General features: G+C 41.8%; 2 protein-coding genes across 6 annotated transcripts; both read right to left on the reverse strand.

Annotated features, from left to right (window-relative positions):
- Positions 1-68,235: 68,235 nt before the first annotated feature.
- TAF2 (TATA-box binding protein associated factor 2) lies at positions 68,236-180,716 on the reverse strand. Of its 4 annotated transcripts, none has more exons than XM_030553746.1 (26): positions 179,765-180,716; positions 178,354-178,408; positions 177,097-177,257; positions 160,003-160,121; positions 153,718-153,859; positions 153,043-153,274; positions 149,381-149,565; positions 148,542-148,655; positions 145,773-145,872; positions 142,576-142,661; positions 135,265-135,400; positions 132,823-132,977; positions 129,842-129,956; positions 129,588-129,697; positions 125,821-125,886; positions 123,547-123,799; positions 117,819-117,959; positions 116,380-116,490; positions 112,247-112,440; positions 111,200-111,339; positions 102,655-102,724; positions 98,539-98,648; positions 91,512-91,741; positions 88,631-88,783; positions 88,152-88,257; positions 68,236-69,909 (listed from the first exon to the last, which is right to left on the reverse strand). In XM_030553746.1, exons 1-26 carry the CDS (start codon positions 179,815-179,817, stop codon positions 69,644-69,646), a joined length of 3,603 nt encoding a protein of 1,200 aa, XP_030409606.1. In that variant the 5' UTR covers positions 179,818-180,716; the 3' UTR covers positions 68,236-69,643. The 4 variants fall into 4 exon arrangements, with proteins under 4 accessions (XP_030409606.1, XP_030409608.1, XP_030409609.1 ...); XM_030553748.1 differs by lacking the exons at positions 178,354-178,408; positions 179,765-180,716 and adding exons at positions 162,452-162,601; positions 175,624-175,725 and having other exon boundaries at positions 177,097-177,180; XM_030553747.1 differs by lacking the exon at positions 68,236-69,909 and adding an exon at positions 71,478-71,578.
- Positions 180,717-184,831: 4,115 nt separating this feature from the next.
- DSCC1 (DNA replication and sister chromatid cohesion 1) lies at positions 184,832-202,586 on the reverse strand. Of its 2 annotated transcripts, none has more exons than XM_030553750.1 (9): positions 202,176-202,586; positions 200,237-200,405; positions 197,519-197,653; positions 194,148-194,238; positions 193,741-193,879; positions 190,411-190,463; positions 189,021-189,175; positions 187,949-188,097; positions 184,832-186,344 (listed from the first exon to the last, which is right to left on the reverse strand). In XM_030553750.1, exons 1-9 carry the CDS (start codon positions 202,343-202,345, stop codon positions 186,236-186,238), a joined length of 1,170 nt encoding a protein of 389 aa, XP_030409610.1. In that variant the 5' UTR covers positions 202,346-202,586; the 3' UTR covers positions 184,832-186,235. The 2 variants fall into 2 exon arrangements, with proteins under 2 accessions (XP_030409610.1, XP_030409611.1); XM_030553751.1 differs by having other exon boundaries at positions 193,741-193,791; positions 194,132-194,238.
- Between the last annotated feature and the right edge of the window lie 22,033 nt (positions 202,587-224,619).

The following is a 224,619-nucleotide window of genomic DNA, read 5'->3' on the forward strand; positions in this document are numbered from 1 at the left end:
CATATTCCTCTCCACATTGAGGGAAGGACGGATGTATTCATGAGCTTACACTATACAGATCCCTGGGCAGTGCAAGATGATATAATTTTTGGTTTATACGCCAGACAGGAGTGCGTGCCAGGGGAGTGGGGAAACTGCCTGGGGTCTGCTGCTTACACTCTGCCCAGCTGGGTGAGTGGTGCCACCTGCTGTCGTCATTTTGTGTGAGGATGCCTGTGTCAATTGTGTACAGCAGACTGCATCCCAGGGTGACAACTCATCACAAGCCCCTAGGTCGCTCTTTAAATGAATCATTAAGATTGTAATAATCCAGCAGAATGACTAGGATTTCTTTTCTACCATTCAACAGTATTACCATAAGAGATGCAATATATAAGAACTTGTATAAGACATTATTAATAAATACTATATCTTAACAACAGGAGAAAATCCTGTGAAACTAGGAATGTTCGTTCTGAATCACAGAGTAACAGTATCCCCTCATACCAGTCCTAGAGGGTGGACAGCAAGCAGCACTCACTAGGAACTGTGATCATCCAAAATGCTAGATGCATACACGAGAAACCAAATTCAAACAGCCCATATTTAAAAACTACATAAACTCAGTCCCAAAGTAAGATCAGTTCTCCATTTCCTTCCCCCTCAAACAAAATCCTTGAGTGGTCATTCGGTGAGCCTACCAATGTACTTTGAAGGTCACTAGTTTCAAGCTGTGACTGACCAATTATAGAAGCAAAATCCAGAGATAAGGGCACCTCATTAAAAACACCCTGTTCCGCTCCTTAGATAAGCAAATATAGGTCATGTTAGCAAAAGCAACACAACTGAACAAGTAACATACAGCAAGAAAAGCAGATTCTTGGGTAGCCAGGACCCTAACCATATTTATAAGGCTTCATTGATCAAAATCAACATCTTGGATAACACCCGAATAAGCCAGAGGCCTACAGACTCAATTTCTCTCTCCCGTTCATCTAATATTAGGCATGTAGTTGGGGTAGTGGTTGCGACAGTATCAGATCTAGAAGAAGAGATGGTGAGATGTCTAGAAACAGGTAGTGGCTGGGGTGTAAGCAAGCCAAGAGTTTGGAAGAAATTGGCTGGAATGAGAAAGGGCGTAGGCAGAAGGTGGATGTGAGCGGGCAAAGTAGTGAATGGGGTGGAAGTTTGCAGTGGGTTTGTTTTGTTTTGTTGTTTGTTTCTTGAGGGAGGCTATACAGAGATTTTATTTAATCAGGTTTATTATTTACAGCTGAGATCACTTTCACATACTATTTAGCTACCCTACATGGCTACATTATTTCCAAACTAATTTAAGATCTACAATATAACAGTTCACTCAACACATAAAACAGCTCTTCATAGAAAAAAAAATGAAAATTAATTGTAGATCAGTAGTGCATACATTTTACTCCTGAAAAGCCAGCTTTATTTTAAAACACTAACATTTGGAAGATTGGATCTCTGAATTTGAGGAGCTCAAAGATACACACTTGTGATTTAAAAATTATTTTGGTTAGCAGTCATTTCATAGAATTTATCTTTAAAGTGTACTGGAATTCACCTATGTTTTTAAAAAAATGACACTGGTGAGAGGTAAGAATTAATATATTAGCCATCAAAAATTAAATACAGCTGGCTTCCTTTGTACAACTTTAGCCAAAAACGCTCCACATAGTGAAGATTTAAAGGATTCCATATATATGTAAGTATCAATCAGTTAATGCTTAGAGGTAATCTACCAAATTAGGCACACTTCCTTTCACTTTCATGTCAACCAAGTTAACCTTGATAGGCAAATGGTTCTGAAATTAGAAAGTTTGTTAGGATACTAAAACATATTTAGATACATGAATAGCAGGTAAAATAGTGAGCCACAGGTAAGTACATCCCTCCTATGTGGAAAGCCAAGTTGCTTTGCCCATCACTGATATACATTACAGCTGTCCTCATTTCTGCAGGGTGTGTTTTAGCTAAGTCTGCATAGGCAGGAAAACTACTGCAATAAACCAGGTCCATTCACCTTCCAAGTAAATAAGAGATTCATGCTTTGGTTTGCATTATCTTCTATGTGTATGGTAAGAAGCTTATAAGCAGGATCCCAGCTCCTCCTACACAACACTACACAGGCACATGCAGCATGCCCAGCAGCTACATGGCAGCAAATGCCAGTATTGCCCAGCTAACATATCATGATTTCTTGTAGCTTCTTTACAACTAGAGCCTCACACCCCTCTGAATAAATGTCCACTGTGGGTCAAACTGCCATACAATTGGTGCTGGCCGTTTTGCAGCAGCTGAGGAGCACACAATAATTTTTAGTATTTTTGAACGCTTAGTATTCTCCCAGCGTGTGAAGGAGAGACAAGGACTAAAGACTGAGGACAGAGTGCAGGATGCATGAGGAGGATTGGCTTTAGTCTGTGGAGAGCAGTTTGTTATCAGGTAATACACCAGGATCCATGGTGCGGCTCGTTTTCATACCTGCATAAGCTTCAAGGAATTTACAAAGGGTGGCTATGTCCTAACAGGTCACACAGGAATAGTACATAAGAGCTGTTGCAGGTTGTGGATGGAGAGGAGTTTACGCCTTTTCAGCTCAGAAGGATAATGCTGTAGAATATAAATACAGCTAACGATATAATCAATGACCTATATACTTGATAGATTGGTGTAAAATGTTAGGGCATGTGAAAAACTTCAGACAGCTAATAAGCAGAACCATGAATAAATTGAAAAAATACAAACTACTCATAAGAAGGGCAAGAGAGAGACCTAAAGTTCTTATTGATATGTTAATAAGTTGAGCTGGGCAGAGACAAAGAGAAGCCATTAGTGGTGATTGGGAATGTAATGTCACATCCCAGGGTCATTGGAAATGGTATGACAATTAGAGAAACATCTGCGGTTATCTTTTTCTCTTGCATGCAACATTTTGTAAAAATTATATGTATTCTATTCTACATAGATTCCTATACTGGGTTCACCACCATAGCATCTGAGCAACTTTCCAAAATGTGTTAAGCAACATGATTAATCGCTTCTCGGCTCTCGGTGAGCTAAGATCAAGCGTAGTATCTAACACATGTAGTTTGCTCTCTCACCCTTTCTCCCCATCCTGAACACAGCAGAGGCAGGAGTTGAACTCAGTACCTTTGATAGCCTAGACAAGGATCAAAACTCTGTGCCAGGAAGGCATTTCAACTGAATTTTAATTATATACATTTATCAGCCAGAAATATACATTCACACATATATATTTATAATTTTACCATAAATTAATAATGTTACTCACTTTTTCAATTATTTGCATTATTCTCAAGAAAAAACATCTATAATTATTTTACCAAACCCTCTGTCAATTCATAAATATGTTGATATTTCCCAATTAGAAGTATCCTTTGAAAGAAAATATTTAGCTACCAAAATTAAGATATCAATAATAAAATAATAATAATAATTAATAATAATACATAAAATCCTCAACAAACCATGGGTGAAATCCTGGTTCTACCAAAGTCAATGGCAAAATTATCATGAATTTGACTCAATATATTTTGTTATGTGGCCAATATAAAGTTAATATTGCATATTCATTTCTTTGCTTTTAAGTGTTTGGGGTTTGTAATTGAAACCATTGGTCAGCATCTTGTGTGGCACTTAGCAACCATAAGTTACCTTCAAAACGATTGTTTGCTTTTCAAAAATAGCCAAAGGAATGAATTACATAAGCATACACTCTTAATAACATACATGCATTATATATAGTACTATGTAACTGTCCCATGGATGTAATTCATAAAATCATGTGTTTGAAAAAAGGACTGTCAAGCAATTAAAAATTTAATCGCGATTACTCACCCTGTTAAAGAATAATAGAATATCATTTATTTAAATATTATTCTGGTTTTCTACATTTTCAAATATATTGATTTCAATTGCAACACAGAATATAAATGTACAGTGCTCACTTTATATTATTATTTTCATTACAAATATTTGTACTATAAAAAAGAAACTAAATAAATAGTATTTTTCAATTCACCTAATACAAGTATTGTAATGCAATCTCTTTATCATGAAAGTTTAACTTACAAATGTAGAATTATGTGCAAAAAATAACTGCATTCAAAAATAAAACAATGTAAAACTTTAAAGCCTACAAGTCCACTCAGTCCTACTTGTTCAGCCAATCCTCAGACAAACAAGTTTGTTTACATTTTCAGGAGATAATGCTGCCCACTTCTTGTTCACAATGTCACCTGAAAGTGAGAACAGTCATTCACATGGCACTGTTGTAGCCGGTGTCACAAGATCTTTATGTGCTAGATGCATTAAAGATTCATATGTCCCTTCATGCTTCAACCACCATTCCAGAGGACATGCATCCATGCTGATAACGGGTTCTGCTCGATAACCATCCAAAGCAGTGCAGACTGAAGCAAGTTCAATTTCATATCTGAGTCAGATGCCACCAGCAGAAGGTTGATTTTCTTTTTTGATGGTTCGGGTTCTGTAGTTTCCGCATTGGACTATTGCTCTTTTAAGACTTCTGAAAGCATGCTCCACACCTCATCTCTCTCAGATTTTGGATGGCACTTAAGATTCTTAAACCTTGTGTCAAGTGCTTAGCTATCTTTAAAAATCTCGCATTGGTACCTTCTTTTTGTTTTGTCAAATCTGCAGTGAAAGTGTTCTTATAATGAACAACATGTGCTGGATCAGCAGCCAAGACTGATATCACATGAAATATATGGCAGAATGAGGGTAAAACAGACCAGGAGACATACAATTCTCCCCCAAGGAGTTCTGTCACAATTTTAATTAATCCTTTTTTTTTTTTTTTTAACGACCATCATCAGCATGGAAGCAGATCCTCTGGAATATAGCCAAAGCATGAAGGGGCATATGGATGTTTAGCATAACTGGCACATAAATACCTTACAATGCCGGTTACAAAAGTGCCATGGGAACGGACTTGTAGGCTCTAAAGTTTTACATTGTTCTGGTTTTGAGTGCAGTTATGTAACAAAAAAAAATCTACATTTGTAAGTTGCACTTACATGATAAAGAGATTGCACTATAGTACTTGTATGAGGTGAACTGAAAAATACTATTTCTTTTGCTTGCCATTTTTACAGCGCAAATATCTGTAATAAAAATAATGCTATAAAGTGAGCACTGTCAACTTTGTATACTGTGTTGTAATTGGGATCAATATATTTGAAAATGAAGAAAACATCCAAAAATATTTAATAAATTTCAATTAGTATTCTATTGTTTAACAGTGCAATTAAAACTGCCATTATTCGTGATTAATTTTTTTGAGTTAACTGCCATTAATCGACAGCCCTAGAAAAAAGCTGAAAATGGGGACTCTTGTTTCTATGCACTGTGTTGCAATGAGCAATGTTGCTGGTTGGACATGTTCCCCACATTTTATGCGCAGAGCTGCCTTCTGGCTGGAGGCACAACCACCTCTTGGTTACTCCAAGCAGCTGTTTTTGCCACCATCCCGCCACAATTCCAACATTCCATCTGGTTCTCACAGGGCCCTGAGATGACTGAACCTGGCGATATTCTAAAACACAAAGAGCTCTCAGCCATGCTTGTAGCTGTTCCCATCATTTCACACTGACTCAACAGACATTCTACATGCTAGAAGGTTTGTGCTGATTTGTGCAGATGGTGAATGAGAGGCTACGTGTGGTAAGGGTTATTATGCATGCTAGTTGTGTTGATTCATGGGTGGGTTGAGTTGTTCTGGGAGAGTTGTGTGGATGCTGAAGGAGAGATATGTGTTGCAATGAGGAGCTGTATGTGTTTGGAGTTATTGTGTGTGTTTGTTGTGTGGGTGGTTGTGTAGGACTGTGGCAGTTGGGCCAAGTAATTCACCAGTTGTGCAGTGTCCCTCATACAACCAAAGATACTATTTCAAGAAAATTTGCTATAGAGTAAGGGTGGTGATTGTTTGAGTTATCACTGATATTACAGTAGTGTAGGACTTGTCATGGCACAGATACATGACTTACAGAAGCTGAAAGCTGGGACTGTCACATGGGTATAATTTGTAAGGTCAAAATGGCTGAAAATTTAAAAAAACCTGTATGGTAACAGAGCACAAAACTCATTGATGATTGAACCTGGTGATAGTCTAAACAAAAAGAGCTCTCATTCATTCTTGTAATTGTTTCCATTACTTCCCACTGATTCAACAGATTTTCTATGCTTCAGAGTGTCACACAGAGTGACAATCCTGGAATTTTATTATACAAAAATGTGTGTGAAATACCTTATATTTAGCTATAGCTGTAATGAACCATCATTAATTCCTGATCTGAACTTTATGAATCATAAAGCTTAGAGATCTAAAGATCTTAGCACCATAGAGACTAAAACAGAGTAGATAAAACGTAAGACACAGCAAGGCCAGCAGCACCATTATGGTTCTGTCTAAAGCCTGCTCATCTCTTCTTGCCCAGGGGAGGCTAATAAATTGAGTCCCCAGGCTCACAGAGTGGCCTAGTGCCTCAGCAAAGGAAGCTGTTGATAGGCCTTCCTATTTTCCCTAACTTCCCCCAAAACAAGTGGGAGGCCCATCCAACTGAATGCAGTGCATTTTGTATTTGTTCTGACTGGGTCTAAACTAGCCAGTATAAGCTCGGGACACATTTACAGGACACCTGGTAGCTTGCTTCACAAACATGGCTCCTGGAACAGTGCTTAAAGTGGCCCGAGAAAGGTGGGCGGCTATCTGGGAGCCGCAGCTTTGGTAAAACTGTGATTAAAGTGCACCCCTCAGTGACCCAGCTTGATTTTTACTTTATTTTTCCCAGCCAGGTCTGCAAGCTCTTGTGACTCCCTCCACTTTAAGCACTGCTTGGAACACATATTGGAAAGGTCTAGGGCTTCCCACCAATCTCCCTGCAGAATGTGCCACCGGTAAAAGAAAAAAAATCTAGTCAGTCACAGATAGGGGACAATTAAATGCACCTTGTTGAAATAAGAAGCCCATATTGACTGGTAATGAAAGCTGACTTTCATCCGCCAATCAAGCCTCAAGACTGTAAACTCTTTGGGCCAGGAACCATCTTTTTGTTTTATTTGCACCTAGCACAATGGGGTTCTGGTCCCATGACAAGGGCTCTTAGGTGCTACAGTAATACAAATAATAAATAACATTAACAATAATTAGGAAGAGAGGCGTTTCTCTTTTTTCTAGAGGCTCAGTTTTTTAAATCTGAAAAGTAATGAATTCAGACTGTAATCCTTCCTCTCTCAGGGGGTTCTCTGAATTGCCAAGGTATACGCACACCAGGCAGTGCTTCCTAGCGCACTTCGACTGATACAGCTGTAGTACTTAAGCGCTCCAACTGCCTAGGGTAACCCAGACATACCACCTCTGAGACCCAGGGAACTGTCTCTCCCTGGCAATCTATATCACTCCACAGCAAGAGGAACATTCAGCAGCAGATTCATCACACTAACCAATAACAGCTCATCCAATTCATCACTAGGTCAACCCAAATAATCAGAATATGACAGTATTCACAGCTGCCAAGTTCTCTGCAGCTGTGTGTGTTGTTTCTGACAAACAAAAGTGAGAGAAAGCTTTAATTTCCCACTCCCCACACAACAGGCAAGGGAGCCCAAGCCCTTTCCAGAGCCATTGGTGCAAATGGGAGGCAGAAGCCAATCCCATCAGACTCCCCATAAGAAGGTGATGCTGGACTCCTCTCCCACACAAGAAAAGAAAGACAAACAGTGAAAGGATTTGAAATGTAAAGTATTAAGTCGGGATTTCATTTTAACAACTTTCCTTGTTCCCTTTCTCTTTAGCTGGAGAGAGTTTTTAGAAGGAAAAACCCATTGTTTTGACAGTTTTTATATAGTACCAAAGATAGTAATAATTGTCCTTTTGGGAAAAAGAGAAGAAGTTAACTGAGATGGGCTGGACCTGTTGCTGTTGCGGTTGTTGTTAAGTCTGATCCTGTTTCACTCCAAGTAGTGTTTGGGATTCAGCAGGAGTCATTAGACGTAGTGATGACATCGGGGTCCCTCTCTCTGGCCTGGTTGAGTCAGGATGTCTCTCAGCCTCAGCATAACAAAGGCCCTGGGAGACGGCAGCAATAATTGTGATGCTCTTTCCAGCAGTCAATTTTATCCCCAAAATCTTACTTTTTTTTAAGGAGCCACAAGTAGAATGGTGGGCAGAATAACCCGCCCCTTCATTATTTTGTCTATCAATTAGGCCTAGTTTTCAACACATCGGTTTTGGTTCACTGATTTTTAGTTCCACACTTTTCTTTTTCACCAAGCATAATCATAACACAGACCTTGAGTTATAGTGGTAAGCCTTTTGTTTGGACTATTTCAGTCTTCCCTTTGTAACTGTTCTCATCAGCATTTGTCATTATAAATTATTGTGACATCTTATGAACTTTCACATACTTTTTACTGTAGAGTTTACAATTCGGGTAAATTTGTATGCCTAATTATTACAATATGACCCAAATTACTGGGCTTGAGCTACTTCAGAAAGAACTTTCACAACTGGGATCAGGATTGAGGGACTCAGAAGACCCGCCCCCCGCCCCAGTTGTCAATGATGAACCAGTCAACAAGGAAAAAGTGGCTAAAGAAAAGAAATGAGTGAGAGAAAGAAAGAAAGGGATAAATCAGAGGATTTACTAGCAGCAGTGAAGGTGGTGAACTAGATGGGAATCGCAAGTACTGGTGATAGCTGAGATGGCTTGACCTTCTTTAGATGGTACTAAAATTTGCAGCTTAGAATGTCTACTCCATCTTTACTGTGTGCTGATGGCAGATCATCTTTCAGCTTTTGGAGGGGCAGGATTTGAATCGAATCAGGATTCAGGAAACAAGACTGTTCCAGGTGTGGCATTTTGGGAGTTCATAGGAATTGAAGGAGAAACCCATCTTTTTGGCCCTCAGAGCCTGATACTTATGGTGGAGTAGGGATACTGTTTTATACCAATGTGGTATCCGTGGAGAGGATGCTAGCAATTGCAGCCAGGAATTGATTTATTAGTTGATTTCTGTTGTATGGATCTGATGTATCATTGCATCACCATCAATAGCTCACGACACCAGAAGCTGAGGAAGGATCTTTTTATAGAAGTTGCTTCTTTTTTACTGATGTCTCGACAATTGTCTTTTATGAGGATTTTAATTGTTTAGCTGCAGTGATTGACCAACTGAAAAAACCTAACTGGTTTGGAGCTGATGAAACTTATTTACAAATACTGTGTGCTACCTTTGGATTATAGGATGTTTTGGGGCATCCTCATTAAAGGAGGGCACATTTACATTTATTAGAGGGCAATCGGGTAGTCAATTGGACAGTGTGTATGTCAGTGATCAGACGATGTGCGGTGCAAACTGTAGCATTTTCCAACCACTGCTTGGTCCAAGCTGGTGAGTACAAAACAGTGACTTTTGGCCATGTGCATTGGAAACTAAATACTTGTTCATTTAATAAAATAGTAGCAGTTAGGAAGTTTGAAGGCATCTTCATGGAATGAGAAAGGGTTGAGGAGTTTTATGCATCCCAGATGGAATGGTGGGAACTGACAGAGAAGAGCTTACTGACCTCTCCACATTCCTTTTCAAGAGGTCTCTATGCATCTGATTACAAGCATTACTTAGCATTGCATAGCCATTTAAGAGATCTTCATAGTTGACTGCAAGCTGGGGAATGCAAAGAAATAAGGGTCTCAGAGAAAGTTAACAGAAGGAAATGGTTCCACACCAAAGAAGAAAATGATATCAGCTAAACTCACAAAGGACTTTAGGACAAAAGGTGGAGAAGCCTCTTCTGATATATTTGCAGAGTGTAAGGAAAAGAGAGCGTAGTAGGACATGGTGGGGCTATGGAATTCTAGCACTAGGCAGGTCCACAAGAACCCTGCTGGCAAGGTGAGGCTAGTTCAGGAATATTACAGTGAGGTCTTCTGGGGACAAAGCCTTCCTTCTTTCCAGAACAGCAGGTTTTGGATAGTATAACAGGTTTTCCAAGATTGGCAGATGAGGAAAGAGGACTCGCGTGAGGCCAATGGAGGAAATGGAGATTTCGGGAGCATCTTGTCACTAAAGAAGGGAACTTCCCTAGAGGAAGATGGTTTGACAGCTGAATTTTATTAGAGGATGATGGATCCCCTCTCTATGGTGCTCTCATGTTTTCAGGGATGCCTTGACTAGAGGCACATTGGGAGCTTCCTTTTATGAAGTCCTTTTGATTGGGGGGCGCAAAAAAGGGGATTAAGAAGATACTAGGAATTGGAGACCTATTGTCTTTTTGAACACAGATCAAAAAATCTTGGCTTCCACTGGGGAAAATAGCAGGGAGATTACTGCATCCCAGTCACTCTAATGCAGTTAAAGATCGCAGAGTGGCAGACACTTTATGTAGTTTGCAGGAAGTATTTGAAATGGGATGATAGGAAGACTGCCTGGGTTTTGTTTTAGCCTTGGCTCAGGCCAAAGTTTTTGATAGAATGAATCTGCCTTATTTATGGTTGGTCCTGTCTCTGTATAGTATTCCCCCACAGCTTATTAACTGGTGGCAGCTCTTTTGTGTTCATGCATTATGCATCTCTTTAGTAAATGGGTGGAGAGGAGATATACTCTGGGTTACGGCAAGTCTGTTCCTTGATTCCATTGCTGTTTTTCTTTGGACCCTTTACTGTGGGCAGCATCTAGTAATTGGATTTTGGGGTTTAATTGTGCGGATTAAGGGGGAAGAGGAATTTCACTCTTGTCAATTAAAATTTTTGACCATGAAAATGATGTCACAGTGCTGGTGGGCAGTACAAGAGCGTGACATTCTATATCTTGGGGGAGCATGCTGTAACCCCCATATTCCTCATTTTCATATAATCCTGATCTTACATATAAAGCACACCTTGTAAGGTATTGGGGGGAAAGGTTACGATCTGCTGAAAGTCATTTCTCTATCCATATGTGTATATCATTAATGCATATGAAGTTATGAAAATTGTGTAGTATGGTTGTCACTAAAACATACTGTAAGTTGGGGGAATCAGCCAGATATTAGCTGCCCAGAGGCAACAGCAAGGAAAGTAACCAACGCTCGGGCAAGGTGTCAAACAACCCATCAACAGCCATTGTCCAGCAAGGCAGCTACAATGCAGTGACTCACCTGCAAGAGGCCACACCAGGGGAATTCCTCAACCTTGCTTGGAGAGACCAATGCTCACCTGACTCTGAAAGGGGGAGGGAGAGCCATAAGGGAGGAAAGGACATAAGAGGAAGAGACGTTTGTCATGCTCTTCCTTTCTCTTCAACATACACCTACAGACACCACACCAAGCGACTGAAATGCTGATCAAAAGGGAGAGCTTGGCTGAAGAGCAACCAGCCATCCTATGGTGAGAAGCATCTAAGTTTGTAAGGGCATTGAAAGAGTTAAGATAAGCTTAGAATGAGTTTTGTTTTTATTTAATTTTACCAAATATGACTTGTTATATTTTTACTTATAATCACTTAAAATCTATCTTTATCGTTAATAAATCTGTTTGTTTATTTTACCTGAAGCAGTGTGTTTGGTTTGAAGCATGTCAGAGACTCCCCTTGGGATAACAAACCTGATACACATCAATTTCTTTGTTAAATTGACAAACTCATATAAGCTTGCTGTGTCCAGGGGGCATAACTGGACACTGCAAGATGGAGGTTCCTAGGGTTGTGTCTGGGATCAGAGATATTGGCACATGTCATTCAGTTGTACAATCCAAGGAGCAGCTTACATGCTAGAGGCTATGTGTGAACAACTCAAGAGTGGGAGTTCTCACAGCAAAGCAGAGTAAGGCTGGCTCCCAAAATCAAGGATTGGAGTGACCTAGCAGATTATCATCCAGATAACACCGGGGGGAATGTCACTAAAAGATAGGGACTTTTTTTCTTTGACACTTTACGTAATTATTCATCTTCAGATTACCATGAAGAAAAGCAGGGCTTTGTGGGTGGGGATTTGGGGGGATTTTGCTCTTACAGAGGAGGTGCAGACTGCGACAAGCGTCCCTGAATTATAGGTATTTGTGACTCACCTTTGGCAATGATTCAGTAGCCGAGTTGAACTGGGTGAAGCGATTCACCTCCTACCAGGTTAAGGCTATGAAGTAGCCTCTGACATTGGCAGAAAGGGTGATATTAATTAAAACATTCCTGCTTTGCTTTTGCATTTATGTGGTATCTGTGTATCCTCTCCTGGAAAGTTGTTGGTCAAACTGCTAGGGTTATTTTTTTCAAATGAAACCTAATGAAGAGAAGTATAGTCTACTTGCCAGTTTAATAAGGGGCTTGGAGGATGGTCTACCCTGAAGCTTTCTTGATGGTCTTGGTTTTGGTTTTTAATTTTCATAGTGTTTGTACAGCTGCGATTACTGGGAAATGTCGCATGGGAAGAAATGGAGTAACCGGTGAGGAAAAGGGGATGTAACCCTGTAGTGGGGTGACTGCCCCACTCCAAGAGAACAGGGATTGAAAGCAGCCAAGCTAAGCTGATTGAGGAAGCAGCCACAGCTGTGATAAGAGGACGGAGGAGTCTCACTCTAGCCCTGGAGTAGGAAGGGTTAGCTACCTGGGAGTAAGGTATCTGAAGTGGAACAGTGCTGGGGAAGGGAAAAGGGAGCTGGAGAGCTCTAGCCTGATAAACCCCCAGGCTGCAGCCCTTAGGGAAGGCCTACAAAAGGTAGTGCGGCTGCAGAGGGGCAGCCTGTGGATAGGCAAAGGCAGCAAGTGGCCGTTGCAGACTGCAGTCTGCCCTAGAGAAAGGGGGCTAGCCACTGAGGCAAGGTGGGTTTAGAGGGCTGGGGGTTCCCATGGGAGGGGAGACACAGAGCAGGGGCTACTGCTCGGGCAGAACCCCGAGGTAAAAGGCACTGGGGTCCGGGAGGGACACAGGGCCAGAGGTAGGTAAGCTACCGGCCAGCAGAAGGTACGTCGCATGCTGGAAAGAGCTAATTCCCAGGATGACCAGCAGGAGGCGCTGCACCAGTGAGTCTGACCTAGCTACAAACCCCTAAAGAAGTACTTTTTTTTTCCTGCAACAGCCCAGCAGGGTCCTGCTCACATGAAACTTGCTTTAAGATGCATTTGCCAATGACAAATTCAGGCAATGGTGTCCCAGTATGGTGGCTCAGTTTGAAAGAGAGCTGTTCCAGAGGGTGCTTAAGGAATATTTAGCAGTACTGACTTGCCTGGAAGATTCTCAGTGGGGCATTGTAGTTCCTTCAAAATAACAGAGTTCCCGTCTGGTACAGGGATATGTGGTGGCAGGTATCTCATGATAAATTCTTATGTGAGAGATAACCAAGAGGGACATACCTAGAAGATAAAGGCTGTCTCTGGGAAGCCACTCTGGAACAGAGGTGACAATGGAACACTTATTATTCTGTTCCTCTAATGTCTGTATTTGGGATTTCTTGGCTTTGGAACCCAGAGTCCATGTGGTTGTGTGGCAGACTTATGGACAACTGGCTTCTGGACTTTTTCAGCCATCAGGGGGGATAACTGCCATGGTAGCCCAGGACGGGTGTGGGAGGAAGGAAGCAACAGGTGGGGTTGTTACAGAGGCACCCCCTAGAATGGCATGCAGCTCATCATTTCTGCGGGATCTCTGAGGCTCTGACCCGGAGCGGCTGTGCTCTCTGGCTCTCTAGTAGACCTGCCCCATATTCTAGACAGGACTGACTATTTTTAGACAAAACATAAAGAAGGGAATGACCTGGGGAGTCATTCCCAGTTTTGTCCATGCGCCCCTGGCCGACCTCAGCGAGGCCAGCCAGGAGCACCCATGACAGCAGCAGACGGTACAAAAGGATTGATAACCGTCATCGCCAATTTCCAATTGCAGATGGTGCAATAGGGCTGGTAATTGTCTCTGCTACCTTGCAAAGGCGAATGAATGCTGCTGTGTAGCACTGCAGTACAGCGTCTGTCAGCAGCATCCAGTACACATACGGTGACAGTGACAAAAGGCTAAACGGGCTCCATGGTTGCCATGTTATGGCATCTGCCAGGGTAATCCAGGGAAAAAGGGCGCAAAATGATTGTCTGCCGTTGCTTTCATAGAGGAAGGATTGAGTGATGACATTTACCCAGAATCACCTGCAACACTGTTTTTGCACCATCATGCATTGGGATCTCAGCCCAGAATTCCAATGGGCAGCGGAGACTTTGGGAACTATGGGATAGCTACCCACAGTGCAACGCTCTGGAAATCAATGCTAGCCTCGGTAAATGGATGCACACTGCCGAATTAATGTGCTCAGTGTGGCCACGTGCACTCTACTTTATACAATCTGTTTTTAAAAAAAGGTTTCCGTAACATCGGAATAATCCCATAGTGTAGACATACCCATAGACACAAATGTTCACGGGGAGCCTTCCGGCCCCAGTGAGGATGTGAGTGGTGAGGAGATGCCTGGTCTTCCAGTTAGTCAGAGTGCAGGTGACCTAGCAGCTACTGCAGCATCCATATCTTTATCTCAAATGGATGTAACCATGCACATTCTTGAAGAAAAGTGTAGATCAGAGAAGAGTGTGATGGAGGCATAAGAAACAGCTGCTGCTGAGTTTAGTTCCTTAAGTCTAGATGATCCAGGAGTGTGGACCCACTTGAGCATTAGCCTGAAAGACTTCCTTGTACTGCATGGGCCACAGCAAGTGAAAAACTTTTATGTTCCCCAAAGCCAATGAAAATAGAAATTTCCATCCAACACATTACTGGTGTGAAATCCCCAATGGTGTCAAGGTGGAGAAGCCATGGCTTATGTACTCAAAACCCCAGAATGCTGCATACTGTTTTTGTTGCAAACTCTTCCAGTCTAATGTTCCAGCCACATTGGGTTCTACAGGAACAAAGGACTGGAAAAATCTGGCTAGAAATCTGACATGCCATGAGAAGGCAGCAAATCACCAGAGAACATTTCATAGGTGGAAAGAGCTTGAGATGAGCCTAAGGTTAAAGGCCACCATAGATGATCAGCATCAAGAGAAGATTGCATCAGAGTCTCTTTACTGGCAAAATGTTCTGAAAAGGCTCATTGCCATTGTGAGAATGCTTGCTACTCAAAACATAGCACTGCGTGGCACTTCAGATTAGTTGTATGTGCCAAACAATGGAAACTTCCTTAAAATTGTGGAGCTGATGACTGAGTTTGATGCTGGAGCATCTAAGAAGAGCATCTAAGAAGCATCTAAGAAGAGTCACCACCCAAGAAATGTACACACACTACTACCTTGGAAAAACAATTCAAAATGAGATCATACAGTTACTGGCAACAAAAGTCAAACAGAACATTGTGGCAGATCTGAAGTCAGCAAGATATTACTTTGTTATTCTGGACTGCACAACTGACATCAACCATATGGAACAAATGACTTTAATGGTGCATTTTGTAACAACAACAGAACCTAGTGAAAATGTCCCCACAATGGTGACTGTCAGAGGACATTTTCTAGAATTTATTGACATTGATGATATTGCAGGAGCTGGTATGACAAATGCGCCTCTTAAAAAGCTGGAAGATACGGGAATTGTGATAGGGCTACGATAATGGTGCCAACATGAGAGGAAAGAACAGAGGAGTGCAGACACGGATCTGAGAATTAAACCCTCGAGCTTTTTTTGTCCCATGCAGTTCTCGTTCATTGAACTTGGTGGTCAGTGATGCAGCATCAATTTTTAGTGAGGCTGCTGAATTTTTTAATCTAATTCAAAGCATCGATGTATTTTTCATCGATGGCAAATTTTGAAGCAACATCTGGGAACATCCTCTCTGACACTGAAACCACTGAGTGCCACACGATGGGAAAGTTGAGTGGAGGCAATAAAGCCTATCAAACACCAAACTGGGAAGATAGATGATGCCACAGTTGCCATTATGGAGGATAATGCTATGACAGGAACTGTTCATAGGAGAACAGTGGCAGAGGGAAATGGAATCTCCAGAAACATACATAACTTCACATTTCTGTGTGGCTTAGTGTTGTGGCATGACATGCTGTTTGAAATAAATGTTGTAAGCAAGAGACTCCAAAGTTGACCTTGATATATCTGGAGCAATGGAACAACTGGACAAAGCAAAGTCATACCTACAGTCTTACCGGTCAGATGAGGGATTTTAAAATGTTCTGAAGAGTGCACAGAAGCTGGCAGAGGAACTTCACACTGAAGATATTTTCCCACCCATTCAAGAAGACAAGCGTCACCGTAATTTTGATTACGAGGCATGGAATAATCCCATAAGAGATCCCAAACAACAATTCAAAGTTGAATTCTTTAACCTCGTGATAGATTGTGCAATACAGTCAGTTGAAGAACATTTCATGCAGCTTCAGGAACACAACAGTATATTTGGAATTTTGTATGATATTCCAAAACTCCTCACTATACCTGAAGAAGACCTACACCAGCAATGCAGGGCACTAGAGAGAGAGTGTTGACACATGATGACATGTGTGATACTGATGTGAGTGATTTAGGTGATGAACTGAAAGCCCTTTCAAGATACAGTTCAGAAGGATCAACTCCAAAGGCTGTTCTGGAATGTATGTGCACAAATAAGATGACCACCCTCTTTCCAAATGCTCTTGTTGCTCTGCACAAACTTCTAACACTTCCTGTAAAAGTTGCCAGTGGAGAACGCAGCTTCTCCAAGCTGAAGTTAATAAAATCACATCTACACTCCACAATGACACAGGAGAGGCTGGTCGGCCTTACAACCATCTTGACAGAGCATGAGCTGGCTCAGACTGTGGACCTTCATTCAGCAGGAAGCAGTTCAAATCTTTGCAACCAAGAAGTTCACAGAAAGCACCACTTTGATTTTTCAAACAGATAAAAATGCCAGAGTTTACTATGCAGACAAGAAAAGTTACATTTGCTGTTCAGGCGTTTGAAAGTTAAGTGTTACTTAAATTTTTTGAACAAGGCATTTTAAGTTGTTAGTTCTCCTTTATTGGGGTAGGTAGCAGAGCAGTACCATGAGAGCAGTAGAACAGGAAAAAGGCAGAATTGAGACCTTTCAAAGTTTTTGCCCAAGCAAGGAGGCATTCTTGTAGTTCTTTTCTGAACTCTTTCACATTTGTCAGTATCCTTAATGTTTGGATATTTTTTTTAAAATTAACCCTAGCTCTGACTTTCCTCTTTTTGTAACACATCTTGTGGGGACAGCTATAACAGTCCTGTAATGTATTTCACCTTAATGAGTGAGATGTACTCTCAACCTCACCTCCATTTTATCATAATTTGTGTCTGGGAATCTATTCAGGCCTGATTTCAACTGACAATATTTCTAAGGACTGTCTCCTCCCTACTGGTAAAATATGGATCTAAGTAGGGTTGCTTTATTTACTTTTTATTTTTACCCTTGCCAGACAAATACAAGATTCTATTCTGTAACTTTTTCAAAAAATTATTTGGCATTTGGATCAAGAAATAATGAACAAAAGTCTTGGAATATTATAAACACATTAATTAAAATGAATGTGTGGTACCTTTCTATCTAGCCCAATAACTTTTAATTTGACTTAAGAAATATAATTTTAGCAAAATATTTGTCTTCCATTTGCCAAGGTACAGCATGTATATACATATACTTTATGGTGCTTTGGACTCAATTACAATTAAAACAGAATTTTCTTGTATCTTTTTACATCCCTTCTGCACATATTTTTTGTTCTAATTCATTCTGAATGCAGAGGGTTTTCCAAAATCTTAATTTAAAGGGAGGGGGAACAATCACAGCGCATAAGAAATGGTATCCAAATAAAGCACAGAATCATGCTCTGATTACCCTATTATTAGATCTCTTGATTTTTCTTTTCTTTCTTTTTTTCCCCACCAAAGGGTTAACTTTAAGAGTGAAAAGAAAAAGTGAGTGTTGGACTCCTGGTCTGTTCCCTCAATATAATTCAGATCTGAGGGATTTATTTTCATTTACCTTAACACTATCAATTTTGTATAAAAAGCTTGTAGTTATCTCCATAATTCTTGCATGTAATTTCCAGTATGCCCTTTATGAAATATTCCATTTGACCCAGTCAAAGGCCTTGAACTCAGATTCTGCACCTCTGAAGATTGATCCCAAGGCCTTTGAGTGGGTCAAATGGGATTTAAATAAATAAATAAGGAGTGGAGAAGGTGCCTAAAAGCCAACTTTCCAACTCTCTGATACTGGGACTGGCCAGGAGCTAAGTGCTCTATGATTAGGGCCAGTGACCCAGGGACGATCACCATGGAGCAGGATCTGGCTCCTACCTATTTACATATAATGATACAACCTTTCAAAGTCTTTCCTGTGGGATAAATTAATGTATTGCAATGGAACATAGTCACGTTGCTGTGCAACATCACCACATTGTGATGTTACACTTACTGTGAAAGCTGTTGTGAATCCCCTAAAGCCTGACCACACATTACAGGGGCAAAACTCTGAATCAAGGCACTGGGAATTTTGCTTGCATGGCATGAGTCTACAGTCTCCATTAATGTCCTGTAAACTTAGCGTAAAAAAGGAGGAAGTTTCCCATGAGATGTGCATGATCCTGCAGAAATCAGGAGAGGTGGCAAATATAAAATTTCCTCTGCATTAGGGATAATCCCCAATTTCAGCCGTCCCGCTGGTCCTGCTCCCACCCTACAGCTCCCTGCCCCCGCCCACTGCTAGAGTTGCAAGCCTGTAGTGCATGCAAGGAAAGCTGCGATTTGCACCCAAAATGGACAGTAATGGAAAGTGAAGTCAGAAGGAATTGAAGTAACTCTTAACCCAACCATACAGATTACATGTAGTACATATCCATCATCATCAAAGTTGTTAACTGATAATGAAACCTTTTTGGTCTCGGGTGAAGAAAAGATTAATAGGTTGCAGTCTGAACTTTTTTTTTAAACCATGTTTAGTCAGGAAATGCATCTGTAAGATTCAGAAAAGCTTGAGCTCTCCCCTCAGTTTTGATGGGGCTGAGATAGATGCCTTTCCTCTAGCAGAGGTTCTTAAAAAGTTTAATTTTAGGAATCACAGGGTTTGATTTTTTTTGTTTTTTCCCCTTGACAAAAAATAAACATTTTACACAAATTACTTCTTTCACTCCCAATTGTAACAGAATAGATTTTTCTTAAACCTCTTATGCAGCTATGATTTTTTTTTAAGTGTCTCACATATTTGATCTCTTATCTTTCTCACACCAGCTGCTATGCTAATTGGCTTCTCCCTAATTATTGTGTTGGCTTCTTCCCAAAGGATGCTTCTGCAGATATCTCTTTATCATGTATTTCAAAACATAATAATAGGAAATTCCATAATACCAGAATTGATCAATAATTCAGTCAGTTTCAGTATCTTCTCACATCTGGAATTGGCCTCTCCCAGTAACAGTGGAAAGGATGGAACTTTGCCAGTAAATAATGTACTTGCTCTTTAGAATTCTATACTATTGGACTAAATTTCTTCCTGAATACAGCTGGTCCCTGCCAGAGGAAAAGACTTGATATGAAGCAACCAAATATGAAACGAGCATAGACACTGAGGATTTACCATAAACCACTACAATGATATTTAATACTTCATTATAGTCTGCTTTCTTCTCTTGGTAGTGATCCTTTGCCCATTGAAGTCCTACTTAGAACAACAAATATTAAAAATAAACAAGAGTTTGGGGAGATAAAACCTAATGCTTCAGGCCTAAACCAACATGTAGCTATTGGTGGGTGGGAAGAAACTTTCTTTTGGGGCAGGTCTTCTCATAATTCCCTATTGAAGGTTTTCTTGCACCTTCCCCTGAAGCATCTGATACCTGCAACTGTCCATTTGCATCTGACGAAATGGGTATTCACCCACGAAAGCTTATGCTCCAATATGTCTGTTAGTCTATAAGGTGCCACAGGACTCTTTGTCCTGTATGGGTTCCTGGACCCTTGCTCTGATCCAGAATGGCAATTCAAATATTCGTCAGCCGAAGTCCCACTGAGGTAGGAGCTCTCCTACATGTTGCAGGACAGAAACTCTACCCTAATGCTGGCATCTTTTCCAGCAATGGAGCTCTGTACGTGTAAACCTGGTGGCACAACTGACTTTCAGTTTGCCAGGTGTTTAGGTTAACCAAAGACTGGAAAGGTTCATAAAAAGGAAATTTCATAAAAGGGTTTGATCTCATTAGATTTTGGTCCAAATTTCAGACCAAGGAGGCACGTGCATATCTGCTGGTGCCTCAGATACAAACTCTTACTTTTGATTTGGAGGTATCTGATCTGTTAGAAGGTATTCATAGAGTCAGGGTTGGAAGGGACCTCAGGAGGTCATCTAGTCCAACCCCCTGCTTAAAGCAGGACTAATCCCCAGATGGACTTTTGCCCCAAATCCCTAATGGCCCCCTCAAGGATTGAACTTACAACCCTGGCTGTCATAGACCAATGCTCAAACCACTGAGCTATGCCTCCCCCCAACACACATTCTTAATGACAACACAAATTGGAGGGGACAAATGGGCAATGAGCAAGGGAGAAAGAGACCACTGTGTAAGTGTAAATACCCAATAATTTCCTTCTCCCTGGAAAATCTGATAATATAGGCTTTTAAATACAGCTGAGGAGATCTCTGCCTTAGAGGCAGGCAGAGCTATCTCAGCAGATGGCCGATACTGTGGAATCCACTCCCAGAAGTCTAGAATCACTGCAAATCTCACCACCTTCTGGTTGAACTTGAAACCCATTTCTTTTACCCACAGTAGAAAACCAAACATCAGTACACATCACAAAAACCAGCCTGACTGGGACTACAAGGGTATAGAGAGGAAGACAAAGAACCTTTATTGTGGTTATTTCTTTGACATGCCAATATCACAGCAAGGAGCATGTTATAAAGGTGCACGTGGGAAAAATATATTTTCAGTTACACTTGGCATTTCAATAGCACTTCTGAAGTTAGTTACTTCTTTGCATATGGAATTTTCTATGCCATTTTCCCTAAATAGGTGCTTTATTAAATTGCTGCAGGGCTTGTAGAACTGCAAAAGAATCATTATTTAATCTATACCTTTGCAGCAACACAATTAGGGTGAAATTCACTCCAGTGCAAGACTTGCACACTATTTAAGTTTTCAAAATAGGGCTGAGTGAGACTTAAGTGCTACACAGGCTTTGTGCTGACCCTCTGTACTGGGGTGAATTTCACCTTTAAAGAACGTTTTAATCTTGACACAACTTCCTCTTGCAAATGCCTTTTTGAAAGAAAACAAATCATTTAGTGCAGTCAGCCACCTGCAAATGGAACAGGTAAGAAACATTCAATACATTAATACTGTGAAATTTATTTAGGAAATAATTTAACTGCAACCAGTATTTCTGCATCTATGACTGTTGGCAGCCATCTTGCTGAACATGACATCTATTCAATGTCCCTGCATAGTGTTCTTGGCCTCCCTGCTTAGGCTGCAAATAGGTGATGCTAAGCGTGGATGTTATGATATGGACAGCATACTCAGAAGTTACTAAAGAGCAAACAATCATCACCCATCTGGGCTGGAGGCAGACCAGTATCCTGGGGGTGAAAAGCTCTGTGTCCAATTAATAACTGTCCAAGCTTTGTTCCTTTAAATTAATAATGCTTGTATATTAAGCAATTATCCAGTAATACCAAGTATGACTACAAAGCTAAATGCAGCAAAAATAAATAGCAATGATTGCTTCAGTTGTGATTCAGGTATTAAATCACAGGCCCATTTCTAAATATAAGGCTTCGCTTGATAACCACAAGTTATATTTGTTTTGGTACCCTTGGTATGTCTGTACCTTCCTTCCAACATTTCATCATTCAATAGTTCTTAGTAATCATTCTTCATTACCACACTATAAATGCCTAGATAGAAAAGTAATATCCCAATGATGTTCCATGGTATGAACAAGTATCCAGGAGGTAGCCGTGTTAGTCTGTCCAACAGCCCTCCAACCTGAAACAAATACTCACCAGCAACTACAAACCACACCACAGAAACACCAACCCAGGAACCAGTCCCCGTAGCAAACCTCATTGCTTACTCTGTACCCATATCTACTCTAGCGAAACCATCAGAGGACCCAACCACATAAGCCACACCATCCAGGGCTCATTAACCTGCACATCTACTAATGTGATATATGCCATCATGTGCCAGCAATGCCCCTCTGCCATGTACATTGGCCAAACAGGACAGTCCCTACATAAAAGAATAAATGGACACAAATCGGACACCAGGAATGGTAACATACAAAAGCCAGTAGGAGAACACTTTAATCTCCCTGGACATTCAACAACAGATTTAACAGTAGCTATGCTTGAACAAAAAAACTTCAGAAACAGACTTCAAAGAGAAACAGCAGAACTAAAATTCATTTGCAAAATTTAACACCATTAATTTGGGCTTGAATAGGGACTGGGAATGACTGGCTCATTACAAAAGCAGCTTTGCCTCTCCTGGATTTGACACCTCCTCATACATTATTGGGAGTGGACCTCATCCACCCTGACTGAATTGGCCTTGTCAACACTTGTTCTCCACTTGTGAGGTAACTCCCTTCTCTTCATGTGTCAGTATATAATGCCTGCATCTGAAATTTTCATTCCATGCATCTGAAGAACTGGGTTTTTTTACCCATGAAAGCTTATGCCCAAATAAATCTGTTAATCTTGAAGATGCCACCAGACTCTTTGTTGTTCATGCTATGAACAGAGGAAAAAAAGACAAATCTGGGGGAAAGGGAAGAGATCGATCCTCTGTGAAATATGAAATGTTAACACAGCACATGCTCAGTGCTCAATTTCCAAATGTGAATCTGCTTCCGCATTCTTGAATAGTGAACCACAAAATCTAAAAACAATTCCATGTTACTTTTTAATCATTTAAGAGAGATGAGCCATTCATCAAACAGTGTGTGTGTTGAACTGTGTCACCGCTAATTCAGTCCAATGCCAGTTTTTTTCTCATTACACCAAAGCTCAGAGAAGGGAAATGTAAGAACAAAAGGGGTGGGGGGAGAACTCACAACATCCTGTTGGAACAGTACTCTCTGTTTTCTCAGAGAAAAACAAGTACACGCAATATTTGGACAACAAAATGTGCTCTGTTGGTTGGTTGTTTTTTAAATCCTGTATCACAGTATATAACTGAATTATATTTCAAGTTCTGAAGAACTGCAAAGGAAAATAAAAATGTAGTACCTACAGAGTTAGCTATGTGACAGTGAAAAAGAAACACCTGACAGCAAAAATGCATGTGTTTTTATGTTATTGAGGCTCTGGACTTTATTTACAAGTAAAGAACACTAGAATGTCTGTTTTAAATTAATCTTTGCCTGGCAATGTAAGCCAGTGGGTGGAATGGAGAGATTGTAGTATTTCCAGGATTTAAGTTTGTTAGAGAACTCTGATCATTCTTAAATTCTCAGATCTGTTTATTATTTAAAGGTGGTAAACATTGATTTTAGTGATGTTTTGTTTCTCTACGTTCATTTTTTGTTATCAACCCTATAAGATTTTCAGAAATAATCTGCTCTTCAATTTTCATTATTTCAGGTACGATGCAAGGAAAATATTTTTATATTGCTCAGACTTTGCAGAAAACAATTATTCAATTGTTTCCCAGGAAATCCCTTTGAAACAGACAATAGCATCCCCTTACTCAGTTAAAAATGATATTTGTTTAGCCTCTATGTGCTTCTCAGTAATCTTCACCTCTTTTTTCCAGGCAGCACTCTATCCCAAGAGTTTGCTCTCTTAGCTCTCTCTCAGGGTCATGCTACAAGTGCCTTTCTGGATATCCTTGTCTTTCTGCTCCAACTCTGGTGTTTCTGTCTGCTTCTCCCTCACACACATTCACAACTCCATTAAAACAGTATCCAGCCTCCAGCATTTACATTCAGCCTCAATGAAACTCCTACCCCACACAACTCAGTTTCCAAACAGTCCTCCATGTGGCCTGTGTTTGAGGTAATGGCTCCTATTGCTTCAGTAATTTTCCTCTAAAAGGAGCATAACTACTTCTTACACTTATCCTGAATGACGGACAGCTAGCATGCTCACTACTTCAACAAGGTTTCACCCCATCTCCAGTATTATAACCACCCCACCCCCACCCCCACGCACCGCCCTTGCCCATTGTCTCGGTGGAATCCAAAATGGTGATGCCATGAGCAGATAACTCGATGAAACAGGAGGTCCCTTCGAGAGCTTAGTCCCCTGTTATCACAGGCAACCTGGCTGAATAATCCCATTCATAAACTTGTCAAGTTCCATCTTAAAACTAGTTCAGTTGTATGCCCCCACTACACCTAGCAGAAGGTTGTTGCAGAACCCCACTCTTCTGATAATTGGAAATCTCCTAATTTCCAGCCTCAGTTTATTCATGGCCAGTTTATACCATTTGTTCTGGTTCCAGCATTGTGCTTTAGATTAAATAGTTCTCCTCCCTCCCTCATGTTTAACACCCCCACTCCCCCTTCCCCGGCAAATGTGTTTATAGAGAGAAATCATTTCCCCTCTGAACCTTCATTTTGCTAGACTAAACAAGCCAAGATCTTTTAGTCTCTTCTGGATCTCTATTCCCCTGATCATCCTAGATCTTCTCTGCATCTGTTCCAATTTAAATCCATCTTTCTTGAACCTGGGTGACTGGAATTGTACACAGTATTCTAGATGAGTTCTTACTAATGCCTTGTGCAATGGCATTAATATTTCACTGTCTCTACTGGACATACCTATTTGATAAATCCTAGGTTCACATTTGTCTTTTTCACAGCCACATCCTATTGATGGATTATAGTCTTCCTATGATTAACTAATTCACTCAGGTCTTTCTCCTCTTCTGTTATTTCAGACTGATTGGCCAAATCTTATAGCAGAAACACTTGTTATTAGTCCCTAGTGGCATGATTGATCTTTCATTTTCTACTATGCCCTGTCTGACCCATCCCAAACAAAAAGAAAAAATAATTTTCAAATGACAAATGAAACAAGTTTAACTACTGACATCATGTTTTTCTCTCAGGACAAAACACAGATGATACCTATGCCCACCTTCCACTGTTCTCTCCCCCCTCATATTTTATCTTTAAATTTCAAGTTTTTCTACTGAGACCAGAAACTGTTTACCATGGTATTTCTGTGAGGATGCTACATTCCAAGGTAGCTGTATTTGCCATGTGATCTTCCAATCACATACTACTCTGATAGGAGTTCCCCTCTTTGGGAAGCTTTTAGTTGGTTTGGAATCAGTTCCAGTGGATGTACCCAGAACCCTTGCACTTCTACAAATTATAGGAAGAGATTGAAATAGCCATCTCTTCTTGGGCCCATTCGTTCCTTTGAGTAACCAATTCCCTGCTCTACTACTTAGGACAATATTACCTTTTACCCTCCTGGGACATTTCACTCCATATTCTTTATGAAAAATATACTTATGATATTAATATGATGTAATTGAGATGTAGTTTATGCAAGATGGCTTAAGTAAGATATCACTGGAAAGGTTATGATTTACTGAATGTGATTATCCAATTTGTATGCCTGTATCATTTCTGTATCTGAAGTTAGGAATATTGACTATGCATCTATATTTCAACTATGCTACTTCGGAAAAGCCAGACAGAGCCGATGGTCCATCAGCGAGGACTATATAAAGGCTTGGCCTTCCTGCGGACCCTCCATGCTGCCATGACTCATGGATGCTGTGATACAACAGAGTCAGGTGGTCTCTGTTACTAAAACATTACCTGAGATTTCTTGTAACTTTTCCACTGGAAAGGAAGTGGGGGAGAAGTTTGGGAAACAAACAAAGGACTTCCGCCTTACGTAAATCCAATATAAGGATGGGGAGGAAGGCAAACGGAACTCCTTTTCTCCGTGGCCTGTCTGCCCAAGAGGAAAGACGGCTAAAGCCACCTGAAGGGAACGCGGAGGGAAGGAGGAGTCCAGACTGAGACAGAGATCCAGTCTGAAAAGGAATATAACTGGAACTCTGAACCACAGAAACTTTGCAACCTGCCTAAAATAACATTTAGGGTAAGAAATTACATTTTGTAACCTATTGCTTAAGTATATAGAGCTTATCTTGCGTACTTTGGTTTATTTGCTCAGTAATCTGCTTTGTTCTGTATGTTATCCCTTATATACACTAAAAATTCACTTTTCTAGTCAATAAATTTATTTCTTCTTTATAATATAACCCAGTTTATGTAATTTCTCACTGGAGAGGTGGGGAGAGCAAGAAGTTGTGCACATCTCCCTGCACATTGAGGGAGGGAGAGAATTTCATGAAACCTTTGGGTTTGTCCCCCTTAAAGGGAATGGGAACCAGGATGTTGGGGCAAGCCCCTAAGGCTGAATCTTTCAGAGTGGATCTCTGTCTCTGTGTGCAGCTGGGTGTGGCCCTGCCTGTGTGCTTGACTGGAAGAGGCTTGTGAGCCTAGCCCAGCAAGGCCAGGTAAAGGGACCCAGGCTGGCAAAATAGGCTGAGTCAGCAGCATCCCGGCACATCAGGTGACACCCCAAAGGGCCCAAACCTGTCACACCTCCCACCAAGGCCATCTGGACAAGACATCAGTATTACTGTGCTTGTCCACAGGCATCCCAGTGACTGTGAAATCATAGACTGCGGTTCTTCCTGCCACCTGGTAAGTTGCTTCTCTGAGGATCCCTGAATCTAAAGAGCTACTGCAGTGATGCTAGTCCATCCTTACCGCAAACTATCTTCCACACAAATAGTGGTGAAAATGTTCCCTAGATTTAATCACGCCCAGGAGTTTCTTTCAGGTGATGTGATAATTTCTCTCCAGTGAACTTAGACATTTGCTATAATTAACCAGCTCAAGTCCCTTGTGTTCTTGTGTCAATGCTGCCCCAAAACCATAAGTATGACTATCTACATCCAATATCAAAAGAGGTTTTTAAACATGGGTAGGCTGAGACAGGACAGTCCAACTCTGAAAACGCTAAATCATGCTCTGCTGACCACTGAAACTGTTTCCCTCTTTCACCCAACCCACAAATAAACTTTCTATAACAGGAGCAGCATCCTATACAAGTCTGCACGTCTGTGAGTGTCTGGGAGTTCTTCACAGCCTCAATTTTCTTTTTGTCAGGGGAAATTCCCCCTCACTTTTGTGTCCTCAAGGTTAATTACCTGTTTTTGAAAAAACTCCCATTTCTTTAGTATCGATTTCAGATTGGCAGTATTAAGCTTATCACAGATCATTTGTAAATATGTCAGTTCCTGTTCAAAGGTTTTAGCATGGACCAAAATACCATCTAGGAATAACAAACAGGCTGAAAGTGGCACGCCATGTAATATTCTTCTCGTTAGCTTCTCATCTGTGGCTGAGGCATTATGCAGGCTGAAAGTCATCACTTTAAATTGCCACAGGCCATGTCCTGCTGGGAAAGCAGTCTTCTCCTTGTCCTTTGGATCCACTTCCACTTCCCAATACCTACTTTTAAGACCCAATGTGGAAAACCCAATTGAACCAGCTACAACATCCAGGGTATCATCTATTCATAGTGTACAAGAGTTCACCGGGGCTTGACCGTCTCTGAGGCGGAGGGGAGCCATGCCAGCTCACTACACACCAATGGGTCCGGGGAAATAGTCTGTCCAGGCATCGCCCTCGGTAGCCCTTGTGGTAGTCCACAGCACTGTGGTTACGTCTGGCCCCAGCTCCAGCAGGACAACCACCACTGGGTCAATCCTGTGTATTTACAAAAACTTCAGAAAGTCCTGGTTACCTGAACACAGTAGAAACCAAACAGAAGGCAGGTTTTTTGTTGGCTATTCCAAGCCTCTTTTTTCAGCACTCTACCCCAAAAGTTCTCTTTTAGCTTTCTCTCAGCGTTATGCTACAAGTGTTTCTTTAGCTGTCCTTGGCTTTTTACTGCATTCTCTGTCTGTTTCTGTGGTGTTTCTGGCTGCTTCTCTTACACACATTCACAGATGCATAAAACTGCTTTCTGTGTGTTTGCATTCAGTCCTCTGGTCACATAGCTCAGCTTCTGACCAGCCTTGCATGTGTCCTGTGTTTTGGGTGGTGGCTACTATTGTTTTCAGCTATATTACTCCAAAAGGAGTTTAATTGCTTCTTTTATTTATCCTGAATGATGTGTGGCTGTTACACCCACTAGCTTCAATGGGGTTTTATCCACCCAGAATAACACTATATTTTATAGCAAACCATGTGGAGTGATCAAAGTGAGCTAGAACTGGTTGGAAAAAAATGGCAAATATTTTTGGTAAAAAAAGAGATATTTTCCCCCTTGGCCACAGATTTTCACGCTGAAGGAATACAACTAATACAAGGAAGGCTACCAGACTAAACTTCAAATGAAGATGAAAATTTGTGCAATGACTTGTTTGTAACAGTAGCTATTGGAATGAGTGAACACTGACCATTTTCTATGTGTTGGGGCAGTAACTTTTTGTAATCACCATGTCTGGTGATTGGAGCCAGGGAATAAAATTTAGTCTCTTATCAGCATACCTGTGTCACACGTGTACTGCACTGTTCTTATTAAAATTATTGTCAAGTGTGGGATATACCTTGTGCTGTACTTGGTTCTTCTCACAACAGCAAGGTAACCAAATATTATTACAAGAAGCTGTACTGTGGTCTCTTTGACATTCCCAATTTGACTGGCTGGCTGTTCCTGTACTCTCTTGTTTATAACGTTAGCCACCTTTGAGGAAAAGGTGAATTCCTACACTTTCAATGTGGTGCACAGGGTTGTAATAGGCATTTTTAGGAGTCAGCCTGCTACTGAATCTTAGGTACACAAATAGCGAGTCTGTGGGGAGATTATACTATCCCCTTGTTCCACTTATCTTTTTTCCTCTCTTTTAAACTAGTAGTGGTGTCATGTGCACATCTGGCAGAGCTGCAAATAGCTACCCCATTCAAGAACTAGCTAACACCCCTGCACACACAACTTTCCAAATTTAGGGGCATTCAACAGCATATAGAATATTGGAAAACTGAATTATTCTGATATTCCACAGACTATGTTGCTTGTGCATTTTCATAACCAGGACTGTAGAGCGAGCAGCAAGTGCGTTGGTAGGAATTCACTGCCATGATGATGGTAGCAAAACTGGCACAAATGTGGCCATGCAAAGTATTGGTCAGCTATGTTTGACTACATTGGGAGTGGGTATTAATAGAATTGAAAGGCTTTTCTACAAAACAATGTATTGATGGATGATTAAAGATTTTGAATATAGTCATTTCTACTCCATCTTTTTCTCTTTCTTTACCATTATTTGTTGAGTGTGATTAGCATGGTATCAAACCTGATCTCTACTTCAATAACCTTACAAGTGAAATATGACAGTTTGGTGTAAATCTAAATAGATTACAGGGAGCTCCTTAAATCAAGGCACTGAAGCACAACGCATGGTATATTCAATTTCACCGTGAGCTTTATTGATTCTGTCTGCCCTGCTATGCTATTTACAAAGCACTGACTAAACTCCAGTGCTTAACTTGTGCCAGGGCTGAGCCCCAACACCTCTAGGCTTAGCAGTTCATAGCCCCAGCACCTGTGGGCTTGCTGCATCAGTAAAAAAATTGCTTGAGCCCTGGAACCTCTTTCAATACAAATTAAGCACTGTGAAACTCCTCAGATCCTGCCCCAGCACTACACTGGGCTCACTATAAAATCCGGAACCAATTCTCTGAAGGCAACCTGTTCTTGAAGAATCTGGCTTTACATGTTCAGCAATATTTCACATACTGACTTGGAGCCAAATTCAGGTCCTAAACATTTTTACTGGGTAGAATGGACACAGGATCCTGCAAGAGTTGTGAGAATGTGGGCCTGTGTTCAGACAAGCACTGCCACATACTCTGCCTCTTTGTAGATTAGTCCTGCAGTGCAAAGGAGTAATCTGCAAGAGATGCTAGGAGATCAGGTCAGTATGTCTTTAAATATGCAGCCTATGGTGCTTGACTCAGGCCCCATCCTGGAATGCCTTTCATGGTTTATGCCTCTGTTCTACAAATTGTGTGGAGTCAGGCCTTATGAGCACATATCTATGTGCAACCGGAGCTCTGAATTTTGGCCGTGGAGACTAAAGCCTACTAAAGCCTAAATTAAGATGGATATAATAGCCAGGACATTGGGTTTTGAAAAATGCCATGGGATCTTTAACTTCTGGCAGAAACGAGCAGACAAGACCTCAGATGAATGTGTCATTCAAAGACTGAAGTAGAAAGTAATCAGGTCCCTGAATAGTGTGAAACAGGAAATTGTAATGGGGGGATGGGATATGGCTGCAACATGAGTAAGGATTTCAGCAGAAAAAGGGTCAAGAACAGCGCTGGCAATGTCCCAGAAATTATATGCAGACTTACACAGATGGTGATATGGGAGGAAAAAATAAGGTTAAGTTCAAGGATGACTTCAAGATTTCTATTTTTTGGAACAAAGTAAAGGTTTACATGAGGAGAGTGATAGCAAAGTCTGCAATGAGACCAAGGGCTTGTCTACACTACCTGTCTGATCGGTGGGCAGCGATCGATCCAGCGGGGGTTGATTTATCACGTCTAGTATAGATGTGATAAATTGACCAGTGAGCATTCTCTCATCGATTCCAGTACTCCACCAGAACGAGAAGCGCAAGCGGAGTCGATGGGAGAGTGTCAGCTGTCGACTTACTGCAGTGAAGACACTAAGTAGATCTAAGTATGTCAAATTCAGCTACGCTATTCACATAGCTGAAGATGCATATCTTAGATCAACCCCGCGCGGTAGTGTAGACAAGAGAACTTTCTACCCAGGCAGTGGTTGATGCATTCAGTAGTAGGAAGATCTGGGATAGCCAGGATCTGGCAGAATCAAAAGATACAAATATATTGGAGACAGAAGTATCTGTGGGCTTGTCTACATCAGAAAGTTGCAGCGCTGGTGAGGGAGTTACAGCGCTGCAACTTTGAAGGTGTACACATCTGCAGGGCACCACCAGCGCTGCAACTCCCTGTTTGCAGCGCTGGCCGTACTCCCGTTTTGTCTCGGGTGTAGAGGATCCAGCGCTGGTGATCCAGCGCTGGTAATCCAATGTAGACAGTTACCAGCGCTTTTCTTGACCTCCGTGGAAGGAGGAAGCCTCTGGTAATCAAGCTGGTTTCCTTTCCCGGTTTGCTCTCTCGGTCCCGGAGCCACCCAGCAAACAGCAGGGAAGGAGACCTGCTTGCTCGGGGTTCCGGGACCGAGAGAGCAAACCGCGGCGTTCCCGGTTTGCTCTCTCGGTCCCGGAACCCCGAGCAAGCAGGTCTCCTTCCCTGCGGTTTGCTGGCTGGCTCCGGGACCGAGAGAGCAAACCGCGGCGTTCCCGGTTTGCTCTCTCGGTCCTGGAACCCCGAGCAAGCAGGTCTCCTTCCCTGCGGTTTGCTGGGTGGCTCCGGGACCGAGAGAGCAAACCGCGGCGTTCCCGGTTTGCTCTCTCGGTCCCGGAACCCCGAGCAAGCAGGTCTCCTTCCCTGCGGTTTGCTGGCTGGCTCCGGGACTGAGAGAGCAAACCGCGGGGAAGCTGGTTTCCTTTCCCGGTTTGCTCTCTCGTCCCGGAACCCCCCTTGAAGCCGCCCAACAGCGCTGCAGTGTGGCCACATCTAACACCACTTGCAGCGCTGGTTGCTGTAAGTGTGGCCACTCTGCAGCGCTGGCCCTATACAGCTGTACTAATACAGCTGTAACAACCAGCGCTGCAAAATTTTAGATGTAGACATGGCCAGAGAGTGAGTCCAGGCAGATGTAAAAATGTGTGTCCTTTCTTTAGAGATGATGGTCAGCAGTTGAGGCTACCCATGAGACATCTCAGAGAGACACTATAACATAGAATGATAGAATCAGTACTGGAATGGACTTTGAGAGGCCATCTAGTCTAGTCCCCTGCACTCATGGCAGGACTAAGTACTAGAGAGAGAGAAAGAACAAAAAAGTTACGCCTAGAATCTTGAGAATTCCACAAGGGGAGGGTTGGAGGAAGGATGTGAATCCTCCACCAGAAATTTAAAAGGAGTAGCTAGGTAGTATTAAATGCATGACAGGCAAGCGCTGGGGACACCAGGTTTCTGCTTCAGTAGTGCATGGAAGGAAGAGCTATCTTCAATAGCATAAGATCAGACCAGGACTAGAAGAGAGAGGTTAACTGCTGTGGCTAAATTTCCATATTTCTCTTTTCATCAAGATTACATTTAGAGTTAGGATTTTCCTCTATAGTACCAGCAACCAGAATTTTTGCAAATAAGCATCTTCAAGAAAAATGCATAATCTTCCAACTTTGAGAAGATACTGAGATTTTGATATTAGTATTTTTTCCTGAAGCAATTATCATCATTTGTCATGGACTATTCTGAATGACAGAACTTTGAAATTATATGCAACATCAAAATGTAATCTATTTGCAAATCAGTACTTCTGTATGCATCTGGCCCGTATGAATTCATTTGGCATGCATAGTGATATCTTCACTGTTCTCTAGCATTCTGGATTGATGAAAAACAAAATTCAGCGATCCATATATTGTAAGATCAGAAGGGAGCTTTAAATCATCTAGCTCCGCTATAACACAGGCCACAGAGTTTTACCCAATTACCCAGCGGAAGTGTGCATGTGTGATGTGTATTTTACAGTACTTGTGTAAGCTATTTTATTAGTAACAATATGTTGGCACTGGATCAAATTCATCGTATATAACTCCGTTTACTTCAGTGAATCATTAAATTGGTAAATTATATCTAATGATTAAAGCAGGGACTGGGCGTTAGGTCTGGATTCTTTTCCAAACCTGCCACTCACTGATTATGTGATCTTGGGCAAATCACAATATCATTTTACCTCATTCTATCCCTCTCTCCACCTCCACAGTCTTAATTCAATTAGTACTGGGGAATCAAATCTGACATCCTTGGACAAAATACATTATATGAGTACACTTACTAACAGATACAGCATTCAAGAATGACACTACTATAGCTGTACATATTGGAGTCATTCAAACTTAGCTGGCATCCATTCTGAATGTTTGGAAACCTGGTCACGACATGATTTTATACTCTCAGACTGTAACCACTGTGTTACAAAAGTTGCATCCTCTGAAATGGAGAAATGTTACTAGCCTAAATATTAGTACATCAGAGGAGTATTTTTTTTGTCAATGTGTTTTCTTAGCATCCAATATAACTCTGGCCATGCTCATTTAGATGAAATTACTGTCTGATGTAAAATGCTTCTAATTTCAATATAGGAACTTCTGTGGCTTTCTACATGTAGTTCAGTGCTCAGTCATGCTATTGTTAGGAACAGTGCTCTGACCTTTCTTCACTATCTGCTGCTCTTTCCTTCCATATGCCCAGTCATCTCCCCCCTACATGCTATTCTCTCTCCTCCTCACCTCCACCAACACACAGTATCCAGTCAAAGTGTAAGGAAAATATTGCAACCCTACATTTGCACAAGATGATACCATAAACAGTGAGGGAAGAGGGACATTTGTGAAAGTTACAAAATAACCTTGACAGAATTCCGTTAACACAATCTTTTGAACAAAGGACGCAAGTACTTTCTTTTCAATAGAAAGATATCGATGTGTTTAACTGTCTCTGTCTTTTTAAGCAGAGACATTACTGAAATGCTTCACCCCACAGAGCTCAGCTCAGTTTTTGTCTATCACTGATTTAATGACAATGGCCACTATACAGGTTAAATACATCTTGATTAGTAACTGAAAGGGTGTTTGTATAGTTGATTAGTAATCAGATATCAGAAGGAAAAGATTTGTTTTGCAATCTAGAGGGACGCAATGTATTATTTCAAACAAATAAAAAATGTCACATTCAAAACAGTACTATGTAGAACTACAAAGGAGCAGCTGTTTTGATCATGCCTTATCATCTAGGGTAATCAATTTCCCATTTGTAGAAGAGTGATAGGCAAAAACATTTAACAGCTGCTTGAGGTTTTATCACTCTGGGTAAGGAAATTCACACATTTCCCCAGGAAAAGCTTAGGTAGATGTATCTTTCATGGAAACATCATTTAGACAGATTGGTTTAAAGAGGTCCACTATTTATACAAATTTAATCCTCAACAGCTGTCTAATGTTGGTTAAACCAAAAGCCAAAATCTGTTTGTTTAACTCATAATTGGTTTATTTCCATAATATTGACATTATAGGGAAAAGGTGCATTTAAAACACAAGCCACTTTAACTGTGCTTGGCCTGGATGCCAACTTTAACAATGCTATAAACTAAAAAAGATATGAAAATGAAAAGGCCAGGACTACCTCTGCTATGTATAATAGGATTAGTATAAGCTAATTACTCTTTCTGCATTAAATTATACTTCCCACCTAAGTTTCAATTTAAGGCATTTCATCATAATGTCTAAATGTGGTATCTAAAACACCTGAAACTTGTCAAAATCCCTGCTGTGTAATACTACAATGTAGCCTCACTTTATCTGTAAATTTCCTTTAACAATACAACACTATTTTTAAGATGCTGTTATCATACTTGGGAAAAAAAGAAAAAAAGTATCCTACCGTACCAGTTTGTATTTCTTATCCATGAGTTAATAGGAGTTTAGATCACTTTTCTTACAGTCACAGCAATAGCTCTTCCCTTGAAGTCAGAGTGAATTGTGAGAGGTGCAGTGATCCTGGCTTGTTTTGTTTGTTCACTGTATCGTTTGCTTTTGAGATTGATCCAATGCAGATGAAGTCAGGGTGCCAGCTGTCCTTGGAGGACAATGGCTCGATTGGAAGATGCCTTTGGAACAAAAGAGCTGTGTCCAGGATTGATTTTACATGCACACATGTGACCTTTGCCTCAAATGACTCTATGGAAAGTGTCATCACACTACACGAACTGCTTTTAAATGAATCACTCTGACGCCCGTCAGTAAGGCCCTTTAACCACATACACGTTCAAGAGAGGTCACTCTGTGTAGAAACAGCAATGTGATGCAAAGTTCCTTTTAATCGTTTCACAGAATTAATTAATGGGTCTAATTATTTTATGTCTCTTTCAAGATCCTTGGCTAAATTCTTCAAACTTGGGTGCTTAAAGTCAGGCACCTAAATCCATATTTAGGTACTCTGATTTTCAGAAACTCTGAACACTCTCAGCTCCCATTCATGGCAGTGGGAAGAGCAAATTTGGCCACCTCTACTACTGTGCATAAATATAGATTTAGTTGCCCAACTGCAAGCATCCAGATTTCAAAATTATGGCCCTTGGTAGTTTTTTAATGACTTTATTGTATAGAATTTTATATTAATTCCTGCCCTGCACATGCATTTTTAAACAGATTCATTGTATCCAGGCATTCATTGAAATAGATTAATCAGAAATTGGACAAATCCACGTTTTTCCTGTTTATGGAATATCTGTGGGAAAATGGTTTGTGAGCATATAATTAAAGACTGTTATGCATATGCAGAATGAGAGAGTCAAATTAAAGTTGCATAGGCAATCTTAATTGTGGCATTTCCAAACTTCTGACGGCTGGGCTTTGCAACTTTAATAATATTCCTTTAACATAGTTTTTGTGGGCATCATATAGATATAGAAATCCGATTAAAATATTGTTGCATTTGAAAATTATTCTGCAGTGCCTACAACCTAAACATTTCAGCATGGCAATAATTCATGAGAGCCAGCAAGTGAAATAGAGGAGAAACAAATTAACTCGAACACTTTGCATTTACAGCACATCAGTGCTTTTCAGCCATACAGCTCAAAGTGCTTTACAAAGGTGGACAAACCATTTTAACCCTGTTTTACAGATGGAGGAAATGAGGCGCATAGAGACCAGCCAGCAAGTTAATTTCAGAGCCAGGAACACAACTCAGGGAAGGATGTCTTATCTGCAACTATTCTCATTTTCAGATAGAAAGAAATGCAAAAAATAAACACTCGGGACCAGTGCTGAAAATTAAATTAGATTTTTAAATATTTGCTTTAATAATATAATGCTTATTAACCAAGAACTTTGTATTATAAATAATGTACACTTACTGTGACAGTGTCCCCATTAAGCTTAAGCCAAAGCCTACTGAAGCCAACAGAAAGCCTGATTATAGATTTCCTCCCACTACTAGAAGGAAGGAGGACTGAAAGATACCTATGGGTTTCCCTCCCATCTAAATTAGCATCAAAATACTTTCCACTAAAATATGTAACAATAACTATACTTACTGTGAATATGGGGTAAAAGACTACCCCAAAATTTTCTACTGCATTCCAGACTTTAAGGAAGGATGGCAAAGACTTGTAAATAGCATAGTTTCATAAAGCCAGAAAAGACCATGGTGATCATCTAAGCTGACCTGCAGGTAACACAGACCTTAGGACTTCCCTGAATTAACTGCTGCTTCAGGTTCAGTGTCTGTGGTTGAACTAGGGCATATCGTTTGGGAAAACAGTCAATCTTGATTTTAAAAGATTGAATGGAGATCCAATGAGAAGTGAGCGACTGAAAACACCTATTGAATCAGCCTGAGCTTCTCCCCTTCACATGGAGGATTGTTCTCTGCACTACATGTTCTAATGTTTTTTCCAATTAAGTTTTAAAAGTTCTAGGCAGTAAGCCTCTGCCACTTCCCTTGGAGACTATTGCACAGCGTAAAACAGCTCACTTCCAAACTATTTTTTGCTTGATCCTGCTATTCAGCCTAAATTTTCAATCTCTTAATTTCATCACATGCCCTGATCACAACAGCATTTAATGGCTTGTTAATGGGACTTGATCATGTGCTTAAACTTAAGCATATGCCCAAATGCTTTGCTAAATCCAGAACTATATCCTCATGTATCAGCCTAAATTGTTTCTCTATATTCTGGGTGTTTATATATTTCCATCGTTTGTAGACATTCGTCATATCCCTCCCCAACAAAGTTACCTTTCAGGCTGGAGATAATTAGCTTTTTAAATGTTTCCTTATGTCAATATTTGTGCTAGACTGATGTGTAAATAGCTTAGTGGATTTTTGTACATATTTTAATAACATAGCATCTTGATCGCATAATTGTTTATTTCTGCTTCTTTGAGCAATATTCAATTAATATAAATCTTAGTTTCAACCCATTCTCATTTTATATAAGTTAATGCAAAATATTTTATGAAGCAAAAGCCTGATTATGCTCCTGTTGAGGCAATCTCAAAGAACAAGACTAGATCTCAGGTAGGATAGTGTTACGTAAGCTTTTAGTAAACACAGTTGAAAGAGATTTTATGAGAATGCTCTAACTTCCTGAGACAGTTTTGAATTGGACAATTTATGGTTTAAAATGAATGTGTCCCCCATCAAATTATCGTTTTTAATATTTGAAATGGAAAAAATAACTGTGTTTCCATTACGGTACCTTAGAGCAGTGAATCTCAACCACGGGTCTGGGACCTCCTAAGGGGCCACGAGTAGGTTCAGGGGATCCGCCAAGCAGGGCCAGAATTAGACTCTCTGGAGCCTAGGGCAGAAAGCCAAAGCCCCACCTCCTGGGGCTGAAGCTGAAGCCTGAGCAATGTAACTTTGTGGGGGCCCCTGTGGCATGGGGCCCCAGGCAACTTCCCTGCTTGCTATCCACTAACGCAGGGGCGGGCAAACTTTTTGGCCTGAGGGCCACATCAGATTTTGGAAATTGTATGGAGGGCTGGTTAGGGGAGGCTGTGCCTCCCCAAACAGCCAGGCATGGACGGCCCCGGCTCCTATTCAACCCCCACTGCTTCTCACTCCTGATAGCTCCCCCCAGACTCCTGTCCCATCCAACCTCCCTGTTCCCTGATGCCCCCCCCCAGGATCCCTGCTCCAGCCATCCCCTCCCACTCCCTGTCCCCTGACAGCCCCCAGAACCTCCACCCCTGAGTACCCCCCACTGTCCCATCCAACCCCTCCTCTCATTCCTGACTGCCAGCTGGGACCCCGTCCCATCCAACCACCCCTTCTCCCTATCCCCTGACTGCCCCCAGAACCCCTACCCCTGACTGCCCCCCACCCCCTATCCAACCCCCTCTCTCTTTCCTGACTGGAGCCCCCAGGAACCCTGCCCCCATTCAATACCTGTTCCACACCCTCTGACCACCCCGACCCCTGGCCACCACCTCGACCCTGACCACCACCCAGAACTCCCCTGTCCTCTATCCAATCCCCCCTGCTCCCTGCCCCCTTACTGCACTGCCTGGAGCACTGGTGTCTGGCTGCCCGGCTGGAGCCAGCCATGCCACCGCGCAGCACAGAATACCAAGTCAAGCTGGGCTCTGCAGCCCCACTACCCAGAGCATTGCTCTGGCGGCACAGTGAGCTGAGGCTGCCGGGAAGAGGGAGCAACAGAGGAGGGGCCAGGGGCTAGCCTCCCGGGCCAGGAGCTCAGGGGCTGGGAAGGAGGGTCCTGTAGGCCAGATGTGGCCCGCGGGCCACAGTTTGCCCACCTCTGCCCTAACACCAGCTCTGGCTTTTGTATGCAGAAAAGCAGTTGTTGTGACACCAGTGGGCTGTGGAGTTTTTATTGCATGTTGGGGGAGGAGAGGGGACTCAGAAAGAAAAAGGTTGAGAACCCCTACACTAGAGGGACTCAGAAAGAAAAAGGTTGAGAACCCCTACACTAGAGCACAAGTAGGGTTTATTCATTTATTTATTCTCTGACTAGAAAGGATGTTTTCTTTTTATGCAATTGGCTGCAGAGCTAGTTTTTTTGGGTGCTGGGAGAAAAGTCTTGTTATATAACAGATAACTGAAATTATTTCATGTATCAATGGCATTAGGCTGGTGATGTATTAAACAGATGTATTAGAAAGCCAAACAAAAACAAAGTAGAGGTTCCAGAAAGTAATGTTAGATTCAAAGATTACAAATGATAGTCTTTATCCTGTAAAAGGATCCATCTTCGGGGAGGTCTACTGACGTAAATTGCAGACCCTTCAGGACAGGGACCATGACTTCATATGTAGCACGGCATGGATGTTATTGGAATCCTAATCACAAATAATAATAATGCAATCCCATTGCAGGATTCAGTATCTAAAAGGTGTGATCCTGTGAGGTACTGAATGTTGAGGGCATCTGGCAGGATAGAGCTTGAGGCCCAGATCATCATAGGTATGTATTGAAATCAATGGACATTAGGTACCTACATACTTTTGGGGATCTGGACCCGTGGGCTTAATTTTCAGAGATGCTGAGCAAAGTTCTACAGTTCTAACTGAAGTCAATGACAGCTGACAGTCCTCAGAGCCTCTGAAAGCCAGGCTCTTAACCAATTGATCTTGCACAATGAGAGGGAAGTTCTAAATACTTAAATCAGGTCACTAGTTAGATGCCTAAACATGGATTTCAGGATCTAACATGAAACTTCTATTTTTGAAATCTTGTTTACATATGTCCCAATATGCTAGAAATTCAGAAATGGTGAACATTGTTTATCTGACCCTTCGTAATCCTTTTATTTTGGTGTTTGCTTTATATCTGTATTGTGGTAAACAAAATACATCAAAAACACCATTCCAGCTGTCAAGTGTGTCATGGAAAAAATGAAAAAAAAAAAAGTACTTTTGCAGAATCTGCCTTGCAGATATTCATGAATAAAAGATTGTGACTTATAAAGCAAACACACAACTTCTCCATAATATTAATCTGTTCCATATTTCATTTTTGGAAGTGAATGATGGTTGAAAAATATCCTTAGGGTTTATTGAATGTATTGCTTAACCCAGCCACTCACCCCCTGAGCAGTGGAACGTGGTGTGGCTCTGCTTCATTAGGAGCCTTTCATAACTTCTATGCCTGGGGTCAGTTTCACCTACTGTGAATAGGTTTATGCATGAAGAATGGATTCTTAGATTTTTTGAGGCTGGAACCGTACAGCAATAGGTAATACTATATAAGCACAATTCCAAAGTCTGAGTTAATAGAAAAAAATTATTCTGATCTGGTGCCTTTATAGGCAAGGTTTGAGTCATATCCATCCTGTAATCTGAATGGATGATGATGATGTACAGTATCTATTTACTTTGGCATGTTTTCCACAGGTGGTGTATGTCTTTATTTTACTATGTTGTAGCTAGGGATCTGTTAGTTCTTTAATTTACAATAGTTTACCATTTATCCATAAATATTTTCTTTGGTCTGAAACATTTTTTTTTAATTTACTTTTTCCACAGGGAGACAGATTGAGTTATTCTTTATCTCCTGTTAAGAAATGGCTTGTAAAAAATATAGATCTTTGCTCTTAAAAATGATCAGATTCTAATGTCCTGTGGCAAGGAATTCCACAGCTTAAGATCTTCTACCAAAAAGTCACTGGTCTCAACTTCTGAAATTTCACCCTGGGCTCTGTCCACCCACTCTGTCACAGTGTTCCCAGTGGCTAGACCTTCAGCTGCTGCAAAGTGGTGCAGTTCCAGTGAGCTATACCAATTTAGGGTCTAGTCCATTGAGTGCAGCTAACACAGTGGGTCTTGAATGGAGAGATGGTCTATATGATAAGAGGAGCTGGGGAGGGGAGCTAGGGAGGTCTAAGGACCTTACAGCTTTGTAGCTGAACAATTCTGCACTGGTGCGGGGAGGGGGGAGGGAAAGTGGCTGATTTTAAAGGTCGCTGTCATTTGTAAAATCTATGAATTTGCTGAGGGTAGCTTGAAGACTGGTTTACCTCTTATCACTCTAAGTATTATACTGGATGTTCCAGGTCAGGGGTAAGGTCAGAAAGGGAGCGCAGGTCAGGGCAGCATGGGAGAGTGGAATAGTACTGGCAGCTGATAGGATCCTAGGCCCCAGTTGATTCTATAGCTAACATCCTTACCCCTTGGATCTGATCTCTTCCCTCCCCCCCACCCACAATCTCATTATTCTCTGCAAGGAGGCCTCACAGGCAAAATGTTGCCTCCTTTTATTGTTTTTTGTTTCTTTCCAAGGCAAATATTTCTGGACTGCTGATCCTACCCCCCTTCCTCCCTATCCCATAGTCCTACCCCCAAACAACCTTTCTATAATCTAGAGCAGACACGGGCTGCATCAGTCTCACACACAGCTTTAAAATTTCAGATCCTGTGCAATATGTACAAGTGTTTTAAATGAGATAGATAGTATCCTATATAAACTCAGGATTGTAACCAGGTGACCTAGTAAACAAAACATTCAAGAAGTTTGTTATACAGAACTGGGCCAAAAAGGGAAAGTCACAAACTTCAAGGCTGCCCTTATCAAGAGTAGAGAATCCAGTGGTTAAGGAAAGTTTTAACAATTTTCCAGCAAAATGTTTGTTGTCAATGTCGGAATCTGCATATGTAACTTAAGGAATTGGTGAACCAGTTTGGTGAGTATAAAAACCACCCCAAACTATAAATTTTTCATCAAATCAAACATGACACTTCTGTACAGGGTTGAATAAATTTGGTTATGGAGCCTTTCTATCTCCCTAGCCTTGCCTCTTTCTGCAATAGGACCCTTACCCTTACTGGGGTCTCCCCAGTCCCCCTCTCTCTTTGTAATCTCATCCTCTTGACCCCACAACCCTTCAAAATCTCCCCTGTAGATTTCTACAGTGTTCAATGACCAGGGGTCACTACTACTATAGCCAGAGAAATTGGGGTTACTTTACAGAAATTTCACATCAGCGAGCAGAGGGTAGAGAATTTCTCTAAAAGGCCCTGGAGAGCTACTTTCAGTGCTGTGTACTGGACACCTCAGTCCCAGGAAAATATCAACAAAGTAAAGATAATTCAGAGAACAGCAATGATAATTAAAGAGCAGAAGGGATTGATTTAGGAGGGAAGACATAGGTTAGATATAGGTATGGGAAGATATATGTGTATATATGTACAACTTACTGTAACTGATAATGAAGGGGAGTTGGAATGATAACAACTGACAAGTATCTGAGGGATGTAAGAACCTAGAAATCATTTTTGGTGGTATAAGGTGGGACACTGAGTAAAGGGAAAATTTCCAAATCTAGGGACTGTGGAACAGTCTCCCAAAGGAAATGGTGGAAGCCACAGACTGTAAATAGTTTAAAAATAGAGTGGAGCAAGCACTTGAGAATGTACCACAGGGAACCATCCTTCCCAGGAATTTATAAGATAACCTAATACTGGGATTGGGGGTGGGGGCTCCTGATTATCACAGTGCTCTGGATTTCCTAAACAGAAGGGAATACTTCCGAGACAGCTTTCAAAAATATGAATTTATACCATTTTTAAAATAGGGCCTGATCCAAAACCTGTTGAAATCAACAAAAGGCTCTCCTTGGACTTCAAAGCCCATAGTGAGTTTGCTGCTGCTGAGAAGTGATGTAGTGGCAGTGGAGACCAGCATCCTCTACTTAGAACAAACAGGTACACTGCCTACCACTGCTTAGTCAATGAGCCTCAATTAAGAGGCCTGGGGGCAAGAGGGGAAAGGAGACTCCATGCTTCTTCAGTCCTTGTTTCTTGTTCAGAGGGGAACAATTACAGAGGCAGGGCTCTTGGGTTCTACACACATGGACTGAGATCACCAACTTGAATTTCATATTTAATTATTTGAGGCTTTCATAATCTGACTCCATTTGATTTGCAAAATTTGGTTTATGTTCCTGCTCACAATTTATGGTCTGCTTCTGATTAGCTATAATATCTGTGCCCTTTTATCAGACCCCCTTGTGTTTTCCTCACTGAAGCTTTTAGAGGGTGGTTTTCATTTTAATCTTTTTATTGTATTTTAAATGGTTTTTTATTGTGATGTACATCACCCTGAGTGCTTTGGCAGCGCATGTGAGGCAGGGGGGGAAGGTGCTTTAATAAGAATAAATTATTTTGTGCAATAATGAAGAATAGGACTTTTGAACATTTGGTTTCAACTTGAAGGGATTCTCTTCCACATGAGAATCACTGTGAAGATTTTCTTTTTCTATTATGAAGTTCTAACAAAGCAGTAGTTTTTCTCTGTTTTTTTTTTTTATTTCTTCACTCTATGGTCATGTTTGTTGTATTCCTGCTGTTTCTCATTACATCATGAAGCACTTGATACATGTGAAAGTTACTCTATTGATATTCTTTTACATTTTTAATTACATCATTTGGGGTTTTTTCTGGGTAAGAAATAGTTATTTCTTTTATATCTAATGGTTTCTGGAGGAAAAATAGTTCTATAAAATAAATCAGTACTTCCTCTCTATAAACACATTTAAACAAATATGCAGATTATTACAAATTGATTGGCTGCATTCACAGCTGAGTCAGATCGTTCAAAAAAATTAAGTCATGAGTCACAAAATGTATTCACCCTCCTTGGAAAGTCTTCCTTTCCATGGCCCTGATCCTGCAAACCTGAGAAACTTTACTCCCATGAGTAGTCCCACTGAGTTCTGCATGAGAGTTTGCCAGAAGCAGGCCTAGATTTACAGAGCCACTTAAACCAACATACCAGTTTTGAATGTTATTTTTCCCATAAGCCATGTCACATTAAACCCTTTTGCCACCTTGACTTCATCGATTTAGTCCCTGCCTTGCTGCTCCCTTAAGCCCCAGTTCAGCAAAGCATCAGGTGCTTAGATTAATTGGAGTATACTGAGGCATGTACTTAAATGCTTTGCTGAATCTGTGCCTTAGTCACATTTCCTCATTAATGCCTATTTTCATGCAGCGCCCTACATGCTTGAAACAGTCTTCCACTTCCTGTCTGCCAAGCCCTCTCACTCCTTCAAACGCTTTCTTAAACCCAACTTCTTCCAGCCATCCTACTCACACTCACACCTTCCCTCACTTGAGCTATTGCCTCCTTTTCAGGGGAGAGACACAGGGCCACCCATGTCCCAGGCCCCGCAGGGGCCCCCACAAGAGTTTTTCCGGGCCCCTGGAGTGGGGTCCTTCACTCGCTCCGGGGGCCACAGAAAACTCTTGCGGGGCCTGGGCCCCTGGAGCTTCTTCCGCTCCCGGTCTTTGGCGGCAATTCAGCGGCGGGGGGTCCTTCTGCTCCAGGACCCACTACCAAAGTGCTGGGGTCAGGCCCCCTGAATCCTCTGGGCGGCCCTGGAGGGACTTGTCTTATTAAACTCAATGATCTTTGGGGCACTATTATATTGTGCTTTGTAAAGCACTATGTACATTGATTTCAGCAGCAGACAAATAATTACCCCCACCACAAACCAGCAAACTACCAGTCTAGGCTGGATTCTGACCGATGACCTTGAGATAGAGGACCAGATGTATATCTGTGTATATCAATGAAGCTCCACTCACGTCCAGGCAGTAGAGCTGCATCATTTTATATCAGTTAATTTCTACACTGTATTTCCATTACCAGTCCTCTGAGCCATGAAGTCTTTCTTTTATAGCTACTTCTCTAAAGCTACATCTCAGTCTTTGTGTATGAATAAGCACCCCAGTACAATGCAAATCTATTTTGATCTTATTTTTAGGTATCCTGTGAAGTTAGCTTAAATTACAGTAAAGACAAACATATTTTGGTTACATAACATTCAAGATGGAAAATGCAGGGGAGATAGCAAACTTTACAATGTTTTATTTGCACTCAGTGAAAACACGTAAGAGTAAGGGCTTTTATTGATGTTTGCACTTCCAGATGACAGGAGTCAAGGTAAAAGTGCCTTGTTTGTCTTCTTATCACCTTTCCACTGTGATACAAAAACAGGAATCAGTTAATTACTCCAGACACCTAAGGGGTCAGATTGCAACATGAAGGGTTTGGAGCCTTTTCCTTGTAAATGATGTCACGAAAAACCTTGTATGTTTCCTTCCTCTCTGTACATGTGTCTTTTATGAGCAGATTGTTAGATCTGTGAGTTGTTTATGCTGTCAAAGTTATGGCTACTCATATTCACTTCACTATTTCATATAGACCAAGATTTTAAAAACAGGTGCAATGTTAGGCTCCTAAATCCCTATTTAGGCACCTAAATAAGTGGACTGATTCTCAAAAGTACTGAGCATCCAGAATCTCCCACTGGAGGCAAAGGAGTTAACTAGGGCTTTTTTCCCCTGTCTAGCCTCTAACTCAACCCAGCCTCACTTATCCACTGTCCTGTACAAATTCTCCACTGCCCCCAACATCATCAGTTTCTTGTTTCCTATGCATCAGTTGCCCCCCCCCCAAACCCACAAGCCTCAATTCATTGCCCCTTACTCAGGTCCATATAAATTATCCACCTCTCCAGACAAGCCAATCAACATCTGCCCCAATGTGCATTGTTCCCCCCTTAGCCCATCTCTCCATCCATCCATTCATCAACTGTACACCAGCACTCCTTATCCATCTTGCTCTCTACCTTCCCCTGCTCCCCAGTCAAATGTTTCTCTAGCCCCATCCCTTCCCTCACAGACTCCCAAATGTCTGATTCCGTCCTTCATTTTCCCTGTTGCCTCCCCAGCTAATTCTCTGGCTTCCACTCCTTCTCCTGCCCCAGCCGGCACCACACCTCTAGGCATTATTAAGTAACCCTTGTGGATTGTGAACTCCCAGCACTAACTGAAGTGGCAGGGGTGTTGAATCTTAAAGATGTCCTTTCTCAGCTGTTTAAGCTAAATAGGTGTTAACAAAAATAAATAAACAATCTAAATTAAAAAATCATTTCCCCTTTCAGTTAATCAGGTTTCATTTCTTCGATGCCAGTTCTCCGGCAGACATGCCAAACTCACGAAAAAAATGCAGAAATTGGGCTTTTTTTTATTTTTGGCTGAATTGGCTTGAGAGTTGCTTGTTGGGTAGTTTTTGGCTTGTAGCTTGTTGCTCCTTTTTTTAGATCGGCTCCCAGCAAGCAGGGGCAAGGGGGAGGGAGAGTCAGGGGTGCAAAGCAGGCCCACCACAGTCCCAGACTGCATGCCAGGGGGATCTAGTCACATAGAGTGTTCGAGACCTTAGGGACTGGCTTGTTTTGGCCTTGTTTTGAAATGGGATTAACTTGATTTTTGGCTTATTGTGAAAGGCGGGGTGCTTATTTACTGCGTTAAAATTGTCAAGTGTGTTCTCTGGGTGGTCATAAAGATTCCCAGGGGAGAAAAGAATTAAAATTTTAACATAAAAACAAGCAGGAAAATTTTTTAAAAACTAACAACTTTTCAGGCTGGCTTCATTCATCTAAAAGCAGCAAAATAGGGCACAATCTCTTTTCCTTTTTAAATTATCCATAAGGCACTTACAGTTCTTGAAATTGAAGAGCTGACTGGTAACCTATTTAATTTGTTGAACACCTTCCTGAGAGTTTAGGCGTGGGATTATGTTGTAGATACATGTACATTTGTCTAGGTAATCCTGACCTTATTTTTAAACTTAAAAACTGAAACATACTCACCTGAAAAGCTAATAATTTGATGTTCTGTTACAAGAATTCACCCCACTGTTCACCAATGAGAAAACTAACTAATCGGAGCACCCCTGGAACCATACAAATAAAACAGTAACATTATAACTTGAAAAGAGCTAGGGGGGTATTGTCTTCCTATAGCAAAGTGTCAGTGTCTTGCCCCTGTGGCTCTCTCTAATGTTTTCCCCATTCATCTAACACTGGAAGTGAGAATCCAAATAGCTAAAGCAGAACTCCGGAGGAAGCCAAACTTCCAAAGCTGTTCCATGAAAGGCCCCTTCTGGCCATTAAAGAGTTTTATGGAGACTGCAGCCATCAAACCTTAGTCAGCCTTTTGTATCTGTCTTTCATCAATGGAATTCCAAGATGTCCCTCCCACTAGGATCTGTTAAAGACCCCCTGAGGGGTCACAAATCCCTGGTTGGGAAACCCGGGACAGGACTTCAGCTGTGCAGAGCATCCCCCCACCTGAAGCTCTAGCTTGTAACATCTTTCAGCTGGAACAGCAGTTGGCAGATTTTTGTACACTATAGGCTGCTGCAAAACCAACTTCCCTCCCTGCCCCAGCCCTTCACCTTCCTGGAACCTATGAGTGGGCCTAGATTTGTGAAAGAATAATATTAAGACAATGATAAGAATAGATTATAAAACTCTCTCTAGTGTGATAAATTGGTTACATTTCCCTTCATTTTATAATATGGAAATATACCTATCTTATAGAGCTGGAAGGGACCCTGAAAGATCATTAAGTCAAGCTCCCTGCCTTCACTTGCAGGATCAAGTACTGATTTTCACCCCAGATCCCTAACTGGCCCCCTCAAGGATTGAGCTCACAACACTGGGTTTAGTAGACCAATGCTCAAACCACTGAGCTATCCCTCCCCTGTTTTTGGAGCTAGGCTGTTTATTTCCCTCTACCTGGTTGGAGGACTTTACACTACATCTTAGGCATTGAGTTTTTGCTTTTTTCCCCCCACTGCTTAGCCTGTGAGAAGCTGGATCTTTAAACACTGATAGTCTATTACTAATATTAACCAGCAAGTAAGAGAAAAGGACATGATAGGGAGATTTAAAGTGCTTAGAGTCTCAGTGCGGGAGGAGAAAAACCCTTTCACAAGGATGTTTTATAAAAGATACTGTAAGCAATCAAGATGCTCAAAAAGAGCAACGGCAGCAACTGAGCAAGTTTTTAATAGGAACCAGACTGAACTGTGTAAAACAATGAGATAGATGGGCGAAACAGTGATTTGGCAGAAGTTCTGATATTCCTTGCCAGGGGCTTTCCCGGAGAATCATGGTGAAACCAAATAACCCTGCCTCATTAGAAACAAGGTTAACAACAGGCACATCAGTAACTCAGCTGGGCCATTCATGCAGAAAAGGGATTCTTTCATAAGTCTCACTGTATTTACTGCACTGTGAACTTATGCAGAATTTGCCTCCCTACCATCAAACCATGTTTCAGACTGTGGATGTAGCAATTTAACTTAACAGCTGAGTTCATATGTCATAACAATAAGCATATGGCTTGACAAAACCTTCCTTATAAGTGAACAACTTGAGTCTATCACTATTGAGTTTCACAAAGAGAAAGTTAAGGGGCAACTTGATTAGTCAAGTATGTTCTCTGGGTGGGCAAACTTTTTGGCCTGAGGGCCACATCTGGGAATAGAAATTGTATGGCAGGGCATGAATGCCCTCAAAATTGGGGTTGGGGTGTGGGAGGGTGTGAGGGCTCTGCTTGGGGGTGTGGGTTCCGGTGTGGGGCTAGAAATGAGGAGTTCATGGTGTAGGAGGGAACTCTGGGCTGGGGAATGGGGTGTGGGGGGTCAGGACTCTGGCTGGGGATGGGGGTTCTGGGGTGTAGGAGGATGCTCTGGGCTGGGACCAAGGGATTTGGAGGGCGGGAGGGGGAACAGAGCTGGGCAGGGGGTTGGGTGCAGGTTCTGGCTGGGGTGGGGCTGGGGATGAGGAGTTTGGGGTGTAGAAGGATGCTCTGGGTTGGGACCAAGGGGTTCAGAGGGTGGGAGGGGGATCAGAGCTGGGGCTGGGGTGTCGGGAGAGGCTCAGGGATGCAGGTTCTGGGTGGCGCTTACCTCAAGCAGCTCCCAGAAGCAGCAGCTATGTCCCCACTCCAGCTCCTACGTGGAGCCGCAGCCAGGCGTCTCAGCACGCTGCCCTGTCCACAGGTGCTGCTCCTGCAGCTCCCACTGGCCACAGTTCCTGTCCAATGGGAGCTGTGGGGCAGTGCTTGGGGCGGGGGAAGCGTGTAGAGCAGAGCCCCCTGGTTATGTGTAGAAGCCAGGGCGGGGCCATGCTGCTCCTTCCGGGAGCCGTGTGGAGTGGCCCCTGACCCTGCTCTCCAGGAGCGCCAGAACGGGGCAAGCCCCAGACCCTGCTCCCCAGTAGGAGTTTGAGGGCCGGATTGAAATGGCTGGCGGGCTGGATCTGGTTCACGGGCCATAGTTTGCCCACGCCTGGTCTATAAGAATCTACATGGCTAAAAAATATTTTATGGGCTATTCAATCTAGCAGAGAAAAGTATATCATAATCTAATGGCTGGAAGTTGAATCTAGAGAAATTCAGACTGGCAATAAGGTGTACATTTTTAGAAGTAAGGGTTATTAAGCATTGGAACAATTTACCAAGGATCATGGATGGATTCTTTGTTGCTGACAATTCTTAACTCAGGATGGAATGTTTTTCTAAAAGATCTGCTCTAGGAATTATTCTGAGGCAGTTCTGTGGCCTGTGTTGTACAGAAGAACAGACTAGATCACAATGGTGCCTTCTGGCCAGGGAATCTATGAATAAAATGATCTCTAGTCCTTAACCACAGTGAATATTGGATCCAAAATCAGAGAGCTAGGAATTCCTAGCTCCCAGTCCTGTGCTCAGTGCACTGAACACAAAAACCCTTGTGCTCCAGCCCTGACTCTACCAGTCACTGCGTGGGCTTTTACAAGTCAATCTACTTGTCTCACTTTTCTCTTCTGTAAAACAGAGATGAGGATTAGTGTGCGTATAGCACTGTGAAAATACAAAGCATTGCCTAAATACAAAACATATTACTAATGCTACAAGATATTTTTTCCCCTTTCACTTATATTCCATACAGAGAAATCTTCTTTCACTGTCATCCACAGCGAATGTGAACCATATAGCATATATAGCAAGGAAGGCCAGGTTTTTCCCCCCATCAGTAATGACAAAATGTCACAAGCCACATTTCCAGAATTGGAAATGTTCATCCAATATCTTAGATCATGGGCTCTTAATGTGGGGCCTCAAGCCCAGCCTCCCTTTCTTTATGTCTAGATGCAGGAGAGGAAGTTTGTCGCAAAAGCTTTTTTCTTTTGTGACATGGGGGCAAGGTTGAGAAGCAGTGTCTTCAAATGATGTAGCTAACAATCAACAGCAGCTGTATAGCTAAGGTTTGGGTTTGGGGATTTCGTTCCAATAAACCAGCATGACCCAAGTGGGAGGTTACAGCATGAAAAATGAATATTTAGTTCCAAGTCTGACATCTCCAACTTGTACAGAAGTTTCCAGAAAACAAGACCATCACTCAAAAATGACACAGGGTGCTACATTATATCAGTATCTCCAATATGCATTAACATAAAAAAAAATTAAAATTAACATTGGTGTCTGATGTGACTCCAGTAGAACTCTCTGCTGAATCTCAGAATTGTGCTAAATTTGGTATAATGTCCAAAGAGAAAACCAGTCATTTTCCTGAGAAGTCCATCTAACATTTTGCAATGATTTTAAAGCAGCAGGATGCAAAAAAGAATGGCAAAAAGCCACTGCTGTGAATTACATTTCATTTCAGCTCTAAAGTTGCTTGTCAATGAGTGATCGAATATTGAGAAGACACATGGTGCACAAGATGCAGCCCAAGGGTCAAACGCAGTTCATGGAGTCATAAAAGGAGGCACCTGGCTGCCCTGTAAAGGGTGAGGAGATTGCTAGTGATCAATTTTATGTCTGCTACTTCAGGTAAATTCAAATACAAAGTGCTATTAATCATCACAGAAGACACAAATTCAAGCAAATGTCATTGGTGTACTTTTAATTTTTAAATGTATGTAAATGCAAACTAGCTTCAGGCCTCGTGCTCCTAATAAGATCCCAGCATGGCCACGTGAGGACTAAAGGCTGCGTACTCCTGGACATGTGCCAAGACTTTAATATGTTAGGCACCCAGGAGATGTGGGTCCTACTCCAGGGTCTGACATTGACCTCAAGCAAGTCTCCGTGCCTCTGTTCTGTTCCCTTTCCCACGCTCTTTCCCTCTCCTGGCTATACCAACCGTGTGCTCTTCCAGCAGAGACAACTCATAGTGTTTGTGTGCAGCACAGTGGGCCCACGAGCTTGGTACTGCTATATTAGAAATCATAAATAATTACGCACAGAAAACCACAGTGTCAAAAGGACATTATTAAGGTTGCAAAGTCAAACACCTGATGGGGTGCGAGGCTGTATTGATGGTGAGCTCTGAGCAGATGGGCTGAGTGCTGAGACAGTGAACTGAGCAGGGGTTGAATTGAGGGTGGTGGGTGGAGACAGAACTGAAGTGGGGACGCAGGGGGTCCAGGATTAATTGCTGGGCTGGAGATAGGCAGATGTAGGGGTGAGAGCTCTTGCAGCAGGAACCAAAATCGCCTTATCTAGTACATGGTGGAGAATGAGCAACACTTATTGTCATATGCACATACCCTGCCGATGGGCAGGGGGAGTTAAAAAATCAAGATCTCACCCAAAACACACAGTATCATCTTTTTTTGAAAAGCTCATGTTTTTTGGGCCAACTCATAATTTGTGAGGATCTGACTCATGATTTTTGATTTATTGAAGTTGGCAATACTGGTGCAGCCGGATTACATGATCACATACTGTTCTTTGCATAAGACCCCTGCCTCATTCAGTGCACGAGATGAACGGTGCTCACTGAATGAGCAATAAGTCAATATTTTGTTTCATCTTCATTGTTCAGTGTGTGGCCCCAGACTTTAGTTACTGCATTCTGTTCAAACAGCAAAGCCTGTTTGAAGACAGAATTGTAAATTACCTCATGAGCTTTTCTATGGCACCTAGCATCACTGTAGTGGCTATACCATTCCTTCCCACTTCTCCATTCAAGTCCAGCAGCTTCCTCCTCCATCCTGGGTGGGTACCAGAGGGGTGAGGGGGATCACTAAGAGCACAGGACAGACTCTCAGCTCCAGTGACTGGTCCCCTGCATTGCCAGTTCACAGAATTTTATCATGACTCTAGTCACTTTGGGGTATTTTTTACTTCTCAGGAAAACACAGTGAAAGGCCCCCCACTCCCAAATTTTCCCTTGTTCAGAATGGCCACCATCTCCTATTACTGTCAATGGGACTGAAGCCAGCAAGATGGCCACCATTTTGCCACAGTCTGTCTGCATATGGAAGTGAGTCTGTCTTTAGTAAAGCTGACTGCCTCCTCCCTCTATTTTCAATGAGATTGACTTCTATATTTGGGGAGGCAGCTCCAGGCAGGCCAATGGGGCCATGCATGGGGGGGTGCAAATTCTGTGCCTGCCCGCGGCTTGCAGTTTGGGATGGCAATGGCAACACCCCCTGCCTCTTCCAATCTAGGCCCAGGAATAGAAGCCATGCCCACAGGCAAAATGGCTGCCACACTATGGTTCAGGGAGCTAGACAGAAGAGGGACTGTGAGGAGCAGCAGAGACACTGTGAAAGGGGGGTAGCGAGGAGGAGCAGGTCACTGGGGGGAGGCTGAACAGGAGGCAGATTTAGGGGCTGGGGTGCAGCAGATGTGGGGGGCAGCAGGGAAACTGAAGGGTTCAGAGGACAGTGATCAGGTGGGAGATGGAGGCAATAGAATGGCAGCTCCCTCAGCAATGGCAGGAAAGGAGAATGCCTCCAAGCAGCCAGGGAAAGGCAGTGTCACAGACTCTCACAGACTAGTCATGAATCACAGGAGTTTGGCACCTGCAGGAGGAGCTTGTGATAGAGGAAATGCCTCTGATCCTATGATTTTTCAGGGCTGTGTATAAACCCGCTGAGGGTAAGGAGTTGAACCAGCCCTGTCACTGAGCCCTGCCTTCAATGTACAGCTCTAAAGCAGTGAGAGGGGCCTGGCAGTGAAAGGAGTTGAGGAAAAGCTGCTACTGGGTCTGGAGTCCTGGACCCAGCTCCCTGGGACATCTCCTCTACTTGAGAACTTGGCAAAGGAGAAGCCACAGGGGACAGCAAAGCAGGGAATGGGGAATCTGGGAGGTGGTGCTGCCAGGTGCAGGGAAGCGAAGAAGACAGTAATAGGAAATGGATGGCAGTTCCCTACCTTAGGGGTGAGGATAGGGTAAGGGCAGTCTCCAGCTGAGAGGCATGTATTTTTGTATGCATTTAAAGTTGACTTTTCAACCTGAAATGATCACACACACACACACTGGCAGAAGCATAGAGCGGAGTTAAAAAATCAGAAGACAGACTAAAAACATGGTTTGAATTATTAAATTCTCATGATTTGTGAGGCCAGTCTCATGATTTTTTTGGAGAGATGGGAAATCTGACTCACAATTTTTGAACTTTTGAATACTGAACCTTACTCCAACCATGAGCTGCTGGGACAGCCATTCCAGAGCAAGTCCCTTTGTGCTCCTGCAATCCTGGGCTGCAGCATGCTAGGTTGCTCTGTGGGGATGACACATGTACAGTCTGGTCAGCACTAGGAGCTGTGAAGAGAGGAAAGGAATCTTCTGAGAACTTAAATTTAGTGCTAAACTCTAGCAAGTCTCTACTGAGCATGTGCAAACTGCCATTTTTAAATGGTTATAAAGGCTGAATTTGGGCAGATTTTCACAGGAACAGCAAAGGCCACAATCTGCCAAATTTCTAGGCCCTGCTCCAAAGTGTGGGTCAGGGGCCATGGAAGGGGGAGCACTAAACCATTTCAAAGAAAAAGTCACCAAAGATTTTTGACATTGGCAAAGATAGAGGTTATTTAGCTGTAATTGGAGGTTCTTCAATACCCTATCTGTATTTCACACGTGGGTATGCAGGCACACCATGGGCCTGAAACTGGAGATTTGTAGCAAGTAGTGTCCGTTGGTCTGAACTGAAGAATAAATGGCAACACAGGCTGATGCCTTTCCAGATCCTTCTCTTACAGTGAATCAGATAATATCTAAAGCAGAGGAGGAGGAGGAGGAGGACAGATAGTGGAATACAGATAGGAACCACACACATCTCAAAGAACCTCCAGTTACAGGTAAGTAATCACCATTTCTTCTTTGAGTGCTGGTTCCTATATGTATTCCACACATAAGTGACTGGTGAGCAGTATTTAAACTGGAGGAAAATGTGAAAATGCAGTTGACATGGGTGTCTGTAATACTGATCATCCCAATTCTGCATCTGATGAAGAGATCTGGACTAGGGTATAAAGCTTTGTAAAGATGAGGATGGAGCTCTAAGTAGCTGCCTTAGAAATGTCCAGTGTTGGTACCACAAGAAGGCGATGCAGTTGAGGTTGCTTGTGCTCTTGTAGAGTAGGCCCTCACCACTGGGGAAGGAACGCCTGCCAACTAACAACATACAATGAAGCTTCCAGACATGCACTTACAGAGTCTTGGGCCAGATAATTTTTCTCACACTCAGCTATCGTGGCAAATAAGTCTCAATGTTTTCCTAAATGTTTTCATTCTTTGCACATAAAAGACCACAGCCCTTCTGACTTTGAGGAAATGCAGTCTCTTTTTCTTCACTGGAAGCATGAGGTTTTTGAGAAGTATACCAATAAATGAAGAGGTTGGTTTGTGCAAAACTCAAAAACTACCTTGGAGATAAATACTGAATGGAGGTGAAGAAATATTTTTTCTTTATCAAATATAAACAGGAGTACTTGTGGCACGTTAGAGACTAAAAATTTGTTAGTCTGTAAGGTGCCACAAGTAAAAATTGTTAGTCTCTAAGGTGCCACAAGCACTCCTGTTCTTTTTTGCGGATACAGATTAACACGGCTGCTACTCTGAAATTTATCAAATATGGGGTACAGTGGATCAGCCATGAGCTCTTCCAGTTTGAGTACCCATCTGGGCTATGTGATGGCAACTAAGAAGGCAACCATCATGGAAAGATGTGACATGGAATATATTACCAACAGTTCCAAAGATGGTCTGGTAAGAACTGAGAGTACCATGATGAGGTTCTCATTGCAGTGTGGGATTCAACACTTGTGGGGAGGTCCTAATGAGATCTTTCAGGAAACGAATTATGGTTGAGTGTGTGTGGCACTCTGTACCTCAAAGCAGCACCCTTGAGCCCCCATATTCACCACTGTCACATAATGATATGTTTTGTATTATATGTATGCCTTATGAGGTACTACTTTAAAAGTCTTGATCTGTTGAACATTGTATGTATTATCGTTGTATGTGAAGTTATGAAGTTTTGCTCTCTGTGTGTTGGTGAAATACGTTGTGAGTAGGGAACACCCACAGCCAGCCTTTCCAGTACAACAGTGGGGTAGCCAGACATGCTGATGGCCCATTAAAGGGAATCCACTTTCCCAACAGCCATGCCAGAAGACTTCTCAGAAAGAGCACATAGATAATGGAGACTGTTTGACCAATGGGAGCAGACCCTCACGTCACAAGCATAGATCTTTCCAGCAAGCTGGAAGAAACTATAAAAGAGAGAAAGTGACATCATGACTTGGCCTCTGTCTCCCTTCCCTCCCAAGAACACCTGGAAAAAACATCTGGAGGATAAAGACTTTGAATTGGGGAGAGTGGTCCCAGGCTGAAAGGAGTACCAGTCTGTGTACTGAGGAACTATACCATCTGTCAGAGTGAGACACTGCTTGATTCAAATCCTGTTTAGTTTATAGAACTCAGACTGCAAATTTATTTTAGTTTCTTAGGTAACCAACTTTTATCTCTACACTTGCTACTTATAATCACTTGAAATCTGTCTTTCTGTATATAAAAAATCTGTTTTATATTTTACCTAAACCAGTGTGTTTCGGCTGAAGTGTTTGGGAAATCTCACCTCAGGTTACAAAGGCTAGTGTGTGTCCTCTCCACACTGAGGGAGGGGCAGACTGGGTAATGAACTTCTTTTGGTCAGGCTTCTGTGGTGCAAGGCTGAGGAGTTGGGGGGAAACTGGCTGGAGCCTCTTTACTGTTGGCTCATGAGTGGCTGGGAGAAGCATTCATGTAACTCAGTTGGTTGTGTCCCTGCCTGTGAATGTCTGTATAAGTGCACTACCAGTCAGAGGTTTGTAGCTTGGCAACAGCATCACAGAGAGAGAGGGATACCCCAGCCTGGTGGGACACAGGGCGTAGCAGTCCCACAGTCCAGTTGTACTCCAGGGACCCTGTCACAGTGCGTAAAGATAGAATGGCTTTTCACTGGAAGGTGGAAAGCACTGATCACTGCCAGGCGGACCCACAATGAGCTAATGGAAAGTCCTGCCATCTTGTGGGACAAGAGTCTAAAATAGCAGGAATATCCGGTGATTCTGGTGATACTGTTTCCATTGTGTCCAGGATGAGAAATGCCTCAATTTAGCTATCTGGCACTTTCTGCTGGAGATCTTTCTGCTGTGACTGAGACAGTTTGGAGCATCACTGAACATGAATATTCCAGGTCTGATGCCCAACCAAATACCAGGACATAAGATGCAGAGAGTCTAGTTTGGGATGTTTGATGTTGCCATTCTCCTGAGTTAACAGAGCCAAAAAGGGCTGGATTCTGATGGGAGGATGGGTTGACATGTCTAGGAGGACCAGAAACCAAAATTGTCTGTGCCAATTGAGTGTGTGAGGATACCCCTGGCCTTGTTGTGATGAATTTTACACAGAACCTGAGAGAGAAGGTGAATGGGAGCAAAGATACCTCAGATTGTCTGTCCAGGATAACAGAAGGACATCACCTCTAGAATCTCAGCCTAATGCAATTCTGGAATAGGAGACATTTAACTTCTTGTTAAACTTGTTAGCACCAAGATGATGTTCCTCACTAAGTGAAAATTTTGTTCAAGATGGAAGGTCTGTGAAGAAGCATCTGATGTGCATTCTGGCCTCCTGGAAGTGCCTTGTGCCTTGTGCAGTGTTATTTTCCATGTGGACTCCCCACTCTATGAGGGATGCATTTATAACGATGGCTGCATTGGGTGTGGATGAGAGGAAATGGACTCCTGCTTGCACCTATTCTGGTTTTGTCCACCACACAAGAGAGGCTCTGACTGTTTGGGGAATTGTTACCTTGGTATTTATGTTGTCCTGGTCCAGAGAGTAGACAGATCAGAGCCAGGCCTACAGGCAATGAAGGAGCAGCCTGGGAAAAGGCATTATGTAATTACTTGCAGCCATGTGGCTTAGAAGGGAAAGACAGAACCAGATTATGGTGCGAGCTCCAAGGGTGAGTTATCACAGGCTGTTTGTGGCCTGAAATCTGTCTCTATGAAGGTAGGCTTTCGTGGAAAATGAATCTAGGGTCACTCCTATGAAGTGTACAGTTTTCATGGGGTTAAAGTGGATTTTTCTTTGATCCCTGATGATAACAGAAGATGAAGTAAAAACAGGGATGCCAACTGGGCCTCCTGGCTTGAGGTGCCCATTAGGAGCCAGTTGTCCAAATGTTGGAAGATAGTGTAGCCATTGCATCACATGTGGGCTGCCACTACAGAGAAGTCCCTTTGTAAAGACTTTGCGTATTGTCACCAGCCTGAATGGGAGTACTCTCAACTAGTAGTGCTTCTGTCCTACCATGAATTGGAGAAATTTTCTATAGGGCTGGTGACTATCCACATGCAAGAAAGCATCTTTCATGTCAAGAGTCATGAATGATGTTTTCTGCTCCAGAGAGGGAATTATCAATGCCAGCGTCACCAGGTGAAATTTTAATTTGCAAATAAAGACGTTTAGTTGGTGTAGATCACAAACTGGTCTCCATCCTCTGTTTTTCTTGGGAACTAAGAAATATGGGGAGTAGAAAACCCTTCCTTTGGTGTTGGGATGGCACTTGTTCTGTAGCCCCTCAATGAAGAAGAGAGTCCACTTCCTGATGAAGGATCTCCTCATGAGAGTGATCCCTGAAAAGGGATCAGGAAGGGATTTTGTGGTAAGGAGGTAAGATAAACTCGATTGTGTCACTGGAATGGATAACCTCTAGTACCCACCTGTCTGTTGCTATTGTCCTCCCATTGTGGGGGGCAAGAGGGTGTGATATCAATATTAGGACATGGTTCTCAAGCGTCCCATCGAAAGAAACACTTGGGTGGGATTAGACAGTGGTAATAGATGTGGAAGACAGTGCATATCTGAGTCTTTGCACCCTCTGTCATTTACATAGTGGTTCATAAGGGTGTTGGTGATAAAACGTCTGAGGCGGTGGTCTGGGCCTATAAGTTTCCTTGTGATGTTTTCTCTTCAGGGTTGGGATGTAAATGACTAGAGAGCAGAGAGTTGTCCTAGAGTCCTTGAGAAAGTGAAGCGACTTCTCCTCAGTGAAGAGATTAGTGTCATCAAAGGGCAAGTCCTCAATAGTTTTCTAAATATCCCTGGGGAACGCTTTAGAGTGAAGCCATAATTCACACCTCATAACTACAGCTGTGGTGAGGACTTTAGATAAGAATGTAAGAACATCCATACTGGGGGGCAGACCAAAGTGGCCAATGCCAGGTGCTTCACAGGGAATGAACAGAACAGGTAATCATCAAGTGATCCATCCCCTGTCGCTCATTCCCAGCTTCGGCTGCAGCTACTGCCACCTGGAGTGATCTCTGAGCCACCCACCTGCCTTCATCAATGAGGGCCTGGAATTGAGCCCTATCCTCGTTGGGAAGTTTCTTTCTGAATTCCAGAAATTTGGAATAATTTGTGAAATTATACTTCGCCAACAGTGCCTGGCTACATTTCTTGCCAGAAGGTTAAAGCTTTTAGGGGCCTCAGCAGTTAAGTGCTGGGAGGGTAAATAGAAATGCTACCCCTTTGAATGGCATAGTGTTTTCCAGTCCTTTTTGGAGAATGGGCACAGGAGACAGGAATATGCCACACAGTCCTAGCTGGTTCCAAAATGGCCTTGTTCACTGGGAGGGCCACCCTACTAGGGCCAGAGGGTTACAGAATGTCCAAGAGACTATGCTGGGTGTCACAGACCTCCTCAAGAGGGATCTGGAACTCAGCTGCCACCCTCTGCAAAAACTCCTAGTACTGCTTGTGGTTATCAGGTGGAGAAGGGGATGACAGAGAAATTGCTTCATTGGTTGAAGAAGATGACACACCCATTGGGATAGTCAGATCTGACCTGACTTCCTCCTCTGTGAAGTCAGCTGGCATTGGCTGGGAGAAAAAGGCTGGTGCGATTCTTACACTGATCTAGGGAGTCTAGTGTATGGATCCCAAGGAGCCCAGTAGGAAGGATGACCACGGGGGAGAGCCATAGCATTGGGTACCAACAGCCTCTTGAGTAGTCATAACCAGGAGGAGGACAACTGCAAGAACTCCTATGGGTTCTGTCCAGGCTTGTCTCCCTCAGAGGGAAAGGCTCGTCAGGAACATCAGATTCGTCCAATGCAAAGGTAGGTCCTTGTTGTACCGCTAGTGCCATTGATACTAGTGGAATAATGCTCCAGCTAGGAGACATGGTAGGGGAGGATCATCTTCTCAGTGTTCTTTCTTCTGGTGCTAAAATGTCTCTGAGAAGGACCAGGGCCAATAGGAGAGGACAAAAATATCCTTTGAGAGTTTGAGAAGTCTCTGAGGTTGGGACCAATGGACTGGTGTTTTCCAGTGATTTGGCATGCATAGGATCCCATCTGGAAGATGTTGGAACAGCTGAATGGAGGTCCATTGTGCAATTCCCAATCAGAGCCAGTGGAATCTGATCTTTTGGTCTATGAGATGGAGCCATAGACGGTACCACCAGATCCTGCTCCCTTGCGCCTTCCCTTCCTGGATGGAAGATTTATGAGGGCCTAATTCTTTAAGAGCCATGCATGAGGACTTACCCTACTTGGACCAAGAAAGGGAAGGATCCGTTTTCTTAGACGCAGATCTGGATGCCTATGTTCTATCTTTATGCCTATGTTCATGTCCCCTACTTTCATGAGAGAGTTTCTTAGGCTTTACGGTTGTGGTTTCTGCTCCAGAGCTTGTGCTCACAGAGGTGCTGCTCACTGTCTGAGGTGTCTGTACAGGTGGTCTCCCCTGCCCAGGTCCGACTGGGGTCTCACGGCCTTCACAAGGAGGTGTTTCTGCAGATGGAGCTTTCATCCCTCACAGGTGCAGGCAGAGAAGGAGTGGTAGATGCTGCACTTGGCAGCACTGATGGAGAAGGAATGGGGTCAAGAGATACAGTTTTTAAATCCTGGAATTCTGAGTATAGTCCTCTGCAAAGAGAATTTGCCTGAGATGGTGAGGAACTAAACTATTATCCTAGTTATTAAAAAAAATACTAAAAACACTGAAAACTCTAAACACTAAGTCTAAGTTTACTAAAAACTATTTACAATAGATATATTTACAGATTCTGAAGTAAAGGAGAACTGTAACGGACACAGACAATTCCAACTCAGGTCATACAGTGGTAGGAGACAGGAAGAGAGGTTGCTGGATCATTAGCAGCCCCTCCCAACTATCCCAGCTTCAGCTTTGCCTTTTCTAGATTCACCATTTATCCTGGCACTTAATGGAGGCTCCACTTATGGCTCACAAGAGCAATTAGTCTGCCCAGACTTTCAGGCTGAGCATATGCCTCCCTCAGTTGGCCCATTCTGCCGAACTGCTGTCTGGCCACTTTTCTGGTTAAAGGGGAGCTACAAGCTTCAAGGCCTCTGCTGGCAAATCCTTGAAGTAGAGGTGAAGTGAATCTAAAGTACTGGTATGGACAATGATGTTTTAAAAGAAGTGGCGAGTATCAACCATACTATGTCAATTACTTAATATTCTTATGCTTTTGGCATTAATGGCAGTGAGCAGACTAAGGGTAAGTTACACTACAGCACTACATTGGCATGGCTGGACCGATGCAGCTGCACCGCTGTAGCTCGTCTAGCGAAGGCGTGCTATGCCCATGGGAGAGTGGTCTCCTGTCAGCCTAATTACTCCACCTTCGCCAGAAGCGGAAGCTAGGCTGGCAGCAGAGTGTCTGCCACCGACATAGCGCTGGTGTGGACAGAGCTTAGGTCGCTGTAACTTGTGTCGCTCAGGGGATTGTCTTTTCTACAGTGCAGGCTGGTGTTATCTGCACTTAGCTTGACCTTGAACAATGTCCCAATATATTTTAGTTCATTGACATGCTCCCAATGAAAAAGAGTTTCTCCATTCACTTCTCTTCCCCACTAGCAACTCCAGCATTGAGTTCTCTGGGTTTCCTTTCCTCACTCCTGTCTTTGTACCATCTTCCACACCGCACGGCAGATGGACACTTCCTACATGTCAAGCTCTCACCCTCTTCTCAAATGGCTACTCCTCACCACCTCCCTAGCCCCATTTCTTGCTACTTGCCTACAAGTGAGTTCATTGACCCCTTAAAGAAACATCAAGATGTGCAGACTGCCGTTGTATCCACACAATCTTATTACTGTGTAACCTCATTCTTCATCATTACAGTGCTTCTTAGCGAATGTGCAACGTGCCTCAGGTAGCATGTGACTGGGATTCCTCACCGAATTTGGTCTGCTGGTTGGATCATTAATTTCCCTGGCTTGGGACAGGGAAATCTAAAGTACTGTATAAGTGCCATGAAGTTTACTGAGAAATAAGCTTGTCTTAGCCATCTGACCACCTGGGTGTCTATCATAGTTTGCAGGGTACTATTAGTGAACTGAATGTAAACTTCAGCGTTTAGAGTGCTGGGTGGAAACTATGAGCAAAGAAACTGCCTCTTGTTTGATTCCTAAAGTGTTCAAGAAAACAGGACTGCCTAACATTCCTTGTAAATAAACAAGATTGCATCAAAGAAATACCTGACTCCATCACTGATTTTTCCTTTTAACAAAAACAATCTGTAAGACAGCTATTGTAGGCTAACCACTCAGGTTGAGAGAGACAACAATACTTTCAAATGCATTTGAACTTAGCAGGCATTCAGTATATATTTAGACAACAGTGGAATTATAGGCAAAGCAAGGGTTGTCCTTATACATATGTAACCCTTCTGCCCCTCTGAGTTGGCAGCAACAAGGGCTGGCTTCAGTATCCAGGGGTTCCATTTCAATAACACAACACAAAACCAGCTCGAGCCCCCACTCAGTGACTTGGGACAATTACATAACACGCCCCTGGGCGCCTCTAGGAGGCAATACTTCCCCACTCGCAAGCATGGAGTCTGAGTGTAGCAAAATCCTCTTAATAAAGGAGGGAAACAATGCGGCATCACACTGGAGAAACACCACAAACAGGATTATAACACAAACCATAAGCAAAAAACCCGCCACCAAGTATGTTTGGCAATGTCCTTTCCCCCTTAGGGTCTTAAGTCCAATCACCCCAAAATCCAACAGCCCGAAAGTCTCTGGTCAGTGCCACCCCTGAGTTCAAAAGTTCATCTGCAGAGTTTTACCCCTTCAGCCTGGGTGGAAATCAGGGGACACACACAGGGTGTTAAGGGGCACCTTACATGGGCCAGGGCCAACTGCTCCACCTCTCCGTGGAGTTCTGCTGCAGCCTTCACCACGACCAGCTCCACTACACCAGCGGTGCCGCTCCTCCAGCCGTCCCCACAAACTGCTGCACTCCGCTCACTGTTCCATGGGCTGCTCCAACATGCTGCAAACTGCTCCGCTCTGCCAGCCGCTTAACGATAGGTCTTCAGGCTCCACCACTAGTTAACACAGCACTCGGTGATCTCAGCTCAGTAAGCTTAGCTCTTTTAGTGATTTCAGCTTGTAGTAGGGGAGCCCTGGTGCTGGTGCACCATTGGCCCAACGTGAATTCAGTTCAGCAGCCTCTAGATGGACTCCTAATGGAATCAAAATTAGCTCTACTCTTCAACAGTGGAGAGAGGAGAATGTGCAATTGGTGTTCCAGGTCCTCAAAAGGGGCCCATACCATCAGGTACACACATCAGTCCCCAACCTCTCTCTTTCACTGGGTTTTGGCACCCATGTCCCTTATCTAGCAAGTGCTACTTAATTGATGTTGAGACTAATCTCTGTCATAAAGCAGTCTAATAGTTCTTCATTCACATAATCAGGGTGACAACACTTTATTCCTCCTGCCCCAATATCAAAGAAATTGGGGATTCCAGAGCTGTCAAAATAACCATCCCAGGCTGCCGTGGGCTATGCTAGGTGGGGTGGGTATGCCAATGCAAATACCTGAAATTCCTTTCCACACTCCTCATAATTCACCACCAGATGTCAGGGTAGAGCTCATCCTGACTCTGCTTACACTAGGCTAACCTATTTAATTATTGGATGAGGTAATTATTTGGGTTTTGCCTGCATGGTAGATCACTTAGAACTAGATTCCTGAAGTACTAGTTTCTTTCAGAAAAATTGCAATATCAAATTTAATTAACATTATTATAGGCCAGGCTAGTATCACTGCCCTTTGTTACACTTCCATTTATAAGACCTCCTCCTTCACTTCCAATAATAAGACTGTTTTCAATTGCTTGTAACTTTGCCAAAGTTTCACCATTTGGTCTGAAATTTTCCTTACCAGGTTTCTGCTTTGAGCAGAATTTTTGGGGAAAATATCTCAGCTCAAGCAGTTCATGCATTTTTGAAACTGAGATTAGAGAAATATGTTGTTGTTCTTCAAGAGCTCATCCCTATGCGGGTACGCATGCGCTTCACGTGCCAGAGACTGGATATTTGTAGAAGTAGCATCCACTGGTTCGTGCTTGCGCAGTTGCCCTCCTTGTACTATGAACCAGGGGCATAAGCAGAAGCGTGTCTCTCCAGTTCCTCCAGTGTTTATCACTAGGATATTGATTGGAAGTCTGGTGACCCCTACTGGAGCAGGGATTTGGGTGAGCCCTGACCAAGTATACCATTTATTGGAAAGTCTGATCTCTCCATGCACATTACAGCAAAACCTTGGTTACGTTTTAGCTACACTTGAGGTGAGATGAGTGTAGCAAAAGCACCTATTACATAAGCAATTGTGGATTAGTGAACCAGCTGGAAAGTTGATTAGATTTTTTCAATATAATCCTAAATCATGTACATTTGTCAGTTTGCCCACTTCCTAACATCTCTTCATAAGTAATTAGGGGGAAAAAAGAAAACACCCAGCTGTAACTGTTTATCAAACTGCTTAAACTTTTGGAGGATAGATCCCTAAACTTAATCAGGGCATTGCTCTGCAAGTGGCAGAACTCTCCTTACACTGTCACTCAGAGCTATTTAACCTCTACCACCCCTTGCTAAATCAGAGTTCTTCCATCCACTGAAAAAAACCGTCAGTTGTAAAAAAAAAGATACAAAATATTTGTTACAGTGCAGCACAGCCTATCATGACCTTGTTCTTATTCACAAAGGTGTTTTCCTTGTAATTAAATTGTTACAATTTTGTGTCAAAGAAGCTTCAGCTGTTCACTCTGTACTGTTCTAAGTTTTGGTATGTCCCTGTAGCTTTAGGTTTGAGCATCATCAATGTATCCTATCAATGTATCCTATCAATTTTCCCACTTGCTACAAGGGCCATTCCCTCAACCTTGTATTTGCTAACAAGCTTGCAGAAACAAGCAATCCCAATTATTTTAACTGTAAGCCTTTTTCTCTCTTCCCCCTGCTTTCCTTTGTCTTAATTTAAGACTGTAAACTCTGCATGGCTGGCTCCCTATCTTTCTATATTCTGTAAAGCATCTGGGGCACACTTTAGGTGCTATATAAATCAAAAAGGTTTCCATTTTCAAAAATTTTGGCCTTAAACCTGGGGTTAATGGGAGTTGTTGGGTGCTCACCACTTTTGAAGTTAGGCAAGTGCCCAAGGATGCACTTAGCAGACCAAATTTAGGCTTGTTTTTGAATATTTAAAGCAACTTGTGCACCCCATGTGACAGAGAGCTCAAGAAACAGACTTAACTTCAAAGTTGTCCTGAATGCCTGTTGTTGGCCTAAGGACTCCGACATGTCAAAGGCAGCCTGGAATTGTATAAGAGACTCTTGGGTCTTGATCCTGTCATGTCAGATCTGCTTGAGGTTTCATGCAGGGGAAGCCTAAGGCACAAGGACTGAAATCCCTGTTCTGACTGGACCGCCCTGAATAGAAACATTGGACTGTAATCTTTGAACTATTTCTGAAAGAACTCTTTGCATCTACAAAGGTCACTATCTCTGCTATGAATCTGAATCTCAAGATTGACTCATATCTGTATGTATACTGTTCTTTTAACCAATACTCTCTCCTTTTTCTTTTTTAATAAATTTTAATTTAGTTAATAATTGGCTGTAAGCGTGTATTTGGGTAAGATCTGAAACATTCATTAAACTGGGAGGTAATGTGTCCAATCCTTTGGGATTGGTAGAACCTTTTTTATATGATGAATAAGATTTTCATTAATCCTCCTCATATCTGACTTGGATGTCTAGGTGGAGGCCTGAGGCTTGGTTACTTTAAGGGAACTGTGTTGTTGGCTTATAAGGTATAGAAGCTGTTGTGTGCTGGTTTGGAAAATCTAAGTATTGGAATATTCACCAGCTTTGGGGATTGTCTGCCCCATTCTTTGCAGTTCACTCTGAGTGACCGGGGAGCCAGCTGAGGTCACAGTAATACATTAATGCAAAGTTTTTTCTAAAATTGATTTCTGGCTCACTTGTGTATATCAATATTGGCATAAAACTAGAACACATTAAAAGTCTAAGATAAACAATGTAAGAACAATTTATTTAAATAATATCTGACACTTATTGAGGACATCAGAGGACCTTATAAGAATACAAAATTTATATTAAGTGTCCTTGGCTTATTATGAATGAAAAATCATTACTTTTGGTTTCAAATTCTGAATGAGACAACAGTATATAAATAAAACTTAGTTAAAATCATATTCAAATCATTAATATTCACCTTCAGTATTTTAAGGGTTATATGTGATACCTAATATTGTGTAAACAATGTTCACGTTGTTACTTTGAGTGGATAAATTGTGTTAAAGAAATTATGGAAATACTGATAGGATTTAAGTGCCTTCATGTACAGGTCGCACAAAAATAACCTATGATTTTTTTATGAATATGAAATAAATCTAAGTAGTCATTAAAATATTGTAGTCTTATGCCCTAAGGTGCTAGATCAAAGGTAGGCAACCTATGGCATGTGTGCCCAAGGTGGCACAAGCTGATTTTCAGTGGCACTCACGCTGCCTGGGTCCTGGCCACTGGTTCGGTGGGTCTCTGTATTACATAAGAACTTAAGAATGGCCATACTGGGTCAGAACAAAGGTCCATCTAGCCCAGTATCCTGCCTACCGACAGTGGCCAATGCCAGGTGCCCCAGAGGGAGTGAACCTAACAGGTAATGATCAAGTGATCTATCTCCTGCCATCCATCTCCAACCTCTGACAAACAAACAGAAGCTAGGGACACCATTCTTTCCCCTCTTGGCTAATCACCATTAATGGACTTAACCTCCATGAATTTATCCAGTTCTCTTTTAAACGCTGTTATAGTCCTAGTCTTCACAACCTCCTCAGGTAAAGAGTTCCACAAGTTGACTGTGCGCTGTGTGAAGAACTTCCTTTTATTTGTTTTAAACCTGCTGCCTATTAATTTCATTTGGTGCCCCTAGTTCTTTTATTATGGGAATAAGTAAATAACTTTTCTTTATCTACTTTCTCCACATCACTCATAATTTTATATACCCCTTAGTCTCCACTTTTCCAAGCTGAAAAGTCCTAGCCTCTTCAATCTCTCCTCATATGGGACCCTCTTCAAACCCCTAATCATTTTAGCTGCACTAGAAAAGGTTCAGAGAAGGCCCAGCATCTCTTTTTTGAGATGAAACGACTATACGCAGTGTTTAAGATGTGGGCATACCATCAATTTATATAAGGGCAATAATATATTCTCTGTCTTATTCTCTATCCCCTTTTTTACTGATTCCTAACATCCTGTTTGCTTTTTTGACTGCCTCTGCACACTGCATGGACATCTTCAGAGAACTATCCACAATGATTCCCAAGATCTTTTTCCTCATTTGTTGTAGCTAAATTATATTGTATGTATAGTTGGGGTTATTTTTTTCCAATGTGCATTACTTTACATTTATCCACATTAAATTTCATTTGCCATTTTGTTGCCCAATCACTCATTTTAATTTAATTTTAAATGAAGCTTCTTAAACATTTAAAAAGCCTTATTTACTTTACATACAACAGTTTAGTTATATATTATAGATTTATAGAAAGAGACCTTCTAAAAATGTTAAAATGTATTACTGGCATGCAAAATCTTAAATTAGAGTGAATAAATGAAGACTCAGCACACCACTTCTGAAAGGCTGCCGACCGCTGAGCTAGATAATGTAAAATGGCTTACTGTTGTTCTCAATATTAATCTTAGAAGTTTACCTTGGAGAATTATATGGGCTTGGATACGAATTTGCTGTACAGAGACAAGAATCAAGTCATGCGCAAGAGTTCAGAGAAGAGCTTGCATTATGGAATCCCTTCCCCACAACCACAGGACAGACAGAAAAGGTAATAATTAACTGAGCATCAGACACTGAAATAAATTTTGTAGTCTTTGCTCTCGCTGTGTTTATGTGCATGCGTGCGCGTGGTCTCATGTTCATGTATATATTACACACGTAAGAGACAGACACAAACATGTATACATATATATTTACATACATATATATGCAACATGCACACATGCACATTTTCACAGTGCTTGAGCAAATGCAAACCTACCAAGTCAAGCATTTTCCCGTATGGCCTAGGTAGCAGAGCCGTATGAATTAGGACAGTTTACAACTTTGAGTATCAGAACCAGACTGTACAAAATGAACTGTATGCATTGCAGGTAACCTGTAAAATTGGAATTTACAGGAGATCAATAATCCAACAACCAGGCATTGCACTGAATCACTACACATTCAGCTTTTAATGTTGAAGGAGAAAACTTCAAAACAGGTGAACACTGAATAGTTATAAATTACGAAATTGCAAACTCTTTGGGAGCAAGGACTATGACTTTCCATGTCTGCATACAGTGTCTAACACATTTGGGGAGCAACCACAATTTAATTTTAAAGAAGGGAAAACAAACACATAGATGTTAAGCAATTTAATCAGACTCAGATCAATAAATATGTCACAACTGGGATTAGAACCCAGGTCTATTGACCCTCAACTCTGTGCTCATATCACTAGAATGCTGCTTCCCTTAAATGTAATCACAATCCCACAAATACCTTTCCACTTTGTGTGTCAACTCTTAACCTGTGGAAAAAACATCTGAAAAATTCTATCAAACCACTTCAAAATCTCTCCTTCTTAATTCATGCCAGCAGAATATCAGTCGACAGTGGCTAGGTGTTATGTTAAACTGTACAAATCATGCTTGTGTTACCTTGTCCTTCCTTCCCCACCTCACCTGTTTTTTTCCCTGCTGTGTCATATCATTAACTAATATAATAAGATTTCTGGGGATCTGGTCTTTGCTAAGGGTTCCTCAATGCTAGTGGAAATATAAATAAACATATCCCTTTTTGTATATTGGTATTTACAACACCAGCTCTCCAAAGCCTGTAACAGCAATATAATTTTAAAGTCTCATAGGTAAGGCCTAAAAGAAACCCACATTAAGGACTGTCTGCTTTTTCCCTCTTACCTCCTGCTTCTTGATGCATTGTTTTCCTATAGAATGCAGATAATTTGTTTCTGTTCAACAGCACACACCAATAATATGACAAGATCCAACAGCAGGTATTTCATATAAAAGTGTTTATTGGGCAGGAGAGGTAGGGGGGGAAACAGGCTGGTTTTAAAAAAAATCCTTCTTGGGCATTTTTGAACACTTTTTTCCTAGATGTAGCATCATTCATTCTCTCAGGAGTCCTTTAACAAAAACATTTGAAAATAAACTATTTAACCTAAATACAACCATTTTATAACAGAAAGCTGAATAAGATGCAAAATCCACCCAACAGTAGTAAACTGGTACATGAAAATAAAAACAAAAAAAAAACCAACCCTACCTCTACGTACAACTAAGGAGAAAATATAAAAAGAAGCAGTGATGGTTTTACTTGTATTGCCAAAAATTTAAAAAACTGAAGTTTTAAAACAAAATATTGGCTGAGTGAATTAGCATAACCAGACTGCATAAATCATAGCTAAAGACATCTGAATTCACTCAACTTTTAAAGTCTCAGACCTAGGTTAATGCAGCAATATATTTTTTCCTGTAGATTCATGAACTGACATTGTAGATACTTCCCAAGTAAATTCACTTTAACAGGAGTATATTTTTTAATGTATACAGATTTCCAAAATGTTTTTAATTTCAGCAAAAGTCGTTTTTTCCAATTTCATCTTACTTAATGAAAAAACTGCCTTTGCCAAAATAATTTACAAATTTTATTGTATTTTAAAAGCCTGATTAAGGGCAAAACATGCATTAAGTTTTTCTGCTAAAATTACAGAAACATAATTGCAGAATGCGATTATATTCAAAGGGTCGTGTCCATAATAAAAATCTGCAGCTTAAAAGAAGCTTGGAACTTTAAGAGTTTAGTATCTGAAAAAGGCAAATATTCTATGTACTATTTTTAAAACTCTGACATTACATTGCAATGGTTAAAGCAAGAAATAGCTCAACTGAAGAAGATTATAGGAAAGCCTTTGTCTTCTCAGGAGGTCTATGCTTGGTTATACAATACTGTCTTGGAAACAGTGCTTCATCAGAGGTCTGGCAGTTGGCTTCTGTTTAAAACATACTTTGCCTCGTAACATTCATCAAAGGCATAAAACATAATTGAGTCTGGCAGTACACATGGACAGCATGATGTTCAGGGGGTTGCCAGTAGACATGGGGTCCTTATATAAAGAGCTGTTTTCTTTGTTTAAAAGGGAAAATGAGTGGGAGCTGGGGAGAAAGAACAGGGGAAAAGAATCTGACTCAGAACCATAAAATATTTTTTTGAATCCAGTTCAGTTCAACTCCTGAATATACAAATAGAATGTTTCAAATTTGGATTGTGACACAGTTTCTGAATTGCTAAGGCAATTCATGCTTTCCTATTTTCATAGAAAAAGATAGAGGCTTTAGTTATATACATCCTTCTAAATGCTCTGTGAATGCTCTGGGTTGAGTTCTAGAAGTGCTCCCTTCAGTCCGAAAGTGATGGAGAGCGAATGGACCGTCCACTGGCTGGGCTGTTGGAGAAAGTGAAGGGCTCCTTCTCTTTTTCTTTGCTGTCATGTTTATGTTTATGCTTATGCTTATGTTTATGCTTTTTCTTCTTTTTCTTGTGCTCATGGTGGTGGTGATGGTGATGATCACTGTGTTTTGAGGAATTGGATTCTTTGCTGAACACAGAGAGTGGAGCTGCTGCCACTGGAAGCATGTTCAGCTCTAGTGAAGACTGTTCTTTACCTAAGACAAAGTTACAATTGGAATTTCAATTTTTACATTGTGATAAATTATTAACTCATAATTTAACATCAAAAAAGCTGTTGCTGAAATATAAGCTAGTATCTACATGTCTCCCATCATATTTAGCATTCTAATACACTCTATTAGTACACTGGTGCCATTACCTTCTGGTATTCCTAGACAAGCCTATAAGCACACTGATAGTTTCCATATTGTAGACTTAGTTCTTAGCAGTGTAGGTGGGATGAGCTACTCCTTGCTTCAAATGGTATAAATGTATCCCAGATGACAAATGACTAGACAGCTAAGGAACTGCAAACATACCAATTTCAAGACACCAATTTTCCAGCATAAAAGTTCAAAAACTTGATAAAATGTATGCAGTGAACAACTAGGGTGCTCGTGAAAAATTCTGGATATAACAATAGATAATGGACCACAATAATCAAAGTAATGATTGGTACTATTAAGAAGTTAAATTTCCTGTATGGGCTGATGTCAAACATTAGGTTCTATATACAAAAACATGGATTTTTTTGATGCTGAACAGTGGAAATAAGCTGATTTTTCAAAATAAATTATTTAACATTCACGCATTTCCTCTCTCTTCTGAATAATACAGACATTCAAAGTTTGTCATCTTAAATAAACAAAAATCCAAGTTATAATAATAGGATACCAACATTCTTTACAAATTAGGATTTCAAGCAATACAGGAATAAGAACTCCAAGTAGATACAGGTCTGTTTCATCAACACAACAAGTCTGTTCTATATTCTGACTTTTTCTTTCATCTGTAGCATTTTACAGAACTGGAGAAATATTGTAGATTGGTCTTCCCAGGGAACCATGATTTGCTCTCTACCCACTGCAAAGGCAAAACTCAGTGTAACTGCCTCTGTCTTGGTACTCCAGTTTTCTTAGAAGACAAAACATTTCAGGAACCAACTTGGGTATTTTCTCTCAAAATGAATGACAATCATAGAGAAAGACTTAAAAAAGCTCAATCTATTTAGTATATCCAAGAAAAGATTAAGAGGTGATTTGATCACCACCTGTTAGTACCTACATGAGAGAAGATTATAGATAATACACTGGTTTTTAATCTAGCAGAAAAAAGCCCATAAGATCTAATGCCTGGAAGCTGAAGCTTACTGAAGCAGGCTAGGAATAAGGTGCAAATTCTTAACAGTAAGAATGGATAATTAACCATTAGAACAATTTACCCAGGGTTATAATTTGATTCTCCATTACCTGAAGACTCGAATCCTTTCTAAAAAGCATGGTCTAGCTCGACCCCTAGATATGAGCTTGATGCTGGAATTACTGGGTGAAATTAAATTGCTTATGTTATGCAGGATGTCAGATCAGATGACCACAGTGGTTCCTTTGGGCTTAAATTCTATGAATCTATGAACATTTTACAAACTTTAGTCCTGAACTCAGCAGAATAATAGATACCTTACTACATTTGTTATCAGATAAAACCATTTAACATCACAATTCAAAGCAACTTTAATTTCTGATGTACTATTAACTCTATTATGGTATATACATGACATGCACACACCAAGACATTAATTGCTGACCTTAATGCATATTAGCCACATCACTTTTTACTCTACCCTGGATAGTTGCAATCCAAATCTGTAGGCCACTTGCCAGTTTACTGCAAAAATATAAGAGACTGCTTCATGACTATAGCTGTAACAATTCTTTATTTCTAATAATCTTAAATCTCTCAAAAGACCTCCCCTCTGAATCTACTTCTACTTCCTGAACCCATCCCTTTAAATTCTAGCTATTTTTTAGGCATCTAGAACAGCATGATTTCTGCCCCCAAGCTGCAAGCATACTGAAATACTCACTGTAGTGAACCTACAGCACAATTAAAAATGAACACATCTGCTCAAGATATTAGAATATACTAGAACACCAACGTTATGAACAACTAATTAAATGAACCATATTTCCCAACCAGCAGGAGGTGGCAGAATCATGTAACAACAGTGGCATCCCTTCACATGTTGATGCCTTCAGTGGTTTGAAGGACAAAAAGAAAATGATGCATCACACTGCAACTTATTCACTACTGCCATTTTGAGATATTCAATTTTATAAAGTTTTTGATTTTATGAATTCCTCAGTCCCAACTAGTTCATGAAACATGGGTAAAGAAGATTACGCTTTTGTTTACACTGCCTTCAGTGCACAAATATTTTACATGCACACAATGTTGTATACAAATATTTTATTTGCATGTTACACTGGCAAAGTATATCATGTATGTTAAAGGTTATTTATATGAACAATTCTATTACCACAGTACACACTAAAATAAAGAGGGTATCAGATGAGCCCAATCTATAGACTTCAGCACCGACTATCTTGTAGGGGAGAGAGATTTTCAGATCCACGGTCTTGTTTCTGGCTCCCCTGTAACACTGCATGCCACATTTCAGAGGGCTAAACGGCACAGCATACAAAGCATCTCTGATGCCAAAGCATACTTTTGATTCTTCCAAATGTGGAAGCGGAAGGGAACAGAGCAAGTACCGGAGGTAGTATGTTAATACTGATAAGCAAATGGCAAACATCCCTGAATGACAGGTCAGTGCTCCCCTATGAGAGAAGCATGAAAGACTAGCTGAAAGGTGCAACACGTTCAGGTCTCTGTCTTATTCTTCTGAGTTTGTTTTTATTTCAAAATTGTAGGTCTCAAGCTCTTATGACTGCAAAGAAAGCCTTCAAAACATAAAGCCAGTAAAATCAGTTCAGAAACAAATATCTGAGTTTGTAGAGAGCCTATCCCATAACAATAGCTCTGAAGTGTGAACTGACATTTATTTCAGTGAGTGCTAACTCAGATTTTAATGATACTTGAAATATCAACATTGTCAACTATATCACTGCTGTTCAGAGCATGTAAGAAAAGATCTACACCAGCATTTCCCAAAGTATGGGTTGTGCCCTTTAGGGGCAGAGGAAGAATTAAGGACTAACGAAGGAGGAACTGAAAATGTATATATTAAGACTTGTGTGCCTTTAAAACCATGTGGTAGGGAACAACTGGCTTCATTTTCCAGAGAAAGGGGCTCATCTTTCAAAAGTCTAGAAAACACTAAGACAAAATGACCTTCATTAAACTGATCACTGAACTGACCATCTAAGTTTTAGACTTCAAAATTAATGGCATCACTAATTTTTTCCTTCTTCAGTTGACCCAAAAACCTATATATTCATGGTTTTATCTGCCAACAACTTAAGGGAACCCCAATGATGATCATAATGCAATCACCAAAAACAAATGGGGACTATTATTACTATAGAAATAAGCGCAGATGGCACAGATTGCACCAAAACTTTGTATATTGTGATAAAAAAAAATGAAATCAAGGCTGATTAGACTAGCTGAAATCCTTTCATACACTGTTCTTTAAAGACATTCAAAATTGAGCCAGTTTGTACCGCAGTCCTTGAATCTGACAACATTCACTTCCTTCACGCAGCTGCTTCATTGACAACAGATGTTTTTCAAAAATTCCAACAGCATCAACTCCCCAAAAGACATGATATTTGATACTGCCAAAGAGTGCTTTAAAGTCAATACAGGCATCATAAATGTGTCATAAGAAGCCTGCCCAGGTGATTGAAGTAAGACAGCTGTAAAATGGACCTTTGTGAGGGATTAGAAGGACTACATCCACGTTAGGCATTGACCCACCCTAGACAGAAATCAATGTTGCACAAAAAGATCACCTTTTCATCCCCAGGATTCCCTATGATTAATGCTTACAGAAGGCCTGTATTAGCGACCTGCCAATCCGGGTGAGGAGGGCTAAATAATAATTCTTTCTAAGGTCATCAATTTTATTTCTATATTGGTCAAAGGGGAATTGCTGCAGGGAGACAATGCAATTTCTTCTCTCATGGAATAAGAATCTGAACCTATGTTTCCCACATAATAGCAAAAAACAGTGAAGTGGGAGAGCTCATCAATTCACTTCTGAAGTGGTTACTAGCATTCCTTGAAACAAAATATACAAATTCAGAATCCACTTGGCATCTTTCTTTGTTCTGGAGGTGCAGATTCCAACATAATTATTAGCTTTTCTCTGTTCCAACTAGTTGGGTAGGTGCGCAGAATTAGATTAAATTGCTAAATGAGATGAGACTCCTAGAACACCTAGTTAGTCAAACAGAATGTTACAAAGACTGCAGAGATATGATGCAAGAGAAGTAGCACAGATGGGAATACAGACTTCATTTTAAACTTGAACATTTATTTTAATATGGTTAAGCTTTATTCTGATAAGCTTTAATCTTTTTTCCATCAAAATGAAAACTTTCAGAAACAAGCTGTTTGACTTATGTCCTAGCTCCTCAATATAAAGATTACTAAATTGTTTTGTTTGCGAAATAATTACAACATCTAGTCATAAGCTGTCCAATTTATTTTTAAATTTGCTGATGGATGAATGTTGAGGGGCTGTTAGGTTGCTAGGGTTATTTAAATCAATTTTTTACTTTGTGCTGAAATTTTGTAAACTGGTGACATAATACATCTCAAGAGACCTCAGAAAAGGCCATGTCAACTTCCTCAAAAGTAGTCTCCTGTTCTGTATTTGTATATTTTGGGGAGAACTGCAGACTTACAGCTTCTGTGCTACATAAAAGTGAAATCTTTTAAAACTTGCTGGCGTAAGTGAGACTTTTCCCGTTTGATGTTTGCTGAAGATCATCTAAATAGCACCTGACTTTTCGGAACGCTTTGGAAGGTGGCACTGGAAGACAGAGTGAGCAATGCTCAAAAGCATAAGAATGAAGGGTGGGGCCAAGAAGCCTTCTAGGTCAATGAGCCAACTGAGAGAAGACTGACCTTCCAGAATCCTGAAACTAATCACTCCGTCATCAACAAACAAGCTACGCCAGTCTGCGGACAGTCTCTCCCTGCACCCGAAGAAAACCCACTAACAAGAAGTGCTGTGTCAGCATTATCATTATCTGGCTCCTCAACCACAGTTCCAGCTCCTATTTCGTATGAGCCCAGAAAACCACAGAAGCTGAAGAGTTCAGAATTCCCCTGTTTTCATGTTCTTCCATTTTCATTCTTGTCTTTTGTTTGTATTAGCTTGCATATGTCCCAACCCTTTTATTCTATAAACTTAGGGTGTGGTTGTATGTGTGCAACTGTGTAGCATCACCCATAAAGTCCATACAAGAAAGGCACCAGAAAGAGAGTTCCCCAAGTTTCTCCATGCCATAAAACAAAGCCTCTTAAAAATACTCATGAAATAAAGCATGTTTTGTCTTCAGTGGGTCCTAAGAATTTAAAGCTGGCAGCTGTGAACTGCCAAACAAGATTGGCAAACTTCTGCTTGTCAAAGGGCTCTTTTAAGGCCTGTATTGTAATTTCTCTGCACAGGAGAGGGATGAAAAGGGTTACTCATCACACAAGAATTGAAATCTAAGGAGGAAGCTTTGTAATTGACTCTGAAATTGTGGTTCAGACATTAGATCATTCGGTTTCAGTATTTGACTGACTTAGTAAAATTCTTTAGTTGGGATTTATAACCAAACAGACAGCCACATCCTTAGAGCCTTCTTAGAATATTATAAGAATTATCTGTTGTATTAATTTGGTGATTGAACTAATTTATTTATTTCCAAACCAATATTGATACTAATGTGGTAATTTTATCTTGATTTAATAGTCGTATTTCTTTAATTTTAGTTTAGTATTATTAGTAATAGTTTAGGTTTGGTAATATGTTCTCTTGATTTTTTTTTAATATTTTGTTTGTCTAATAGCTTTATTAAAATTTATAAAAAGATAATGAGCCATATTTCTTTCAATAAGCCAAGTTGGTCCAGAGTCCTTGAGGACCTGTGTGGACATTAGTTTGTCAGTCTAAAAGCCCGACCAATCCCCTCTAATTACCCTAGAACAATAAATCGTTCTCTCAGTGAAATTAGCAGTTGCAACAGAATATGAGATCTGCACACGTCTTCCTGGCACAATGTATCTGTGACTCCCTGTAAGATCACAGATGAATGTCTTAGTCATAGTGTGACTTTTATCTAGAATGTTTACATTATTGTTATAGCAACTTTCACACACTTTCTTCTACAGGACCTGGAAATGTCATTCTTCATGAAGGACAGAATGGCTATTAGCCCAATATACATTATGCTATTTCAGTGCTATACTGGCTCCAACAGAATCTCAAAGCCTAAAAGCCACCAGATTCGAAACAAGCATATTTTAGACAATAAAATTATCCCATGCGTACTGCATACTTAGATAATATGTATTAAAGCTAGTCTACCACAATTACAGAAAAGGTTTCCAGCTTAAAAAGGCTAAGCAAAAACAAGCCTCTGTCAATGCTGCTATCGTGTTCTGAGAAACAAGAATTACCACATATATCTACTTGCATTGTTAAGTACCTTGGTGCAGTGCAGGTGATCCTGTCTCTCTCTAGTGGCTGATCCTTGTGACTATAACAGCATGCTAATTACTCACAGCTGACTGAGGGCTTGTCTGTCTACATGGTGTGTTAGTGCACACCAACTGGGGTGTAAGTTCTTGTGCATACCAGTGTATTGTGGACACTGCTAGCGGACACTACAATTCTCTAGTGCACCTTAACATAGTACAGGCTATACCTACATGCACTAAGGAACTGTTAGTGCATGCCAGCAGGGTCCACACAAATCAGTCAGCATGCGACACGCTGGTGCCCACCCACTAGAATTTACGCCCCAGTTGGTGTGCACTAACATACTGTTACGGCAAGCCCTGAGTTAATTCATTTTGCTCAAGTAGCAGGGATTTGTACTCTTGATACAGGTCCCAGGTTGAATTTCCACTCATAACCATGGTGTCTGTACACATGCAGCCATGTTATATTGAATTTGTACATCAAACTGATCTTCAATAGACAATTTGTTACAGTGCAGAGATTTGTGGATCTTACCAAAGACTCAAGTATATTGTCATAAATGCATTATTTAAAGATATAGCTAAAGTACTTTCCTTCTATACTTTGAGACAATATTTGCTCCATTCTGTCACAAGTTTCAAATAATTCCAGCAACTTTTCATTTTCATTTTCTAGCTAAATGAACCATGTTCTGAACTGTTATAGTGGTGATAAACAAGAATGGGGAAAAATATAAATGAAGGTTCAAGATCATCAAATGTAACCTGGTGACTAGGTTTCTATCACATAGCCTGCAGGTAGAACTTATGTGGGCCACTGGATAGGAAAACAGTGGTTTACAAGAAACAGCAGAGGGGCCATTTTTATTATTCTGGAGAAGTGAGGGAGTCAGTAGAACTTATGATGTTTTTCCAACAGGGTGTGCCTTTTCTAATCATTGCTACACCTACTTAAAGTGTAGTGATGTCAGGAGAGTAACTACCAGTACATAGAAATTACATCTTGTTACTCAACAGATATGCTCCTTATATGCTTTCTGAATCTCATCTGCTTATTTACTTTTTATTTTTGCAGAGTCAATATAACTAAGAGAAACTAAACTGCATACTATTGTACATTGTGAAAAGGATGATTAACCAAAGTTCTAATTATTATGGGTGATGATGTGCTGAGCCAGAAAAGCTGAACCCAGACAATGTGCAGGGGTCACATTTAGGGAAAAAAAATGTGTTACTTATAAACTTATTTACTTCAATTTATAAGTAAAGTGAAAAAAAATTGTCTGGAATCACTGACACAAATGTGCAATCCTGTGATACAATTTTTACAGTGACTGATTTTAGAGTATGACTACACTTTAAGAGAAGTGAAATATGAAAGTGAATAGATTCTATTTTAAGCTTGTCTGATGTAAAAGCTAATCCGACTGAAAGGACTACCTAATATAAAGGACACTTTTCTATTTCACCAAATTCATCTGTCCAATATAGTGTATTAGTCACTCTGCAGTCTTAAATGTGACATGAAGGCTGGTGTTTACATTAGAAAGAATGAGTGCAAAGTCTTGAAATTTTTGTGATCTTTTAAGACTGACGGTGGAACATTGCCACTGTTCTTGATGATTTAATAGCAAATAAAAATTCTGTTTTTCATATTAGAAATCTGATCTTGAATGACTTCAGATGCTCAGAAAAGGCTTCTGTTGATTCTCTCAAAGCTGCTGTACTTAGGGAAGAACTATAATTAACATAACAGCAAGTTTAAAAGATAGTTCACATACTTGAATTTTCTGGGTTTAATTACTTTTTGTAAGATGCATAGAAGCATTCATGGTTTGAACAGCATACAAAAAATCATTATTGTATTTAGGGCATTTTTAACATATGTTTGAAAACATTTTCCAAGTGAAGCTGAACTATGAAAGGTGCTGTAATTAATTATAGCATTAAACACTGAAATCCTATTTTTTCACAGAATAACCAGCTGTAGTGCAAGCCTCCCTTTACTATCCTGGTTGTGGGTCTTAATCCTGACTTCATAGGGCCACCTTTATGGGTAAAAGGATACAACAGAAAGCTTGAAAACAGTAATATAATAAAGAAAATCAAATTTACATGGTTTTCTGTAAGACACAGTAACATGGAGAAATTTGTGTTTCAGTCCAATTTATTATCCTGTGGGGAAATCAATCAAAAAGCATGCTGAATATTACTCACAAATAGATATGGCAGCATTCAAAGCCAGCACAAACTCTCTCTTTCCAGCTGCTATTTACAAAGCTAGAACTGTGTTTGGCTATTCCCTAACGTTTTGTAAGAGCTGATGTGAGTCTGACCCACAGCTCTGAGAGGAGAGACTGTGTATCGACTAAGACCTCACTATTTTTTCAGGGTACCTTGGTTTGGAGACGACATGAGAGCCCTGATATCTACTAATAAGATGCTCTATTTTATCACCTCCATCAAAAGCCATTTCAACACCATCAACAGTTGAAGTATGCTTACTCTGTGCCAGTCCTGCAATAATTCAAATCATTCTGAAAGTCCCCTGAAAATCTTGGCTGTAAAGACTCATTGATATCTCTCGAAAACTGAGAAAATTGCTTTTGGAAGCAATTCTATTTAGATATGGTATGTAATTTCCTTATTTGTTTATTATTTGAGCTCATCTGCCCTTATTGCTCAGCTGAACTTCATATGTCTCTGTTTGTACCAAAAAGAAGAAAAAGGTGAAGTTTTAAAAGCAAAGGCTATTTTTAATAAAACTGTCCCTAGCAGTATAAATAGCAGTATAAATCAAGGAAGAGAAAATAAGAAAAAATATGCTAAGATCAAACTGTCTCAAAATACAGTACTATATGCAGTGTAGTTGTAGCTGTGTTGGTCACATGATATTAGAGATACAAGGTGGGTTAGGTAATCCTCACCCACCTTGTCTCTCAAAATACATTGATTTTCAAAGGCATTTAAGTGAGTTCTATGCACTTTCAGAGGCAAAGATAATGTCTGATTTCTCAGTGACCTAAGAAACGAAGTGTATTTCATCTGTTCTAAATATATAAATAGCAGGGCTAAGTGCGTCATTCAGCACATAAATCTCAAATTAACATTTCTGTCCGTTATAGAGCTATATAAGTAATGGCCAACTGGCCCTCATTCTACTCTGATTCAGAATACACTCATTCTGAACCTCAGCATACTTAATATGGAACAACATTAGAGCATGGAGCTGGCTGATGGAGAGTCCCGTAAGTCCCATTTGTGAACAATTTGGCACAGTTTTGCAAAGTTTCTTGTTTATGACTTTATATCCCATAGTAAGTAAAATAATAGAAAATGAAATGTTGCAAAACATCACATAGAAGTTATAAATACTAACACTCAACAGATCAGCTTCATATGCTAATGAGTATTGGTGGTAGCTGACACGCCCCAGCACGCACCATGCTTTGCAATAACAGCAGAAAAGGAGGGATGGATAATGCCAGTCTATAAAAAGGAGAATAAAGACAACCCTGGGAATTTCAGACTAGTCAGCTTAACTTCAGTAACCAGAAAGATAATGGAGCAAATAATCAAGCAATCAATTTGAAAACACCTGGAAGATAATAAGAGATAAGTAACAGTCAACATGGATTTGTCAAGATCAAATAGTGTCCAATCAACCCAATAGCTTTTTTTGACAAGATAACAAGCCTTGTGGATGGGGGGATGTGGCAGACATAGTATATCTTGACTTTAGTAAGGGTTTTGATACTGTCTCACATTATCTTCTCATAAACAAACTAGGGAAATATAACTGAGATGGAGCTACTATAAGGTGGGTGCATAACTGGTTTGAAAACTGTTCCCAGAGAGTGGTTCACAGTCAAGATGGAAGAGCATATCAGGGGTCTCAAAGGGATCGGTCCAGTGTCCAGTTCTGTTAAATATCTTCATCAATGATTTAGATAATGACAGAGCTTATACTTATAGTATCTGGATGACACCAATGTGGGAGGCGTTGCAAGTGATTTGGAGGATAAGATTAAAATTCAAAATGATCGGGACAAACTGGAGAAATGGACTCAAGAAAATAGGATGAAATCCAATAAGGACAAATGTAAAGTACTCCACTTAGGAATCAACAATCAATTGCACACAAACAAAATGGGAAAAGACTTGCCTAGGAAGGAGTACTGCAGAAAGGGATCTGGGGTTTATAGTGGATCATAAGCTAATTATGAGTCAACAGCATAACCCTGTTGCAAAAAAAGTAAACATGATTCTGGGATGTTGTGATGGTGTGCACTCACCTCTCGTGAGCGCCTCCTGGCGGCCAGGTGCAAACCTGTACTCTTTCCTTTTCTTGGCACCCCCTGTTGGCCATTGTCCTCATCAGGCAGGTCTTCTATGGCTCAGCCCTCTGGCTAAGTCACCCAGTCAATATGCATAAACTAACCTCTTTTGGGGTAAAAGGTCCAACAGGGCCTGTCTCTGACCCTTTACTAGTGCTGGCAGGCCTGTCTCTGGGCTCAGTTATCAGCCCCTTCTGGGCTAGCTTTAAGTCTGTCCCTGTCCTGTCACAGAGCAGTGCCACCAGGGCTTCATCCCTGCAGACTTTTTGTCCCAGCAGTTCTCAATGACTCAGCTCTCCTATCCAGCCAGGTCACCTCTCAAGTTCAGTCCTCTTCTGGGGGGTTTCAACAAATACTTGGCTCCTCTCTAGGATCTAGAGATCTGTCCTTAACCCCTTAAAATTCTAGCCCCTTTCTTGGGCTTCTAAACAAGACTTGTCCCCTTTTCAGGGCTTTGGCCATTCTGCCAGTAGCTGGTGGTGGGACCTGGGCCCACCCCCACAACTCTGGGTCCCAACCCAGGGACCCCACAGTACCACCACATGCTGCTTCCTTTTGATAGTTGCTGTTGCTGCACTCCCTGGGCCACTTCCCACTTCATCCCTACCACAGGCTGAAGTTCTCTGTCTGTTCCCTGATTGAGCAGGGTCTCTCCCAGGCCTCCTTGCCTGGAGAGTTTTACAGCCTTCCAGTCCTTCCTAACCCTTCTGGTCCCAGCCAGTAACGGAACTGCTCAGGCCCTGCAGCTTCTTTTATCTGAGCCTGCTGAGCTCTGATGCGATGTTTCCCTGCAGCTTTTGTAAGCAGGCCTGGAGGACCTACCTTTACTGCTCCTTTCCTGGGGCGCGGTGTGGTAGGACTGCGAGGCCTCCAGCAGGGAGCCTCAAAGGGCCTGGTACAGCCCATCACAGATGTATTAGCAGGAGTGTTGTAAGCAAACCATGAGAAAAAACAGTTACCCACCTTTTAGTAACTGTTGTTCTTCGAGATGTGTTGTTCATGTCCATTCCAAGCAGGGGTGCGCGTGCCGCGTGTACACCAGCCGGAAGATTTTCCCCTAGCAGCGTCCGTAGGGTCGGCCCTGGCGCTCCCTGGAGCCCTATAAAGGGGCCCGCCGGCCCTCCACCCCCTCAGTTCCTTCTTGTCGGCACTCCGACAGAGGGGCAGGAGGGTGGGTATTGGAATGGACATGAACAACACATCTCGAAGAACAACAGTTACTAAAAGGTAGGTAACTGTTTTTTCTTCTTCAAGTGGTTGTTCATGTCCATTCCAAGCAGGTGACTCACACGCCTGAACCCAGGTGGTGGGGTCAGAGTTCACTGCTGACTGGAGTACTGCATGACTGAAGGCTGCATCATCCCTAGCCTGGTGCGGGATGGCACAGTGCGATGAGAACGTGTGGATGGAGGACCACGTGGCCGTTCTCCAAATCTCCTGAGTCGAGATCTGAGCCAGGAATGCCGCAGAGGAGGCCTGCGCCCTAGTGGAGTGGGCCGTGACCGGAGGGACAGGGGTCTTAGCTACGCAGTAGCATTCCCGGATGCTGGTCACAATCCACGAAGAGATTCGCTGACAGGGACCGGGAGCTCTTTCATCCTATCCGCCACTGCGATGAAGAGCTGAGTCGAGCGTCTGAACGGCCTGGTACGCTCGATGTAAAAGGCCAAGGCCCTGAGGACATCCAGGGAATGTAACCTCTGCTCCTCACTGGAAGAGTGTGGTTTTGGATAAAACACCGGCAGAAAGATATCTTGTCCCATGTGGAACTGTGAGACGACCTTGGGGAGGAAGGCCGGGTGAGGTCTAAGTTGGACCTTGTCCTTATAAAAGACAGTGTATGGGGGCTCAGATGTTAATGCCCTGAGCTCAGACACCCTCCTGGCCGAGGTGATCGCCACCAGGAAGGCGGTCTTATACGACAAGTACAACAGGGAGCACGAAGCCAGAGGCTCAAATGGAGGTCCCGAGAGGGCGGAGAGGATCAGATTCAGGTCCCGGGCAGGAGCTGGCTGACGAACATGCGGAAACAGCCTGTCCATACCCTGGAGGAAATGCCCAGCCAGCGGGTTTGCAAACACCGAGGTACCCACCTCTCCCGGATGGCCGACAAGTGAACACGAATTGAGGAGAGGGAGAGGCCCAGTTGTCTGGGGTGGAGCAAAAATAGTCTAGGTTAATAGGGATTGGGACCCCCAGTGGATTGTGACCTCACTGACCCGACCATACGGAGAAGCGCTTCCATTTGGCCAGGTAGGTGGCTCTAGTTGATGGTTTCCTACTACCGAGCAGCACTTGTCTGACCTGCTAGGAGCACTGCATTTCCATCGAGTTCAGCCATGGAGTATCCAGGCTGTGAGGTGGAGAGATTCCAGGTGCGGGTGGCGGAGGGAGCCCCGGTCCTGCGTGATCAGGTCCGGAAGCAGGGGCAGCGTTAGGGGTGCCTGAACGGACATGTGCAGGAGTGACGTGTACCAATGCTGGCGTGGCCATGCCGGAGCTATCAGGATTACCCGTGCGTGGTCCCTGCGGATCTTCAAAATCACCCTGTGTATCAGGGGGATTGGAGGAAAGGAGTAGAGCAGACAGACCCCCCAAGACTGGAGGAAGGCGTCTGACAGAAACCCCTGACTGCAGTCCAGAAGGGAGCAGAATCATCGGCACTTTCTGTTTTCCCTCGAGGTGAACAGGTCTAACTGGGAAAAGCCCCAGAGCTGCAAGAGTGAGCGTACCACATCCTGTCGGAGGGATCACTTGTGACCCTGGAACGAGTGGCTGAGGGTGTCCGCCTGGCCGTTCTGCTCCCCCGGAAGGTAGAACACCGTCAGGTGGGTAGCATTGTGAACGCAGAAATCCCACAACGCGAGGGCTTTCCTGCACAGGGGAGAGGAGTGTGCAGCCCCATTTGTCGATATAAAAGACTGCCGACGTATTGTTCGAGAGGACTGAAACACATCTGCCGGCCAGGTGGGACCGGAAGGTCAAACAAGCCAGGCGTACCGCTCTCAGCTCCCTGACATTGATATGCAACTCGAGGTCCTCCAGCGACCACAAGCCCTGCGTCCTGAAGTTTCCCAGGTGCACTCCCCAAGCCCGATCCGAGGCATCTGTTACCAGGGAGAGGGAGGGTTGAGGGGCAGCGAAGGGGACGCCCATGCACACTTTCTGCGGGTTGACTCACCACCGTAGCGAGCTTAGCACCAAGTGGGGAATGGACACCACTGAGTCCAATGGGTCCCTGGCCGGGCGGTACACTGTCGCTAATCAGGAACTGTAGCGGGCGAAGCCGGAGTCTGGCATGGTTTACCACATAGGTGCACGCCGCCATGTGACCCAACAGCCGGAGGCAGATCCACGCCGTGGTAATAGGGGCACATTGCAGTCTGAGGATGAACTCGGAAATCATGAGGGAACCTGGATTCTGGAAGGTATGCTCTGGCGTGGGTGGAGTCCAGAACCACCCCTATGAATTCTATTTGTTGCATAGGAGACACGGTGGACTTGGCTTCGTTCAAGAGGAGGCCGAGATTGAGAAAGGTCCGCCTGATGAACAACACCTGGGCCTCCACCTGCTCCTTGGTGCGGCCCTTTATAAGCCAATCGTCCAAGTAGGGGAATACCTGGATGCCCCGCCCGCGCAGGAAGGCTGCCACAACTGCCATGAACTTCATGAAGACCCTTGGGGCAGCTGACAGGCCGAACAGGAGCACCGTGAACTGCAGATGGGCGTTGGCCACGCTGAACCTGAGGTACCGACGGTGTCGAGGAATTATAGTGATGTGGAAACAAGTGTCCTTTAAGTCGAGAGAGGGCGGCATATCAATCTCCTGGATCCAGGGAGGGAATGATCGAGGACAGGGAGACCATGCGGAACTTGAGCTTTCGTACGAACTTGTTCAGCCGCCGCAAGTCCAGGATGGGTCTCAGGTCCCCTTTCACCTTCGGTATTAGGAAATACCGGAAGTAGAAGCCTTTGCCCTTGATCTCCCGAGGGACTTCCTCCACCGTCCCTGCCTCCATGAGGGACTTCACTTTTTGAATTAGAAGTTGCTCGTGAGATGGGTCCCTGAAGAGGGACGGGGAGGGGGGCTGGTGGGGTGGGCGGGAGAAGAACTGGATAGAATATCCCCTCTCTACCATGCGGAGCACCCAGCTGTCTGACGTGATTCGGGACCAGGCACGGCAGAAGGTGGACAGATGTGACCCAAAGGCAGGGGTAGAAAGATCCAGAGTCTTGATAGGTCGGTCGCCCTCGACAGGGGGCCTAGGCCCCGATGATGGTCTCGACTGACCGGACGCCTGGCCAGAGGGGTGGCGTTGGTGACGCCTCCTGCCATTTCTGCCCCACTTGCACCCCAGCTCCTGGCGAGTCTGAGGCTGGTAGGAGCGTGGGGCCACCTGCGGCCTAAACTGTCTGCGCTGGGTCGCAGGGGTATGCAAGCCCAGCGAGCGAAGCGTGGCCCTCGAGTCCTTTAGGCTATGGAGACGTTTGTCCATCTTTTCTGAAAACAGCATCTGCCCCTTGAAGGAGAGGTCTTGAATGGTCTGCTGGACCTCATAGGGAAGGCCCGAGACCTGAAGCCAGGCTCCCTACCTCGTGACCAGGCCCGTGGCCAGGGTGCGCGAGGCTAAGTCCACTGCATCTAGGGCAGCCTGGAGATAAGCTCGGGAGATCAGTTTCCCCTCCTTCACCAGGGCCGAAAACTCTGACCTTGAGTCCTGGGGAAGGAGCTCTGTAAACTTCGACACGGTTGAACATGTATTATGACCGTATCGGCTTATGATTGCCTGTTGGTTGGCAATACGGAGTTGTAGGCCTGCCGTAGAGAACACTTTTCTACCAAAGAGGTCAAGTCTTTTCGTGTCCCTGCTCTTTGGTGTTGACCCCTGAAATCCTTGACGCTCCCGTTGGTTGGCTGCGTCCACCACCAGGGAGTCCAGGGGTAGAGTGGGTGTACAAGTGTTCGTGGTCTTTAGAGGGGACGAAATAACGCCACTCTCTTCTCTTGGCATTAGGGCCCAGTGAGGCTGGCATAAGGGGCGGGACGTATCCGCTATGGTCTTGATCAACAGGAGAGCCACCCTGGATGGCCCTGAGGGAGCCAGGACGTCTACCACCAGATCTGAGTCCACTTCGATTTCCTCAGCCTGAATTGCGAGGCTCTGAGCTGCTCGCCGGAGCACTTGTTGGAGGATTCGAGTATCCTCCAGGGCCAGTGCCGCAGCCGTGCCGGAGACCGCTTCGTCCGGGGAGGAAGATGAGGAAATTACTTGGATCAGCCCTTCCTCAGGTGCATGCAGCCCTTAGGGGTCCTGCGGCACATGGTACTGTGGTTGCAGGGCCGGTTCCGATTCTAAATGCGGCACTGCGACCGGTACCAGGGTCACCAGTGAGCGGCTTGACGTATTGGGCGATGCCTGTTGAGCCTAAGTAAACTAACTATATACAAACTATATACACGGACTATACATGAGGATAGGACACTGCTAACTTGCGAAGTGCAAGAGAAGTTACAGCTAGCTGTCACCGGCAGTAAGAAGGAACTGAGGGGGTGGAGGGTCGGCGGGCCCCTTTATAGGGCGCCGTAGTGGCGCCACTCCAGGGGGTGCCAGGGCCAATCCTACGGACGCTGCTAGGGGAAAATCTTCCAGCTGGCGTGCATGCGGTGCGCACACACCTACTGTGAATGGACATGAACAACCACTCAAAGAAGTAGTAATTCTTCCACCTACTTCACACTGATAAGGCCTTAGATGGAGTACTGCGTCCAGTTCCGGACACCACATTTTGGGAAAGATGTGGACAAACTGGATAAAGTCCAGAGCAGAACAATAAAAATGATTAAAGGTCTAGAAAACACCACCTCTGAAGAAAGATTGAAAAAATTGGGTTTGTTTAGTCTGGAGAATAGAAGACTGAGGGAAGACAAGATAACAGTTTTCAAGCATAAAAAAGGTTGTTAAAAAGGAGGAGGGAGAAAACTGTTCTTGTTAACCTCTGAGGACAGGACAAAGAAGTATTGGGCTTAAATTGCAGCGAGGGTGGTTTAAGTTTGGCATTAGGAAAAGCTTACTAATTATCAGGGTAGTTAAGCACTGGACCAAATTGCCTAGGGGGGCTGTGGAATCTCCATCATTGGAGGTTTTTAAGAACAGGTTAGACAAACACCTGTCAGGAATGGTCTAGTTATTACATAGCCCTGAGCAGAGGTCCTTGCCAGTTCTACAAATTTTATGACTAGCCATGACACTGCTCTTGCACTTAAATGCTTACTGCCCTTCTATATATTATACTTTAAAAGGTAAACATTGCAAATCACCTTTCAGAGTTCAGCAAAGTTATGGAAAAATATTGGTAATTGTTTATGGGACATGCTAGAAGAATGAGAAATCAGAAATTAACTAGTGTTGGCCAGTTACTGAATTTCTCTCTGTTAATGACAGAGAAGGGAAGTTTAGTAGGGAACTTTGCTTAAGGTTTTCAAGAAATATCTAAGAATAATACTTAGAGAAGGGGTCCCGAACGCGGTGCCCGCGGGCGCCATAGCGCCCATCGGGGCATCCATGTGCACCCATCCACTGGCCGTCGGACAAGCAGCCGCCGAAATGCCACCGAGAAGTGGCAACATCAAGAAGCACTAGTGCCAGAATTCCGCCGAATTTCGGCGTCCATGCCTCTTGATGACACTCCTTCATGGTGGCATTTCAGCGGTGATCCCTCTTGACGTTGCCACTTCATGGCAGCATTTTGGCAGCTACCTCTCCAGTGGCCACAGTCCTCGGCGGCTAGTCGTCTGGCACCCGCCCCATGGAAAAGGTTGGGGACCACTGACTTAGAGGTAAAAATCCAGAGAAGAGGAGTAACAGAACTCTACAGAATAATTGTCTAAAGGACAGGAAATAAAAAGGTAGTCACAGATGGAAACTTTTCAAGTTTAAAACAGTCATAAGTATCTCTGAGGCCAGTTTGAGTATCTTTATTACTAGAAGTAATCCAGTGATAACTTATTCAGATTGGCCACATTATACATTTGTTGCTAGAATACATTTGCTTCTGCTTTATTGTTATCTTCTATTTAAAAATGTTTTTTGTAACCTAATACAGTCAGAAACCAACTTTCCCAAAATACTGACTGGGTCTATTTTTCTCCTCCCTAACTTTGTTTCTCTGACTTCGGTTTATTTTATTATTTTAATTTGCATTTTTTTCTAAGCATAACATATTTCCTTATTAAGAAATGTATCAAAAATATACAACCAGAACACAGTAATATATATTTAAATGATCTAGTCTTGAATACCTAATGACATATAAGATGCACAGAAACCATTCTACACTTGCTTTTTATCAACACTCAAACATTTACTAAAGTGATTTGGAAGGGAAAAGCTGCAGAAGAACACTTTCACAGGTTGAGACTAATATACTATCTGTGATCTGCAAGTTAACCTATTCATACCTGGTGTTGATGGTCTCTCCAACATATTCAAATGATGGTAGATAAAAGCTTGACTATCATGAACAGTGTCCATATCAATTTCCTCCTCTTCCTGAGAGTTTGAGAACTAAAACATCAGCAAGAAATATGTAAAAATAAGGTAATATTAATAATTAACTCTTAACAGGTTTTATTTTTCTGGGGAATGGAAGCAAATTTTTGTCACTGATAAGGAATATATAATATAGACATTTTGTTCATGATCCTTCTAATCTACAGTGGAAATAGCATGAACATTTAGAACATTAATTGGCAGCTTCACTCCCTGTCAGCCAAAAAAGAACCCGATGGGAGATGATTTTGCCAAAGTAATCACAACAACTACCTTACACATATGCACAGCATGCTTTAGGCTACATCTGTTAGAAAACTCAGCGAAAGACTTTACTGTTATACTAAATACCCTACCCATAGTTAAAGTTGAATTGCCATTTTCTTACTCTGATTTTTAGTTTGACTTTACTGTCTTCATTCTTCTCTGGTATCTGCCCTGGCTCCAATGGGGACCCAAGTGGCATATCAGCCTTCCTCTTCACCCCTTGCTGATGAACAGAAACGTTGGATGCTGTTTCTTTAACAAGATGATCATCCTCCTGAAGCAGCATTTAAAGATTAAAATTAGAAGACAGCAAAAGCATATTTAAATCTAAAAGTGACATAATGGTTGAAAACACACTTTAGTTGAACAGAATCTTCCCCATAGTTGAGGCAAAAAAATATTCCCTAAAACCTTTCAAGGACTTGTGCCAACGTCTCCTACAAACATACTTTCTCTTTACTTCAATCCTTGCTCCCTCTGCATATCAAGAACTGGCCTCTCTTCTGTTCCTTCTCACAATCATGGTACTGTTGGTGTGCAACAAATCTCTGCAGCTCCTGAAAAGCCTTCCTATGTATATATGCCTCACTAACTCTCTTCATTTCAAATCTCAGTTGAAAATTATCATAGATTCTGATCTAAACAAAGGATTTAGAGTAATCTTCTTCAGAGGTTAAATTTAAAAGCTAATACTAATTTTGTTGTATAAAAGTCAAATATAATGGTTATGCCCTTGATTTCCTTTTAGATGTCATACTAGCTTTTCTCCAAAAAGAAGGTGTTTAAGACTCCTTTGAAAATTACTGCTTAGATTAACCAAAATAAAGGTAAGAAGAGGAACATGAAAATAAATGTATAAGTCTAATGAGTTCCAAACTACACAGTTATAGGCATTAAAAAGGAGAAAGGACTTCCAAAGTACAATGAAAACACAAAATAAAATACAGGAAAAGACAAACACACTTACAGAAATAGACACTAGCCCTTTCTAAAACCTAGACAAAAGTAAGGCCTACCATAGCTTTTTCTCCAAACCATTAGAAGCATCTACTACTATACTAAGGTGGTGTACTGCTTCAGAATCAGGCGTGTCCCACACCAATCACGTGACTATAAATGCATGCTTTCTAGAATTAAAACTTCAGCCTTGGAAACCTACCTCCTCCCACAGCAGATTCCAGAGCAACAATAATTTAACAATTCTCATTCTCAAACAACTCATGCTCACAGAACATGCAAACCTCAAAAGACAATCTACTCAACCTAGATATCCTCTAGCATCTGTCAGAAATTCTTTTTACTTCACACAAATATATTTTTATCCTTGGTCAGGCCTCTTCATTTCATGTTCTATTATTACTCCTAATACCATTTAAGTCTGCGAACATTCTGGAAGAAAGTTTGCCTGAGGTGCTATCCAATTTCTGTACAGTATTATTCTGTTTGAATTTCACAAGGAAAACTAAATTAGCATCAGTTTAGAGTGATTTTTTTTGAAAATGAACATAGCCAAGTTCTGGGAACCAAGAAGAGGCTACCTAGCTTCTTAAAGCAGGAAAACGCATAAACATCCAGAAATCAAGGTCTTGTGTGTGCTGTAGGAACATCTAATAACAAAGACACATATTTAAGCAAGTTTCACAAACAACAGATATAGCAAAATGATGTCGATTGCTCACACATTCTTCAGAGTATGCTGCTTCCAAGTATATTACAAGCTAATGGCCACATCTGCCTTTACATACACATAGCTATCTGCCTATGAGTTGCTGTGAGGTGCTCAGATACAAGCAAAAGATGTTTATAAATCAGGACATTCATGATGCACATCTGAGGACAGAAACTAGTTATATGTGAATAAGGTAAGTGTTGCACAAATGTTGATAACTTTCAAAGGCAATTCAAAGAATCTCTGATGATCCACACATTAACACTGAATTTCTGCACTCATATTTTTATTCTCTAAAAGCTTTGAGCACAACTCTCACTGTAAAAATAAAGACTAGAGAAAAGATGGACTTTTTAGTGAAAAAAAAGTCTGTATTTATTTCCCATTACTTTGAATGTGTATTTTATTTTCACTCCTAAGTGTGCTATATGCTTCAGAGGGAGTAAAAAAACAGGTTCCTATCCAAAACTGCTTAAAATCAAATTTTATACATGACCAGTGAGTTACCTTTCGCGTACTAAGTTATCTCAACAGCACTTACTCTTATAACAGTTGATTTTTTTTTAAATTAACCTGTCACAAAAATAGTTTCCTCTTTCTCTACTAAATGTTGACTTTTCCCTCCATAATTACATCTGCCCAAGGACCACTTTAGGCAAGATTTAGTTCTGAACTAGTGGCAGTTTTTATATTAAAAATACATGACTTTAAAATCCAACATCCTGCATCCTCAAAGGCCTAGAAATGGGATTTTCATGCCGTTGGGAAGAGGACTTTTCTAGCTTCCTAGTGGGACCACGCACTGGAAAGCCAAATAATATCAGATTTTAAATCTGACATTTTTAAATGCTTCTACGAGTCTCTTGGAGACATGTATTCAGGTGTAGTTGGACTAATGGGAACTACGGCACTTGGTTTCTAGATGGAAATATTAAAAAAATATATCAATATATCCCATTTTCATGCTGATAAAAATCTTTATATCACAGCATCACAGGTTGTGTGTGAATCAAGATTACTTCTTGTAAATGTTACAGAAACAGTTACGTTTCAGAATGGATACAAATGAGAAGTGAGTGTGGGCTCAGGAAACTAGCTAGAAGGTCATTCCACACATTAGGGAAAAGGCACCAAAGTGGAATGAGAGAAAGAGACGGAGTATTAAGGCTGGTACTATATTGGAAGGCTTGAGAGTAACACATAACAAAAAGGTCAGAGGGTTAAGTCTTGAAAGTTCAGACAAGAAGTTTGAATTCATTACACAGTACAATTGGAGCCAGTGGAAGTATTCAAAGCAGGATGGGGGAGGCATGTGCAGATGGTCAGTGCTTACAGTGCTCTGGAATCCTATCAGTTGTCCATGATTGTTAGGATTGTTCACGGGTTCCTGACTGTTTGCCACTGACTCGGGGATGATGATAGGATTAAGTACAGCTTTCTTCTCTTTCAGATTAAGGACCAGTCCAAGCTCTGGTAATGGCAAACAAGAAGGTCTACTGAGGCCAAAGAGCGTGAAATACAGGTCCACAGCACCACATCGGAGTCTCCAGTCATGTGAAGTACCTAAAAATCAAGGAGGGGCAAGTGTTAAAATGTAGAGATAATCTTTAAAAAAAAAAAAAGTTCAAATGATTTGGAGCCATCAAGCTGTACACATTTTTAGCTTATGCTGTCCTCATCCTTCCTCCTTCCCTCCTATTATTTGTTACATTCACTTGTTATGTTTGCTTTTAATAAAGACTGTAAACTGTTTGAGGCTAGGACCATGTCCTCCTCTATGTTCTGTACAATGCTTACCACAACAGGACCCCAATCACAATGGGAATCTTTGGGTGCTATAACAACGCTAAATAATATTAATAAAAAATACACACGCCACTAGTTTCATTTTAGATTTTACTTTCAAAAGACAATCAGCAGGTAAGTGGAACAACACACTGACAAACTAGCCTTTCACCTCAACAAATCTGGATGTGAAAATGAGTTACATGAAAAATAAACTGAATGTTATTGCTTCAACCTATTCTCTAACTAACTGTCTACATCACAAAACTATAAAATCCAGCACAAGTTTTCCAGTGTTACAGTCTGGGGAAGCTGTAAAACTGGAAAACTAAGCAAGAATCTTAAATAGCAGCAATCACTGCTACATCAGAAACTAGCTTCAACCAACCACATATTCTGTAGTACAAATCAATAAAATTCTGGCAATTCAGTTTTGCTATACACTCAACAGTCATGATGTTTCGAACCTGTCTTGTCTCCTGTACCATATGATCATTATTATCTTGCCTTTGTTACAAGTCTACACATATGCAGTGTAGCTGCAGCAGTCCCAGGATATTAGAGAAACAAGGTGGGTGAAGTAATATTTTTTACTGGATCAACTTCTCTTTGTGAGAGAGACATGCTTTCGAGCCACCCAGAGCTGAAGAAGAATATGTCTCTCTCACCAACAGAAGCTGACTCATAGACTCACAGATTCTAGGGTCAGAAGGGACCAATGTGATCATCTAGTCCGACCCCCTGCACAAAGCAGGCCACAGAACCCTACCCTCCACTTCTATAACAAACCCCTAATCTATGTCTGAGTTATTGAAGTCTTCAAATTGTGGTTTGAAGACCTCAAGCTGCAGAGAATCCATCAGCAAGTGACCCATGCCCCACATTGTAGAGGAAGGAGAAAAACCTCCAGGGCCTCTGCCAATCTGCCCCAGAGGAAAATTCCTTCCCGACCCCAAATATGGAGATCAGCTAAACCCTGAGCATGTGGGCAAGACTCACCAGCCAGCACTCAGGAAAGAATTCTCTGCAGTAACTCAGATCCCATCCCGTCCAACATCACCCATCACCGACCACTGGGCATACTTATCTGCTGATAATCAAAGATCAATTGCCAAAATTAGGCTATCCCATCAAACCATCCCTTCCATAAACTTATCAAGCTTAGTCTTAAAGCCAGATATGTCTTTTGCCCCCACTACTCCCCTTGGAAGGCTGTTCCAGAACTTCACTCCTCTAATGGTTAGAAACCTTCATCTAATTTCAAGTCTAAACTTCCTAGTGTCCAGTTTATACCCATTTGTTCTTGTGTCTACATTGGTACTAAGCTTAAATAATTCCTCTCCCTCCCTAATATTAATCCCTCTGATATATTTATAAAGAGCAAGCATATGGTTCAATAAAAGACATTATCTCACTCACAATTGTCTCTCAAGCCTACATATCTTTTTAAAAATAATGTATGTTACTGACAGGGCCGTCCTTAGGATTTATGGTGCCCTAGGCAGGATTATTAAACTGATGCCCCTGTGCCTACCTTGCTCTGAGCAACACAAACATAAGTTTACAGTATTGGAAAACTTGCCACATGCATGTTATTAAAACCAGTTTAACTTAATTAAGCACACTGTAATGCTGATGGACTAGCACTAAAGAAGTAGCACTATAGAAAAAATTCTAATTTGACAGAATGATGCAAATAATATAATTTTTTTAATTTGTCAACATTTTATTGGAAATGTATATGAAGAGGTATTGAAACAAGGATTAGTTTTTAATTAAAAGCAATCTTCCTGGCTTTTTTGGCCGCAAAATCAGTAATAATGTCATCGTATGACAAAGTGATGTCTTGTTTGATTGCAAGAAGAGCAAGACCAGTCAAGCCTTCCTGACTCATTGTAGAGCGGAGATAGTTTTTAATGAGCTTTAGTTTTGAGGAACTCTGTTCTCCTGATGCTAGTGTTACAGAAATTGTCAGTAGAATATGAGTGGCAATGTACATATTAGTATATAATATATATATATATAAACAAGTCTGCTGGTATGAATAAATTGTACAATGTCCATCACTGATTTTGCATGTGGCAACACTGATGACAGTGTACTCGATTCTTCGTACAGTTCAAGTCCATTTAAATCAAAACTATCACTGTGCTTCAGAGGCTCTCTAGGTTCTTGCACTTTGCCATTAGTTGCTCTTGTTTTCCTATTTTGTTGAATTTAGCCCCACTCAGCCTGCTGCCAGCTGAGCGAATGGAACCCCAGGCCGACAGTGGGTTGAGTGGCTCAGCCGGGGTCTCAGCCACCGGCCTACTTGGCCTGCTGCCAGCCTGGGGTTCCTTGGGGCTCCCCAGGCCAGCAGCGGGTGCTGAGTAGGGCCGGCGACTGTGACCCTGGCTGGCAATGGGTCAGCAGCCGGAACTCCAGAGTATCAAAAATCAGCTGGCATGCCACCTTTGGCACGTGTGCTGTAAGTTGCTGACCCCTGCTCTATACCAGTGGTTCCCAAACTGGGGTTCACAAACCCCTGGGGGTTTGCAGAATGTTACAGGGGATTCACCAGAAAAATTTCACTATAGGCGGCCAGAGGACCACAGGCATTGGAGACAGCAGGTGAGACCCGGTTGCAGGGTAGACACCCGGAGCCCCAGGGAGAGCAGGGCTGGGCAGTCTGGGCTGGCAGCCTGAGTTCTGGTGGTCAGCACGGGAGCCAGCAGCCCAAACCCCAGTGCTCCGTGCGGGGCTGGTAGCCCAAGCCCCAGGGAGAGTGGGGCCAGGCAGTTGGGGCTGGCAGCCCAAGTCCTGGCGGTCAGCAAGGGAGCCAGCAGCCTGAACCCCAGTGCTCTGTGCGGGGCTGGCAACCTGAGTAACAGGAAGAGTGGGGCTGGCAGCCTGAGCCCTGCCCTCATAAGAAGGGGACCCGGCAGCCCGAACCCCAGCCTGAGCCCCAGGAAGAGCGGGGCAGGCAGTTGGGGCATCCATCACACTGAGGAAATTTAAACTTAAATCCCTGAAAATATTCATTTTTAGGAGGGGGTTCATGACATTTCACAATTTAGTGAAAGGGGTTCGCGGGCTGTTAAAGTTTGGGAACCCCTGCTCTATACACTAGTAAGGAGATGAGCAGATTATAGTTGTTGGAGGGCTCTATTTAGCAGTAAGAGGGCTATAGGAAAGTCAGTCAACATTTTTTGTTTCTCTGATGAAAACTGGCCCACTCCCTTCCCCATACCAAACTTGTCACAAATAATTGTCAACAACTTAATTTTCTGGTTTTGGCTAAGATATTGATTTTTTTTTTAATTGAAATTGAATTCAGGATTGTTAGCAAGCATTTTTGGCGAACAAATTTGTTAAATGACAATCTAAATGGCAACACAGCACTGCTTTCATGCTTGGCTCACCCCCTAGCCTGCTGGTCCAACAGTTGCAGTAAAGGAGGAGATAGGTGGAAAACTGCGGGACCCCAAAATCCACCTCTTGGGGTGCAGAGTGGCAACAGCAGCAGCAAAGCCTCAGGTCCGATAACACACCAATTGGCACCACCGCCAGCCCAACGGACCATTGTGAAGTTAGCACAGAATCTGGTCTCAGGGACGGGGCACCCATGGAGCCACAGCAGCTCATCCTGCCCTGTGCAGCTCCATCTGGGGGAGAGATGCGCTCCCCAGATAGGGTGACCAGGTCCAGATATCCTGATTTTATAGGGCCAGTCCCGATATTTGGGGCTTTGTCTTATATAGGCACCAGGAGCCTATATAAGAAAGAGACTCCAAAATTGGGACTGTCCCTATAAAAGTGGGACATCTGCTGACCCTACCCCAACCCCCTGTCCTGATTTTTTGCACAAGCTATCTGGCTAGCCTCAGCCCAGTCCTGTGTGACCATTCCAATCCTGGCTGCCTGCCAAGAAAGAGAGTTACTTTCACTTTCATTCCTCAGTAGGCAGCCAGGGAGGGGAGAGAGAGGTGCTCCGTGGTGGGAGGGAGAAAGGTGGCGTGCTCCGTGGGGCAGCGGGGAGAAGAACGGATGTTATGGAGGACAACAAAGGATACTGCCAGAGCCGCCGAGCCTGCCTCACCTCATGCCGGGGGAAGGAGTCACACTCGCAGGTGAGTTCCTTCCCCACCCCTTCCCAGAGACCCCAGCAGCCAATCCCCTCCCTCAGACTGCGGTGCCCCCAGACTTAGTGGTGCCATAGGCGGCTGCCTATGGCTAAGGACGGCCCTGGTTACTGAATACCATCATGTAGAAGGTCAGTTCTAGGGACTGAGATGTAGTCTGCAATCATAAGTAAAATGAGTTCTTACTTCTGTCTGCCAGTCATTCTTACATCCATACAACATCAAAAGACTCCACTTACTAGTGAAGCATTATGGTCCAAGACAACCATAGTTCTAAGTCGGTGAGAAAGAGACATGACTGAAAAGTCTTTAGAGTAGGAACCATGTTTTCCTCTGTGTTTTATAATATTTAACAGAAGAGGAACTCCAATCATGACTGGGGCATAACTGCTGCACACGCTCTGGAAATGTCACTGACATAATTCAAAAGGAGCAATTAAGGTGACTACCCTCTACTATGTTTCAACTTGAATCCAATATTCTGATTTGTAATTAAATTTAAGAAAATGGTTTAATACACTGAAAATGCCTTTATGAAAAAATGAAATGATTAAAAACTCCACATTGAATTGACATCATCACACACTAATGGTAAAAGCACATTTGGCACCACCCAGAGCAAAAAAACATCTAACATCTGGCACAATGTTGTAAGTATGATGGTTTTGGTGCAAGCTCCGGCCAGCACTTGACTATATAAGTTCATCAAACTTATTATTCCCTAGCAGGAATAGAAATTAAATTGGTAAACAAGGCAAGGATGAGCCAACTGCCATGTTGATTTGGCTGAGCAAGACCCTGCAGAGGGAAAAATTACAAAATGTATTCTTGTGGATTACAAGTACCATGGGAGCGAACAGTGTTTGGAATAGACTTAGTTGTATATATTTATGCAGTTTCAGACACCTCTTTTCTGAGGAGAGTTGCATGAACAATTGGCTGGTGACGGAGGGAGCAATGAAATCTGGACAGATCTAACATTCAAATTGAACGAGAAAATACGCCGATGAGAGAAGAACTATACTTTTTTTTTCTTTACAAACGATCTGGCCATTTAATATTCAATAAAACATAATCAATATTCAGCATCAGTCCCACTTTCACAGAGCAGGTCGGCAGAATTGTTATTCTTAAATACAACTGCTGGGAGAATATGTGAACCCCTGTAAATACGGCTCAACACTACACTCTTCGGAATTCAGTAGCATTATCAACTTTATGTTTGTCAATAAAAGATTACAGAAAAAAACAAAGATTTGTTTCCCCACAATGCAATTATTTTAGGTTTTAATAAATTTAAATGCACCACTGCTTGAAGACCATGCAGCCATATATCTGGTGGATTAATAATTCATCTTGCCTTTAACAAACATTTGTATTGGTACTCACACTTTGCAATTATCTTTGTATTTTTATTTACAGAAAATAAAATGCAACCAGAATGTCATCTTCATGCATAAGGAGTAAGTGCTTTAAGTCCCAAATATAACTGAAATGTATATCTTAATTGTTATTTGCAAAAAGAAGTAATGGATATAAGTGAACACTGCGCGCGCACACACTTCTCTTGAGAAACAGGGAACACAAATTCTCTAGAGATAATATCAAAATGTTTATTTCCTGAGTCTGACACTTGGCAAATCTTACAAAACTGAACTACTTGTAGTCTCCCTACTTTAACCCCTGGAGTGTAGCTGTAAACTTTCAAGCACTAAAAATAAAGATGCCAAGAGAACAGTCAGCTCTGAATGACCTAAAAGACTATGTAAATGTTTATATGTAATCTGTACTGTGCCAAATGTTAAAGAGCAGTTCGTGAGTACTGGACAAAACTGCCTCAGCAATGAAAAACAAGTCAATAGCAAAAGATACAAATCCTTCTCACATTAGGATCTTTACTAGTCAAAGCCAAGTAAGTCTTAATTTTAAAGTAAAACTTCTTAAGATCTAATTGAGCCACAGAAATTCTAAAATCTATTTTACGCATTTAGGTTGGGGATGGGAACTTGAAGTGTTTGATCAATTTGAATACTGAAAATAATTAGAAAATTATTCATTTCAGGATTTATTAAAAAATTATATATATATGAAAATTACATTCCAACATTTTGTAATAGAAAAAACACAATGTGTAAAGTAGCAACACAAGGTGAAAACTGTTGGCTGTACTACAAGAAATATTTCTTTTGCAGGCTTGGATCAAAGAATCACACGAGGTGTGAATCTACGCTAAATGTACTTTGCAACAAGTTCAGTAATTGCAGAGGATGGAGAAAAACAGGGTGCCAAGGGATAATCCTATATGCTGGGTATCACTACAAGATGATGCAAGTGTGAATGGAAAGCCTCAATTTCTGAACTTCAAACAAACCTAAAGAGAGCTCTTTTTATGTATCAGAGAGTATGCAGAATGCTAACCACTCCAAGTTTCTTAATATACAGAAGAAATTCAACCTGAATTCATAAGTTTCCATAGCTGATCCACCAAAGCTTCATTGCACAAGGGAGACTCCATGTTCTTAGTAAAGGGTGGATTCCTCGTCAGCATGTTCAAAATCTTATGTCTGAAAGAGAAACAAAAGTTCCTTTTTTAATTCAAATGAACTGAGGCCTGGTCTATACTACGTGTTTAAACCGAATTTAGCAGTGTTAAACCGAATTAACTCTGCGCCCGTCCACACAACGAAGCCCTTTATATCGATATAAAGGACTCTTTACACCGATTTCTGTACTCCTCCCCGACAAGGGGAGTAGCACTGAAATTGGTATTGTCATGTCAGATTAGGGTTAGTGTGGCCGCACTTCGACGGTATTGGCCTCCGGGCAGTATCCCACAGTGCACTATTGTGACCGCTCTGGAAAGCGATCCAAACTCAGATGCACTAGCCAGGTAGACAGGAAATGCCCCGCAAACTTTTGAATTTCATTTCCTGTTTGCACAGGGTGGAGCTCTGATCAGCACAGGTGGCGATGCAGTCCAAAATCCAAAAAGAGCTCCAGCATGGACCGTACGGGAGACACTGGATCTAATAGCTGTATGGGGAGACAAATCTGTTCTATCATGGCTCCATTACAGAAGATGAAATGACAAAGCATTTGAAAAAAACCTCCAGGCTATGATAGACAGAAGCCACAGCAGGGACTCAGCACAGTGCTGCGTGACAAGCGTAACAGAAAGCCAAAGAATCAAATGGATGCTCATGGAGGGAGGGAGGGGGGACTGAGGACTCCAGCTATCCCACAGTCCCCGCAGTCTCCGAAAAGCATTTGCATTCTTGGCTGAGCTCCCAATGCCTGAAGGGTCAAAACCACTGTCCGAGTGCTTCACGGTGTATCTCGTCAATTTACCCGCCTTCCCCCGCCCCGCCCCCCGCGAAAGAAAAGGGGAAAAAAATGTTTCTCCCCTCTATTCAATGTCACTGTATGTCTTCTGCATGCTGCTGGTAAATGTGGTGCTGCGGCACTGAACAGCAGCATCCCCTACCCTTCCTTTCCTGATGGCAGATGGTACAAAATAGTGGAAAATTGTCCTCATCATCCCGTGAGTGCTCCTGGCTGGCCGCGGTGAGGTCGGCCAGGGGGGCCTGGGTAAAAATGGGAATGGCTCCTAGTCATTCCAGGCAGATAGTACAAAAGGCTTGGTAACCGTCCTCATCATAGCAGCTGAGGCTGAGCTCCATCAGCACCCCCGCTTTCATGTCTAAAGAAAAGATTCTGTACTGCCTGGACTATCATAGCAGTAGGAGCCTGCGCTCCTCTCCCCCACACCCTTTAATGTCCTGCCTGGACTATCATGGCAGCTGGAGACTGCCTCCCTCTCATTTTCTCTCACTAAAAACTCAAGTGTTTCTTATTCCTGCATTCTTTATTACTTCATCACACAAATGGGTGGACACTGCCACGGTAGCCCAGGAGGGGTATGGGAGGAGGGAAGCAACAGGTGGGGTTGTTGCAGGGGCACCCCCTAGAATGGCATGCAGCTCATCATTTCTGTGGGATCTCTGGGGCTCTGACATGGAGTGGCTGTGCTCTCTGGTTCTCTAGTACACTTACCCCATACTCTAGGCAGGACTGACTCTATTTTTAGATAAAACATAAAGAAGGGAATGACCCGGGGAGTCATTCCCATTTTTGTCCATGTGCCCCCGGCCAACCTCAGCGAGGCCAGCCAGGAGCACCCATGACAGCAGCAGACGGTACATAAGGATTGATAACCGTCATCGCCAATTTCCAAATGCAAATGGTGCAAAATGACTGATAACCATCATCTCATCGCCAATTTACAATGGCAGACTGTACAATAGGGATGGTAACCGTCTCTGCTACCTTGGCAAAGGCAAATTAATGCTGCTGTGTAGCACTGCAGTACCACCTCAGTCAGCAGCATCCAGTACACATACGATGACAGTGACAAAAGGCAAAACAGGCTCCATGGTTGCCATGCTATGGCGTCTGAAAGGGCAATCCAGGGGAAAAAGGGCGCGAAATGATTGTCTGCTGTTGCTTTCACGGAGGAAGGACTGAGTGACGACATTTACCCAGAATCACCCGCGACACTGTTTTTGCCCCATCATGCATTGGGATCTCAACCCAGAATTTTAATGGGTGGGGGAGACTGCAGGAACTATGGGATAGCTACGTGATAACCACCCACAGTGCAACGCTCCGGAAATCGACGCTAGCCTCGGTACATGGACACACACCACCGAATTAATTTGCTTAATGTGGCCACGTGCACTCGAATTTATACAATCTGTTTTGAAAAAAATGGTTTCTGTAAAATCGGAATAATCCCGTAGTGTAGACATACCCGAGACTCCAAAGTTACTGTTTCGTGTCTGCAATTCTGTTTTTGACACTGGAGTTTTTATTAGGAATACAAATAATAAGGTTTGTGAGGCCCTAATATATACATATATTTTAATTCCTTTTAGCTCTTTCTTCTGTCTGTACATGCACACATATATGCTCATCTCATCCCCAAATTAATTAGTTTTCAGATAAATAGGACATGACCAGGGTGGACATTAGTTGATAGAATCACTCATCACAGAAAAGGGAAAAAAGAACAGGAGTACTTGTGGCACCTTAAAGTCTAGTACTCCTGTTCCTTTTGCGGATACAGACTAACACGGCTGCTACTCTGTCACTATGGTAAAGAGAAAGTGTGATTTTGTATCTAGGCTGATTTGTTTTCATGACAACTTGAAAGGCTGTGTTATGCTCTAAGGTAAGTTAATCAGAGCTGTACTGGGTCAATATTCTCTTCATATTCTAATAAATATTTATTTTCAGTTTTGTTTTTAAACTTGTTACCAAATGACAGGAATCAGTAAAAACATTTAAGATTCACTCTTCACTTTTTAAAGGGACACCAATAATTTAGAAATTACATTACTGTCTGAATATTTTGCATGCAACACCTACGACCCCAATACCTGACAGCAGTGAGCAAAAAACAAACCAAAAAACGCTGTATTTTTTCAGATTGTTTACTATGCTTCTGACAACACATTGTGAACAGTAATTTTCATCATTTCCCCTTAATAGTCAGTTTTCTCCCTTGTTGAAAAGACCTTTATAAATATGGGAACAGAAAAACCTTTAACATTTGAAGGGATTTTTTTTACATTTAGGATATAATTTTTAAATTGGGTCTTCTATCTGAAACTGGAATTTAAAAATTAATAAAAAATTCAAATTGACAGCATCTGTTTGAGAGACTCAATTAAAATATTCTGCTTCCTCAGCTGATGTTGCCTGTTACTTATCTCAGGTATAATTTGACCCATTAGATCAATCTTCCTTTAAAAATAATAACAGCAATATAAACCTAGGACTAGGGAAATAGTAACTATACTTGCACAGGAAGCCTAAAAGATAAATAGAAAAAACACCTGTCTATTCATCTTAAAGAACAGTACTACTACATTGGCAATCAGGAACAGATGGAATTGAGGAGCAGGGAAACGAAGATCGGAGGCTGCCATGCTAAAATATATACAGTATTGCATTTGCTAAATCTAAATTAAATTAGGTAAAATTATCAAGTAACCACAACATTTTCACTTGTTATCCTTTCACCCCATCTACAGTCTAACAACTGTTTTATACTCTTTGGTAGCCAAACATAATGATGTTCATTCAGTCCTAACACACTTATATACACTTGAGACTAAAAAACAATTTGTTATATGTAACAGATCAATATTAGATTTACGTGTGCCAATTGTCTGTAGGAAAGCCTCTTAAATCAAAGGACAAAACAGAAAATACATGTAGTTTGAGGCTAAAAACTGATCAAATTTTGTTTTTTTAGTTATGGATTGTTAAACAATGATAAACACTTTGCTAAGTATAAATTACCATAAACATCAAAGATGAATTTTGGTGGTATTTTACAAATTAATGGAAACAAATTTTCACAAAATATGTATAGATTTTAAGGCCAGAAATGACCATTATGGTCATCTAGCCTAACCTCTGGCATAAAACAGGCCAAAGAACTCTATGCACTAATTCTAATATTAGTGAAAAGTGCTGACTTTGAGTCTTTGTAGACATACTAACCTTATATAAGGTACAGGATCATTCTGAACCATATTAAGCAACCACTGTAATTCCTCATAACTCCGATCAACTATAACAAAAATTAAATCACTTGTTAATAGTATGCAGAGACAATTAAAGAGGGAAGCAAAGACCAATCAGAAAATTATTCTATATGTGTTACATAGAATCACCAGGGATTATCTGTAGCTGTAGTATGACTGGAATGTATCAAAAATGATAAAACAGACATTTCCAGGTCACTATAGATTAATACTAGTGATACATCTAAAATGACATTTTCTTTTTAAAAGGAGCAAAAATTCTTCAGTATTGAACATTACACACTAAAAAGTGAATAGTATGTAGAGAATATAATCCTGTAGTATATTTCATTCAGAAGAGTATAGAAAATATTATCCTGACACTAAATATCCTTTAAGTTTTGTGATAGATGTCTAGCTGTAAATAATGCTAGGAAAATACTCACATGGACTACAGGCCTTACTTATACACAAAACTGTGAACATACTCTTCTCCATATACTTATAACCTGTTTTCTATCAAACTGTTTTTGAATATTTCAAAAGTCAGTGACCCAATCATGAATGTGTTAGCAAGTGCTCCTAGAGTAAATACTGTACATGGATTGGTTTATGATTAGGAACTAAATTAGTAGGTTAGGTAAAGGCTTAAATCATTTGACTGTATCCATTTAATTACCCTATAATACTCAAAAGAAAAAAAACACAATAGTATGGGATAAAGTAAACATATGAAAATACATGAATTCAAAGAGGCTAATCTTCACTCAACTGTTTTCCTTATTTCATTTTCGTGGGGTGCCACAACATTATTTAATTCGCAACCACCCACAATATGTAGTTACTTGCTCAGCAGTGGCTTTACTTATCTATCGAGATAGCATCCTCCACATTTCAACTGGATTTACTAATTGTTTCTGTGCAGATACTTGTGTTTCCCCTGCCCAGTGACACCCAGCCTGCCCTGCATCCAGCCCAGGGCCGCCATACTCTACAAGCCATATGTTATCTGTGGGAGGGGAGTGTGTTCTGTTCTCTCCTTGCGTGTTCCCCTCCTAGTCCCCCGACACGTTCGGCCACTCTCCCTGGCAGCCAGATGGGGTATGGGAAGGAGTTGCATCTGCCAGAGAGCCTAGCTGGGAGACAGTGATAGCCTGCTCCCTGCCTGGGCTAGGCTGCCAGGGGTGGGGTGGGATGTGGGGGGAAAGGGGCTCTCCCTCACTCGGCCTCTGTCCCTGAAGCAGGACAGTGAAGGTGGGTGGGATGGTGGCAGGGAAGTAAAATGGATGGAGTCTCTTGCTGATATGATTTCCAAAACCCACTTGTCCATGGTGATATGCTTCCAAGCTTGTTGGAAGTGAGGAAGGCCCCTGAAGCAAGGAAGGTATGCAAACTGTTGTAGCTGGTAAGGAGAAAGGGGGAGTAATTCAGAATCTCAACCAAACAATCAAAATTGGTGTTTTGATTATGAGGGTTGTGAGGCTGATACCTGGATGGCAGACAGTCTCTTTCTGGAACCTCTGCCTTTTTCGTTTGGGTTCATAAGATCTCGGGGAGTCAGAGAACTGAACAGGACAAGATATCTGTGCTGTCTGGCACTTACTAAATTTCTTTTTATGTGCACATGTGTAAATTCCCAGGGAATGTAGAGTGGCCCTGGAATCAAAGTATGCAGAGACTTGTAAGTATTCTCTGCAATCAGTTTTAAGTCATTGCAGGAAAGGTCCTTAATGGTATTCTGGATCTCAATCCAAAATCCTGAGAGCTGAAGCCTGCAGGCCTCTCTCATGATTACTGCCGTAGAAATAAAGCAAGCACCTGTGTCAGTAGCATCCAGAGAGGTCTGCAGTGATGTCCTGGCAAGCAGCTGACCCTCTTTAATGATTGCCTGGAACTGATCCCTCTGTTCTGGTGGTAAATGCTTAATGAATTGAACTTTGAGTAATTGGTGAAATATAATCATATCATCAACACTTGACAGTAGGTGATCCTAAATTGCAGAGCCACAGACGAACATGATTTGTGACCAAATAAATCAAGATGCTTCTGATCTCTATCGTACAGCACTGATTTAGCGTGGTGCTAACTTCCACGTTAATTGGGAAAGATGGAACATAATACTTTTTTTCAGTCCTTCTACAAGTGGGCAGTATTATCACTGGGATATTACTTTTGGAGGATCTAGCAGAGCAGATTATCAATAGGCAGTGAAATCAGGCAGATAATGCTGTAGGCAGACTATTTAGAAGTTTATGTTATGACTCCTTAACCTCCTCATCATATGGTATCTTTAAGGAGTCCACTACCATTTTAATGAGGTCCTGGAACTGTTTGAAGTCATCAGCCAGGACTGGTGGGGCAGGCATGACTGCTTCATCTGGGGATGAAGAAGAGGTGTTGGTTGGCATAGTGACTTCTTTGTCCACTCTTGCCTCCTGCTCCTTGAAAGTCTCTTCTTCTACTTTGGGCCTTTGAGAGAAGGGATGTGGGCATAGTCTACCCCTGTTGTGCTGATGAGTGATGCTGGGAGGGGTGGAGTCCAAGAGAATTGTTGGTAGTATGCCTCTCATGACTCCCAGTATGGACAATGAGGAGGCCAATCTGATATAGGTGGGGGCATCCAAGAGTGCTCATACCACTGGGATTGATCTTGAGGGTGTCTTTCTGGAATATGCTCCTTCTCCCTAGAAGTCTCCATATTAATACTCCTCTGACAGTGAGGAGGGGAACCCTGAACTTAAATCAGAGAAACTGATGAGAAATTCCCATCCTCCTCTTCAACATCACTTTATAAGGGTGGCGCATTGGTAGAAAAAGGTGATGACTCCATCAATACCGAGTAAATGTCTGGAGACCTAGAGGTCTTCAGTACCATGAACAGACCAATACAGAACAAAGGGGAGCTAGGCATTTCTATCACAAAAGGTCTCACGAAAATCTAAACTCCTGCAATACTGACACGCTAAGTTCCCTCTAAGCTGCGCAGCTGCCTACTAAGTGCCGCGCAGGTGCTCAGGGCTGTGGCGGGGAGAGATTCCTCTCCCCCAGCCCGGGATTCAACCCAGCCTGGCCTGGACCTGCTGTGGCCATAGGGTCCCTCTCATGGCCCCAACCCAACCCCAGCATGGACCTGCCGCAGCTCTGGGAAGGCACCCTTCCTGCGGTCCCAACCCAGCCTGGACCTGGCACACCTGTGGGAGACGCGTCTCTTCCCCAGCCCAGGTGCTTCTATGGAGAGAGAGAGCTGGTGGGAGGGGGGGAGAGAGAGAGCTGGGGGGAGTCCTCTCTCCCTCCCATAGCTCAGGGGCAGCCTGCACCCCAAACCCCTCATTCTCGGCCCCACCCCAGAGCCTGCACCCCCAGATGAAGTCCTCACTCCCCCTGCACCCTTACCCTCTGCCCCAGCCCTGAGCCCCCTCCCACACTCTGAACCCCTCGGTCCCACCCCATTACATGAATTTTGTTACGTGCACCAATAGGGGTGATGTGTGTCACACATCACCTCCATATTGGTGCACATAACAAAATTCATTCTGCATATGGGTGGAAAAAATTAGAGGGAACACTGCTAAAATGGTGTTCGGTACCAAGGCAGCAGCCTGAGCAGAGGTGATTGTAGCAGAAGGAATGGATGGTACCAAAGGCTTTATCCACTCCAAGAAGTGCCTGCCAGATGATAGTCTGGTCTTCTGTGGTATCAAAATGGTAGATACCAAGAGCTTGAGTGATTCTATTGAAACAGATTTAAAGGTGGTCATCTTCTCCTTGCCACCTTGATTCCCAGATGGCACTGATGATCTTCCGGAGCTGGAACCCTTAGATTCTTTGGGTTTAAGTGGTGGTCGCAGTACCTGAGGAATCTGCAGCCTCGTGTGTACTGAGTAGGGAACTGCTAGGCACCAAAGTAGTTGTCTCAATCAGCAATAAGGGTTTCTTTGAGGTAGATTTATTACTTGAGGAACCTGAACTCTGTTTCCTAGAGTCTTTTTGAGAAGATTATTGAATCTTTCTCTTAGAAACTCCAGGGGAGTATTGTGACGAAGTGGCTGAGGCGGCCAACTTCCTTGGAGACTGGTATACAAGGTGGTAGGGTCCTCTGGCCTGGGTTAGAAGCGGGATGGAGGAAGCGCTCCATCATGAGGTGGTACAATTTAATCTCCCAGTTCTTTCTGACTCTTGATTTTAAGGACAGGCAAAAATTACACTTTTGGAGAACTGTGACTCTCCAAAGGAACAGGTACATCAGGAGTGTCTATTGCTCACAGGACAGCCTCCCAGCACAAAAGGCAACATTTAAAACCCAAATTGCCAGGCATACCCTCCCAACAACCTATCGGTCCCCATAGGGAAAAAAACCTGAAACAACAACGATCCTCACAAGATTTTTGTTGTTGTTGTTGTGATTTAACTATAGCTAATCATAATTAATTACTACTACTATAACTAAGTTAAGTAAAATTATGAAAAAAAAATTACAGTTGAGGTAAGCTTGACTTAGACATTGTTGATGCTCCGTCTCAGGCTGAGGCAGCTCAGAAGAACCTGAGGGCAGTTTACTTGTGCAGCTCTATATAGCCACGGTGCAGTGCATGAGGTAGAGTAGGGAGCAGACACAGGCCAAAGGGGCACTGCTACCTAAAATCTCTGATCACAGGTGCATGTGCACCTGAAGTGAGGCACCCATAGGGACACTACTCAAAGAAAAACAGGGCTCACACATGGCTCTGATGGACACTCGCACACCTACAGTGGGATCAGGGGTGAAAGTAACACTCTACTCTTACCAGTATGGGGGCTGGCTCTGATCAGCATCCCCCAGCCAGCCCATCTGCGCTGCCTGGCCCTTTTAAATCGTCGGCCCCGAGGCAGATGCTCCTTTTGCCTCCCCACTGTCAGTGGCTGGGAGGGGAGGGGTGAGCAGGGGCAAAAGGGGCAGCAACGTTAAAGCTTTAATGTAGGTTGTTACGGCCAGTTCCGGCGGCCACTGTTTGCCAGTACACCATATGGGCCCGCTCCGGCTTACTTTCACCCTGAGTGGGATCTACAATGACACATACTCAAAAAAGGACAGTGCCTTTTACACAAAGGAGTTATTAATTTTGGTTGCTCCTTTAAGACTTTTGAATACTTTAAGCACTGATAATTTGGTCTCGTGTCTGCATGTCAGGTAAACTTCAGCCTATCACTCTAAATAGCAACATCACACAGGTTCCTCAGCTCCCTGTGCTCACATTCTGGGCACCCTGCTTGGAAAGCAACTGAAGTGGAGCAGAGGATGGATGAAGCATCACATACGAGGATAGCTTTATATGGAGAAAAATTAATACTGCTTAATTAAGAGACGTTGTTTTCCTTGTCTCCCTTAGCATTAAATCACAGGGTTATCCAAAAATAATACGTAGGCAAATTGATGAAAACATGCTATTCAGCTTCTAAAAAACATTAAGGGAATATCTAAATCAGGGGTCGGCAACCTTTCAGCCGCAGTGTGCTGAGTCTTCATGTATATACTCTAATTTAAAGCTTCGAGTGCCGGTAATACACTTGAACATTTTAGAAGGTCTCTCTCTAAGTCTATAATATATAACCAAACTACTGTTATATGTAAAGTAAACAAGGTTTTCAAAATGTTTCAGAAGCTTTATTTAAAATTAAATTAAAATTCAGATCTTATTAGTTTAGTGTGATCCTTGCCCTTGCTCTTCCTTGCTGAGTTTTTGAATGTCTGATGGCACCTATTTAGATACTTTAAGCTGCACACAGACGTCTGAGTTATAAGTTGATAACCAGCTGACAGAAGGTCAGCGGCTGGAACCCCTGATCTGCAGCTGAGGTGAGTGGAGTTGGTAGGGCTGAGCAGGGCTGGAAGCCTGGACCCTGTCTGGCAGGGGGCCTGCACTGGAACTCCAACTGGAACCAAGGTGAGTGGGGCTGAGGGGACCCCGGCTGGCAAAGGGCCAGCAGCCAGAACCCCAGAGCAGCAGGGGACTGACCGCCAGAGCTCTGGGGTTTCCACCACCAGCTCCTGCCAGCTGGGGTCTCAGACCGCTGCCCCCCTAAGGTTCCTTCCCCTAGGCTAGCAGCGGGTGCTGGGTGGGACCACGGCTGCCAAGTGGGAACCTCAGCAGGAACCCTCAGCCCGCCATCTTGGGTTTCCACCATGAGCTCCTTGTCAGCTAGGGTCTCAGCCCACTGCCAGCCTGGGGTTCCTTCCCCAGGCCAGCAGCTGGGCTGAGTGGGACCTGTGGCAGGACCCCGGCTGGCAAGAGCCAGTGGTGGAAACCCCAGAGCGGGGGCAGGCTGAGCAGCTCAACCCGCCGGCGCTCTGGGGTTCCTGCTGCTGGCCCCTTACCAGCTAGGGTCTCAGCCCACTGCCAGCCTGGGGTTCCTTCCCCCAGGCCAGCAGCGGGTGCTGGGTGGGACCCTGGCTGGCAAGGGACCAGCAGTGGGAACCCCAGAGTAGCGGCGGGCCGAGCAGCTCAGCCTGCCACCACTCTGGGGTTTCCACCACCGGCTCCTGCCAGCTGGGATCTTATCCCACTGCCAGCCTGGGGTTCCTTCCACTAGGCCAGCAGCTGGGCTGAGTGGGACCTGCGGCAGGATCCTGGCTGGCAGGAGCCAGCGGTGGAAACCCCCGAGCCGGGGCGGGCTGAGCAGCGCAGCCCGTCGCTGCTCTGGGGTTTCGGCTGCTGTCTCCTTGCCAGCTGTGGTCTCAGCCTGCCGCCAGCCTGGGGTTCCTTCGCCCAGGCCAGCAACGGGTGCTGAGTGGGACCCCGGCTGGCAAGGGGCAAGCAGCGGGAACCCCAGAGCAGCCATGGGCTGAGCAGCTCAGCCCTCTCTGCGTGCCATGAAAAATCGGCTCGCGTGCCACCTTTGGCACGCGTGCTGTAGGTTGCCGACCACTGATCTAAATCATTGCAAATCAAACTGCAGCAGGAGCTCACAATGTTTTTCAGCAGTTTAAATCAAACTTATTTAAGTGGCAATTCCTAGGATTGCTAATAAAACAAGTTTTGTAAATGACCTTTTATTATGGAGTGGACTGTCTGAAAAGCAACTTCTCTATATGAATAGTGTCAAGGTACAGAAATAAAAGTACCCCATCTTTCTTGTTAAAAAACAAGTCTATTCTATTTACTAAACAAGTAAAGGCTCTTGTGCTCGAAATATAATAGGGCTCTTCTGACATTTGCCATGTAGTGTAATCTGTTTATGCCAAACTTAATGATATTAATGCTTTAGATCCACTCTTGAAATTTACTTGGTAACCAGATGACACTATAAGGAGCAAAGACAAGTCTGGCCTTTGATACAGTACATCTTCTAATATTCTAAAACAACAACCCAGTAGATCCTCACATTCCTGGCAGATGCAACAACTAAACATGTTGTTTTCCAAAGCAGGTACCTCAAATTACAAGAGTTCAAAAGCTCTGAAAGTTTGTTAGTCTCACTTTGGCACCAGGAACCTGAGAGCCTAAGCTTTCTACACCCTTCATGAAACAAGAGATTCCAATCAATCAGAGGTCAATGAGGGGAAAAAATACCTCAAAATGCACTCTACAGAAGGAGAAAGCAAACGAGAAAAGAGAAGGGAAGCTCACTATTACCTGAACAAAAAATGAAGCATTAAATTTGTAAAGGAATAAGTAGGGGCCTAGAACACCCCTGACCACTTTTGTTTGCAGAGACAGAACTTCAGGGAGTTTGCCATTTGGACGGAAATAACCTACAAATACTACAGCTGCACCAATCTGCGCACAGAGAAAGACAAGATCCCAGCAATATTAACTAATGAACAGGTTAAGCTAGTACTAACTATGCATTTGCATAAATCATTAAAGCCTTAATTTCCAATAGCCTCTGGAAAGTTTCCTAGTGCGGTGTTTTAATTTCAAATGATGGTTTAGAAGAAAGTTACACAATATTTTTCAAGCAGTAAAGAATCCTTACCTCAGACCTATTACAGGAACTTTAAACAAAGAAAACAATAAAAGCAAATAATCTTTTCAAAATGGAAACATGCTATAAATAAGCCACATAAGGGAGTGGAAAACCACAATCAACCAAATAGTCAGCCAAGCCGAGACTCTGACTTCCAATTCATAATAACCCAATATGCCTGCAAATGGCAAATTATAAGCTATTAGTAAAAACCAAATCTAAGGTTGCATCAAGAAACACCTCACTCATTCAGATTCTTTAAATCTTGAAAATAAGTAAAGGGAATTCTTCAGCTTTCTATATCACCTACCATACCATTAAAAACACATTCCATAAGGCATTTGTTTCTATCTTCAGGAGATACTGAACTTCGAAACTTCATGAAACTCGTGCTTGTAAGGGCAAAAACCTTATTAGTAATCCTGTGCTTTCTTTTATCCACACATTGGCTCCTACTGTCATGGCGTCACTTCATCTGAAAAGTTATTCTATTTAGCATTACTGAGGTCACTGTTCAGGTTTTGCATTGGCGTGTGAATTCTATGCAGTGATCAAAAGTTTGTTTTTTTTTAAATTACCTTTTGTGTAATCAACAACTGCCTCCAAAGCTGCTATTCGGATGTCCACAAAGTGTCCATATTCTGCATATGTTTTAAAAAGAGCAGGATCACTGGGGACATGTCCATTCTTCTGAAGTACACGAATGGCTTTCAGACAGCTAGATGAAGGTGGGGGTGAAGAGGGAGGACAATCTGCAGTGAGTTTCTAGAATATCAATCACTGTGAAAAAAGCTATTTTCTTCAATATTATGATATTAATTAACAAACAAACTTCACTGCAAATTTTCTAGGATAAAACTATCCAAATTAATATACCACTATGGGTTTTTATAGTTGTCAGGGCTGTAGGCACACAAAATTAATAAAAGATGAGTTTTTACAGTAGGTAGAAACACTGGACCAAATTCCCTATCGGAACAAATTCACTGCTCTTGGCTTCAATGGAGTTGCTCCAACATACATCGGCAGAAAATTTGGCTCATTGTGCTTTGTATTCTATATATTGTCCCAATTGTTTCTTTTGCATAATCTTCATAAATTTACTGGAATAATAAATATGGGACACATAATGTGATCATATAACATTGCCATTAAAAATACATATCTTTAGATTTTGATGATCCGACTGCTTAATTTTTCAACATTAAAGTTTCATTGACACTAATTTTTGCATTTATTTGTTCTGTGAAGTTTTCATTTTCTTCCTGATATTTTCAAGTTTTCTTAATTCTATGGTTTTAAAAATACCTTACATACTTTGCGGTGTTTTTTAAATGAAAGAATGGTTTTTGCATGCCTTTTAGTGTCATTATGCCAAAAAATATTTTCCTGCATTCTGTTAATGCCCTTTTTGTGTATTTAAAACAAAGAGAACACATCACATAAGTCTAGGGGAAGTAAGCTCAATTTAAAATAAAGAGAACACATCACATAAGTCTAGGGGAAGTAAGCTCAATTTGATTACATCAGTGTTAACAGCAGGATGTAGGATATTAAAAAAAAAAAATTAAACATGATTAGGTCTATTCTCTCTTTATATTTGAATACGTTTTAGAAATTCATACCTGACCGTAATGGTATGTCTGTAACTGGGCAGAAGCTTTTCCATATTTAAGAACCTGGTAATCTCCTCAAGTATGAGTCGAACATCAGGATTTAAATTATCCAGAGTTCGAACTTCATTGTTCACACTGACGGCAGGAGTTACAGAGTTGGCTAGTGCGTCGATCAGTTCAGCACGATAATAGTTGTCTGAAAACTGAATCAAAGGACCATCAATTGAACAAAGAGAGGCAGAGCCCATTGCCCTATTTTTTTTTTATGTTAAAACAAACAACGCTAAAGCTTTCAGTTCAGTTTACTCCTGTATTAAATGTTTAGATAATAGCGGTCTAAAGAGTCACCTTCTACACCAAAAAATAAAACATTCACTATTAAACTGAATGATTTAGTTGCTAGTGCACATACTCTTGAACTTAATATAGCAGGAAGAATATAGTAAAAATCTATGAATATTCTGTTAATACTTATACTCCGACCCCTCTCCACCAAATCTGGGAATGGAATGTTTTTCTCATTTATTAGATCTGAAATAAGACCCAACACTTTCAAACATTCATATCTTACATTAGGCACTTCAATTCGCATTTAGATGCCTAAATTTTCAAAGGTAGTAAAAACTCAAACTCTTACTGGTGTTAATGGGTGCTGTAGCACTTCTAAAAGTCAGGACACTTTTTATTAAGGGGCATACATATGGATTTCCATGTTCAGTTCTCTCCCCCTTGGTGCTTCTAAGGTCCTCATCAATGTAGTACATTTACAACATTCTTGTGAAGTAGGGAAGCATCATCCTAATTTTGCATGTAAGGATTTGGGGCATTGAGTGATTAAGCGACTTGATCAAGATCAAACAGGTCTGTGGCACAGCTGAGAACTGGTCCTCAGTCTTCAGACACTCAATCCAATGCCTTAAACACAAGACCATTCCTCTTCCTCGATACACCCAGGTTTGAAATTTTGGTTCCTAACTGTGCTTATTTTACTTAATTTAAATAATGACACATTTTATTTACATTTTCCTGAAGTGTCCTTTGGGTGAGTGGGGCACGAAAAGATGGTTACCTTTTGTAACTGTTGTTCTTCAAGATGTGTTGCTCCTGTCCATCCCATTGTAGGTGTGTGTGCTTCCCACATGCACTGGTGCTGGAAGTTTTTCCCTCAGTGGTATCCACAGAGGTGGGCTCTGGCACCCTCTGAAGTTGTGCACGTATGTGCTGGTATAAGGGGTGCCGCTGGCTCCCCCCTGCCTGAGTTACTTTGCGACGGAACTCCAACAGAGGGGAAGGAGGCTGGGTCATGGAATGGACATGAGCAACACATCTCGAAGAACAACAGTTAAGAAAGGTAACTGTCTTTTCTTCTTCGAGTGCATGCTCATGTCCTTTCCACTGTAGGTGAGTCCCAAGCAGCAGCATCGGAGATAGGTAAGAGTTTATGGATGTGTCGATAGCAACACAGCTCTGCCAAATCCAGCATCATCTCTGGCTTGCTGGGTGATGGCGTAATGCATCATAAACATGTATACCGAAGACCACGTTGTGGTCTTGCAGATGTCTTGGATAGGGACATGCACCAGGAAGACAGCAGAAGACACTTGAGCCCTAGTCGAGTGAGCCTTCACTACTGGTGGAGGCACAGCCTGCGCCAACTCGTAACAAGTACGGATGCAGGTGGTGATCCAATTGGAAATCCTCTGAGAGGACACCAGAAGGCCTTTCATCTTTTCAGGTATTGCAATAAAGAGATGGGTTGATCTGCGGAAGAGCTTGGTGCGCTCCAGGTAGAACGCCAGGGCTTGCCTTACATCTAGAGCATGCAGCCGCCTCTCCTCATTGGTCATTTGAGGCTTTGGACAGAATAGGAGGAAGATATCCTGATTGACACAGAAGTGTGATACCACCTTTGGCAGGAAGGCCAGATGGGGCTGCAGCTGAACTTTGTCCTTGTATAATATCATGTACAGGTGCTCCGAAGCGAGGGCTTTAATTTCAGAAACACGTCTCGCCGAGGCAATAGCTACAAGGAATGCAACCTTCCATGACAAGTGGGAAAGGGACCAAGAAGCCATACGCTCAAAGGGCAGACCCGTGATCCTGAAGAGGACTAGGTTGAGGTCCCACTGGGAAACCAGGTCCCAGATTGGTGGAAAGAGTTTTTCAAGGCCTTTTGGGAACCTGACTGACATCTCATGCGAGAACGCCGATCTACCCTGGATGCAAGGATAGAAGGCCGATATGGCTGCCAGGTGCACCCTGATCGAACAGAAGGCGAGACCTTTAAGTGAAGCAGGTAATCTAGGATGGACTAGAGAGACAACTGAGTCGGGGAGATATTCTGCTCTAATGCCCAGCAGGCGAAAAGCTTCCACTTTGCAAGGTAAGTTGCTCTGGTGGAGGGCTCTCTGCCCTCCAAGAGAACATGCTGTACCTGACTAGAGTAGGCTTGTTCCTCTGGATTCAGCCATCCTACATCCAAGCTGTGAGGTGGAGCGAGGTGAGGTTTGAGTGCAGGAGTCGACAGTGATTCTGCGAGAGTATATCCAGGCAGCTGGGAAGTGGCCACGGGGCTGCAACTGCCAGGTCCATGAGCATGCCGAACCAATGGGGATGCCATGCTGGGGTGAGCAAAATGACCCATGCCTAGTCCCTTTTGATTTTTTAGAGGAATTTGCTGATAAGCAGAATTGGAGGAAAGGCATACATCATGTCTCCTGACCAAGATAGGAGAAAGGCATCAGATAGTGAGCCTCTGCCAGGGCCTTGGAGAGAAGAAAACTGATGACACTTTTTGTTCTGTCTGGTGACGAACAAGTCCACTCGGGGAGCTCCTCACTTCTGGAAGAGCATTCTGGTGACCTCTGAGTGAAGGGACCACTCGTGGTGAGAGAAGAAGGACCTGCTGAGGCAATCTGCCAGTGTGTTCCATACGCTGGGGAGGTGCAAGGCTTCCAAGTGGATTGCATGCCATAGACAGAAGGCCTCCTGGCACAGAGCCAGTGATCGAGCTCCCCCCTGCCTGTTGACATAGAACATGGAAGCAGTGTTGTCTATGAACATCTGTATTGCCTGGCCAGACAGTTGGGGAAGGAAGACACTGAAAGCCAGGCAGATGGCTCTGAGCTTCCTGATGTTTATATGCAATGCGAGCTCCTTTCAAGACTATAACCCTTGAGTCAGCAGTGTACAGAGATGTGCTCCATAATCGAGGTCGGCTGCATCCGAAATCAGGGAGACCATTGGTGATGGGCTCGCGAACAGCACACCTTCCAACACCACAATCAGGTCAAACCACCACTGCAGGGAGGTAAGTACCTGCGGAGGGATCGTGATGACCTTGCCTAGGTGATGTGTGCCCGGGGAGTAGATCAACTCCAGACACATCTGGAGGGGACGCAACCTGAGTCTTGCATATTGGAAAACGTAGATGCATGCTGCTATGTGCCCAATAGTCTGAAACTGACCCAGGCAGTGGTGAGTGGATGGGCAGTGACGATGACAATCAGATCTGACATTGCCCTGAACCTGGCCTCTGGCAGGAATGCTCTGGCTCGAGTAAAGTCTAGCACCTCTCTGATAAACTTTCTGTTGGATCGGGATCAATGTTGATTTTTGTTTGTTTATCAACAGGCCCAGAGCTTGACAAGTGGTTTGCAACATCTTGATGCTACACTGGTCCTGGATCCTAGAGTGGCCCTTGATGAGCTAGTCGTTAAGGTACAAGCAAATCTGGCTGCCCCAACATCTGAGGTATGCCGCCACCACCAACATGCGTTTTGTAAACACCTTTGGTGCCGTCGCTAGGTCAAAAGGGAACACTGCGAATTGGTAGTGGACTGTCCCAACTACAAAACATAGGAACCGTGTGTGTACATGAAATATCGATATGTGAAAGTAAGTGTCTTTCAGGTCGAGGGTGGCATACCAGTCTCCCAGATCCAGGGAAGAAATGATGGAGGCCAAGTTATCTACTATCAGTTTTGCTGAATCCGTGTGTATATTTACACATTATATGTTCATATACATATAAGTCAGTAGCACAGGGCATTGTACAGAAAAGACTATTGCTCTCTATGCTGCCTATAACGAGAGAGAGTCATTAAAACAGATCATCAAACATTTGCAGGAAGGTTTCTTACCTTATTTTTCCTGTTGTCATTGTACTTGATTAGGTCTAAAATAAATGTTAAAACCTCTTTAGGACAGAGGTTATGAACATCCCTCAGCAAGGCCATGGCAACAGGCATAGTCTGTGTGAAGATTAAAATAAAATTCTTACTATATTAGCAGGAAAAACAAAAACATTAAAGATTAAATCAAACAATGAGTAACGAACAGTTTTACTCTTTGAAAAGTCAATTTTTAGATGGCTTTTGAAAGTCAGACTTCATACTTTATATACAAAGGGTTGCACAATTTTTAGCTGAAAATATTGTGAAGTTATTTTCTAAAAACAGTTAGCTCTGATGGAGACAGACTTGAAATGGCTCTGAGTATGCAGGAGAGGAAGTTGATGCCAGGCAAATAAGGCTAAACATGGCAAATGAAACATTATGAGAAGCAGAACCTAAAAATTTAGGAAGCTGAGGGTTAACATGCTGTGGGAAGAGAAACAACACTGAAGGTAGCAGGAGAGAATAAACAAAGATCAAAAGCATTTGCAAGAATGTGAAAGAAGGCTGGGATATGAGAGAGAGAGAGAGATGGTGAAAAAGGGTGACTATTTTTGGAAGGGAGGAGAAGGAGAAGGATGGGGAAGAAGCGGGATTAAAACTAAAGTTAGGACAGAACTCAATAACCAATTTTTAAAAAAACAACAGAGCTTGACAGGAACTCATTGTCAAATCATTTCAATTATTGTTATTTTTTTATCACAATAGCATAGAGGGGCCTCAAAAGACTGGGGCACCTTTACGCTGGGCACTATAAAAGACTTGACTTGAGAAGTTTAGAATCTAAATTTAGATGCAACAAGTGGGTTTGACAAACCATAGGATGGAGCGGGAGAACAAAGGACAACAGTGATAAGATTATTCCATTCTACAAGCTAACTAGTGCACAACTTTATGATTTCAGATTCAATAATAATGACATTTGAATAATGTGAGTGCCAAGAGATTCTTGGACACTACTGAATTAAAAAACAGCTGAAAAATAATATGAATATTTAACTTTAGGTAAGAGGAACAAAAATTGTTTAACAATGATAACTAAAATAATAAATTATGTGTAAGATTATGTTTGCACATATTCACAAAGCATATTCCTCTATTATGCCTGTATACTTGGCTCAAATAGTGAAATATATTTTAAATTTAAATGATTCCTACTCTCTATTAGCTATTCAGAAAGAACTGTTATAAAACTTTCAATTTACTGTCTGCTGACAAGAATGGAACAAATAGACACAGCATAACAAAGTTAGATACAATCATCAGACAGATTGTGGAGAGAACCAGTGATTTTGGCTTGTGGCTCAGACAGTGTTCTTACTATTGATACTGTGGAATTTGTCATTTGCAGAAAAAAACTTCTTCCGACATATTTTTTAAAAGTACAATGAGAAAACATATTTTACCTTTTGCAGAAAGTAGCTTTGAAAGTTCATGAAGTTGTTGGTCTTCACAATGTTTGGACAACTTTTACAACAAAACATTCGGGTAAAGAGTGACTTCATGGCTGGTGGTCCTGTCCATGTGCTTACCATGGAATTTGCAATCTATATAATTAGGGGGAAGGGAAGGCACATTATCATCTCCTCTGCAAGTTTATCATAGGCTGAACAAAAGCACACATATTTGTTTCCAAGAATTAAAAAAAATACAGTAATTGGACAGAATGAACTACTCTTTTCAACAGAAACATATTTTTATCAATATAATATCTCCAACATACCTTCTATGCACTGGAACTAAAGTGTGTGGAACTCATTTTACTTATAGGAAGTCTGCAACTAATTACTATTGCACGATCAATTTCTGTTTTTAATTATTTCCTCCTTTTATATTTTAGACAAATATTTTCTGTTCATTAAGTCAAGCTTTCTGTCTCTACAGAAGCCAATTACGGAAGAGACATTTGCAATAACAACTTCCCAAATTTACCCTGCCAATAACCTCAACCTAGATTTCAACCACATGGTCAACCACCCCAAGAGTAAAAGACCACCCCAAGAGTAAAAGGCAATTCAGGCTCCTGTCTAGCTGTAGTCATGGACCATGAGCAGACTGCAGTCAGGCAAATCTTCTTGAGATCTGTTTCATCATGTTCTGAGAGCTTTAGTGTATAGAACAGTAAATGTCTGCAGAAATTAATATGTATATTATATTTATTGATAGAATTTTTAATGTTACCAGCAGAACTCCATGCATTCTATGATTCAGCAGCAACAGAGGAGCGGTTTGCCTTTGGTAAAGGACACTCCACAGAAGAGTAAGGAAAAAATATTCCTTATATACTGCAAGACTGAATGGGATGTGTGATGATGGTGTTCTTAAAACGTTCTGACACAGCCACATTAATGTCTTCCCTCTAATTTGTTTAGAACGGCAACAGTTTCTCACAGGAAACAATTTTCAGTCAAAAAAGCAAGCATTGAGCAAACAGGGAACTGTTCAGTTTCTTGGGGAAAGGCAAAGAGAGAAGGAATCAAAGAGAGAAAATGCCTCTCTAGAGCTTAGCAGCTCCCTTCCCAATGACAAAAGTTCCAGTGCTTCTAACCCAAGAAGCCAAAATTGATCCAAATCCTCTCCCAGTGAGAAACTTCCCATCTTCATGCCCATGGCTGCCAAATCCTTCTGTTTCCCTGAGATAAAGGTTATTATGAAAATGAGAGCTATATCCTCAGTTCTGAAATTTCTGTAGCAGTGTAAAACAAACACATTCGGAAGATGTATTACCAAAGATTAAAACATCAACACAGTATAACTGTTATTTAAATAAAGACTGCATACCATAATTTTTAAAAAAGCGTTTGTATTAAGTTTCCATTTATTTTAAGCAATTTGCTGCAAGATATATTGCAGGGGTGGCCAAACAGTAGCTCGCGAGCCACATGCAGCTCTTTTACATTTAAAGTGTGGCTCGTGAAACACCCCCACTTCTTCCCTTACCAGGCTAGGGAGAGGGGGGAACTTAGGGCTTCTACTCCGCGGTAGAGTGGTGGGGATAGGGGCTTCTGCCAGAGATGACTGGTGTCTGCTGAGAGTTGGGGGACACAATTTAAAGGTTCACCCCACCCTCAATAGCTTGAGTTTGCCCCCCTTCCTCCGGCATGTCCACCCTCTTACCCTCAGCGGCCACTTCCTGCAGCTCTCAGGTGTTAGCTCTGTGTGGAGAGGCAGCAGCAAACAGCTGGGAGCTTCAAGGAGGAGACACTGCTTTAGCTCTGCAAGGAGAGGCAGGAGCAAAAGCAGTAACTCTCCCTGCAGCTCCCAGCTGTTTGCTGCTGTCTCTCCCCATGTCCGAAGCTCTCAGCTTGCCGGCTCCAGGGCCATGCAAGGAGAGGGCCATGCATGCGGCCATGCAGGGAGAGGGCCTGGCAGCACCATGTGACTGAGCAGGGCCAGAAAACCCTAGCAAAAATCTGAAGGGACACGTGTTCCCTCTGCACACATCTTCTCTGGCTTCTGCCCCAGTGGGAAGGGGTTCTTGGTGTTTCAGCCCCCTGGGACGCACCTGCCAAGGCTCATGACTTCAGCAGGAGCAGGGCTAAAGTCCCAAGCCCCAGCAGGTGCCTCTGGCTCTTGAACTTCTGAATATTATTGTATGCGACTCGGAGGGTCAGTAAATTCAGCCACCCCTGATATATAGGGCCAACATCATCTATATTAAATTGAGCCAACAGCAATATCTTTTAATATTTTTTAACTTAGTCACATTAATTTCTTACCTTCTCAATCACTGACTTTGCCACTTTTTCTGTTTCTCTATTCTATTTACATGCTATAGTTTGTATGTGGCCTTTAGTGGAGACCTTCCCATCCATGCATGAATTAAATGAATGACCCAGTTTTCCAAACCACAAGGTAAGAAGCTTGTCTCAAGTTATTTCTACTTTTAGGGAATATATAAAAGCTCTAGGACAGCTTCAACGTTCCCATTTAACTTACATTGTTCACATCATATTATTCCAATAATATATTTTAAAGAGTTCTAACGTACCCTAATATAGTATGTCATAATAAAAAAGTTGGCTGTTTATTCCTCCTGAAATGATCACACAGCAATGGAGGATCTTTAATGCTAAACTGTGATGCTACAGCACAACAGCATCACTGTCCATTTAGCAGAAGGGAATGGACCCAAAGCTTAAGTGTCCCACTCAAAAAATAATTAATTTTACTCAAGAACTCTGCTCTCTCTTTTCTCTTCATGGTCATTTCCCCATGAATCACCTACTCAAGAAGGTACACAGTTGTTATTGCATTTTCTTCACTTTTGACACAAGTTTACTGAAAAATCATTACCTGGCTGATGATAGTATCAGCCTCTAGGCCAGCTGCGGTACATTTTAACATCAACTAAGATTGTATTTAAATAACCAGCATGGCTGGAAAGTGCAAAAGACTAATTCATACCACTGTTAAAATCTCAGACCATTACAGCTCAACGTGTCATCTGGTTGCTTCTGCTCCTAATAGTTTTGAATGCAATATCTTAAAGCAGATGTTTAATTCAATTTAGTTACTAATTAATGTTTTATCCTAGAATATTACTATTCTGTGCATCAAAATGAAAATCTATAGTTCTGCAGCCCAACATTTCACAACAGTAATCATATCTCTAGTTAGGAGCCAACCATATTTCAAATAACCAGGGGAAATTTTGATTTTGCTCAATAAAGTTAATAAAAACTGAACACTTTTAGTCTTTGTTAAAATTAAAGTGAGTTGACAGTGAGAAGTGTTCTTGTAGCTGTGCTAGTACCAGGATATTAGTGAGACAAAGTGGGTGAAGTGATATCTTTTATTGGACTAACTTCTGTTGGTGAAAAAGACAAGCTTTTGAGCTTACAAAGAGCTCTGAGTACCATTCCCAGAGCTGAAAAGCTCTGTGTAGGCTCAAAAGCTTGTTTCTTTCACCAACAGAAATTGGTCCAATAAAAGATATTATCTCACCCACTCTGTCTCTCCGATAGCGAGAACACAGTTTTCCCACTATCCACCTTAAGGTAAAATTGGCACTAAAATGCATCAAATTATACTTTCTCCCCACAGTATTTCCCTATGAAAGGAAAAAAAATCCTGTCCACATTGAACTGCATCAAATTGTTTCACCAGAAACTATTCATTCCAAAATTGCCACTGCAGGGTTTTAAAAATCCCTTATGGATTTGCTCAGAACCTGGTGTTCATTTTGAAATCCTCACATTTCCAGACTGCAACCAAATCCTAATTTATATTCCTCACAACTCTTACCAAGAATTGACCTCTCTGTTCCTGCTGTCAATCCCTAAGCATATTCTTCCTTAACTACAGCAATCACCTCTTCTCTCTTAATTTAAGGCTGGCAAAGTTTGGCCCTTTACTAGACAGTAATCTTTTTGGGACTAACAGGAACCAAGACTACTTTTGTCTTTGTATGGCGCCAAGCACAATGGAATACCCTGGGCACTACCGCAACATTGATTATCTTCACCATCACCAATCGCTCTATGAAAAATGTTCAAGCCAAAATCTCTCTCAATCTTTCTTGCTTCAGCCATATCGTCCCTCTCCTGATATTCCATTTGACTGACTTCTCATTATGCTTCACAGGAAGTTTAAAAACTAGGGAAAGGAATTTGAAGTCCCTACACATCTCTGATGTGGTCTTCTTTTGCCTTTTCCACTACCAAGGATGACAACCTGTAAGTGCCTTTCATCTCACACATCTGTACCTTCTTCCATTTTGTCTCTTTATACTTGGAATATCCTTTCAAAATCTACATGTCAAGCCTTCACCCTGGCCTAACTCAAAAGACACTTCTGCCACATCCCCTAAAAATATGAGGATATGCATATTTATATACATGTCAGTGTATATACACAAACAAATCAATATGTGTGCAGCAACTGTATAATCAAATAGCCACAATCATATTTTTCCATGCTCCAGTCTGGTTTATGTTATGGCCTCACTTGTCTGTCAAATCATTTAGATTATAATCTCTTTGGGGGCTGGGATCCGTGTTTCTATGAAACACCTGCCACTTGCAAGGACATCACCTTGTTCATATTGCTATATTCAGCAGAATTTACCTGTTTACCAGGAGCAAACAGTACAGTGATAAAAGTGTTCAGTATAATAAGCAGTTTTTAGTGAAAAATGAAATGAGTGGAGATGCTATCAAAGCTGTTCTTTTTAATATTCACTTTAAGCAAGACACTGAGTTTTTCATAATGAATTCATACAGAGCACACAAATAAATATTCATGTCAGTGCTGAGTCAAACTAGCAGTATCAATGGCAGCACATAATGGAGAAAGTGTACTTTTATCTTTTGTGTTAGTATGTAAAATATGTTGCCACAAGACTTGATTTTGAAAATAACGTTACTCTATTTTCAAACAGATATCTATTGTATACATCCTCATAATGACAGAAAGGAAATTAGAGAGATTAACCTATTGTACATCAGAAAACATTCAGCTACTCCTTGATCATGCTTCCTTAAGATTTTTTTTTGAATTTTCACTCTTTTGACATTTCCACCTGTAAGTTTCCAGTGACATCCAATTTGCTTTTTTATTTGAACTCCTACAGGACTTACTAATTTTGTAACCAAAATGTTTCCCCGGGCCCCTCTTTGAAGTCAACAGTTTGAGTCTTAATTTTCAAATGCAGACTAACATTACATTTATTTTTGTACCACTCAACCTAAAGAGATATACTGCAACAATCTGAATGCACATAGTAGTCTCTCTCATGCTATAAAGGTGAAATTCACCACTTCACCAGATTTCTCAGAAGAAAGGCCAAGGACTTTCCCACCAAAATAAAATACATTTTGGCTCCCTGAAAATTTTTTAAACAAAAGTTCTTTTATTTCTTCAACTTAATGAAATCTGGAAAAATCCCTTGTGGTTTAAATGTCTGACATCTCAATTTTGACAATTATTATGAAAGCTTTCTACAGTCTCCATTTACAGACTAAAATAATAAAGCTTTCCTTTCAAATCAATCATGTTAAAAATACTTGGCAAACCACTTTAAACAGGCCAGATATCACGCCAATTTAAGAACTGTGATGATTTTTGACTCATTTTCAAATGTTTACAATGTCTAGCAGATTTCTCTCATTATTCTGTGCTATGTGATCTCACCTTTGCAAGACAGAAGCAGGCCAGCATTCTCACTCGGTAGAAACATTGCTCTTGCTCCAGTATATCAGTCAGGGCAAGTCGGGATGCTGGAGTGGGGAATTTTTCCAATGCCAAAATGGATTCTTCCTGTGCAACTACATCTCTCTCATACCGAAGCTGATATTGCCACATGAAGTCAGCTTGTTCAAATTCTACCTTCCTCAATACAGACATATCTGGATCTATTCTAATCCAGAGTAAAGGAGAATCAGCACTAAAAAAAGACACACAAAACATTCCAGCTTAAAACACTGTAAGCCTACAATAGTAAATAAAAAAGATGTCTCAGCTAATTGTAAATTAACAAAAAAAAAAAAAAAGCTAAACCACTGTTAAACATGCTAAACTGGTAGCCATATGACAGGCAAGAGCAAAATAAGTAATAGTCTTGATGTGTTTAATTCTCTTTCCTCAGAGACTGTATCTCACAATCGTTGAACAATGCTTAGACTACCCAAAAGATGGCCAATTTGAGACAATTGCACTGACGGTTTTTTACATGTGGTGAGCTATCATGGTGGAAACTGTCAGGGCTCACCAGCTCATTTCACATATACCTAATAGTTATTAGAAGATCCAAGTTACAAGTACAGGCAAAAAAAAAGGCCTCTGTTCCAAGAAGCTTATCATGTAAAAGTCAATAACACAGCAAGATGATGACACTCAAGGATAAACAACGGACAGGGAAAGGGCACAGGAAGAGGAGGAGAAGAGTTATCAATAATGAACATAAGCAAATCTCATGCTCTTAATGTATGCATCTTGATATGAAAGAATAACCAAAAGAAGGAATTTTTAAGAGGGATTTAAGAGAAAGAAAGAGCTTGCATGATATACAGAGACAAGGAAGCTGTTCTAGGCATATGGGGGAGATATGCAGAAAAAATGCAGTCACTTGTGAGAAAAGGAGACCACGAGTACAAAAGAGAGAAGAACTGGCAAAACTTCTGGGGGAGGGAAAGCAGTGGCACTGAGAGGTAAAGTAGCTTGCCCAAGCACACACAGCGGTACGGGCTCCGAAGTCCCTGTGCAGTGCCCTAGCCACTTGACCATAAATGACCAGAACCACTTACAGTTAATTGTGATCATTTCTTCTTTTGTACATGATACTTGTACTATTTGTCAAATTATCTCTGTGTATTTAATATGTAGAATTTATTCATTAAAAAATTCAGCAATGAAAATGTCTTGTAGAAATTTACATTAATAGATCACATATTCATAAACAAGGCTTAATGTATCAGATTATTTTACCCCTAATTCTCTTGAAGAGAAACAGGCATGGAGGTCATGACAATGCCTAACAATAATGACCACTGGTCTTCATCAGCACAGGCGTACATGAAAGCTATCAACACCTTCAGAAGTTTAGAGAGCAATACCAGTTCAAACTCACAGAGAAAACAGTGGGCATTTGTTCACAGCAAGAACTGACCCTGCTTCCATGGAGCAAGATAGTTCCAAAGGAATTAATACAAGAATTTATAAATATACTTTTAGCATATAGGTCTCAGTACAAAACATTTGTATACAATTAATTTGCAATCAAGATGGATTAAGTATAAATGAATCCCAGATAGGGTGACCAATGTCCCAATTTTATTGTGACAGTCTCGATTTTTGGGTCTCTCTCTTATATAGGCTCTTATTACCCTCCACCCCCATCCCGATTTTTCACATGTGCTGTCTGGTCACTCTAATTCCAGATTTCAGGAACTCATCTAAAATGGATCCATTCATCCAGGTACTTACATGGCATTCACTGAGCTCCATCAAATATTTCCCTAAGCTTAATTATGGGCAACAAATTCTGTTGCAAAACTAAAATTGCAATGAACACTTCTTTATTAATTGTTTAAATTTTATTTTTAAACTAACCTTAGAGATATGATTAGAAACGCACAAGAATGAACATCTTCATTTATTCCAACACATTATCATGCCCAGTTTGAGCTTTCTCCAAAAACGGCTCATATTACTCTACGCATTTATAGTACAATAATCAGAATTTCCTAAACTATCCCCAACTAGGAAAATAAAAACTCAAGACACTGAAAAACAATGGCAAATATAAAAATGGCGGATTACAGGAATAAACAGCAATTATGAATTGAAAGATAAATATCATCACCTAAAACCTTAAAACATGCTTAAGGCAAATATTAATACTAATAAGGGAATTATATATAAGCATGAAGGACACAATGTCTCTTTGTCTTCAACAAATCAACTTACTCCATTGCAGAAAGATCCATGTCCACCTCTTCTCCATTCATTAATGGAATCTTTTTTTTCTTATTTCTGTGTTTTAAAAAAGTAATATAATTTAAGCTATATCTTCAAAATGAAGAATACAACCTTCAGATAACTATACTGACTCTCTCTCTCACTCTCTCTATATATAACAACGTATAACATGTTTAAATCAGGATTAATTGTAATATATGATCACGATGAATACTGAGATAAAGTACAGATACCTAATAAAAACACCATGATGTTATAAGCAGGGGATTTCAAACTTCATTGCACCACAACTCCCTTCTGACAACACAATTAATCCATGACCCCAGGGGATAGGGAGGAGCAGAGTCCGAGTCCTGCTGCCCCAGTGGGAGGAGAAGGGGGCGCAGCCCAAGCACCATCACGTCGGGTGGGGGAAGATGAGACCGGAGCCCCAGCCCCACTGCCCTGGGTGGGGGGTGGAACCTGGGGTTCAGCCCTGGGTCCTAGCAAGTCTAATGCTGGCCCTGGCAATCCCATTAAAATGGGGTTGCAACCCACTTCGGGGTCCCGACTCACAGTTTGAGAACCACTGTGTTATGGGTTTATATTTTAGTCTTGCTGAAGTCCTCTTTGTCTGTGGTCCTGGTTACACCACATCAGTGATGCCACTTAGCTTTATTAAAATTCCTCATTGTGTATTTTGATTTTTTATGTTTTGCAGAAGGTGGGGGTAACATCATGGTGTTAATATTCATGTTGGTAGTTTTTGTAAAACTCCAAAATAAATGATTTTTGGGAAGAGTCTGTTTTTAGATACTTAATTCCCCTTTGCTCCTACTCTGATTCATTTAAGATCCTGCAAACCCTTACTCACATAACTTGAAGCACATGAGGTGACCCATTGTCTTAAATAAGACTACAGTACTTACATGCTTAAAATTAAGTACACATATATACATCTTTGCAAAGTTGAGGCTGAAGTGATTTAAAAAAAATCTTTTTAGGAGACTGAGACAATCTGAATAGGAAGGTATTTAGTTTGTTTTACTCATAAGTTTAATCAGTACAGTTTTGGTATTTTTAGGGAAGGGTAAAATATATTTTTTAATCTAGTTGCCTGATTTGAGTTACTTCTTGTTGTTTCTGGTCTTCTTTCTTGGAGAGATTTCCCATTCAAAGGCATTTCTCCTTAGGAAATTCATAAAGGAATTAAAATTTTCTAAAAATTAGTCCATATTACACAAACAAGTTTCTGTTTAGATTTTTACAAGGCCTAGGAACTTTATGAATAACTGGAAATTTGTTGTTAAGTCTTAGTATTTGATTACCTGTGAATGTAGTGCTAATAACTGATTCTGCTTTTTCCTCTGAATTTTCTCTCATATGTTGTAGATATGTCTGATAATTATATTATAACATATTATTATTGCCTTCATTTTCAATAAGCATGATAATATGGAACATGTGCATGAAGCCAATATGGCTGACAGAAATGAGCATCTAGAGATGAAAATTACCACAGCTGAGGTAGAAGAAGAATTCAAAGAATTTAATGCACTTAAGTTGGGGTGACTGAGTAATTTCCATACCAGAATACTTAAAGAACTGGCACATGAGATTGCTAGTCCAGTAGCAAGGACTTTAATACATCTACCTATGCCTGGAGAAAGATAATGTCGTACCTATATTTAAAAAAAGGTGGAAAAGGTGATCTAGGCAATTACAGACCAGTTAGTCTGACCTCACTACTATGCAATTATTCTTTCCTTCACAATTAGAACAAATTGTGAAGGAAAGAATAATTAAATTCATGGTGGTAAAGGGATGTAACGTAACATGGGTTTACCATGCCAGGCTAACCTACTTTCAGAAAATAACTGTTCAGATAAGGGAAGTCCAGTAAATCTAACATACTTGGACTTCAGTAAAGCATTTGACACGATGCCACATGGGAAATTATTAGTAAAATTAGAGATGATGAGGATTAGGTACTAGTACTATCAGGTGAATAAGGAACTGACTAAAGGAAAAAAGGCAAATGGTTGTACTGAAAGGTGAATTATTGGATTTGAAGGAGGTTACTAGTGGAGTTACTCAAACATAGGTCTTAGGACCAATCTTATTCAATATTTTTATTCATGGCGTTGGCACAAAAAGTAGGAGTGTGCTAATAAAATTTTGCTGATGATACAAAGTTGGGAGGCAATTGAAATAAAAAAGAGGATCAGAATATTACACAAGAAGAGCCAGATAACCTTGAATACTGGAGTGACAGAAATGAGATGAAATTCAATAGCACAAAGTTCAAGATCATGCACTGAAGGTCTAATACTAAGAATTTCTGCTACAGGCTGGGGCTCATAAGTTGGAAGTGACAGAGGAGAAAAGAGATCTGGACATGTGGGTTCATCGCAGGATGACTATCAGCCACCAAAGTAACACGGCTGTGAAAAAGGGAAATATGATTCTAAGCTACATCAGGCAAGGCATTTCCTGTAGAGATAGAGACGTATTAATGCATTGTACACAGCACTGAGACCTCTTGGCATACTGTGTACAACTCTAGTCATACATGTTCAAGAGTAATGAATTTAAACGAAAACAGGTGTAGAGAAGAGCAACTAAGCTGATCAGGGGAATGAAATGCCTATCTTGTGAGAGGAGATTGGAAAAGCTTGGCTTGTTTAGTCTAACAAAAAGAAGACTGAAAAAAGATATGTTTGCTCTCTATATAGGGGGAGTAAATGCCAGGGAGGATATTTACCAAAGAGCTATTTAAGATTAAAGGACAATGTTGGCACACGAACAAATGGGTATAAACTGGCCAAGAACAAATTCAGACTTGAAATTAGGTTTCTAGCCATCAGAGGTGAGATTCTGGAACAGCCTCCTAATAGGAGTTGTAGAGGCAAACAACTTAATTAGTTTTAAGAGGGAGCTGAACAAATTTATGAATGTGATTGTATGATGGGGTTATCTGTGCTGGTAGGGGGCAGGGATTAGCAGCCATAGGGCTCACTTCTGGTTTTTGTCTTATTTTCCTAAAATGTCATGCTTCATGGTTTCAGCAAGCCAGCTACAGGGGTCAGAAAGGGATGTACCCCCACTGGAATATATTCTGGGTTGTTCTTTTTTTATCTTCTTCCTTTGAAGAATCAATGATGGCCATGGCTAGAGATGGGACATCGGACAGAGTAGGCCAGGGCTCTGAGGTGGCACTGACCAGTCTCTCTCTCAGGTGCTTGACTGGCTGGTTCTTGCCCACATGCTAAGGGTTTAACTGATCACCATACATTGGGTTGGGAAAGAACTTTCCCTCAGGATAGACTGGCAGTGACCTTTGGGATTTTTCATTTTCTGCATGTGGATGCAGATCACTTGCCAGGATTATCTTGGTATATCTCACAATCATTTCCCTGCACTAAGAAGGCCTCAGGCATTAGTGCACCTAGGTCCTTCCTGCCCTCTGCTTGTGGTACATAACAGTATAGTCTCCTGTGGGCTGTAATATTTTGGTCTAATTTCAGTTATTGAGTTAATTGGTGCTGGTTGCTGTAGGTGGCCTGTAATATACAGATAGTCAGACTACATAATCTGGTGGTCCCTTCTGGCCTATGACTCTATTATCACAAAATTGGTAAATTATACAGTAAGATTATGAACATTTACAAAAAGAAGTATTAAAAGATTTAGATTTGACATTTCCCATTAATTGCACTGGACATTATTATACATACATTCTATAAACATCTGCATTCTGTAGTTCTAATTCTTACCTTCTGCTTTTGGAATGGCAAGGTATATCATGTTTAAGACTGTTTTCTTCTATCTGCAATGTATGGTTGAAAGAGCCATCAAGTTCTTGCACTGTCACTTTAAGAGGACCCTGAAGAAAATTAAGATACTTTCATTATTAGTGTAATAAAAATGAATTGGTCTAATATAAATATAAGCTTAATGTTTACAAATGTGTGTACAGACAAATGCATGTCAACAGTGTTGTAAACCAACTTTGGAAAATGGACCTTACCACATATTTTTGGGTCCCAGGAGAAGTGTAGTCTTGCTTTATTTCCAATTCCAATACATTTCGTTTTCTATTAAACGCAAAACTGCCATAAAATTTTACCACACCACTCTGATCCCTAATAAATTGTATAGGAATTTTGAGGGACAAGAGATCGTGTTTATAAATAAAAATAACATTTCTAAGGTTTACATTCTCACATTTTGCACTAGATTTGTATTTGACTGTCACAGCACAAAAAGGTTCAAAGAAAAATGGAGAGGGAAAATATTTTGGGTTCCCTTAGTCCCATTAATGGGAGACAAAAGCTCTGTGCAAAGGGAGCATCTCAGGAATATTTTTTAAAATAGTCTTATTGAAGATTTTTATATGCTGGTAGAGAAAACAAGATTACAGAAAGTTCAACAAAAGGAACTGAAGACAGAATGCCTAGTACTGTGAAGTGCAGTAAATTTTTTCCACTGAAAATAAAAACAAGTCATAATGAAAAGCTGTATTATTTCACACCATGTTCCACAGGTGTCGTTGCGCACATCCTCTAGCAGAGAGGTCCCTAAACTGTGGGACATCCCCCCCCAGGGGGGGCATGGAGGAATGCATGGAGGGCACAGTGGGGCCCAGGCCAGCCCCTACAAGGGGTGAGGAGGGAGCACCACCCAGCCCCTCCTCATCCCCAGCTCTGCTCTGGTCCTGCCCCCAGCCACATCCCCGGCTCCCATCCCTTCGCCTGGCCCTGTCCCCAGCCTTGGCATGGCTCTGCTCCTTGGCCCACACCAGCCCCTTGCCTTAGCCACTGGTCATGGCTCCATTCCTGGCCTGGGGCCGAGGCTGGGGCAAGGCTGGGAGTGGAGCTGCACCTGGCCACAGGCCTGCTGCCTGCTCCCATGGCAGCCCAGCTGCAGCTCTGCTCTCACCCCTGCCCCCAGCCTTGGCCCCTGGCCGCGGTCCTGCTTCCGGCCCCACTCCCACCCCCAGCTGAGGCCCAAGCCTCAGCCTCCTGACTGTGTACCACTCCCCCCCCCCCAAAGCCGTGGCCCCACTCCCAACCCCAGGAGAATGGGGGGACACAGAGAGGGGCAAAAGGGGGTGTGACCCTCAAAAGTTTGGAGACCGCTGTTCGAGCAGTACTGGGTCTCTCTTCAGGGAGGCCAGACTCTTAATTTGAGCACCACCAGTAAGTATGTCAGGTTTTTTGTATGTTTTGGCTAAGTGAAACTCAGAGAAATATGACCAGAGATTACAGTTTACTGTTTTCTAAACCAGATTTCATATTAAACATCTATTTTCTAGAACCTTTTCAATCTGGGTCATTATGGTAGTGTTCTTGAGTTTGTCACCTTCAGTAAAACTGAATACGAATTGTGATCTCCACCAGTTTTGTATTTCAGGCAGCTACTGGTTTAACCATTTCTGTGAATAGTTTTAGTTTAAGTGACTATTATTGCCCTATTTTAGTCACAAGTGAAATGGAACAGAGCTCTCACTGAAGTGCAGTATTTTCATCTAACAATAATGTGGCTAAAGCACAGAGGACAGGGATTACCAAATCAAATAATCCTGAAGAGTTATGGATCAATGAAGTTCTCTTTTAGTCATGTTCTCTCAGGAATGTCTCTTTCAAAGTTACCCTGTTATTAGTTTGTTACCAGCTTTACCCACTTTATAAAAAACATCACGTTCATGGAATTCTCCACTGATTACTAGTATTTTTGCATAGCTAGGTGTGGAAAAAAGAATAAATAAATTAGATGATTCCTTACCATGTCCCATGAAAAAAAATTGATGCGTTTATCCATTGTGAAATATTTCACTCCAGAAATGTGGTACATTCTAAAATTTCTTTGGTGCACATTGATTTTTATGTATTGTTCTAGTATTGTGGAATAGTATCAGAGGGGTAGCCATGTTAGACTGGATCTGTAAAAGCAGCAAAGAGTCCTCTGGTAACCTATAGACTAACAGACGAATTGGAGCATGAGCTTTCGTGGGTGAATATTCACTTTGATCCGACGAAGTCGGTATTCATCCATGAAAGCTCATGTTCCAATTCGTCTGTTAGTCTATAAGGTACCACAGGACTCTTTGCTGCTACTCTGGAATAGTAATCTTGCTTTCAGGCCTTTTTACATACTAAAGAGTTATATAAAATATTATTTACAGGAAAAGTCAGAACAAATGAATAATCCCCTACATACATGAATAAAATTGAGTTTTGTTTTCTGTACTGAAACAGTAGAACCATATGGCATACGTGATCCCCTTACACTTAATCTGTCCCAACTTGTGTTTAGATTAGACACTCTGGTTACCATTCCCAAACCTGAAGAAGAGCTCTGTGAAGCTTACAACTTTGTCCCTTTCACCAACAGAAGTTGGGCCAATAAAGATATTACCTCAACTAAATTGTCTGATTTTGCTGCAGCCATAAAATGTTAATTTAAAATACCAATGAAAATAGATAAAACAATTTATTTTTAAATTTCTGCTAGCATTAGGGCTCACACTGATCTAAAAAATGTACAGTTACTATCAGTCTGCTACCCCAGGTAATTTATGCCACAGTGATTTACTGGAAATCACATCTGAAAATGCAGCAGACTATAGCATTTTCCATGTCAGACTTTAGCATATTTCTAATGGCAGTGTCTCCTGGATCTCTGTAGTACAGTTTGACCTTTAATTCCATGAGAGTGCTTGAGCTTCTTTATAGTAATTTCACTACTGGTAAAACTAACAAATACTGCAACTCCTTCCAGTATTGAAAAGCAAAGAGCACCCAGAAACAGCCAGCGTACTGTAAGTCACTAGGAAAGGAATCTGAATAGCTAGTTTGTTCCTTTTTTTTTTTAATATGAATCTCTTTGTTTCTAACTCTGTTAAAAATTAGGCATTTCATATCTTCCTGCACATTCCTTTAATAGTGCCAACGAAAAGCTACATTTCTTCTCCACTTTAACAATTCAGAACTAGAATGAAAAGGATACACCCACTGCTTTATTAAAGGCTGGATGTCTTTGCCAGAGACATTAGAGATGGATTTCAAAAATCCAGACGTGGAAACCAGCATCTGACTCCACATGTGAGACTGGAACTTCTGAGACGAGGCAGTGCTGGCCAGACTCAACAGTTTGTTGAAAACCTAAAATGATAGAAACATTCATTTTACATATTTTGAATACTGAATTATCTGAATTTTTTATCTTGATTGTCTTCAGGCAATGCCAAAGCCAATCAGCTCGTTCTGTAACATTTATCTTAAAAAAAAAAAGGAAAGAAAGAAAAGATCCCTTTAAAAAACAAAGGCATTTCAGAAATTCATTAGCTTGTCACTATCTGAAGTTGGGATTTGCAGATAGAGTGCAGATACAGTGGGCTAAAAACAATGCTGCTGGGGAGAGGTTAGGCCTAATTCAAAGGCAGCTGCAGTGCCAGCATTATCTTAATGACAAATAAAATGTTTAGCCCGGGGACAAAAGAAAGCAACACACTATTTCACCCTTTCCTATCTATGCTCATCACTCATCACCAGGGGTATTTTAACAGGCAGTTTTCTAATAAATTTACATGGAGTTGAATGCAGAAATGTATTTCAGTACCTCTTATCTAGCTATAAGCATTTCTAAAGCAGAAGACTATAAATACTTTGAGAGCTTACAGTTGATGTTAACTATCATCAACAGCAATCATTTTCTTTTACACAAATATAATATTTTTACCTCCCTTTTACATCTAAGGATGCATTCTCCAATAACTAAATTACCTAGTTATATGTGCATCTTTATAAAAAAAAATTCTTCATGATTATATCTCATGTATAGGGCCCTACCAAATTCTCAGTCCATTTTGGTCAATTTCACGGTCACAGGAATTTAAAAATCATAAATTTCACGATTTCAGCTACTTAAATCTGAAATTTCACGGTGTTGTAATTCTACAGTCCTGATCCAAAAATGAGCTGTAGGGGGGTTACAAAGATATTGTAGTGGGTATTGCAGTACTGCAACTCTTACTTCTGCACTGCTGCTGGCAACAAGCAGCACTGTCTTCAGAGCTGGGCAGCTGGAGAGCGGCAGCTGCTGGCTGGGAGCCCAGCTCTGAAAAAACAGAGCCACCACCAGCAGTGGTGCAGAAGTAAAGACAGTGTGGTATGATATTATTACCCTTACTTCTGCACTGCTGCCTGCACAGCTGGGCCCTCAGTAAGCAGCCGCCACTCTCCGGCTACCCAGCTCTGAAGGCAACCACACAGAAGTAACGGTGGCAGGGTATGGTATTGCCACCCTTACTTCTACACTGCTGCTGGCGGGGCGCTTCCTTCAGAGCTGGGTGCCGGGCCAACTGCTGCTGTGTTCTGACTGCCCAGCTCTGAAGGCAGCGCAGAAGTAAGAGTGGCAATACTGTGACCCCTTTAAAATAATCTTGCAACCCCCCTGCAACTCCCTTTTGGATCAGGACCTCCAATTTGAGAAATGCTGGTCTTCCCCATGAAATCTGTATAGCACAGGGTAAAAGCACGCAAAAGACCAGATTTCATGGGCAGGAGACCAGATTTCACAGTCCGCGCCACATTTTTCATGGCCGCGAATTTGGTAGGGCCCTACTCATGTACTACATTACTGTGTTACGACTTAAAGTCTATTAAAAACTCTATTATACCTTGCCATAAAAGAAGTTCTGAACCTTAAATTAGCTCCTCAGTGACATCTTTGCAATTTCATTGCCTCCAGTAGAGTTACTGCTTGAAACTTAGTAAACAAATGTTTCTGCACTATGAAGAGAACCAGCAGGGTTCTGGCCTGTGTTGGGCTCCTAGCATTATCATAACTAAATAATAATTAAAATACGGCTTCTTTGAAAAGTTAAATACTTGTGAGATTTCAGTTTGTCTTTCTATTTTATGATTTCATAAGAAAAAATGTGATACTTAATAAAGGGAGACCCAGAACTCTGAAAGCAGTATTCTTCTCTAAAGATGTAATTCTCTTAATTGGTATAATGATAAAATATAGGACAAAACATACAGCGCTAATGGTTCTTGTTTAAACTGGAATCACAACAGCCTAAACTATCCTTCCTTCACACAGTATCCAGATGGTAACTTGTCCTTTGTAGTCTGTGTGAAAGAAAACTCAACCTGATATGAACTTTAAATACAGCAGTTTACTGTCCTGAAAAATAAATTGAGTGACTTGTTTTACAATAGATAGCCTTAGAAGTTAATCCTTTATTACTAGCCATGTCTGAGAAGGAAATAACCAACCTGTGCATTATAATCCAGTTTACCTGTACTATGAGCACAGTTTATCTCGAAGTTATTGATACACAAGCAAACACGAAACCCCAAAATGGTTTTAAAAGAGTAACTTTCGGAACATAATTGTACTTAAAAAGTTGAATATACCTCATAAAAGAATTTAAACACCTACTTGTAGCATGAACTCCATACTGATCCTGTTTTCTATCAATCTCATAACAAGATGGGCTTTACACTGGAACATAGTGTAATATTCCCAGGATAGTGTGTGAGGGTGTTTTATAGAAAAATGTAGATGTGATGCAGGGCTGAAAAATTAAATCAAAATAATTTAATGTATTTTGTGTTCTGAATATTATGGCAAAAAGCCCACAACAGTTACTGGTAAACAAGATGACTGCAGTATACATTCATATTGTTTCTACTTATTTAAGACAACAATGCATCATGGATTTATTCATGAAAAAGTCTACAATTTTTATAATGCAGAGATAGGTGCTTGTGTATTACACAGAGGAGTACAGAGAATAAATTAGAAGAAACTACAGTTTGAACAGTAATATTACAAACATGAAGTTGTCTAGTGAGAATTTAAACAAAACAAATCAGTGCGGAAAGGGTATATGTCATTAGACTACTGAGAATTGCTTATAGCTTTTATTTGGGAGGGGTCCCCCTTCATTTAAAGGCAATTTGATTGCAATTACTATATATTTAAACAAACATTTATTTGGAAAGCATACAATTGACTGTTCTACAAATGAGAACAAGTTGACCTTCTATGGATATTACTTATTTTATTTCAGTTTCATTTGAAAGCCAATCTCTGAAGCAAGGCTGTTAATAGATAGTAAAATGGCTAGAAAAAGGGTTTTTGTTTAAAGCATAACATTTAAAGAATATTTCACTAGTCTTGAATTACACAATGTAGCAAATCCTCCCTTATCCTATACACTGTTTCAGATAGATTTTACAGTAAAAAGAATAGCTAAAATGAACCTGAACAAGCTACACACTGCATTAACAATGTAATTTAATTGGTCAACAGAAGTTAGTATAAGAGGTTTCTTCCATTTCTAAGTCCACTGTTCTGCATTTATTTTTAGGTTGCAAAGTTGACGTTTGTTCATATGCACAAGATCCAATTTAAAAAATGCTTTCATGGAGGAAGTTTCAATATGCTTCAAGAGAGTATAATAAAATTATACTTTAATAAAATGAAAAAAAGATTGACTAAAAGACTTTTGGGGCAGCACCAAACACAACAGGGTCCTGGGTCCATAACTAGAGCGCCTCAGCACTGGGATAGTACAAATAAACTACAAAATAATAATGTAATCCTTTTAAACTACTGAAAAATAAATAGAAGTTTACTAATCAAAGCACAGCAAAACCTAAACACAACCTCAGTACTTAGGCACAGTGGCATCTCCTATACAAGGTACATCGTATGTCCCAAAGTAGTGGAGGTCAGTAATCACCATATTTTCAAATTCACTTGCTTTTAAGTTGCTCTGAGACAGACCTAAAATTTTCAGTGTACTTTTTGGTTAGAACATTTTATTAATTAATCACCTTCACTGACATTACCGTTGAAGATGAGGAGGGATTTAAACAAAAATCTGAATTAAATCATACTTGTAAATTAAATATTTGGAAAATAAAATATCACATTGCCTCACTATATGATCATATAAGGAAACTTCATATGATAATACACCTCTACCCCAATTAACACGACCTAATATAACACGAATTCGGATATAATGTGGTAAAAGCAGTGCTGAGCGGGGCGGGGGTGCGCGCTCTGGCGTATCAAAGCAAATTTGATATAATGCAGTTTCACCTATAACGTGGTAAGATTTTTTAGCTCCCGAGGACAGCGTTAAATCGGCGTGGAGGTGTATCTACAAGCAAGAAACAGAGTTAAAAGTTCTCATAACTAATTCTGAATTTCACAGTGTCTGTTGGGTTTAAAATCAGAATGCAAATGATCTGCAGCTTCCCCCTGTGAGAATAGCTTGTATGGCATACAGACATTATATTTTAAATGGACTTCTTCTCGATAAGATTTAAAATAACTTTTAAAAATAAGTTGCCTGATCTATAGTCCAGTAAAAAAACAGAAAAGTTACTGTAATTGCCTTATTCGTGAGAAAAGTAAGAACATTTGCCTGTTTTCCATTAGCAGAGCAGAAACTGGAGATGATAAATTTAATAAGTCTGAATTTATTTTTGTTTGGCTGATGAATTAATGTTCAGTGACTGGTTTTGTTGTGCTAGAGTTTTTCCCTTTAGTTATTTTTATAGGTGTTTTATATTGAATTTTCCATAAACTGGTGACATGTCTTAAGGCATTCAACCCAGATGAGATCAGGCCAACTTCCTCAAAAGTAGTCTTATATATCTGGATTTTTTTATTATTATTATTTTATTTTTTGGTCATAGACCAACAATCTCTGTGATATGAAAAACACAAAATATTTTTAAATTGCTGCTTTAAAAACGTTCCCAAGTTAATGCTCGGCAGCAATGACTTAATTCAAACTTGCATGGCTTCAAGGTAGGCCCATGCACCTGTTTTTTCCAGACTTGAGAGGCAGAGAAGGAGGAACTGCAAGGCAGAGTGAGCAAAATTCGTAAACCTTAAGAATCAAGGACTAGGTTTAGAAGTCTTGCCTTTTGGGTCAACATCCATCCAAGGAAAAATTCACCTTCCAGAAACTCCTAGGCTGTTCACCTTGGGGAAAGTCAGGCCCCTGCAGCCTCTGACCAGTCTCTCCCTGCACCTGAAGGAGGCTCACTAATAAGTAGTGCTGGGCCAGCAGAACATCATCTGGCCTTTTGTCTGCTGTTTCAGCTCCTACTTTACAAGAGCACAGAATACTGTGAGAACTGAAGAATTCCCGAACTTTCTGTTATCTTAAGTAACTTATTTTCCTGTCCCTATTTTTTGCCTTGAGTTTAACAGGAAGACACCCCAGCCTTTTTATTTGCTTTATTTTTAAGATGGGAAAGAGAAAGTGTGGCTGTGTGCATGCATGTGTGTGAGAGCATCCTGTGACAGGGTGTATAAACCACATGCCAGTGATAAGGGGTTAAAAAGCTGCTGTGGGCCTGGCTGGACCTTCCCCCATCAGTCATGTCATGAGTGGAATAAAGGTTTAAAAGCAGGAATTCCTAGGCAGTTGATGGGCAGCTCTGAGAGAGAACAGGCAATAGCTCTATAGCCCTCAAGCAGATCTCCTGGAAAGCTTCAGGGAAACTGCCCTCAAGAAGATCATTCACCGATTTCCTGTGCCTACAAAGAGGCAGAAGGCGCCATTATCAGCCGGGCACAATAGATTTGGTAAGCCCCTAAGTTAGCTGTGAAATGTTCTGTGCTCCAACCCTCTGCCCTTCTCACCAGGTAGCGAATCAGGAACTATACTGAAAGAACTTGGGGAGTTGGGAGCCAGGAATCCCCATCTCCTTCAAATGCACACAGACTGTGTGTCTTAAATTAGTATTGGAGAGACTCCTATTTATGCAGGCAGGGACACCCTAAGAATTTAGCAGCACTCAGACAAAAGTAGGCACCCATCAGAGACTTAAGAAGGTACCAGAAAGGAAAAGTAATCATAGTTTAAACAGCCCTAAATATTGTCTCATAAAGACAGTTATTAAACTGTGTTTTGAACCTGAAAGTATTGAGAGACTTGATATTGTCATCTATAATTTCTAGTAAATAAGCGTTTGTTAAACTTCTGTTTATCAAGGTTGCTCTGCTAAAGTTAGTATTATTACCTCTCTTGAGGAGAGAGAAGGAGAGGAAAAAGGTTAGCCACCACATAAAAAACTGAAGTTTGAGAAGCAAGTTTTATAATTGGCTTTAAGATTGTGGTTAGGACCGTAGGTAGCTTAATACTAAAAACAAGTTATTTAACGAACTTTAAATTATTGATTTGATTGACCCTGGTAAAAATCTTTAATTGGGATTTATAAACATGCAGACAACCACCTTCTTAGTCTCTTTTACAGAATGTATAGCAATTGACTGTTTTTTGTACTAAGTTGATGATTTAACTCCAATCCAATAATGACCTTAACTTATTTGATTGGACACTTATAACATTTTATTTTTAGTTTAATATAAACAGCTTACCTTTGGTGATATGTTTTCATGATTTTAGTTTAAAAAATGTAATAATGTGTACAATTGATACCAAGTCACATTTATTTTTTAATAAGTAACAGGGGTCCATATCCTTTGAGGACCTGGGATGGAAACCAGCTGGTCAAACTTAAAGCCTGACCAGCTCCCCTAATAAATGTACAGTGTCTGTGTGTGTGTGTCTATCTCTCTCACACACACTCAGCCCTTTTTGTAATTTCTTCTTATATTCCCTACCCCAAGAAACTGTGAGACCGTATGAATCTACTTGCATTCTTGTAGTTGCTAAGAACTGTATAGCTAGCAACCCCACAATTAAAGACTGTCCAAGAAGGGCCAAAATCTCTGAATGGGAAAAAGTATGAAGTGACCCATTTAATTTATATGCAGCTTCACTTTATAGACCCATAGATTTTAGGGTCAGAAGGGACCAATATGATCATCTAGTCTGACCTCCTGCACAAAGCAGGCCACAGAACCCCACCCATCCACTTCTATAACAAACCCCTAACTTATGTCCGAGTTATTGAAGTCTTCAAATTGTGGTTTGAAGACCTCAAGCTGCAGAGAATCCACCAGCAAGTGGCCCATGCCCCACACTGCAGAGGAAGGCGAAAAACCTCCAGGGCCTCTGCCAATCTGCCCCGACCCCAAATATGGCGATCAGCTAAACCCTGAGCATGTGGACAAGACTCACCAGCCAGCACTCAGGAAAGAATTCTCTGCAGTAACTCAGATCCCATCCCATCCCATCCAACATCCCATCACAGACCACTCAGCATACTTATCTGCTGATAATCAAAGATCAATTGCCAAAACAGACATCCCTATTGCAGTGAACTGTATTGTTTCCTTTCTCCCAGGGAGTGCTTCAAATTGTGGGGATTTAAAGCTGATAATCAAAGCTCAATTGCCAAAAAACAGACATCCCTACTGCAGTGAACTGTATTGTTTCCTTTCTCCTAGGGAGTGCTTCAAATTGTGGGGATTTAAAGAAAACCACGGAATCTGAAGCTAGAAATACCTGTGTTTTGCTGCTCGTGAATTAGATGTATTTGCAAAGGATTTCTGGAGTCTGAAATGACTGAAAAAGAACTATGGAAATTAACTGTATTTTGGCCACATTCCAACTGACTGTTGAGGAGAACATCAGTACTAAAACCTAACTCTTCTTCATTAGATTGCTTGAGAGTGAAGTGAGTTATCTAGTCAGTCCCCCTACCTGTGAACAACAGGGTTGATTTTCTTTACCCAAAATGTATCTCTGAGAACTGACTGTCTAATTAGCTTTTGCCATCTCCTCAACATCCTAATGAGTTTCATAGAATGACAGCGCTGAACAACCAAAGACAAAGGCTCTTCATCATACTGATTCTTCAGAGATTATACTAACCATGTATGATTTTGCTCTAAATACAAACTGAAATACATTTGGAGCTAATGCTTTTAATTATTTAGTGTTTCGTAATTATGGAGCCTGCTTCCTATGAATATTTAGATGACCACATCTGTTTTAATTAATAAATTAAAATTGAAGATATTAGTAATGCTGCTTTAATTTATATTTGAGGTGTAAAATGACCTGATGCTCTTATGAAGGGCATTATATATCATGTATTATGATTTTCTGAGAGAAATGTCATTTTTTATAGATGGTGTCCACTTAATTCCTAACCTGGGATCAGAAAGGCTTTAAACAGCACTGTAGTGATGCAAAGGTGTCTGCCTCTTAACAACTATAGAAATAAAGGCCTGTCAGAAATGCCATTAGCATTCTCCCAGACCCATCTAAGAGGCAAGAACAAATGCAAAGCTGTCTGAACATAATTTTCATTATAAAAATATCCCCTCCACTACAAATATGCATAATTTACTGAAGTCAGCAACTTTAAAAACAATTTACGTACAAGGCAACATTAAAAACATATCTACAAAATAAGCAACAAATATAAAAAAAGTGACTAAATATGATTTGTGCACTCCTTTTTTGCAAAGGGGAAAGCAGAGAAAGTACAACTAGAAGCACACAGACATGTCTGACAGCCTTCAGCATTGCAGGTATTGGGAACATGTACAATTTTAAGCATTTTAGGGTAAGGTAGTCTCAGTTACACAATTCTAAATCCAGAGTAAGTCCACTGAAACTAAAGAGGTTACAACATAGAGCAGAATCCAACCTCTAGTTTGTTGGCTTTTAAAAAACTTGATCTGTTTTTCTGTGGCTTTCCCCAACACCACTCATCCGAAGTCAGTTTCTCTGAAGTGGAGAATATGTTGCTGTTATACTTTTAGCTGCTAACAAAAAACCAAAACCAAAACAAAACAAAAAACCCCAACACTAAATCAAGTCCTAGCTCAGCAGGCCCATTTTAGTTTAACAAGGTATCAACCAGGCCAGGAGGCCTGAAATTAGATATACCAGCTATGCCTCGTTTTCCAGAGGCATGCACAACAAGGCCATCTCATTACTTTGCCTGATTTGCTATTTGTGAAAGAGCAGGGCACTGAATTAAAGCAAAATCCAACATGAGCAGGCAGGCAAAGTGGAGTAATGGCCTGAAATGCACATGAAAGCTGATTCTGTAACTGTAAACAACCATACAGCCTTGTGTGGCTGAGGATTCACCTAGGTTGGAAATTGGTTGTTAGCTACATTCCAGTTCTCATTCTGAAAGACCTTTCTTTCTCTGTTGTTTTTTTTTAATCAGTGTACAATTATTAAATGGGTATTCTGAGGCTATGAGTTCTGATTTTAAACCAAACTAAAATCTGGATGTGCATATACTCAAAAGCAGAAATGCATTCCTGCAGATGGCCCAGTACATCTACTTTTCTCAATGGCTCTTAACAGCTGGCCTACTTTTAAGTTTCATTTTTCTAATTAACAGGACAAAAAGCTCAACATCAAAAGAGTGAATGTAACAAGACATGGCATGAGAAACAAGAGAGCAAAGAAAAACAAATTCAACCACCAAATTCACCATTAATACTGTTTAAAAATCTAAAAATGATTTAAAATCATTGTAAAAGTAGCAGGAATTAAGTTTTTAACTCCCTTTTCCTCTCCTGTCCTTGTAACGAAAACTGGTTTTTACAGCAGAATTAAAAACATTCAATAAAAATAACTGTCTTTAAGTTTTAAAATTAGAGATTCATAAAACAATAGTGATAAACTACACCCACGATGTACTTTATGAGACCATTAATACATACCTAAGGCAGCTGAAGTCCTTCAGCCTTTGGCCTTGTGCCTCACAACACACCCAAAGTATATATTAATGGCCTCATAAAAACACACCCTACAATGACTTATAGTTTAAACAAACATACTTGTCTTTCTCTTTTCCTCCTCCAAATATTGGATGCAGTAAAACTCCACCAGTCTTCAGTTCATATAGTACTATTTGGTCTAGCTCCTAAAAAGTACAAAATATAAAAATGTATATATTGTTAAGCAGAAGACGCTAATTAGTGGGCTTTCCAGTGTTCTATAAAGTGATCATTTCTTAACCTCAGAGATCACCTGAACAACAAGTGAAATGTATTTGAAGTAATTTTACTAATTCGTTTAAGAAAAAAAAAATCATAATCAACATTTTAGCACCAGAGACCTAGCAATATTTACAGGATTACAATGAAGAACAGATGTCCATCATCCAGGCAAACAGAAATAAAACAGTGGAACTGAATAACAGAGCTAAAATTTAATATTCAGTTGATACTATATCAGAGGAACATTGCTATTCACTTTACTACAGCATAAACTTCCTCTGATCCCCTGATGAGTAAAAGCAAGGGACTTCACCAGAATCTGGGAGTCAGAGGTGATTTTGTTTCCAAGGCCGACTGATTTTGCGTTTCCACTAATAATAATCTTATGTTCCTTGTGCTAGTAGTAATCACAGGTGATAGAATTGCCACATTGGACCAGTCTATCTAGCCTTGCATCCTGTCTCTGAAAGGGCATAGTACCAGCTACTTCAAAAAGAGATACAAGAAAACTAGAATTAACATCTTCAGGGAAATTTTCTTTCTAGCCCCCATTAATTAGAGGTTGGCTGATCTTCTAAAGCCCAAGGGTTCATAACCATTTCAAAAACTCTTGGTTGAACTTGTAAAGCAAAATATATGTGCATAATAATAGCACACATTTTGCTTTACATCTTCAGAGCTTTTTGCAAACACGATTATTCAACATGAAACAGTAATGAGTATTGAGAAGGAGCTGTGAAAGAGAGAGAGTTAAATATGGGTAAATGAGTTACGTGAGAAGTGATTCCTTCTCTCCAAAAATTTAACTACTAAGGCCAGTCTCTCCATGAGTTCTGTCCAGGCAGAAACCTGTGCAGAACTTACTGCATAACCAAAGTCTAATATTTCTACCTGTAAAGATAAGGCAGTTTTGACGAAACATGGTCAGAATATTCAGTCCATTACAAATCCTAATGTCCACCTTGATTCATCTTAGCACCCTATATTCACACTGGCCAGCTTCTACATTTTTGTGATGCCCCAGGATGCATCATTCAGTGAAGTCAAAGCTACCAATTGGATCCCTCTGGGATTATGGAGGCAGCCCACAGGATAGCAAGTCAATTGCATTTTTATTATAAAGTAAACTTTCAGAAGTTGGTGGTATGTTATTTCAGACGCTTTCGTCTAAAACACAATTATTTTGCAAAAACAGGCTAACACACAAAACCAAAGACATTTTATTAACTTAATTTTACAGCCTAAGAGCTACATTCAGAAAAGGATTTAGGCACCTAATTGCTACTTTAGGCACCTGAATCCCAGAACCAGTCCCCACTGGGATTCACAAAACCACCACTCAGCTGCCACTGAATCCTGTCAGTTCCCAAACTCACTTAGCACCTAAGTCTTTGTAGTAAAAGCTCCTTTAAGTGCTTCTGTTTCTGCCTCTGTGCTCTTCAGCTGCACTCTCAGTGTCCAGACGCCACACTGTGATAAATGAACCATGGGAAGATAGATGTTCCTCTGCTTCACTTGGCTGCAAAGTTTGATCCAGCAAGCAGGCTCAGAGCTCTCCTACCAGATCAAGGATCTTAATGAAAGTGTCATTGGGCGCAAAAGAGAGAGAGAAGGAAAATGATTCTATAGCCTGGTTAGAGCACTCACTTCAGAGGTGGGAAACCTAGGATCCAGTCCCCCTGATCCAATGACTTTTTTATTTATCTATGCACAGTGGAATAACTTCAACAGGAGAAACTCTGGGAGCCCCACATCAGAATATCCCCTAGCCTGGTGCTTAGGGAACTCATCTGAGAGGTGGCAGATCCCTGTTCAAAGCCTTTCTCCCAATCAGGCAGAGGGGAAACTTGAACCTGGGGTCTCTCATATCCCAGGTTAGTACCTAGCCACTGGGCTACAAGTTAAAAGGAAGGTCCTCCTCCATCCACCCTCTCCCTCCGCTGCTTCTTGCAAAAATGGTGTAGACGCCTAATGCCAAGAGGGTTTGCACAGAGGGGGGCATCTCCCTCCAGGCTGGATTAGGTGCCAAACTCCTTAAAGGAGGGAGGGAGAAGTCTTAAGACATATCCCTCTCCTTGGCATCTTCCATTGGCTAGCTTAGGCAGGGAGCTGCATAGCGTGTGACCTTTGTGAATCCCATTCTTAGGTGCCTATCCCTCTCCATTCATTGTACAGGAAGCTTGAATGCCTAATTCAGGCTTTGTGGATCCCAGTGATTTTCTAAGAACCTAAAAGTTAAGCATGGTAACACTCAGCACTGCCATGCCTTTATGAATCTAGCCTTAAAAGAATAACAGACAAATATTTTGCAAAATGATGCTATATGCAGGGCCGGCTCCAGGTACCAACAAAGGAAGCAGGTGCTTCGGGCGGCCAATGGAAAGGAGCGGCACATCCAGGTCTTCGGCAGTGGGTCCCTCAGTCCCTCTCAGAACGAAGGACCCACCGCCGAATTATGAAGTGGCATAGTAGAGCTGCTGCCGAAGTGCCGCTGATCGTGGCTTTATCTTTTTTTTCCCCTTCCCCCCTGCTTCACCGCTTGGGGTTGCAAAAAAGCTGGAGCCGGCCCTGGCTATATGATAAGTTACCAGAGCCCCTATTGGATCACCTCCATAGTTAAGGAGAGATCCAATGGTAGCTCTGACACCACAGAATGATGAAGCAGATTTAAGTAATATACCTGTATCTGAGTTCCAATATCAATATCTGAGGTTTAAAAATCACATTCTTCTTTTCTTCCTTGTTACTGGGCAAAAGACCCAACAAAGCAGAGGAAACTGACTATAAAGGGGAAGCAATGAAAATGACTGCACAAAGTAAACAGATTAAGAAAAATTTTGTTTCTAGATTTCTTCCATTAGGTATTTCACTTGTAACAACAGGAGATAAAAGTGTTCTGTCAGAAGTATGATTTAACCTGATAGTGTCCCTTTAAATAATAATTCAAAACTATATTATTTGGTTTCTACCTTACCTTATCTTGATATTAAAATGTACGTACGCTTTACAAGAACAAACTTCTTTTGTCTCATTACCTTCTTAATCCAGTGGCGATATTCATTGACACCAAAGGTTTTTTTCATCCAAAGACCATAAATATAGCCAGAGATTCCCTTCAGCACCCACTCATCTGACCTGAAATAAGAAACAACTATGAACTCTGTCTCCTTGACTTGCAGGGTATTTTGAACTAGCCAAGGGCAGCTCATGCTTCACTGATGCACACATTTCAGCAGATTATATAACTTCTCAAGTCTAAGTCAATAGGAGCCTGATGAGCTGTGAACCGATTTATGTGATTTCTGCACCCGGATGGGATTCATGAAACCAAAGAGCCAGCTAAAACTGTGAATTTCTTTTACAACAAAAGCCCAGATTAAAATACACCTCTACCTTGATATAACGCTATCCTTGGGAGCCAAAAAATCTTACTGCATTATAGGTGAAACAGCGTTATATCGAACTTGCTTTGATCCACCAGAATGCGCAGCCCTTCCCCACCCCCCGGAGCACTGCTTTCGTGCGTTATATGCAAATTCGTGTTATATTGGGTCGCATTATATCGAGGTAGAAATGTATAAACAATTATATTAGCTAAAACTGTAACAGTAAAAAAGATTAGAATACTTACTAAAGTAAGTATTAAAACCCATGTTGGTCTACATAGTCTTAATTGTTTGAAAGCTATTTTAATGTGATAGACAAGAGTTAGACAGTTCAGTGCACAGAAAAGACTGACACAAATAATCACAACTGTAAGTATGTACAAAAGTGTACTTAAGGCTATACAGATATGAAAGAAGCAGTTCCCTCTACTCAGTAGACTCTCTCATCAATATTGAAGTCAAAATATATTAATTGATTCACAGATTCCAAAGCCAGAAGGGACCATCATGATCATCTAGTCTGTTCTGTATAATACAGACCACACAGTACTTCCTTAAAATAATTCCTAGAGAATATCTTTAGTTTTGCCACCCCAACCATCTCATCCTTGGGTAGGTGACTTTGAGAAGTGCATTCTGAGGAGGAATATGGATCTACAGAAGGAAGCTGTTTGGTGAACAATAGCATAAGTTTCAAGCACAAGAGTGGCATAGAAGGCTGTAAAGATGTGAATAGGAGAAAGAGCACAAAAAAGGGCCCCTGTAAGGTGCACTAAGGCCTTGTCTACATCAGGAATTTGCCCCAATTACAGCTATTAGTGACCAGTCGAGTCTTCAGCACAGCTAAAGTACATCAGGGCAAATAGTTTACAGTAGCTTTGCCTAGTCTACACTAGGAGTTTCAACTGGTGCCACTAAACCAGTGGCAGGTCACTGATGGCGGAAATCTACTGTATAGACAAGACTTTACATGAATACTAACAGGTTGATGGACAGATGGGTAAGAATAGAAAGAAACTGCAAGAGATTTAGATGAGTAGACTTGTACAGTTATGAAGGTGAGGCGCTCCCCTATCCTAGCAAACTTGCCTAGCCAATCCCATTCTCTTTGCTCCCAGACTTCTCCCTCCCCCTGCCAGCTCAGAGGTCCAGTATCCACCTTCACCAGGCTCCTTGTCATAATCTACTAGTTCTCCCACTCCACAAGTACCCTTTATTCCTTCTGAAATCTAGTCAGGCTGCTTCCTCCTCCACACTGCCTGGGTGGCAGCAGATGGCAATACTGGGAGCACAAAAGAAAGTCTCCGTGCCATCAGTTCTAGTGCCATGTACCACAGCAGCCTGCAGTAGTCGGGCGCAACAATTACAGGGAAAGTCATGATCAGCCCCTGCAGCTCTAATGTAGGTGGAATCTTCAGAAAATGTACCTGTCAAACTCTAAGAAAATGTGCATAGTGTAATTTTTCAAAGGTTTATAACTTAGCCAAATTTGGGCAAATTTTCACAGGAACAGCAAAAGGCACATCCTTCAAACAAAGGCAATCCCTCTGCCAAATTTCAAGTCTTTGCTCCAAAGCACAGAGGCACTAGAGCTTCTCAACAAAAGAGCTGTAAGAATTTTTTTAACATGGGGAAAAATATTTTAACTAAGCTATTTTTCTTAAAACTTTCAAATTCAACCTGAGGCAGAGAGCCGACATGGAAAATTTCAGCCCAAATAGTTAAGATTTGGCAAAATGATAAGCAACTTTATATAAAAAAATCTTAATGGAAAGCATTGGGTAACTTTAACTAAAGGCAGCACTAATAGCTCTGCCTATAACGTGAGATTAATCTTCTTTGTGCATATCTAAATGCCCAGAACCACTGTCTATCATATCCCTGTGAGATACCTTTTCTCCTGAACAGATTAACCTATCCCAGAACCAGAACTCACAGCCCTGATCAGCTTGCATGGATCCAACAGCTACAGGTCTAAAAGTCTAGTTAGGACCCTTCATTCATCATTTTTTCATAGAACCCATACAATTTTTTTTTTACTGACTATTACAATCAACCTCTAATGTAAGATTCTGATCTCCTAAGATTTAGTTCTTTTATTCACTTTGCCCTACCTTATTTGATAATGATGGCATATATTACGTTATATAATTTCAGTAATTAGTAGCTGGTAGGAACAATGTTTTTTCTTTCAGTGGGAAACCAAACAATTTCTCTTGAATTCTTATTCACTGATGAACCTAATGATTTGTATTATTTCTTCTAAGGGTACTGTTTCGCCTACCGTTAGGGTGAAATGCAACATGCAAATTATACTTCCAAAATATCCTATTACCATTTTGTATATAGTACTGTACAGGGGACTGGACTCGATGACCTCTCGAGGTCCCTTCCAGTCCTAGAGTCTATGGTACTCACCAGGACATTCTGGATATAAAACAGCCAAAAAATTGCTGAGCCAGAGCCTGAGCTAAGTATCTCCTTGTCAGCGGAGTCTCATCTATAATCATTGCACTGTGTAAAAGATTTGTGCTAGATCAAAACAAAAAAAGAACATAAGCACAATCTACAAGAGAAGGAAACACAATCAAAACAAAATACGAGATGTGATACTATAATTTGGGAATCTTTCACTTTTTTGCCATGCAGAACTTAATTTCTATATTTTTCTAAATAACCTAAAGATAGACTCTTTAAATAACCTAAAGATCTCCATCTGTTTCCACATGCATACAATGCTTCTGTCCCAAATGCAGAACTAATGCTAGTTTGCTTCTTATGTTTTATCTGGTGAAACTCTATGGATACATGGCACCTTTTTCCAGCTGAAGAAATTTAACAAATTGTCAAAAACTTCAGTAAGACAGCTGCATTTTATTTAACACAACCTTAAATGTTTTATGTGACAGCAATTCTGATTACAGAAAGCAAAATGCATCCTTGCAAATGCTGGATTTTGTTTTGCTATTTTAAATATAAATATCTTTGTAAAAAGTAGGAAACTAGAAACTTATGTTAAAAGAAAGCAGTATGGACAAAGGCCAATATTTTAAAACTTGGGTGCCTTAAGTCAGGCTATGAAGCCAATATGAGTTGTGGACATTCCACACCTTTGCAAATCAAGCCCTTATTTAAATGCCTAACTTTAGACACCCAACTAAGAAATTGTTGGCCCTAATCTTCTGATCACCAGAAAAGGGATTCAGGGTTCTCTCTCAGCACAAATTTTTAGATACATGAGTGCTATAAATACTAACCTAAAAATACTCATGGAAGCATAAGCAGCTACTTCGACATATGCTTCGTCTACAAAAACAGTCTTGAAACAGGAGTAAGGGTAGCGACAGGTAAGAATCTCCTCATAGAATTCAAAGACCTCATGAAGATATGACGTGGTGTGTTTGAGCAATGGGAGAAGCTGTGGTAAACAAAAATGAGTCACCTAAAAAAACAAAAAGAAATTAATGTAACAGGAAACAACAATATTTAAATATATAAATATCAAATTTTAACATTACATAGAATTTAAAAAAAGAAAAAAAAAGTCTAAAGAAAAACAGTGTTGTCACTATGTAAGGGTACGTCTACACTACGGGATTATTCCAATTTTACATAAACCAGTTTTATAAAACAGATTGTATAAAGTCGAGTGCATGCGGCCACACTAAGCACATTAATTCGGCAGTGTGCATCCATGGTCCGAGGCTAGCGTTGGTTTCCAGAGCATTGCACTGTGGGTAGCTATTCCGTAGCTATCCCATAGTTCCTGCAGTCTCCCCTGCCCCTTAGAATTCTGGGTTGAGAGCCCAGTGGCTGATGGGGCAAAAATCATTGTCGTGGGTGGTTTTGGGTAAATGTCGTCAGTCATTCCTTCCTCCGGGAAAGCAACAGCAGACAATCATTTCGCGCCCTTTTTCCCTGGATTGCCCTGGCAGATGCCATAGCACAGCAACCATGGAGCCCGTTCAGCTTTTTTTTTTTCTTTTTTTTTTTTTTTTTTTTTACAGTCACCGTATGTGTACTGGATGCCACGGACAGAGGCGATACTCCAGCGCTACACAGCAGCATTCATTTGCTTTTGCATGATAGCAGAGACGGTTACCAGTCGTTCTGTACTGTTTGCTGCCGGTGTAAATTGGCAATGAGATGACGGTTATCTGTCGTTCTGTACTGTCTGCTGCTAACATGGGTGCCCCTGGCTGAGATCAGCTGGGGGCGCAAAGGCAAAATTGGGAATGACTCCCCGAGTCAATCCCTCCTTTATGGTTTCTAAAAATAGAGTCAGTCCTGCCTAGAATATGGGGCAAGTGTACTAGAGAACCAGTGTATCAGACAGCACAGCTGCTCCGTGTCAGATCCCGCAGAAATGATGAGCTACATGCCATTCACGGGGGGTGCCTCTGCAACAACCTCACCCGTTGCTTCCCTCCTCCCCCAGCCTTCCTGGGCTACCGTGGCAGTGTCCCCCCCATTTGTGTCATGAAGTTATAAAGAATGCAGGAATAAGAAACACTGACTTGTTAGTGAGATAAAATGAGGGGGAGGTAGCCTCTCGGTGCTACGATAGTCCAGGCAGGACATTAAGTGGTGCGGGGGAGAGAAGCCCAGCATGCCGCAGCTATGATAGTCCAGGCAGGACAGAATCTTTTCTTTACACAGGAAAGGGAGGGGGCTGACGGAGCTCAGCCCCCAGTTGCTATGATGAAGACGGTTACCAGCCGTTCTGTAACATCTACTGGGAATGACCAGGAGTCATTCCTATTTTCACCCAGGAGCCCCCGGCCAGCCTCACCTGAAGCCAGCCAGGAGCACTCACGGGTTGATAAGAAGGACAGTTACCAGTCCTACTGCACCGTCTGCCACCGGGAAGGGGAGAGGAGCGGATACTGCTCTTCACTGCTGCACCATCGCGTCTACCACCAGCATTCAGTAGACATAGGGTGACATTGAAAGAAGTAAAGAAACGATTTCTTTCCCTTTTCTTTCATGTGGGGACAGGGGGAGTAAATTGAAGAGCTATACCCTGAACCACGCCGGACAATGTGTTTGAACCTACAGGCATTGGGAGCTCAGCCAAGAGTGCAAATACTTTTCGGAGACTGCTGGGGACTGTGGGATAGCTGGAGTCCTCAGTACCCCCTCCCTCCCTCCATGAGCATCCATTTGAGTCTCTAGCTTCCCGTTACGCTTGTCACGCAGCACTGTGTAGCCTGTAGATTTTTTTTTCAAACGCTTTGGCATTTCATCTTCTGTAACGGAGCTTTGATAGAACAGATTTGTTTCCCCATACAGCAATCAGATTCAGTATCTCCCGTACTGTCCATGCTGGAGCTCTTTTTGGATTTGGGACTGCATCGACACCCGTGCTGATCAGAGCTCCACGCTGGGCAAACAGGAAATGAGAATCAAAATTTCGCGGGGCTTTTCCTGTTTACCTGGCCACTGCATCTGAGTTCAGATTGCTGTCCAGAGCGGTCAAAGTGGTGCACTGTGGGATACCGCCTGGAGGCCAATACCGTCGATTTGCAGCCACACTAACCCTAATCCGATATGGTAATACCGATTTTAGCGCTACTCCTCTCCTTGGGGAGGAGTACAGAAACCGATTTAAAGAGCCCTTTATATTGATATAAAGGACCTCGTAATGTAGACAGGTACAGCGTTAAATCAGTTTAACGCTGCTAAAATCGATTTAAACGCATAGTGTAGACCAAGCCTAAGAGGCCACTAGAATGTAACAGAAACCAACATTTTTATAGCTCTGGTAACAGGTATCATGGAAGGAAAGGACACAGTGATGCCAGTCTTAATTGTGAGAGCTGCAACAGAAAAATAATTTATTTGAAAGGTACTGTTTAATGAGTCAAGGTACACAGGTATGCAGTACTAAACTTTTAAAGTGAGCCCATTCACCAGTGTGCACTACACGTCAATATACAGAGACTATTTTGGACCAGGAGATTGGGAAGCATTACAAAGGATGTCTACCATTCAAAGGCATAACTTTTTTTTTAAATCCATCAGTGACCATGTTGAACTGTGTTCACAGGTAATTGGTAATGATGGACCTAATTTTTAAGAATTATGACAGGTCTAACACCATTGATTTCTGTGGAGTAACATCAGCCACAAGCGTCCTTGGATCAATCTCATTAGTAGCCGCCAAATCATTAAAACACTGCAGAAATGCCATTTCTGTTTCTTTATCACTGGATTTTTCAGATCACTTCCACTAATTTTTATAATAGATATTATATTTCCCACCACATTTTTTGAAAAGTTAATTCATTCCTGTGAAAGATACCAAACTGTCAGCACTGGAGATTAAAGTCTTCAGTTTTTCCATAGATCAAATACAGCACAGACATCAGTAGTGTCGGTTTACCAACAATACCCTCACCATGCTTGAACTCCAACCAAGAGCGACATGGATGGGCCACTTCCTGGGGTGAAAAGGTAGTTTAATTTGCCTGCCTAGTTCATCTTCAGTCTCTCTGAGAATATAGACAAGAGTATAAATCATAATGGCTCATTTTGTGAACATGGACAACATAACCGGCCACCAAGAGACTCTTGCTACCAATTTATTTACATAAGCCACTGAACTATGTGGTAACAACCTGCAGTCACTATGAACACTGGCTTGTATTTAAACCTATTGGAAAAGGTATCCTTTTACCAATTCCAACTAATCTAGTCCCCTGACTTCTACCTAGAGTTTTATTTCAAAGATACAAAACACTACCAGGATTTATAAAGGTAACATTAGATCAGTATCATCCCATAATTGTACTAGCAGAGACTGGTATGCTAATCATCTATCTTTCTTGGACTGATACTTGCTGGATCTAGCTAAAGGCACTAAAATGAAATAAAGTTACCAGTTCTCTAAAAAGGAGAGTCCTCTGAAGATTATTACCTCATGCATGTATGGATCAACAAGGATTTCAAAGGGTCCTATAGCCAGAGAGATGTTAGAAGCCGCAGTTGGAATACTCAGCATGTAATGAAAGGTCTTCTTTCTCATATCATGGGTATATATTGTTTCCACCAAATCTCCATTTGAAACAGCCACCATTGCAGCATCTACTGTATATTCTAGTTTCCATGTGCACAGTTCAGAGTATGAATCAACACAAGGAAACCAAAATCTAGGAAAAAGATTAGGATGTTAAAAAAGAAAAGAATAAGAAAACACTACATACTTTTCTTTTTTATGATAGTTTTTCCGCTCCAATTCCAGGCTATATATATTCCTAAATACTTTGGTACTTGGTATGCAGGCAACCCCACTCTATAGCTCTCACTATGCACCAACTTTACACAAGTCTCCCAGCAGTGGAAGCTTCTTTGCTACTGTTTCCCATTAAATTATGCCATGTAGACTTTAGAAATCTCCAGTGGTTCATTTTGTGCAAGACTTTGTTGAATTAACTCCAAACAGAAGTTTGAGATTAAACAACTGACATTTTCCACAAGAAACTAAATTAGAAAACCACGGAATTATTACTACAAGTATTTCCAATATGCTGAGATTCAGTAAAATACTCAAGCTCCGTTATGCAATATAACATTTGAGGATTAAGATTCTTACCTTGTAGAATTCTGATATCCACAAGAAAAGACATGGGCCCCTCTCTCTGCCATGCTACCTTCTACATTAGGCACCACAAAATGAAGGCCTCCCTTTGGCTGGTCCAGAGAGAAATTTATGTGCACCTTTAGGACTTTTAACTCTACAGCAGTAAGAAAGCAACCGTGTGTTTAGTGTGTGTATGAAAGCAATTCATATAACATTTATTTTACAGGAAACATTCACAGGGTTCAATCTTGCAAGGTACTGTGTGCCCTCAACTCTCATTAACTTCAAGGGAAGTGGAGAACATTCAGCAACTCACACAACTGGGCCATTTAAAGCTTAAATATTGTAATGTACCATCAAGATATCAAACTATTTTCTATATTAAAAATTTTATATTAATGAAAACCTTCACTTGTGGTTCCTTTTCACCTTTCAACGTCCCAACACTAAAACATCTTTACCAGGGCTTTGGAGCTGTGCTCCAGCTCCAGGCAAAAACCTGCAACCCAGTTCTGGGCTCCACTCCAAAGCCCTGATCTTTACACTTGCACTGTAACTTCTGATCTGTTTTCTCAGCTTGCTGAAAATGTTTCCCACAAAAATTACATGTAATATCCACATTTTATCCCCTTTCTCATTTGCACTATATTTCTTAAAATATCCTACTACAGTTAGAACTTTGTAGGCAACTGCTAAGTGTCTTTGCTTTTGTTTAGTTTCCCAGAATCCTGTGTGTGAACTTATTGCTATCCTTCTTTGCATGAAGACTGACTGCTCAGAAATGAAGTTCAACTGATTTGTCCACTAGATTCCACCACAGTCTCAATATATCTGCGGCAATTAAGCTTCAAAGTGACACTATCAACTTAAAAATAATATCTGTAAACATTTTTTCCAAAATCTGATAAGTAACACCTAAAACAGTATAACTGAAATGGAGGAATTAAAATATTTCTTTCTAATTAAGTTTTGTGCATTTGATAGCAAAATGCACAGTTTTCCATGTTAGTATGGATCTTTCATACATTAACAGGAAAATGTGGTTGTAAAATCACAAAAATTGATAGGAGAACTCATTGGAAGTGCAGAACCTTAAACTATCTTATATATTTAACAGAACTGAATTCAAATTAACAATTGTCTCTTGAAATACTTGACATTTATATGGCACCTTTTATGCAAAGATTGAATAATGTTTTATAAATACTATACCTAAAAAAACAGCTGTGGGGCAGGCAAACAATTTAACTATCTTATAAATGAGGCACAGAGAAATTAAATGACCTGCTCATAGCCACATCAAATTAGTGGCAGACATCGAGCGCTTGAAAATGTGGTGCTTGAGAGCACTAACCACCCTGTCCCTGGTTAAAACACCCTCACAGAGTAGACTGTTTGCAAGCAAAAAAGTATATATTTGACTGATTGCCTGAGTTTGGCACATTTTTACTTCCTTATTCACCTTTCCTTTGGAACATGCTTAGATAACTAGGATTAAATGTCATTCATATTAGAAAACAAAAGTATGTTTAGACCGTTAAAGCTGCGTCAGGAAACATCCCATCCACCAAGAATCCTAAAAACATGGCTATATGAAGGTAAAGAGGAAGACTTGTGCATTTCACTGCACCTCCACATTGCCTAGAACAATGTTTCTCAAACTGAGGTCTGCAGATCCCCTCGGGGTCCGTAAGGGTACTCCAGGGAGTTCATGGGCCCCACTGATCAACTCAACTCCTTCCCCTCCCTCCCAGCACCTCCTGCACGACGGAGAACAGCTGTTCGACAGCATCCAGGAGGTGCTGGGAGGGAAAAGGAGGCTCAGTAGAGGGAGCAAAAAGAGGCGGGGAAGAGGAGGAACACGTGTGGAGCGGGGATGGGGCCTTGGGGGAAGGGCTGGAATGGGTGCGGTGCCTGGGTGGGTGCAGTGCTGGGCAGGGGCTTGGGGGCTTTGTGAAAAATTTTAAATCAAAATGGGGGTCCTCGGGTTGCTAAAGTTTGAGAACTGCTGGCCTAGAAAGTTGCCATCAGTGCACTCCAACACTCCATAATGTTTCATTTCCATCTCCAACAGATACCACAAAGGATTATGTAACCCAACTTGATGAAACATCCACTGTGAGCAACATCTTAGTTGGAGTACATTATTGACAGTGTTGTAGGCAATATGAAAATGAAAAGGAATGCACAAATCTTTATATGTTCAGTAGTTATTCCTGACTGCTTCCTGGAGTGGGGCGTGTAGCTTTAATCAATAAATAATGATGCTAATAACTTGCATAGTAATTTAAACAGCAGTTACAGGGGAACTAATTCATTACTCTAGGGCTGTGTGTTCTTAAATACATGTTTCTGTCATTTCCTGAATCTTTCATTTAGAAAGAAAATCCATTCAGCATTCCACTGGTAAGATAAATATTGTGCAGCAATAGTTTTCTGGCTAAAGAATGAGAGATATAACTATTTCAAAACAGTTTCTTATCAACTGGGTGACATGGCAGCCTAAAACCTGCACAAAATATTAACAAACTATCCCACATAACAGAAAAGAAGGAGAGGAAGAAAAATATTGTGAAATGGGGTTTCCCTTAATGACAATGTGAATGTCTAAACTTTGTAATAGATACAATAGTGCTAGGAACTTTATAAATGTATATAAATATTTACTCTATTAAGGCTAGTTGAAGGTATTTTTAGGACAGATTTAGTTATCTAACCCTGAGAAATGAGATGTTTGGGATGGAGCTAGTATTATTTTAGTTTTTGTGGGTATAGTTGAAATGTATTGTACACATAGTTGCTCTCAAATTGCCAAAACAGTGGGCTGAAATGAAAAGCTGCTACTGGTACCATGTATAACATACTTCTTCCCAATATACTACTAGTAAATACAATAAGTGCCAACTATTAAAGGACACCATCATTGCAGAAGCTTAATCTAGGAAAGACTGATGTAAATATATCCCAGAAAATATAAATTAACTGTTATACTGATGCTCTTTTGATTCTCTGTGACAATAGTTAATTGTTCCAGCACAGTTATTCCAGTCTACACATAAATCTACATTTCTCCTTCACAATATGTATCAGACCACCCACACACAAAAATAAAATGTGACAGTCAAAAGAGAAATGTAACTTTAAAAATAGATGAAGATATGAAAATACACATATCCTTACCAAAATATGCCTAATTGGCTCCCATATACCTTGATTTAGTTTACAAAAATAATTTTAACAGGCAAGATATTAGGCTTTCACCAACAGACTTAAAATATAGAACTCACTAGAGAGGGGTAACTGAACCATTTTCTTAACTATCACAAGGAAAGCTCGAAGCCATAGGTCATAATGCCCTTTCAAATTATCCTAGTGAAAATGGATAGCTTCAGAAGACTGACATTGACAGGTAAAGCATTACTCCAAAAGCCTGTGCATTTAAGGCAAAAGGGCTATTTTTAAAAGAAGCTCTTGTGAGTGATGTGTGGTCCATATCCACAAAAAGTAGAGGTAGAAAGAGAGAGAATATGATTCTAATGCCTGGTGTTTAGGGCATCCACTTGGGAGGTGGGAGACCCAGGTACTAGTCCCCCTGCTCCAGAGATTATTTATCCAAAGCAGAACAGCTTTAACAGAACATCTCATAGCTCGGTGGTTAGAGCACTCGCCTGAGATGTATTGGAGACCCCTGTTCAAATCCTCTATCACCTCAGGCACAGGGGAGACTTCAACCTGGGTCTTCCACATCCCAGGTGAGTTTCTAACCACTGGGCTAAAAGTTATAAAGGTGGGCATCACCACCATCTCTTCCTCCTCTTCCTTTCATTATGCATTAAGCAAAGCAGGTGCTTAACTCAGTTTCAGAAAAAAACAGCTTAGGCACCTAAATTCATAGATTCCAAGGCCAGAAGGGATCATTGTGATCATCTTGTCTAACCTCCTGTATAATATGTGCCATAGAACTTCTCCAAAATAATTCCTAGAGCAGATCTTTTAAAAAAACATCCCATCAGGATTTAAAAATGGTCAGTGATGAAGAATCCACTGCAATCCGGGGTAAATTGTTCCAATGGTTAATTACCCTCCCTGTTAAAAATTTATGCCTTATTTCCTGTTTCAATTTGTCTAGCTTCAACTTCCAGCCATTGGATTGTGTTAGACCTTTTTCTTCTAGACTGAAGACTCCATTATTAAATATTTGTTCCCCAAGTAGATACTTACAGACTCTAGTCAAGTAATCCCTTAACCTTCTCTTTGTTAAGCTAAATAGATCGAACACTTTAATTCTATCAATAGAAGGCATGTTTTTTAATCTCTTACTAATTCTTATGGGTCTTCTCTGAATTGTCTCCAATTTATCAACACCCTTCTTAAATCGCAGGCACCAGGAGTGGGCACAGTATTCCAGCTGCAGTTGCAACAGTGCCAAATACAGAGATAAAATAATCTTATTCCTATTCCAGATTCCCCTGTTTATGCATCACAGGATCATATTAGCTCTTTTGCCCATGGCATCACATTGGAAGCTCATGTTCAGCTGATTATCCACCACGAGCCCCAAATCTTTCCCAGAGTCACTGCTTCCCCGGATAGTCCCCCATTCTTTAAGCATGGCCTACAGTCTTTTTTCCTAGATGTACACATTTACTTTAGCCATATTAAAATGCATTTTGTTTGCCTGTGCCCAGTTCACCAAGTGATCCAGATCACTCAGTCAATGACCTCTCCTCTTCGTTATCTACCACTCTCTCAATTTTTGTGTCATCTGCAAATTTTCTCCGTGATGGTTTTACGTTTTCTTCCAGGTCATTGATAAAAATATTAAATAGCACAGGGCCAAGAACTGATCCCATGCGAGATCCTACTTGAAACACACCCACTCAATGATTTCCCATTTACAGTTATATTTTGAGACCTATTAGGTAGCCAGTTTTTAATCCATTTAATGAGAGTCATGTTAATTTTATATCATTCTAGTCTTTTAATCAAAATGTCATAAGGTACCAAGCTCTACAGAAGTCTAATAAAGGTAACAGTGTTGACATAATATACTTAACCAACTTGTAATCTAATAAATAAAATAGTAAGTTAGGTTGATGGGATCTATTTTACAGAAACCCATGTATATTTGCATTAATTACATTACCCTCCTTTAATTCTTTATTAATCGAGTCCTATGTCAGCTGCTCTATTATCTTGCCTGGGATGGATGTCAGGCTGACAGACCTATGATTACCTCGGTCATCCCTTTTTTACCCTTTTTTAAATTGGAACAAAATTATATTTCTTCCAGTCTTCCGGAACTTCCCCAGTGCTCCAAGACATATTGAAAACCAACATTAATAGTCCAGTGAGCTCCTCAGCTAGCTCTTTTAAAACACATGGTCCTGCTGATTTAAAAATGTCTATGTTTAGTAGCGTCTATTTAACATTCTCTAGAGATGAGGGTGGAATGGAAAGAGTGTTATCACCATATGATGAGACTATATCATGTTTTTCCACATATACAGAAGAAAAATATTTATTGAACAGTTCTGCCTTTTCCACATTATTATTGATAATCCTACCATTTCTATCTAGTAGTGGGCCCTGTCAGGATTCTTTTTGTTCCCAATATATTTTAAAACTCCTTTTTGTTGTCCTTATCCCTGACGGCCATAGATTTCTCCTTATGTCCTTTTGTTTCCCTTATCAATTTTTTTTTTTTTTTTTTTTACAATTGCTAAATTCTTATTTATATTCACTCTTATCAACTTCTCCTTTCCTTCCTTTGTTACACTTTAAAAAAACAAAAAAAAGCCTAAGCCATCTGACATCAGTAGAGGGTCTCCTGGTTGTGAATTGCAAGCAGATACACATCTCCCCTGTAGCCCATACTAAGTTGTCCAACTCCATGAGGGGACAGCACCTCCCACTAGCTAGCTTAAGAGGCTCCCTGCCTAGCACACTAGCTTCTGTGAATCCCATTCTCAGGCAGCTTTCTCTTCCCATTCATTGTAGAGGCTAACTCAGGCTCTGCAGATTGCGTTGTTGGTCCAGTTATAATTAGGTGTTGTGGCACTGAACGCTGCAACACCAAAGTCCCTTTGTGGACCTCGGCTTTTTATTCTTTCCAAAAAGGTGTTGGGAGGGAGGAGGGGACTCGTGGGGAAGGGGAAAGAATCATTCTAATTAAATCTATAGAATTTAATATATTATTTATGTTTACTTAAATCTAATGTCTTTCAATACAAAATGCCCTGGCTATCAAATCTGCAGTACCTTAATTTAAGTATCAATATGGTCTCTACACTTTACCATCAACGTGTTTCCACAGCTCCGAAGGAACCTTAATGCAGAGTTCTCCATTTCCAGCATCTGGGTCCACAGCACTGACTGCAGCAGCATAAGCATTGGAAAAATAGTTGAGATTTCTCCTGAAAGAAAGTAAAACCCATTCCAACTCTTAAAATGCCCATTCAAATATGGTATCAGTGCAACTTTTAAGATTATACTCTCTGATTGCTTTGGCTCTTGTTATAGTAGTGATTTATATCATTCTTGATATGCTTAGCATTAAACATAGAGAAATTTAGACATATAACAAATTGAGAAGTATCGAATAACAATACTGCTTCTTGGAAAAATCAGGCTTATAAACATTTACTAATAAGTATGCAAAATACAAACAAAAAATGTCTATTTTTAAAAGAATCTGAACATATGTTATGTAAAAAATAATCTGACAACCCACTTACTGGCATAAGTGAATATCTAAGGTCAATACGTTGAATCATGTGTAAAGTATGTTTTTAAGGTCAGGATTTTCAAAAGCAGGAACCTACAGTTGGTCTCCAAACTAATATTTAAGCATCTAAATAAGTCACATTTTTCAAACTGCTTAAGCACTTAACTGTTCCCAGTGACTTTAATGAGAGTTACAGGGTGCACAGCATTTTGAAAATAAATTCACTCAATATTAAATATTACTAAATATCCTGGTAGAAATCTAATTTAGGCCAAGATTTTCCAAAATAGCACCTGAAATGTATACAGTGCTCTCAGAAACCTGATTTAAAAATCTAATTCTAACCAACAGGGAGGAATCGGTTGCAAATCTGAAGGTGGAAGGAAATTTGGGTGAAAGTGATCATGATAGAGTTTGTGAATCTAAGGAAAGGAAGGCATGAGAGCAGCAAAATAAGGACAATGGACAAGAACAATGGAAAAAAGCAGACATTAACCTCCAAACTGCTACATAAGCTCCCATGGGAAGAAAATCTAAGGGAAAAAACTGTTCAAGAGAGCTGAGTTTCTCAAGGAAACAATATTAAAGGCACAACTGAAATCTATCCCAATGAGAAGAAAAGATAGGTAGAGGCCAATATGGCTCCAATCAAGAGATCTTTAACTATCTGAAAATTAAAAAGAAATCCTACAAAAAGTGGAAACATGGACAAATTGCTAAAGAGGAATAAAAAAAATAGGACAGGCACGTAGCGACTATCTCAGAAAGGCTAAATCACAAAATGAGTTACATGTAGCATTAGACATAAGGCAATAGGAAGAGGTTCTTTAAAGACATTAGGAGCAAGAGAAAGAAAGGATAGTGTAGGTCAGTGGATTTCAATCTTTCCAGACAACTGTACCCCTTTCAGGAGTCTGATATGTCTTGCGTACCCCAAGTTTCACCTCACATAAAAACCTACTTGCTTACAAAATCAGACATAAAAGTACAAAAGTGTCACAGCACACTATTACTGAAAAATTGCTTATTTTCTCATTTTGTCTGTATGAAATTTTAGTTTGTACTGACTTTGCTAGTCCTTTTTATGTAGCTTGTTGTAAAAATAGGCAAATATCTAGATGAGCTGATGTATCCCCTGGAAGATCTCTGCCTACCTCCAGGGATACATGTAACCCTGGTTGAGAACCACTGGTGTAGGTCTCCTGCTTGGCAGGGAAGGAGAGCTAATAACTGATGACATTAAGAAAGCTGAGGTGTTTAACATCTATTTTGCTTCAGACTTCACTAAAAATTAGCAGAATTACTATTAACAACAAAGAGAAGGAACTCAAGACAAAATAGGGAAAGAACAGGTTAAAGAACATTAATTAGATGTATTCAAGTCTGCATGGATTGATGAAATTCATTTTTGGGTACTTAAGGAACTAGCTGAAGCAACATCGGTATCTTTGAGAATTCATGGTGGTAGGGTGAGGTCCCGGAGGACTGGAGAAGAGCAAACATAGTACCTATCTTTTAAAAAGGAAACAAAAAGGATTTGGGGAATTATAGATCAGTCAGCCTAACTTTGATACCTGGAAAGATACTTGAACAAATTATTAAACAATCAATTTGTAAGCATTTTGAAGATTAAAAATAGAGTATCAGGAATAGCCAGCATGGATTTGTCAAGAACAAATCATGCCAAACCAACCTTATTTCCTTCTTTGACAGGGTTACTGGTTGAGTGGATGGGGGAAAGCAGTAGACATGATATATCTTGATTTTAGTAAGGCTTTTGACATAGTCCAACATGACATTCTCATAGCTAACTACAGAAATGTGGTTCAGATTAAATTATTATATGGTGCTGAAAGCTGGAATGTCGTTGCTGTGATAACACTGTGCAGATGCTGCTTTGAGCTGTTACAGCTGCTCAGTGTTTCTCTCTCTGGAACGCCAGTGTTATTAACAGAAGCATAGAATGCAGCTTGTTAATTCAACAGACCTCAATGTTATTCATAAAGAACGACCACCAACATGGTTCAGTGATGAAGGCAATCGGCCAGGTTTATTGCCCTTAAGGCACAGTACTAGTGTCGCAGTTCCATGGTTACAAGTACATTAACACGAGTGCCCAGTAGCAAGGAACAGTTCAGTCAGTAGCAGGAATTTCTGTTGTCCCCTTGGCTGCACAAAGGGTTAAGGCAAAGTACCCCAAAATGTATAGATTAAGAAAAACAATTTACATACCACCTCCTGTGTTTCATGACATCTGCTTGTTACCTCCCTTTGATTCATGCTCGGGTGTCTTGGGCAAAACATCCTCTTATTTAGTATTAGGTGAGGATCTCCCTGAGCTAATATTGTGGAATGTGTTCTCACACATACCCAATATCTGTTGCGTCTTAGGAATGCCTGTGTTTTAGCAATGCTAGCAATACTTTTGCCAAGGTCATATATTGGGCAATGAACTTGTAAACATCTTTAATACATGGCCTAACTTTGGTTCACAGCCTCTGGTTCAGACCTCAGATCTTACACCAGGCCCAGTGCTCCAGGCTCTCTCTTGCTCCTACAGTGGGTGCAAAAGTGGCTGAAAGAACCTAATCAAAGAGTAGTTATCAATGGTTCACCGTAAAACTGAGAGGACTTTTCTAGTGGGGAACCAACAATGTTTTCATTAATGACTTGGATAATAGACTGGAGAGTATGCGTATAAAATATGTGGATGACAACAAGCAGGGAGGTGTTGATGGACAATTGGTCTGAAATCAACAAGATGAAATTCAATAAAGACAAGTGCAAAGTACTTCACACAGGATGGAAGGAAAAATCAAATGCGCAACTACGAAATGTAAAATAACTGGTAGGGTGGTAGTACTGCTGAAAAGGATCTAGAGGTTACAGTGGATCACAAATTAAATATGAGTCAATGATTGTGATGCAACTGCAAAAAAGGCTAACAGTGTTTTAACTTAAAAAATAAATAAATAAATTAAAATTAATAAATTGAGATATACCTATCTCATAGAGATGGAAGGGACTCTGAAGGGTCATCGAGTCCAGCCCCTTGCCTTCACTAGCAGGACTAAGTACTGATTTTGCCCCAGATCCCTAAGTGGCCCCCTCAAGGATTTAACTCACCAGCCTGGGTTTAGCAGGCCAAACTACTGAGCTATCCCTCCCCCAGCGTTTCTCAAACTGGGGTCGCTGCTTGTGTAGGGAAAGCCCCTGGCAAGCCGGGCCAGTTTGTTTACCTGCTGTGTCTGCAGGTCTGGCCAATTGCAGCTCCCACTGGCCGTGGTTCGCCGCTGCAGGCCAATAGGAGCTGCTGGAATCAGTGGCCAGTAAGTCCCTCAGCCCGCGCTGCTTCCTGCAGCTCCCCTTGGCCTGGAGCAGCAAACCGCAGCCAGTGGGAGCCGCGATCAGCCAGACCTGCAGATGGGGCAGGTAAACAAACCGGCCCGGCCCGCCAGCGGCTTTCCCTACACAAGAAGCAACCCCAATTTGAGAAACACTGGACTAACATCATTCTTGGGTATATTAACTTGAGTGTCATATGTAAAACACAGCAGATAACTGCCCCTGTCCTAAACATACAGTTAAGGGTTAATTCCTCTTTCATCTGTAAAGGGTTAAGAAGCTCACATAACCTAGCTGATACCTGACCAGAAGGACCAATAAGGGGACAAGAAACTGTAAAAATCTGGAAGGAGGGAAAAGTCTTTTGGCTGTGCTGTGTGTGTGCTTTTGCCAGAGACAGAGAAAGAAGGAGCCATCCCACTCCCATAGGGTACTGAGTATTTAGAGAAGGAATGTATCACATTACTTTTATTTTCTTGTTTGTGAGTTCTTTTGCAAATAAGAGGGAGGATAAATTTGGGTTCTTTGAGTAACTTTAAAATTTTGCCCAGAGGGAAACCATCTCTGTTTTGAATCTGATTGTCTGTGAGATTATCTTTCATTCTAATCTTGCAGAGGTACTCCTTTCACCTTTTAATTACAATTCTTCTTTTAAGAACCTGATTGATTTTTCATTGTTTTAAGATTCAAGGGTTTGGATCTGTGTTCACCAGGATTAAGTGGTGAGAGGACTATTCTCAAGCCTGCCAAGGAAAGGGGGGTTAGGGACTTGGGAAATATCTGGGGAAAGGCAGAGTTCCAAGTGGCTCTCCCTAAATATTTGGTTAACGCTTGGTGGTGGCAGCATACTGGTAAAAATAAGCTAGTAAAAATAAACTTAGGGTTTTTTTCATGCGGGTCCCCACATCTGTACCCTAAAGTTCAGAATAGGGAGGGAATCTTGACAGCCCCTCTCTTATTAGCACTAGTGAGGCCTCAGCTGGAATACTGTGGCCAATTCTGGGTGCCACACTTTAAGGAAAGACATGGACAAATTAGCAAGATCCATAGAAGAGCAACAAAAATGATAAAAGGTTTAGAAAATGTGACTTATCAGGAAAGGTTAAAAAAAATGGGCATGGTTAGCCTTGAGAAAAGGAGCCTGAGGGGGGAAACCTGATAACAATTTTCAAGTATGTTAAGGACTGTTGTGATCATGACAACAATCAACTGTTTTCCATGTTCACTGAAGACAGGACAAGATGTATAGGCTTAACTTGCAGCAATGGAGATTTAGGTTAGCTAGTAAGAAAATCTTTAACTCTAAAGGTAATCTTTGGAATAGACTTCCAAGGGAGGTCACAGAATCCCCATCTTTGGAGGCATTTAAGAACAGGTTGGACAAAACAATAAGGGACGGTCTATTTGGTTCTGCCTCAGCACAGGGGGCTTGATGACTTCTCAAGGTCCCTTCCAGCCCTACATTTCTGGGAGTGAAATAGGTTTTTAATCTGGTACACCTCTACCCCGATATAACGCTGTCCTCAGGAGCCAAAAAATCTTACCGCATTGTAGGTGAAACTACGTTATATCAAACTTGCTTTGATCCGCCAGAGTATGCAGCGCCCCTCCCCTCCCCGGAGCACTGCTTTACCATATTATATCCGAATTCGTGTTATACCGGGTGGCATTATATTGGGGTAGAGGTGCAGTCCTTTTCTCTGCTTTGGTTGCTGGATACAAATTGTTATACTTTCTATGCTTTTCACACCACATATCAGGGGTCCCCAATGCAGCGCCCGCAGGAGGCATCCAAATGCGCCCGTGACCTGGCCGGCGGTGGAGCATCCGCTGAAATGCCGCCAAATTTCTGCAGCGTTTCGGCGGCGACAGCTCTCGATGACGTCACTTGTCAGCGGCAAGTGACGTCATCAAGAGGCGTCGCCGCCGAAATGCCACAGAAATTCGGCAGCACTTCAGCCGGTGCTCCACCGCCGCCACGGTACTTCATCTGGCAGGCACCAGACGAAAAGGTTGGGGACCACAGCCACATACTGTATTGAATGCTGGAGTTCTGGCTTTAACTCACAAAAGCACAGAAAACCATAGTTAAGAATCAGTTCTCCAGTAGTACCTAGCTATAACTATCCCATCATTAACACTATGCCATCTGCATCCTGTTGCCCATAAATACTGGAATTTTTATGGTCAAGTTTGAGAGTTTTCTTGATTGTGGTTTTACATACCTTTAAAAAATATTGTAAAAGAATGCTAAACTCTGAAGATCAAGAAAACTTTTCCAGGGTAAATCTTTTACAGATTTTTTTTTTTTTTAAATCTTGCATGTTGAAGATTGGGTGTGCAACATCACACCATAAAGTATATTTTAAATTATTCATCACCTTTCATCTCAAAAGTATCTAAAGCATTTAAAATCTCACTGCCAATGAAATCCAGTCATTGTGGGGATGGAGGGCTGCAGCCAGGCAGAAAGTCAGTTCATAATGTGTTGCACAACATTGGGCAGAAGAATAGTTTTGACTATAGCTATCAAAGCAAACTCCCACTCTAGTAAGAGGGCCGTGAAATTTAAAGTCCACACAAAGTAGACTTGACCTCATTTAAAATCATTACTTTCTTTTCATCTGAACCCAATCCCTATCCACCATCCAGAGTAAACTACAAACTGTATTAAACTCAATTTACTGTATCTTACTTGGAAGGAAGAAAGGCTAAGGATCATCCAGGCGTCAAACTTGATGCTTACTCAGCCTTCCCCACCTGTGCCTTGGCTAAAAAAATAAACTAAGGTATACTGAGAACAGTATCAGCAGTAGGACTGAGAACATTAGAAACAGTAAACTAGACTAGTTTGCTTGAAATCTTCTCATCATAGAACATTAGAAGAAAATGCAAGCATCTGATTACAGAAACTCCAAAATCCCACGTGTTAACATGATCAATTTTCCTGTATTGTAGTTGAAGTGCTTTTAAAAGGTAGGATTCCCGCAAAGAATCGGTCACATGAATGGTACCAGTGAGTTCAATTGGACTACTCACATGTATAAAGTTACTCAAATCCTTAAGTCTTTGCAGGACTTGGGGTGAGAATTAAAAAAGCAAATACAGAATGAAAATAATTCCTTAATTCACTCATAGCTTAATTTAGTAATTATGGCAAGTCACTATCAAAAGAAAATAAAAATTAACAAGTCAACTTTAATATTAGCTTTACATTTGGGGTTTTTTTGTTTTAACTCATTTTAATGTAAATCTGGGAATGTGAACATTTTCTGTCTCTAATTATTGGCAGGGGATTCCTTTCCAGTACGTCAAATAATTTGTTCAGTTCTGAGGAATCGTGGTGAGATTGTGGTTACATTTTAAATTCCAGTGGATTCACAGACAGGAAAAGGTTATTATTATGTAACGAGAAAGGGAGACTATTAAGATCAATAGAGCCTAACATTTTAATAAAAATCAGTCTTTATTTTGTTCCTTTTATTGCGGAGATATATAGTGGTCCAAATCAAATGGGTGATTCATTATAAAAGGAATTTATTGGAGGATTAATACCATACAGCAATCTTTTCATGGCTTGAATTGCCCTCTATAAACCAGACATGGCTGTTTAAAAATAAACCCCCACAGTTATAGACAAAAATTATAAGTCAAGAAATAATGATTTACGTTCTAATTTACCAAGCGTGGACTGATTGACAGAGAATAATATACATTCACTTTCCAGCTCCCCCGAATGACAGAGTTAGGAACCATACCTCCCATTTTAACTTTCTGTAACAAATTACTCAGTTTAACATTGTTTTAAATATGCTTCTAGGATATGAATAAACACTATACATGAACATGAATGCTGAAAATATGGCTTCATTTTTCCCATGACCCTACACTTACAAGTACTTAAACAGCAACATCAAGTATACAAACTATTAAGGAAACAGTATTTCTTTGCCATTTTACTGAAAACAATAAAGAATTATGGTAATCCATGAGTACATCATAGCAGGTTGCAGATGTAGCAGAATAAAGTCTTGTACAAAAAAGCAGTACACCTCTACCCTGATATAACGCTGTCCTTGGGAGCCAAAAAATCTTACCGCGTTATAGGTGAAACCATGTTATATCAAACTTGCTTTGATCCACTAGAGTGCGCATCCCCGCCCGGAGCACTGCTTTACTGCGTTATATCCAAATTCATGTTACATCGGGTGGCGTTATATCGAGGTAGCGGTGTATTTACTCAACTGCTTTAAAACTGAAGTCCTCCAAAGTTTAACCCATTAGCAACAAAATATAAAGAAGCCATTAAAACATTATCTGCTTTGCTTGTAGCAAGGAGGCATGGCCTCCCTCAGATGCAGACAAGGAGGGGACACCGCAAGCCACCTGGTGGGTGGAACCAGGCGGCCATGCCCCGCAAGCCAGAAGCAGAGGGGCGGGACAGGAAGAGGAAGCATAAAAGGCCATCCCAGCAGCTCAATTGAGAGGGAGCTGTGGAAGGAAACAGATGCTGTTTCCCCACTGATGGAGTGGGATGCCAAAGAAAATTGCTGCTGCCCTGACGACCAGCCTGAGCTTCTAGAGAGCCCTGCCACTCTCGACGCTGAGGAGCTGCTACTGCTACCCTTGGCAGAGTATCCTGGGGAGACTGAGAACGACCGAGGGGGTGAGTAGGAAGCAGCCTGGGGAGCTAGACTACTGTCTGGCTGTGGTGATGACGGAAATATGGTCAGTGTGTTGTGGGTGGATTTCCTGCTGATCCAGTAGCAGACCACTCTGCCATTGTAAGGGCCCTGGGCTGTGATGCAGTGGGGTTGGGCGGCCCACCGCCACCCCACCCCTGGGGTAGCAGTCTAAGTTCCCTGTAAGCTGTGTGGCTGTACAGCAGCCTATTTAGCGCCGCACGAGTGCTCAGGGAACCCACCCACTGTGACCTGCCACGCTGGGGTAGGGGCGCCTCTCCCCCAACCCCAACCTAGCCCAACACGACTTCCCCTCTAGCTGGGGGGTGCTCAACCACACCCCATTTCCCTGAGGTCTCCACTCCCACCCCACTTCCGCTCAGCCTTTTCCTTCCTCTTCCCCCGAGCGTGCCCCGTCCCTGCTTCTCTCAGAGCTTCCGTTCCTACACGCTGCAAAACAGCTGTTCGCAGGAGGCACTGGGAGGGAGGAGGAGGAGTTGGTCAGTGGGGCCGCTGGCAGGTGAGAGGTGTTGGGGGGGCAGGGGGAACTTGGCTGCCAGTGGGTGAGGCTGAGCAGCACCCACTACTTTTTCTCTGTGGGTGCTCCAGCCCTGGGGCCTATGAGAATGCCCCGCCCCAGCCCTGCTGGAGGAGGGACAGCCCAAACCCAGCCCTGGCCCTGACCTGCCAGGACGCCTCTCCCCTCCCCAACTTAACCCCGACCTAGATCTGCTGTGGTCAGGGGAGGGGCACCTATCCCGTAGCCCCAGCCCAGGTGCTGCTGCCATGATGGGGAGAGGCGCCTCTCTCTCCCAGCCCAGGTGCTGCTGTGGGGAAGAGAGAGTTGGGGGGGGGTCCTCTCTCCCCATTGTAGCCCTGGAGTACCCTCCTGCTCTCCAAGCCTCTCATTCCCTGGCCCCGCCCCAGAGCCCACACCCCCCGCAGGAGCCCTCACACCCCTGAATCCCAACTTTCTGCCTGAGCCCCCTCCAACATGCCAAATCCCTCCTCCTCACCACATGAATTTTTGTTCTGTGCACCAGTATGAAGGTGATGTGTCACAGAGCACCTTCATATTGGTGCACAGAACAAAATTCATTCCGTACATGTGTGGGGAAAAATTAGAGGGAACACTGGTGGCAGTACTGCCCCTTCTTAAGCCAGAAGGCCTTCACACCTTGGGCATCCCTACTGGAGACTCATAGACTGTGCTTGGTGCTCACCCCTGCTGTACCCCCATAGACTCTGCTTGATGCTCCACTCTGCAGGAGCCCCTAGATAAACTGCTACTGCTCTGCCTGGTTGCAGGCCAGAGAGCCCAGACTGTTTATGGCCATGCCCTACTTGAAAGCCAGGACCCATTAAGAACCGCTAATTCCCCCCTTGTTTTTAATTCCTTTGGGAGAATACTCTAGCATACCAAACTGTGAGGAGGCATGGTCTCCCTCAGATACAGATGCGGAGGGATGACCATGCCAGCCTACACTGCTGCTGTGGCTAGTAACATCTACACCAAGTTATTTATAATGACTTCAAGTCTTTTCCTAAGAGGATCCTGAAAGTTCAGAGCTAATAAGTATATATTAAACACATTTTTGCCAATGTAAATAACAGCCAGAATTCCCAAAGTAAAGATAGACGCCTAAATAAGTGGCCTGATTATCAGAGGTACTGATCATCCTCAACTTCCAGTGAAGTCAATGAAAACTGCAGCAACTCGGCACCTCTGAAAACCAGAAGACTCTTGTTTAGGTGTCTAATTTCAGAGGCACTCACATTCGAAAGTATTGGCCGATGTTTATTTAAATTATATTTTATTTGCTTACAACTTGACTCTCCAGTATGTTTACATACAACCAGAATTGCTTAAAGGTCTCCACAGATTTGCTAACTAAAACATAGTGCCATCAGTAAGATTACTCCTCACTTCCTTCTCATAAATCATTAATATATAAAACAAGAAACTGAAAATTGTACACATAAGCTCAATGAGAAAATCTATTAGTCAGAGGCCAAAAGTGGGGGAAATTCAACTTCTCTTCCCAGTTTTGCTCTTTGGGAAGTGAAGAACACCAGCTGTTTTCTATTTTTACCTATCGACCAGGTTTTGCATTTGGCCGGCCTCCCTCCTAGACCATGTCCATTTTACTCTGCTGCTGCTAGGCCATATAGCCCAGGAAATATTTTTGTGCTATACTGATGACAAGATTAAGAAAAAATAATCAGAGTAAGCCCTTTAAGCAGTTTTTAATCCATAACAAGATTTTGCTCTGTATTTCGTGATTATTTTCCTGAAGAGTCTTATTGAAGACTTTATCAAAAACTTTTTGGAAATCCACACTAACCATATTCATTAGATGACCTTCATCAACCATTAACATTTTCAAATATATTTTAATAGGTCAAAGAGGTAGAAATCTTCTTCCCTTTAAAAAGCTATGGGAATTTGATACCATTATTCTACCGTTAGACTCAGTTTCCTAGATCCAGAAGTGAGATACTCACTGGTCAGTATTTCTCAGAATAATTTTTAGGTTTTGTTGTTGTTTTATAAATATAGGCATCAGTTTAGCAACTTTCCAACTCTCTAAACATCACTGGTCCTGGTGATTTAGAGTGCTTGAGTTTTATGGTGTTCCATAACTTCCTCCTTAAAGCCTTCACTCTAATTTCCTGTGAAAATTGCTTTAGGAACAGGACGGATTCAAACAATTTATTTTACTTTTCTGCTACTTCACCATAGTCTTTAAATGCACCTCCAAGCACTGGCAACTTCACTTACAAATACAGTCTTCTAATGCCCTTAATTATTATGATACTATTACAGCCAACAGGATCTCTCTGGAAACAAGATAATTTTTTATCTCAAAAATGTTTCTGCCACTGAAAGTAATTTAACAAATTAATAAACATTTTGTTAACTTAGACATTACCACCACATGGCCTTTTTTGTCCTGAAGTCTAGAAATATTCTCCCTTCCTTCCATTCCCCTATATCTGACTACTCATTGATTCTGTCCTAAGGAAACTAGGTTATTTGCAAAAGGTAAAATTTAATTTGTTAACTTTTATAAAATACTATCACTAAATTGTTACGAAGTATTTCAAGTTGTTTTTTAAACTGTATCATCCCTTATAAACAGGAACTATCATTTACCAACCAATCTGTATCATTTAGTTTTGGAGAGCTGTTTTATGTTTTCTAAAATACAAGTATTTTTCTCAATAGCAATTACCCCTGAAAATGTGCTCCACATATACTTACTACTCTCTTAGCCTGGCTGCGTATCATCTCATGATTTATGAGAAACAAAGCTCTTTACAAATGTGTATGATAGTGCCATCAGCTTACTGACAGCCAGCTGAGCTGTGCCATGATGTCTTCTGGCTGCAAATATTTATGAAAGTAATAATTTCTAATTAACCTATATAAATTGGCAAACTGCATTTAATCTTTTTGCTAATTTAAGTAAGCTTCATTTAAGCAACTTAAGACACTGCAGGCTTAAGAAAAGTCCTTTACTTTTTGGAAAGTTAAAGGAAATTACAAAATGCTTTGGAAAATCAACATGAGTTTCACATTCTGTAATCATCTTCCTCTCCCTGCTTGAAACTCACACATCATTGCTCTCCTCACTAATGTTTATGTACACACTCATGCTAACATGTCTGAAAGATATTTCAAGACACCTATGTCAGCACCCATTTCACAAATAAAAGCAAATAATCCTCACAGTAGTAGCAGTTCATAAAATATCCACTAGACAGATCCTTTGGCTGAGCAGTAAGGGCAAGGACAGGAAGCATGTGAAAGAGGGCATAGCAGAATTGTTAAATCACTGGGGTATTGGCAAAGGCACAATGCTTTGAAATTTTACATTTAAAACATTGGCTTCAGTGTGTTAAGAAGTGGGAATTTACATGAAATATCTTTTATATATTTAATATAAACTATAAAAATATGTTCTTTTCCAAGGGAAGACTTCAAACCAACTGGGAGATATAATATTCCCCTCTAATTCTTTCATCTATTTTATCTCACCAGTATAAAAGTCTAAGGTACCATGATGATCCTTCTAGTTGAGAAAGGTCAGATGTAGCTGTCTGGAGGGCTTCCTCACTGGCTCATAAATATAGAGATGTCAGTGCAGAACAACATATGACTCTGTCCCCAGAATCTGGGGCTTCAGACTTCCTATCTTTATTGGGTAGGTCATACAAAGACTTCATCATGATTTTAGGAAAAAGTAGAGAGAGGCCATACATGGGGAAATCAAAGTTAAGATAGTATCATCACTTCTTAAATCTATTACTATTAAGATTTTATCCTCCAGAATATTTTCTAAGAACAGTTATGATTGTGTCTTACAATTACATTTTTTGGAAACTGGATGCCCCAGGACAGGGCTTACAAAATAAAACAACTGACTAGCCAGAGTCTTGAAAAAAATGTACTTGTTTACTCACCCGCCCTGGGTAGGAATAATTCCTTCTCAGCTAGAGTCACAATGCCATCAACTACTGCAGAAGTTAAGCTTTAATTGTAAAGAAAACTAAATTTCTAACTCTTAAGGTTGTAAAGATAAACTTCACAAGATGAACCAAATGTGAAGAAATGGAGTGCATTCTAGCTATGCAGAAAGACAGCTCATCATACCACTGCTGCTGCTTATATTTTCCCAAGCCAGAACTGAATGAACAGAATACTGTCAGTTTTCACAGGTGTTATTCAAAATCCTGCGGACAGCCATGAAAGAGTAAAGAACTATCTCAGTTCCTTGTCACTGCTTGGGAAAGCTATGAGCAGCAGCATCAGGAGCAAACACTGAAGCGGTTCACTGGAGAGGAGGACCCAAAAATTTGAGTTTTGGAAGGGTGTTTGTAAAGAAAGAGAGTAGTGGACACACCCCCTTTCACAGAAGCCAAGAGCCTGGCCAAAGGAAAAAGGAGCAAAGACCCTCTTCCTTCGTAACACCAAAGCAGTAAGAGTGGGTGGGTCACTCCCACTATCTATACTAGCAAACTTCATTCACTTAGTACACCACTAGTAAAAGTTCTACGACTGGCAGTAATGGTGCATTCTACAGGGTAGAAGAAATTTCAGCACTTTCACCATGTGTGGTTTAATCCTAGTTTAAAAGGATGCATTATGACAGAAAAGTTTGCTTGTGTAGACAAGGCCCCAGTGTCTATTTTTTTTGATCCTCCATACACAAAAAATAATTCCACATACTGCATCTACTGAAGTACAGAGCTTTGCCAAGCATCAGCACTATGAAATTAACATGATTCTTGTCAGTTTTACAGTGCTCACAAGATACTGAACAGTAGTGAGTCAATGTTAGAGCCAGGACTAGATTCAGATCTCTTGACATCCACTCTGGCACCCTATCCACCGGACCACATCTGGCAGAGTGGGTTTTTCAAGCTTTTGCACAAATAGTTAGCAATGAGATAGAGCCCACAGCTTCAAGAACACAAGTTCAAATACAGCCCAGCCTGGTAAAATGCTTCTGGAGGTCTTAGTCCAGATGCTAGTATATAGGTGATGATATTATAATAACCACAACTGGTGTAATTCCCAATAGTAGCAGCAGAGAGGCCAAGAACAGAATGGGCATGAAAAACAGAACTAGCCTAGCACTCTCCAAAGATGGTGCCTGTAGGCTGCTGCCTATGCTGTGGATTAATAGAAGACAGCGTCCAGGGACGTCAGTCGTACACTTAAAAAAATCCCACAGTAATTCACATTCAACATTAAAAACAAAAGGAAAACATTTGTACATGTTTTATGCCATCAGTGAAAAGACTTGACAGTAAAGAGCAGTTCTGGATTAGACAACAGGAGCTGATCTACCATAGGCTGAAGTGTTCCTCCTGATTTCATACTCCATATAAATTAGATCCCCAGCTGAACAGCTAGGTTGAACATGAAGTTAATAAAGGACAATTTCAAATTAGGGAACAGCACTTGTGCTTCAGGAAGTGAGGCAAGGGAGAGGAAGTGAACTAATCTTTCTCTAACAGCTAGTTTCTAATCCATGTCAGGAGAAGTTCAAAGTTAAGTTTTATACTTTTGGGTTATGAGGTAAGCTAGATGCTATTATAATTCATCATGGAAATCTAATAGTTAAGAAATGCAGGTTTCTAATGTATGCACAGGTAATGATGAAGACTAATAAACCTGACAGATTATTAAATTAAGCTTCATAGAACATGACTGGTACTTAAAAAACAAAAACAAAACATTTAACTGAATCTTCATTTAGGCACGTCTACACTACAAAATTAAGTCAACCTCTGATAGGTTGGCTTACAGCCACCACAGTAATTATTGTGATTTTTCATGTCCACATTACCTTCCTTCTGTTGGTGGTGTGCATCCTCACCAGCAGTGCTTCTATCAAGGTAAGGGGGCAGTATTGGGGGCTAAGAGTCCATGCTCTGAGCTCTCCACAGAGCTCTCTGCTGGGAGTTTGGATGCCGCCGGGGCTGCTGTCTGATTCCCCACTGATGCCCAATTTCACTGCTTCAATGCAGTCATGAAATCAACAAGAATGACAGCCAAATGGCCAATGTAAGTAGTTCAGTGTCTACATAGACACTGTCTTGCCCTAACTACACTAACATAAGCCTTACGCCTCTCGTGGAGGTGGAGTTATTATGTCGGTGTAGTAGGGCACTTACATCAGCTGGGGCAAGGCTTTCATGTAGACAAGGACATAATTAGGTTTACGTAAGGCAGCTTTTGTCAATCTAAGTCTGTAGTGTAGACCAGGACTTAGCCTCTTAACTATTAGCATTCCACTAAACCAGCTTGTAGTAGAAAGAGAGCCTGAAACATGAGGCCTGAAGAGATGTGGACAAACGTAGCGGTTAAGTCTTGCTGATATAAAGCAAAGTTAGCAAAATTCGGATTGTGAGCAGAAGTCAGGCCCTGTTACAAAACATGCCTACTTGCAAGTTCACAGAATGGGGCAAGAACAGGGCTAGCATTGCAAAAAAACACACATTCCTAAGACGTATTAGGCACAGGACACTCATGCAAACACATTCCAGAAGGGTGGTATCAGAATACTCTGATACAGGGGTCTGGTGTAAACACACTTCCCAAAGATGATACAAGGACACACTGACTGCCTCTTAAAGATAAGGTTAGGATACAAGATGATGAATAAAGATGTTTTGATCAAACCATCATGTACAGCCTGGGTACCACTGATTTATTCTGACATCTATCATAACACACAGGCCATAGAACCTCACCTAGAAGGGATTAAATAGGGATAATTAAAGCTTTGTCTACACCGTTTTGCACTGATTTAACTAAACTGGTAGAAGAAGCAATTAAGTTAAATCACCGCAACCCTGGGGTAGATGCAATTATTCCAGTACAAAGATGGCATATCAACATAATTATGAACAATCTGTTATTTTTTCCTCTGATTTTAGTTAAATTGGTGCAAACATTTTGTATAAACCAGTAATTCTCAATCTTCTTGAGCTCAGGACCCATTTGTAAACCTTGATGGCCTGTCACAAGCCAGTAAATAGCTTCAGTACAAAAAACTCACTTATTATATTATATATTTCTTACCCACAATATATAAAATACACATTAATATAATACGTCAGTACACATGTATAATATAGTGACTGCACTGGTTCCATGGGGTTGGATAGGCTCGGCTCCCCACTCCAGGCGTTGCCATCTCCAGGGTTGCAATGCCACTCAGGTTTGGCCTGGTCCAGCCAAATTTGTGAGAGTGGTGCCATGGCCTGGCCCATGGGGTTACCCATACAAGTTTGGCCCAGTTGGTCCTCTCAGCTTGAAGCGGGGCACTTGGGCCAAACGTGAGTGAGACTGTGACCCCGTGTACCACATCACAAGTCTCAAATCAGGAAGTCAAGCCCAGCCAGCCCTGTAGAACCAGTGCCACAAAAGCCACTACTGTGGGTTGAATGTGGGGAAGGCTGTGCAACCCCTCCCCCACTCCAGGCCCCAGCCTTCTTTCCCTCCCCCTAGGGCCTCCCATGTGCCTCTTTGACACATTCTGGGAACCCAATTTTGGGTGGTGACCCACAAGTTGAAAAACCCTGGTGTAGATAAGCCCTAAATCTTAACATTGTTCCCCAGATATGACATGACATGTCTTTTAGCCTTCTAGTAACATATTCATTAGAAAACAATGAGAGAGAGACTAAAACATCTGAAGCATTGAAGGTGGCCCTCTGAGTTCATCACATTTACCTAACAAAGTTCATTTAAAAAACATTTGATATCATGGCAAAGTAAAACAAAGAAATGTTAATTCAAAAATCAGTAATGAAATTCTCTAGCACAGCACTATAGAAGGAAACAGACTAAAGACTGAGGATTACATTTTACTTTATAGTCACCTATTAGAGTAGTGGCCCAAGTTAGACAAATTCTCTTGAATTTTTCAGGAAATAATTCACTATACAAAAGGAACTGACAAAGGCAACCATGATTTGGTTAATGGCTAACTCTTTCTTACTAAGATTGATGTTATGATAAGAAAATCATCAGCTGAAATCTGCCAGTGAACAAAAAACAATTTACTATCACAGTAACATAAGGCAGCTCATTTACAGAATTTCAAACAAGTTACTTACTGCTTTGACTCATGGTGACAAACCTCCAGTGTTGGATCATTATAAATAAAAGCTGCTTCCAGATCATTGACTCTTACTCTGTATATCCTGCATTGTTTACTGTTCAGTTTGATTCTATTCAGGTTTGCAACCGTGGGAAATATAGTCAGTTCCACATAACCCTATAAATATGTAAACCAATATCATTTAATTATACAGTCATATTAAAAAACACAATATAAAAATATTGCTTTCTATTCATTCATTCTATTCATATTTTTAAAAGGGGCACGATAGTCAAACAATAGATCCAAATGCCAATTTTTTTTTAAGAAAAAGAAAAAGAAAGAACAATGTTTCATAAAAGTTAAAAATGGGTTCTCTCTCAACTTTTGAAAGGTGAATATTCTCAGCTGAAAACTAAGGAAGTTGGCAGTACGATTCAGGAGTAGGTGTATTACTGGAGATCATTTAACTTATTTTTAATGGACTAGAATTCAACTTGATGGTGTCCCTTTTATGATTGTAACTAACTCATAATAAAACTGGATTCCATAACCTAAAGCCCTGATAATCCTGCAAGGTGATCTGAACAGGCAAATTTGTGAACTCATTCAGAGCTCCATTAACTTCAACAGTGTTCCTCATGGCTGTCAGGGTCTGGCCATTAGTCCATATGGATTCAGGATCAGGGCCTAAATCTCTACTACTCTAACCCTTAAATAAACAGTGGCATTAGCCGAAATTGTGATTGTTCATTTTTAGAGGTATAAAAGCCAATTTTAACCAGGGTCAATAGATATGATTTGGGAGAGAAGGAGGGGAGATTTTTTTACGTAAATCATTTTTTTTTATTTTGTTATTTAAATTATAATTTTAAATAAGCCTATGTAAAATGAAATCTGAAATTACCACAAAATATGTTAAGGCATAACCTTATTATCTCTTAAAACATTTTAAGGTAACGTTTTTATTTGGCATGTACAGTCCAAATGAAATTAAAAAGACTTGAATCTAATTCCAAATAAATTCAGGCACAAATTACTGTCCATCATGTATCTGTATGTCTAAAATTCATATTAAGCCACAGTTCTATTTGGCCTCATTCTCTTGGGCGAAAGAGTCCTGTAACAGGCTCCTGGTCACAACACAGATAGTGCAAAGAAGTTACAGAGCATATGCAGCTTTTGTGCAGTTATATTTCCTCAAAAATACAGAAGAAAATCTTGGTTTTGGACATGACTGTTAATATTTTTGTAAATAATATACTGTACTTACTACAACAGACTTTCTCTGAAAATTTATGTTGTTGATGCAGACTACCTGGTGGGTTGTGCTGGAAAAAACAAAAGCATTTAAAATAAGGATACAGACAAATAACATGTCAATGTCATTTCTCATGTTTCTTTAACCTAGTAAAAAGAAAATCTTCATTGAACAATCTTTATATCATATGTGTCTCTAAATACACAGATATTGTATACACACTGAGTATAATATGTAAATATGTATATGTAAACATAAGGAAAGAATTCATGACTGTGTGATGTGGTATGAAGGTCTTATCTGCATGAATGGCCACATACAAGAAATGAAATGGGAATTGTGCAGGGCATCCCAAAGGTGTCACTAAAACCATTAAAGTATCACACCATCACATAGGCTGTACACACATATGCTACAAGGAAAAATATAGTTTGAACAGCTTTAAAATATTACACTGGAATTATTTTTGAATCTTTTTGTCTGTTACCCCAAATATGATAGTGCAGGGCTCAGAGGAAGTTATGAAAGCTCTAACAATTATCTAAATAGTTTTTCAATACGTGAAATGTCAATTATTAGAGTACAATATCACCAACTATATAAAAACTGAGTTTTGTCCCTGCTAGGCTGCAAGAGAATAGAACTGGCTATTGCCAGCTATGGACTTCAAAGTGGTGTAATTAATGGGGAAGAACAGGGGTGGATGGATAGAGGGCATTTCTCTGACAAGTTGACTCACTCATCATATATACACATCCTATACATGAAAGAAGAAGCCAGCCAGCTGTCCTTTGGGAAACACCACTTGCTTCAAGCATTGGAAGGTCCTGAGAAATAACCATTTAAAGCAATGGTACACCTCCACAAACTTTGTGCAAGCAGATCTTTGCACATCTGCAAAGATCATGCAGGAATGCGGCCTGAAATAATTTTTACCATTTTTTCCTGTGGTTCCTAGTATAGAGCACACACGACTATAGAACAATTATCAGAATTCTATTCTGGGTCCTGCATCATAAGTAGCATTGTTAACTAACTTCCAGCTGAAAAAGCTTTATACATGAGTTGGAAAGCACACAGCTTTAAAGCCTTCTAGATATCAAGCTGAGTCTGAAGAGTAGGTAGATAGAAAAAAAATTTCACATGAAAATTGTGAACATTTGATATGGAATCACTGGAACATGGAAACCCACAATACATCTTTAAAGAGTAAGATTTCAGAGTATAACTGAATGTTTAGCAATAATATTAAAGCATCCCTAAATTACCCCGTACAGCTTCACCTGACTTTACTTAAAAACCAACCTTAACGGTCAACTTTTGGTCAGCATACAGCCTACATAATAAAGCTTTCAGATTACACAATAAAGAGAACGAACACTAATCTTAAACACCTAAAAGAAATATAAAAATTAATACTTATAATTTATAAGGTCTTGGGCTCTCAAATCCCTTGTCTCCTTTCTTCCTATTCATCCTGCACAGCAGCACTGAACTGTTGAGAGTCAAATATGCACCAACATTGTCCTCATTAGTGGTCTTTGGATGGGTGGTTTGATTTTTCCCCTTGTCAAGTTCCCTTTCATTACTGTTCTCTCATCAGTGGATCTAAGACTCCCAAGATTCAGCCAGAGAAGCAGCACAGTTATAAAGTCAACAATATACAGTCTTCTTATATATATGTATGTGTGTGTGACACACAATTCCCTTCCACAGAAAGTACAAGGAGGGGACAAATCTCCTGCCTCCTTCACACAATCTGAGCTGCTAAATGCGGAGGGGAAATAGGTGTTACGGGCCTGTTGCTCAACAGGTGATGGACTCCGCTGGGGGAGGTCTGGGAACTACTGATGGTGATGACTGGGGTGAGGGGTTCATGCTCCTGCTGGGTCAGCAGGTGCTGCTGCTAATAGGTAAGTTAGAGGAGGCTGCTCAGGCGTTTGCTATTTTTAGGCGGGAGCGAGGCTGCCGCTCTTGGGGGTGGGGGAGTCGGCTGCCGCCAGGAGGGGATGGGGCAGGTCGGGGGCTGCTCTGCGGCTCCTGCCGGGTGGGGTGCCGTGGGGGCACGGCTCAGCTGCAGCCCTGGGCGAGCAGGAGCTGCTCCTGACTTGGTAGCGCTGGGGTTATGACTCCTGCGCTCGTGGAAGCTGCTCCGGTTCCTGGCTGCGGGCTGGGCTGGCGGCCGCTGCCCTCCGGCAGCGTGTCTCGGGGGCGGCTGGGCGCTAACCCGCGCACACAGCAGCTCGAGACCCTCAGTGTATCTCCGTCCCAGGGCTCAGCAGGGCGGGCGAGGCGCTACCCGGGCCCGTCCGGCGTCCACCGGCTCCACGCCGCCAGTAACCTCCGCAGCAGCGATGACCGCCATTTTGTTGGTAACCTTTGACCTTTCGGCAGTTGAAAGGTCAAGTCCGGCTTTAAGATTTTTTTAAAACCCTCTTCTCCATTGCCCCCTGTGCCGCGCGGCCTGGAGGAATCTGAGCGAGACAGAGAAAACCAGGGTGGTTGGGAATCAAAATTACAGAGATGAGCTTTTCGGCCGGAATGCGCATGCGCATCTCGCCCGTGGCAACGCAAAGCGGCCCGGCGGTGAGCAGATTCGGGGAGGCGCGTGTGCAGTGTCTGTGGCTCGCGCTCCTGGGGCTGGCTTGGTGGGGATGGAGGCAGGGAAACAGGGATGTGGTGTGTAGGGACAGGCTGTGGGACCTCTCGCCCCCTTCCCGCATTCCCACTCGCCCTCCTGCCCGGTTCCTTGGCTGTGCCCCATTGGAGAGGGTGGAGATCTGTGTTAGGCGATGCCTCATTTCCACCGTCCAAGTAAGGTGGGTGACTATATTCAGCAAAAGGGTTCAGTGGGGAAGAACTATTTTGTGACTCTTTTTACTAAATGTGGGCGTGTTTTGTGGCTTTTTTCGGGGTGGGTTGTGGTTAGTTTTCTGGTTTGTTGCAAAAAGTGTTGGCTTTGCGTTGCGGGGAAGACTTAAAAATGAACCTGAAAAACGAGATATTTGGAAGTACTGCCGCACTGCCTCGTGGGAGTTGTAGTTCTGCCCTCTCATGTCCTGTTCTCTCTGGGCTGGTTGGCTGGCCTGAATCTTCCGTGGTGCGCAGCCCTCCCTCTCCAAGACACGAGACTGCTGTTGTATCATGAAAGATGTAGTCTGGCCAGGCGCCTGGCCTATAGCGAATGAGGCACCAAACTGAAATGTTTTAGATTTTAACTGAAATATTTGTTCCTGTATTTCTGCTAAATTATTAATATTCCATTGACGATTTAGATGTAAACAATTTTGTTTGTTGCCATTTTCCACTGGGGAAGGGAGTAGACTCCATTTGTTTTAACCAGCTCTAATGGTAAGATGTGATAAAATTGCAATAGTGGCCAACTCCCCACAGGGAGCCTGATGGGAACTAATCCTGTAGTGAAACTTGTCACTTAATATATTTTTGGACAAACACTAACCTTAATTCCCAGAGCTGGCTTCGGCTGTATAGTTTGTGTAAAATCTTATGATCAATAGTTAGTAAAAGGTATTGTTAACTCCTGTGGCATCTGCGGCTTTTTCCTCTTCATCATGGACATTTAACTCAAGGCCAGGATGGGGATGGTTGTAAAACAATTTCATTCCCTTCTGATCCTGTCTAATGGCAATGGCTGCTTCTCCCATCCTCTTAATGTCAGACCATCCCAATGCCGTGTTTTATATGAATAACTTAGTGACAGACCCTCCTCCTCTCCTCACTTCCATCTCCACTCAGAAAGGTACTCAGAGCTTGACATTCAGCTGGTGTGAGGAACCTATTATTTCTAGGACAACTAACTTGTATATTTATTCACTTTTTCAGTCTGCAAATTTGAAACTATCATTTTGTTATGCTAAAAAAGGTCTAAATTAACTCATCTTCCATAAGGAGCTTAGCCTGCACAAATAATTGAGCATCTGCTTCATGCATTTTTCTGTGCTGATCACATTATATAGAACTATCCCACTACAGTGAATGGGACAAGTTTTACTTAAGAGAATTAAATTCATGAAACTGCCTGTCATGACAGCATGTACATCAAATAGAGTTGTCAAATTAGGGTGCCTAGTTTGGCAACTAAATCCATATCTGAGCATCTAAATTTAAAAATGTTGGCCCTAAGTTTGAGGACTTTGTTTTACATTGCTATTCTAAATGTCTGCATGCTTCACAGAGCCAACATGAATATTTGCTAAGCTATTGTTAACGTCATGTAGTATGTATGTAGATCTGACTGCTAAACATTGTTTGTAAGAAACAAATTCCTACCACTGTATTTAATGCCATTGTAATTTCAGGTTATAGGTATATCCATGTGTAGTCATGTCACCAAGATTGCTTGATAGCCTCTGGCTGTGTTATATGCATAAACTATAGCATATATTGTATTAAAGTATGTTAGCAACAGCTCATGTATTATATTGTGCAATATTCAGTTACTTACAACTCCTCCTTTATTTACAAGTGCTAATCTTAAATGTTCACAATTCCTTACAGTTCATAAAGTGTACAAATGTCACTTGGGTAACTGTCTTTCTTTATACTTGCTCCACCTTAAAATACATGGAAGCACTTAGTTTTTACAGCCAACCTACTAATAGAATTCTACTGTATACATTTGAGTAATTTTTAAATTAAGCCTATACTATAGCAAAAAAGAGTGAATCAAGTGATCACAGCAGAATGATATACAAATACAATAGACAAGGAAGCAAATAGCTATTGCATGTGTATTTTTGCTATAGTATACTGCCTTCATAACTGAGTGGGTGTGGGGATCTTAATCTAAAAAGTACTTTCACTTAGGAGGATAACTCAAGGAGGGAGACTGTAATAGCAATCACTGGAAGTGTCCAAGGAAAGAAGACAAACTGATGAGTAGTCAATGGAAAGCTGATTTTTCCTGCAGTCATAGCAATAGTTAACTTTTGAGTGGTGGATTAATCACCAAAATCTAGTTTACATATTTGATTCAAATAAAACCCCACAAGTGAATGACTGTTTATGAGGGCTGAGACAGACTAGGTAAGTTGCTATAGGAAGCTGTATGAATAGCTACATGTATAATTTACAGCTCACTTATCTCTAAATTTGAGAAAAGGAAATAAATGTATTGTGGATTTCATTCAAGCCCCTGCTGCATGGCCCCAGTCCTCATCTACTCATGTAATAGTACATATAATCCTTGAGGTGCAGTAGTGAGCAGTGTAGTGTGTGGTTTATTTGTGAATACGTGAAATTCTCTCCATGATTTTAAGTATTATGCTACTGAACAAAGCTGCTGTGCTTCTAATGAATTCCTTTTGTAATTTAGCACATCACCCCTATTTTTTCCTAGAAGTGCCACTAAAAGTTTCTTCACACTTATGTTCCCAGTAAGCTCTTTGTCATGTTTCCATGAGTTCAAGATGAAAGCTGTTGCATCTAAGGCAGGAGTGGCCAACCAGAGCCTGAGAAGGAGCCAGAATTTACCAGTGTACATTGCCAAAGAGCAACAGTAATATGTCAGCAGCCCCACTGATCAGCGCCTCCCCCCTTGCTCCTGATCAGCTGTTTTGTGGAGTGCAGGAGACTTTGGGAGGGAGGGCACAGCAGGCTCAGAGGAAGGGGTGGAGTGGCATCAGGGGCTGAGCAGTGAGCACCCCCTGGCAATTGGAAAGTTGGCACCTGTAGCTCCAGCCCCGGAGTTTGTCGGTACATAGAGCTCCATATTAACTTCTAAAGAGCCACACATTGGCCAGCCCTGATCTAAGGTGTTACTGAAATCTTTATTCTGCCATCTCTTCAACTTCCTCTTTTCAAATCCAGGATTGTTTTGACTCTAAAAGCCAGCTTGTTTCCTGTTTGGCAGTCTGCTAAAACTGATGAGAAAGTATATTGTAGTCTTATTAAAGTCAGCTGGCAATGAATATTATACATTCATTAGTGTTTAGACAAATCTGATCCGTTTTCTTAGTGACAACATCATGGCTTCCTACTGCTTTCCAGCAGATCACATTACCAACTAAGTAGCACTGTAGATTTATGTGGTGCTTTACAAAGAGTAAGGCATTATTTAAAATCCACAGGAAGAGTAATCTTGTATTAAGCAATTGAAAGTGTTGATCCTTAACATGCTGACCAATCCTGTTTTATATTTTTGTGTTGAGGGTCTTGGGTGGGAGAATGGAACTGCTGAGAGGAAGGAGCACAAGTTGGGATTCCTAGGCCACATGCTGCTCAGCCCTTGATGGGAAGAAAACACAAAAAAAGCCCCCACACTCCTCCTTCACTAGCCTAACAATTAGGATATATAGTTCCTGAAACAGATCCCTCAAATTCTGCCCTGAAGACCCAGTTTATGGAAAATGTGAGATTTATTGTTCACTAAAGCCTTTTAGCATCCATATTATGTTGGGGATATTCTAGCAAAATGGAAAGACTGTCCTTCAATTAAAAAAATAAATAAATAAAAAAGATAACAGCAAGGTGGTGGTGCTGCAGTTTATTCAGCTCTTACATTAGGATTCGAAGGATAAGTTTACCCTATTTTAAGGGTGAAACCAGGTTATTTTATAAATGTTTGTTCCCCTCTTCCCCTCCTTCCCCACTCATTGGCACATTAACCATCATGTGGTCTCCCACATGTATATGGTAATGCCTTATGTGCATTCATATTTTAAATAGCAAGCTACCTAAAGTATTACAATATTATTTCCATTTAATACTGAGATTTGCAAAGCTGTCTAATAGAAAACTGGGGTGCACAGGGTTACTAACAAATGCCAAATGGAAATCCAGTTATAAAAAACCTTTACAAAATTTAATTTAGCAATATTACAAAGTATATGCTTCACAGCTCTACATTTAAAAAAAATTTACATTTGGGTGGAAATGTTGCAGAAACTTTTTTTTAGGGTTCTCATATAGTCTAGATATGCAGTATACTACTAGAAACAGTTTAATCTACCACTTTTAAAAATGGAAGCTTTCTGGTATATTAATTTTATGTTGACAATATTCCAGTGGTGAAGGACAGGTTACAGAAAGTTGCTGAGTCCATAACATGTCTGAGTAATTTGAGGCATCCCCTTAGCATTCTGTAACTTAAGGCAATTTTGCCAATAGTATTAAATTGTCAAGAACCCAGAACATTAAGTGCCTCATAATTCTGTTTCATGTTATCCACATTCAAAGACATGAACCATAAGGACCACTTTCCAAAGGCCTGACCTGTAGTCCACACTGGAAATGAGTAATTCACCTATAAGGCCAAATTTCTCGTTTTACCCACACAGCTCAAAACACTAATATTGCTTGTAGTTAACTAATATGCTCTGACAGTTCAATTTTTAATAGCAAACAAATCAAGCATTCCACTTTGCTTTTGAAATACTATATTCAGTACTGTCACTGGAAGTAGACTGCTTTTACAAGATAAATGGGAAAACGACTGCTGTGTAGAAGCAATAGTTTTCTCTGTAATAATTTTCTATCAGCAGACTTAAGAAAAAAGTGTGCAAATTTTGCACAAACGAAGGGCAAAGTCAGGATAGAGTTTATTTTGCTTCTAGAGTTTTAAGACAAACTACAAATTTCAGTTCAATACAAACAAATTTGTAAGTCTTCCTGGTTAAATGGTGGACCCTAGATTCCAGCAATGTGTGTTTGTAGATTGTGGTAGAGCAATTGTTTCCACAAAGATCTAAAATAAAGAATTCCACTGTCTTCGGTGTACAGTACTACACTTTTTTTTTTAAGCTGGCAGATCTTTCGCAACAGTGACATTTCAAATTAGTTGATATTGCTACATAATTACAAATAATTCTGGTATGACCACCACCAGTTGTTATTTCTTGATGTATTCTTGATTCTTAAATAAGGTTGTTTCTTGTTATGAGATGGGTCTTCTAGAGTTGTAAACTTTGACTCCATTCTGCATGGAAGAACGAGCATATTTGGTCAGAAGTGCAGCTACTGTTTGCTTCTCTGCACATAAGTCTCTGGAGGGAAAAAAAAAGTGAAAACACTCTTCAGTAACTTAAAAAAATGGTTATCAGGACAAACTATTTCAGGATTGAGTACAAACTGTTTCAGTAACCTGTTTTCCTAACGTAGCAATCAGCCTGCCTAGAATGTTTGTTCATAAGCTATTGGTGTACTTCTCACAAAATGCTTTCAATCATCTAAAATTCATACCCTCAGCATACCTTGGTGCATTTATGTAACTCCCAAAAGCATACTACATGCTTTACAAAACACAAAGGATGGTTCTAAAGATGGTTCCTACCTTGAATAGCTTACAGTCTAAAAAGGCAAAAGCCTAATTCTGTTCTCCATTACACCAGTATAGCTGTTTACACTATAGACCCCATGCCGTCATAGCTATATCGGCATAGCCTCGTAGTATAAACTCAGACTACACTGGGGTTTTCCGTCAGTGTAGATACACCACCTTCCTGAATTATGTTAGCTACGTCAACAAAAACACTCTTCAGTTCACATAGCTGTAGCTATACTGGGAATTGGCATAGCCATATTGGTCAGGGATGTAGCTCTTTTCTACACCCCTGATGGACATAGCTGTACTGATAAGTTTAGACCAGGGGTCGGCAACCTCTGGCACATGGCTCGCCAGAGTAAGCACCCTGGGGGGCTGGGCCAGTTTGTTTATCTGCCAAGTTGGCAGGTTCAGCCGATCGTGGCTCCCACTGGCCATGGTTCACCATCCCAGGCAAATGGGGGAGGAAGGACCTGTTATGAGCGAGGGATGTGCTGGCCGCGGCTTCCTGCCTCCCCATTGGCCTGGGATGGCAAACAGCGGCCCGTGGGAGCTGCGACTGGCCGAACCTGCTAACATGGCAGATAAACAAACTGGCCTGGCCCACCAGGGTGCTTATCCTGGCGAGCCACGTGCCAGAGGTTGCTGAGCCTTAATTTAGACCAAGCCTGAGTCAATGGCATTACTTCAGATTTTACTCTGAAAATCAGAATTTGGCTCAAAGCTCTGAGGCAAGGACTTTTCTCTAAAGTCATAAATATTTGCTGCTAATCTTTAAATTTTCCCTCACTTTAAGTATTTCCTGACTATGCTCTTCTGATCCCTTCATCTTCCACTAGCCTGGCTGTCCTTTCTCCAGAGTGTGGTTCAACACCCACTGTGAACTCACTCTCTCAATCTGCAAGAGAAAAGTTGTTACATAACATCCAATAAATATTTTGATTTCAAGACAGCTCATGTATGGGTCACAGAGTGTTCCTAAAGGGAGAAAAAGGCCTACTGGAAGACAGTTTAACTTTTTGCTTTTTAACCTTTGACTTCAGTGAGGGTAGATTGTCCAAAGTCAATACAAAACTTCTATTTAGTTCAGTGGGGCCCAGGATTTCGTCCTCAATGTTCACAGTCAAAGTACAGATAATACTTTTGAATGACTATACTGTAAGTATATTTTACTCATCTAGAATTTGCGAGAAAAATCTAGCACTTAAGTTTTTATCAGCTATAGTTGTCCATGATGCAACCAAGTATATACTACAAGTACTATAGAAGGCTTTATGTACTTACTGTACTTTAAAACAGTATTATGCTTAGTAGTGAACTACTTACTGAATATATGGGGCAATATCTGCTTCTGTCCACTTTTCCCGAATGGTAAATAACTTGTTGAACCTTTCCTGGTTATCCTCAGGCAACTCTTCTACTTTTAGCAAGAAGATAGTCTCTGGTCTTGAGTTTCTGTCCAACAGAGCCAAACCCTATAGGGACAACAATAGGATGACAAATTTTAACACAGAAAACATGATCAAACCTCCCATCTCTTGTCATATCAATTTGTGTTACTATTGCCATTTTCCTCAGTATTTTTAACACTGAAACTGTAAAAGAAGTAAAAATACTAAAAGCAAAATGGAAGCCTTCACAGTACCTGCCATCATGAAGGAGGTAGTTTTCACATCCCTTAAGAGAGAGGAGTGTGTAAAAATACACAACTTGATATCCCGCTACCACCTTCAACAAAATTTATATTAGTTGCAGCATGCTAGAATCATTAAAGGCTGTTGGACTTCTAGTTCTGTCTATATTGATAGCAATAGACTCTAGATTTGAATTTTTTCCTCTATAGCTATGTGTATCAGATTCAGGGACACAGCTAGGAGAGCCCTGTCACGCTCCTACACTGCAGAGGTCCTAGGCAGTTTCACTTTACAGAAAACACCTCATAAGTGCTTTAATGCAGGACCAGGATGTTTCTCTCAGCTGCTGGCAAATACTGTTGAAATAAAAAATAAGAAGCCGGTTGTTCATGATTCAAGTCCTACACCAGGGGCAGGCAACTTGCAGCACGTAAGCTGATTTTCAGTGGCACTCACACTGCCTGAGTCCTGGTCACCGGTCCAGGGGGCTCTGCATTTTAATTTAATTTTAAATGAAGCTGCTTAAACATTTTTAAAACCTTATTTACTTTACATACAACAATAGTTTAGTTATATATTATAGACTTATAGAAAGACCTAAAAATGCTAAAATGTATTACTGGCACGTGACACCTTAAATTAGAGTAAATAAATGAAGACTTGGCACACCACTTCTGAAAGGTTGCCAACCCCTGTCCTACACTATACACCAGTAAGAACATTTTGCTAATACATGAAACCAAATCCACTAGTTTAGTTTTTACCTTGAGCTGATCCAGCCTTGTTGTCAGCCCTTCAGGGACACTTTGTTGCCATACTTCTTGAAATTCTGCTAGATTGAATTTAACTGCATTTTGCAAGAGCATTTGTGCTGTAGCTGTGCATATTTTATCTGCTTTCATTTCAAAATAAACTTCATCTGCAAAGGGAAAAAAAAATTACACTCACAGGTTCTTACCTGCATTGGTATCAGGACATTTCTGTGCCTCAAATTTCCCCTCTGTTCTGCAGTCTCTCCCTCCTGGCAGGGTAATTTGTGCCTAAGTTTCCCCTCTGGCTGATTGAGAAATTTGATTATGTTTTACCCTTGGGCTAAACTGAAGTCCCCTTCCTTCCCAGGTAAACAAGAGTCAGAACAGAAACAAGTACATCCTTAGTCCTCTGCTGGCCCCAGCTTTTAGCCCTGTTGATCAGGACTATCATCAATAGACCCGCACCCTCCTCAGGCGAAACAATCCTTTTACGCTCCACCCCCATCTCTTTCACTCTTCTTTATGCAAGTCTGATATCAACAGTTGTTTGCACTCTCTGAGCTAAACAGTTCAGTAGTCCTTTCACTTCCTCAAGGTCCGTATCCTTGTCTTCTCCCTTGATACAGGGAAATGAAGAGGGTGAGGTGCACTTTCTCCCAGTCTCTGAAAGGCCTAGCCCAAAGCCCATTAAAAAATATATATATATATGTCCAAACCCTGGAGCTCAAGCTTACCTGCTTCAACTTCTCCCTTCCCAAGCTCCTCCTGCATCCAGGTCCTTTCACAGACTTCCAAGCCACTTCCTTGGGCTCAAACCAACCAACCCCTCCCATGCTCGTCTAGAGATATTCCAACAGTCACTGCTGCTATAGTGCCATTCCCAATGCCCTTAGTGGAGAACTCCACACCAGGTCTTGCCACTTCCCTGGTCTCAGCTTATACAGGTAGAGTGCCTGCTATAGCTCTGCCTTTCCCAACACTCATTCCAACCCCACATTATGGCTGAAATCAGAAACACTCGTGTTGGGCTTGTAGTCCTCTAAGAGCCACTATGCCCTACTACACAAGTTAATTAAAATGCCTGGATAACAAAATCCATCAGAAAAAAAGTTCTTTAATGCTGTGCAACACATTCAAACTCAACCACAGAAATTATGAATTGGAAAGATCTACTAGATCTCAGGTACCTCTCTGCTAATTCATGATTTTTCTCTAATGACACTAGTTTCCCTATCCCACAGTTTAGTAGACCTCACTCTTACAGAAATTTTCCATGATAATCAGCCTAAACATTTCTTAACTCAGTGTTAGCCTCCCTACGCTCTTACATTTTATTTTAGTTACGTAATTTATTAATTCTTAACCCTCCTTTCTTAAGAAATGCATCTCTGCCATAACTTACCTTCATCAGTATATTTCATTCCATAACTTAAAAGAATATGTTGTATCATTTCTCTGAAAGAAAATGTTAAACTTTAAGATCTACTTTCATGCATTTCAGATTCATGGCAAAGGAATGCAGTTTGAAAAAATGTATTATATAAAGTTAATTAGCATACAATCATTAAAAAAAATTACAAATACCTTCCTCCCTCCCACTAACATACTGAAACAGGGACATGGACAGGCAAGGCAAAAGCAGGAAAGACAGTAGGGGATGGGATGTGCCATGGTTCAGTCCACTACCCCAGCAACTTTATCTCCCGCTGCCTCCCTAGTACCCACTCCCAGTGCTTTGAAGAGGTACAGAGGGAAGGAAAATAGACTCTTGCCTTCTCTCATTTTTCACTGGCAAAAAAGCATCAGACTTTCACAAAGCCCTGCAGTTATGTATAACATATTGATAAAAGGTATTTTATGGACTGGTTGCATCAAATACATTAGAAGCAATGCATTATCAATACATTAGAAGCAAGAGGAAGACCAAGGACAGGATAGGCCCACTGCTCAGTGAGGAGGGAGAAACAGTAACAGGAAACTTGGAAATGGCAGAGATGCTTAATGACTTCTTTGTTTCGGTCTTCACTGAGAAGTCTGAAGGAATGTCTAACATAGTGAATGCTTACGGGAAGAGGGTAGGTTTAGAAGATAAAATAAAAAAAGAGCAAGTTAAAAATCACTTAGAAAAGATAAATGCCTGCAAGTCACCAGGGCCTGATGAAATGCATCCTAGAATACTCAAGGAGTTAATAGAGGAGATATCTGAGCCTCTAGCTATTATCTTTGGAAAGTCATGGGAGACGGGAGAGATTCCAGAAGACTGGGAAAGGGCAAATATAGTGCCCATCTATAAAAAGGGAAATAAAAACAACCCAGGAAACTACAGACCAGTTAGTTTAACTTCTGTGCCAGGGAAGATAATGGAGCAAGTAATTAAAGAAATCATCTGCAAACACTTGGAAGGTGGTAAGGTGATAGGGAATGGCCAGCATGGATTTGTAAAGAACAAATCGTGTCAAACCAATCTGATAGCTTTCTTTGATAGGATAACGAGTCTTGTGGATAAGGGAGAAGCAGTGGATGTGGTATACCTAGACTTTAGTAAGGCATTTGATACGATCTCGCATGGTATCCTTATCGATAAACTAGGCAAATACAATTTAGATGGGGCTACTATAAGGTGGGTGCATAACTGGCTGGATAACCGTACTCAGAGAGTAGTTATTAATGGCTCCCAATCCTGCTGGAAAGGTATAACAAGTGGGGTTCCGCAGGGGTCTGTTTTGGGATCGACTCTGTTCAATATCTTCATCAACGACTTAGATGTTGGCATAGAAAGTACGCTTATTAAGTTTGCAGATGATACCAAACTGGGAGGGATTGCAACTACTTTGGAGGACAGGGTCAAAATTCAAAATGATCTGGACAAATTGGAGAAATGGTCTGAGGTAAACAGGATGAAGTTCAATAAAGACAAATGCAAAGTGCTCCATTTAGGAATGAACAATCAGTTTCACACATACAGAATGGGAAGAGACTGTCTAGGAAGGAGTATGGCAGAAAGATCTAGGGGTCATAGTGGACCACAAACTAAATATGAGTCAACAGTGTGATACTGTTGCAAAAAAAGCAAACGTGATTCTGGGATGCATTAACAGGTGTGTTGTAAACAAGACACGAGAAGTCATTCTTCCGCTCTACTCTGCGCTGGTTAGACCTCAACTGGAGTATTGTGTCCAGTTCTGGGCACTGCATTTCAAGAAAGACGTGGAGAAATTGGAGAGGGTCCAGAGAAGAGCAACCAGAATGATTAAAGGTCTTGAGAACATGACCTACGAAGGAAGGCTGAAAGAATTGGGTTTATTTAGTTTGGAAAAGAGAAGACTGAGAGGGGACATGATAGCAGTTTTCAGGTATCTAAAAGGGTGTCATCAGGAGGAGGGAGAAAACTTGTTCACCTTAGCCTCTAATGATAGAACAAGAAGCAAGGGGCTTAAACTGCAGCAAGGGAGATTTAGGTTGGACATTAGGAAAAAGTTCCTAACTGTCAGGGTAGTTAAACACTGGAAATAAATTGCCTAGGGAGGATGTGGAATCTCCATCTCTGGAGATATTTAAGAGTAGGTTAGATAAATGTCTATCAGGGCTGGTCTAGACAGTATTTGGTCCTGCCATGAGGGCAGGGGACAGGACTCGATGACCTCTCGAGGTCCCTTCCAGTCCTAGAGTCTATGAATCTATGAAATTATAGCCTAAGTTGTACTACTTTGCAGATTTTGGATAAAAGCAAAATGTCAGTATGTTTTTTTTCCCCCAAATGAAGTTCAACAAAAATTTATAAAGCCTCAGTCGGCAAGCACAATTCAATAGCCTTGTAATTTGAATGGAATGGCCTGTAAATATTTTAATCCTATTCTATTAATATGATCACTGATATTTATTCAAATATAGCATTATACTACCAGAAGTACCAGTGCTTAATACAAAATGATTATGCAGGAGGTGCCCACCACACAGTTTTGGTTTGCCATGCTTCCTGAATGGTATTCCACCATGGGCAGCAGTTTGCCAGTTAAGTAGTGGGTATGAACAGCACTTTAGCTGTTGTGTCAGTGTACATTTTAACACTTGTCACTGGAATCAGTGGATACTTATGCCTGCCAAGAGACTGGAGTAGGATCTTTTGTAATCCCGACACATGTTATCTGACAGTGATCAGGGAACAGAGATTAGTCTAACCATACCTGATTTTTACTGCATAAAATTACTCAGGGCCCATGCTATGCTCCCCTTGAGCACATAAAAAAAATGGTAGGTGGGAAAAAAGCCCTCATTGTGCCTCATGCACAGCAAGGGACACAAGTGCAGCCCACATATTCCCTTTATAAAAGGACTGCCTCTCTGTGGGACAAAAGATTCCTGCAAAACATGAGGAGACAGGCCATTGCCCTGTCCCACCTACATATCAGACAACAAAGGTGGCCAGAAGTATTTAGAGTGGGCAGGGGGTAAGTGTATCCCTTCCGCCCCAAGTAGGTTGTAGCAGTGAATGTGTTCCAAACTATGAGCCAGTGCAGCTCCACACTGACCTCAGAGCAGGACTGTGCCTTGAAGGTGAAATGGATTTATGTTTTACAGAGTCAAAGAACTTCTAATCTTGACCACTGTTAGCTGAATACAGTTATATTATAGAACTCCTCTATGGTAAGTGCAAATACTAATGATGATTAATATGGGTAACAGTAATTTGTTTTCTAGTGCTTTAAACACAAAGAAACAAAAAGATACTTACTCGGGTTCCAGGGGTCCAAGTTCTTGAAGACAGATACTTAAAGGAACCTTGCTAAAAGACCAAGATTCAGAATCTATTAGTTGAGTCACATGATTCAGAAGTTTCATCTCATAATCAAATTCTAGAACCCGCCAATATCCTGCCAAACAGAAGAAATATGTAATAATACTTTGTAGTTCTGCTTCTCTGAAAATATCTTTCAGGGTTCTCACACTTGAGTCTCAGCTCCCTTTCAAGGCACAAACAGAACACCAAGCTCTTAAAAAGGGTTATTTAAACAACATTTAACAAGAGGAGAAAAAGGAACAGAATAGTAGAATGGAGCAGAGACAAGCATGTTCCTCATTAAGTTGACCCCATGTCTTATGCTACAAAATAATGCATATCCTACCTATAGGGACAAATACCTTCAATTTCACAGGCGTTTATAACCTGCAACTGATGCAGTATTTCCTCCTCACTTGCTTGAATCCGATCTAGCAAGTCTTCCATTGTATACTGCAACATGCAAGAAGAAAAAAAATGGGTTACCTTCAACCCTGGCTAACACTAAATTGAAGTAAGTAAATATTACCTTATATAACGATAATGAAGATAAACATTATTTAGAACAGGGATGGAAGAACAGAGTGGAGGCTTGGGTTTTGCAGAGTTTTGAAGTCTCTTAAATTTACCACACTAGTTCAAATTTGCAAACAATCTTTTCCTGCAATTTAAACTAGTTTCTCCAAAGATCATTCCATTTTTTTAAAAATAACATTCTTTCTAATTAAAGGAAGCCTTTGCACCATGTACCAGTGATATAAGACTACCTTCAGAAGTCAGAGTAGCTCAAGTGGGCACCCTATGTAAGGTACCCATTTGCTTTTCATTCCCCCTTTGCGGAGGATGGTCACTTTAAAATGTACAGTATTCAAGCAGGTTTAAATTAGGCAAAACAAGTTCTGAAATGTGAATGAGTTACCTCAATCGTTGGCAGCAAAATAAGTTGCTTCACATCAGTCCAAATAATTGACAAACATGTTCTACTTGATTGCCCAAAATGCACCTCACCAGGTTTGTCTTTATGCCTTTACATTTTTAAAAAAGGCACATCTAATATTTAAGCTTTTGTTTTTTAAAATCCTGGCAGGAATCAATTGATTCATGTTAAGTACAGTAATCTGATAAACTAGGAGAAGGCAAAACAGCAAACCAGCACTAACTTTGGTGGACACCATCTTAATTTTGGGATAAAAAAAATGTTCTCTTTTCCTCCATATTTCTCTTCTTTCCTGGTGATTGCTTTTTTCTCTTCCATGCTTCCTTCCTTTTCTATTAGGATGCATGCTGTAGTACCATGACATCTCACAAACTCAGCAGCGTTGGGACTATGTCAATACTTAAACAGCTGACCTCCAAGCTAGGCTCAGGCACTTCAAGAAATGTTATTGGCAATTTAGCAGATGAAACAATACTCTCAGAGTTAGAATAGAATAAATGTCCTATAAAATGGTGTTTGAGAGCACTGCACTGCTGCATATGCTTTCTTTCAGATGAGAAGCAACACCGAAATCCAGACCACTAATGCTCATTAAGCAGCCTGGGATTTCTATGTAAAAGTAGATATATGAACTCAAGTGTTTTAAGCAAGTTACATCTTAGGTCATTTATTCTGTCTAAATTTGACTGAAATTTCACTGGCAATGGTATTCTTCACTTTCTGCCTCACACTTTAGTGCTGCTGTACTTAGATACTAAACGTTCGCTGTTTTACTTTAGCAGTGAAATATTTAAATGTAACAAACACTTTAGCAGTATGCTGTGTTATAGGAAACTCATGTTTTCATAATCTACTGAATTGCTCATTTTCATGCAGAGGACCAAAAAAAAAAAAAAAATCACTCGTTAGTTGCCCATGCCAAGAGAAATGCAACGAGTAAACAAGGAGCAAAGCAAAAATTCATATAATCACTTGTATTGTGGTGGCATCTAGGGGCTCCAGTCAGAATCAGCACTCATAGCAAGGTGTAGCCTCTCAGGGAATTTACAATCTAATTTAAAATTCCGCAGTGTTATCTGTAACAATTAAGAATCTTATGTTTCAAAAAAAATCATTTTTATTCCTTTAATATTCTATCTTCTGACCAAAATTCACAAGATAATTAGACAAAACAGCCATGTTAAAAGTATTTTCTTTTAAATGCAGAGAAGTCTTAGATGTTACCTTTGAGCATTAATATCTGAAAGGATATTTGCATTATCATGCAAATATAAGTTAGCTTTAAAACTAGTCAGCTAATAGATCCTATGTAAATGTTCAGAAACTGTATTTTACTCCATCTTTATTTAATATTTCCTCAAGACCTGCATTATGTTTTAGGTCAGCTGATTCATACCTCTCATTCTGACCATTCTTGATGTCTGAACTGGCTTTTATAAAGGCAGAACTTGCATGTTAATAGCAAAATAAAACCCATCACTGGCAGTACAGTTCTGTAATTATATTTGCCTTGGGAGTAATCTCAACCATTTCTCCCTCCACTTCAACCATATCACCCTTGCTATTCTACTTCTCTTCCTTCCCGTATCATTTTACTTCCTTTTCCTTAGTGGTGAGTGCCTTTTACATAGGGTAAGTGATGAAGTCACAAGAAGCACAAGTAACTGTGGGGAAAGCCACTACACCTGATAGTCACATAACATTTGGGGGATTTAGATAGCCAGTTCCTTAAGATTTCAAAATGGACGTTACCAGTCCCTCCTCCACCAACTTCTGGCTTCATTTTGCAGACTTAGTGCAGAAGTCTTTCCCCTGCAAGAGGGCGACAGTAATTCTCACTACTCTCTAGTCAAATGGTTTTCAAACTTTTTTAGTTGAAGAAAATTGCTGATGCCCGTTACACAGTGGAGCTGGGAATGAGGGGTTCAGGGTGTGGGAGGGGGTCAGGACTCTGGGCTGGGAGAGCATGCTCTGGGGTGGGGCCAGGGATGAGGGCTTTGCAGGAGGGGGCTCGGTGGGGGCTCAGGGCTAGGGTAGGGGATTGGGGTGCACAGGCTTACCCTGTGGCAGCTCCCAGTCAGCAGCGCAGCAGGAGAGCTAAGGCAGGCTTCCTGCCTATCCTGGCACTGTGGACTGTGCTGCACCCCAGAAACGGCCAGCAGTAGGTTCGGCTCCTAGGCAGAAGCTGCTCTGCAAGGCTCTTGCCTGCAGGGTCCCCCCCCCCCCTTCCCATTGGCCAGGAAACAGAGTGCAGAGTGCCCCCACCCAACCTAGGAGCCGGACCTGCTGCTGGCCACTTCCAGGGCGCGGCGCAGTATCAGAATAGATAGGAACTAGCCTGCCTTAGCCGGGCAGCACCACCAATGGGACTTTTAATGGCCCAGTCAGCAGTGCTGACCAGAGCCGCCACAACCCAGTGCTTTACATTCTGCGACCGAGTACTGGGTCACGGCCCGCAGTTTGAAAACCACGCTCTAGTCTACACAAAAAAGGAAGACTCCATTTCTTCTCACTACCTTTCTTTTTCTTCTGCATACCATCAGGCAAACAACCTACTGGCTGCAGCCAGTAACACTGCTAGCAATTCCCGACTAGGCTAGCATGCCAGGCTGTCTCAAGCAGGGAGAAAAAGCTCAGAGCAGGACTTTGTACAAGTGCACAGTCCTGCATAATTAAGTAAAACTGGGTGCAATGGCATTTTTTCTAGTTAAGAATGTAACTTTACTAGGCTTTTATATCATTACCAATTACAAAGGAAAAGTAAAAAGAAGGAAGTGATTTACTTAACCAGCTTACCTTTGAGTCAGTCAGAGCTTTCTCTCTCTCACTGTCTGGTCCTTCATAAGGATTCTCCATTAGAAGTTTCTTTAGTTTCTTTAGTTTAGGTCGACATTTCCTTAATTCCCAGTAATTATTGGAGAAACCAGCAATCTACAAAAAGAAATTAAATGTTCGGTGACTCATTTAATTTAACACTGTCAGCCAAAGTAACTTGCAAAGAATAATTAGCAATGAATTTTAGAGGTCACATAAAAAATAAACAACAAGATTTTTATTAAGAGATTGTTCTTCTTTTCTAAAGAAGAGTAAGCAGAAATATTCTCCACACTGAAGTCCATTATTGGTAATAAGAGTTAGAAGTCTGTAGTTCAGTAATAAAAGCATACCTGCTGTCTACATGACAAAGAAACCAGCTGGTCTCTACATACAGACAATACCTGCTAATGGCCAGATAATTTAAAGTCCTGTCAATTTCATCCCTTCCAACATCTGTTCTTTTCTTCTTAATACCTCAGTCTTGCTGCTCTCCACAAGCCATCTTTTTATTCTCCTTCTCTCATCTTTCCAATTATTTCCCACATTCTTGAACTCCTAGTTAATGGATATTATACTACACAATGAATGAAGAAGGGAGCTATGACTCATCACTGCTTTAAACATGCATCTTGGGAAAGAAGATGTTCGCTACACAGCTATGTAAGCCAGGCACATGCACTAAGTGTGCCCAGAGGTCATTGTTAAAAATACTTCATGCTTCTTTTCCCCAGGCCCAGAAAAAGAGGTTTACCAGTGACACCATGGCAGGGTTTGGAGCCAAGGTGGGTGTCTCCCTTGCCCAATATATCTATACAGAGACAGGACATAACAGAAGCTGAGTGGGGCAACCGACGGAAGAACTACCTTCATTCCCTAATCTACCACATAGGGAGAACCGAAAACAAGAGATGTAATTGATACAAGGCCTTCAATCTTCTAAACTCACTAGGCTCTTCAGAGGAATCTCAGGGTGCGTTGGTTCATCTCTGAAGCACACCTTGGGCATCCCCCAAAGTCCTATTGAGTTCAGATGATAGGAGGCCTCAGTCAATGCTCTGCTGTTGAAGAGGCCATCAATCAGACAGGTGAGAGCACAGAATGGGGAAGGCACAGCAGGCTGCAAGCTCATTTAGTGGTAATGCTCTCAGATCCAGCCCCAGCCCCTACCCCTGTATGAAAAATGCTGTTAACAGCTGGAATAACAGAAAAGCTCAATTTTTTTTAAAATGTATTTTCAAAAGTCAGGATTTTAAAGATGTTCTATCAAATTTAATTTTTAAGTAATTTTTTTTTAATTGTCCCTTTAACTATTGACGCTATATTGTCAATTAAAAAAACCAAAACACTACTACTCAAGAAAGCAGCCTAGATACAAAATGCTGTATACAAATTCTGTTTGGAAATCTTAGACTTTTTTTTGTTTATAGTTTTTGCCTATTAGTTTATTTAAATAAATATTAGTTTATGACCTCAGTTCTCCAGCTCTTTTCACATGCAATGGCAATTACATAAGCAGAATAACTACAACATTGGGTCTTTTTTTCTGTGCTTATTTTTCATTTCTTTTCAAATCTCTCAGAGAAGATAATAGTCCTGGTCATTTAGTGGTAGAAAAATATGCTAACACATGTGAGTTCATAGCCAGAGCTAGTTGCTCACCCTGGACAAATATAGCAGAATGCTCAGACCCTTTGAAAGGGAGTGCTTGCTCCTGAGTGATCATCTCTTTGGACTGATGCATGAGCCTATCAATACCACTTCCAGAAGAAAGGTAATTTATCTCATTATTTGTATTATGGTAGCACTTACAGGCCCCAACCCCATTGTGTTTAGCACTATGCACACATAACAAAACGAAAGTACCTCTCACAAAGAGTTTGCAACCTATACACTACAACATGTTTGGGAGGGTCTTAGAAAGATCCCAACCAAAAAAACCACAAAAGTGATTTGATAGAAAGTTATCTTGGTGCATGTGATTTAAAAAAATCATTACAGAACATAGCAAGACGAGGAATATTACTTTCTTGTTAATCGACTTTTTCCTACCAGCAGAACTGCGGACTTTGTGGAATAAATAATGTTCTGATTGTTCTAGGACTGGAGAAGGAGGGTGACTCCTCCTTAGTGATGTCATTATACTCACTGCACAAAATTAAGTGCAAGTGATAATATTTTCCTAACCATTTTTAGGAAAATATGATGTATTATATTTGCTTCAAAGGGGCAGAAACAATGAATTCTTTAAACTCATAATTCTAAAATCCTCCACCCCACAGTCTTTCCAGATGCAACAGTTAGGATAGAAGAATCATCTTTGAAGATATTTTGTTAGACTATGAAACTAAGAAAGTGCAGCACAATCTGCCTTTGAAGGCAAGCTATTTAAACAGGCATTCTACTAATGTAAAAGTGTCAATTTGCTCTTTGTGTCTCACATTTAAAACAGCTCACTTGAGTGAAGGAGAAAATATATATATTCTTTCACATGACTAAGCACCATGAGTACTTACTGCACTACCAAAAATAGACTATATGCTTGGATCTGTTAAACAGATGATAACTGAAGCCATGATAGGTAAGTTTTATGTTAATACACTCATGCTGATCGTTTGCAATTGTAAGACTTTATAACAACATGCACCTTAGATGTAACACTAATATGAAAAATAGGTGATAAGGAAACAAAAAATATACCTGGGTGTGAATGATATTACATGATGCTTGATCTGCAAGCAGCTGTTCTGGAGTTTTACAGCCAGGGATAAACAGCAACATATTTGAAGTATCTGCTATTTTCATATCATAAGTTTTATCTTTACTGCACAGCACAGCCTGTTCATCTTTTTCACCACGGATCACTAGGCTGAAAAAAAAGTGCTTGTTTTTAAATGCAAAAATAGCAAAGGAATATTCATCTTTATTTACAGATGACATAATATTTCAGATATATTAAAAGTACACCTCCACCCCGATATAACACTGTCTTTGAGAGCCACAAAATCTTACCACAGTATAGGTGAAACCGCGTTATATCGAACTTGCTGTGATCCACCAGAGTGCGCAGCCCCACCCACCTGGAGCACTGCTTTACCGTGTTATGTCCGAATTCGTGTTATAGTGGGTCATGTGATATCGGAGTAGAGGTGTATTGCTAACCAGGTGGCAAGTTGCAGTTATGATGACTACTGATACCAATAGGAATATCATATCTACAAGTTGTGACATACAGTTAGTTTAATCATATTACTGTTACCCCTTCCTCCTTCCCACACCACTTGCTCATTTGTTCATTTCACTCTTTTATCTTTTAAATCTTGATCCTGCAAGCTCATATACATGACCAATGCCACACTGAAGTCCCAATCGCTTCCAGCTTAATTCAGGCCACTGGGTAATGGCACAACTACTCCTCTAATACAAACCCAGACCTATTAACAGTGTAACTTTGAATGTTCTTCAGAAAAAAATTCTACTTACATATGATTTTTAACATTTTCTTACACATTTGCCTTAGAACAGCAGTTCTCAGGGGGCCTTGATCAGGTTTCAGGGGGTCCTCCAAGCAGGATCAGCATTAGATTCGCTACATGCATCCGACGAAGTGGGTATTCACCCACGAAAGCTCATGCTCCAAAACATCTATTAGTCTATAAGGTGTCACAGGACTCTTTGCTGCTTTTACAGATCCAGACTAACACAGCTACCCCTCTGATATTAGATTCACTGAGGCCCAGGGCAGAAAGCCAAAGCCTCTTCACCCCACCACCCCAGGCTGAAGTCAAAGCCTGAGCAGCTTAGCTTCATGGGGCCCTGGGCAAGTGCCCTGTTTGCTACTCCCTAATGCCAGCATTTATATGCATAACAGGTGTGGTGGTACAGCTGGGCCATGGAGTTTTTATAGCCAGTTGGGGGAGTTCTCAGGAAGAAAAAGGTCAAGAACCCCTGCCTTAGAGGACAACTGTAGACAAATGAAGGGGTTTTTAAAACCACAGCCCCCAAGCCACCCACACTTTCTCCCAGGGCTCCATGCTCCAGAGTCCTCTGTGACCCCCCCCAAACCAGAATACATCCCATTGTTTAAACCAAAGGAAACTACCCAGAACCACAAAAAACAAATGTGGTTCACACATACGCACTTCATGAATAGTCCTATTGAGCACAAAAGAATTATTCACAGGCAGAAATGTTTAGAAGTTGAGAGCCACAATTTCATTAATTGTGCTATACATGGGAAACGGATATGTTCTATATCAGAAGGGTAGCCGTGTTAATCTGGATCTGTAAAAGCAGCAAAGCATTTGATAGACTAACAGACATATTGGAGTAGGCACTTTCGTGGGTGAATACCCACTTCGTAGGATGTTCTAGGTATCCAAAAATTGATCACTTCACATTTTCACAAATCTATAATTAAAAATATAAATTTAAACTCCGCCCAGCAAAGATGTGCAAGGGCCCAGGGAAGCTTTCAGTTGGGCAAATAGCACAGACCCATCTTAACTGTGATCTACCCCGTTAACACGATCGCATAGCAAGGTCCCGGCAACCTCCCCACCCCTATCGTTGCTGCGTGTCCGACAGGGGCGCTGCAAGCCCGGTCCCCCGCGAGTCCCGGGCCGGGCCACTTGCGCACCTGCGCCCCGCCTCCAGCTCGGCGCAAAGGCCCGGCTCGAGCTGCAGCAGGCAGCACTCTCCGGCGCTGGCGCGGGGGCTGAAGCGGAGGCAGTGCACGGGCGGCAGCAGCTCCGCCGGGTTCAGCTTCGCGATATGCAGCGTGGCCTCCACCTCCTCGCGACTCCGCATCCTGCCCGGCGCCGGGCTCCCCGCTCAAAGGGACGGGCCAGCGGCGCGCGGCAAACGCTTCCAAAAGCCCGCGCGCCAAAACACCGCGCCCACCACCACCTCCACGCGCCGCGCTTGGGCGGGGCCATGAGGAGGGAGGGAGCCCTACGAAGAGTCACGTGACCCGTAGTGCGCGAGAAGGGGGTTGGAGGCGTGCGGCAGTGTCTAGACGAGAAGGAGCAAGAATGAGCGCGAGCTCTCCTTCCGGCCTGTGGCCGGGGGAAGCACAAGCGCGCGTGCGCGACTTGGATTCCAGCGATTCTCTGTTCACGCACTAATGCCCTCTGCAGAGCAGGTGCGGGCGGTGGAGTTGAGGTGTGAGGAGTAAAGGGAAAAGAGCTTCCCCCATCCTGCTGCTTCCTTCCTAAGTAGAGGGCTGCCCTGTGCTCATCTCGTGGCTCTCCCCTTTAGCTGCGCGGAGGTTCCCAGTCCCTGCACAACCTGGGAATGGGCAACAGGCTGGATCACTTGATGAATACCTGCAGGGCCAGCTTTAAGCCGATTCCCCGGAATTGGGCCCCACGCCTTAGGCGTCTTTTAAATTTTTATAATTTTATTTTTACTCACCTGGGGGCGGGGGGGGGTCTGCTCCTGGACTTCGGTGGTGGTGGGGGGGGTCCTTCGGTCCCGCGGAAGACCCGGAGTGGACCCCCGCTGCCGAAGTGCTGCCGAAGCCCCAGACTGCTGCCAAATCGGGCCCCGCCCTTTGGAAAGCCGGCCCTGATTCGCTGTTCTGTTCATTCCCTCTCAGGTGGGCGTTGGCCATTGTCAGAGACAGGATACTGAGCTAGATGGACCTTTGGTCTGACCCAGTATGGCTGTTCTCATGTACGTGCAGATGGTTCTCGAGCTAGCTCTGTTCAGTGAAGACAATCTGTAACAGAGAAGGGCACCAGAGAAATGTGGCCCCTAACCCATTGTGTTCCCTTTGGCCTCACTGCCTCCCATTGCACTTCATTGATACAGATGTTTTGGTGGGACCCTGAGCTTAGGGGAGTTGATACAATCCCCCACCCCCACCCCCTTGTTAGACTCCCATACAAGGGGAGCAGCTGTTTGTTGACTGCCTTTTGATTCCTAGTTGGAGTCACATGCCATGTGAGGGATCTAACCACAATTAATGTAGCAAGGTGGAGAGAGATTTTTCTGATCACTGTGGGCAGTGGTCATGGCTCTGATGGCCTGAATCCCTGAAAATCAGAATTACAAAGCAGGAAAAATAACCATAATGCTGGTGAGGCCCTTCCAGCAACAAACAATAGAAGTTGTTTTGCTGTTGCTGTTAACACCAACATCTCCTTTGAAAGGCCGTGGTGAGTGAAATCTCAGGTTCTGTTTCCAGTTCACTTTCCTTTATACCATGAGGAGGAGCTATTGAATACTAGCAACAGGAGCAGAAAAGATGCCTCCACAGGGAACTGCTATTCAATGGGGCCAGATTAAGGAATCTGGAATCTTTTCCCCTAGTTCCCATGTTCCAGAGAAACAAGAGACCACTTTCCTTCTGGAAGCAGAGGCCCATCCCTCATCTTGAGATCAACAGGTGGCATCCCCTCTCCCATTGAAACTGACAGGACAGCAGCAGATGGATCTCCTTTACCATCCAGGAGTGACAATAGGGGTTCCCACTACCCCTCGGAGAGGCTGTGGTGGCACAGGGTGGCTCAATACTTACCCCAGTAGCTGGGGTTTATCTCCACAGGTTCATGAGTTCACTGTGCATACTTCATTCTTCTGCCACACTTTACTGGGGTGATGTTAAAGGCCCCTAAAGCAGTAGGGTGGGTGTTAACACCCCCGTAGAAGTAAATGGGGTAGTTTGGTGCCCTCAGTGCTACTGGTTTGGTTCTGTTCAGACTGAGGCTGAGGTCCCTGCATTGATTATATTTGTTTCATGTTTTCAGGTTTTTCTTCATATCATAACCATGAGGGCTAGAAATGTAGGCCGTGTCTACATGGAAAGGTTGCACCAGTCTAAATCCCTTTTTAAAATGAGATAGTTAAAGTGGCACAAAGCTCTGTGTACATGCTCGTTTTAGATTGACTGGTTTGTTTTGGTTTAATTTAAACCTGATCCCAACCAACTTAAGCTACATCAACTAAAGCCACTTTTAGAAATAAGTGTTCACAAATGGGTTGCCCAGATATACAATATTGGCTTAAATTCACACATTAGGTTATGCTGATGCAATCAGTGATGGATTACTTTGCAGGCCAGCTGGGCCCATGCCCAGGGGCCCCGGCCAAACTGGGGGCCCCAGAGTACCAGAGCTCTGACCATACCCCCTGCTTGTCTACACTAAACAGTTCTGTCGACAAAAGTCAGCTTTCATCAACAAAACAGTGGAGGTGTACACATTAAAATGTTCCTCCCAACGATGTAACTCCCCTGCTTTGTAAAACCACCTTGACAAGCGGCACAGAGCTTTTTGTGATATAGAGTGTAGACACCTTTAGTCTCTAAGATGCAACAAGGATTCCTCACCAGGAGCGGCGCCAGGGTTTTTGGCACCCTAGGCGGGGGTCCTTCTGCGCTCCCGGTTGTTGGCGGCAATTCTGCAGCGGGGGGGGGGGGGTCCTTCCGCGCTCCTGGTCTTTGGGGCACTTCGGCGGCGGGTCCCGGAGGAAGTGAAGGAGCCGCCGCAGCATTGCCGCCACCAACCCAGAGCACGGAAGGACCCCCCGCTGCCGAATTGCAACCAAGGGCGGCAAAATGCCGCCCTCCCAAATCCTGGCGCCCTAGGCGACCACTTAGGTCGCCTAAATGGAAGCGCCAGCCCTGCTCCTCACGGTTTTTGCTGATACAGACTAACACAGCTGCCACTCTGAAACCTGTCACTTGGTTATGTCACCTTAATTGGCCTCCAGGAGGTATCCCACAATGCCCATCATGACCACTCTGGTCAGCAGTTTGAACTTTGCTGCCCTGACGGTAAACAGGTATGCACCCTTTCCTCATTAAAAGGCCTGGGAATTTTTGAAATTCCTCTTCCTGTTTGCTCAGCATGCACAGTTCTCACAGAATCTTCCCAGCTGACCATGCCGGCTTTACACAGTAGACTATCTCCTGCATGGAGCACACCCGAGCAGTTAGACCTACTGAGTATTTAAGGGGAGGAGGCTGTGCAGCTGCAGCTTCGCACCAGCCATAGGAATTTTGATACGTATGGGCTGATTGCTAGTGGCATGCAGGAGAAGGGGCATGAAAGGGAAACGCAGCAGTGTTGTGCTAAAATCAAGGAGCTGAAGCAGGCATACCAGAAGGCAAGGGAGGCCAATTGCCATTCTGATGTGACACTGAAGACATGCCATTTCTATAAGGAGCTGCATGCCATCCGAGGCAGCAACCCCTCCTCCACTGCCAAGAACCCTATGGAAACTTCGGGGGGAACTGGAGCCAGCAGCGAGTGGACTCAACCCAGATAAGGAAGTGGTAGAAGAGGAGGTTGAATTGGAGGATGATGTGGAGCACACAGCAGGGGCGTCCGGTGGTACGGCAAGTCAAGATCTCCTCTCCACTCCAGAGGGGTTTAACCAGCCCCTGCACTCCAGCTCTGGCGCACAGGATGCAGGAGATGGGTGCTCTGGTAAGTTGTTTTTGCTTTGACCCTGCATGGTGAGAGGAAATTGAGCTCTCATGTACTTTGTTATATGGTAGAGAAGGGGTAAGGGACAGAAATAAACAACAGTGCCTGTCTATCTACGCAGTGGGGCCATGGTGGAATTTTTTTAATATACACAGCGATGTCATGGGAATCCTCCATAGAGGCCTCTAGGAAATTTTCCTGTAGGTATTCTTCAATCCTCTGCTGAAAGTTCTTTGGGAGAGCTGCCTTGTTTCTCCCCGCACTGTAGGAAAGTTTGCTGCAGCACCCGGCAATTATTTCTGCAGGAACCAGAGCAGCACACAGGTGAACGGCATACCCTTGCATCCTAGGTTACCTTTAGGAGCGAGATATGGGATTTGATTACCCTAGCCCAGGGATCAGCAACCTTTGGCACGTGGCCTGCCAGGGTAAGCCCCCTGGCGGGCCGGGCTGGTTTGTTTGTTCACAGGTTCAGCCGTGAACACAGCCTTGGTTTGCTGCTCCAGGCTGCAGGAAGCGCCATGGGCCGCAGGATGTGCTGACTGCCGCTTCCCGCAGCCCCCATCATAGCCCCCTGACTTAAGGGACATTGGTTAGATTTAAAATTTTAATGTATATTCTTACTTTGTTACAAACTCTTGAATACAACAATTGAAACAATTGTAGAAAAATAATTAGATTTTTCTATCACTTCTTGTAGTTCACCAAGCTTGGAATAGATCATTTAACTTTGGAAAGATGCTACTAGGGCAAGGCCCTGTTAGTTTGTACTGTGCCTGCCTGGGGCTCTGAGTGTTACCGCACTACAAATAATAGACTAGAAACTAATCTTAAACAGGAGTGAAACAGACACTTTCAAGTAACTTTCACAGTATTGCCAATCCCAAATTCTCAAAAATCATGAGATTATGTAAAAATAATAGATTTGGTGTTCTTATTTGCCTTCTGCTTTTTGAGCTTTTAGGTGCACCGGGGTCACATTTTGATGCTTTTTGCACAGCCACAAGAGCTAGAAACTTCATTTTTCTTTAAAAATGAAGGCTGAAATCAGTACATATCCACTTGACTCAAGGAGCTGGGATGTTAAGGAAAACAATCCTTATCATGAGACTCATGACAAAATCATTAGAGCTGGCAACATTAGCCTTTAAATCAGAGGTGGGCAAACTACTGCCCGCGGGCCATATCCGGCCCGCGGGACCGTCCTGCCCGGCCCCTAAGCTCCTGGGCCAGGTAACTAGGCCTTAGCCCCTCCCCTGCTGTCCCTCCTCCCCCACAGCTTCAGCTCACTCACTCCACCACTGGCGCAATGATCTCCTGGGGCTGTGAGCTCCTGGGGCAGCACTGCTGCAGAGCCCGGCCTGATCTGATCTGTGTGCTGCGTGGTAGTAGCGGTAGTGGCAGTGGCAGCATGCCTGACTCCAGCCGGTGGCGTGGCTGTAGTGCGGCCAACCACCGCTGCTCCAGGCAGCGTGGTAAGGGGGAAGGGAGCAGGGGCGGGTATTGGATATAGGGCAGAGGAGGTCGGGGTGGTGGTCGGGGGTGTGTGGATAGAGGTCGGGGTGGTCAGGGGGAACAGGGTTGAATAGGGGAAGGGATCCTGCGGGGGCAGTCAGGAAGGGGAGGGGGTTGGATGGGGCAGAGGGGATCCGGGGGCAGTTGGGGACAGGGAGCAGGGTGTGTGGATGGGGCAGGAGTCCCAGGGGTAATAATTGTATGACCTCTTGTAGGACACTACCTCTCCCCTCCCCCCGGCCCAATGGCAACTGCTACTGTTAGAACTCTTCCCCTCCAACTTCCAAGTCATTGAACCTTTTAAAATATCATTAATAGTAATACTAAACAGACTTAGTAAAAATGCCTGTTTGCAATGTTGTATTAACATATGCATACATCATGTAAAAAATCCTAATTATATAATGAATTTCAAGTATTCTGTTCACTATTGATTTTTGTAGATTTGACTGAATTTGTGCTTCTCTGATATATTAATTTGTAATTTCAGATGTTATAACACATGATCTATTAAAATGAAGATTAAAAAATGAGTTAAGTATCATATGAGAAGAGTCTTGACAAGTGGATGACACAGCTAAACTGAAAGTATATTTCCAATTCCGTAATCTAAATGCAGGACCCTTGTGGCAACACATCATAGGGTGACAAAATTCTTGTAAAAGAGCACATTCTTTTAAAGCTGCATTGGTGCCACTGTTGTCAGCTTCGGTCTCAACAGTGACTCAAGCATATTTTTTTGGAGTGGAGGATTTTTCCCCCCAGTAACTTGGTGATCTGAATTAGTTAATCATGAATCACTGAACAAGTATCAATAACGTTCACTTTGTCCAAAATAACAGCTTGAAGAAAGTGTAATCTCATTTGGTTCTTCTCCCCAACCGCTGTTCATAACACTAAACATTCCACTGAACTGTTTGTTGTCAACACAAAGCACAGCCTACTCTGTGTTGTGATACATCTTGAACCAACATTTCATAGTTAAGAAAAAAATGTTTTGACTGACAAGATAAAAAACCAGGACAATTCAGGCAGCTAGTAGGTCTCGGGGGACAGAATCATCGTCATAAACTAGGATACACAGTCTTTTTCCCTATAGTGTGTGTGGTAAGCCCTCTTCCATCAGTTGCCCTATTTGCTGAGGAAACAATGCACTGGATAGCCTGCAATTGTGGACTGTGTTTATATCAGTGATTTTCAACCTTTTTTCATTTGAAGACCTCTACAAAATTTCAAATGGAGATGCGGACCCCTTTGACACAGCCTACAGACCAGAGGTTGAAAACCACTGTAATAGATCATCACACAAATGAAGGGTGATACTAAAAAAATAACAGAGAGAAGGATTGATCAGATCCTTTTTACAGGAAAAGGCATAACACAATGCAGTACCAATCTTGTTTTGTATGCTTGTTCTGTTAAATTCCTGTCAGTCTGTAGCTTCCCAGTAAACTTCTAACTGGGCTAAGAACCCAGAAAGTGCTGGCCAAATACCCCTAGTAGCAAGTTGTTCTCAGAACAGAAAAGATACAATGAAATAGGAAATTTTATTCAGATAAGAAACTCCAGTCTTCTATAGCCTCTGTTACCCCGTGTGACCCAAGCAATTAGCCAGTTCAGTATCTTGCAGCTTGTTTCCTTTAGGAGAAGTTTAGGAAAAAAAGATTATTAGGACCCTACCAAACTCATGGTTATAGGCCATGAAAAACGTGTCGTGGACAGTGAAATCTGGTCTCTCACCTTGAAATCTAGTCATTTGGGTGCTTTAACCCTATAATATACAGATTTCATGGGGGAGACCAATGTTTTTCAAATTGAGGGCTCTGACCCAAAAAGGGAGTTGCAGGGGGATTGCAAGGTTATTTTAGGGGGGGCTATGGTATTGCATCCCTTACTTCTGTGCTGCCTTCAGAGCTGGGTGGCCAGAGGGTGGTGGCTGTGGCCGGAGATGGTGGCTATTGGCAGGGTGCATAGCTCTGAAAGTGGTGCCCCGCTGGCAGCAGTGCAGAAGTAAAGGTGGCAATACTATACCATATCATGCAATCCTTACTTCTGCGCTGGTGCTGGCATGGCTCTTCCTTCAGAGCTGGGCTCCTGGCCTGCAGCAATTCAGCTGCCCAGCTCTGAAGGCAGTGCCACCACCAGCAGCAGTGCAGAAATAAGAGTAGTAATACCACAACCCCCACCCCACAATAACTTTGAGAAACCCCACCCCCCCACACACAACTCCTTTTTGGATCAGGATCCCTAAAATTACAACACCATGACATTTCAGATTTAAATAGATGAAATAATGAAATTTTAAAATTTTAAAATCTTATGACTGTGAAATTGACAAAAATGGACTGAATTTGGTAGGGCCCTTATTGATGATGGAGTCAGGTATTTCTTTGATGCAATCCTATTTATTTACAAAGAATGTAAAAAGTCATGTTTCTCTGAATGCATTAGGAATCAATCAACAGGAGGCAGTGTCTTTGCTCAATATTCCAAGCCTCTTTTGCAAGCCAGCCCGCACTCTATCCCAAAAGTGGTCAGTCCTAGCGTCATGCTACAAGTGAGATTCTGGCTGTCTTTGGCTTCTGCCTGCCTTTTCTGTCTGCTTCTGTTGTGTTCTCTTCTTGCTGCCTGTGTGTGTGTACACGGTTCCACCAAAAACAAAACTCTGTGTTTCCATTCAGCCCTCCTGTGAAACCCCTCTGTCCACATAGCTCAGTTCTTAACTAGCTTTGCGTGTGCCTGTGTTTTGTGTGGTCACTCCTGTGTTTCAGCTATCTTATTCCAAAAGGAGCTTATTTGCTTCTTACATTTATCCTGAATGAAGAGTGGCTGTTAAGCCCATTAGCTTCAGTGAAGTTTCACTGAACTAACGTAATACTTCCATGTTACTTAAAGATTCCTCTCATAAAAGAACCTGTAGCCTCACTTACCAACATCCTCCCCACAACCCTATTTTGAAGATCAGATAACAAATCTCTAATTTACATTTCCCTTCCTAGGTGGCTTCCAAAAATAACTACATGGTGGCAAACTGATTTAACACATACCTAGTAAAAACAATTTATTTGACAAATATTTTTTTTAAAAAGCAACTCAGTGAATTGGGGCAAAAGCTCACCTAATATAAGTGCTCACTTGTGTTTAACATAAATAACCCCAAAGTTCTACTACTTGCAGGTGGCTTAAAGCCTATTAGCCCCCCCTCTCCCCACCCCCCCAGCTGTTTGAATTTCCCTCTGGGGAAGATCTATTCTTCTGCTGGCCTCCTGGCAGACAGGTGCCAATCTAAAAGACAGCTCCTAATTATGCCCCTTTTCTCCTACCCATCATCCAACAAGATGGCTTTGGACCATGGGGGTGCAAATGCAAGTAACCTCTCCTCTTTAAGTAGATTGCACATACTTATTTAAACACTTGTGATAACAAATTGTATGCATGCTGCTGCTAAGAGCATTTTTTATGTTTAGCACTTTTAATTATGCACAGTGATGTATCCCAGGGGCCTCTTGAAAAAAAGATACCTCATAAAATAAGGATGTTTTATAAGGCTACAACGTCAGTTACCAGCCTTAAACATATAATAGCAACAACAGGAAGGGATGAAATTGTAATTTTTGTGGTAAAGGATTGGCTATGACCAGTTATTCTGACCCTAAACTACCTTTTGACCAAATAAACAGCTGGACATTTATAACTGTTTTGCCCACCCAGACCTGGACACAAACTTGCACAGTAGGCCAAAAAGAATAGACAGTGGTGGATATTGTCTTAATAGCATTGACTGACCCCATTTGTTCTGAGGGTATGTGTACACATGGAGCTGGGGGTGTGATTCCCACTTTCCATGGAAATAATTACACTAGCTCAATGAGCTAGTGTGCTAAAAATAGTAGTGTAGTCAGGGTAGCACGGGCAGCACTGAATAACCAGCAGTGACATGGACTAGCCATGCCAAGTATAAACCCTCCTGAACCTTGTGGATATGCACTTCACACAGACGTGCTACCATGGCTACACATGAGTATGTGCAAGTGAGCTCAGAATTACTCTTGGAACTAGGAGTAACCAAAGAGTTACTAACCTCTCCCCACAACCTTGGCCTGAAGTGGAGACAAAATGTACATCTGCAAGACTATGCTGTACCACCAGATGCCGCTAGCAACTAGTGATATTTTTATGTCTAGCATATTATTCAGCCTCTAGATGTCTCTGTGCTGTATAGCGTTAAAGACAGGGAATGGTCTCTGTTTGGTAAATTAGTGAGACAAAGCTGAAACTCTAGCTTTGTGGAACGCTGTTTGCTTATGGCTGTAGCTTACAGTTTTCTTTAATAAAAGAGCTGGACTGAGTTTTCAAATATCATGGCAGCAGCTGCTTGGCTGGCATCCCACCAAACTCCCTGCTCCTCAAAAACCATAATTGTATATCAAGATTGAACAAGTCATAACAGATTGAACGTAGTCACTATCAGATAAACATAGTCAGAGAAAGACACATCTGGGGCAATTGTACAAAATCCTCAAATGTTCTAAGTAGGGCCCTACCAAATTCACAGTCCATTTTGGTCAATTTCACAGTCATAGGATTTTAAAAATCATAAATTTCATGATTTCAGATATTTAAACCTGAAATTTCACGGTGGTGTAACTGTAGCAGGCTTTGACCCAAAAGAGCGTTGTGTGGAGGTGGTCGCAAGGTTATTGTAGGGGGATCTTAGTACTGCCACTGTATTGTTGCACCCCATAATGCTTTATAGAAATATGCTTATGAGTGTACATATGACATAACTGGAATATGTTTTATGCTAGATATGCCATGTAACATATCTTTGCAAAGGTTATGTTCTTCTGCATGTATTCATCCTATTTGTATTCATGTATCATTTTTGTATTCAAAGTTATATGTACTTGTTTGATTTTAAGTAGCCTCAGTGAAGCATTTGGCCAGCTTCTTGAGAAAAGACTATTCTCAGTAAGTGCCCAATCAAGAAACACTTAGTCTGACAATAGACTTTGATAGATGCCAATCCACCTCTGAGCTTTCCTGGGAACATTCCTATAGAGAACTAAGCCATGCATGGACATGTGACTTGCCCAAGTGACTCCAAAACTCCATCTTGTAGCTGGGATTCTACACAGGGGGAGGAAGAGGTGTCCACCCACAAGAGAGAAACCATATAAGGTCCTGGGACACCCCTCCATTTTGTCTTCAGCAAACTCAAGAGAGAGCCCCTCTGCCCTCAAAGTATACCTGAGGGTATGGCTACACTCGCAGCCGTACAGCGTGCTGCAGGAGCGCTCCCGTGGCAGCGCTTTGAAGTGCAAGTGTGGTCGCAGCGGCAGCGCTGGGAGAGAGCTTTCCCAGCGCTGCAGGTACTCCACCTCCCCGTGGGGATTAGCTTGCAGCGCTGGGAGCCGCGCTACCAGCACTGGGGCACTGTTTACACTGGCGCTTTGCAGCACTGTAACTTGCTGCGCTCAGGGATGTTTTTTCACACTGAGCGAGAAAGTTGCAGCGCTGTAAAGCGCCAGTGTAGCCAAGGCCTCAAAGAAACTGGAACAAAGGTCAGTAACCACAGGGATGTGACTGATTGCTGGACCCAGTCTAGAAGGAGAATAGTCTGTAAAAGAAGCTTATTGGAACATCTCTGAGGGTGAGATTTACCTGCATTTATTTTCCTAATGTATTAGGCTTAGACTTGCATGTTTTATTTTATTTTGCTTGGTACCTTACTTCATTCTGTCTGTTATTACTTGGAACCACTTAAATACTCCTTTTTATATTTAATAAAATCACTTTTTACTTATGAATTAACCCAGAGCAAGTAATTAATTCCAAGGGAGGAAACGGCTGTGCATATCTCTCTATCAGTGTTATAGAGGGCAAACAATTCATGAGTTTACCCCGTATAAGCTCTATACAGAGTTGATTTATTTGGGGTTTGGATCCCATTGGAAACTGGGTATCTGGGTGCTGGAGACAGGAGCACTTCTTAAGCTGTTTTCAATTAAGCCTGCAGCTTTTGAGGGACGTGATTCAGACCTGGGTTTGTGTTTGTAGCAGGCTAGTGTGTCTGGCACAACCAGGCAAGGTACTGAAGTCCCAAGCTGGCAGGGAAAACAGGCTCAGAGGTACTCTCAGCACATCAGGTGGCAGTTCCAAGGTGGTTTCTGTGACCCAACCATCACAGCCTTGCTGTAGCGGGGCAGCCATCCCGCTCTATCTCCAAAAGGATTAAAAGCCAGCCCTTGGAGAGGGCTGGGGCTGAGAGCCAATCAGAGAAGGCTGGGCCCTATTAAAGGGCTGCAGAGCCAGAAGACTGCCAGTCTCTCTTCAACCTTGGAGAGGGAAAGATTGGCTGCCTTCAAGCAGAAGGGGGTACCTTGGACACAGCAGTGCTGGGAAGAGCAGGAGGAGCTAAGGAGCTCCAGCCTGGTGAAATCCCAGGCTGAGGCTTTGCTTCCAAGGCTTGAGTACTGGGGCTGTGGGGCAGCAGCCAAGGAAGGAAGAGGCAGCTAGTTCAACCCTCTTGTTGCTGATGAGTGGCCACTTCAGATTGCAGTTTGCCCCTGAGGTATGTGGCTAAATGAAGACTGGCAGTAGGTCATTGAGGCAAGGTGGGATTAGGGGATTGAGGTTCCCCTGGGGAGGGAAGGACTCCTGAGTGTGGACGTACTGCTTTGGGGCAGTACCCCAGAGAAGAGGCACCATGGGCCAGGGGGGACATGGGGCGTACACTGATGCCAGTGGTAAGACCAGTAGTGACAGCAGGAGAGACAGACGCCAGCCAGCAGAAAGCGCTCTGGAGCTGGAAGAGCTAATTCGTGAGGCAACCAGCAGGAAGTGCCGTGGCAGTGAGTGCACCCCTTGCTACGCACCCTTACTTCTTGGCTGCTGCTGGAGGTGGCGCTGCCTTCAGAGCTGGGCAGCAAGAGAGCAGCAGCTGCTGACTGGGAGCCTAGCTCTGAAGGCAGTGGCCTGCCAACAGCAGCTCAGAAGTAAGGATGGCATAGGAGAGTATCACCTTCCTTACTTCCATGCTGCAGCTGGCAGGGTGCTGCTTCAGAGCTGGGTTCCTAACCAACAGCCACTGGTCTCCAGCCATCCAGTTCTGAAGGGAGTGCAGAAGTAACGGTAGCAATACCGTGACCCCCCTACAATAATATTGTGACTCCCCCCACGCACACACATACACAGAGGTAGATTAAGGTTTCCTGGGGCAGTGGCAGGGCCGGCTCCAGGCCCCAGCATGCCAAGCCCGTGCTTGGGGCGGCATGCCGTGGGGGGCGCTCTGCCGGTTGCCAGGAGGGCGGCAGGCAGCTCCGGTGGACCTCCCGCAGCTCCGCTGGAGCATCCGCAGGCACTCTTGCGGGAGGTCCACTGGAGCGGCGGGACCGGCGAGCGGCAGAGCGCTCCCCACGGCGTGCCACCGTGCTTGAGGTGGCGAAATGGCTAGAGCCGGCCCTGGGCAGTGGCATGGAGCAGGTGGGCAGTGGCATGGAGCAAGTGGGGGGGCCCGCCCCACCCCACCCCACCCCACCCCTTCTGCCTGTGGTCCTGACCCCATTTACCCCTTCTGCTTGTGCCTCCACCCACAGTCCCACCCCTTTCTGCCCTTTCCCTAGGGCCTGTTCCTGTTTCTCCCAGGGTCCCCCACATTCCATCCCCGCCATCCCTTTTGCTCCTTTCTGCCTCCCCCCAACTATGGGCTCAAGACCAGAGAAGCTTCGTCAGCACACCACAGCTCCAGGGCCGCAGCACGGAGTAAGAGCTTCTCCAGTCCCAGGGCAGAAGTGGGAGTCTGGGTAATGGGACTTCCCCTGTCACCTTCCGCACTTCTGTGGGGGACCAGGGTTGGGGCCCTGAGGCTTCTCCCACTCAATACTTCTTCCAGAGAGCAGGTTGGGCACAGGGGCTTGCTCTGGTGGAGATGGGGTTGGGGGTCACTGGGGAGGGGATGGAGCTGCCCCCATCTAGCTGGCTTCTGCTGGAGAGGGGGTCTGGGGCCATGGCGAGAGGTGGTGTTTCCCCATTCCATGGCTGCAGATGGGATTGGGGGCCACTGAGGAAGGGGTGGGGCTTCCTGCATTCTGCAGCTGTTGCCAGGAATGGAGGCCACTGGTGGGGGGGAGCTTCCACAGCCCCCCCACTGCTGCCACAGAACTGGGTTGGAGCGCAGGGGCTTCCCCCACCCTGGCAGCTGAGGCCCCTTGGCCTATGCCCCATCCACCCAGTGGGTAATCCGCCCCTGCAACATCCTTTTGGGTCGGGACCTCCAGTTTGAGAAACAGTGGTCTTCCCTGTGAAATCTGTATAGTATAGGGTAAAAGTACGCAAGACCACATTTCACAAGGGAGACCAGATTTTATGGTCCATGATGTGTTTTTCAGAGCTGTGAATTTGGTAGGGCCCTAGTTCTAAGGCATCTTCCCCCATATTTGGCAGACTGCTTTCTGATGTCTCTGTTGATTTCCTTGACTTTCTGGATTTGGGAGATCATTAAATGCAAGGTGGTATGAAGACGTGAGTGGAAGAAACAAGTGGCATAATTGACAGAGCAAAGGGAGAATGGAAACGTTTAAACACAGTTGTTTGAAGGCAAGGCTGAGTAGTATTTAAACTTGATCTATGGATAAGGGGAGTCCAGTGAAATGCTTCAAAAAACAAAGTAACCATCCTATAAACAGGCCAGGAATATGTGGCTGCTACATTTTGGATGGACAGAGGGGTAAAAATATGAGTATCAGGAAAACTAGTGGTGAGGAGATCATGGTAGTCAAGATAATTGGTATGGCATGGACTAGCATGTCAGTCATCAATATGGGAAGGAGGATAGAGTTTGTTTTGTAATAATATGTCAGATACCAGCAGTCACTTCAGAAAATGTCTGCAAAACATGATTTTTACATGATGTATTACGGCTAAGCCACATTATTAATTAGAATTTATTATAAGGTTAGAATAGGTTTCTATAATGCTGCTTCATAAAGAACTCCTTTACCTTGATCAGTGAATATGTACTGGATCAACCAAACTGGTTAGTTTTTGCACACTTAAAGGTGTAGCTTTCTTCTTCATTGGAAAAGCCTTCTATCTACTTTGCAAAGCAGTCAATAGCAGTGAAATCATATTTATAGCATATTCAGTTTTAAGAAGTCTCTATCAGGTTTATCCGCAGTAAACCATTATTTTTTCTACCTTATTAATAGATTAACTGTCAGGAAAATGTGCATAATCTAATTAATGATATTCACAACAATATAACACTGTGAAACATGCAGTCATGTTAATATGAAAATATCATGTAATCAGCTGACAATCTGCCTCTAAAAGTTCAAGAGCATCAGTATAAAACATACACATACACAGATATACACTCTGTATCTCTGTCCTGCAATTTTGGATCCACGTGTAGTCATGCATCTGACGAAGTGGGTATTCACCCACGAAAGCTCATGCTCCGAAACATCTGTTAGTCTATAAGGTGCCACAGGATTCTTTGCTGCTTGTGTAGTGTTTTGCTACTTTTCTGAAATTTATCACCACTTGCAGCCTCTGAGAAAATTAAGTATCATATAATACTAATTAATAATATAAAAAGAAGTACCTGTCCTGCTAATATACATAATTGTCTGTTTTATGGATAGACACTCATTGCTACACAGCTAAGGATCAAACTATCTTTCCTGTCAAAGCTCTATTTCAATCAGAGCTCAGATATTACCATGGTGAGGGGTGAAGTGTAAGAATTTAAATAATTAGGACCTCAATTCTAACTTTGCAAAAGGATAACAAATCAGCACAAGATTTAAACTGTCATCTGCCATTGATGAACTTTGCAAGAACTTTGATCTTAAAGTATATTTTAGAGATAGGGAAGTTTAAAATGAGCCAGTTTCTTGGTTTGAAAGTTTCCTAACTTTTCCTGTGGTTTGTCACATGTCTAAAACAGCTTGGCCTAAAAACCTGATCTGTTCCATTCTTTTACTCACATAAGCACTGATGTGTCTGACTAGTTTGGACTTGTTTAGTGGGAAAATTGTATTGTCTTAACAATGTTTTGAAGGTTATAACAAATGAACACCAATAAATGCAATCTGAACATGGGAAAAAAGTATCGTATTCAGTATGAAATGAGGAGGGGAGAGTTGACAATACCTGGCCAGACCTGTGAAACTTGAAAAATTAGCCAGCTGTGAGACAATGATAGGTGACTGTATTCTTTGAAAATACGTGTGTGTGTGTGTGTGTGTGTGTGTGTGTGTGTGTGTGTGTGTGTGTGTGTGAAAATAAAATTAAAGCTGAAAAGCCACAAATTTGGTTTATTTTTCTGTCTCCCTCGAGGAGGGAGGATCCAGGTATTTTAAAATCTGAAGTTGACATAATGCTTGCTCTTGTGGAAAAAGAGGAGAGGAAAAACTAAAATGGTTTTAAAATTCCTCAATCCTATTTATCTGATGCCCTTTCTCTCTAAAGAGCTCCCCCATCCTTTCCATTAAATAATAAAGGCCTTAATGGTTTGTTCTGTCATTGTCCTGATGTACCTCTAGTCATCCACTCAGGGGAAAGAGAAACAATATTATGTGACTCACATAGCAGAAATGACATATACATGAATATTTGTATCCGTCATTTTGTGAGAAAGTCACAGACTAATATATGTTTGCAAAACAGTATTCCTTGAACAGTATTTAAAAAAAGTTGCTCTACTTATCACACCACTCCCATCTGTTGCACTTTCTGCCACAGTGCCACCCAGGGATCTCCACCTGTTCTATCTATGTGCCTGGAACATGTCTTCCTTATTCTGAGCTTTCCCCAAGACTGATTGTACGTATGCCCGCCCACTCACGCCAACCCCTAGAGCTGATGGTGAAAGTAAGAAAGAGTGCAAAGCAGTATCCACTACTGCCTGTGTGAAAATAACCCCCTCCTTTGATAGGTGATACTCAAGTTCTTAATCATGAAGTTTGATTCTTAGTGTTCCGAGCTTCTTGTTTGCAGGATGAAGCTAGTTAATTAATCCCATTTTACCTGCTTAAACATTTACCCTTTTAGAATGTTGAGGAAATTATACAAATGCATAATGTTGGAATATATATTTAGTGGGATGCACTCTAACATGATATTCTCAGACTTTCCCATCCATGCACTAATGTTCTATATATAGTGTAAGAATTTTCAATTTATGCATGTGTAACAAGTGATAAATTGGATGTCAGGTGTACACACACAGAAATGCAACTATGTAATCTTTAGATAATTCTGAACAGAAAATGACATTCTCCTAGATTTCTAAGTTTAAAAACAAAAAGTCAGCCAAATACACATCTTACACAGAAATGCTCTGTAATTTAGAATAAGAAACATTCTTTTGAAATATGTTCTAGCTCAACCACGCTATATGGCTGTGATGCAGGAATTACTGAGTGAAATTCTTTATGCAGGAGGTCAAACTAGATGATCAAAATGGTTTATTATGGCCTGGAATTCTATGATTTTATGAAAATATAAGAAACCAAAATATACACTGCCCGGTTGGTCCTCCCAAAGTGAGCTGGAATAAAAAGGAATATCATGTAACTAAAGAGCATTCAGGTGAAATTTGCATAGAATATTTACATATGAAGCATTGTCAGGCTTCGGTGGTGAAATTCCCAAAGTCATGTCTCCCTCTGGGGCATGGACACTACTGGATGAGTGTAGGCTTGCCAGCTGGCCGGTTTTCGATGGCAGCTGTTAAAAGTCCAGTTGGTGACGCAGAGGGCCTAAGGCAGGCTCTCTGCCTGCCCTGGCTCTGTGCAGCAACCTGAAAGTGATCGGCATGTCCAGCCCCTAGGCATAGGGACGACCAGGGAAGCTCCCGATATCAAGTGAAGTGCCCCAAGGGTCGGTCCTGAGGCTGCTTTTGTTCAAGATCTTCATTAATGATCTGGAGGATGGCATGGATTGCATCCTCAGCAAGTTTGCCGATGACACTGTAGTAAGATGAGGCCCTGAAACATAAACTCTTGTATCAAAGACCCAGTCTGAGGCCTGAAGCCTGAACCAAAGTACTTCCAGGCATTGCTAAGTAAAAGCTGGCCTGTGAGCCAGAGGCAAGCCCCACTCACAGAAGCTGGCGAGAAGAGGGTTGTTAGAAGCAGGTGCATCCACACATAAGTGCTAATAAGACGAAGTTGTGCCAAGATGGCATCAGAACTCTCCACAGAGATAATAAGGAACAGGCAGATGCATCTTAAAGACAGGGTCAAAAGGACAACATGATGGATAGATTTGTTTGAACCGACATGATTAAAGAGAGAGACAGCCCCCCAATGAGTCAAGGGTCTGTACTTCCATATGTCAGTCAGGATGAGTAATCTGCCCTGTAACTGTATAAAAGTAGGTCCCTGAGTGCACATCGTTGTCTGGCCATGGGGGCAGTGGGAAGTCCCTCCACTGACTGAGCCGGTTCTTTGCCAGGGGGCACAAATTTGTAGTATGTCTTGTAGAGTCTACGGGAAACTATTACTGTGCTTCATTTGACAATAAACCTGGCTCGGGTTCCTTCATACCTTACTAAAGTCTGTGGGTTTTGGGGGTCCTCTCGGGGCGTGCTGTGTCAGCTGTCTGTGCAGAGCCGGGGCAGCACACAGAGGGAAAATGCACACAGCCGACTGTTATCATCATCGAACGAAAGCAGAGTACCACACCGGTAGCCACTGACAACGGACGCTAAACTGGGAGGAGTAATAGGTACGCTGGAGAGTAGAGATAGCATACAGAGGGACCTAAACAAATTAGATGATTGGGCCAAAATAAATCTGATGAGGTTCAACAAGGACAAGTGCCAAGTCCTGTACTTAGGATGGAAGAATCCCATGCACTGCTCCAGACTGGGAACCAAATGGCTAGGCAGCAGTTCTGCAGAAAAGGACGTAGGGGTTACAGTGGAAAGAGAAGCTGGATATGAGTCGACAGTGTGCCCTTGTTGCCATGAAGGCTAATGGCATTTGGGGCTGTATAAATAGGGGCATTGCCAGCAGATCAAGGGATGTGGTCATTCCCCTCTATTAGACATTGGTGAGGCCTCGTCTGGAGTACTGTGTCCAGTTTTGGGCCCCACACTACAGCAAGAATGTGGAGAAATTGGAAAGAGTCCAGTGGCATTACTGAAACTTGGTGGGATAATACACACGACTGGAATGTTGGTGTGGATGGGTATAGTTTGCTCAGGAAGGATAGACAGGGGAAAAAGGGAGGAGGTGTTGCCTTATATATTAAAAATGTACACACTTGGACTGAGGTGGAGATGGACATAGGAGACGGAAGGGTGGAGAGTCTCTGGGTTAGGCTAAAAGGTGTAAAAAACATAGGTGATGTCGTGCTGGGAGTCTACTACAGGCCACCTAATCAGGTGGAAGAGGTGGATGAGGCTTTTTTCAAACAACTAACAAAATCATCCAAAGCCCAAGATTTGGTGGTGATGGGGGACTTCAACTATCCAGATATATGTTGGGAAAATAACACCGCGGGGCACAGACTATCCAATAAGTTCCTGGACTGCATTGCAGACAACTTTTTATTTCAGAAAGTTGAAAAAGCTACTAGGGGGGAAGCTGTTCTAGACTTGATTTTAACCAATAGGGAGGAACTTGTTGAGAATTTGAAAGTAGAAGGAAGCTTGGGTGAAAGTGATCATGAAATCATAGAATTTGCAATTCTAAGGAAAAGTAGAAGGGAGTACAGCAGAATAGAGACAATGGATTACAGGAAGGCGGATTTTGGTAAGCTCAGAGAGCTGATAGGCAAGGTCCCATGGGAATTAAGACTGAGGGGAAAAACAGCTGAGGAAAGTTGGCAGTTTTTCAAAGGGACGCTATTAAGGGCCCAAAAGCAAGTTATTCCGATGGTTAGGAAAGATAGAAAATGTGGCAAAAGACCACCTTGGCTTACCCTTGAGATCTTGCGTGACCTACAAAATAAAAAGGCGTCATATAAAAAATGGAAACTAGATCAGATCACGAAGGATGAATATAGGCAAATAACACAGGAATGCAGAGGCAAGATTAGACAAGCAAAGGCACAAAATGAACTCAAACTAGCTATGGGAATAAAGGGAAACAAGAAGACTTTTTATCAATACATTAGAAGCAAGAGGAAGACTAAGGACAGGGTAGGCCCACTGCTCAATGAGGAGGGGGTAACAGTAACGGGAGACTTGGAAATGGCAGAGATGCTTAATGACTTCTTTGTTTCGGTCTTCACTGAGAAGTCTGAAGGAATGTCTAGTATAGTGAATGCTTACGGGAAGAGGGTAGGTTTAGAAGAGAAAATAAGGAAAGAGCAAGTAAAAAATCACTTAGAAAAGTTAGATGCCTGCAAGTCACCAGGGCCTGATGAAATGCATCCTAGAATACTCAAGGAGTTAATGGAAGAGGTATCTGAGCCTCTAGCTATTATCTTTGGGAAATCATGGGAGACGGGGGAGATTCCAGAAGACTGGAAGGGGGCAAATATAGTGCCCATCTATAAAAGGGAAATAAAAACAACCCAGGAAACTACAGACCAGTTAGTTTAACTTCTGTGCCAGGGAAGATAATGGAGCAGGTAATCAAAGAAATCATCTGCAAACACTTGGAAGGTGGTAAGGTGATAGGGAATAGCCAGCATGGATTTGTAAAGAACAAATCGTGTCAACTAATCTGATAGCGTTCTTGATAGGATAACGAGCCTTGTGGATAAGGGAGAAGCGGTGGATGTGATATACCTAGACTTTAGTAAGGCATTTGATACGGTCTCGCATGATATTCTTATAGATAAGCTAGGAAAGTACAATTTAGATGGGGCTACTATAAGGTCAGTGCATAACTGGCTGGATAACCGTACTCAAAGAGTAGTTGTTAATGGCTCCCAATCCTGCTGGAAAGGTATAACAAGTGGGGTTCCACAGGGGTCTGTTTTGGGACCGGTTCTGTTCAATATCTTCATCAACGATTTAGATGTTGGCATAGAAAGTACGCTTATTAAGTTTGCGGACGATACCAAACTGGGAGGGATTGCAACTGCTTTGGAGGACAGGGTCAAAATTCAAAATGATCTGGACAAGTTGGAGAAATGGTCTGAGGTAAACAGGATGAAGTTCAATAAAGATAAATGCAAAGTGCTCCACTTAGGAAGGAACAATCAGTTTCACACATACAGAATGGGAAGAGACTGTCTAGGAAGGAGTATGGCAGAAAGAGATCTAGGGGTCATAGTGGACCACAAGCTTAATATGAGTCAACAGTGTGATACTGTTGCAAAAAAAGCAAACGTGATTCTGGGATGCATTAACAGGTGTTTTGTAAACAAGACACGAGAAGTCATTCTTCCGCTTTACTCTGCGCTGGTTAGGCCTCAACTGGAGTATTGTGTCCAGTTCTGGGCACCGCATTTCAAGAAAGATGTGGAGAAATTGGAGAGGGTCCAGAGAAGAGCAACAAGAATGATTAAAGGTCTTGAGAACATGACCTATGAAGGAAGGCTGAAGGAATTGGGTTTGTTTAGTTTGGAAAAGAGAAGACTGAGAGGGGACCTGATAGCAGTTTTCAGGTATCTAAAAGGGTGTCATCAGGAGGAGGGAGAAAACTTGTTCACCTTAGCCTCCAATGATAGAACAAGAAGCAAGGGGCTTAAACTGCAGCAAGGGAGATTTAGGTTGGACATTAGGAAAAAGTTCCTAACTGTCAGGGTAGTTAAACACTGGAATAGATTGCCTAGGGAAGTTGTGGAATCTCCATCTCTGGAGATATTTAAGAGTAAGTTAGATAAATGTCTATCAGGGATGGTCTAGACAGTATTTGGTCCTGCCATGAGGGCAGGGGACTGGACTCGATGACCTCTCGAGGTCCCTTCCAGTCCTAGAGTCTATGAGTCTATGAGTCTATGGAGGGCAACAAAAATGATTGGGGGGCTGGAGCACATTACTTATGAAGTGAGGCTGAGGGAACTGGGATTGTTTAGTCTGCAGAAGAGAAGAGTGAGGGGGGATTTGATAGCTGCTTATAACTACCTGAAAGGGGGTTCCAAAGAGGATGGATCTAGACTGTTTTCAGTGGTACCAGATGACAGAACAAGGAGTAATGGTCTCAAGTTGCAGTGCAGGAAGTTTACGTTGGATATAAGGAAAAACTTTTTCACAAGGAGGATGGTGAAGCACTGGAATGGGTTACCTAGCGAGGTGGTGGAATCTCCTTCCTTAGACATTTTTAAGGTCAGGCTTGACAAAGCCCTAGCTGGGATGATTTAGTTGGGGGGTTGGTCCACTTTGAGTAGGGGGTTGGACTAGATAACCTCCTGAAGTTCCTTCCAACCCTGATATTCTATGATTCAGTGTACTGCCCCCACCCCCAGCGCTGGCTCTGCAGCTCTGTTGGCTGGGAAACACAGCCAATGGGAGCTGTGTGGGCAACACCTGCGGGCGTGGGCAGTGCACATAGTGCTGAGTCGCCTGGCTGTGCCTCTGCTTAGGGGCTGGATATGCCAACTGCTTCTGGGAGCCTGCCTTAGCCCTGCTGCACCACTGACTGGAAGCTGCCTGAGGTAAGCGCTGCCCAGCTGAAGCCCGCACCCCAAACCCCCTGCCCCAGGTCGGAACCCCCCGTACCCTAACTCCCTCCCAGATTCCACACTCCCACCTGCACCCCAACCCCCTGCCCCAGGTCAGAACCCCCTCCTGCACCCAAACTCCCTCACAGACCCCAACCCTCTCCCCCCCCAGCCCTGAGCCCCCTCCCAGAGCCTGCACCCCCTTCTGCACTCCAAACCCCTTGGCCCCAGCCAGGAGCTGCCTCCTGCACCCCAAATCCCTCAGCCCTACCCCAGAGCCTGCACCCCAGCTGGAGCCCTCACCCCCTCCCACACCCCAACCTGCAGCCAGTGAAAGTGAGTGAGGGTGAGGAAGAGCGAGCGATGGAGGGTGGGGGGCTGGAGTAAGTGGGGTTGGGGCCTCAGGGGGGCAGGACAAGGGTGTTCCTTTTTGTGCAATTAGAAAGTTGGCAACCCTAGGTGAGTGAGGTGAAGGCAGACATTAACCTTAACTATCTGTTTATGACAGATGCACTATAGGTGCACTTGAAATCTGTTTCCCATTTGGGAAGTTTCTGTGGG

Source organism: Gopherus evgoodei, chromosome 2 (genome assembly GCF_007399415.2).
Source record: "Gopherus evgoodei ecotype Sinaloan lineage chromosome 2, rGopEvg1_v1.p, whole genome shotgun sequence".
Taxonomy (NCBI): domain Eukaryota; kingdom Metazoa; phylum Chordata; order Testudines; family Testudinidae; genus Gopherus; species Gopherus evgoodei.

Coding starts and splice junctions, on each gene's coding strand:
- TAF2 (XM_030553746.1), bottom strand. CDS start 179,817: ATGAATAGGAAGAAAGGAGACAAGGGATTTGAGAGCCCAAGACCTTAT. Junction 129,698..129,841: donor CTGGGACCCAAAAATATGTG/GTAAGGTCCATT, acceptor AATTTTCTTCAG/GGTCCTCTTAAAGTGACAGT. Junction 91,742..98,538: donor ATGGAAACTTATGAATTCAG/GTTGAATTTCTT, acceptor CTTGATTTTTAG/GTACTTCACATGACTGGAGA.
- DSCC1 (XM_030553750.1), bottom strand. CDS start 202,345: ATGCGGAGTCGCGAGGAGGTGGAGGCCACGCTGCATATCGCGAAGCTG. Junction 200,406..202,175: donor GAGCTGGAGGCGGGGCGCAG/GTGCGCAAGTGG, acceptor CTTTTTTTTCAG/CCTAGTGATCCGTGGTGAAA. Junction 188,098..189,020: donor CAAGGCTGGATCAGCTCAAG/GTAAAAACTAAA, acceptor TTGTCCCTATAG/GGTTTGGCTCTGTTGGACAG.